General features: G+C 42.6%; 4 protein-coding genes, 3 long non-coding RNA genes and 2 other non-coding genes across 27 annotated transcripts; 4 read left to right on the top strand and 5 right to left on the bottom strand.

Moving 5' to 3' along the window:
* Positions 1-10570: 10570 nt before the first annotated feature.
* SPRYD7 (SPRY domain containing 7) lies at positions 10571-31233 on the bottom strand. Of its 2 annotated transcripts, none has more exons than XM_003430831.4 (5): positions 31091-31230; positions 25712-25828; positions 24362-24528; positions 20150-20252; positions 10571-11499 (listed from the first exon to the last, which is right to left on the bottom strand). In XM_003430831.4, the coding sequence occupies exons 1-5, from the start codon at positions 31197-31199 to the stop codon at positions 11402-11404; spliced, it is 594 nt and encodes a 197-aa protein (XP_003430879.1). In that variant the 5' UTR covers positions 31200-31230; the 3' UTR covers positions 10571-11401. The 2 variants fall into 2 exon arrangements, with proteins under 2 accessions (XP_003430879.1, XP_028903616.1); XM_029047783.2 differs by lacking the exon at positions 10571-11499 and adding an exon at positions 17266-17679 and having other exon boundaries at positions 31091-31233.
* A 142-nt stretch (positions 31234-31375) lies between these two features.
* On the top strand, positions 31376-53838 carry TRIM13 (tripartite motif containing 13). 14 transcript variants are annotated; one of them, XM_039914876.1, is made up of 5 exons: positions 31394-31460; positions 31890-31997; positions 32926-33106; positions 40127-40190; positions 52586-53838. In XM_039914876.1, the coding sequence occupies exons 4-5, from the start codon at positions 40167-40169 to the stop codon at positions 53816-53818; spliced, it is 1257 nt and encodes a 418-aa protein (XP_039770810.1). In that variant the 5' UTR covers positions 31394-31460; positions 31890-31997; positions 32926-33106; positions 40127-40166; the 3' UTR covers positions 53819-53838. The 14 variants fall into 14 exon arrangements, with proteins under 14 accessions (XP_039770811.1, XP_039770813.1, XP_039770810.1 ...); XM_039914875.1 differs by having other exon boundaries at positions 32904-33106; XM_029047772.2 differs by lacking the exons at positions 31394-31460; positions 32926-33106 and adding exons at positions 47454-47540; positions 47786-48132 and having other exon boundaries at positions 31979-31997.
* A 101-nt stretch (positions 53839-53939) lies between these two features.
* Positions 53940-61273, top strand: KCNRG (potassium channel regulator). Of its 2 annotated transcripts, XM_007668591.3 has the most exons (3): positions 53940-56361; positions 59546-59629; positions 59978-60070. In XM_007668591.3, exons 1-2 carry the CDS (start codon positions 55781-55783, stop codon positions 59607-59609), a joined length of 645 nt encoding a protein of 214 aa, XP_007666781.1. In that variant the 5' UTR covers positions 53940-55780; the 3' UTR covers positions 59610-59629; positions 59978-60070. The 2 variants fall into 2 exon arrangements, with proteins under 2 accessions (XP_007666781.1, XP_001513719.1); XM_001513669.4 differs by lacking the exon at positions 59546-59629 and having other exon boundaries at positions 59978-61273.
* A 14306-nt stretch (positions 61274-75579) lies between these two features.
* MIR16A (microRNA mir-16a) lies at positions 75580-75711 on the bottom strand. Its single transcript, NR_034844.1, has one exon. It is a non-coding gene; the product is annotated as a microRNA mir-16a (primary transcript).
* Positions 75712-75742: 31 nt separating this feature from the next.
* On the bottom strand, positions 75743-75840 carry MIR15A (microRNA mir-15a). Its single transcript, NR_034843.1, has one exon. It is a non-coding gene; the product is annotated as a microRNA mir-15a (primary transcript).
* A 6631-nt stretch (positions 75841-82471) lies between these two features.
* LOC114805808 lies at positions 82472-95670 on the bottom strand. The gene is made up of 4 exons (XR_003753831.2): positions 95513-95670; positions 88775-88879; positions 88121-88181; positions 82472-82612 (listed from the first exon to the last, which is right to left on the bottom strand). It is a non-coding gene; the product is annotated as an uncharacterized LOC114805808 (long non-coding RNA).
* A 281-nt stretch (positions 95671-95951) lies between these two features.
* Positions 95952-140639, top strand: LOC103170462. Of its 4 annotated transcripts, XR_003753833.2 has the most exons (5): positions 95952-96119; positions 104972-105085; positions 129548-129607; positions 133406-133515; positions 138719-140639. It is a non-coding gene; the product is annotated as an uncharacterized LOC103170462 (long non-coding RNA). The 4 variants fall into 4 exon arrangements; XR_005661178.1 differs by lacking the exon at positions 129548-129607; XR_486186.4 differs by lacking the exons at positions 129548-129607; positions 133406-133515 and adding an exon at positions 117577-117625.
* On the bottom strand, positions 138760-142839 carry LOC120637984 (ran-binding protein 9-like). Its single transcript, XM_029047785.2, has 2 exons — positions 142428-142839; positions 138760-138846 (listed from the first exon to the last, which is right to left on the bottom strand). Exons 1-2 carry the CDS (start codon positions 142651-142653, stop codon positions 138818-138820), a joined length of 255 nt encoding a protein of 84 aa, XP_028903618.1. The 5' UTR covers positions 142654-142839; the 3' UTR covers positions 138760-138817.
* Positions 142840-148113: 5274 nt separating this feature from the next.
* LOC120639049 lies at positions 148114-149047 on the top strand. Its single transcript, XR_005661196.1, has 2 exons — positions 148114-148372; positions 148502-149047. It is a non-coding gene; the product is annotated as an uncharacterized LOC120639049 (long non-coding RNA).
* Positions 149048-219147: the final 70100 nt, after the last annotated feature.

Genomic DNA, 219147 nt, shown 5'->3' with positions numbered 1-219147 from the left:
ACAGTACGAATAAAAATTTGCTGACTTGTAAACTTTTTTACTGACAGATCCAAACAGGCGAGACCGGGCGAGACCAGGCACTCCCTTGGAGATTGGGGAGGGTGGAGAGTGGGGGGCTGAGGGCTATTTGGGTGGGATCAAATGGCCGTACTCAGGATTCCCGGCCACTTCAACTGGGGAGGCAGCCCGACCCTAAGTGGCTTTGGCAGCGGCCCTTGACACCTCCTGCATTCCTCCTGCCTCTATCCCAATGTGGTGGCCACCACAATTTGCAGACATCGAAACACTGTCTGGGTTTTACGGTCACGATCATTTTCAGCTCGTTTTTAGAGATGATCCATGAATTGCAGATGATGAGCAACTCTGACTCTCCCTCCGTCAGATTCCTTTAGGAAGGAAAATCTCTGGCAGAGCCATTCATCCACACCCTCATCACTTGCTTTAGGACAACAGTATAAACAATGGCTTGTAAATCTGTAACCTTCCTGAAGTCACTTTTATGTTTCCGTCGATCCTAACTCAAGCCACTATAGTCGTATGTACACAGAGTATACTTTTGATTAGCATGTGCAATTTATCTGAGACAGACTGTCATGAATACCAGCCAAGCCAGAGGTTTCCAACCTTTGTGATGTTAAAGAAGGTTCAGGATGAGCAGGGCTGTCGAGGCCAGAAAGACTACGGCTCAGGTCCGTCACTGCATCAGCTTTTCGGGCCAAGATGTTTCTGATCTTTGTTGCCAGCGTCAGATGTTTTTTGGCTTCGGTGCCCTGCCCGAGCTATGGACCCAGCTGCGTGTCCAAAAATAATAATGATAATAGTGATATTTATTAAGCTCTTACTTTGGGCCAAGCACTGTACTAAGCACTTGGGGAAATCAGGTCGACAAAATCCCCTGTCCTACATGGGACTCATAGTCAAAGGGGGAGGGAGTACAGATATTGAATCCTCATTTGACAGAAGGAAAATGAGGCTCAGAGAAGTTAAGTGACTTGCCCAAGTTCACACCAGCAGACAAATGGCAGACCTGGGATTAGAACTCAGGTATCCAGACTCTAGGCACTCTCCACTAAGCCATACTGCTTTGTTAGTCCAAGCCAGAGAACTTCCAAATTTCACCACAACCAGACACTTTTCTGGAACATTCCCTGAACAGCTGACGTGGAGCACGCTCATGCCAAAACCCCACTAACTTTTGCCATGAAAGAAAGGTGATTGTGATTATCTTTCCCCTTCACTTTTCTGGTTTGCTTGAGTCAGAGTCTGGGCCAGATAATCGAGAGTTTGCTGGATGCAGATTAATAGAAACACATTACTACCCTGAACTGTCATTGGAGCCACCAACCTCTCTTTTACTCTAGCACAAAACATATTCCAACTCCTTCGGGTATAAAGGCCTCCCAGAGCCTTCTAGGTATTGTTCGTCTTCTGTTCAAAGATGGCTACTGGTGGAAGAAGCAGTAGGGTGAGGTGGCATAGAGCATCGGAAGAATCAGAAATAGCTTAGTATAACTGCTGAATGTCAGAATTGAATTCTTTGCTAAAATTCTTGTTTGCATCCTGATTTATTTTACCTTGAGCCTAATTTATTTTTGGCTAAGCCTCTGGATCTACCCCAATTTCCATGATTGGTCTAAATGAATGGATTCATAAGAATTCCTCACGGACTATTAGTCATTAAAGATCACACCATATATCACTGGAAAGATCATTATCCCCCTAGTTGCAATATTATAAGGACTCATATTTGATTTATTATTTCAGCCCAAGAAAATATTGATGTTCACAATGCAAATAACTGACAAAAAAGTTAGTAGATTTGATAAAATTTGATTGATATGGTTTAATTATAAAAAGGACCAGAAAACATTTCTTTTTTTTTAAGATCAAACTCAGTGAATTTGTCTATTCAGATGAATAACATTTCTCCTTCAATTGGTAAAGAAATCTAAAAATAAGAAATCTTTTTTTAGGGTCTTAGTAATGAAAAGTAAGGCATTACCTGTAACAGTGATGTGTTAAATATCAAGTCATCACAATCTTGATTTTATTATCTACATGTAGCCTGGGGAAAGTAAAATGGGTTGACATATACTTAATACTAAACATACAAGCCTGATAACTTCAGGTTGTTTTTTTTCCAACTGTGTCCTTCGTTCACTAGGTGTAACTTTTTTGTTTAGAGCCTACTCTAATAAGATCCTTTAGAACAGCACCCACCAAATGCCAATGGGCTGCAGAGAGGTGAGCACTGGAGCAGCGACTGCCTTCCAAGGGTAAGGAATGGAAATAACTCCCCAGTCTTGGCTTGTAATACAGAATGGCAAGGTACCCGCTTCACTCTCTCTTTGTACTTGGCTTTGGTCTCTTGTTGAGCCAAAGTTGCAGGTACCTGACTCTCCCTGGCTTCTTTTAAAGGCTGGAATACTAGGCTTTGTAAAGGCATTTAGGATAGGCGTGGTGATATAGGAGCTTACCTAGGTACAGACTTTTAGAGATATCTTTCTGCAGTGGTAATTGGGCCTTGCTTATAGATAAGCCCCTTCTGTCATGAACTGCCTTCGATGGGGAGCTTCTGTTTCCCACAGCAGCTATAACATTACCGGGTTACAACTGCCTAGCATCTAGTTATATCATTATATCTATTTCAAAGAAACAAGGAAGTTCTGGAATGTAGTCAGTCTCCTGGCATCGAAGCAGGGTTTACCTTAACAAAGCTGCGATGGGTGGGAAGTGCAACGAGCATGAACGACAGCAGGATACCTAAGTAACCGCTGTAGAGCCAACCAAAACTGGGAAACCAAAAGCAAGGAGGACAGAGATCATGTTTTAAGGATGTAGTAAACACAGCCTCAGACGATGCTGCATCCCAGCTGAACACTGGGAGTCAATGGCTGAGAGAGATCAGTATGGCTCACTGCTATCGAAAAAGGACAGCTCTTTTTGATCAGCATCTTCATAAGGATCCACAGACAGGAAGCAAAAGTGAAATCAGGTTCAGGCTACAAGCATCAACCATGACAATACAAGGGGCACACTTTGTGTGTGCACATGGCAGCCTGGACTGGGTCCTACACTGGCTTTTTCAGGCTCACTTGTAGGTGAATTTCACCACCAGTAAGCGTCTTCTTCGAGTATGATAGGCGACAGGGTAGAGATTTTAAAACAAACTGGTCAATGATAAATGCATTTTAGTGCTTCTATCCGGTTTTGTAATAAGATGAAATGAAAAAGGGTCCAGAGGTCAGAGGTCTATACCCCTACTACTAGATTTCTGTTTTGGGGTTGGTTTTTTTTGTTATTAAGTGACAGTTCATTCTGCTGTTTTTCACAAATGGCTTTACTAGAGCCCTTAAACAGGGATCTGGGGAAGAGGCTTTAATTAGCCAAGCCAGCCTTGTCCCTCACTGAACTGGTTTTGGAGGTCGGAGGCCCCCTAGAGGTAGATATCTTGAACTACAAACAAGATTTGGTTCTACAATTTTCAGAAAAAAATGGTTTTTTGAGGCTCGCCTTCTCCTTCAGATCCATCCAGATTGCAACCAAAGTGGAAAGAGGAAAACCCCTGAAGTGTACAGTTATGAACTAAATGTATATGTGAATCTGAACTAGGATTTGTAGCCCCCCAATCTGAGTTCACGGCACATGAGCTGAGCCAACAGAATGGTTTCAATAAGAAAGATTCAGTAATTTTTTTATAAAACCTCATTTTCTCTACCTTCTCTGAAAAATCAAGAATGAACAACTACAAGGCTCCTTATAGGTAAAGCAGCGAGAAGCAGCATGGCTGTGTGGCTGCGTGGTATAGAGAAGCAGCGTGGGTCAGTGGAAAGAGCACGAGCTTTGGAGTCAGAGGTCACGGGTTCGAATTCCAGCTCCGCCACTTGTCAGCTGTGTGACTGTGGACAAGTCACAACTTCTCTGTGCCTCAGTTACCTCATCTGTAAAATGGGGATTAAAACTGTGAGCCCCACGTGGGACAACCTGATCACACTCTATCTACCCCAGCGCTTAGAACAGTGCTCTGCACATAGTAAGCGCTTAACAAATACCAACATTAATTAATTAATTAAAGCTCCCTCTTCTAGGCTTCTCAGGTGATCTTTCAGTTCAAAGGTGACATTGCAGACAGTGAGACAGTAACCAGGAGCGTTTGAGTCTTCGTAAAAAATGTCTTGCGCGGCTGCCCACTGTGCCCATGAAAGTACAGAATTGAACCTTATCTGAACCCTTGCCCCTGGAGTGAGCATTTCTCAGACCCCAGTGGGCTGTGGGGAAAGGGGTTCCCTACTGTGAACAGGACATGTACTTGAGTTTTTGCAAAGCAGGGAACGTGTCTACCAACTCAGAACAGCACTTTGCACACAGTAAGCTCTCAATAAGTATGATTTATTGATAGCAGTGGTGGTTTGCACTGAGTCCCCTACAATCTCTCACTCTGACATCATCGTTTTTAGTGAATGGCTGCTGAGTTTGAAGCACTGTACTAAGCAACTGGAAGTGTACAACAGGAACAGGACACAAGATTCCTGCCCTCCAGGGACAGTAGCATGCTCCTGGAAGAATGGGTATAATCTGGGGTCCCAGAATAGAATATCTCAGAGACCTTAACAGCAGCAGAGATCATTGATTCCCCTTATTCATTTCATAAGCCATCATGAAGCTCCTCACTAGATTGAAAACTCTTCACTAGCCTCTAGAATCCCAATGGGCAGAGAGAGTTTCTACTAAAGGGAAGCAGCAGGGCTTAGTGGATAGAGCATGGGACTGGGAGTCAAAAGGTCATGGGTTCCAATCCCGGCTCCACCACTTGTCTGCTGTGTGACTTAACTTCTCTGGGCCTCAAATACCTCATCTGTAAAACGGGGATTGGGACTGAGCCTCACGTGGGACAGGGACGGTGTCCAACCTGATTTGCTTGTATCCACCCCAGCACTTAGTACCGTGCCTGGCACATAGTAAGCACATAACAAATACCATAATAATAATAAAAATACTAGTGGTATTGTATAGGAAACTAGTGGGGCCTAGTGGAAAGAACACGGGCCTGGGAGTCAGAGGACCTGGGTTCTAATCCCACTCATCTGCTGTGTGACCTGTGCTCTGTGACTTATGTTCTCTGAGCCTCAGTTTCCTCATCTGTGAAATGGGGCCAATACTTAGTCTCCCTCCTAGTTAGACTATAATCCTCATGTGGGACATGGATTGTGTCTGACCTGATTAACTTGTATCTACCCCAGTGTTTAGGAGTGCTTGACAGATAAATGTCTCCTGCCTGCTGCCTAGCTGATGGACATTAGGAACAGCCCAGAGCTTTGACTTCCCTCAGCCAGCAGGATGGAATGTTTCCTGATGCTCCGAAGAGTTCAGGGGCCATCCGGAAACAAACTGTTAAATAATATTGCAGGTCTTGGGAAGTACAGATGTTACAGTACTGTACTTAAGAAAAAAGATTTATAAAATCGTGTCTCTGCCAAGGTTCAACTGTGTTTTCTCCATCAGAGTGCACGGGAAGTGGGAATGAAATGTGAAATGTGGAAATAGTTTTCCAATTCCAAGCATTTATGCTCTCATCACATTCTTATTTCTGAATAAACTAACACAAGGAGGTGCTATAAAGACAGGGATTGAGGGAAGGCAGACCCAAAAGGCCAGTTAAGATAGTAATTGTGATATTTATAAAGTGTTTACTATGTGCCAAGCACTGTGATAAGAGTAGGGAGATCATTTATGCTAGGGACTTGCATTATGTTGTGGGTCATTTTCGTGAAGTTTTCTTTTCAATTGATTAGGTCTCTTTGTTTCACTTAATATAGGAGGATACTTTGACTTTTCTGTACTTACTCTAAGCCTTTGTGATTATGGTCTCTCAGCATTTTCAAATAGCTCCAAAGTAGCCATTCACATCTGGACCAAACCAGTATGCTACCATCACGTCCGTGAACAAATGCCAGTTTCACCTGGGCAGTGAAATGCAGCAGAGTGATTCTTTGAGAGATGTGAAACAGGAAACTGAAGTATCTTCTTTCTCACATGACCATTCACCAGAGGCTATTCACAGCTACACATCCCTGGCCATTCGATGAAAATATTTTGTTGTTCGATTACCAATCAATGGTATTTACTGAGTGCCTACTATGTGCAAATCACCGTACTAAGCACTTGGTTAAATATAGCAAAAGACGTTCCCTGCCAGTCTAATAGAGGGGCAAAAAACCCCCAAAAAATCACAAAAGGAGAAGAACAAGGATATAACATTATAACAGGTAGTAGGGAAGCATAATAGGATGGTATTGCTGAATAAATAATTGAATATACAAATAAATAGACTATGCCCCTAAGTGCTGAGGATTGAAATAAAGTACCAAAGTGTTAAGGTAGCTGAGGGGTTGATGAGATTGGGGCAGGAAGAATGAATCCAGGATGGCTTAAGAGTGTTTAGGAGAGCTCAGAAGATGAGGAGAGCTGTGGACTGACAGATATGGGATGAGAAGGGAGTTCCAGGCTGGGGAAACCGTGTGAGGGTTGGAGGCCCAAGAGTTGAGGGAAAGGGACTATTAAAAGATGATTTTGAGACCAGGAAATAGTGTAAGTTGGAAAACAGTGAGTAAAAAGAGCCAGAAGGTAAAAATAGGAAGAGATCCATCAATCATCAGTGGTATTTATTGAGCACTTACTGTGTGCAGAACACTCTACAAAGCACTTGGGAAAGTACAATAGATAGTTGGTGGACAGAATTCCCTACCCGCAAAGAACTTACAGCCTATGGGTAGGGAGAGCTGGTGGAGAAGCAGCCATTTGGCCGGGGGGGGGGGGGGGGGGGGGGGCGGCTAATTTCAAGAAAGTGAATAGCAGATTGCCACAAAAAAGGCTGCACTGTTACCGGAGCAACAGCACTGAACTGGTTATGAAGTATTACGGCTACAAGTGTTACTATTTGAAGTCTTGTGTTCTAGCCTTCTCAGTCTTGTCTTAGAATTCTCTTTTTCATTCCCCTGCTATATTCAGAGTCACAAACTCAACTCCAAGCCTTTGAGCTTGTCAGTTTTCCAGTTTAGAAACAAAGGGATACAGTAAATGAATTAGGAAAATACAGCTTAACCATATGCCAGGAATTTTTTCCCCTGTTTGTGTATTTTTTCTTTTTAATTATTTTTGAATGTTTTCATTGTTAACAGAGATTTAGAGGAAGAGCTTTGTTCTGACCATTTCATGGGATACGAAATTTACTTTTTGCCTATAGAAAATGTAACAAGGATTAGTAAAGATACTTGCTCATATATGACTAAGTCCAATCAGGTATTATAAACTACAAATGAATTCCCTTCCTACGGATTTTAAGCAACTGAAAAACCATATTTTTTTTCTTATTGTTACTCTTCTGTCTTTGGATTTCTCTAACTCCTCCTGGACCAAGTCACTCTACCTGACAAGTCACCAGACAAGTTCTCTTAAATAGACAGAGCCCCACAGCTCCCCAAGCTCCACCCTGGATCTCCAGGTGTGAGATGAGTCCAAATTTTTACAACTTGTGCCGTCTAATAAATCTTTATCATCTCAAATTGCCTGCTAGGACTAGGCCTCAGACCTTCTTCCTGGCCTGAGAATTCTGGCTGCATCCTTTACTTATTGCCTAGCAAACCCCACTCCAGCTAGCTAATTGGATCCTAGATGACTAGATTTGTAATTGGGGTTTACCTCTGCATCTCTTTCTGTTTACCCTTTGAAGAGATCTTTCATCACCTGACACGCATGCCTTTTTGACAGCCTACTTTTCAGACCGTTAAAAAACAATCAGCATATTTCTTTCCATCAACTGAAGGGACTTTTGACCACACTTGACAGTCTATCCACTGATTATGCCAACCAGTGATGCCAGTCTTACCTGTCAGACTAGTCTACACTCACCCCTTCCATCCCTTACAATGGAAGTAGGACAAAGTAACAAGCTGACTTGGGGAGGGAGTTAGCATATTAGCATGTGGATTAAGGGGGCTGGGAGAAAAATGGCTCAGGGCAATTTTAGGATGATCCACTCATAGCAGGGGGCCACCACAATTACCATATTCAGGGTCCCACTGATACCTTGTTCACTCTGCTGGCCATGCTATACCTGTTACGCGTTTACTAGGTGCCAAGATCTGGGTGTGGATGGATAATCAGATCAGACATCCCTGTTTCAAAAAAATATGATAATGATAAAATAATAATGTTGGTATTTGTTAAGCGCTTACTATAGGCCGAGCCCTGTTCTAAGCGCTGGGATAGACAGAGGGGAATCAGGTTGTCCCACGTGGGGCTCACAGTCTTAATCCCCATTTTACAGATGAGGTCACTGAGGCACTGAGAAGTTAAGTGACTTGCCCACAGTCACACAGCTGACAAGTGGCCGAGCCGGGATTCGAACCCATGACCTCTGACTCCAAAGCCCGTGCTCTTTCCACTGAGCCACGCTGCTTAATCGTATTTTAAAATAATGCATTCTGGATCACCCTCAATATAAACACAAGATCTTTTACTGCATAGGTAAAAGGGAGGATTCCTAATAACAGTATTTAAGGATACTTGAGACCTGGTAGCATTTACTTTTTAAAAGTTTTTACTGTAGATCATATATATATTCTAAAATAGGGAGTTTCCAATTTATAGTGCAGTGTTTTCAATCTAGAACTCTGTCCCTTCTTCTAACTATGCTTTTAAAGCTCTATGTTTGGACTGTTATTAAGAAATCACCATTCACAGTACACTGATAAAGAAACAGAGGCAAGTGATAATTATCTTGCAATAACTGCTTCCCTGATAACTATCACCAGACTCTCCTCAGCCTATATCACGTCAGATTAATCTTTAAATACACAATAATCCTGTTTATAAATCAAGTTGATTCTCAACCAACTGATTATTTTAACAGGAAGAAACTGCAGCCTCAATTATGGTGTCTATTCTGAATACATTGAAGGAGATGCTCACCTTCATCCATAACTTCAATAGTTCCACTTACTTAATGTGGCACAAGGAACTCAGTGTTTAGTAAGTTAAAACCACCCTGAAAATGTAATGAAAACAGAATGAGTTAATTTGAAGTACAGAAAGCCACACGAGTTTGAATAAAAAATGTGTTTTTACTTAAATTTGTTTTACACAATAAGGGTGAAATCAGGAAGAATGAGAGATTCAGTGACTCAGCAGTTCTCATATGCCTAATTCACTGACAAATTTAGTGTTAAAATGCAGGCCCACTAACATGCCTTATATACCTAACCTCCAGCCTACGTTTAGGATGTATTATCTTGCTTTTCGTATTGGCCTATCTTGACAACTATTTTAATTTTAAATACAAAATTCCTAAAAAGGGCACTGGCAACTCATCAGTTGAAAAATTATAATTGATGTCACCAGTGTGTTGCCTCGGATGTAACTGAAATATGTCACTTTGGATGCTAAGAGTTTCTGGCATGACTGGATGAAAATGGAGGTCCTCCTCAATGTATGACAGACACCACTGTGGCCTCCTTCAAAGACATATTTGAGTTGCATCTCCTCCAGGAAGCCTTCCCTGACTGGGCCCTCATTTCCCCTACTCTTTGTCCCTTCTGCACCACCTATGCACTCGGATCTGTACCCTTTGAGCTCTATAGACTGTAAGCTCATTGTGGGCAGGTAACATATCTACCAATTCTGTTATATTGTACTCTCCCAAGTGCTTAGTACAATGCTCTGTACACAGTGCTCAGTAAATACGATTGAGAAAATCCATTAAAAAATATTCCCAATTTAAAATATTCCCAGAATCAAAAAGATGTACAGACATTTTAAAGCGAATTTAGTCGATTCCCCAAGAACACTAAATGTTATGGTTAGAATATCATTGGGAGTATCAGGGAATGTTTTTCTGACAAATTCTTCTGAAAAGGAAGACATACTGGGCTGTAAGCTCTCTGATGGCAGGGATCACATCTTCTAACTCTGAAACTCAAACAAGCACTTAGGACAGTGTTCTGCATAAAGTGCTCAATAAACATAGCTGATTAACTGATTTAGTGCTGAAAGTGCACACAGGTGGTAGATCAAGCCATCAAGCAATGGTATTTATCGAGCTCCTATTGTGTGCAGAGCACTGTACATGGCACTTGGGAGAGTACAAAAGATACATTCCCTGCCCACAAGGGACATGCAGTCTAGAGGAGACAGACATTAATATAAATACATGTAATATAATGTAATAGATTAGGTATTACAAAAGGGTTTTTCCTGAAAGCAGCGCTCAAGAATGTAACCCACTCATTATGTGAGAACTGACTGTATATGCCCCGAAAACTATAAATACAAGACTTAGTCACAGTGAAAACTCACACATTCAGTCAGACTAACTGACTTTTTCAGTTCCAATCATATTTTATATGCCTTAAGAAAGGCCCCCCAAATAATTGGGAACAACAGAGATGCCTTTATAAAAGATGCCTACTTTGAATAGCATATAACACATTTGTTAGTGCTCATGAAATAACCTATTCAGAATATTGTAGGTAGTGCTTAAATTAAAATGATACTTTGAATCACGGAACCAAAATATCTTAAACATTATTAATTTTATTATCCAATTTAGAGAAAACAAGATAAATAAAATATTCCATAAAAATTGACTAGTTTACTTTCCACATGAAACACTTCATGATAACATTCCACTGTGTACATGCCAGTGTAAGCTACAAGACTGAGCAACCTGTACTTCCTTTTTGGAGTAATGCAGGATGGATATCTTCATAAATATTTCTTGCATTTACTTTTGCTTTTTTACTTGCAAAAATGATACTTTCATAATTTCTGAAATATACATTCTATTATTTCTTACACTTAAAGCAATCAAAAACAATGATACTTTCACAAATTAAACAAGCCAGGGCAAATTTTACATGAGAGAAAAAAAAACCCAGCTGCCAATTACGTTGTCTCATTCCACAATTCGTATGAAAAGCACACTGTAAAACAAGACAGGACTGCACACTTAGCACAGTACCACGGTGCTTAAAAAAAACCAAAACCCACAAAATGGCAATTCATAACTCTGTACCTTTACGGAAACAAATTATCTTCTAAGAACTAAAATTTTCTTTCAAAATGTACTGAGTATCCAAACAGCCATTTAACATCAATCAAACCCATTGGTTTCCACTTATACAAACAGGAATCAGTCCCATTGTCATGGTTGTCAAATTATCACATCACAAAACACAACCTAACATTTTTAATTACAGTCTCTGATGTGGTATTTTAACATTCACAACATTCACAAGCACTTAGTAAAAACAGAGAATGGGGTTCTGATAGGTGAGGTGAAACTTTATTAGGATGATAAAGGCTTTTAACAGTGCAGGGGTGCAAGAATCCAGTACTACAGTATTCAGAAGATCTGCTGCTCAAATAGTATTTTTTCAAAACCAGTTGGAGGAGTATGATAGAACTCACTGAACTGACAATCCAAAATTGCACTGTCATCAACTATAGGATAGAAGCAGATTGAAAAATAGTTAGAAGAGAACACATTATAACACATCAGAAACACAACAGTCTACAAAATTGAGAAAAAGAATATTTTTCAGGATATAACACACTCCAGCACAGTCTAACACACACATAAAACAGAGGCCACAAATCAGTTTTAATTTGTAGAAAAAAACTTCTGGCACACGTAACAACAAACCAAATCACAGATCTCCAGCATACTGGGTGTTTCTCAAATTCTAATCTACAATATTGTCTAAATGTATATTCACAAATATATTCACAAATATACATTTAGACACCTAGTCGCCTCTCAATTCTCTGTAAAAAAAAGGGGGAACAGGACTTTAATGTCTGTCTTTTCAGCTAGACTGTGAGCTTATTGAAGACAGGAGACCATATCTTCCATGTCTAACGAACTCTCCCAAATGCTTAGTATACTGCTCTTCATTCAGTAGATGCTCAATAAACATAATTGACTCACTGGGCCAGGGGAAGTAAGAGTACATTAAATCCTGTACAGTCCAAAACCTCGTTTTGGACAATAGCTTCATCCTTCTGGCAAAGCTCCTAATGAGCAGCCAAACCTCCTCCCTCTCATTAAGCCCCACTTTTGGTAGAAAGCCTTTCAAACGCTGAAACAGTGAAAAGATGGCCAAACAGGAAGGAAACAGGCCTCGATAATCAGCAAACTGGAAAACCAGTTGCTGAAATATTGCAAGTTGATCTTCCTGTCTGGTCCTTTGATTCTGTTCAGCTATTTGAATCTGGTGGGAATGTAAGACCCGGAACCACTTTCCAACCACATTCTCCTTCTCACGTTTCTTTAATTTCTCCCTGCGGCAGTATTAAAGCCAAAGGAAGAAATTCAGTTGTCAAAGCGGTCATGGGTAACACCAACCATTGGGAACCATCAAAAAAGGTTCCAGATTCTGACCACAGCAATCTGCCCTTGCTCAGACCACCCCATCTCCTGCTACCTCACCTGCCAGGTTTCAAGTTGCTACCACCACCTGCTTCAACTTTAGATTCCCCGGCCCTCAGGGGTAATGCAGAAGGAATGCCCCCAGAGTGGGTAGCTGCTCACTGCACCCAGATCTGACCTACTCCTAGTTGTCCCCTGGTACGCTCCTTCTGGCTTGCCCACTAATGAAGAAGTTTTGTCAACGTCCTCCTGTTTACAGCAATGTATTTCTCAAAATTATATTGGCAATTAGAAATGCCCAGCTATGCACACACACACAATACAATCTTGAGCTGGCTATTTTAATGAAACAATTTATAAATGGTATTTAAAACAAAAATGTTTAGTATTGCACTGAATTATTTACAATCTCAACTGAGTCCAACACATCACATCTGCCAAGTTGGAATGATCTTAGAGTGCAAAAAGTACTCTGCTAATCATCGATCTTCTAAGTGATTTTCCAACATACCCAAGTTTATCTGGGATAACACCGAGAAAATTAAGTTTTACATGACAGGAATAGTTTCAGTACTGATTGGTTTGGGATTTAATTTTACGGTCTAGTCAGTGGCAAAGCTGAATGGGACAAATCCGTTTTAGGAGTGGATTTTGATCACCTAAATTGGCACGAGACAAACTAATAGTTGACGCTCAACCCTGTTTGTGTTCTGTTCGGGTAAGGGAATCATTTTGGAGACCTTTGTACTGTATCCCAACCTCAGAGTGCTCTGGGAGAATCCTGCTGTCAGCCTGTCTGATCTCACTGCATTCTGAGCTTTGCCCTTTCAGCTCTGTGCTGGGGATCTTTGTGGCAAAGTTTGGGCAGGTTGGCAGTGTTTGTGTGTGGGAGGGTGGGGGGTAGGGGTAGGGGGTAGAGAATCAAGAAGCAAGGACCTGACCTTTTTGGAAACAGCTGTCAGGTGGACTTCCACATCAGTCAGGTAGTAGCCATAACCACATAATACTTTGATCCCCCAACAATCAAGTAATGGTATTTATTGAGCACTTACTGTAAGCAGAGCACTGTACTAAGTGCTTGGGAAAGTACAATGCCCACCTATAAACAGAAATTAACAGACTCTTCATCCAATTAGTAAAAGAGAAAGAAATTAGTTAAATTTCCTTTGAGATGGACTGAAAATCAGGTTGCTTCTGATTGGTTTTACTTCCTGAAGACTTGGCCAATATTATGTATTAAAATACAGTAGTTCTTCCTACCGGAACATGGTGGAAGATTGGGGGGGGGGGGTGTCACAAAGTGCCATGAAATGACCTTGAATTGGCCCATTTATGTGATGTGGCTCTGGCAGGAGATGCTTTCAAGCAGATGGTATTGTGTTTCGGTATCAGAAACACTGTTTCAAGTTCACTAGCACTGGAGAGCCAACTCATTGTAAGTGTTTAAAGTTCACTGTTACCTAATATTTCCTGGAAACAGTGAACTTTAAGCCATAACAAATTACTTCTGTGGAAAATACTATTAGGCTGATACTGTGTTTCTGACAGAAATGAAGTATAGTCTGCTTGAACAAACTACAGGGGCGGTTGCTAAACCCCTCCGGACACTGTTTCAATCGTCTTCCCTCAGTGCCTAGTTGCCATTGCAACCATGTTGATACAATGCACTTTTTTAACCTAGAGGCTTTCTTGACTGCATGTGGATTTCTCGGTAGCCTCATTTTAAATATCTCAATCAAAGTCAGCATAAGGTTTGGTTGAGTCCTGGACAGTGGAAGCCAGGGGGACCCTCAGACCTAAATTTGCTCCAAGCAAACTATCACCTCAGTAAATTGTAGGCTCCTTGTGGGCAGCCAGGCATCAACCAACTCTGTTGTATTCTTTCCCAAGTGCTTAGTACAGTGCTCTGCACACAGTAAGTGCTCAATAAATACCACTGATTGATAGATAGAGTAACAGGAGGTGATACACCAGTCATAATGGGGATGCCTGGGAGATCTTTTGATGCTCAGTTAGCCAATGACAATTATATATAATTCTAATTATTTTAACAATGTCATCAAACAAGTATATTTGATTTTTCAAGTTAAATATTTTGATTTTCAAGTAATTTTCCTGCTCCTGCAGAATATGTAGGCCTTTGAAAAAATTACTTTTATCTTCTCCAAAGTGTAGGGAAAATATTCAATACAAATGTAACTTAAATACATATTTTTGGGATTCAAGAACAAATATTTCTGGGTTCATTTTCAAATCAAGTTAAAAAAAAAAAGAACCCAAAAAACCATTTAAATTCATCCCAAGGGGAAAAGAGACTGCTGACAACCGTAGCTAAAGAGAAAAATGAAAACTGCCACTATCCCAACCACATTGTTATACATGTTTTCTATCAATATGAGATTATTTCACACATCCCAGAGAGTAAGTCACCTATGACTAGTATCACCACACTTATTGGGAGGAACGGCTTTAACAATTTCCTATAAATTAGTTTTCATTATAGTCCCTAACAACCAAAAGACATTACACTTATGTGAGAGTTATACATCCATTTTAGAAGTTTGAAAGAGGGGAGGATGTCATGTTCCAAGATAGGGAAAAGAGTATTTACAAATGGAGGGGAAAGGTCCAAGTGATGGGTGGGGGAAGAGTACAGAGTGAGGGATAGTTAGAAGTTTGTGGAAGGAGACAACACCATGAAGTAGAGGGTAACTGAAGAAGAGAGCAGCATGGTCTAGAGGATAGATAGATCACGGGCCTGGGAGTCAGAAGGACCTGGGGTTCTAATCTTGGCTCCATCACTTGTCTGTTGTGTGACCTTGGGCAAGTCATTTACCTTCTCTGAACCTCAGTTCCCTCATCTGTAAAATGGGAATTAAGACTGTGAGCCCCATGTAGGACATAGATTGTGTCCAACCTGATTAGCTTATGTCTATCCCAATGCTTAAAACAGGGCCTGGCACGTAATACACTAAGTGCTTATTAATACCATAAATGCCATAAAAAAGAGAGCAGTCAGCTAAGCAGGAACCAGCTGTTGAAGAGCCTTGGAGAGCCTCTGCATTATGCCAGAACCAATGGGAACCACAGGAGATTCTTGAGGAGGGGGAATGATGTGGAATTTTTAGAAAAAGGACAAGGTGCTGCTGTCATTATGATAACCCAAAAATGGAAGAAATTAGAGGCCGAGGGATGTAGCATGGAGCAGAGATGGACGTCCTATGCCTATTCACCGCCACTATGCCTCTCACCAGGAGGTCTGAAAACCCCTCAGCCCAAGAGTGCCAACATCTCTCCCACCAGCTCTTGCAGTAGGAAGAGGATGTCTGAGGATGTAGTGAGAAGCAGCATGGCTTAGTGGAAAGAGCATGGGCTTGGGAGTCAGAGGTCGTGGGTTCTAATCCTGGATCTGCCACTTGTCAGCTGGGTGACTTTGGGCAAGTCACTTAGCTTCTCTGTGCCTGTTACCTCATCTGTAAAATGGGGATTAAGACTGTAAGCCCCATGAGGGACAACCTGCTTATCTTGTATCTACCCCAGCACTTACAACAGTGCTTGGCACATAGTAAAGGCTAAACAAATACCATAATAATAATAACAATTATGATTATCATCATCATCATTATTATGACCCCCAACATGGGATTAGTTGGCCTGTATAATCAAAAGTGAACTGAACTGGAACAATTTATAAAAGGTAGGAATTAACAAATGCATCTGTATCCCTCACTTTTGTTTACTGACACACACTGGACTTTAAGTTCCTTAAAAGCAAGGTCTGCATTTTTCCATTTCCTTTTAAAACTGCCCCCAGCGCCCAAATGGGGCTCTGGACACAATGAAAACTTAATCAGTGTTATTAAAGGATAGATAAACCATTAAGTTTTAAAGGCTAAACCTCAATTTAAACCAATAAGGGGATATGACTAAAATCAAGAAGAGGTCAAATTGTTACACTCCCCCCCCCCGCCTCCCTTAACACACTGGCCGTTACATATCATGGTTAATGACGCTCATGATTTGGCTCATGCGACTTCCCAACAAAATACTACTCTGAAATGAAGACAACAAACAAGGGTCATTAAGAAGTGAAGAATGGAAAAACTTCAAAAAAACTGGAATTCAAGCCGACGACCATTAATCTCTTTTTCTACTAACGTGTGAATTTTTTTCTCCTTGTCATCGTTTGAAAATGTCAACCGAAGTCACAGGAATGAAAATGACTAAAATATTGACGTTGACAATATAAACCAAAACTAATTTGGAGAACTGGGAAAAAAAAACCCGAAAACAAAAACTACTAAGCTCCCCCGCCAACCCAAAACATAAAAAACCCTAGCTAACTGAACCAAATTAGGCTATGGGGCTGCTTGAGCAGCAGGGAAACTGGGGAGAAGTGGGGTTCCATTAAGGGTGGAGGCTGTTGCTTCAATGCACCTATGCCATGAGTCATGCCTGCAAGGTCCCCCCACCCTGAATGTACAGTCAAGACCTGAGAGTTTCAGTTCAGGCAGGACACTGAGTCACAACTCCAGTGAGTTTGGGGAATGTGCTCTACTGTATACTATGTGTGGTATGTTAAAGAAAGGAAAGAAATAGGCCTTGGGATGAAGTTTTCTCATTTTTGTGGCTTTTTATCACAGCTTGAGGCACTGAATGGCCTTAACAGTATGTTCCTTCTTGTATCATAGTAGTAATAAACAGTGTTTTTTTTTTAACAAGGTGGGAAATTAAAGACTACTTCAGAGTAAATATTATTCGTACACTAAACCACCCTGCTGAACTATCATAATCCATACCTAGTTGATTCATGTATTTTATGTAATGAACTGTAACAATTCAGAGTGAGAAACGTCCACTTTAATTATAGATAGCTCAGAAATAATAAAATGACGCCCAATACACGCACACACCCCCTTAGGATGGTCAGTTGTTAACAAGGTACTTTTAAATTACAGTTTGGATAAAATACTATAAAAATTTAAATCCATTAGAACTACTGAAACTTATGAGAGCAGATCAAATTTCTATAGTGTAAGTTTTGCTCTTGAAACCGAAGACTACAACAGAACTTCAGACATAATTAAATTGAAGTAAAACTACTCTAATAAGTAAAATATCCTTTTGAAGCATTTTCTACCTGTAAAACTGACTGTTTTTCACATTAAGAGGACATTTTCTCTTTAGTATTTGATGAATCCAAAGGTGTCATTTATATACGAATTCTAAAACACAGATTTGGATTTCTTGACCTAAAGGCAATAAAGTTATATTTAAGAATAGCTTTAACATGCATTTTGCATAACTTTAAATAAATGTAGAAAACAGCTGCTATGTTTTTTTCATGGAAATGACCGGTTTTTTTTTTAAATGTAGTCGAGATTTCATCATAATTTATGCTCAGTCAACTTGATGGTCAGGAGTCCTCTTTATAACTGGTGTGTAAAACTTGTTTGTAACCAGCTAAAACTGGTCCCACCTTCTGTATGGAACACAAAGTTAGGAAGGGCCGGAGACAGGATGGGGTGGGAAAGCTGCAACTTGGGATGGTGCAAGAAAGCCTTTCAAAGCAAGCAGCAGCTGCCTTTGCTCACTCACCAAAAGATGCTGTCTGAGAAAGATGAATGTGGCTTTTTGCATGCTCAGGAGACTCTAGAATGGAAATGTCCCCTCTTCCACAAGTAGGCAAGCTCTGCTGAATTATACCATTTATTTAAAATTAGTTCATAAACAAACAAATCTGGGGCCTTCCATTTTGGCAGGTGATCTTAAAAATAGGCTTCTAGTCTGCCAAGGAGCTGGATGAGCCATTAACTCACAACAGTTCTCAGGCTAACTCCAATCTGTTTTTTTACCAATGACCTATTTCTTGACAGCATGTGCTTCGCTGCCACACCCATCATGCCCATTCCAACTGTACAACGAAAGACGGGGAATTACATTTCAAGTTCTGACAATTAAATTTTGCTTAAATCTCAAAACTGAAGTCAAGTAGTTGGCAAATATCGGGTTTGGGATAGCTTGTGTGTTTGTGTCATGCTTGGTTTAGGAAATATGCAGTATAAATTCCCCTTCTAATTCAAGTTGATTAGAAAATGTGCACAATAGCTTTATAATAGTCCAACCGAGAATTGTGGTGAAATGTTTGCAAAAGTAGCTCTGGACCCTCACAGGGCCAACAAAACCTGGCCCTTGGACCTGCTTCTTAGTCTCCAGAGTTGGCATGCCCTAAGGAAACCACGGGGTGGAGATGACGAAAGAGAAGGAGAGAGTTTAAGATGCCCAGGAAAGTGATGGAGAAAACCAGCAGAGCTTATCGAGGTGTGGGGCAAAGAGAATGAGCAGAGGTTGGTGATGTGTAACAACTGTAGCACAAGTCTAATCTCTTTTGGTGGCAAAAGGAGAGGCAGATAGGGTTAAGAGACCAAAACACCGCCATAGTCTTTCAAAATACGTACATCAAATAAAAACAAAAATCTATCTCCTTACCACTTAAAAACCCTAGACTTGTGTCGCATTCTGACAATTCAGGAGGCAGATATAGCTGCCACGCAGCACTGTTGTTTTGAGAAATGGCCAGGGGAGGGAGTTGGGGGAAAGGACGGTTTTAGGCTAAAATAAATGATCTATGTCCTATGAATAAGGCTTACTGTGAGTCCCAGAGCATCTTTTGCTTCCATTAATGAAAGTGAACAGAGAGGAATTTCTGCAGATTTACCTGAAAGCTATTTACATGGTGGGGGGCAGAGGGAGAAGGAGAGAGAAACACACTACCTTATCCACGTTTGGTTCTCTAATTTCTACAGTGGTGAATTGAATTGAAGCACTATGGTTTAGAGGAAACTAAACTCTTCCTATCAGAGACAAATTATGTATCGATTCTTCTTGAGCAGTCCTCTATGGCCATGGTCAAAAGACTTGGATCAGTAGTGCTATGGGCACAAAGCATGTGCTTGGCAAACCAGCTGAGACAATCTACCAGAACCTGTTCCTAAACGTTTCAAAGGCACCACCTTCCAATTAGGCTTTAGAATTTGGGCCCGGGCACCTGTGTAAAGAAAACTTTCATTGCAAAAGTCACACCCCATTTTCTAGAAAATGAGATGACTGAGAATTTAACAGTTTTATTTGTTCCCATCCCAATTATCAAAAACTACAATACCTCTTATATGTAGACTCTTAAATAACAAAAATAGTAATAATTGTGATATTTATTAAGTGTTTACTACGTGTCAAGCACTGTACGAAGTACTTGGGTGAATACAAGCAAATCAGGTTGGACACAGTCCCTGTCCCACAAGGGGCTCACAGTCTCAATCCTCATTTTACAGATGAGGTAACTGAGGCACCGAGAAGTAAAGTGGCTTGCCCAAGGTCACACAGCAGACATGAGGAGGGGCCAGGATTAAAACCCATGATCTTCCTACTCCCAGACCAGTGCTCTATCCACCATACCATGCTGCTTAAATCAACTGTTAGAGGACTCTAGCTGGTTTGCCTCACCTTTAGAATACTCATAAACTCTACTTTAGAATATGCACTGACAGATTTTGATTGCCATACTGACCCAATAGAAAGAAAAAACTATCAAATCTCTCAGATGACAAACTATCTTGCTGAAAAGTGCAGATCAAGAGAAGCCTATTTATTTATAATGGATTAAATTGAGAGTACATAGGTTACAGAATCATCAGAAATTACAATAAGAAGTTTTCAACTTACCGTAAACGACAGGGTACACCGTCCCTCTTATCCCTGATGCAGGACAGTGCATATTATTCCCATTCAAATATACATTTAACTCTACATGGTCATATGTAATACCCTATGAAGAAAAATGAAACATTTCAACACAACTGCCAAAGCTGACATGCATTACAGAGCCAAAACATTTTCCTTTTAAGGTTCATCAAGCAGAAAACTCTGGAGGGCTGGGGGTCATTTCTCGACATTAAAAAAACTGACCTCTGAAAAAACACTCACTATACCTTTTGTTGATAGGGCAAAGTAACACAGAAAGCTGGAAAACAAAGTCACTTGGGGGAAGACTTGGTTATCACAAATATTTTTGGGAGAGGTATATTTTTGGAAGACTGGAAAGTAAGTGTGTATGTGTTCAAATTATCTGCTGTTGATTAGATGAAACAGTCAGTTAAAAATTCCAGATAATTTTAACAGGACCAAATAAAAGACAGCTGTTTAAATCCGTACAGCATCATAACTTGGAGGGCTTGTTCCCCACCCCCTCAAAAAAAAAAAAAGATTTAAATTACAGATAAGACCAGAAGTGGGTGGCTAGCTCATCCTGAAAACCATTACTCTTTAGGCATAAGATCTTACCTTCTCTGGATAAAAAATGTGATTGATAGAACCAGCTGCCTGAAATTATTTTCAGTTTCAGGGATTTTTACTGATGCAATCTAATTCCAGGTACACTGGCATTCATGCTCAAGCCCCTTTCTGTCTTTATTTCAAACATGTAAGTCGCTCTAAAATAGGACCTACGGTTTCACTGAATACTCACTAAACAAAGGTTTTTGGGGGTAACATTTTTCAGGAAAAAATACTGGTTCTGATTTAAATATGGTAAGGAAAAGTCCAACACTAAGCATCTAATGGATGTTACTGGTTCCTAGCAGTTTAATTAGAACACACATTAGGGGGGCACCTTTCTAGTTCCCCTTCTGAATCTGCCCTGGGAACCCTGGTTTAATGACAACAATAATGTTATTAATAACAAATGTGGTATTTTTTTTAAGTTGAATTTAACTTATAACAACATACAGAATACACCAAAGAAAAAAGGACAATGAGATGCAGAAGAGACACAGATCAGGTTTACTTGTTAGTCATAGAATTCATTAAGGACTCTGGAGTAGATGAAACAGAACAGATAAGGAAAGTCCCTGTTCCCCAAGGGTTCACACTCTAGTTGGGGGGTTGAAAAAGGCTTAGACCATGAGACCTATGTTGGGCAGGGACTGTGTTCAATCTGATTACCTTGCATCTACCCCAGCACTTAGTACAGTGGTAGGTACAAAGTAAGCTCTGAACAAGTACCATAATTAATGGATTACAAACAGCAAAGCCAAAAAGGCAATACTGAGACTATTTGCAGTTTTCTTAACCACAAAAATCTCTACTGTGATCCTATTCACAGTTGATGGCAACATATTTTGCTATGGGACATGCAAAATGTAGTGAGCCCCCACGGAGAGGGAGATGATGGACTCCTCTTCCATGCTTTCCTACCTTGGCTCAGTATTCTTGTGAGACAGATTCACTGCATTTACTTCCCAACTGTGTCCTATGGCTATGGTTCTGGCGGTCCTCATCCCCACAAAAATCCCTACGAGATCTGTATTTCTTTCCTGCTCGGTAGCCCTGCCTGAGCCAAACCTCAGAGAAACTAATGATGATTCTCACAGGTGTGAGAAAAGAAGCCCCTTTTTCCATCTGGCTTTATTTAACAGTTTGTCGATGAGACAGTAAAACTAATAAGAATAGTAGCATGATAAGCACTTTCTATGTGCCGAGCACTGGGTTAGATATAAAATTATTAAGTTGGACACAACCCTGGCCTGCATGAGGCTCCCAATCAAAGGAAGAGGAGAATAGTCACTGACTGAATCCTCATTTTATAAACGAGGAAATGGAGACATGAAAGTTAAGTGACTTGCCCAAGGACACACAGCTAATTAAGTGGTGGAGCCAGGTCAAGTATAAGTCTTTTTTTTGACTCATGACCGGACTGAAAGACAAAAGAAACAACCAACACATTTTCATTAGCCTAGAACTTCAGTCTATTTTCTCTATGATAAAGACAGGACTTTAATAAATATTAGACATATTTGGGTTACAAAGACGAAGGTAGGTAATAAGTACCACATGCTATACTTTGCTTATGCCTTGACCTTTCATTCAGTTTATTAAGTCTCTCAGTTTCTGATTTTAGGGTGGTGCCTAACTGATAATGAGGTTTAATTCCGTTCATCAGTCAGTTTAGCTTCAGAACATGAATTTCAGGAGGGCAAGGCATATTTAAAGATAAGGTTCAAAACTCAACAAAGCAAAATATTTATTTGGCTCTTCCTAGATTTTATTAGTAGCAGTAAATAATTTTATAATCATATTTGATAATCGCATTTGTTTAGCGCTTACTATATGCCAAGCACTGGAATAAATAGAAGATAATCAGGTCAGGCACAGACCTGATACCACATGGCACAGGTCTGCAGTCAGAGGGAGAACATGCATTTAATCCCAATTTTACAGATAAGGAAATTGAGGTACAGAGAAGTTAACACACTCGCCCAATGCCACACGGCAGGCAAATGGCAGAACTGCAATTAGAACCCAAGTCAGAGGTCCCAGGTCTGTGCTCTTTCCACTAGGCCATGCTAATTTCATGGTTTAAACAAACTGACAGCCTCTATTTACCTTTAATGTTCTCTCACCAAGAAACAGCTCATTGAAAAGGAAGTTCCATGCTAGGGACATCAGTTAAAGATGGAAATGGGCCAAATCACATCATGCACTGTGATATTTAAATAGGCTGAAAAAAAGTTGGTCTTCACAAAAGACTATATATCTCCTTTCAGTTTGGAATGAATTTTTAATCAAGCTTTACAAAATACATTTAGATTAATGAAGTCTTATAAATGCAAAGTCTTCGGTCCCAAGACTTTAAGTATCAGCCGAGGACATGAGGGAGGGAACAATAATGCCCTCTCGAAGCATCTGGATGCTTATCCTAAACTCCTATTTTACTCTGACAGCTGTCAATCATAAATGGGCTTCACCCAACTTCTGAGAGTCACTTGGTCCTTGCTGAAGAAGAAAGACCCTGCTATGACCCTTGCCTTATTCCTCCTACTTGCCTATCAGACAAGGAAAGAATAATTTATACAAAATTATTTGTGAGTACAAAAGCCAACTAAATGTACATATATGTATTTGTGTATGTGCGTATGTGTGCTTAGTACTCACAAGGAATACTACCACCAATGGGTGTGGTATGCTAGAAAGGCCCACATCACTGACCACAATGCACACCCATAAAGACTGCCTTGCCTTGTGCTTTCATGTTACTTGTAAGCCAATAGTGACCTTAAACTCTGCGTTGGTGGAGGAGCCCCTGATCTGCAAGTCAATCTGTTCTGCCAGATGATCTGCCACTTGTTCCAAATTTCTATAGTTATGTTGGGCTTTCAGACAAATTTTGCACTGCAAGAAGTATTGAGAAGTGGTTAGCTGGAAGAGAAACCGGCAACAAGCACAAAAATTTGACATTACATTTTTACCAAAGAAGCTTTTGGAAGACAGTCAGAGAAGTGTCCTTGGAGGCATGCAACAAGGAGGCTAGTGGTTAGCCTTAATAGTAAATGGGTCAGCCATACCCTTGCCCTCTACTCAAAAAAGATTATTCAGCTAAGATTCTTCTTAGCTCATTTCTTCTTACATAGTCCTGAAAAGCCAAATGAAGGAAGGTTTTGGAGGGGATGACAAGTCAAAATGGACCAGCTCCTTTGGACAAATGTGTAACTATGCCACATATTCAAAAAGACTACACCAGATTAAATACATTCTTGACCACTTGGACTTGGGGCACAACCTAATTCATTTACTAGACCTAAACTTCTTAAATTCTGCTTTTCAACTGTGCAAGCTCTTGATGTCACATAAATGGGGCATTCTTTTAAACAATAATAACAACTGGCATTTGCTTCATGTTTACTCTGTGCGAAGCACTGCACTAAGCGCTGGGATAATCATTCTAAGGAATGATAGTTCTCAGGCCGAAAATGCACCAGTCTGGCGGCCCCCACTTAAATATTCTAGCAATCAAACTTGCATTGCAGAAACAAAACAATCTATGTTGAAAGCAATTAAAGTAGAATACTCATTTTAAAACAAGTCCACGAGGACACTCACCACCACATCTCCCTCCTGGGGAAGGCTGTTTGCTGGCAGTCTGCTCTTCTCCTCATTGTTGTGGTAGAGGGCTCCATCATTCCTCATCACAAGACTATGTACATCTCGGCCAAGAGGAATCTGATTCAAGTTAACTTTCTGAGTTGCAACTCCAATACCCCAGATTCCTGAAAACGTCACAGTGAACAATATTATGTCTCGCTTTGGAATTACATCAATAATTTGAAGAAGATAAATCTGAGGGCTGAGAACACAAACAGAAGCACCAGACAATCATAAACTTAGTTTGAAAGAATATGTAAACAGTTTTACCAGAATTTGTGTTTTTACTACACACTCTGGAAGGACTCTGTGGGGGAGTGTGAGGGAATTGGGGATCATTTTTCTGACAACGCACATTTTTTCTGGAGAGAATGAGGTCCAATGTGGAAAACCTGGTTATACGCACTGGCACTCAAGGAGTAAATTCTACCACCACCATTTCTCCTTACACTGGGTTTTTCAAGAGTGATCTCCTGTGCTATAGGAGAACTGACTGCACTGAGAAACCCTGAGTCAAAGCAGAAGTGTAGTCCAATCCCTGGGAAGAATAAAGTGCTGACGTGGGCTCTTCTGAAAGCCCCATCAATAACATTTTCCCAAATCACTTGGAATGTGTTAACAGAAGACAAGAACCAAGGAAAACTCCATAGCACTACTCTGATAGCAGTCCACTCTTTTAAGACTGAAAGCAATGGAAATTGAGGTATAAATCCACTGAAAAACACATTAACAAGTCCTCCTTATGATTCCATGACTCCAAGATCAACACCATTCATTTGCTGTATGAGTGTTGGGCTTCCCTGCACAACACTGGTATAAAATGCTGTTTCAAGGTGGTCGAACCTAGGCTTAACAATCACCTGACTGAAACTGGTAATTCAGAACTTCTGAAAATGTTTAATTGGCCCTCAATCAAGGAGAACAGAGTGGGGTCTCAGTACTGTACCTGGTAAGCAACTACTCGAATAGGTAAATGTAATTAGGTATTTGCACAGTATTCGCAGAGGGTTGGTTAGAAAACCCCCACCAAGTGAGGTGGAACCAAGAATACCATCTGTGCCCGACAGTCAAAGTATCTTCAGTAGCTCTAGTCACCTGGGCTTTCCAGGGGGGTGACCGGCCTGCCACTGAAGAGGGAGATTTGCGGCTGCTAGCAATCAAAGAAACAACAGAGGCTGGGGGCAGAGTCGGAGCCTGCTGCCACTCTTAGTGGGCTTCAATTAATAGCAGGCAGGCAAAATTGTGTGTGTGTGATGGCAGGAATCTGAGAATGGCAAGGGACTACTGTGTTTACAGAGTTCTACTCACCTGTGGACTGGATTTTAAACTCAAAATAGCTTTTGTTCTGATGCAAGGGTGCATTGGCTAAGCAACCGCCTGTCCCGCATATTCTTCTTCCGTTTTTGACAATGACAACGTCGGTTCCTAAACAAAAATGCAACCTTCTATTGTCAAAGCTATTAAAAACTTTACACAACAAAACTGCCATTTCACCTTCATCTCTTTGGGATGTGGTATAATATTTGAAAGAAAACACCAATACTATGCTAACATCACCTCTCCATGTATTGATTTCATTCAGGTTTATGTTGTTTTTTACAGAAACAAGATTATCAAATTTGTGGCACTCATGGATCCCATGCTCAATTCAGTCCATCGTTAATAATTACTGGGCATTAGTTTTATGGTGAGAACTTTATTGAGTAGGTTATGTGTTGGGGAAAGAAGAAAGAAAATATATAGGGACCTTGCTTCCTAAAAGTTTATAATCTAATCAGAGAAAAAGAACAAATACACAAAGAAATGTAATGCACAAATGTCAAAAACATAGAGCTCTATGAAAAGAAATATAAACACCCTAATGACAGAGACAAGTAAATATATAGACATATATATTGTAGATGCAAACCAAATGTGCTGTGGGAATGGAGTACTAGAGTTAGAAGGGAAGGCTCTAGAGAGAAGCTTTTTCAAAGCAATTTAAGAAAACTACTGGAAACACTAAAAGTCATATAGTACACTGCATGTCACATTTTTGTACTATTTGTACACTGCACCTTTCACTACTTTTGATCTAATAAAATAAATGGAGCCAAAATATATCAAAGCATTATTATGTAAAAAAAGATTCCATTTACAAACAATAAGTATGCCGGGGTTGATATTGAACACTAAAATATGTTTATGTTTACAGATTTAAATCTCCTGACAAGCAATACAAGCTAATACTAGTTTAAATCCTAGTATTTAAAGACAGAAATTTAAAGATTGAGATCTACTGTTAATCATAGAATATGGCAATTCAGAATACTGTAGTGCAATAGTTCACTGCACAGAGGAAGGTGCAATGGAGAAGCAGCATGACTTAATAGAAAGAGCATGGGGCTGAGAGTCAGCGGATGGGTTCTAATCCTGGTTCTGCCTGCTGTGGGACCCTGAATAAATCACTTAACTTTTCTGTGCCTCACTTTCCACAACTGGGGATTAAGCACCCACTCTCCCTCCTACTTAGATTGTGAGTGCCATGTGGGACAGGGACTGTGTCCAATCTGATTAGCTTGTATCTACCCCATTGCTTACAACAGTGCCTGGCATATAAGTCCGAAACAAATGCCACAAAAATAAATAAATGAGAGCAGGGCACGGTAGGAAAACAGTGCCAATGACTAAACAGTGGCATTCCTCTCCCCAAGTCATTACTCATTAATTAATACCTCGATAAAGGTGAGTGGGGCAGCAAGATTACTGGAGAGCCAGCGGCACACATTTTGCTGTAATCAGAGTCTTGAAACCCTGACTTTCAACTCATGAAATTCTTTCTGCTGTCCCAAATATTTCCATCAGCATCAAAAGAATGTCATCACCATCAGAAAGTATAAAGGCTGAAGACGATCAGATATGAGCAAGATTTGCCTGATTGAAACAGATGATGAGCTTTATTATGGTAATAATAATAATAATAATGTTGGTATTTGTTAAGCGCTAACTATGTGCAGAGCACTGTTCTAAGCGCTGGGGTAGACACAGGGGAATCAGGTTGTCCCACGTGGGGCTCACAGTCTTCATCCCCATTTTACAGATGAGGGAACTGAGGCACAGAGAAGTTAAGTGACTTGCCCAATTTGTTAGGCACTTACTATGTGACAAACACGGTCCTATTTGACTAATACCACACCCTTTAGTTATCTCCTGAATAAACACCTCTCTGTTGGTTTCAAGGCAGTCCATAATTAAGTTCTGTTCTACCAGTTACACTCCCTTCCCTGTTGAGATCCACTTAGACTCTGAGCCCCATGCAGGACAGGGATTGTGTCCAACCTGATTAACTTTTATCTACCCCAGTGCTTAAAACAGTGCTTGGCACATAGTAAGTGCTTAACAAATACCATTTAAAAAACAATAAAAGGGCACCTCAAGACTGCAAACTTGGTGGTGCAGACGGGAATGGAATAGCAGCATGGCAGGGGAGAGGAGAGGGCAGGGACTCATATCTGATTTTATTGCAAGGTCCCTTGCAATATTGAGTAAGAGCTCAATACTGGTGATGCTGCTGAAGAGGAAGAACTGTACTCTCCCAAGCACTTAGTGCTCTGCACACAGTAAGTACTCAATAAACGCAAGTGAACGAATGAAACAATGGGAGAGGAGACCTGGGGGAGAATGTCCGAGCTGTGACTTCATTCTGCTTATTTTCTGGTAGCAATCGGAGCAGTCCTAAAGGCAATGAAATATGGGGGCTGAACTGAGAGGGGAGATATCAAAGGATTCAAGGATTTGATTTTTTTTAAACTGTTGGTGTTCCGCAAGAACTTGGCAACACCATCCATGCTGCTGCTACTACTATAAAAATCATAGCTGTTTCTATTGACTCCATTGTATTAGCCCCAGTGCTCAGTACAGTGCTCTGCACAGAATAAGTACTCAGTAAAAACTACTGATTGATTGATGGACTCATATTCACTTCAGTCCTCTGAAGCATTCCCAGGGCTATTTGTATCCTGGTTTGAAAACCCTGAAATACTAATTCTTCCAGGTGAAATTATCTTCATCCTATTCACCAAAATTCACCCCTCCCTTCTTTCAAAACTGCTAAAAATCCATCCTCTCCCATAAAGTATGCCCAGACTTCCCAACCTGACTTAGCATTTAATTTATTCCAGATATTCAGATCTGAGATTCATACAAGTGCTAAAAATTAAGTTTCTTTTGTTTGTGCTCTTACACGTTTTATGTTCTTAAGCTCTGTCACTGGTACTTTGTCTCCCTGCATATTTGTATTTGTACTGCTTCCCTCATTAAATTATACACTGGAGGGCAGGGATGGAATCCTATTCTTCCATTGTAATTCTCCTCTGGGGAAGAAATTCAAGTCATAATGTTGAATAATAGCCTGGAAGGGCAGGACTGATGCCACTGATTTTCCAGGAGTGGGAGATGGGCTGGGAGGGGTGGAAAAAAAGGGTCAGAAGAGAGGTTTTTTTGGGTGGAAGGGAGGAAATGGACAATGGAGTTGGGGACCCAAGGATGTGAAATTCAGTATTGACAGGGAAAAATAATATGGAGAGGTGCTAGAATGGACTTTCAGAAGGAATATGTTAGTTGAATAAGTAGGTGAGAAACATGAATATCCTTCTGGTTGCATCAATTTCATCTGCTTTAAGGTGGTAAAAACCAGAGGAAAAGACTGCATTTCAAAATAGAAGGGCAGGGATTGTCATTCTTTATTGTTGTACTGTACTTTCCCAAGCGCTTAGTACAGTGGTCTGTACACAGTAAACGTTTAATAAATAAATACAATTGAATGAATTCTCAAGGAGGCAAACAAGTTCTACCTTGGCCACTTTCAACTTGGGGTGGTGAAACAATCCTGGCTGTTTCCCTGTGAGTTTTCTACGCACCTTGGGGTGAAGGGAACAAAAATCGTGCAGCCCACAAATGTGTACGACTAAGATGAAGCTGCTTTAGGGAAGGAGCACGACTCTGGCTCAAGGGAATTTTTGAGTGGCTTTCGATTTTAGCAAAATAGGAAGGGCAACCAGAGCAGGTCACTCCCATTACAATTACTTTGATGAAGCCCCAAAGAATATCCCCCAGGTTAGGGAGAATTGCCCAGGAGCTCCAAGTAGTCGTGAGAGGGGAAATTCCCAAGGAAAAAACCATGGAATGCTTCAGGGGATGGAGTAATGAACATTGGCACTTGAGTATTTATTCTTTGCAGAGCAATGCACTAAGCATCAGGGCTAATTCAAACTATTTACATCAAGGAAACACCAGGAAGGGAAGTGGGAGAAAGAGGCACACCCTTTATCTGAAGGCAGATAAGAAGATGGCTAAGAGACCCAAGAAGTAGTATTGCCTAATGGAAAAAACACGGGTCTGGGAGTCAGGAGACCTGGCTTCCACTCATTCATTCAATAGTATTTATTGAGCGCTTACTATGTGCAGAGCACTGTACTAAACGCTTGGAATGTACAATTCGGCCACAGATAAGAGACAATCCCTGCCCAATGCCGGGCTCACAGGCCAATCGACTCCCGGATCTCTCGATTGCCTGTGCGTGACCTTTGACAAGTCACCATTTCGCTGGGCCTCAGTCTCCTCATCTGTAAACTGGGGGGGCTAAAGCCCCTTTCCCTTCGGCGTTAGAGCTCCACCGTGGGACTGTGATGCATCTCAAATGGGTGCCCTGACTCTAATCCAGCGCTTCGCAGAGTGTTCGGTGCACAGGAAAATACCAGAGTTGTTATTGTGAAAATAGGTGAGAGCGCAGTACCTGCTCTCTTTTCCCTGGGACTGAAGTGGGACTTAGTGAGAGGTGCAGAACGGGTGTGTAAGGGGCGGGGAAAGGAGGGGGAAGAGATAATAATGTTGGTAATAATGTTGGTATTTGTTAAGCGCTTACTATGTGCCGAGCACTGTTCTAAGCACTGGGGTAGACACAGGGAATCAGGTTGTCCCACTTGGGGCTCACGGTCTTAATCCCCATTTTACAGATGAGGTAACTGAGGCACCGAGAAGTTAAGTGACTTGCCCAAAGTCACACAGCTGACAAATGGCCTAGCCGGGATCTGAACCCATGACTTCTGACTCCAAAGCCCGCGCTCTTTCCACTGAGCCATGTTGCTTCTCTGCAACACAGGCCTGCCAGTCAGCAGGTCATGAGTTCTAATCCCGCCTCCACCACTTCCCTGATGGGTGACCTGAGGCAAGCCACTTCACTTCTATTTGCAGCAGCGTGGCTCAGTGGAAAGAGCCCGGGCTTGGGAGTCACAGGTCATGGGTTCTAATCCCGCCTCCGCCGCTTGCCAGCTGTGTGACTTTGGGCAAATCACCTAACTCCTCTGTGCCTCGGGTTCCCTCCTCTGTAAAACGGGGATGAAAACTGCGCGCCCCACGTGGGACAACCTGATCACCTTGTAATCCCCCCCAGCGCTTAGAACGGTGCTTCGCAATACTAAGCGCTTAACAAATACCACCATTTATTTTTCCTCCGCGCCTCGCCTCTAAAATGGGGATTGAGGCTGGGAGCCCCTGGCGGGGCGGGGGCCTCGTCCGGCCCGATTTCCCTGGGTCCACCCCCAGCGCTTAGCACAGTGCCCGGCCCAGAGTGAGAGCTTAGCCGCTGCCCTGACAAGCGCGAGGGAGCCCCGGCTCTTCGGGGCCCCTGCCGCCGGGGTGGAGGCTTACCCATATGCTGCGTGTCCAGCTGCACCGCCGGCATCTCCTTCAGGGGGATGTGTCCGGGGCCGCCGTCCCGGCACCAGCGCAGGCAGCAGAAGACGGAGCCCGCCATCATGGCGCCGCCGCCGCCCGCTCCCTCCCCCCGCCCTCACCACGGCCCGCCCGCACAGCGCCCCCTGCCCACCCGGAGGACCCAGCGCAGCCAATCCCGGGGCTGCGCCTGCGCACCTCGCGCCCTCCCCGCCCCCCCCAGGACGGGCGAGCATTGTTACGGAGCCATTGAGCGCCGGCCGCAGCTCACCTTTCGCTCAAGGTGTTGTGCTTTCTGCCGCCACCTGGCCCTTTCCCAATAACTTCGAGGAGCGCGCGTGTGTGTGTATGTGTGTGCGCGTGGGTTGGCGGGACGGGGGGGGGGTCGGACTTTCATTCATTCATTCACTTGTATTTATTGAGCGCTTACTATGTGCAGAGCACTGTACTAAGCGCTTGGGATGAACAAGTCGTACTCTTCAAGCGCTCAGTACAGTGCCCTGCGCACAGTAAGCGCTCAATAGATACCTCTTTGGGGGGCCGTAAAAGTTATGAAACGACTCGCAAGGGTGAGAGAGATGATTTAAACGCGGTCCGGGATGCCCCCACCCCTGCCTCCGGTCTGCTGGGAGAGATACTCCCAGCATTTCCCAGCTATTTATACGACACCCCCCACACCCCCACCCCGTCCGGACCAAGTCTGCTTGTGGCCTGGGGAAATCAGATTCATCGCTCCCTCATCTGATCTGATCTGATCTGATCCCTCATCGCTCAGGTTCATCGCTCACCAACTTCTCTTTTCTCCGTTTCATTCGCCTCCACCCCGACCGGCCTCGAAAACGTAGTGGGAGGAGGAACCGCACCCCGCCGGACCCCGACACAGGTCAGAATCGGTGGCTGCGGGGACGACGCCTTCGGCTCAGGACCCTCTCCCCCGTCCTCGTCCTTCCTACTTTGCCAAACTCTTCGGCCAAGTTTAACTTCCCCACTGATGATAATGATGGCGTTTGCTAAGCGCTTACAGTGCGCACAGGGGAGGGTACAAGGTCATCAGGTTGTCCCACGTGGGGCTCACAGTCTTAATGCCCATTTTACAGTGGAGGTGACCGAGGCACAGAGAAGTTAAGTGGCTTGCCCAAGGTCGCACAGCTGACAAGCAGCGGAGCCGGGATTTGAACCCATGACCTCTGACTCCCCAGCCCATGGTCGTTCCACTGAGCCATGCCGCTTCTCTAATAACAATGAAAAACGCCAAGGAAACAGAATTACCCTTGGGCTCTGAGACCCATGGGGGACAAGGATCAAGGAGTCGTATTTAGTGAGGTGTTGGTATGTGTGGAGCATTAAACTAAGCGCCTGGGATAGTGCATTACAGCTGAATTAGCACATTCCCTGACCATAGCAGCTTCATAATCAAGTGTTTGGCACATAGTGAGGGCTTAAATTCCACAATTACGATTGGAGGGACAAGAGGCAAATGTGATGGTATCCTCTTTAGGCCGTGAGCCTCGTATGGGAGGGACAGGGATTGTGACCTATCTCATTACCCTGGATCCACCCCAGAGGTTAGCACAGTGCTTGGCTCACAGTAAGCTACTGTGCACAAACCACTATTATTTTTGTTGGATGTCACACCATCCAAAATGGGATTAGTAGGGGGGAGCCTATCAAAACCCCAGCAGCAAATACGGTAACGAAGGCCCCGGGCGCCCTGGTTGTGGGGTGGCAAGCCAGAGGGAAGAGGGAAGCAGCTAATGCTGCAGACTCCCCACTTTTCTCACTGCCTCAGTCTATTCCCTGGGGGCTACCAGAGACTACAGGAACAGCGAGGATCTCCAAGCAGAAGGCTCCATGGTGGAAAACTTCAGGGACAGCTTGTGATGGTATCCATAGCTCCAGTGGGCTAGAGCAGAGCACTGCAGAGGCTGCGGAAGGACAGAATTTGAGACTAATGTTCTTTGCTTTCCTCTGCCCCTTGCAAAGGATGCTTAGGTGAATTTTTCTCTCTGTGTTTATGGCTTTTGTGGTGTATCTCTCTTTTTCTCTGTCGTTTTTACTCCATGCTGCCCATTATGGTGGAGGATTTGATCCACTCCAAATCTTATTTTGAGCTCGGAAAAATATGGTCGCCTTTCCAATAATCTTACGTATGGAAATCTGTGATATTGGTTCTACGTTCGCTAAAACATACACACATGCATAATTATTTTATAACACCATAGTTGTGTTCCTGAAGAATGTCATTTTATGGGAAAATCATGTTATGGAATCTGTGCATAATAGGTCTTGGGGGTAGATGGTTTTAAGATACCTCTGTGCCTGACATTTTGGAATATAAATTCCTATATTATTATGTATTGTGTGTTCTATACTAGGAATCTGGAAATTTCTGTGTTCATGTGTCCTGTCAACTCTGTTGTATTGTACTCTCCCAAGTGCTTAGTACATTGATTTCCACACAGTAAGATATCAATAGATACCACTGATGATGGTGATGCATTAAATACAGCATTGTAAAAACTGCAGAAACACAAAGCATGATCCAGTAAGACTTAGTGGGAGACTGGAAGCTTAGCAACAGTACTGTGTAACTTCATGGCCACAACTGTTTCTTCTGACATTGATAATTTGCCTGTGGGTTCTAATCCCAGGTCCACACTTATCTGCTCTGTGATCTTGGGCAAGTCACTTAACTTTTCTGTGCCTCAGTTACCTCATCTGTCAAATGGGGATTAAGACCGTGAGCCCCATGTGGGACAGGGGCTGGGTCTAACCTGACAACCTTGTATGTGCCCCCGTGCTTAGTACAGTGCCTGGCACATAGTAAGTGCTTCCCAAATGCCATTAAAAAAAACACACAAAACTTCCAATTGCATGAGGTAGCAGCAGCAGGAAAGCAAAAAACTAATTTTATAGACAATCTCACTGTTCCCTTGATTCCCTAGTAGTGTTCTCTACAGATCACACAATGAAACACATATTCTAGAAGACCTGAATGTTATTTACACCCCTAATTGTTTTGCACTAGCCTTTGCTAGAAAACTAAATGAAGAGATTTGACTTTGCAACTCATGGAGGAGTTTGTTTTTGGTTTTTTTTTTTTCAAAAAAGAATGCTTTGTCCAGAATTGGGACTTGCATTTTATTTTGTGTGCTTTGCATGCTATATTCAAGATGTTTCAACTCCAAGTATGTGAAATAAAATTAGTTATCACACACTGTCCAATTTAAATTCACTATTTAAGGGTTTTACTTACAAGAGATTTTAAAACAGTTCGTTTACTTATGCCTCAAGTTAGGAAAGGTTAGAAAGAATACCGGCCTAACAGCTCTTGTGATAGCGGAATAGGATCCTGGATTGCCCTGGCTGGAAAAAATGGCCAGACTTTATTTTACTTGGTCCCCACTATAACAACTACAGTTGACTATGGAGTGTAAACTCAACAAAATAGACTCGCTTATACAGTCAACACTTCTGGAATGATAATTGATCTCATAAGTCTTTTGTTCCTGGTATCTAATAATCTCTGACCTCTTCATTAATATTATCAAAGGAATTTGTTTATCTTTATACTTTTAAAAAAAGAAATCTTGACAGTCTGTCATAGATTTCTCCTAGCAAACAGACTAAAACTAAAAAAGAGTTTTGGTTATCTTGTTACAACATTGCTCCACTAAGTCGAATGCAATAACAGTGAATGACTACTTAAAAAATAGGCCTGTCTGCTTCAGTGACATATGCCAGAAATCCAAGAACTGATAGGACTGTAATGAACAGCATGTGTTTCACATTTTACCGTCATTCTCAGTATCCTCTCAATTGCTTTTCATTCCATCTTTGGCAGAAGACCAACTTCATGTTGATGAACATTTTACAACATTACACTGGGTCATGCAAAAATGGAATCTTTCTTGGAAATTCACTGATCAGTTATTATGCTAAATTTGTTCTTGAGAATAATCAGAACCACATTTTTTATTCTTTGAGCAAAGTCAAAATTGACTCCTTCAAACTGAAAGCTTGCTAAGGCCCAATGGCAAGCATGGTTTCAATCTTAAATAAGTTTTCTCTTTTACTAGTCTACTCTGTTATTGCCATTTAGCAACTCCTGGAAAAATGGCCACTTTTTGCTCAGAATTATTGAATTTAGAAGTTCACAGTCTACTTTCAATTTTTGAAAGTAAAAGGAAGGGGGAAAAAGAATATTGTTTTAATAACTGAGGAACTAGGCAGCATGAAAGAGGAGAATGGTGTAAGAAAAAGGATAGGACATAGAAAAAGCATTTGTGAAGATAAAGAATAAACAAGAACAATTGGAGTGAGGTAATGGATTTTAGAGCAAAGTGTACATATTGAAATAAAGGAGGGGGAAACTGATGATAGCAGAAATTAGGTAAATAAGTCTGAGTGGATAGCAACTGGTGATTTGCCAGATGCTCTGTACATACTGAACTGACCATTCTTAATTATTCATATTAATAAAAGGGTCCTGAGTCAGACTACACATCATAATAGAAGACGTTATTGCTGGTCAAGTAGCAAGCTCCCAGTTGCCTCTGTCAATTCTTCCCCTTCTTACTCATGGCCCTTCCTTTTCCCCTTAATTCCGCTGCCAAATGAAACAGCCTCAGCATGGCTTCCTCTCACTGATGCTTCTTCCTCCTCTGCAACTCCCACAGCACCAGCCAGTCTGGCAGTCCTAAATTCCACCTATCGTGACCCATCGTTGTTGTGAATGGACTGTGTGTGGTGCATGTTCTCTGCCTCCATACCAAGAACCTATCAAATTGTTGACAAGCTTTCTCTACTATTTCCAGGACTGCAGGAACAGCCCTCATCTTTAGTGGAAGAAAGTACTAATATATGGGATAAAAAGTTCCTTTAGAGCAAGTTTTTCCCCATTCTTTGCTTAACCAGCATACTCATTCAGATTTTTTTTTTTTAATCAGCCTAGTAGTCTATCAGCAACTGTGGCAATGGGATGCCGGGAGGAACAGAAAAACATTTATCCTCCTTGACAATAAACCTAATGTTTATGATTGTATCATCTGTTATCCCTACCTTTTTCCACTATACCTCTAACTTTTCTTCTCCCAACACACTATTAATGGGTGATTACTGTACTAAATGGTTAGGAAAGTACAATAAAATAGATTAGGTAACCACACAGACATTAAATTATAGAGTTCTTGGGGTCTCAGATGTTTTCATAATTTAAAAAGTTATTTGAAGGCTAGAGCTGATTTTAGCCTTACCTTGAGGGTGTCTCTGCTTGCCTGTAACTTTCTGTGACTTTGGGATACAGGAATTAAATTGCTCTCTCCGACCTCCTGCCCACTCCCTCCCACCCACTTCTGCTGTGTCCTTTGCTCTCCTTTGCTCTTGCTTGCAGTAAACAATTCAGAGTAAACGGAATGAGGTTCAGAATTCTAAGTTGTAACTGTATAAAACAGCAAGATAAAAAACTTCCTGCCTCAGTGTAAAAGCTACCTTCCTTTGTAAGGAGGAATTTAGGAAGAAGAACTCAGGTCTTGGGGCAGTGAGGCAGTGGGCATTTGGAATCAAGACTTATTGAGGGAATTTCCTTGTTTTCTAGAGGGCAGGTAAGGATCAACTATGCTTCATTAAAAGCATACTGGGTAAATCCACTGTAGGCAATGTTCTCCTGTGCTTTAATATGGGCCATAGGATGTTGAATGAAACTATTAAGGCTGTTGTCTCCTCTAAAATATAAAATGGATAGAAAAATATATAAAATCTTATTTTTATTGAGTGACGGTATCAGAGAATGGCCTTTCTATTCTATCACTGATTACACCTGTGTGGGTCATAAAATTACTGTAACATACACAGAGAATTTACATTATTATTTTTCCAGAAAATAAAATGCTTTTCCCCACCTTACATTTTGCATGTTTCATCCATTGAGCTCACCCCCACTATACAATTACAACACTGTAAAAATAAATAATAGTCCGTGTGTGATTTCTTGTTGCAACCATAAGTGGTTGGCTACTAAGAAAGAACAATGTGCGTGTGTTTCCTTCCTCTGAGGACAGCAGAGAGGAGTAAGGTGGCAGTCAGGCCGACTGGACTGTGCTATATGCTCTTGGGAAGACCATTTGGGAATGACTGGATCTTCTCCAGTTGGCCTGCATATCTCTTGTGTTGTATTTTGTTTAATGACCATCTAAAGGAGAAGAGACATGAATTTATTTCATGTCTCTTTCACTTATTACAGAAATTAATTCTCCTAATCTTTAGAAAAATGAAAGCCTCATAGGACAATGGACAAGGCTAGGGACTTTATCTCCATCTCTGTCTCTATGTCTGTTTCTCTATCCTTGTGCCTAAATTATACATTAGTTTCATTCATTTAATTGTATTTATTGTAAGTAAGTAAGTATTGTAAGTATAGTACAACAATAAATAGTGACATCCCCTGCCTACAGTGAGCTCACAGACTAGAGGTGGGGAGACAGATGACAATACAAATAAAATTACAGATATGTACATAAATGCTGTGAGACTGGGCAGGAGGGAACAAAGGGAGCAAGTCAGGGCGACATAGAAGGGAGTGGGAGATGAGGAGAAGTGGGGCTAAGTGTGGCAGGGCCTCTTGGAGATGTGCCTTCAATAAGGCTTTGAAGAGGGAGAGAGTAATTGTTTGGGTTTGAGGAGGGAGGGCATTAGTAGTAGAAGTACAACCAGTAGTAACAGTACATACAAGTAGTAGTAGGAATTATTGAGTGTCAGCAAGACATTTATTATGCTCTGGCAGGATATCAAGTGGGAAATCACCTCTAGGCTTTCCTGGAGGTATAAGGAGATTTAGGGTTACAGGTCAGGTGAGAGGTCAGGGCTAGGATGGATGAGCTCCCATGGCTGAAATCAACCAGCGTAGCCCCCGAACTTACAAATTTGGAGACCAAGAAATAAACATTTAATCATTTCTAAATTAAAGTCCCTGTCTATTGAGTATGAACAAAAACCATTTAAATGTTTCTTTTATCCAAGCTAATTTGAACGAGTGGTTAGTTGTAAAAAGGGTTAGTTTCTGGTTCCCTTCTCGTTACTCGTTATTTTAGATTTGTCTATTTGTTTAGTGGCTTGAGTTTTGTGTATCTGGTATCATTCAAATATGTTCATCTAAAAATTACTACTACTATCACAATGTTTATACATTTGTCTATTTAAAGATTTATATTCACAGACACTTTTCCTCCAGTTTACTTTACATTTCCTAATTGGCTGCATTATAGTCAGGTTGCTACAAAGAAACTGTCAGGAATAGAGCCATGAAATTAAACTTTCTTGGCACATAGTACCTCTCATAATATGGAAATGATCTTTGCATGTAGGGCTATATCTTCACTGTAGCATTCAAACCAGGGCCCACATCTTCAAGGGAAACAATGAAGACTGCCAGTTAAGTGTTTGTCTAAGTGATCTCTCTAAAAATATATTCTATCAGACTATTTAGATGAGTTGCAGTGTCCAGGATGTGAGGATATCAGATTTTTTTTTTTAGAATTTGAAGGGAGGATTCTAACTTAGATTGAGAAACAATAATTTGCAAATTGAATGTAAATAATGAATTTGTAGTGTTGCATTCCTATTACCAGCATGTCAGCTTTTAACTCAAAATTGGTGAATATGTTTATTTTGCATTTAATTTAACATCTGTTTAATGTAAAAATATACAGATTAAACTCCCAGATTCTCTTCTAATCCCCTGGAGAGGGGTTCCAGCCCCTATTTCTTTTGCTCTTGTGCTTTCTAGCTCCTGCTGTGACCAATTTGGAACATGTACTGTTTGTGTTTCCTCTGGGTAGGGGTAACTATGACTGCTGTTCTGATTGGAATCCTGCCAAGACAATTACTGTTTGGTGAAGCCATGGAGATGCTAGGGCAAGTTACCCTCCCTCATTTCAGCCAGTCAAGCAATTGCTTTCTCTGTGCAGAGCACTGTACTAAGGACTTGAGAGAGTACTGTAAACTGAGTTGGTAGATGTGTTCAAGACCCTTAAGGAGCTTTTAATCTAGTGGGGGAGACAGATGTTAAAGTAAATTATAGATAGGCTGTCTCTTTATACAGTTAAAACTTGATTTTCTGGTCTCTCGGTTCCCTCTTTCTGCCTTTCAAGCCGTGGGCTGAGAATAAAGATTTGGGGACCTGGGCAGTGTGGAGGAAGAAGCAAAGTTTTCAGCCAGTTCCTGGCCAAGAGGGAGTGAGGCCCCCTTTGGAAACCACTTCCAAACACAAATGGCCAGTAGATGCCACTATTGCATCAGAAGATAGAGCCCAACTTTCCTCTGCTGCTAACTTGGAAATCTCCATTAGCTTCCCGTCCCTATATCAGAGGCTAACATTGTAATTTCCAATGGGAAATGGTCACCTTGTGGGGCAGGCTCAGATTCAAGCAAACTCAGGACTGTAACACATCACAGTTGTGAACCCACCAGATCCTGTGCTACTCAACAGAGACTCATCCTTAATTTCCTGGATGGGGTTTATGTCTAAAATAAATCTCTAGCTCCTCTGTCTCCTTCTCTGACCCAGGTTTGCTGTTCTTTTGTGTCACAGTGTTCAGGTTTTCCAGGCAAGCTGTCAATATTGCACAGAGCCTCCTGCTGGTTGCCTGATTAAATATTTCCCACATGATGAGTTTCCATAGGAAAGGGGTAACCAGCATCTTAAAAAAATTAACAGCAAATGAAGTGGGGTAATGAGAATTCCAAGAATGAATTCAACCATTTGACCATTTTTTAGAATGATTTGAAATGTTTAGAACAAAGAAAATCCTGAGTATATGAGGTTAATTTATCAGAGTTACTTGAGTGTGGATGCCCCCCCATGGAAATACTGCTGTGGAATGGAATAATACAAATTTGGCCAATTGTAGTAAGACCCCTTGGCTAGGGATTCCTGCATTTATCACAGCTATTGCTAAAATAATTTAAGATGAAAGCCTGTCTTTACTTCCTAAGTATCAGTATTTTTTTTTTCAGAAATTTCAAGAAACCACATCTTTTGATGTAGATCTTCTGAATGACAGCTCATTTGACTTGCCTGGTATGGTAAGCTATACAACTCATTAGTATGGTTCAAATTCAAAGGTTTTGGTTATCTCTGTAAAAGGTAAACCCTGAATAGCAGGGTAACTTGATTCTTCCCTATTTTGTAGATTACAGTAAGATTAGGTATATGGTTTCCCATGGTGAACTGAATGACCCTGATGTCTCATGCAACCCCCCAGAACTAGAATTTCACCCCCTTTTAATTGTGGGAGGAGGAAACTCCAGAGAATCTTTATGAACATCGTTCCAAATAAAAACAAGAAAGATCATTTTTCAACTTATGGACTTGTTTAAATATGATTTCTTGATATTGACATTTAAATTGAATTAAAGTGTAATGCACATACCAACAGCTGGCTGTTCCTAGGGTTGAGGAGGACAGTCTTCAGTTGAGGATCCTACACTTCGGGTATCTTAACTCTTATTTCACCACATCCAGGAGGAGGAGTAAACACAAATCTTGCTCTAAAGCTCTCCCCACAGAACCAGCAGCAATGTAATCCCCCAAGGTCCATGTGCCATTTCTATGATGTGTGGCTTGATCCCAGCAGTCAGAAAAAAAAAATTTAGAAATGGTGTCATTTGATATCTCAGAATCTAAATGCTTGTAATTTCCATATTTACTCAGACGTGCGTCTCTATTACACAATCTCCCCATTTGATTTTTGAGGAGGAAATAAGAGGGTGTTTTTTTTGTCTCACGTAATTGTAAGCAGTGATCGCTTTGCACATCAAGGGAAGGAGGAGCATGAGCTAAGGGGAAAGAGCAGGAATGACTACACATTAGGGGTTGGGGGAGTTAATTCACTGAGTGACTACTGTATGCAGTTCTGGGAGAGTGCCGCAGAAGTAAGAGATGCAGTCTCTGCTTACCTTCCTTTTCCTTCCCTCCTCTTGCTCCTCCTTTTTTCTGCTTGTCTTTTATCTCCTCTTCTTGCTAGACTTAATTCTTAAATGACTTGTATTTAAGAATTAAATTCCCATCCCTGTTTTAATCATTCAAAATCACGCCAAAGCAGGACAACAGTGTGAGTACATACTATATATTGACATTACAGCGCTGGGTTCTAGTAATGTTTGCAGTGGTATCAATAAGGAAAAGTAGGCACTGAGTAAATATTATAAATGAGTCCCGGGTAGGTAAATACAGAATGGAAACTTTGATGGTTTTCGAAGAGATTTAATTCCCTCCCATTTAGCCATGTGTGGGGAGGCTTTGTGGCCTTATGCATGGTGAATCTACAAGTGTGTCTGGATGCCAGGTGGGCACATTGATTGGGTTACCCGTGCTGACCCAAGTGGGGTGAGCCCCCCGGCATCGCAAGTCTTGTAAGAATTTGAAATCTAGTCAGTCCTCCAATAACTTGAGGGTCCTTGAGGGTCCCTGTGATATTGGAAAACCTACATTGTAGCATTCACCCTTTGACCAACACCACATGCCTGAGCCCACCCATTTCTTCTGACACCAGTTTGGGGCCTGATGCTCTTGGGAACCTGCCACAAGGCTGTGTAATTACATTAATCAGTACATCAATCAGTGGTATTTATTGAACATTTACATGGTCAGAGCACTGTACTAAGTGCTTGGGAGAATACATTAGAACAGAATTGGTAGATATGTTCCCTGCCGATAACGAAGGTACAGTCTAGAGGATTAAAGCCCCTCGCAAGCACCTGAATCTATTCCCCAACCCCTGCTTAAATACACGAGCCTCAGGTATTTGTGAGAGCATATGGTTACTCTTGTTTTGAATTTTTGTCCATATAGGCCCAAGCACCCATTTCAGCATTATGTGAGTTCTAAGTGCTCGGTATATATTTATACATTTAATTTTGCCAGTGCCATGGGTCCATCACCAGAGCCATGAAGGGTTCAGGGGAGTGGGAAAGAGAAGGATGGTGGAGGATTTTACTAGGAACTCAGAAGAAGTGGGAGTTGTAAAAGAGTTTTAGGTATTAATGACCTAATTTTGGCACCAGTGACCAACTCTCCTGGGAAAATTTCATCACTGGTCTTATTTCTGCTTTGTATCTGCTCTAGGCAAAGGTAACAGTAATGTTAATACCAGCCAATTTGTTAATGCTACAGAGATTTGCTACTACAGTAAAACCTCATTAGTTTGGCCCCTATTCATTCAGAATTCATGATCATTTAGACAGAAAGTTTGATTAGCGATTAGAAAAAACTCTCACCTCCTCACCCTCCCTGAACAGTGCTGAGGGAAAGGGATGTTGGGAGAGAGGGAATTTAGTAGAGCTGAGGCTTCACTCCTCCTCCCTTTCAGGGTCCAGCCTTTTCTCTTCCCAACTTCAGTCTCTGGACCCTGACAGCGTTTCCATTTCCAACTACACCTCCCCAATTGCCAGTTAAGGAGCCAGAAGCCTGACTTCAGCTAATGGCCAAAACTTCATCCCCTGCCCCTTCCTAGGGGTGCTTATATCAGTAGGAATTGATCCAGAACCTTGCCTGTATTTTATCTTCTTGGGCTGCCTTCCTTGGGCTTCAGAAATTTAGGATTTGTTTGTTTTCTCACTTCCTACTGTCCATCAGTAGTGTGAAGAAAGGACAGCTGATAAGCCACCAACTATAAAACCTCCATCCTGCCTGTGGCTAAGAGGAAAAAAAAGTGGGACCTTCCTGCTTTGAGTGGGGAGAGAACCTGTGCCTTGAAACTGGTTGGAGGTGAAAGGAGGACAACAATGTAAAATTAAACTGGTGCCGGAAGAGAGTTCTCACATCCTCTTTTCCCTCTTTAGTCAGGATTGCTGCTGTTTTCATCCCCTGCTCCAGTTCTCTTGAAGCCCTAGCACTTAGAGATTGACCTATAGGAAAGAAGGGGGCACTTAGCTAGTTAAGAAGACCCAGAATATTATAGTCAGGGATAAGGTTCTTAATGGACTGTGTGACCAAGGTAAGAAAGCATTTATTTATCTAGTGTCCATTTATATCTCTAATACATGAGGTACTTGAAAGAAAGAAAACTTTGTTTAAAAAACATGAAATTTGGACTTCTCATGAATTTAGATCTTTCCCCAAACCTTCCCTTTAGTGTGAATTAGAGAAGTTTTCATGTAATAATTTTATCGTTCCAATTCCACCTAAGGGGCCTAACTAAAACACATCAGGTGGAAGTTGGGGAAACAGGATGTTTTCCCCTCCCAGAGAGATTATGTTTTAGAATACCCCGGACTGTCAGGGAAGTCTGCCTTAAAAGTCACATCTCCTCCAAGAGGCCTTCCTGACTAAACTTTCATTTCCTCTACTCCCTTCTGCATCACCTTCACACTTGGATTTGTACCTTTTATTCACCATACCCTCAGCCCCAAAGTACTTATGTATATATCCATCATTTATTTTAATGTCTGTCCCCCCTCTAAACTCTAAGATACATGTGGGCGGGAACTCTGTTACACTGTATTCTCCCAAGGGTTTAGTACGGTGCTTTGCACACAGTTATGCGCTCAATAAATATGATTAACTGTAATTACTGACAAATTAGTTTGCAATCTAAGACAAAAAGATAAGACTCAGAAACTTTTTTTTCTATACTATTTAAAAAATTTTCAGGTGACAGTGAAAAGCTTCTAAACTGGTTCCAAACGATTAATTGATAACTTGTAAAAGTTTGTTCTCTCTGAGAGATTTTTTCAAGGTCAAAGATAAACCAGCATTGAATGGTGAACACAGAAGAAGAAACATTGAGAATCAGCAGTGGTAGAAAACTCCTAGCCCCTAATCAGTGTTCTTGAATGTATCACTTCTTAATGACCTTCAGGCTATGGGACCTTGACTAAAGTTCTTAAACTCCACAGAATCATTTGGAAGTTTCCAACAGTTCCTGGAGTTAATCCCAGGGGTTAGTTCCTCTCAGTTATTTTATTGAGGTCCTGAAATAATTTTCAGAATACAGTACACCTTCTAAGAAATGTAATTAGTCATTGCTAAACTGCCCCTTTCCCTTTCCTTATCCTCCGTCCTCTCTACCATCTCTGTCCTCCTCTTCCTCTTCTCTTTTCCTTCCCATCACTGTCATTCTCCCTACTACTAATTAACAAGCGCTCCCCTGTCAGTTTTCTGCCATCCATGCTCAAAATGAAAAGTTGGCATCCAGGCTTTTCAAATCTAAATCTCAATCTACCAGTATCAATAGAGGATTAGATTACACAAGTAACAATCACTGTGCTTTTAACTAAATCTAAGTGTTTAGTACAGTGCTCTGTTCACAGTAAGCACTCAGTAAATGATTAATTGATTGAGTCTAATGAGCTGAACTAGTCCCAATCCTCCTTGATCTTTAGACCATTTTCAAAACAGTTGGCCACTCCCCTTTTAGAAATGTTCTCCCACCTTGATTTACTTGACACCTGGTTCTTGTCCTACTTCTCTGACCGCTTCTTCTCAGCCTCCTTTCTCACTCTGCTTGTGTTTCACACCCCTTAACTGTGGCTGCCTGGTGAGGTTCTGATCTGGGTCCCTTATTGTTTTCAGTTTATATTCAGTTCTGTCATGGCACATGTTTTCACTACACATTTTGGCTAGAATGTTATTGGAAAAATTAGGAAACATTCAGTCAATGACACAAACGTGTTTGGATAAAGTATGCTTCAGTGGGGCTTGAGTGTATACAAGTCTTTATGTGTGATTTTTCCTTAACATGGGACTTTGCAAGAGTTTAACCTTCATATTATAGAACTGGGTGTACTCTTTTGGAGCTCATTCACTCACATGGCATCAATTACCATCTCTATGTGGTCAACTTCTAAATCTACTTCATTAGGCCTGTTCTCTCACCCGATTTACAATTTTGTACTTCCTGTTGTCTCTGCCAGTACTTCAAACTCAATATGGCAAAATTCCTTATTTTTTCCTCCTAATTTTCTAGTTACAATCAAGAACAAACCACCTCCCCTATTCCTGAAGTTTGCAATGTTAGAATCGCCTTGGTTACCACTCTTTCTTACCTCCCACATTTAGTCTCCTCTAAATCTTGCCATTTTCCTCTGTCTGCCCCTTCTCTTCCCTGGCATGTTTAAGTCCACCACCCTTATTCAAACTTGTTGTCATCACCTTACCAGACTTCTTGCATCAGCCTCCTCATTGGTCTCCCTTTCTTTGACCTTTCTTGTATTCATTTTATCCTATATTTTGCTGTCCAAATTATCCTTCCAAAATCTCATTCAGAACACACAACTCTGATTCTTAAAACTTCTAATGCTACCCATTTCCTTCCATATCAGTGGACCCTCCTGACCACTGACTTCAGGTCTTCCCACCAGCTGAGCTCTTCTTGCAGATCAACTCTCTTTACTGCCTAGACCATGACCTCCTTGAGGCTGGCATACTTGTGTATTCTTTCCCAGGACTTGGTACAGTGCTCTGCACACAGCACTTAATACAAACTATTACTATTAGTACTACTACTAGTACTGCTGCTACTACGACACCCCAGCCCGTACTTTTCGCTCATTCTAAGCTAACCTTCCTACTCAGTGCAAAAAGTAAAATAAAAGAAATTCTTACCAAGACTTCCTTTCCTGCCCTCACCATTCTGGTGGCAGATGGGCTCTCAAGGCAGTGGTGGCAAGGAAGTGGCCAGGAATAAAGGGTAGACAGCTACTAAAGGAGATGCCAGGCATGCAGCCCAGCGCATTGAAGTGGAATAAAATGGAAGATGTGGAGCTGTGGCTGCTAATGAGTTCTTCGCAGCCCTCCTGAAAAATTATTTCTAGTAGGCATTGGCCAAATGATGTTTACTTTCCCAGTCCTGTTGTTACAAAACCATCCTTAACTCTCAAGTTCTTATCAGTGCCTGGACTTCACTGCAGTATGGCTCAGTGGAAGGTTTCATGGGTTTGGGAGTCAGAAGGACCTGAGTTCTAATTCTGGCTCTTCCACTTGTCTGCTATGTGACCCTGGGCAGGCCACTTAACTTCTCTGTGCCTTAGTTACCTCATCTGTAAAATGGGGATTAAGACTGTGAGCCCTACGTGGGATAACCTTTCATTCATTCAATAGTATTTATTGAGCGCTTACTATGTGCAGAGCACTGTACTAAGCGCTTGGAATGTACAAATCGTTAACAGAAACCTGATTATCTGATTACCTTGTATCTACCCCAGTGCTTAAAAGAGTGCTTGGCACTTGACTCAAATGTCGTTATTATTATTAACAGCAAGGCCTGGTTCCACCTTTTTGGTGTTTTCCGTGAATGTCGGCGTGTGCTTCGGTTCTGACCCAGGCTTCTGAGTCCTCCCCCGCGACAAGGGAGCTGCGTGGGCAGCCCGACCAGGTCTGAACCAATCTCCATCTTCCTTTCAAACCATCTCTTACATCTCTCTCCATCATCTCCTCCTCTTCCACCCTCCCCCATCGCCGCTGCGTCCACCGAGCAGCTCTACTTGTCCCGAAAGGCCCAGGCACGGGAAGCCGTAGGCCGAGCATGGATAGTTGATTAAAATGAGGTTTTAAAATAAAAAACCCCACCACTCGCCACTGTTCTCCCTGATCCAGCCAGTCGACCTCGGTACGTACCGAGTGCTTAGGGCGTGCAAAGCCCTGGGGCGCGGTTTGCGGGGCAGCCGGTGGTCTGGGGGCGTCCAGTTGGGATGGGGAGACTCCTCGGGCACCCCTTCCTTCCCCTCCCCTCCGAGGGGAGTCAGACGGCGTGGGAAGGGCGGAGCGCCCCGCTGCAGGGGATGGAGGGGAGGGGCTTGGGGGAGCCCGAGGAGGAGGAGGAGCAGACAAAGAGGAAGCCCTGCCGCGGAGGCCTGCGGGAGGGAAGGCGGGGCAGGGCCAGACTGTGCGAGACCATTTTGTGAGGTCGGGGCTGCTTGGGTCTGTCCTTGGGTCTGTCGCTGCGGCGGGAGGCCGGGCCGGCGCGGATCGCCGTCTACCCAGGCCCGGCCTGCTCAAGGTCTGCGGGAAGTACGAGGGGCCGGAGGGCGGGTGGCTCCCCTGCCCTGCCCACCCGGGGCCCCGCGAAAGGGGAATGACAGGCAGGTGGGAGGGAAGGGGTTGGAGGGCCAGAGAAACGGGGCAAATCCGGGCTTGCAATCCCTTTCCTTTCCAGTATCCTCAACTGGATCGTTCCCGCCTACACCACACCATCTGGCCGGCTCAATCTGAAAGGCAGACCTGTTCCTGCTCCTCCTGCTGCCGAGGGGGCGGAGGGGAAATCTGGTGAATGGAGTTTGTGCCCCCCTCCCCCCCCCCGGCCACACCTTCCTCTTTAACGGCCTATTCCTTCCTCCATCCTAGGTGCAGGCTTGCGCCCCGGCCCGCTCCCCGTCCTCCACCGTCACAGCTGGAAATGCAATTGTTGCCGGAAGCTGAAGAGCAGGGATGGTCAGTTGGCAGCACCGTTTAGCTTACCATTTTGACCTAGGGAGTTCGTCTCTTCCGAGGACTTTTAATCTGCTCAGTTGCCGAGCGAGGCTGTTGTGCTTGTGGTCAGGAGTTTAAGTTGGTGGCCTGGGCTGGCTTCAAGGTAGCATTAGGGCCGACGGCGTTTTCTGCGGAAATTTCTCACTGCTTTCTCTGGTCTCTTCCCCATCCCTTACCTTTCGTCGATCATTGAACTTGTGTTGCAGTAAACCAAGGGTCCAGTTCTACGCCTGAAAAATGATTGGATTGGATCCCAGCTTTGTGGATTAGTGAGGTAATAGACGTGTCATGGGGGAGCAGTGATTTATATAGGCCGTTATCTCTGGGTGCCAGCAAAGCCTGGGAAAGTGCAAGAGTGGATTTTTGGTAAATGAAAAGTTAAGTTAGCCAATCTGCAGGGAAAACCCCATCTCAGGAAAGGACCAGAGGAGAATCTGCAAAAAGCAACCTAAATTTGCAAGACCATCACAGATAGAAAGGCATGGCGCTTTCCCTGTGCCCAGCAGTTGCCCAGCGAGCCCGGAGGATAAGCAGCCACTCCCCAGGTGCAGAGGTGAGCTAAGGGGCGAGGCTACCTTTACAAATTCTTTGTATGCGAGAGGGGAGAAATTGAGTTTTGGTTATGCTCGAACACCTAATAAAATGTTTCATAGGATCTGCCATTTTGGTTGATCCGGTAGAAAGACATGTTTCCATATTTACCACCTCATTCTGGACTAATGCTAAAATTGAAAAGACTTAAGAATGTGAATATGTTGTTATATAGTGCAGTGTGCCTTTGTGTGTTTGTGTGTGAGTGAGAGAGAGAGAAACAGAGAGAGAAAGAAATGGGAATGCCCAGTGTGGAAAGAGCATGAAATGATGCCCAGCTGGGACCTTTGCAAGATTCTCTCAAGTCACAGTGGCCATAATGGCCAAGGGTGGTCTCTTCTTATCTGTCTTTGCCTCTTCAGATCTTCTTGTTGGATTCCCTGTGGCAAGGCAGGAAGGACTTTAGGGAGCCAAGCAAGAAGAGAATCAGTAGTGGTCAATTAGGAAAAGAAAATGGAGCTACTGCAACAGCATGCTTTTTATGTTAATTAAGTTCTTACTATTTGTCAGGCACTGTACTGTATCACGCACTAGGGGTAGATACGAGCTAATCAGGTTGGACACAGTTCCTATCCTGCATAGGGCTCAAAGACTTAATCCCCATTTTACATATGGGATAACTGAGGCACAGAGAAGTTAAGTGATTTACCCAAGGTCACTCAGCAAACATGTGGTAGAGCTGGGATTAGAGCCCAGGCCTTTCAAACCCCCAGATCCATGTTCTATACACTAGGCCACCCTGCTTCTCAATGTGGGAGAGGAACTGGAAAAAAACTTAGACACCTGCATACCTGGACACTTAGACAAACAGGCTGGGACCACGGAGGGGTTCATGCATTCAGACAGACTTCCCAGGTTTGGGAGGGGAATCTAAGGGGACACATACATACAAAATCACAAGGCAGGAAAGGAATCATGCAGACACCCACACCCCTAGGGTGGAGAGGGCATATGCAGACATACCCAGGGCCAGAGAGAAATCTAAGAAAAGGGATTGGAGTTTGGCAGGAGCCCATTTGCCACTTGAAGCTAGAGATGGGCATACCATGGAGTCTCATTCTATGTTAAGATCAGGGACAAGTGACAGAGCTATGGCTTGGAGTTCTTGCCCCCTTGTTGGGGTGAGCAGCCCAAAAAGCTAATGGAGTCACCCCCAACAGTCTTAACTCCATGGCCTTAGGGAAAGGCGGAGTAGTCTCCACTCCATTGAAATGGGGGTAGGTGGAGGTAAAGGGGAGAGAGAGTGTGTGTGTATGTGTGTGTTTTCCTGTGCCTTCCATGTTCTTCCTAACTTTGATTAAGCGTGGACAATTCTATTGCTAAAATGAAACCCTTCCCATTTTTAAGGGTCTTCTATGATACGCTTGCTTCTGCACTCATGCCCACTTTCGCTTTATTACAGGGTGCAGGCCCACTTAGTCTCCAATAAATATTCCCTTTTTATTGCTCATAGCACTCACTGAACTACACACTAATGCTGGCTGAACAAAATCCTGTCAGGGCCCTCTAGATAAACTGAACTGATCTTGAATAATTGGTATTAAGCTCCCATAGAGTTGTTTTCTAAAAAAAAAAATTGAAATCGGCACAAGGTCTCCTTGAGGATTTTTAAGCAGAAGTCAAGAGGATGAAAGCTGCTCTGATAGATCCCAACCTGAGATTAAAGCAGCAGCAATATCTTGAGTCAGAATATAATGGCTTTTGTGGAGGGAGGAGGTGGTGTCTCTGAAGAATGGAGGGAAAATTGTCCATTTCACCTTAACACTTTTGGGAGTGGGGAAGGGGAATAAGTAGAGACCATGGAACTCTGTTCCCAAAAACGTTTGTTGAAAACTCATTTCTCCTTGAGCTGAAACTGTTAGCTGAAGGAAACGAAAGTGGAAACTCAAGAGTAACACTGGAGAATGATAAAGAATGTGGGGCAAGCACTAATCTAAAAGATTAAGGCTTCCATTTGGGTCCCAGCCTTGATCATTTAGAATTTGTATATTATTTTGTGTGAAGAGTCCCCAGCTTATCTCAGAGCAGAAGGTACAACTTGGGGAGGAGCCGACCTCTTTTGTACAATACAGCTTTCCATTGACTTAACACGAAGCTTCATTTACCAGGTCTCCAGGATAATGTCCCTAATGTTTGCCATCAAGTGACACCAAGGAAGGAGAAGAGAAGACACAAAAGGAAGACAGGAAGGTCAAGAAACAGAAGAGACAGGAGGGGAGAGGAAAGAAAAGAATAGGTTGCAAAAATTATGCTTTTGTGAAATGATCCAAGGAGGGAAAGCGAAAAAGAAGACTCACTTCCTAATATTGTTCCAGGCATTCTAGCCCTCAAACAGGACAGCATAAGGGTCAGCCTTTTTGTGTACAGCTGAGCCTGAGCCCTTGCTCTTTGTCACACTCACATCCATAGGTGAATTTCACCATCAGTGGTGTCATTTTCGAGCTCAAAGAACAACTAGATTTATTGCTTGAAGTTTTGCTGTGACTAAATTCTTAGCCATTGATCTCTCACTTCCTAAACCTACCAGTTATTGAAATCATAGTGCACTGATTGGCTTCTGCTAGTTTGTTTTGGCAATTTTAGCTTTTTACATGCTAGCCTTGAATACTGAATGTAAGGTAAGGCTTAAAACTTCCAGGTGTGTCTGTGTGTTGCATGAATAGAGAAGCAGCGTGGCTCAGTGGAAACAGCATGGGCTTTGGAGTCAGAGGTCATGGATTTGAATCTCAGCTCAGCCCCTTGTCAGCTGTGTGACTTTGGGCAAGTCACTTAACTTCTCGGTGCCTCAGTTACCTCATCTGTAAAATGGGGATTAAGACTGTGAGCCCCACGTGGGACAACCTGATTCCCTTGTGTCTACCCCAGCGCTTAGAACAGTGCTCGGCACATAGTAAGCGCTTAACAAATACCAACATTGTTATTATTATTCTATATATTTTTATAAATGGCTGCTCAGATTGCAAGCTCCTTGTGGGCAGGGGACACTTCATTTGCTCCCTTTGTACTTTCCGAAGTGTTAAGTATCGTGCGTAAGCCTTAATAAATACCTTTACTATTATTACTACTGCCACTGGCTATCTCAAGAATATAATTCCATAAAAAATTGACAATTTAAACTATGTTCATGCTGAAAGTACAAACCACAATTTCTGGAGACAGTACTAGTGTTCTGTAAGTTAAACATTTTACTGTGGTTATAGTTGCTGTTCTGGTTTGTCCAAACCATAAAGTCAGTCTCTGGTGAAGTGCTAGTCACACTTGGCCTCAGTTTCCTATTTTGCCTTCAAGGTGTGATTGCTTGGAATTACATTATCATGCCTGGAAGAGGAAATTTTGAGCAATGAATTGGTCTCACTTTTAAGTCTTCAACAGTGTCTTCTGGAAATCAGTCTAGCAGAAAGAAGTAATCTCAAAACTTTTGTTCCCCTATGTTGTGATACTGACTCATACTTATCCAATTGGGGTGAAGTGTTTTGAGATCCTGTGTGAAAGAGGCTTGCTCAGTACAAGTGTAAAGAAAGCTGGCCCATACAAAGTGAATTTGCTAGATTCCAATTTCAAACAGGTCTGGGGGAAGAAAAGGGGTGCTTGGTTGTGGCTTTTTCTCTCTGTCCCCACACCCGTTTAGACCTTAAGGAGGGAAAAAAATGGGGCAGTGATGGAGGGTGAAATGGAAGAAGTGGACTGTGGTCAATAGCTAGTTTTGTCACTTTGTGACAATGTGTACAATGTGCCAAACACTATACTAAGTGCTGGGGTAGATAAAAGATAATCAGGTCAGACATGGGCATGGCAGTGCCATATATTAGCAGATGGTTCCTTTCTGATTTGAGTAGTTCTGTTCTCGCCATCGAGTGGCCAGCTCTCTCAGTCAGTGAACCCCTTGAGTATCACTTTCTGTTCTCCACTGACTAAGGTCTGAGCCCTGCTCCCAGGCTCCGTCAAGGTAACCAATGAGGTCCTCTTGGGTAAGGAAACCCTCCAGCAGGGGGTCTCTGGCCAGACGCTGATGAGCATTGCTCACAGAAACGGCCTGTTAGTTCTGATGAGTTTTTTGTTGGTGGGTATGAGGGCAAACTTTGCAGTATTCTCCAGATTATGACCTGACAAGGATTTCTGCTGGACTTTTCTATTGCCTCCCTGCATTGCTCTTCTCTTACCTCTGGGTGAGCCCCTCCTCCCCGCCCACCATCTCCCCTTCCTTCTGGTCAGTGCCACTGTGGGGGAAAGAAGTGGAAGTAAACCAGCTTTCGAAGTAAACATTATCCAGTAAAAAACTTTGAAAGCACCCTCCAAATAAGCGTAGTCAGTGGATTTTTATGTGAAGATCCTCATGGTCTTGCTGTTGATTCCCTAACGCTCTCGAGAAACCTCTAGAGGAATAACACTTGCCTTTTCCCCTCTGTCCCTGACAGGATGTGATGGAGCTGCTCGAGGAAGACCTCACTTGCCCTATCTGCTGCAGCTTGTTCGACGATCCCCGGGTCTTGCCCTGCTCACACAACTTCTGTAAAAAATGCCTGGAGGGCATCTTGGATGGCAACGTGCGCAACATGTTGTGGCGCTCGGCCCCTTTCAAGTGCCCCACTTGCCGGAAAGAAGTCTCGGCAACCGGAGTCAGTAGCCTGCAGGTCAACTACTCACTCAAGGGAATCGTGGAAAAGTACAACAAGATCAAAGTCTCTCCTAAAATGCCCGTGTGTAAGGGCCACGTGGGCCAGCCCCTCAACATTTTCTGCCTGACAGACATGCAGCTCATCTGCGGGGTCTGCGCCACCCGAGGGGAACACACTAAGCACGTCTTCTGCTCCATTGAAGACGCCTACGCTCAGGAGCGGAATGCCTTCGAGTCGCTGTTCCAGGGCTTTGAGACCTGGCGCCGGGGAGATGCCCTCTCCCGCTTGGACAGCCTGGAGACGGGCAAGAGGAAATCCCTACAGCTCTTGACAAAGGACTCAGACAAGGTGAAGGAGTTCTTCGAGAAGCTACTGTACACGCTGGAGCAGAAGAAGAATGAGATCCTGTCGGACTTCGAGACCATGAAGCTGGAAGTGATGCAAGCCTACGACCCAGAGATCAACAAATTGAACACCATCCTGCAGGAGCAGAGGATGGCGTTCAACATCGCCGAAGCCTTCAAAGATGTCTCCGAACCCATTGTCTTTCTGCAGCAGATGCAGGAGTTTAGGGAGAAGATCAAGGTGATTAAGGAGACTCCTTTGCCATCTTCTAACTTGCCTGCCAGCCCCATGTTGATAAATTTTGATACCAGCCACTGGGAAGGTATAAAACTGGTAGACGTGGACAAACTGTCCCTGCCCCAAGAAGCAAGTAACTTCATCAGCAAGATTCCCCGGAGCTTCCAGCAGATCTTTGTGGCGGTTTCTCTGCTTGGCCTTCTGCTCTTCTTCACTCCGTCCATGTCCTCTGACGGATCTTTATTTGACAGTCTTCTTGTTTGGAAGGGCTACATCTCCAGCATTGGCTCGTGCTATCTGACTGAATCGACTGAGATTGCCAACAAAGCAGTGGCTTATTGGGAGCAAATGTCAGAAGGGATTTTTCTTCTGACTGAAAGTTGTAAGAGTTACAGTTTTGTGGTGCTGAACAGTGTGGCAGAATTTGTGTGCAGATATAAGCTATTATAAAGTCCACTGTACGCCTCCCACCTTTGTGGCTGTCCTCTCTCATTGACTGACCAAACTGTCTTGTGGTCCGCGAATAATGGACTTTGGACCACTTGCTAAAGAAAGTGGAATGAATTCCAATGAATTTAATTGGAATAAATTCCGGGGGGGTGGGGGTGGGAGGGGACATTTCGAGAGTAGCGTCTCGGTCGGAATCCACATGCTACACATTTTGTTTAACTTGAACTTAATAGGGGACCTGGAGAATTTGACATTCTCAACTCCCATTTTCTTTTCCAAGTGGTATTTTTGAAATTCCAATGAGAAAAGGGTTTTCTCTAACACAAATGCAAGGGAAGGGGAGGTTTAAATCAGACCAATCTAACTTTAGTAAAAGATGAACTGTTTCATGTCAAGCAGTGAAAACTCCTCTTTGAATGCTGAATTTTGATCTAGGGTTGGGTGATAGTTCCCCAAAACAGGAAGGACATTTTGGAGATCAGAACAGACAGGATTTCCAGAATTTGTGTTGAGACTTATGTCTTTAGCTAAAACAATGGAGTGGCTGTCTAACAGGTTTACATTTGGGGCGGGGGGGGGAATCTATCTGCCTTTCTTTTCTCAAGTTGTGTAGAAATTAACAGTAATTGTCCTTTTGTATTCTCTTGTCTTTAGAACATGGTGTTTAGAAACACACCTGATTTTCTAACTTGCTCTTTCCCACAGTGCCCACAGTTAAGCGGCTACATTCTGTGGCTTGGTTCCCTTGGCCAAATCTGGGCTATTGCCTTAACTCTGGCCATGGAAATGCAGCCATCTGAGGTGAGAACAGGCCCAGCACAGGGCGGGAGGTGGAAAAGGAAAACTTCCTATTTTGAAAATAGATTCGAGGAGGAGGAGGGAACAGGGAAAGGAAGGTATTGGGGGATCAGTCAGGCCACTGAGTTACTGAACTTCCCCTCAGCCTTCTGTACTGTTCAACCAGGCAAATACTGGGCCGCAGTTTTGCTTCTTCCAGAATCCACCCTTGTTGGCTCTCCTCTAGCTCCCCCTGCTCCGCAAGCTGCTGTTCTGCACCCACTGGTGAGAGAGGGTCCCTTTTGGGTACCCTTTCCGACCTGCCCAATTCCCCCTTCTAGCAGGTCAGGAGGGGGCTTTCTCTAATTCACTAACTGTGAAATTGGGAGCAGACAAGAAAGCCAAAAGACTGCATTCCTTCAGCCCTGTTCTCATTAGCATGGAGGAGAGGCAGAGTGGGGATGGGGGTGAATGAAGGAGTTAGTGATACGGAGAGCACAAAAAGAGGGTCTGGAGAAACAGGGCACAGTAGCACTGCTGTGTCCTAACTAATGAGTGCCTTAGGTACTCCTGATCATTGGTTGGAAGGCATCTCTTTGAAGGTGTGAACTATTTTTATGAGTCACTGAGATGTGCTTCTGACTCTCCTTCTGTCCCTCGTCAGCTGATAACCTGGAGGCTGGGTGAGAAGCTAGGTTTCTATAGCTCCTTGTAAAGCTGTTTAATCTGTCTTGGAAGATAGCAGAATAACTTTTCTAGTTGTAGATAACCTTTTTTAAAATCTTGACCTGTTATTGAGACTGACATTTCTGCTAACAGCAAATTGTATTATGTTTGAAAGACAATCTTGGGTGAACACAGGTTATGGTGGAAGAGAGGAGCCTCAGCTGCCAGATAACTGGTTGAAAGACCATATTTAAAAACTTCTCAATGGCTTTTCAAAATACTTTACTCGTCTGTCCCTATCTAGTGCTGTTTTCAGTTTTTGTGCTTACAGTTCCCAAGCAACAGGTTCTGCAAACATAGCTCCTGGAAGCACTATTTACTCCTGTTGCCTGGGAGTTCAACCCTTTCTGGCTCTTTAACCTCTGCTCCTACATACACAACCGGACCAGGGTCTCTCTATAAGTTGGAGCTGGAAGCCCAGGAGTGCCAGTAGCTCCCGGTTCGCAGCTGAGGAGCAGAATGAGCAGTCAACAGCCGATCACTTTGAACGTAGGAGGGATGAAGTTCATGACCTGGCTGTCGACCCTAAAACAGTTCCCGGCATCCCGGCTGGCTCGCATGGTAGACGGCGGTGACCCAGAATTCAGGCTGGTGAATGGTCAGTTCTTCGTGGACAGGGATGGAGTTTTATTCAGTTACATCTTGGATTTTCTGAGAACCCACCTGCTTGCCCTGCCTGCAGATTTTTCAGATTATCTGAGGCTCCAAAGAGAGGTCGATTTTTACCGACTCGACCCCCTGGCTCGTCTCCTGAGCCAAAAGCACCTCCTGAAGCCGAGACCGGAGCTCTTGGAGGTGCGGTTCCTGTGCCAGGACACCAGAGCTTTTTTCCGGATCTTTGGTTCCAGCAGTCACACTGTAGAGGAACTCACAGGACGCATCACGGAGTTTTGGGAGCAGCCGTCTGCCCAGACCTGGAGCAGTGACTCGTCCCCTGCTCAGACAGCCTTGCTTCCTTTCCCTCCACAGAGGCCCTCCTACCACGACCTGATTTTCCGGTGTGGCACCGACAGCACTACGGGCGAGCAGGCTGAGGCCAGGTATTCCCTCCCCCAAGCTCCAGTGGATCTCTCCTCTGGCCCCATTTGCTGATGCTTTCCTCAATTTGATAGTCTCTTAAGCCTGAAATAATCACTCTTCTTCTTGGGAGCTTTCTGCCACTTAAAATGGTGCTTGGGGTGAGTCAGTGGCTGTTCCAACAAATGTGATTTCCATAGTTTAGTCCCAGTAAAAAACTGCCCCACTTGAGAGCTTCCTGTAGTCTACTGCCTAAAAATGGACTAGATTCTTCCACCCTTTCCACCCATCCTTTCTTTGATATGCTTCTTTCCTCCCTTGCCATTTATTTGCTCTCTTTTAGATTTAATGCGTTGACTTTATTGGTCTCTCATCACTTCTCTTTAGTTTCCGCTGGGGAACAGATGGGGTTTTGTGCTGAAATTGGATGTAAGATCCTCTTTCCTTCTTGGCACTTTGTTCCTTCCCAGAGGGTAAGGAGCAATTGAAGGAGAGAAGTTGCTCTACTGACTGTTCACTTCAGTCTTAGAAACATTATTTTTTTCCCTACCCTCTCTTTCTTTTACCAGGCCCTAAAGTCACCCTCATTATCATTTCTGTGACACTGTGGCTACCAAAGGGTGTTCTAGTCTTGCTCCTCCATACATGGGCAGACAAATAAAATAGTGCCTGTTTAACAATGTGGGCCCCTGAGAGTATTCTTTGTGAGTCCTGGACCCTCTCTTGTCTGACTTCCCAACTGGAAAATGGTTACGTTTCTCCCCAAAATTAGGAGATGTTGGCCTGAGCATTTTTAGTTGGCAGCAAAGGGGTTTGAACTTTTTATCAAACTAAGCAAAAATAGGGGGTTGATAGCATTGAGGGATATAGGAGATTCATTTTTCAAAGGGTAGAGATAATCTACTTTTTTGGTGCTCTCTGAAAAATAAAGATAAATATAAATTGAAAATTGCAGCAGAAAAATCCCAGGCACATAACAGAAGTCAGGTGAAAAGTCTGAATTAACTAAAGGCTCTTTTTTGTGCACTAGGAGGAGGAGGGAGAAAATCAGTGAAAAAATAAATGTAATAATAATGTTGGTATTTGTTAAGCGATTACTATGTGCAGAGCACTGTTCTAAGCACTGGGGTAGACACAAGGGAATCAGGTTGTCCCACGTGGGGCTCACAGTCTTAATCCCCATTTTACAGATGAGGTAACTGAGGCACAGAGAAGTTGTGACTTGCCCACAGTCACACAGCTGACAAGTGGCAGAGCTGGGATTCGAACCCAGGATCTCTGACTCCAAAGCCCATGCTCTTTCCACTGAGCCACGCTGCTTCTCATGTAAGATTAAGAAATTGAAATGGGTTCAGTTATAGTCGTATGGTTCCTATCTGTTCCATTTTTTTCCTGTTCAAAGATTGTTAATTTAAAAAATCTGTTGTGAAAATGCCACTCTCTGAGCCTCTTTCTCAGTTATTGGCACCAGAAGTTATTAAAAAATAAAAATCTCATGTTTCTGGCCAGTCAGTTTAATGGATGGATTTTCTAGAACACCAACTGGTGTCCAGGTTCTCCCTTTTTTTATTTTTTTTTTTCAGATCTTGTTCAGTTAAAGATGTTTTTATCTTGCCCGGTTCCCAGTCCTTTGCCTCGTGCCATTTATTCATTTCTGTGCTCATTTAAAGCAGAGGAAGAAGTCAGATAGACACCTCTTGTGATTACCTGAATAGTTCTCCACTAACCTGGGGGTTGTGTTCTTGGAGAACCTCACATTCAGTAAAACTCATACTGAAGTACTTGTGCTTTGACCACCTCCCATCCGTCTTTCTGACACTGCCCCATTGGGTCCTACCCATAGACACAGGGAAGTATTCCCTAATCCTTCGTTAGCATTTTATGCAAATCATGTAGTGAAAGTACACGTTATGGAAAAACTCGTTGCAGACTGTAGTCTCCAAGAATGTTCATCCTGTTGAGTTTAGGATTCGCAGAATGACTTTTAACTGTGGCTCAATGGGAAGATGAGAAAATCTTTTAAAATCCACGTATTGACAAATGTTTTGGCTTTCCACATACCAATCAGTGACTCTCTATTCCGTCCCTTCCTTGTGGTCCCCTGGGATCATTACCTCCAGCTCCTCAGGACTTGCCTCTTGCAGAAAATCAAGTTCCGTGGACTTAATGACTTCTTGCCCAAGTGTACTGCTGTGTAATTACTACCTATGTTATGTACCTTATGTATTGTATATGTGGAATTGATTTCCCCATTATAATGTCCTGATTAACAGTTATGTGGGTCCTAATGTTTTAATGTGAAATGTGTGTTTTAGGAGGGAGGGGCTTTTCCTACTGTTAAAATAAGTTGCTGTGTCTGGCATTTTACAATAAAAGAGACATTTATAGAAATGGACTCCCTAACTCAGCAGAGATTTGAACAGTTTCTTTGTTCCATCACCTTTAGACTACTGTAGTGAAAACTGCTGTCCCACATTGACTGTCCTGTTCAGTTCCTCCCTGAGAGCAGAGAGGAGGTTAGGATGCCTCTAAAACCTCTTCAACCTGTTTCAACTGCAAATAGTTCACATGGCCATGACGGACCAAGGAAGCCCAGTTGCCCCATGAAGGTCACCCCGGCCTGCCCTGGATGACGACAAAAAGATTCACTTAATGGGTTTCAGTGGGCAGAGGGACACTATCTGAAAGTGTGCCAACCCAAAGCGAGGCAGCGGGGTCATGTCATCTACACTAGTGTCAAATTTCCATTTTTGAGTGTGGGGAAGGGAAGGGGGCGGGTTTCAAGGAGCTGCCAAGCCAGAAACCTTTCCAGCCCTGAATGGAAACTCTCAGGTTTTGTCAGAACCAGCTATGAGCAAACAGCTCTCAAAGAGTGGTGGGAGTGGATCACTCCTATCCCTCTCATGGAGTTGGGGCAATTTGCCTAAATCATTTGGACTAGTTTTGTAGGCTATCTTGAATCAATTATCACAGTCCATTGCTTGGGTTAAGTTCTGGTGATCCTCAGAATTACAACATGATTGGTTCCTGAAAAATGGAGGCTTAAGTCAAAACCTAGGTTGGAACCAATTGTTTCATTGGAATAGTGTTAGAAAAGGGAGGTTGATTCTTAAAACAAGGGCAGATATCCCATTTGTAACAAAATCACCTAAAAACGTGTGCTCTATCAACTATAGATGAATAATATTAGTGTTTTTATATTATTAGAGGTTTCAAGATAGGACAGCAGACTTTTACTTCATTGGAAGTTAGACATGTCAATCCTCCCTGATGACACTGATTGACAATCAGGTAACTTTTCTATCTTACAATTTTAAAAACAGTTTCTCCATTTCCTTAAGGCTCTCGTGTACCCCCTCCAACACCAGTGTTCTGAAGCCAGGGTCATAAAGGAGCTGAAACTGGATGTAAATTTAGGTGCTTTCATTGTGGCTAGAGGCATCCTAAGTAAAGATTGTCAGTAAACAGTCACAACTTTTTATTCATAGGGAATTGAGTCTGAAAGTGCCAATAACATAACTACAATGTTATGAACCACTTGAGAGTAAAGGAATAAAATGAACTTTCTCACTATTAAAATGGGATTTTTTGCTGAGATACAGGGACTTTAAAAGCCACTAATGATGTCTTCTGCCTTAGGTATGTTTCTATAAACCCTGATGACCGGAAACTGATCAATGGGACCAACGTCCTAGGACTGTTGGTTGACACTTTATTGAAGGAAGGCTTTCACCTGATCAGTACCAGAACCGTGTCCTCGGAAGAAAACGTTGAGTGCTACAGCTTTGAGAGGATAAACAGGCCAGAAGCTGTGACGCTCAGTGAAGCCCAGAAGCCAGAAAATTATCCAGCAGCTACACCAGTGCAATCTCAGAAAAGGAAATGATTGAGGGCAAGGACAATTGCTTAAAAGCCTTAAAAATCACAACGGTTTGGTGTGGCATGTTGTGTGTGTGAGGGAGCAAGAAGTCCTGGGAGGAGGCATTAACCCTGGATGTTGGCGAACCCTCAGGACATGGCGAATTCCTAGTGGATTCCAACCAGCCCAGGCAAGGATCACCTCTGCTGGTGTGGCTGATAAGCACTGGCTATGTTTCTTATGATACTTTTCTTCCAAATAGTTTGCAGCTCTTTTAACATTCGACAATCAGATCTGACAGATCCCAAGGTGGGGGACTCATTGGCCCTATGACCTTACTCTGGCAATTTTCCAACTTCTCTGCTTCTCTTGTCCCCAGCCATGAAAAGAAACGCATCATCTAGTCCCGCTGGGGGCCCCTTGAGGTCAGGGATCATGTATATAGAACTAACTGCTTTGTTTTTTCCAACCTCTTACTGGGCTCTACATAATAGGCACTCAATAAATGCTATTGACTGCCTCGTGAGAGCAAGATTCTGTCCTGACAATCCTCTCACCAGATCCTGAGCAGAATTCAGTGAAATGGGAATATCTTGAAAATGGAAAAACTCTCTGTCACTTCCCCCATCTCCACCCCTCCAGAACATTGGAAAATGCTCATTTCATTCTTCCCACATGTTTTCCCAGTCCCAGTCCTGACCACCTCTCACTGTCACGGCCACTCTGTACCAGGGGTTTTTATTATCATTACTTCTATTAGTTTTCATTCTCTGCTCACCCCTTTTACCTTTTGGTGGCTCCCTTTTGGTGACTGGTGTATCATATCATCATCCTGAGAAGTAATTTGCTCAGACTACTAAACATTAGATTTTTATATTAAAGGGAGAAAGACCCAAAACTGAAAAGTGGCCAAACACACTTTAGTCAGGAAACATTCAACCTTTTGCTTTTCTATTGATGTATTTTTAGCCTGTCCACATATGCATTAAAGTATGACTTGCATTGTATGCTTCCAAATGCTTAGTATGGTGCTCTGCACATAGTAAATGCTCAATAAATACCACTGATTGATTGATTTTTAAAGTGTCCTTTGAAGCACGGATCTCTGTTAGTACACTCTACAGGCTCCCTGTGAATGGCATAGAAGGGAAGTGGTTAGTGAAAGACCACCACCAATGTAAGACCAATGAATTACTTTTTTGGCAAGTGAGACTGAGGCAGAAGTAGTAGGTAAGTGGAGGCAAATTAAGTCCCAGATCCTTGCCTGCTTTAGGAAAAATGTTTCAAATTTTTCGGAGGGACCTCAGCCTTCTTTCACAAACTCAGCTTTGCCTTTAAGCAGACCGGATTAGTTCATGTTTGCTTGTTGAATACCCTTCATTTGGACTTGAGCAAAGCTGTGGTGACATTTAATGCATCACACCTCCTCATCCATTTCCTTTCCATAAAACAAGGGGTTTAGAGAAACTGCTTATAGTTGTTCTCTTTCTCTCTTTCCCCCTCACCCCCAGCCTTGCTTTCCCCAGGGCTAAGCAGCCTGTGTTTCTTATAAGCCTGGAAGGTATCTGCCCTAGTAAAGATTTGTTGAAAGCCAAGCAAGGCTGTGGTATAGAATTCAGTTTTTGGATGCAATTACCACTTGTGAATTACAAATTGTTCCCAGGTCATGGTGAAACCAGTGCCGCTTTGGGCTCTCGTCCAAACTGATCTGACGTCAGAGGGCCGCAACGGGGGAAGAGTGAAATGATCACTGGAAAGCAGCCTGGGAACCATACATTACAGACTCTCTCATAACCTCCTACTCCTAATGGTTCTCATTTGTTTGGTGCAGTTGCATCCGCCAAACTTTTGCTCTGCTTTATAAACTTTATTTGTATTGATTTTCAATAATAAACAATGGAAATGGCCACATTAAAAAATGTACATCACAAGGGACCTCCCAGAAAAAATAAGAGTAGCACTGAGAACCCCTGCCACATATGGTCCCTGGTTCCCACCACACGCTATAAAGCTGTCCCAGTCAGAGCAAGCCTAGTAGTGCACAAGCCCCTAGGGAATAAAGGATTTAAACACAATGAGAGAGGGTGGAGAGATGCTGCTGAGGTATTTTCAAGCTTCTGAAACTTGAACCAGTCAACTTTTTTTCTCTGGCCTTGTCCAAAAAATAGGCCGAGAACTGGGAGGCCTGCTATTGGTCCCACAGAACCCTTCGGTATGGGTGGAGATGGAAGAATAGGTCTTGACTTTTAATGAGACTGCTATCTCCCTCCACATGCCTCTTCAGTTAGTGGGATCTAGAAAATGTCATTAGACCTGTGGATTGGAGTGAAAGCCTTTAGAAACTCGGTGGGTTAGTAGGTGAGTCAACAGGTATGGTACCAAAGAAAAAAGTAACTGTTGAACAGAAAAGGGCCTTTGGCACCTAAAACTTAAGTGTTGTTAGCCTAGGACTTCCAGAGGAAATCTAGGCAAAATCTGGCATTAAGAGATGGGTTTCATTATAAGTGCTTAGTACAGTGCTTTGCACACAGTAAGTGTGCAATAAATACGAATTGGACAGAACACCGTACTTGGGAGAATACAAGAGTAGCAAGACCCTTGTAAGTATTTTAATGCATGTCTCTCCTGTTGAGAGTGTACGCTTGTGGGCAGCGAATGTTTCACTTTGTTATTCCATACTTCCCAAGCATCTAATTAATGGACCTCACCGAATAGGTGCTCAGTAAATTATGCTACTACATGTTCCCTACCCTCAGGGAACCTTCCATTTATTTTGAGATCGTGAAAGGCAGAGGAAAAACAAAGGTAAAGCTGGAAGCCATACAAATACATCGGGATAAAACAGCTGAAAAAATAACTAGAGATAGAAATATATAAATAGAATGGAACCTTCTGGTTTCTTCTACAGCACCCCCTTCTCCTACCCCCTCCCCAGCATTATTTCCCCATCAAGGAATCTCAAAAGCCTAGGGGCTTTGTTTTATATCCACTACCTACTGAATCCTGGCCTGTACCTCCCTAGCTCTCTCTCTTAAATTGAAAATCCCTCATGACCTTGCTGCTGCAACTCTTGAAAACTCTGCCTTGTGGCTACTTCCAACATCCTGTCATTCCATAACTGTCAAAGATCAGTCTTCAGTTAACAAGATGGAAGGTGAGTATTTTCAAGCCACCGCTAGAGTTCTTAGCTGGGTCAGTTAGTCTACCAACAAGTGTTTATTGAGCATCCGCAGGGCAAGTTATACCAGGATCAGGAGACAGCACACCTGCTAAAAATACAGGCATTGCCACAGGGCCAGTCTTCAGATTTTTTGTTTTGTTTTAAATGGCACAAAATAAGCACCTAAATACCATAAAAATGGTATTTGTTAAACACTACGTGCTAGGCAGTGTAGTAAAAACTGAGGGAGATAGAGGATAATACGGTTGGACAGTATCCAACACAGGGCTCAAAGTCTTAATCCCCATTCTACAGATAAGATAATTGAGGCACAGAGAAGACAAGTGACTTGCCCAAGCTCACACAGCAGACAAGTGGGGGGTATCCAGAATTAAAACTCAGGTCCTCTGAGTCCCAGGCCCATGCTCTTTCCATTAAGCCACAAAGCTCCTCCTGTTCGCAAACCAAAAAAGATCACTCCTATCTTCATTTTGGAAGTAATAGAGTCTTCAGATTCTATTCCAAATGAACTCATTTACATTATTGGCTGGTAAAAATCCTCTTTAGGACCTAGAGAATGGTTGAGGAGGTTTACAGCACAGGCAGAACCCCACCCAAAAGATGACTACATCTTGACTGTATGTGATGGGAACTGGAAAAACCTTGCAAATGAGATTGAATTGAATCAACAGAAAATCAAAGTCAAAGCACTAGTGACTGTCCCCAGCCATACACTGTGGAACCTTACTGAAAAGAAACAAGGGTCCACTAGAGCTCAGAGTGTTTCAGCACTGCCAAGGTGAAGTTTTTGTTTGTTTACAACAAAGTCTGGCAAACACAGTGTTCAGATTATTTGAAAAAGCCATAATACTTCTCATACACTACATAAAATGGGCCAATATAGAACGTGGTCTGTGGTGCTGCTTGCAAAGATGTTTAACCTCGCTCGTTTAGAAACACTCTACTGTATACCTCACCCTCTTTTCTACTCTCCCGGAACCTCACTAGCCCTTTCATAGGCACTTATATGAATGAACAGCCTTTTATTTTGTCTCATTTCAAGGTCTTTTAACTTACCAAAGAACTGCACTTTCTTACCCAACCTCAACCGTTTTCTTCGTAACTCTGTCGTACTCTCCCAGGCGCTTACTAAGAACTCGAAGAGAAGTGCTCATTAAATACCATCGATTAATAGTGTTCCATTGATTTCTAAAAGGCTAATTTCCAAAGGCGACTGCCTCTGAACCAAGTGATTTAGTAAATAATTGTGGTATTTGTCAAATGCTTACTATGAGCCAAGCGTCAAGCACTGTACTAAAGCAAAATGTGAATCAGAGTCCCTGTCCCAGAATTTGGAACATCCCAGCTCAGGGGGAGGGAAAAGCCAGTGCTGGGAAGGGGCAGGAGTAAGAGTCAGGGGACTGAGTGTAAGTTGCAGGCTGATGGAAACAGAGAGAAAATAGAAGGATGGTGGCAAACTTTTTTCTTCTACCCATAATTAAAGTAATGAATTTAAATATTTCAAGTTTTATTTTTCAATTATTTCTTCAAATATACGTAGGGACTTAGAGAAAGTCAAGTTTAAGTGGCGTATTCTCTTAACTGGAAGTATCAAAACAAGACAACGTAACAGTTTTTTTTGGATATAGAAGGTTCTTATTTTCGATCGGCAAAAATGCTCAGTGAAGAGAAGAGTCCAAAGGTAAGGGCTCCCAGAGAAGGAAGTCCCATATGCATCAAAATCTGAAATCTGCAGTAGGGAGACAACAGTCCGGGAGTCCTTAGATGAGCTAAATAAAGCGGCTCGCTTAAGATAGAGGAGCTGGAAGGAGTTGTTGCCGGCCGCTTCCCTGGAGCTGCTGGGCCCCCTGCTGTTGGTGGGAAGCCACAGCAGAACCAAGGAAATCCAATCCAGACTGGCAGGGGCAAAAATCCAATCCTGGCTCACCAAGGCCTGCCCAGGGACGGATGAGCTCACTGGCCGCCACTCTAAGAGCTCGTCGAAGCTGAATCAATTCCCTGCAAACACAAGGGACTATAGAGAAGCAGTGGCTCAGTGGAAAGAGCCCGGACTTGGGAGTCAGGGGTCATGGGTTCGAATCCCGACCCTGCCACTTCTCAGCTGTGTGACTGTGGGCAAGTCACATCACTTCTCGGTGCCTCAGTTACCTCATCTGTAAAATGGGGATTAACTGTGAGCCTCACGTGGGAGAAACTGATGACCCTGTATCTCCCCAGCGCTTAGAACAGTGCTCTGCACATAGTAAGTGCTTAACAAAGACCAACATTAGGGCAGCGTCGGACTGAGACACCCTGGTTCCTCAAACCTCCCAAGGTCTGAGCCATGTGTTAAATAATAATAATAATAATCACGTTGGTATTTGTTAAGCGCTTATTACATGCAGAGCACTGTTCTAAGCGCTGGGGGAGATACAGGGTCATCAGGTTCTCCCACATGAGGCTCACAGTCTTCATCCCCATTTTACAGATGCGGTCACTGAAGCACAGAGAAGTGAAGTGACATTCACACAGCTGACAAGTGGCAGAGCCAGGATTTGAACCCATGACCTCTGACTCCCAGGCCCGGGTTCTCTTCACTGAGTCACGCTGCTTCTCTAAATGACATGGGGGCAGTACTGCCTTCTCATTCCTGAATTAACATTTTCACTCCAGGGAAATGTAATAATAATAATAATAATAATGGCATTTGTTAAGTGCTTCCTATGTACAAAGCACTGTTCTAAGCACTGGGGAGGATACAAGGTGATCAGGTTGTCCCACCTGGGGCTCACAGTCTTAATCCCCATTTTACAGATGAGGTAACTGAGGCACAGAGAAGTGAAGTGACTCACCCAAAGTCACACAGCTGACAAGTGGCGGAGATGGGATTTGAACCCATGACCTCCTGGACTCCCAAGCCCGGGCTCTTTCCACTGAGCCATGCTGCTTTTTAAAACTGATGAAGACTACGAATTATGATGTGGTTTCCTCTCCATAATATCTAACTTTTCAAATTAGAATAACAACTGCAGCACTTAAGCGCTAATTGGCAAGCACTGTGTTACTTGCTGAGGTAGAAAGAGTACAGTCAGAACAAACACAGTCCCAGTAACCCGTAGGGCTCACAGTCTAATTAAGGGAGAATTATTTAATCCTCATTTTCAGAAGAGGAAACTGAGGCACAGTGAAGTTAAATGACTCACCCGAAGTCACAAGGAAAGCAAGTGAAAGAGGGAGGATTAGAACCCAGGTATCTTGGCTCCCATACCTGTTCTCTTTCCATGAGGCCATGTTGCCTTATCTTTTGATACTATGAGTGGAGTCCAAGTTTAACCAAGTTTTAAACTCTTTCATAAGTAATCAATTAAAATGGCTAATTTCCTCCTTTCTAATGGATTTCTGATTCTTATGATCTGAAATTTATTTAAACAAAACATAGGATTGGAATCAAATCATACCACTCTTACACATCTTTGGACTTGACTAAAACCATGCAATCCCTTGAAGATTTGATAGGTAAAGAAACAGCTAAAGGAACTCCTCCAAAGAGGGAAAAGAGTAGATAACTCCCAGAAAAAAACAGATCTTTTCAAAAAGCCAAATAATGGGCAGTACAGTCTATTGTAGGTATTTTTCAGACTTCATGGCCCCATGCTTATATTTGCCCCAAATGCACATTAAAATCTGCACTATTTTAAATGGAAAGAACTACCATGGAGTTGTGATCCTAATATTTCTACTCATGAAGTGTGGAAATTTGGGGGCTTTAGGTGTGCTATAAATCTACCAAACAATTAATCAATGGCATTTGTTGGGTGCTTGTGAGAGTACGGAGCACTGCAGTACACAACAGATTTGAAAGATACTTTCCCTTCCCACAACAAGCTTTAAGTCTAGACGGTTGCTTAATAGTCTGCCTACTATCAGTTTCATAGGTATAACTGAGATGCTTATAAAGTTATTATCTTTTGATGTGGATATAACCCACATATTTGATAATGTGATTTAAAGAAAATTTTCTGGTGTTGAGTTAGAAGCACATCAGTTTGGTCTGTGATAAGTATTTTCCCACAGACAAGGCTATGCACTAAAGAACAAAGAACTCTTGAAATATTCCCCTTTCTCCAGTCAAGCAGAATGAAGATATTTTGCACCTGGGTTTTACTGCCTCAAACTGAAAAAATTATGAATGATGAGTAACCAAAGAGAGGATGCATGAAAGACAACATCTGTCTTTGAGGTTCATAAATACATATAAAACAGTGACTGATATTTTTAAAAAATCAACATGATTAATTTTCAAATGCCCTTCATTATGGCTATTCCAAATACACCACTATATAAAAACTGTAAGAAAGACCAAGTCAATTGACTCTTATGTAAATTATCTTTATTAATAGAAAGGTCAGGGAATATTCCTTGGCAAATTCAAACATCAACATTTCAAAGACTAATTGAAGTACAAAGATTTCACCATAAATTCACTTGGATTTTGATTAGACTATGGTTACTTATTTTAACTTTAAAAACACTGACAAAACTGCTTTCAGTTGTTGCAGGCTGAATATTTTGAGAATTGCCATCAATATCCAATATCTCTTGAGATGCTTCGCTCAGTCTTAACAGGGCCCTCCTTGGAGGAGCCTTTTCTGCAGTTAACAAATTTGGCAGGGTTTTTTTTTGCTTCACTCAAGTCTAGCATCATTATGAATGCTTGAGGTGGTGTTTGCCCCAAGACCAATCACAGGGTCCCTCAAATTTCAATGGGCTGGAAGTTCTTACCTCTCACTGCCATCTCATGTAGCTTTCCTATAAGCTTTGGTTGTCAGGTTTAAGACTGAAACCACTCAAGAGAATTTTAAAATCTACCTGAACAGGGGAACAAGTGGCATTAGCAAAATTCAACGTGCAGGGCTTTTAAATGAATTGATTTATTTAGAGAATATGCCCACATTCTCTTGTAAAGTACCACACCCTATTAATTAAGGTAAAACTTGACATTTCCACTAACAGTTTGCAGTTTTCTATGCGTTTGCTTTTCCATTGCTTCAGAAAGATTTTATGGGGTTATTAAATAAAAGTTATAATGATTTTATTTTGGTTTACTGTGACTTTTCCTCTCATCTGGTTTCAATTGTTTGATGTTTGTCTTTAGCTTGTTAAAAATATTTATGTAATGCCCATGTCAGTAGGTTAAGAAAACTTGGAGAAACTGCCACATTTTAGTATGGGTGGCAGATGGCTTTACAATTTCTTTATCTAAACATTTGGAACACTAGTTGTCTGATCTCTCTTGGGTTAACTTCTCACTATCTATTTTAACGAGGTGGTGAACATGGTATCAGTGGAGTTGTTTGGCATCAACTTGAAGGAATTTAAATGAAAAAAAAACACCAGGGATTTTTCTGACATGGCACAATAAAGGAAAATGTGAATTTTTTTTTTTGAATTTGAGGAGTCTGAAAGTGGTAATGAATTACACAACAAAACAAATTCACAGGGCTAGAAGCCCACACATTCTTCTAATCTAATATATAACTTTTGGTCCTATTGTGAGCAGGCCACTTAAGGCCAGGCAAACAACTTGTCAGAATATAAACCCGACCAAAAAAACACTTAAGCCACATTTGACCTGTTTTTTTTCTTCAGGTGATGGTTTGGAGGCCCTGAATTATATTATACATTATAAATCTCCATTTAGATGAGCTCTCATTTGGTGATGTATTTTTTCACATTCAAGAATCTGAGATGCCGAAAACCATTAATAAGAAATGTTTACAGGAGTATGGAAACAAAAACAGCAGCTTGATTCCTTAATCAATTGTATTTATAGGGTGCTTACTGTGTGTAGAGCACTGTACTAAGCACTTGGGAGAGTACAAGAGTTGGTAGACACATTGCCTGCTCACAGTGATCTTACGGTCTAGAAGGAGAGACAGACATTAATAAAAATAAACTATGGATTTGTACATCAATGCTGTAGGGCCGAGGGAGGGGTGAATAAAGAGTGCAAATCCAAGTACAAGGGTGACAGAAGGGAGTGGAAGAAACGGGAATGTAGGCCTTGGGGAAGGCCTCTTGGAGATGTGCCTTTGATAAGGCTTTGAAGGTGAGGAGAGTAACTGTTGGATATGAAGGGGGAGGGAGGTCTAGGCTAGAGGCAGGACATGGACAAGACGTCAGTGATAGACTAGATAGACAAGATTAAGGTACAGTGAGTAAATTGGCATTAGAGGACCAAAGTGTGTGGGCTGGGTTAATCCCTCCTGATAACATTTCCCACCTTTTGCTCTTCTTCTCATTTGGCAAAGCACATAATAGCTGGCTAAAATAACATGAAGAATTCCATGATTACTTTGGTCTTCCTACAATTTGGAGATTATGCATTTGGACCTGGACCCTTTGAGTGCTTGATATTCACCCCGCCCTCGGCCCCACAGAATTTACATTCATATCCATAATTTACTTTAATGTCTGTCTCCCCCCACTAGACTGTAAGCTCCTGGTGGGGAGGGAATGTCTAACCCTGTTTTGCTGCCCAAGCACTCAGTACAGTGCTCAGCTCACATTAAGCACTCAATAAAAACCACTGATTGATTATGCCTGAAGTATCTAAATAGTATTTACTATTTAATTTTGGAAGTTACTCTTGGATTAATTTGGGCAGTGATACTATTACATTCACTGAACACTTCAGTGAAATATTACTTGATGTAAAAATTAGGGGCAATAAAGAACGTTAATTATTTCTTTTGGAAACTTTATGTGTTACTTTAACCAGAGGTTCTTGTGGTTATAGACCCACACAACTACTGTTTCATCATACAAATTCTGACCTAAATGCTATGAGAGATTATGTGATACTAAGTTAGGAATGAAGGACTTGAACAAAACACTATTTTAGATTTTAACAGAACCTAAAAGTAGTAAAGCATATATGAAAATACATAAATCCACATACAAAGAACTATATGCTTCAGAGCAGACTGTTTCCTCTGTAAGAATTTTGAGATCACATTAATGAAAAACAAGAGTTTCACAAGCATACATTTTTCTAATATTAATAACTCATATTCCACAAACTGTATATTTACAAATATATTGGGATTGTAATTAAGCTGATTGGCTTTGACTTTAAAATTATTAATATTTTCATAAAAGGTACTTATGTCTTGTGAAATAGTTGAACAAATATTTATCTGCTTCAAAGGCACAAACATACTTATAATTATTTTCTCACACTCAATAATGGAAATGTAGGTTTGGATTGGCTTAGGGATGATTCCGGGGTCTTGATTTACTCACCTTTTCTCCGTAGCACAATCCTAATGTCCAATTTTCCTAACACCTGTGACCACACACCATCAACTAAGCACCAAAAATCTCAAAAGCTTGGTGCATGTGTGTGTGTGCATCTTCCTTAATTTACCTCTCACATTCAATCCATTCCCATGTCCTGCAAACTCTTTCTTAATATTTCAGAGCCACCTCCTCCTCTTGAAAGAAAAATCAAGCTAGAAGATCCAAATGTTAACAGCCTCCTTATTGGTTTCCCAGAATCTAGCTTCTCCCCTCTTCAATCTATTTTACATACAGCTGCACCTATTATCTTTCTAAAATGCCAATGAGTGCATATTACTCCAGAGCTGGAAGCTGAACTGGCAGAAACTAGTCTCCGGAGTAAGAAAAAGCTTTGGAATGAGGGTTTCAAGGCAGTACCCCACCTTCAGACCTCATCATCTCTTTGGCCACCAGCAACTGAGACTGACTCTTCCATTTTACTTTGCCCAAGAACCTGGGAGAGCATACGCAGCATCTTTTTCAATGTTTGGCCATAACCCCTGGAAATTCACTTGCCCCTGGGATATGGGGACCATTGGTTTTCAGGTTATGTAATTTTTTTTAACTTTCAGGATTGCGTTACTCACCTATCAAAACCATTCCATGCCTTTCCATGGCTTCTCACATAAAACCAAAGCTCTGAATCACTGTTAGAGCTCCCTCATACCACCGCTGATGTTCTCTGCTTCTCCTGATCAATCAATCGTATTTACTGAATGCTTACTGTGTGCAGAGCACTGTATTAAGCAGTTAGAAAAGTGCAACAGAGTTAGTAGATGTGATCGCTGACCACGAGAAGCTTGTCTACAGGGGGACAAAGGCATTAAAATGCATTACAGATAGGGGAAATGGAGTCTAAAGATATTTACATAAGTGCTATGGGACAGCCAAGTACAGAGTCGACACAGTGGGGAGGATGGATGGGGAAATGGGGCCTTAGTTAAGCAAGGTCTATAGGAGGTAATGTGATGTGATTTTAAGAGGGTTTTGAAGTGGTGGACTGTCACATATGAGTGGGGAGGGAGTCCAGGTCCAAGGAAGGATGTGGGCAAGGAGTTGGTGGAGGGGAGAAGGAGGTAGAGAGAGAATAGGTTGGTGTTAGGGGAGTGGAGTATGCTGGCTGGGCTGCAGTATGAAATCAGCCAGATAAGAGAAGGAGAAAGCTGATTTAGTGCCTTAATCCTACGTACACCCCTCCTATGTTTTCAATCTTTTCCTTTCATCTCTCCTTCCTCTGATCCACTGTACAAGCCCTCCCCTTCTCAGCTTTTGCCAACCTTGCTCCTCTCCTCCTTCAAAACTTCAAAGCCCTCTAAAGAGCCACCTCTTCCTTAAGACAATTTTTCATTAATCCCCCTCACCATCCTGGTCATGCCACCTCCTCAAAACTTACATATTTGTTTACCCTTGTCCGTTGTTTTTATCTATTCTCACATGTACTTAAGTCAAGCATAACAAACTTGCATTCCATGGGCTGTTTACGGCCCACTGTGAGAATGGCTGCAGCCCACATGGAACAGCTGCTTTAGACAGAGGCTAGTCTGTCACACTTTCCCTGTCGGTAGCCCAAATGCTTGCTCTTATCCTGGTTGAAGGGGCTTGGGTTCCTGGTGAGCAGTCCCTAGCAGTGGCAGCAGTGGCCTCCAGCCTATAGCAGTAGTGACCAACTGGGCTGCCGGCAGAAGCGATGACGGGGTGGCAGATTTGGCTGCATCTCTCTCCACCAGCTTCTGAGGGGAAAATCATCTGGTGAGTGTCTATGCGCAGACTTGTGAGTGCAGGGGTGTGTGTTCATTTATCTCGCTGCCTCTTGTCCCCTTTCTTGCCTTTTTCTTCTCACAATCATAGACTATTGTCCCTGCCCCCATGGAAACCCCACTCGTTATCATGGGATCGCCAAGAAATATGGCCATATGTACCAATTTCATTTCCTTTCATTCTGCAGGGAACACCCCCCGCCTTTACACTCTTAATGGATCCATAAAACGGAGGGCTAAGCAAACAAGTGCTAAATGAAAGCCCTTCTCCTCAACCCAGGCAGAGCTTTTCTTAACGCGTGCTAGTATTAGTATTTATTGATCACTCACTTGGTACAATACACTGCACTAAATGCTTAGGAAGAACAAAACAAAGAAGTGACCCATTCCCTTCCCTTAGACTCTAAAGGGGGACCAAAAAACATTCACAAATAGTCATGATACGTACCCTATGTGTATACAAAAGCAGGGCTAACAAATTCACAAATGCTAGGGTTTATAAGACTTGGAGAGCTGGGAATTAGCTGGGAAAGGTGGGATTTGGGAGGGTTAAGGAGGGCTTTGAATGTTGGGGAAAACTGGGGTTTGCTGGTATTGCTTACCCCCTCCCAGGCCCACAGGACTTATGTACATATCTGTAATTTTATTTATTTGTATTGATGGTGCCAGTCTCCCCTCCTCTGGACTGTAAGCTCATTGTGGGCAGGGAATGTTACTGTTTGTTGTTGTGGTGTACTTTCCCAAGTGCTTAGTACAGTGCTCTGTGCTCAGTAAATACAATTGAATGAATTGAGTCAATTCCAGAGCCACTGCTGCTTCCTGGCTTGTGCTCCTGGAGAGTGGTGGCTCCCTGACTCCAAATGATGATAATAATAATAATGTTGGTATTTGTTAAGCACTTACTATGTGCCAAGCACTGTTCTAAGCGCTGGGGTAGATACAGGGTAATCGGGTTGTCCCACATGAGGCTCACAGTTAATCCCCATTTTACAGATGAGGTAACTGAGGCACAGAGAATTTAAGTGACTTGCCCAGTCACACAGCTGACAAGTGGCAGATCCAGGATTCGAACTCATGACCTCTGACTCCCATGCCCGTGCTCTTTCCACTGAGCCATGCTGCTTCTCTAGTTCCTGTCCTACCCTGCTCCTGCCCTGACCACGGATACAATCCCCACTGACTTCCTCTGTCTCTTCCCAACCCAACCTCCACCAAAAGCACTGCAGTCACCTGCTCCACCTTGTAGCACTCTGGGGTGTGGGAGGCCAGAGAATTGTAGCCAAGTGAAAATGTATAAAGTAACTGCCATTAAAATGTAAGAGCTAAAAGCACTAAAAGAGGGGAGTCCCTGTATTTAATAATGCATCATCTGCACTACTGACCTATCCACAGGACTGAGTTTGAAATGCCTGGTTCAGATATTGTACGATCATCACTTAAAATGTGCTTGGCCTCCCCATCAGATTAAGCAGCCCACAAGTGGGAACTGTGATTTAAGATTTTTTCCAATATTTTCCTTAATTACCTAGTAGAGGGCTCTGCACTCAGTATAGATACTACTGTTGCTGATGCTAATAAAAAAAGCAATGGATGATTCATGCATTCCACCCCCCCACCCAGACCCCTACTGTGTCCCAAAATAATTTCCGTTCTCCTATCTGTTGTAGCTGATTCCTGTTGGGATGGGACTGCAGGCAAAAGGACCATGGAAGGGGCTAATCACCGACTCCACTCCCAGCTTTTTGGTCTGCCTACTGCAACCTCATTTCCAAAGACACAAATTGAAGCCTAAATCTTAAGGAAGAGAAATCAGCCATTGGCATGCTGCCTCCTGCCTGCCAAGTCAATGCCTACCACAGCCACTTTCTGGAAACAAAGACAACGGAGGTGGGGAAAGCAAGGAAAAAAAATTCCACAACTCTATACTCTTCTCACCACAACCCTAGCAGAGTACTCCATTTAGCTCACCCCTACCAATTCAATCCCTGCCATTCACACTTTTCTCTAGTGTCCTGTCCCCGCCCCCCCTCCCCCATTATGGGGAGGGAAACTGTCTGCTAATTCTGTTGTATAGAACTTTCCCAAGTGCTTAGTACAGTGCTCTGCATATTCTAAGGGCTCAATAAACACCATTGACTGATTGATTGAATGGGAAGTGTGTGGTCTGGGTTGTAGTAGGAAATCAGAGAGGTAAGGTAGGAGGGAGTAAGGTGATTGAGTGCTTTAATACTGATGTTAAGGAGTTTCTGGCGGACTAGAACATCTTTCTCTCCTAAATTGATCCTTCAGGACTTGAATACCCACACACTGCCTATTCCTCCCCATTCACCCACATACCAACTTGGTCACTAAATTAATCTCACTATCACTAGTCATCATACCATTTCTTAACCTCACCAACTCAAATCCCCCCCTCCGACCCTAACTACCCGATCTGACATCTCACCCACACCAGGACCTCAGCAGAACTGGTCTCTTCTCCCACAAAAACCATCAATCTTTAGGGAAATGGAGAGCATTAGAGTAGTTTTCAGTAGTCTTCCATCAGAAATGAAGGAAGAGAGAGAAAATGATGGAGGAAAAGATGACCTAACAAACCCGAAAGTCTTTCAACGAGTGTTCTATAAAACACAAAAAGAAACCCAACCAAGACAAAAATTTATTCATATTAAGACCTTCATAATTTCACCCAGTGTTACTTTGTACAAATATTCCTAAAATAAAATATTTTAAAATAAAGCTTCAAGTAAATTACCTATAAAATTTAGGCAATTATGGAGCCTGATTCTATCAGTGCCAAAATGTACTCCCAGAATAAGTTAGGCACTTTGGAAAAAACAACTAAGGGATTGTTGCATACACTATATTTAGTGCATCTAGCCAATCTTCTGGTGGTCTGACAGTGTAAAGGCTCCTCCCGAAGTGTCTAATTTAACAGTGAGTCTAAATTTAGATACCTGGATTACTGGGCCCAAAATTTTGTAAAAAACCAAGCTACATATTTGATAAGGGAACATAAAATATTTAATGACATGGACAAAACATGAAAAAGCACAAGTTAATGAAGTTGTGTGAATTGTGGAAGTACCACAATAGATAAACCAGCATGACATTTTAGCGTATTCACTTTTGATTGTCAGTTGTAGAGAGTAGTCAGCCTTACTTCAGCAGCACAGTCAATACTGGAGATACTTTTAGAGTCTTAACGCCAATATTTACGTGCTGCTAAGGTACTGCTGACAATGAGATCACAGTGGTTTTGATTTATCAGAAATACAGTGTCTTCAGAAGATCAGATCCTTGTATTTTTGAGGCAGCACAATATGGCCTGTATTTCAAAACTCACAAACCATTATGTGCTGCTACTTTACCCCAAGGTGTCTTCAAGCTAGCTCCTAAAGAACAGGAAATTAACACATTTGTTGTTAGAAAATAGAATTCACTGAGATTAGCAAATTATTTTCATATTTTAAAAGACTCTCTAAGTACTGATAAAATTGTTCCCTTTTCTTAACTAGTTGTGCCTTATAAACCCTTACTATTCTTCCCCTTTAATCTTTTTCCTGCATTCAGTGGAATTCAATCGAGTTAATTTGAAATGTATCAGAAGTGCATAAATATGAAGAATAATCCTAAATTAAATTTATTCTCCTTTCATCCTAAAAAAAAAAAAAAGATTTAAATATTTTAAAACTCTGAATAACAATACATTTTATAATATTTATTTAATGCATATTATTCAAAAGAAATAGTTGTGATCCTTCAACAAAACAGTAAAGATGATTGGGGGATGGGGAAGAAAGGAGAATCAATTAGAAATATTTATGAAATTAATTACAAAAACTCTGAAAAGCTAGCAAACTATGAATAGCCTTTAAACACTTTAGAGAGAGTGTACTTATCATGCACCTATAATATACAACTCTTATCAGTACAGAAATAACAAAATCCATTCTCTCACTGACTAAAGGCAATTCTATTCAGGTTTTTTTAGTTTACTATCCTGAGGAGGGAGCAAGAGAGGCGTATTAAATTGTTATGATGTTTCTATTCAACCACCCCCATCCCAAAGTGTGAACTTCTTGGGGGAAGGAACAGACTAGAATTAAATTTTTCTATACAGATTCCCCAGTGCCTAGTAGGATGACATGCGTGGAGGCAAAGAAGGTTAGTGATGATAATGATGAGGAAGAAGTCCACCATGACTTGACTCCTTTCTTTTCAATAGGAAGAAACAGGAAGTCTGATGTTTACAGTACTGAAGCATGACATTTTCTACAAGAATTTAAATTCTAGGATGTGGAAATAATAATTAAAAAAACCCCATGGATCTGAATTATAGACCTTTTAAATAGAACACTATAGTAATTTTCCTCTTGAAAGTTTACACAGAGACAATGTCTATTCTTTGCTCAATTCAAATTGAGTTTTTTATTAATAAAAATACTCTACTGGAAATTTCCAGTTCTGAAGGACCTTACATCTTAAACGACTTATATTCTTCCTATATAATGGAATTGCCATTCTTAGTTGAGCTAATGCATGCTTTTAGCACAATTTTATGTTGAAAATTAATTATATTTATTGAGCACTTACTGTGTGCACAGCACTGTACTAAGGACTTGGGAAAGTACAATATTACAAAGTTGGGAGACATATTCCCTGCCACAACAAGCTCTCAGTCTAGAGGGGGAGACAGACATTAATATAAACAAATTACAGATATGTACATAAGTGCTGCGGGGCTGAAGGAGGAGTGACTAAAGGATGCAAATCAGGGCGATGCAGATGGGAGTGGCAAGACAGGAAATGAGGGCTTAGTTAGGGAAGGCATCTTGGACAAGGTGTGCCTTCAGTGAGGCTTTGAAGGTGGAGAGATTAACTGTCTGCCGGATATGAAGAGGGAGGGTGTTCCCAGCCAGAGGCAGGGCATGGGCGAGAGGTTGGCGATGAGATGGATAAGATCAAGGTCCAGTGAATTGGTTGGCATTAGAGGAGCTAAGTGTGCGGGCTGGGTTGTAATAGGAGTGGGCAAGATAACTGAGTGCTTTAAAGCCAGTGATACTGAGTTTCTGTTTGATGTGGCGGTGGATGGGCAACCACTGTGGGTTCTTGAGGAGTGGGGAAAACATGGACTGAATGTTGTTGTGGAAAAATGATCCAGGCAGCAGAGTGAAGTATGGATGGGAGTGGAGAGAGAGAGGAGGCATGGAGATCAGCAAGGAGACTGGCACAGTAATCAAGGTGGGATAGGATGAATGCTTGGATTAATGTCAAAAGAGTTTGGATGGAGGGGAGAGAACAGATTTTCACAATGTTATGAAGGTTAAATCGACAGGATTTAGTGATAGATTGAATAAGTAGGTTCAATGAGAAAAATGAGTCAAGGATAATGCCAAGGTTACAGACTTGTGAGAAAGGATGGTGGTACTGTCTACAATGTCGGGAAATTCACAGGGAGCACAGGTGAAAACACCCTAATTGCCAATTTTGATCCCAAGAAGACAAACTGGCTACATGAAAAACTGCTACATAAAAAGCTATACCTGTAGACCAAAAACAAACACTTTAGTGAGTTAAGAGATACTGCAAGAGTATTATGGCATGCCAGCCAGTTTTCTGTCTGAAGGAAAATTTAAAAAACAACAACAAACAGGTGCATTTAAACAGAGAGCTGGAATTTAAGTGCCAACAAAACCATTACAAAATAACACTAAGCATCCTCATCACCATTATCAACTTCAAAATAATAAATTCTATTGAAACCTTATTTAGTACCCAAGATAACAACAATTCATTAAATAGAACCATAATATTTTCAAATAGAGATGGCCATAGTTAACACATTTGTTGTTAGAAAATAAAATGTTAGTAAATTATTTTTCCATTTTATAAGACTCAATAGGTATTGATAAATTAATCTTTTTCCCTTCTACATACCTGCCTTTACACACTTATGAGCTATTGCCCAGAAGAAAAGTGACTAAGTTAGTTTTGATGTACATGTTAATAAATGCATTAGTCTTTCCAAGTTTACATTAACTGTATTACATAATTTCTGCAGTTAGCTATCCCAATTTTTAAAGTTAAGTGAAGATAAAGGTACTTAAATGAATCCAAAGACAAAACTAAAATCCTTATTTAAGACAAATGTTTCAACCTCCTGCTTAGCCAAATCTTCTCCTAGAGCAGCTAAGAACAACAACAACAAAAATCAACTGATTTGAATTTCACTTCCTCTTCTTTCTCCTTGGTGAGTGGGCTAATGACGACGATAATGTTGACGATAATAATGTTTAAAAGGATGGTGTATGAACAAAAAGGAAAAGTGACGGACCAGGGTAATTCCCTAATATTCATTCCCTAGATAATAATTTATTCTCTGTAGGTAAACAATAATCATAATCATTCTCTGAATAATCATTATCTGTAGGTGAAAATTTGACTGCAAGGTAAGATAATTATGAAAAATATAAATCCTAGCTTCATCTTCAAATGAAGTATCCTTCTTAAAAGTTCTCAAATATTAAAAAGAGATGCTTATATCTACATTCCTGAAAATTTTGTACTTAGGTAGCATTAAGTTTCTAACTATATACCTCTGGTTCTTAAATGCGTTACATACTAAAAATGCTAATCTCTCAGAATAGCAGGAAAATGAATCATAGTTGTGCATATTTTTGATACGTAAAAGGAATTAAAATATTTTCCCACAGCCATCTCACCTCAGAGGACAAAATAAAGGAAACCAATCATTTTAACCACTTTTTTGGCTATATTATTCATAATCATAGAGTCAAACTCAAAGTAGTATTATACCTCTATTTTCTTTACTTCTTAGATTTAAATACAGTAAAAGAGACAAATTAAAAAGATCTCCCAACAGATTCCTATCACAACCTTTTTGTTGGAAAAAAGGAATACAAACATGAACTCTTTCAAAGGCTTTCAACAATTAAAAGCTTTACTCAAAATGGATGAGGAATTATTATTCAAAAAGTACACTGATACTTTTGAAAATAAAAACTTACATTTTCACATCAAGTGCAGAAATGCAAGTGTAATGCTAATTTCTCATTCCATTTCTCACCTTGCTCTTAAAGCACATTCTTACAGTACATAAATCAAGGTGGAAACATTTCAAATGCACCTTGAGCCAACAGTTACTTAGAGCCATAACAGAAGTGGAAAGGAAAAAAAAGAAAATTAATTCTTTAAAAAATTAACTAAAACTACACTCCAGCTGCCATTCTACCTCATCCTCTTGGCTCCCATTTACACTTGTAAGGTTTATTTTTTTTTAAATCAATCAACATTATTTGTCAAGCCTCTGTTGTGCACAGAACATATCCAACTGTGGGATTTAGGAGGAAGAAAAAGACACAGTCCCTGCCTTTAAGAAATCTACAACATAATGAAAGAGATGGGGTGAGTTTAGGAGGGGAAAATGGGAAAGATTTTGACTATAAGTTTAAAATTCAGCCCATAACAGTTCAGGTTGTGGAGTCAGGTACAATGGACAGAAATAACTTCTGCCCAATTGCTTTTTTACACCATAGTACAAACCACTACTGATTTGCTTCACTGTAGCATAAACAGGCTTTTATTGAATTTTCGGGAATGTAATCATCTAGGTTCACTTTTGAAATAATAAGCTATCTTTGGCAGTGCGTAAAGTCTTTTATCTATGGCAGTTATTTCTCATAATATCCCATATATTAAATTAAGAATTTCCAACTTCATTGTGCATGAGAAGGCAATAGAAACTGAAATTAAAGGCTTTAAACCAAGTGAGGATGTGGGTAAGGAATACAAAAAAGGGTCTTCTGAATCTCTTATTTAGGCTTTATTGACTAGACCATTCTGTACTTTAATTTGACTTACAAGTATCAAACCCTGGTAAGATTATCTAAACTGAATATTTTCAGATAGTTATTAGGCCATTTCTATTAGGAATGTTATTAGGACTAGATGGGAGGTGGCAGAACAGTGTTAACTGAGGTTAACTCTCCATAAAAAATGGTGGTTGTTCTTCTTAAGAAGGTCAAAAGTGGGGAGTCCCTACGGTCTTCTCTTTTTAGGAGGATGCAAGGAGGAGCAACACTATCAGAAGTCTTTGTCTTTCACTGAAAGACTTCTAACTGAAGGAAGGGGAAGGTGATTTCTGAAGACACCTGAGTCTGGATTAGTGGAACCTCACAGAGGATTTGCAAATGGAACAAAAAGATTAAAAGAGGAAATTACCAAGTTTGATCTGGCATAATTGGCTACCTGCTTGAGATATGGCTCACTCTTTGAAGTCACCAAAAGATATTATGATGAGGATTTTATCTGTTTGTTCTTTAATGAAGGGTAAAACTGAAAACCTGAACTTAATATATTTTAAAAACATTTTCTTAGCCAAAAATGAATTTGTTAATTTAAGAATTCATCCCAATTCCACGATGGTAGACCTACATCAATTTTGCCCATTTGTGTCATGAATTGTCAATAAAATTAAGTTTTAGAATGTGACCTTTAAAGTGTAATGTAAGGTATAATACGTGTATACTTTCAAATGTATAATACTTTTTAAAAAAAAAAAACCTGGGTGAGTTTCCCTCTTGCCTCCTTAGAAATTTCTCTGGGTAACTGCCACCCATGGTCATTTCTTGTTTATCTCTAAAATATCAACATTTTCCCCACTCCAATCTATGGTCCTCAACACAAATCCAAGATCAGGATATGATTAAATATTTTGTCTGACTCCTGGCCTATACTCCAAAGTAAGCTGCGATGCCTTAACACTGCTTTACATACTAACAGAGAGCTGTGACTGAAGGTTAATTTAGCCACTTACAAACACCAGAAAGGAGTCACAATACTGATGTTGTTGCATGTGACTCAAAAAAAACTAATATAAAAAAAATTGAACATTTAAACCATTTCATATAGTTTTAAAAAATTATTAAAATGATCCTTATCCCCAAATTTGTTAACCTGAAAAATCCAATCACATTTATTGAACATTTACTTGAGCACTGTACTAACCAAGTGTTCTCCTTCCAAAGTCTTTACTCATAGCAAATTTGAAAGAATCACCTAAGGTCATTACTAGGCCAGAAGACAAGCATCTAAAGACATCATCTTTTCTGGTGACATTATGATGCAACATCATTACAAACAGAAAAAGCAATCTGCTCCTTGTCTTCATTAATTTAGGATTTATACAAATTTAATTATCTTCCCAGATAGTTCCAAATTTTTTTTCTGGAAAGTCCTCTTTTGGAATCAAGGATTTGTTGCACATCATTGATCTTGACATCTATTTAAAGGGTGGCTCAAACACAGCACCGAATTCCTTCTAGGGAAGGTGATATTAATATTTAACCAAAGTCACTTTTGAATCTGGTGACAGCTCAAGAGAAAGTGAAGCTAAAAGACACTTGTGTCATCCCAAAAGAGGGTGTGGGCCTGCATGTGTTTGGCACATGGGGCAGGAAAAGTGAGATCCTTCCTTTAAACCTGCCAACAAGACCGAATCTCTGCTAAAATGTAATGGACGTGTTTTCAAAGGGCAGATGCAGGTAACTATGTCATCCTTGAGAACATAAGGCGAAATAACTACATTTTTTTTCTAATTTTTGTCTGGAAACTCCTTGTGAGAGAATGCGTCTACCAACTCTGTTGAATTGTACCTCTTCCAAGTATTTAGTACAGTGCTCTGCACATAGTAAACCACTAGATTAACTGACGAGCTTCCCTAAGCCGAAGGAGATATGAGAGGGAAGGTTAAGAAGTGCTAATAATTTTACAAAATATGATCTAACAGTATGAAAAGGACAAGAAGGAATCCCAATGTCAAGTTTTGGGATCATAGAGATTGTTTTGATAAACCCGCTCTTCAAAGGGTCCATTCAGGTTCAACTGTACTTATCAAATTTTATAAAGAATGAGTTGATTTTAATCTGAGGATTAAAAGAGACAGTGAAAAGGTAGATCACTAAAGTCAGAGTATGGTGGATGAAAGAAGAGACTTGGAAACAAACCCATATTTATAAATGAGAGCTGAGGATCTCATAGAATACTCACAAATCAAGAATGATCCTTCAATTGAAGTCAAGATTAACTATGGCAAAAAAAATATGGGCTTTCTTCATTTATCTTCATATTTGGACCTAAGAAAACCAGTACATAGTTAAGATGCAAAAAAAAAAAACCCCACAAAACACCACACACACAACACACACAAAAAAACACCCAGCTAAGTTTATATAGTAATACGGAACATTTAAAACTCTCATTTATATTACATCACTATGTTTGTAATGCATTATATTGCATTATTTATATTCTCCCATGCACTTTACCAGACAAATAATCTTCTTTGTGAACCTCATGCACCAAAATTTACTTCTTTAAGTACAGATTGCAGGCACTAAAAGGCTATTTTTATATCAGCCTAAGCAATAAGCATTAAAAGTTTTTAAAGACTTACAACCACATTTCTACTAAGATTAGCATCTATAAAACTTAACACACACTACTTCATGAAACTTAAGTACTAGAAGCCCTTTAAAAAGTGTTTTCTAAATTCCTACGTGACTCCTTGATTCAAAGGCTATAGAGAAAGAGAAGACCAGGAGGGATAAAAGAATGATGATTGGAACAGGGCGTGAAATTTTTTGTTTCACTGGTTGTGTCCTTTTTCTGTTTTCTCTCACTCTCCATTTGCAAAGAGGAAGGCTTAATGTTGATCATAAAGGTGAGAAAATACACTCTAGATCATCTTAAAAGTAGAAAAGACAACAAAAACAAACAGAAAACTTCATTAAGGTCCAGCAAGAAAAAGGCAAGATGGAAGGGTTTAGCCACACTGCTTGGCAGAAAGGCATACTGATACTGCTTTCCTGAAAAACCCATAAATTTATTTCAGTGACTGATTACCGTCTGCAAGGATAAAATGCCCAGACACTTTAAAGTCTAGAAATAGTTTGTGATGCGGTATCACCCCTAATATTAAATTATGGGCCTAATTTACACGGGCCCATCATGTTTGACCAGAGACCTATGAAATCAAGCGGAGAAGCAGAGGCAATTGATTTTTCCTCATTTTTATTTGGAAATAACCAATATTAGAGCATTATTATTTCATTTTTAATTTATTTAGGTCAAACAGTAAGAAGGGAAATGTAAACGATATATCTTTGTTAAATTGCAAACAACATATCTTATAATTTAGTTTTGCGTAGAACATCAATGGAAATATTAAAAAGTGCTCATTGCTTTATGGCTGAACAATCCGAACCTCAGTTTTGCAATCTGAAGGGGTTTCATTCTGTCTAGACACTAAGTTTATGCTTTTGGACTAAAACAGTCCTGTTTGGTAGTATTCTGTATGGGAAAATAAAGAATGAAGTATAGTAACAAAAAAAAGGGGCTGGGAGAGGAATAAAGCAGTGAAAAGTACAATTCATATTTCAAATTTAGAGTTTCTACAGCAATGGTCCTATTCTCAATGTCAAAACAGTACTAAATATAATTTTTTAAGGAATTCATATGTTTACATTTCAATAATTCCATTTTGAATTTTGAAATAAAAACTAAAAAAAAAAAATCCTAGTTTTTTTTTTAAATCCTCACCATAACTATTCACTGAACACTCACTGGGTACAATAGCATTGTAGGAGGAAGTTGAATATTTATAGGCATCTACATTTAACAAGTACACACACACAGACACAAATTAAAATATCCCCCTCCTTTTATTTTCTCTGAAATGATAATCCAACCTTATTTAACACTTGAGAACTCTTATTATTTTGTATTTGGAATTGGTCTTATTTTGATATTGGGACTTAAAGACACTTAGATCCAATTACTGATATTAAGAAATGTTTCTGTCATTAGGCCTCAAAAATGAGGTTGCCAGTTTGTCACTGGGGAATCTTACTATATTTTTCCTTTGGTGTGTACACTGCTTTTTTCCTGGTCTGGTAGGACTCTTCTAGAATGGTAAGTGGAAGACAAAGGACAGCCAGACCTGGATTTTCATGTACCGGAAGGAGTGGGTGAAGCCAGTTTGGACCACAAGACCTTCTCGATCAGGATGAGGTGGGCTATTATGGCAGTATGACTAAAAGTGAGGCTGGAATATTTATCAGCATCTATTAATGGAGCTTTTCTCTTAATTCCTTGTGACCAACATCAATGGGAATGCATATGCACACTAATGTGGGCTTGAGAGTTCCCCACCATTAATAATCTATGAAGGAACTGACACAAGGGTTAAGTGACTTACTTAAGGTCAGTTGGCAAATCGGAGACTTCTATCTCCCATTTGTTTTTCACCAAATAATCTTCCAAAGACACAGTTACATTTAAAAGACAAAAAATACTTTCCTTTTTAATAAGACATTATCTTAGCCACAGAGCTCACTCTTCAAGGAACAGAAAAAGTACTAAAAGTTTTATTTATGACTGTCTGATTTTCCTGCTTTGCCACTGATATGAAATGGCCTTCACCTAACTGCTCAGTGACTCAAACTCTCTAAATTTTGGGTTATAAAACAAAGTGACGTACTTTTGCAAAATCAATCCTAAAATGGTAGTGGCATTCAGGGTGAATAAAATGAGAAACTGTCTGTGGACCTAACTTTACCACAAAGTGAACGAGGACCTTTGTCCCACACAAGTAATATTGTCCACCACAGAAAATGAAAACTACAGGTCCCCCTGCACAACATACCTAATGGCCCTCACACCTAATCCACTTCAAATGAAAACATGCAAATAGATAACAAGGCTTGGGACCCTTATATATATATATTTTTAAAAACACAGCTGCTATAAAAAAAAAATTTGGCACTGCTTCCCCAGCTACTTTTAAGTATATAACTGAGAACTGCAATATGCACTTTAAAGTAACTCCTTCCTCTGATAATTTGACCAAGTTGATTAAGTTCAGGCACTAAACCTGCTTTCACATGACTATCTAAATTTCAAAGCATTTCTCATCACTCAGACCTAAGGAAATTCTTACTTCAGGGAAGTAAAATACCTCAAAAAGTCACAGAGACAAATGCTGACAAAAGAAGCTATTTAAGTGCAAAAAATGCTCACAAAATATTTCAGCATAGAAGAAGAAACATATGCAATAGTATTACATTTTAGGAATATGTTTATGTCATTAGGTTGTTCTTCACAGATTTGTACTGTGATTTTATTTTTACACTGAATACCGTTTTGGCAGAGATAAAGCAATTTTCCCTTCCATAATACTTCAGTATGGTTAACTGTAAATAAACTTAAGACAAAAAAGAATGATTACAAAGAGGACTGTAGTCTAAGAGTTAATTTGGCACACTTCTACCCCTATCACAGTCTCTATCTGAAATTTTTATATGCATTTGAAAATTGTGTTCCTTTCCATTTAAAAAATACAATAAATCACCCATGTATGACTTCAAAAATTAAAAACACATTTAAAAAAACAACTAATGATTATTCAACCTTTAGTTAATTTATCAATGTCTCGGAAAACCATATTATGAAACTGACTGTTCTCATCAAAATAACTGAAAACACAACTAGAGAAAAGCAAACCACAAGAATAATATATATTAATAAAATATCAGAATAGAACACTGTAGAACAGTGAATATGCTTGCAATAAAAAACTGTTTCCAAAACATCACAATTTCTTTGAGCACTGACTTGTGTTGTGTACAGTCTTCCCTAAAGTCTAAAAATTTATGGCTATCTTTCAAAAGAAACTTTGGATTAATAATTGATGAATTGCACAGAAAACTTTATACTAAAAAGTCTTCCTTTGGAATAAAGCTTAAAATTATTTCATAGTGAGAAACACAGATTTCATTGTTGGGCAAATAAAATATTTACTTGTGGATTTAATACCCTAAAACTAATCTTAGACATCCCTCATTACTGAAAAAGCACACCACTTTCATTACAGAAAACTACCCACTTTCATTACAGAAAACTACACCACCTCCATTAAAGTTAAGTTAAAATTCAATGGCTTTAAGAAAAACAAAATAAAATGAGAAAAAAATCCATAATTTGCCCTTAATTTCTATAGTATTGCCAAATAATGGATAATTGTATGTGTCATTTATACTACGTATTAAGGCACGGTGGATATCTTATATTTTTTCAGTTACTTCTAAAATACTTCTTCTAAAAGGTGTCCTTGTCAAAAGGATAAAAAGTTTCTTCAAAATGGAAATGTGGCTGGCAATTTTTGAATGTTATTTTTATTTTAAAAAATAAGCCTATTTAGATTACAAAAGTCCTTTTATGTAGCCAACATTACCTAATGGAGCAATGAATATTAGAAATGGGTTGAAAAAAATGTTAATACAGTATCAAAATATATATAGATGGTTACCAAATATTACTATACATAAAAAAACTGAATTGGAAAGTAAGTTTAGTTACATACCATCTATCTTTAAAAGCTTATGGAATAGTTAAATGACAGTCACCCACCGTGATGCACAAAAGGCCTCGTGCTACTTAGGTTAAGGTTTCTGAGTTAAAATCTCTCTGACAAATCCTCCAAAGCTATAAAAATAATTTTCCCCAAAGATAAATCTACTCTTACAACAGTTCTGCCAGGATATACAGAAAACAGGGTACACTTCTAAATAAAAATGTACACAGCAAGAGCCACTGTTGTAGTTAGGAGACAATTATAGGATATATTTTAATAATACAATGCCAACCTAAAAAATAGCAGCATTTTTTAAAAAGAATTAAATGCCACAAGTCTCTAGCAATGACTTTGTGGATTTATATATTTGGGTATAAGCTCAATATTATTTTCTGCTTTCTAGTTGTTATAATGACCGCAACTATTACTTTAAATTGAGAGAAAAATCACACATTCAAACTGAAAAAGTCCATAAGCATGCTTTAACTTTAAAATTTATTCTTTAAATATGCGGTTGTAGGGTTTATGTTCACACTAATTTGAAAAATGTAATTCACCCAACTTTCATAGATTTGTAATTCTGTTATATCTACCCACATATTTTGAGGATTTAATAATTTTCTATTATATTCTGATTCATATACTAGAGAATTTATAAAAAATTGTCATTTAAAAAAACCCACTGGCAATAATCAAAATTCCACAAATTTAGCTAAAGTTTAATTTATACTTAGTTACTAAAAAAAACTGAAACTATTATAAAATTTAAGTTTGGGGGGATTATATGAGACTAGATAAGTGAACATGGAATACAAAAAATGCATTAGCAAAACATGTACTTCTTTCCTACGCAGTTTATTATAGGCATAATTCTAGAATATCCCATTAGACCTCATCTCTCAAATCAACCATAAACTAAATATTGGATAACATTTTAACATACTGCCAAGAATAGCCAATTTCACTGTTGAACCTGCACTACTTCATAAACTCTGTCACTATTTTAAAGTAAAAACAATCAGTTGTTGAAAACTCTCTACCAATCTAATTGAAAATAAAAATTTGATGTCAGAAATAATTTTCAAATATCAATAAAATGTGTTGAATATTACATTTCAAAAGCAAAATAATTGGAAGTTACGGTTTCTAAGATTTTAGATATTACGTTTGGTCTTCATTTTGATTAAGCTTCTGATTTGAGCAATTAAAATTTTTCTCTCAGATTACTCACATGTAAAATGGAAGTTTCTGCTTAAGTGAAAGTGAGTTTTTCAGTTTCAACCAAATTTGCACTGTTGGTAAAAGACGAAACTTCAGTTGTAATTATTACTTAATGTTTATTCTTTTAGAATTATATTTGATTAGTCTTACTATTGAGAGTTCTTTACAGACCAATTTTGAAACTCCCTACTACTCCAACTGTCAAGAAGCCAACAGTTAGTACCCCCAGTTTTATAAGATGAAAGTCCACATTTTTTTTCTTTTCAATCTACCCAGCAATTCACTGTTCTTATGAAAGACTAAAACTGCTTAAAAAAAACACATTTTTCATCCATTCTCATATTTTGGGACTAATAACGTTTCAGTTGGAGATTTTCCCAATACAAAACATCGTATTTTGCATAACTCCAATGAACATGCCTGCTGCAAACTCAGGTTTTTATTATGTTTTGTCCTTTTCACATAGATGGACTTCAAAAAGAATTGGAAGCTGACTTCAAACTTCTTAATTTTTTTCTAAGAATGAAAGTACACAGACACCTAATTTGGCAAAAAAGAAGTCTTTGAATGTATAATTAGGCTTTTGGTAGAGTTAAAAGCCAAAATCCAATTACAATGTGTTTTTAATCCACATAACATACAAGTAATAAATTCATTAGCATACCTTAATTATTCTCTCATCCATTTTCCCCATAGGATGCATGACTTTTCAAATCACAGAAAGTGCGTGTTTCTCTAGAATCAGCTCTCTCTTTTGAAAGGTCAAAACCTGCCAATAAAAATGTCATTGTTATTGATAGCACGAAAGACACTCAACAAGATTTCCAGCACCCAGGTATACCACAGCTGATCCCTAAACATAGATGTAGGTCATCTAAGTGACCCTCCATCTTGCCTATGATTCTTGGAAATCCTACTCTAAAATACTATTCTTATTGGACTGATGTGATTAGAAAACAACCTGTGATATGCTTTCTTTTATTATCTAGAAGCCCCCACAACCAATCAGATTAACTACTGTTTCTGTTTTCATTTCCCCCTATATGGGGCATAACATTTTCAAAAATGGGAATGAAGTTGGGAGAAAAGAACCCAGCTCAAAAATGGTCATTATTTGTGTGATATGTGTACACACACACACCGACACATAACACACCTTCTCTCCCTCTTCATACTGTTCTATCTAGTGAGGGTACATGACTGAATTCATGGTTCGATTACAGTTAAAAGACCCTGTTATAAGGCATAGTGTGGGTTCCTGGAAGAACTTTTTGGCCACCCTCCCTCCAGAAGTAGCAATATCGACATTTTCAATAATGATGTGAAACATAACCACAATAAATTACTCTCATTGAAATATATGCGAAGCAGGATCCGGCAATATTTCATTCACAAATAGCCAACAGCTATAGAATGACTACTCCACTAAAACGAAAGCTCATTTAAAAAATAAAATAAAGGATCATTAATAGCTACAAGAAATAACCACATCTGAACCAATTACCTAGTGAAAAAGTGATGTGACCAAACCTTTCTTACCATTAAGCTGTTACATTTATAATGTATACAATTTAAATTACTTTTATGTAATCAATCAGCAATTAAAACATGAACATAATCTAGTAATATTTTTCAATATCTGATTTTACTGTACTTTAACTTGGCATTTTTCAACAAATGAAGGTGAACTTGGTTTTCCACTTTAAAGCAAGATGGAGTGGAGGAGGGATAGAAGCAAAGGAAGATATAATTTTTCTTAGCCTTTAAGCTTCTTCAAAATGTTTGGTGAACTTTTTAAAAATTTACCAAACCTCTCGGCTGCAACATTTTGAATGAAAGAAAAACCAAATCTCATTTCCACCCCAAAACTTTCCAGGGACAAGAAGACTGAATGCACATTCACAAAACTTTACTTTCCTAAAATTAAGTCTTTTCTAAAACACTCTCATAGGGAAATTTAGAGGTTGTATAAAACACAATTTATACTAAACTACTACCCACGCAAATATTAGATTTAAATGAGTGGAAGACAAAATAAGCTGTATGAGTAAGGAAGGTGTGGAATTAATTCATTCAGGTCAATATTAAGTTAGATGAAAGAAGGAATCCAGAACTGAAACCTGGACACCAAGTTCTTAAAAGATATTATCCTCTATCTTTTACAGGAGTTTTATAACCAACTATGACAGGTAACAATCTTTACCATTGGTATAAATATTATTCTAACTGGTTAATAGATAAATTTGTTGGAGCTAAAATTTTTAAAAAAAAACCAAAACTTCTTAAATGCCAATTAAAAATATCTCTAGCGTATACTCAGGCCAACCACAGTTCAAAATTTGAGCCTCACTATGTTTTGCCTTCTAAAAGTACTTTCTTTAGATATAAAGCATCAATAACAGTCAGCTGAAATGTTTTTCCCGGTATCAATTTATAATAGTGATGTGAGCATAATCACAATAAATTACTCTCAGTGAAGCATATGTAAAGCAGGTTCTGGTAATCGTTCATTTACAAATACCCAACTTTTCATAAGAACCGCACTAATGCTCAGTGAAAAGCTGAGAAAAAAATTCTTACATGTTAATTGGGCAATCACAGAAAACATTTATGGATAGACTATACCTATTTTACAAATATCCTATGGATGTGTAAGCACAAGCTCAGGATGATGAGATAAATGGGTAACTTCTGAAATGGACAGAGATTGGAAGTGTACTATTGATATCAATTAATCACTTCTCCAAAGTATAAACTAATTATGAAGAGCATTCACAGCAAGCTAAAATTAGATGGAAATATTACTCCCATATTCAAAGCTTTGACACACAATTAAAATATAACTTAGATCGGATAATTTCTCTAGGCTTGAAAGATTATTGGAAATTTTGTACACAATCAAAATCTGGAACCTAATCATTTCTCAAAATCCATACCCTATTTAATAAATGTCTTTCCAAAATGTCTATTCACCAAAAGTTAGCTAACATAATTGTCAGTACTTTTAAGAAAGGGTTAAAAAATACAGGTAAAAGCATTGTTAAATTAGTCTTTATTCATGAACCAATTTTAACAATACATAAAACCAGAAACCTAAATGAAATATTTTGAAAGCTAATTCGCTAAAAAAAATCCCACAATAAACAACAAAAAAAAACCCACCCCAATTCACCCTAATGATCTAATATGTTCTTTAAATAAGAGTCACCTTTTAGATATTGCTAAGTTTTCCAAATAAAATGAAGGGTAAACAAGGCCCTTTATGAAAAATACATTTGTTTAAATCTTCCCACAATATTTCTGATGCTCAATTTTCCAAAGCTATTATTTGAAAAAAAAAAAAAAAAGGAAAAAAAATCACCAGGCCAGTTTTTAAAAACAAACAAAGAAACCCCCCACAGGATCCAATGAATAATGGCAGCTGAAAATTATAACACTTCCAGCAAATAAGAAAAAGAATGACTTGTTAAAAAAAAAGTCAAGAAAAAGAAAAGGGATTCCCCAATATCTTTTTTTGGATTTGCTGTTTCTTCAGATTATTAAAATCAGTATTAATGAATGGTATGAAAAAATGCAGATTACTGCATTTAAAAACTCACATTGAAAATGACCGTGTTCTGACAAAATAAGATAATGCCATTTTGTTGTTTTTTTTAATGAAGCTGCATTTTCTACTTTTACTTTAAAAAGTGGTGTATCTTTTTCAGCTAATTAAAAAGAATGAAAATGCTCTGGGAACAATAATAAAATTAACAATGTATTTGAGTTAGTGATTATACGCAAGTACTCCATTAAGTGAAAAAAGTAAAATCATCATAGGTTTGCAGATATGAAATACTGACTTAACTTAAACGGTGTTTTTAATAGGTCAAGAACCAGAAAAAACACAATAAAAGGATGAATGTGCATATATGCACTTTTATATACACCTGTTGGAAAAATCCAAGACATACTCTCACTTTTCTAGAAGACATTGAAATTACAACCTAATATACAAATGATACCATTACAATACATTAGCACCCATCCAACTAGTCCTATTTAACATATTCTTTTGGTTACATCTGGAATCACCAATACATCAGTCTTTATTTAAAAAAATCCAAATTTAGAATCATCTTTTTAAAAGCATTGCTAACAAAGTAAAATCCTATTTTGTGGAAAATCCTGACCAGTATAATGAGAAACAAAGCATAAAATAATAGTCCCAAGGTGAAAAGGTCTTGAAATTAAAATCATGTTTTCTGATATTTTGGATAAAACTACATTTCAGAGGAAAATGGGCCTTCTTACTAGTCGTCACTTCATCTTGAACTTTATTTTTGAACAAAATGTTAATGACTGACTTTTCCAAAATGATCTTGAAACGATCCAAAGACCATCAAACATTTTAAAGAAAAAATAATGAGGAAAAACATTCAGTTTTGTAGATTTCCCATGATCAGAATACGACTTCTTTAACAGGAAATGAATTTATGACTAATCTGAATTTTCAAACCTTAGAATTCAGAGAGATTTTTCTAAGGAATGAATGTATTTTGATGTTAAACACTAACATTGAGAATCCAAGATAAAACCTAAAATTTCAGAGCAAAATATGGACGGACTCAAAATATAAAATTACTATATGTACACGATTTACATATAGCTAGTTCATCAGTATGTCTACTGTTCTTTTGAAACCACACCCACTTGATCATGTTGTAAAAAAAATGGGAAGGTTGACAAGTTCAGAAATAAATGGAGAAAAGAATACTCTGATGCTTGCTTGTTCTAATATTTACCTCATATTTAACTACAAAGCATGTTCTTGGAAAAAGCACATTTCTTAATACTGAATTTAGCACCATCAAAAGAGTGAAATACGTACGCACCTGTGCATCACTTACCTGTCACTGGGCCCTAACTGTACTGAATAATTTTCTTGAAAATGCAAGGTGAATTTTATTAAATGAATTGGGGTGGCTGAATAAAATCCTATCTATATAATTTGTTTAAAACTTGTAAAAACCAATAGACATAAAACAATTTTAGGCTCCTAGGATGAACAACCTGAAGACTCTTCGCGGTTAAATCTATGCATCGAAATGCACGAAAATTCCACATAAAAAACCCGGTTTTTCTATCAAGATGTCAATCCGACACTGGCCTTTCTTTTAATCTTACCATGAACACAGTTAAATAAAAGGAGACTGGGCAACACAGTGGAAGAGGAGAAAAAATAAAAGGCTGTAAAGCTGTTCGCTGGGATGCTAACCGGAGAAAAGCGGCGGGCACGAGCACTAAGTTTCAGGTTTCTGGAGCCCGAAATGACAATTCTGCTAACGTCCTTGGTTTTGTGCTTGACACTCAAGAAAAAAAAAAATCACCAACTTGGGGCACTCAAGCCAAGTCGTTCCTCTACCATCTGTGAACTGTAACGCCGTCCTGCCCTGGTCGCCCTCCGTTAACTAGCATTTTCGATGAACAGGATGCTAAGGAAAATTCGCAGGCTCTTCGCCTTCCACTGACTAGTGGGTGGATGGAGGGGAAGAGGGGGGTGGGGGGCAGTTCTATGAGCCAGTCCAGCCTTCAAAATCCCAAATCCCGCTCGCCTCCAGCCAATCAGGGGGGGCACGATCCGAGCTCTAACCTCAGCCCCGGGCTTGCTGATCACAGTTTTGGGCACGACCCTGAAGGGGGGGGGGGAACCCCAACCCATCCCACTATGCCTTCCTCAGCTCCTCCTTCGGAAAGACTCAGGCAGCAAGGTCCTTTTCTCCACAGAGAATTAGCTTAACCGATACACGAATTCCGCCAGGCCACCTAAGGCAGCCCCACCAAAGAAAAACCAAAGAAAAAACCCTCTGCGATTGTGTCCTTACTGGGTAGCGTTATCCCCCTCGCGAACAACATCGAAACTTGCAAAAAAAAAAAAAAAAACCCACAAAACCCAAAAAACCAAAAACCACCAAAAAGGTCTAGGGTAAGAGACGCAACCTCGCGCTGCGAGTCCCGCACCCCCAGCACATCAGCGAGGGGTTAATCCGGTGCCTTGGAACCGAAAAGGGTCCAAGGTCTAACATGATCGTCCTGCGGGGTTTTTACGAGGCACCGCACGGTAATTCCATGAAGTTGGAGCGAGCACTAAAAGTCATTCGACAGCAAGAACTGCTCGGCCAGCTGGGCACTAAAAAGTGTCAGGGAAACAACAGCCCGAGACAACCAAAACTAATGACAAATAACACCCCCTTCCTTGCCCCTTGGAGGCAGAGGTCCGTAGGAGGGAGGGCGGCGGCGGCTGACAAAGTCCCATCACTTGTCCGGGGAGAGACTTTAAAAAGAGAAAACAGACACACGCGCGTTTACAAACCGTTTTTTTCCCTTCTCTCTCTCTCTCTCTCTCTGCGACGTGCTTCTGCAACTGAAGAAGGAAACAGGCTCTCAAGAGAAGTCCGAGAGGGAAAAGGGTACGGCAACGGCTGAAGACTCATCCTTCTTCCCACCCAATAAAAAAGAGCGCCCAAAATAACATAAACCTCCCTGCTAAAATACGAGAGCAACTGATAGGCGTCCCGAGGGGGGGGGGGGGGGGAAGTCTGAGGAGTCCCACCTTGCGGATCGGCCGAGGTGGGGGTGAGATTGGGGAATGGCACCCCTCGCCGATGCCTCCGTCCCCCCCACCAGATTAGGGGTGAGTTGGGACGCCGCCAAACCTCTCCTTTCCTCAGAATCGGCCGGGGAAGACACGGGGGCACAGGCAGCCTCGCAGGGATGAACGTCCTAGGAGTTTGGAGATCCTTGCTTACTCGCCCACCTCGGCGTGGGGCAAGGAAGGGTGGCTCATGTGTGCGGGGAGGTGCCGGTCTTGCCCGCCCTGGCCGTCGCCTATCACACACCGGTTGCTCCGGGGCGGGGGGGAGGGAGGGATCGGGATCTCTGACTTCCCCGCTTGTTCCAAGTTGACTGGCCGGGATAAAGGGGCACGGGGGAGGTAAAAAAAAAAAAAAAAAAAATGGTCCTGCTCGGAGAGCGGGGAAGGGAGGGAAGACACGGTTCTCCCTCCTGTCAGGAGCCGCTGCCGCCGTGACCCCATCGCCCTCCCGCCCCGGCTCTCCGCGGGGAGTGAGAATGACAGATCCACTTGGCGGCGGCGGCGGCGGCTCCTACTGCTGCAGCCCAGGCTGCGTCCCGCTCAAACTAATCTCCCCCTCTCGCCCCCCTGCCCGGCTCTCCCGCCACATCCCGGCCACCGACGCCCACGCCCCGGCGATCCCCCGTTCCCCGTTTCGGGGGACGTTTCCCGGCCGGGGTGAGGGGTGGAGGGGAGAAGGCGGATCCTGCGCCCTTTCCCCCGAGCCCCCCCCCCTCCCCCCTCCGGCCCCGCCGCTGCCGCCTTCCCGGTCCCGCTCGCGGCTCTTACCGGCGGCGCGAGCCTCGGGGCGGCTCCGCGGGCCACCCCGGGGCCGGGAGAATTTTTTAGGATTTTTTGGCGATTTTTTGACGGGTGTCCGACGGGGGTATCCGCCAGTTCAGGGTGTCCCCTCTCTCCCGCTGGATTGATGCGATCGGGCATCACTCGAAAATGGCGCCGAAAGCGCAGGGGCTCCTCATTCAAATTCGTTAGAGCCAACCCCGCCGCCCCGGGGCATGCCGGGAACGCGGGCCGCCACCACCGCTGTCAATACCGCCCCCTTAACCCCCCTCCGCCCCCCCGTCTCGTCCACCCATGCTCATGCGCAATACCCCGCCTCAGCCCCCAACCCCCTGCGTCCCTGGCACATGCGCAATACGCTCTCCCCGCCGCCGTCTCCCTCCCCACCCTATGCACTTGCGCATGCGCACCCTTCCGCTCCATTTAGCGACAGAGATGGGACGTCGTTAGCAGCGGCGACGGCGACAGTGCCTAGGTAGCCGTTTACTGGACTGCTCAAGGTAAAGGAATGTGGGGTTAAATAAGTCATCGGGAGAGGAACAGAAACGACTCACCGGAAAACGTTAAGCAGCAACAATATGTAATCTTCAGATATGTATGTAGATGTGCTTGTGTATATATATATATGTCCATATATACATGCATATACCCTCAGCATGGGGATTTGCCCTCATATAGCGCGGGCTGCAGCAAAGGGAGGCATTTCGGTCGGAATCGGAGCCTTTGCCCAGGTTGGAAGAGGGCAAAGTGATGGACAAGTGGCCCTTTGGGCTGCCCATTTTGTGGGGCACGTGCTCAGGTAGTCAGAAGGGTTTTATTGAACGTCTTTCCTTTGACAGATGCCTTTCTGACCGGTTCTGGAGGGGGTGGGTATGCACCTCACAGCTTCCATTTTCCCTAACTTTTGCGGTGTGACTGCCTTCAGAAGTTATGACGACTTCTGTGGGGTGAAGACAGCCAGTTTTAATGTGAGAATCGCTACAGCGGGGTAACAGGTACGGTGGAGCTCTGCCTCAGTCGTCTTGACTTCCAATATTTTGGGGCCTCCCTTCCTTGGTTGCCCGGGGAAGTCGCACCATTTTCACCTTGATGGGATTCCATATTTCATGCTCCCGTTTTTCTGGGAATATGCGTCGTCAGCAGCATTTGTCGAGGGAAAAATTTAGAGACTGTTTCGGGTCCCCATTTTCTTTCCTATTAAAGCGATCCCTAAATTGTCTTACCAGTCTCACAGTTTCATTTCTGGTGTGGCAAAGCGATGCCGCCTATTAACTCGGGCAACAAACTGAAAACTGCTTACTAGCCCTGTCATTTTCGATGTTGTTGACTCCCAAATGAAGTGGCAGGTTTGAAATCATTGGATAATGATTTCAGTCGATAATGACACTGCAATACAAAAAGTGGATCTCCTTGCCTTTGGCCTAAAAAAACAACAATAGATGCCTCCACGTATATCTGTTCACATAATTTATCATGGGTTTTACTATCAGTTTAATATATTGCACGTATTATCTTTAATAGTTCCAAGGTGTTTGGAAAATGATGCTTCATTTTGTTAAGAGAAAGCAGAAAAAAGCATTTATTAGTTTCTTTTCTGAGAGGGCAACTAATGATGTAATAAAAATCTCCTAGTGCTAAAATTGAGGGAATGGCTAGTTAGCCTCTTGCTAAGTCATTTTCCAGCTTCTTGCCCAGGATGAGTATTGGTTTGTGCCAGGTAATAAAAAAATGCATATATATATATATATTCCTTGGGGAGGATGAGTTGGAAAATAATGTAAGGATAGCAATAATAGAATGGTTGTTGTTTCCACAATTCTATTTGGGCCTAGTAAGTTGGTGAATTGCATAAATTCACAGCTTAGTAAACACCTACCCAATCCCTTCCCAATTTTGTTTTCTAATGTTAAGAGGATCCTGACAAGTTTATAAATAGGTATGAAGTATAAAGTAACTATTAAGAATAAACTGTGTCCTATCCAGTTCCAAATCAGTAGTAATGAGATCAGTACCACGTACTTACCAAACTACAGCCTTTGAATAAAGGTGCCTGGTAAATTTAAATTTAAAAAGGGGGGTTGAGGAAGTTATTACTTCGGCTCTCCAAACTGTATTCAGATGAGACGGTTGAAAAAGACGGCCTGTTAAAACTAAAAATCCCATCTCAGGCCATTTCTCTCCACTAGGGGGTGCAAAATCCTGAGCCACGAATCACTTTAAAAAAAAATAAATGCCTAAATTTTCGAAAACCAGATTCAGAAATAAGAATCTTTTTAATGTATTTCCCTTTCGACTGCAAGTGCAATGGGGCTTTCTTGGTGCATAGAGAGAGTGAGAGGTGCTTTATTTAAAAAGAATGTACCCAAATAATTTATTAAATTGGGCAGATTATTGTTTTTCAAATCTTTTCTTTATCTGAAGAATGTATCCCTCACCTAATCCCTGTCCCTTTCGATAATCCTTTCTCGTTTCTATTCAGGAATGATACTTTGGACAAATATTTGAAGTTGTTGATCAACATGGGCAGTATAGAAAACTGAGATGATCAATCTTTTTACTTTTTTTCTAGGAAGTGAATTACCATTAAAATAACTGAACTCGAATTGGCCTTAGTGAGACAAATGATGAAATATTGTGACAATATGATCTTCTTGAGCATTTTATGATTAGAGATTTTCAATGAAACTAAAGTTCATTCAGGAAATTCAGGAATGTATGAGGGACTGGTAAATCAGGAGTTCAGCAGTAACGTTTTTCATTCCTGGGATGCTGTACTTAATTGTATCACCTCAGATTCCTTCAATCTGTCCATCAGCACTTCTTTACTTTGGACTGAACTTTAAAAACTCTTGCTTTCATCTCTGCTTCTATGGGACAAGTAGAGCACAACATTTGTAGGCTTTTGAAAAAAAGAATCTGGAGAGATAGTAGCATCTTTGTAGACTGTTGTTCTTTCTGACCATATTTATGTAACATGCAGGAGCATGTATCATGCTTTCTGAGCTTTATCATTTAATCTGGTAATTAGTTTTTCTGCAAATACAGAATTTACAAGGGATACATCCCTAGATCTAGGCAACGATTCACCTAACAGATGGGAATTGCTTTGCTCTGTGTTAAGAATTTGTAAAATAAAACTTTGGTAATTTATTAAAATGCCCATAATTTACCAGGTAATTGCTAATGAACTTTTTAAAACCTGTTTGAACAGTGAGTGTTTGGTGGTTTAGGTTTGGTCATATTCTTTTCCAAACCCTCTCCTCTTTCTGGCATCTCCACTGTCTTTCTTGTCCCACACTTCTCCCTCTTTTGATTATTCAAATGCAGCACATTACTAGGCCTCGGTGACTCGCTCAGCAATATTTCACATACCCTCTCCTCCTAAATGCTTCCTCTGATTCCACTTAATTTCCTATACCGAACTTCAGAAGATGTGCCTATGAGGCTGATTAGGGGTCAGCTACAGTCAAATTATGACATCACTAATTATTTTCTTTATTATTGGCAAAGTTGCTCAGTAACACCAAAGGCACAGATCCTTTAGTTACTTATCCAAGAAAATGATGGAGCAAGATTTTTTTAGATGGTAAGCTCCTCTAGAGTGTAAGCTCCTTGAAGGCAATTCTGCTGTACCGTCATCTTTCAAGCACTAGGTAGAGAGACTGCCCACAGTAAGCACTTACATACCATTGATTGGTTGATTCACATAGTCTTAACTCCCTAGTCTACCTGCTATTATTATCAATTACATTTCATTGATTTTCCATAGTATCTGTTTCTCCCTGGCAAAAAGAACAAAGTTCAGTCTCTGCTCTGAATATATTAGTATTCTACTCTGGGTTCAAGATAGAAAAATAGGTATTCATTTCCTTTTTTGTGCATGTCATAGATAAGACATGATTTACACAGCTTTTCTCACCCAAGAATAAAGTCTTTCCAGAAGTAAGTTTGAGGTTGATTACAAATGGGGTAAGGAGAAAAGGAGGTGGGTTGGTGGATGTATTTTATTATTACATCCTTCTCCTGTGTTCAGCTGAGAAAAATGCTTGGGGAAATGTCATGGGCTGGGAGATTGAGTCCTGCAATAATTTTTCATGAGTTTTAAAGAATATACTCTGATATCATCAATGGTACTGTGTACTAATTAAGTGTTTATACTCAAACTACATCCTTTGTGGCTTTGGAACTTTAGACATCAAAATGTAGTAAACTTTGCTCTTCCCATGCCAGCTTCTCTAAGCTGTTTTTCTCTTCCTTCCTCCTGTCTCTCCCAACCACCAGACATTCCTAGGTGGAGGTTTCAACCTGCCACCTGAAAAATTATTTAATCAATGCTATTTATTGAGCACTTATAGAAAAGCTTCTGATGGGATTCAGTGGTGCTCTCCAACAGGTAGTTGTATTACTATCAATCAATCATATTTATTGAGCTCTTACTCTGTACACTGCACTGTACTAAACACTTGGGAGAATACAACAGAGTTGGTAGACATGTTCACTGCCCACACTGAGCTCACAGTCTAGAGGGGGAGACAGACAGTAATATAAATTAGTTACAGATATTCATTCAGTTCTATTTATTGTTTACTGTGTGCAGGGCACTGTGCTAAGTACTTGGGAGAGTATGATATAACAATAAACAGACACATTCCCTGCCCATAATGAGCTTACTGTGGGGCTGAGCCTAATAGTATTTATTAATACTTACTGGTTAAGATCACTGAACTAACTGCTGGGAGTGAATACACAGGTGGGAATTAAACATGGTCTCTGTCCCTTGGAGGGTCTCAGAAACTAAGTCAAGGAGGACGAAAGGAGAGGCTGCTCAGCTTCCTCCTCCTGCTCTTCTCTCCAGAAGCAGCAGTACTGGCCTTTCCAAGATTGTGTCTTGGTTTTTGGGTGTTGGAATCCTTGAAGCAGCTGCTCTGGGTCCTGCTGCCATGGCATGAATGGCTGAGGGAAAGTGAGCAGCAGTGACAGCTAGGTCATTGTTCTATAGAGGTGTTCATGTATGAGTGTTCATATAACATATAAATACCACAAATACAAATTACCACAGTTATTAGATGTGTGTCAGCCCCTGGAGGCCTGGTACCTTGTAGGCCCCACCTTCACACTGTGTAATACCTCCCCTCATCCCCCACCCTTCACCCTTCCCCCAAAGTGGCCCTTCTGATGGAACCCCCAGCCTTTCACTCCTAATATAGCTCTGTTGTCACCCAGTATTCCAAAATCTATCCAGTGGAGGGATCCAATAAAATAGAATCTGTGAGCTTTAGCAGCAGGCGACCTGGGGTGGGAGGAGTGATCACTCCATTGCTTAGAGCCTGTGTTTCAAATTTCTGAGATTGATTTTAAGTGGGGAGACAGTGTGGCCTAGTTGATAGAGCACAGGCCTGGGAGTCAGAAGACCTGGGCTCTAATCCCAGCTTCATCACTGATCTGCTATGTGGCCTTAGGCAAGTCACCTAATTTCTCTGTTCCTAAATTCCCTCATGTAAAGCAAATATAGAGACTATGAGTCCCATGTGGGACATGTACTGTGTCCAACCTGATTAACTTGTATGTACCCCAGTGCTTAATATAATGCCTGACACAGAATAAGGGCTTAATAAATACAATTTTTAAAGTGATTACTAGAGTCAGTGAATTTACTCATTCCTGATTTTCAGCAACATTTCACTAAATGACTCAGTTCAAATGAGACTTTAGAAATATCAAGTTCAGTTGTGTTCTGCTCTCCTCTGTCCTCCCCAAATTTTTTTCCACCTCCCATTGAGACTTAAAAACTTCTAAGAAAAAAATACCAACACATAGAAAAATACTGACATCAAGACAAGTATCTGATTTTTTTTAATCCTTCCACTGAATATTAAAACAAGGGCCTCATTTTAATATCTTTGCATAGTATTCACAAGAATTGCTACATATTTTTCAGGCCCTAACAGACTAAGGAGAAAAATGTTATTGCCCAACATCCTAGGGTAGACAAAAGAAAAAAAATACAGACCAGATGAGCAAAATGGAGTTTACTGCCTGCTGGGAAAACTGCTACCAGCACTTAATAATAATGGGTGCATTGACTGACTGGTGCATTTGACCTAAGGCTGAAAGAAAACTGGTTTCCTGTCTCCCTTTCCTAATAAACAGCACCAAGCAGCAGCAGGAATGGATGATTTGTCCATCCTCCTGCTGTTTTGCTAAATGCTTCCTCTGATTCCACTTATTTCCTATACCGAACTTCAGAAGATGTGCCTATGAGGCTGATTAGGGGTCAGCTACAGTCAAATTATGACAACTCTTTTGAGATCTGGGTTGGTTTTAGAGTTAGTCAACCATGCGTATGGTGTTTTTTTTTCTTCTTCTATGCTATTGAGGAGGGGAAAAGCAGTAAGGAGATCTACAGAGAGACAGCGAGAGAGAAAAAGAAACATGGAAAAACATGGTAGGGGGTTGGAGGGAAAGGGAAAAAAATGTGTTATGTCCTAATCCAGGCTTGGTGAATTTATATGAAAAAAAACAAAACCCAAAAGATCCATATCTGAAAATATTAACCTTCTGGATGTGGTTACTCAAGGAGGTACTGAATGCATGCAGTGTTAAAAAGAGTGATCCATCTCAGATCTGACACATTTGCCTTTAATGTATATAACTTGCTTCAGTTTCTCATAAAGTATAAAAAATTCTCCAACATGAGGACTTTTAAAATCCCATTTCAGAGCACCCCCCCACCCTGCACACACGTATGGCTTTGGTACTTGAATAGGATGCCTATGGACACATATGAGACTTAAAAGGCCAATGTGAGACCCAGAGTTTAAACCCCACGCAAAGACTGTCCTTTGTTGTGCTGTGTGTTTGCTGTTTCCAGAACCTGGCAAGGTTTTTGTTTTTGCCTCCTTATTTCACCATCCTCTCAAAAGGAACTGCTCTTTTCTTGATTATGGTGCACCATGCAGAGATGCTGTATTATCTGAGTCTGCAATATCTCAGCCTTTAAATGCTTTCTCTGTCCCACTTGCTTTTGCTAGCTCAATTTCAGCAGTTTGGGAAAAGCAACCCCTAACGTGTGATATCAGAGGGGTTGGATCTATGGACATGGATTTATAAAACAATAATAATTATGGTATTTGTTAAGCACTTACTACATGCTAAGCACTGTTGTAAGCGCTGAGCACAGTTGCCCATTCTCTATTCTGTTATGTAAGCTGACAGAAGACTGCTAATTGGACATTCCCAGAATTGCCTCCGCATAGTTGTAAATAAGCTCAGAATCCACTTGGGAAATTGTTTCTGCTCCCAGCAGGGTCAATAAATGTTCTCATTATCAAGGAGTGCTGGTTTTTTTTCTAATATTGATGGGTATGATTTTTTTTAAATCCAGAAGCAGCCAAAAAATAACCACAAATTTACTTTATGTGTAAGCTTCAGGAAATATATCAGACTTTGTTATCTTAAATGGAGCCGAACGCACCCAGGCCAAAGCCCAAATGACATCAGCTCACCCTCCCACTTTCCAAAGCCAGTCTGGTTCCAGACCAGCCCAAGACATGGGGTTTTGGCCCAGAGTGGGGAACTGAAATGCCCCAGTTCAGCTGGCATTGTGGCCCAACCCTAGGTCAGTACCAGCAGTGAGGGCTTTTCCAAGATGTTCAGGTCCACTCTAAGGGGGATGCTTTTTTGCTGCTGTCAATGAATCTAACTCATTAATACCATCTTGACTGGGTCATTTTAGTAGTAGTAATAGTAACAGCAGCATTTAGTAGTAGTAGTAATAGTAATTGTTAAACCTTTACTATGTGCTAAGCACTGGGGTCTAAGCAAGATAATTAGGTTCCACATGGGGCTCACGGTCTAAATAGGAAGGTGACCAAGTATTGAATCTCCTGTTTTGCAGATGAGGGAACTGAGGCACAGAGAAGTTCATTTAATCATATTTATTAAGCACTTACTATGTGCAGGGCACTGTGCTAGGCACTTGGGAGAGATTACTCCACAGCTACATGCTAGAGCTGAGATTATAACCCAGGTCCTCTTATTCCCAGGCCCATGCTCTTTTCACTAGGTCATGCTGCTTAGTGAGCACCCACTGTATACAGTGAACTGCAGTAAGCTCTTGAGCAGTTCAGGATAATGAAATGACAGATTCCCTGTCCACAAAGAACTTTCACTCTATCAGGGAACACAGGCATAAAACTATCACAACAAGAAGCAGCCTGACCTAGTAGATAGAGTATGGGCCTTGGAGTCAGAAGGACCTGGGTTCTAATCCTGGCTCCGCCACTTGTCTGGTGTGTGACCTTGGGCAAGTCACATACATTTCTCTGTGCCTCCGTATCCTCATTTGTAAAATGGGGACTAAGACTAGGAGCCATCTGTGGGACAGGGACCTTTTCCAACCCAATTACCTTGTATCTACCCTAGTGCTTGGTACAGTGCTTGGCACATAGTAAGTACTTAACAAATAGCACTCTTATTGTTATTTTGTGGAGGAGAGAGCCAGTCATGTGTGTGTAAGTGAAGGGGATGAAGTGGGCCTAAGAGTGTGTAAGTGGTAGGTGGGGCTGTGATTATAGCTGTTTGGGGGCAGCATTCCCTCTTCACCCAACTTCTAGCTCATAAGGTCCAGATTCAGGGTAGAGCATGGAAGAGGCTGGCTTAGCACCAGCCCAGTTCAGTTCTCCTCATTCCCCTTGCCAGTTTGAGGCCTCTTGACTCCCCTGTCCCAGTTGGTGGGGAGTGTTGATGTGACTGCAACAGGCCCAGAACCCACAGCCCTGAATTCAGCAGCACCAATGTTTACAGTATTAGGCATTCACCGGGGCCTGGGGGCTTTTGGGGTTGAGGAGTGGCTGTTCCACATGTGCAATTACTAATGAACGGTCATTGACAAGGGACCTCCAGGTATTTCTATAGAAGATATGGTGCCTGGAGGTTAAATCATGCAAGGGGGTTCAGGGCACATCTTCTTTTTTTAAATTTTCTTAAACCACTGGTGTGCTTTTTGTGAAAGGGAAAAATCTATTTGCTGATTTAATATGGGATTTTTGCTCTTGTATTACTGCAACTTTCCAACCCATTAAACTATATAATACACTGTTCAAGAAGTAACTACAACACTGCTGCTTTTCATTAAATCTCACATAGTAAACCAGAGAAAATGGTAAAGCCATTAGTGAGTAAAGTTTCACAGTGATTGGAGTTTTAAAATGTCAAAAAGTGTTTTCAAATGCTACTACAGGAACAAATCCTCTGCTCTTAATTTTTATGTTGCTAAATACATAAAAAAAACTTCAAGTTTTCAGGGGGGAAAAAAATTAAATTTAAAACCTGCTAATGGGGCCCCATAAATTTTATGTTTAAAAACCTTGGAACTTGTTTATTATACTGAATGGTCAATGACAGTTTGGCAAATTATTAATTTTAAATCTCTTTTCTGGATGACAGATTCTTCCAGTGCCAGCCCATTGCGGTGGCCAACTGTTTGACATGTTAGCGCCCAATCTACTAGTGAAATCACCTGCATCAGTGGAGCAATGCGGAATAAAATCTCTCTGTGAGGTAAAATTTCTCTGTGAGGATACAGTCAGTTCCTTCCACAAATGCCCTCGTTCCTAAAACCTTCGGCTATGTCTTCAAGTGTTGTTGTGTGGTGGTGGGTTTAAAAACAACAACAAACAAAAAAAACTTCATCATTATTATTAGATTATTTGTACTTCTTGGGGAAAAATAAGAATACCAAACCTTTATTGAAAGGTTCAGTGCCATCTCTCAGGTGGAAGAATTTGGGAGTTAATCTTTTCAATTCTGCAGATATGAAATAAAACATGCTCCTCTTTGCCAAAGTTTTAACTACCTAGGGAGCAGGAAGAGGGAGAGGAGAGAAACAAGAGGAGAAGGAAAGATTACTAATGGGTATTGTCATTATTATTATTATAAAGTGCTTACATATGCCAGGTACAATTTTAAACACTGAGGTAGATACAAAGTGGTGGATGCAGTCCCTGTCCCACATGGGGCTCACAGGCTTAATCCCCATTATACAGATGAGGGAACTGAGGCACAGAGAAGTGAAGTGACTTGCCGAGGTCACACAGCAGACAAGTGGTGGCGCCAGAATTAGAATGAAGGTCCTTCTAACTCCCAGGTCCATGCTCTATCCACTAGGCCACACTGCGGCAGAACAGACAGGGAGGGGATGACTGGGGTTTAAGACAATGAGAAAGGTGGACCAGAGAGCCCAAAGGAGCCACCATTGAGAAATTTTACTCTCCTCACAAAGCGTTGATGGATTTCAGATAAATTATATAGAATTCTTTTCTCTTGCACACTTTAAACTTTTTTCACTTTTTAAATAATAAGATTTTAATAAAATCTTATAAAACAGAAAATCCTGCTCAAGAAACATGAAAAGTTGAGGTGGGGAGGCAGTGGTTGAGTTGGGCAGTGGGGGTTATTAAATTAAGAATCAGCTTGAGAACATTCCTTGGAATTGCAGGCTTTGAATCTAAATCAGGTGGACTGAACCTCTCCTTGTATCAGAAGCAGATAAATTGAATACAAGCAATCGCCCTGCAGTATTAGACCCTTGCTGCCTGTGTGAGCACTTAGGACACAACTATATTAACCATGCCAAAGGGAACTTATACGCATGTTTTTAGAACTGCACTCATTTTTTTCAGGAACTCTAATATACTGCCAATGGGCATGGTTGGGAATTTTAAGCATGTTTCCAATTGCTAGCAATTTGCTCACTTGGAGCAGGTTCAAGTGCAAAGATTTCTACCTCTCATTTAAATATGCTCAAATTGTTCATGTAGACATGCCCTGCAGATCTAAGGGCATTTTTCCATAAGGATTCAATTTACCTTTGTATTCTAGGCCACAAATTATGGGACTCAACTAAAATCTAGGAGCAACCAAGAATAGCTCAGCTACTCTAAGAAGTGGTGTGGTCTAGTGACTAAAGTGAATAGATAACTAAACTGAGAATCAAGGTTTTGAGTTTAAATTTTAATTCTTCCATTAGAATGTCTAGAAATGGCAGTGTTTCCTTTAGGAAGGTAAGACAGACCTCATTTCTAAAATAGTTTTTTTAAGTCAAGCCATTTCTCCTGTCCTAAGATTAGTTAATGATGTAATCAGAGGCATAGATGCCCACTTCACAGGGATCTGAGGCTGCAGAAATTCCCCCCTTACTTTTTGAGCTAGACTCCCAGGCTTACTTATCCTAGATCTCTGAAAAGACCTGAGAGTGTCCGGTCATGGCTGAATTGACCCAAGATGGTGGCTTTCTAGTTCTAGGTCTCTGAAGCAGTCCTCATCGCCCCTGAATACCTGCCCTCGTATCGCCCCCTCTCTCAAAATGAAAAGCTATCCTCTAAAATCAGAGTTGCAAAGAAATCAAGCAGTGGCCCTTGTAACTTTCGCTTATTCACAATAGTTGGGTTTTTTTTCAGAATTACAAAAAGTAAAAAGACTTTTGCAACTGTGCATAGAGGTTTGAAAAAGGGGCCACCAGCCTGTGTCCCATTTAGATTTCAGAGTAGTAGAGATATGCCGTACAGGACTGGCAGCAAGCTGTAATTTTTTCCTCCGTCTCCTGTTTGGGGAATGACTGTAAAGAATGAGGTACAAGGCCGCGCAAAGAGCTAAGTGGGACTTGCCTTAGGTGTTCAGGTATGTTGTTTACGGTATTTACTGTGAGCACAGTTAAGTCCTTATTGAGTGCTGAGCATTGTGTGCCTTAGTCATGTGGCTGAACTATTGAGGTTTTCAAATTTCAATGTAGAAGAAAATCTGAAATTGAACATGCTTTAATTATTGTATTAATTTATACTAAATTTTTGCTGCTTCTTGTTTGAAAAGTAGCTAAAACCAAAAGCTAAATGCTTGTGATTTTGGTTATGTAGTTTGCATTTTCACGGTTCTGTATTTTCTTTAGGTCATTGTCCCATTGAGGGGTTTGAAATGGGGTGATGCGAAGAAGATCTTCTTAGGTGGGATCACTTTAGATTACAGTGGCCAGACCCATTTTGGGGTCTTATTGTATTTGTTGAAACAGAATTAATCTGGTATCTTTAAAAAAGATTTGGCCCCCTTTCAGGGTTTTGGGTTAGGTATGAGGAAAAAAATTCTGATAGTAAAAATAGTTAAACTTTAGAATGGTGTACAAGGACGATTTGGAATTTACTTCTTTGGAAGTTTTTAAAACATTCTAACTTGGGTTATTGAAATGTGGACTTTACTGGACTTTACTCTGTGATTTATCTAGATCTTTAGCATCCTGATTCTGTAATTCTTTTTAATCCATAACCAGTATGTGTGTCTATAGAGTTTTCCTTCTCTCCTTCAGACCTTTGTAGCAGATATTTTTGTACAAATAAGATAATTTCTTTTTGGTATTATTTAGATATTTCCCTCATTGCCAATTCTTTGGAGCCAGTAAATATTTCTGTTTAGATACTCTAGTAAAATTTTCTGTATCTTCATCTTCACGAGATCCATATCTTACCTCGTTTTAATCCTTTCTTCACTGGATTTTCCCATTTTTAAATTTCACACCACCATCTTAAATTTTTCATCCCCGTTAAACTCTTATTTATTTTTCATAAAAATAGGTCTTTTTGAAGATTGGCTTTTATTTCACTTGAGTTTTCTGAACATTTTTTCTTTTCCACGGTACCCCTACTTCCTCAAATTTAATTTACCTAGTTTAAAATACATCCTATTTTAAATACACTATATGATAGACACAGCGGATAAATAAAGCAACCATGAGGTATCGACTTGATCTTCATTCTTAAATTATGAAATCTCATTAATAGTCCGTTTATGTTTATAGTCTGTGTATTACTAATCATAGGTAGTCAAGATGGTGGTTTTAGAGTTTCTTTTCTTCATTACTACAAGATTTCACTCACAGTGCAAGGAATATGAAGAAAACAGCCCAACAGTATGTAATTAAATGTAGCGGTAGACTTTTTTTTTCCTTCTACCTTCAGCTCTCTTCCTTACAAACATGGTCCTCCTTTTTCTGGGCAAGCAATCTTAATAGGAGCTGAGACGTTTAAATAACTTTAAGCTAAATGTTTGTATTCAGGAAACAAATGTAAAACTACTGGAAAGGCACTAACAAAGGGAATATATGGACCTGGGCATCTTGAAATATTTAAATATTGTATTGTTTTTGATATTTATATTGATAGAAAATAGAAAGCAATATTGTCCCCATTTAAAGCTGAGCAAGTTAAAGCAAAGGCACTTTATGTGAAAGCACACAATCCAGGCAGAGCTAGAACTAGCACTTGAACTTTCTAAGCTCGGGAAATGTTTAAAAATTCTTATGATGAAAAATACCAGACCAGGCTAGGTGGAAGCACCAGTCTACCAATGTAGCATAGGAATTTTGCCTTAGGTGAATCCTAAGGACTTCTATTAGACCTGATTGGTAGAATGGAGGGGTCTCTGGCACCTTGGAGTAGCCCAGGGATTTCAGGCTTGGGTGGGCAAAGGGAAGCAGATTTTTGATAACCAGCTCAAACTGGCTCAGAGATGATTAGTGGAAAATTTGGGCATGAACATTTGAGAGTGTGGGTTTTGGGGAGGTAAGTGGGGTCAAGGTTGAAACACTTCTCAATTTCCATCTGCCACTTTCCCATCTGGCTCTGAGTGGCTTGACCACTACTCTGACTGACCAGACTCTTCTGGTATTCGGATGGGCTGTTTTAGTTCTACCCATTCTGGGTGTGTGTATTTCTCCCCCCAGCCAAATTCCCAGTTTGGTTATCTAGGAAAATAGATGAAAAACTGCCTGGCCTTGGTTCTCCTTGACAATCTAGTGCCAGTTCTCTTGTGTTTTTGTCCTTCTGAACTTTCATTGTTAATCAAGTCTTCAGTCAAGGCTTGTGGCTTGTTCTGGGTTTTAAAACCATCTGCCTCTTAATAATACATGTAGTGGTATAAAATAGCATTCCCTCTTGGCAGTGACTCTGCACATTTGTTTGAGGCAAAATACCTTTTTTCTAGGCAGACATGAAAGAAGTATTTTATCTTAGAGGTGAATAATTTATTATCCTGAAGAGATTGTGGTTTACTTGCCTTATTCCACTGAAAATTTGGGCTTCAAGTTTTTCATTCAAATCCTTTCATTTTTGCAGTTAACTGTTCAGTTTATGAAACACTACTTCATAATGTTAATGTTGTTTGACCTGAAGAACTAGACACTTATAAACAAATGCAACAGCAAAATCCAAAGTTGCGATGCAAAGCAGTCATTGAAACTTAATTTGATTTTCAAAATGGAATACCAGTTAGCATATATGTTTAACCCCAAATTTAAAAAGACTCCAAAACCTCCAATAAGAAGTTCTATAAGAAACAGTACAGTTACTCTATAGAGTAACCTATTTTTAAAGAAAATTAATGTAAAATAGTAACTCTATTTACTGAAATAGTTTTAGAACAGGCACTGCTGTGGTTCATTACCCCAGGCAGCAGCAAACTTGGGGTTGGAAAAGAGGAGAGCAAGGAAGGAAAGTGAGTTGTGGACCAGGGCTTTTCTCAGTGGATTTCTAAATATAAACTTAATTCTCAGGGATTTTTTTTTCCCCATGGAGTAGTGACTCCGTAAGGAAAATCCTTGAGAATTAAGTTTAAATTTAGATGCAACCAAGGCCCTTCCTGCTCTTTCCTCCCCCTTCTCTCCCCAGTTCATTGCTGCCCAAGGACAGCGAAGTATAGGGTACTACTGCTCCCCAGGGGTCAATTTGTCAGGGGCACTAACCGCAGCGTGCATACCTCTGTTGTTGCAGCCAGGGCAGCCGTGACTGTTTTTAAGAAACCAACCACTGGATAGAGTCCTGGACGGAGTCTTGGTAGCACTTGGGAATCATCTACTTTGGGACTCAGAGCGGCAGCATTCTAGTAACCACTGACTCAGTGAGAATTAATGGAATAGACGGTTCAAAGATAACATTATAACTGATTGTTTTTGACACAAGTTCCTGTACTAACATCAGGTTCATCATTAGCAGAATACTTTATGCCGTTGCCTCGCATAGGTTTTTGGTTTTTTTTACTGTTTAAATATTGCAAAGTTGCATCATAAGCACTAAGTACTAAACAGCACAGTAAGGCTGAGGCAGAGGCTGGGAATCATAACAGCATCACACCCTGACCGACACCCGCGCATATGCACACAACCATCTCTTCCTATTGTGAAATGTATTTGCACCAACTTGTAGAGAATGTTTGTGCCAAAACATAATGTGCAGGGTGTAACAAGAATGTTCCCTAATGCTTCCACCATGTTATAGGCAAACCGAGTAACGAAAGCACAGGTTATAGTGGAAATGACTGTACCTGATTTCCACTAGCTAAATGAGTGAATTAGAGCTGCCAGTACAACAGTCGGCCCCGTATATCTGGGAAAGCCACAAAGTCTAGTCAGTGTAAAACAGTGAGGGAGCTGATGGTGAAAGCTACTATGTAAATACAAAATTAAATTAATAACGATTAGAGTAAGATACAGATGCCTGGCACCGAAGTTTTGCTTTCCATAGAAGCTGATGCTGCAATTTAAGATTTCCTGGTTTTAAACCTAGCAACAATCTAGAGGCGCCATGAATTCAGTCACTGTTTACTGAACCATAGTTGCCCCATATTGGAGGATGCATCTGTACTAGGCTTTTTCAACTGGATGTTTATATCATTGGCAAACAATCCAAAACTGATGTAACATTCTGCAATACTCTTAATAAACAAACTGCACAAATACTATCTGTGCCTGATTCCTTTTTTTTTTTTTTTTTGCCAAGGCATATATGACCAAATTTAGAGGCACCCCTTTTTTATCCTTATGTTTCTCTTCCCGTTAGACCTCAAGCCAGTTTTACTTTACCTAATCATTATCTCTAGGCCTCAGTGTTTTTCCCCCACCTCTACCCTCCCAAGGTAATTGCTAGTTCCTGGTTCGTTTGGTTTAGTGTATCATCTCCAGTTTGAATTCCTAGCTCAAATAGCATCTTCTAGTCCCAAGGACTCTCATTTTAACTTTTGTAGATCTATGTGGATTCTAGGATTGCACTCTGAGAACCCTGAAATAATAAACTATAGCAATAGCAAGCACCATGCTGATTTCCTCATTTGGATGCTTTTTATAGTAGGGATTGTAATTTGGTTAAAATATAAATTTACATTTCTGAAAATTAAATTTCTTTGGTGGTGTGTACATTTCAATCAGTTGTCCTTTAACTTATGTGAAGCTCCTTGAGAGTATTAGACCACATCTAGCAAAATCTCTGTGAACCCCTGGCACAAAGAATTGTTTTACGGCACTTAGAAGATGGTGATGACTATTACAATTGGGAGTATTTTTACCCTGGTTTTATTTTGATGTCTTGTCAAGTTGACAGTAAATACCAATGACACAATCCTGAAAGCAGCACCAAAAGGAAAGAGTTGCATTGCAAAGCAGTGAATTTACATCTCCAGGGGGAGGCAGGACAAATAAACATTCACAAACACACACAAAAAGGTTGTAAAACACAAATGACAGAAACATATAAACATATATTGAAGAGATATACACAAGGGCTAAGACAAGCATCAGCATGTTTTTTTCCTGGCCAATCCCAGGATTTCCCTAGGGGAATTAGGGGCCCTGGGACAACTAACCCAGTGCAGAGTCCTGTCCTGGAGGCAGAAGTAGGGGATAAAGTTTTGGGGCCCTGCTCTCCAGGAAAGGAAGAGGTCTTTAGAGTGAGGGCCTCTCTCTTTTGTACTTTGCCTCACTCTTCTCCCACTCCCCCCTAGCTCGCATACTTCATTCCTCTCAGGCCAACTGTGCCTCCTGCTTGTCTCTACCACTACTGACCTCTTACTCACACCCTTCCTAAACATTCAGCAGAGAACTGCTTTCCACATCTCCAATGCCCTTCTAAAATGACACCTCCTCCAGGAGGCTTCTCCAGATTAACCTCTCATCTTCCCACCCTAGCTGCCACTTCAACACTTCTCCATCCCCAAACACTTGGATACGCGCATCCTCCCCACTATGGAGCAGTTCTGTACATATCTTTCCACTCGGTTGTTTCTTCTTACCTGCAATTTATTTTAGCCTTGCTTCTGCTAGAGTGTGAGCTCTTTGAGGGCAGGGACCCTGTCTACAGTCTCTTTGTCTTCTTTTCCTCCCCCTCTTCATCCAGGGCACCTTTGGATTCCTCACCATAAACTACCCTTTCTTTCCTGAAGCGCAGGGTGCCAAGGAGCTGCTGCCAACGCAGGACAGAGTCGCCAGTGGAGGAACAGTTGGCCAGTTGACTCTTCAGTGCCCCTATGTTCCTTTGCTATTCCTCATGTAGGAGCAAGGAGCACTGTAGTCCCACTTCCCTCAGTTGCCCCAAATGGCAACAGCTCTCCATAGTCCTGGTCACTGGAGAGGCAGGCCCAGGACAGTTGGCCCAACCAAAAGGACAGTTCAGGCCATGCCATTTGGAAGGGTCAAAATTGGAATAGGGAGCTTTGTAGGAAAAGAGTAAGATATTTTCCAGCCCAGAGTATTGAAGCTGGGTGAAACTTCTGCCTCACTCCTGCCTGCAGGTCTTTGTCATCCAAATGTCCCTAATGTCCTGACTGGAGATACTGATCAGCAGAAAAGAATGGCCCGGGGTCCAAAACAACAGTGAGTACTTGGAATCACTGGTGCTAGGACTCAACCTAAACTTGCTAAACTGGGACAGATCAATTGGGTATCCAGCCTGACAATCTGTCATCTATCTCTTCCCACTCGAGTCATCACTTCACTCTGCTGCCCAGGTCATGTTTCCCCACTCCTGAAGAACCTCCAGGGGTTGCCCATCCACCTCTGCATCAAACAGAAACTTCTTACCATTGCTTTTAAAGCACCCAATCACCTTGCCCTCTCCTACTTCACCTTGCTACTCTCCTACTACAGCCTAGTCCACATACTTCACTCTTCTCTAATGCCAACCTTCTCACTGTATCTCAATCTCATCTATCTCACTGCCGTCCTCTTGCCAACGTCCTGCCTCTGGACGGGAACACCCTCCCTCTTCATTTCTGACAGTTACTCTCCCCACCTTCGAAAGCCTTATGGAAGGCATATCTCCTCCAGTTGGCCTTCCCTGACTAAGCCATCACTTCCTTTTCTCTCCCTTCTGCATCGCCCTGACATGCTCCCTTTATTCACCCCCTGTGAGCCCCACAACACTTACGTTCGTCTCTATTTATAGTTTATATTAATGTCTGTCCCCCGTCTGGGCTGTAAGCTTGCTGTGGGTAAAGAATGTATCTGTCATATCATGTGGTATACTCTCCAAGCCCTTAGTATAATGCTGTGCATACAAATGCGATTGATTGCCTAATCTTAAACAGAGCACCAAAATAGCTCCCCAGTACAATCAATGGTATTTATTGAGTGTTTCTTGTGTGCAAAGTGCTGTACTAAGCATTCAGGAAAGTTCAGTATGACAGTGAAGCACATTCCCTATCCACAAGAAGCTTGCAATCTAGAGGGGGAGACAGACATTAATATAAATAAATTAAGGATATGTACTTAAGTGCTGTGGGGCTGAGGGTGGGGTGAATACCAAGTACTTATAGGGTACAGATCCAATGTAAGGATTGCCCTCCTTGACATCCACCCTCATGGTTTGAAATGTTTCACCTAACCTATCTTGAGTCAGTTTTCCACGGTCCTAATGAAACTCTTCCTTTGTCTTCATGCATTCCTAACTTCCTGCTCTAATAACCCATCATGGACTTCTTGTCCTGGAACAGAGGTGGCTGTTCTTGATCCAGGCCAGAGGTTAAGGAGCTATTGAAATGTTTGGAGTCCCTGGAGCCATTCCTATGTTCCTCCCTCTGGCACTAGAAATAGTTTGTTTTTTTTTCAGTGGACTTAGCAAAAGATAAAGTTCACTCTCGGTAAGTTTTAACCCAGATCCAAATTTAGTACAACTAAAATGTTCCTAGGCATTCTCACTCCTTTTCTTTCAAAAAGAGACCAACTTCAGTGCAGTGACACTTTTCAAGTACAGGTTAATTATTTTTTATTATTTCCTTGTCTTAAAAATTGATTTTAGGAAAAAAAACCCAACCACTAAATAGCAGTAATGGCATTTATTAAGCACTCAGTGAGGGCAATACACTGTACTCAGCACTTGATAAAGCATAATAAAAGTACAAAAACCCTACGTACAAGGAGTGTAAACTCTAATGAATGTCTCTTCCAGGTGTTTATTGGGCTTCCTCTTGAAGTTGGTCAAACAACAATTTAGAGTACCAAGTAACACATTCTACATCATGTTAAGTTAAAGGAAGAAGTAGAGGGCTAAGATCCCTTCTTTCTTCAAATAACATTTACATTCTTCCCAGTTTTGAAAACCCTTCTTTTCTGGTTTCTTCTTCCTCTTCTACTTCTTTGGTGTGCCTCAGAGGGCTACATGCAGGGCCCAGCCAGTTCAAAAAGCAGCTCACCTTCTAAGGTACTAAGGAAGTCAGTCAGCAAGACCAAATCAGTGTCCTTTATGCACTTAGCTGCCTTTCTATTTGAAGTTCTAGTTTTTAAAACCATTTATGACTTGAGTTTCTAAAGGTTTGCCAAATAAGCACTCGCCTTTCCTCCCTGTCACCCGTCCACCACCCTCACCCCAGAACACCTGATAAGCAAACACGCCCCTAGGAGAGTATATTTTTGCTCCTGCACCACATGTGTGGTTTTAGACATACTGAAAGCTGCGTGGTTGTGCAGTAGAACTAGAGGATCAGCACCCAGATGCAGGTCATCTGTTTTCCTCAGCCCCATCAGCAGGAACAAGTTTGCAATTACATTTTGGAACCATAGTGAAAGGCATTAAGTGTAAAGACAATTTTGAGTTTCACAATATCCCTTTAGTTTTGATCTAAAAATGCTAGCTCAGCCTATACATGTCCCTGATTTGTGATCTTTGATTTTTAGCTTTGGTAATCAATAATGAATGGCCTAAAGCTATGCCTTCAATCAATCAATCGTATAAATCGAGCACTTACTATGTACAGAGCTCTTTACTAAGTATTTGGGGGAGTACAACAGAATTAACAAACACATTCCTTGTCCATAATGGGCTTACAGTCTAGAGGGAGCTTAAAAGCATTTTTACCTCGGTGAAAATGCTCTTATCTAAGGAATCAGCATTTTGAAGAGGGTAGACACCAACCTAAAGTAAACGTGGAGTTTCAAGCTGAGATTGTTTTCTTTCTCTATACCCCTGGTAGACCATCAGAGTGGTTCAGTATGAGTGGTTCAGTTATCCAAGAAGGGAAATGTTCCATGGAATACCTAAGAAATTTTCAATTCAGTTGATTTAAGCAAAATGAAAGGTAGAAACTAGGATGTTTAAAAAAGGTAATTTAAGGAAAAAATGAGAGATATGTGTGTTACTATGTGTTTAAATGCATCAAGTAATAGTGGGGCAGAAAGTCCCCAATAGTAAAATTCCCAAACAAGACTGATCCTGTCACCATGGTGTTTCTTAGAAAACATAATAAAGAATTCAGCAACCAAAGTTGACATTGTTGCACTGTCTGCATCATGTAAAGTTGCAGGAATGTGCAAGACTACTTGATGTACTTGGTTGTGAGCAGATATTTCATGCTTGAAATATGTCACCTTGAAGATGACAGTTGACCCTCTCATGTTTAGACTCTTGGCTTCTAGAGACATGTGATGCCTCTACTGTAATTGCATTAAATATCCAAGGATGGTCAAGCCTCATTCTGAACAGTAGCCCGATATACCGTGGCTTTTGTGGCTAGCCTCCAGTGGCTACTGGGATGGGCCTTTGGCTTCAACTCTGAGCAGAGCGGAGCGGTCACCCTTGGCTCTCCCAGCCCAGAATGATTTGGTTTTCCTCTTCCCACTTGGAAGCCATGATGGGTGCATGGAAAATTCCCATGCTTCTCTCCTCATGTTGGGAGGTGGTGGCAAAGCAGGAGAAAGGTGTTTAAATGGTTCCGAGGGGAGTAACTTTCAAATGAATACAGAATCTGAATCTGATTCTTGTGATATGGCATCCTAGGTTACTTTTTAAAAAAATAGGACTAAAGAATAAGATCATTTTAATTTAGGTTCTATTTTTCCCTTTATATCTCTGAGGAGATCAAGAAAGGCAAAGCAATAAATTGTTCCCTGCAACTACAAGTAAAAAAGAGCCTTTTCTACTTTTATCTCCCTGTACCAACTTCTGGAAGCAGGCCTGGGCCTGACTGACACAGAGCATCACTCCAGGACTGTGCACTACAGCCAGGAGATGATCCCAGAAACAAGGCTCCAGCCAGGCAGCACAGTGTTCCCTCCAAGCTGTTTAGGCATCTGCCCACAGGTGCCCAGGGAGCTCTGGCACAGATGAAGCCCTGGGTTTACTCAACTGCCAGGAAAGTCAGTGGGAGTTGGGGATAAGTATCAGTACTGCAGAATTTGGTCCAGTCGGCTTTGTAAAGAAGAAATGTATAGCCAATTCTTAATTCTGGATAAGGGGCAGGAAGGTCTTGGCATGGAGGGTGGAGATGAAAAGCCAATAAGAGCTCCTGCCCCACCTGCTTGGGATCCATTTAAAGTTATAAATGATGCCTGAGTACGGCAGAGTTCTGGAGAGACAATTGCTACTCCCACCACCACTCAATATTGATGACCTCAAACTACAGATAATCCAAAAAATGCACTTTAGGCACCAGTTCAAAACATATTGTATCTAGCTGCTTGTTAAGCTCTCTTCATTTGTAAACAATGAAAAAATTTGGAAACAAACTTTGGTGTAAATTTCAAATGCAATATGGTAAAAAGGAAAATTCTCTAATGCTTATTAGAGATATAACTGTTTTCAGGGCATAGAAACAGCATAATCACCACAACCTGTTTTTAATTAAATGGCTGTTCCTTATGGCCAAAGTCTATTTTACTTGAACCGTGGATAGATTTCCTCTTTTCCTGTGTTTTGTAAGCTTGTTTCTGACACACACTCTCTCTCTCTTTCTCTCCCTCTTTCTTTCAGACTGAGGATTGTTGTTTTGCCCTACTTAATCCAAGAAAATGTTCAAGTAGTGAGTATTGTGGCATAACTAATGTGAATCCCAAGAATCTAGGCCTAAAATAGGCAGACTTGTTATGCTCTTCCTTACCTCTTTTCGCTCCTGTAAGCCCACTGTACCTTGCAGAAAAAAAAATAGAGATGTTAGGTAATACAACCTCAAAGGTGAATTTATGCCAAGGAAAGCAATCATCACACTGTTCCTCCAAGAAAGACTGGGGTCACTAATGGGGACAGGATACTGGACCTGATGGTTGCTCTGGTCCAGTATTGGCATTATTTTCATTGTAGGTAGTGAAGAATGGTATCTATTGAGCATTTACTGTTTGCAGAGCACAGAGTTGGAATATGAGATCCATGCCCTGAAGGAGCTTACAATCTAATGGGGTGGCAGATATTAAAAAAAAGTAAATTACTGATAGGGGAAGCAGCAGAGTACAAAGATATGCATAGAAGTGCTATGGAGGAGGGGATGGGGTGAGGTGAGTGTCAAAGTGCTTACAGGATACAGACCCAAGTGCTTAAGCAATGCAGAAGGGAGGAAGGATAGGATGGGGAGATGAGAGGTTAGTCAGGGAGGAGATCAGAGAGCTTTTAGGAGTCTAAAGGTTTTCTGGGAGATTAAAGGCTCTTTTCTAGAGAAAAAAAAGCTTGCCTAGACTTTTTCTATCTTACTCTCCCCTGCATTCTATCCTGCCACCAAGTGAGAAGTAAAACAGGCTTCTTCGGAATGTGAGACCAATTACTTCTCATTATGGCCATCCCACTTCTCAATGTGGCATCTCACTTCTCATTGTGGCCATTTCATTTCTCATTATTGTCATCTCTCTTGGACTAGTGCAGGCAGGTCAGACCTTCAGTGGTAGATGTTTGCAAAGAATTATAGAAAATACCTAAGGATTAAGGAAAATACCTTGGGATTAAGAGTGTGAGCCCCATGTGGGATAGGGGCTGTGTCTAACCCAATTAGTTTGTATCTATCCCAATGCTTAGAACAGTGCCCGGCACATAGTAAGCACTTAACAAATACCACAGTTATTAATATTGTATCCACCATCTCATTCACTTAATCAATGGCATTTATTGAGCACTTACTATATGCAGAGCACTGTACTAAGTGTTTGGGGGAGCACAGTACACCAGGATGAACAGGCACATTCCCTGTCCACAATGAGCTTACATTTATTTTGACAACATCCTTTTGAGTATTAGGGGTTGAGAAATTGGGCCTAAAACCTGACTCCTGGCCTTTGCTTCTTTCTTTCTCTGGTCCATTCTGCCTCACTTTTGGCTCTACAAAAACGATCAAAAGTGAACAGTTAACCAGGAGAGTGCTCGCTTAGAGTGGAAAGCTGAAAACCTAAACTAGCGTAAGAAAAGGTATTTAAATCTGAAGCAGCCCTTGCAGCATAGGGAATTCAAGGAATTGACAGGTGTTATTGCAGAGGTAGTGGCTATGATTTTTGAAAACTCATGGAGGCAAAAGAAGCCCCTGAGGCTTGGAAAAAGGTGAAAAAGGAAAATCATAATTATTGCAGACCAGCCAACTTAACGTTAATATCAGGGAAAGTGTTATAAATTAGCCTGGGTTAAAAAGAAGCTTAAAAGGGTGACAACACAATGGCCATCAAGTCTGTAGAGGGATGTTTTACAGATAATTATGACTAACTTCTTAATCAAACCCATTTCCCAAGGATTAAGCACATGGGAGAGTCTACTAGAGGTAGAAGGTATGGTCCCTTCCCCACAAGAGGCTCACAAGGGTCTCTGCCCACAGTGAGCTTAGATTTTTCACCATTGCTGTTGAGGATGCAGCAAGAGGAGAAAGATGAGAAGTGTGGCAAGAGACCCAAGTTAAAAATAAATTTGTCTGAAAAGGTTACTGAGGGAGCATGTGGAATTTCCTAACTAGATAAAACTAGGCACCGACCTGTCTGGATGGTTTATGAATAGTCCTGCCTGAAATCAGGAGGGATGGGTTAAATTCCCTTTCAGTCTTGCATTTTGTGGTCAGCATTCATCTTTCTGAATTCTCCCTCTAGTCCAGTCGGAAATCAGGAGGGATGGATTAAATTCCCTTTCAGTCTTGCATTTTGCGGTCAGCATTCATCTTTCTGAATTCTCCCTGTAGACTTTAAGTTCCTTGTGAGTAGGGAACGAGTCTACCACCTCTGTTATATGGTACTCTCCCCAGTGCTTAGTTCAGTGCTCTGCATACAGTTAAGTGCTCAATAAATGCGATTGATTCTACATCACCTAGGTACTTATGTATTCCCATCCATCCATAGCACTTTCAGAGCATCTTGGCTTACTCTACTATTTTAGGACTTGCTCACTTCCATAACAATTTTTTCCTTTTTCTTCTATCTTTAAGTTATTTTGTGTCTGTCTCCCTTGCTAGACTGTATGCTAGACTGAGGACAGGGATTGTACCTTTTCTATTGTACTCTGCCAAGTGCTTAAACAAATCAGTGGTATTTGTTGAGCACTTGCTTTGTGCAGAGCACTATACTAAGCACTTGTGATATATTGGACTCTGCACACAGGTGCTCAAATACTGTTGGTTGCTTGATTTATTTAAGTGTCAAACCTATATAGGCCTAAACAGATGGCATCCTAATATTGCCAAAAGGACATTATCTTCAGTGATTTAGTCAACATTTGACTTCTCCAGACTCCACCCTTCCTGGCTTAGGGGATAATAAAGTAAGAAGGCAAGGAGGCTAGAGTGGGTCCAAAGTGGCCAAAAGTAGGATTGCTTTAGTAGGAGAATGAGCAGGAGCAGGAAGAGCATAGTTGTAGCCCATCATTTTTTATTTTACAAACTATTACTGCAACAACCCTATTTATATTCACCCTACCCCAACCCCACAGCACTTATGCACATATCTTTAAATTACATAATATAAATTATTTGTATTAATGTATGTCTCTCCTTCTGGACTGTAAACTCATTCTGGGCAGGGAATCTATCTGCTAATTCTGTTATATTATACTCTCCCAAGTGCTTAGTACAGTGCTCAGCCCATAGGATGTGCTCAATAAATAACACTTGATTGTATGTTTTGCTTCAGTAAACATGGCAAACTTGGGACTGTGAAATTGCTTTTATGTAAGCAACAATTAAGGGACTAATCTTGCTTACTAAGTTGTTTTTGTGTTCTGCATGTATGAATGCTACAGAATAGTTGCCCCGGCCTAGACAGTTGCTAATAATAAGGTCAAACTCCACTTAGGTAGTGTTTAGAAGACACAGTTCAGTTTTTGGTTCCCAACAAGGAGGGAGTTAGGTCCCTGGTAGTTTTCCTAGACAAAACCGCAGTTAGTAAAACCAAAGGCTTATGGGGCAAAGGAGATTAGGAACTCCACAGTTTGTGTCCCCTTAAAAAAAAAAAAAGGCATTCACAGCCTGTTAGTTATAATGCTGTTCAGGTTAACAAGAAAACCCCAGTTATACAACTGTTTAAAATTCACGGTTTAGGGTGCTGTGTACCCTCACTCAGAGCCCACTGTGGCGCCCATTGTTCCTGATTCGGTAGTTCATTAGCATTACACAGGGAGCTAATTGTAACAGTGCACTGATTGTAACCGTGAACTTTAAACAGTTACAATTAAGTTCCCTCCTTAATGCTAATGAACTACTGATACAGTACAGTCCAGAAGCACAATGCCCAACGCTGGGGGAACGGAGCGAGTGACAATGCCCGCATCTTGAAATGAAATGGTAGGTAGCATTTTGCATGGCCACAGAAAGTCCTGGTTACTCAAAACTGAATACTCCGGTATCCGATATACCATGCAAGTAGAGAAATCTGGAAAAACATTATTCATCCAGAGGGTCATTGATAGTGGGGCCTAGGCCCGCATCGTCAGTGATGTTCTTGCCCAGTGATCCCATAGGTCAGAGGCTGCTGGGCAGGGAAGTTCCCCATGAGAGGCCCCTGAAATTAAGCCCTAGCCAGGAGGGGAATTACAGTACTATCAACTATTCCAATCCTTATAACCCTGATCAGAGGCAGACTCAGGAGTATACCCTTCCTGGGGCTCTCCACCAACCCTGTCTTGCAAATCTCCTAAAATCCAGTTCATCACCATCAGAGTATATACAGGGCAGTAGACTAAGCATTTGAGAGCAGTCCAAAGAGTAAAGACACAGTCCCTGCCCTAGAGGAGCTTAAAGTCTATTGGGGGAGTTAACCAGCTATACACAGGTTATATGAACAAGAGTCCTCAAATATATGCTGAACAAACAAATATATACATAAGTACTGAAGTGACTGAAATGGTGGTATATAGGACCAGGAAAGAGGTCAGCTACCTTGGGAAGGTGGCTTTATAAGAGGGATTTAAAGGTGAGTTAGGACATGGTTTGGTGGATTTTAGTGGGGAAGGAGAATTCCAAACAGAGGAAAAGACAAGTGATATGTTGGAAATAGGTAAATCACAAGTGAGTTACTTACCATGGGAGGAGCAAAGAAAATGGGCTGGGATGTTATGGGGAAAGAGAACAGATAGGTAAGAGGAAGACAGAGCTGGTGGAGAGCCTAAAGGCAAATGGTAAGGAGTTTTTTTTAATGCTATTTTAATGTGACAAACATTTTTCATCAACAAATTTCAGTTTCCATGTTTCCAAAAATTGAATCAGTCCACTGTCAAAACCAGTCATTCAAGAGAGTTACGGTTGGAGCTTGGGCCAGTGATGAGCACAGAGTAACTGGAGACAATAAGATCTTCCTTCTTATGGCTTCTTATGAGAATCAGCATGGCATAGTGGACAGAGCATGGGCGTGGGTCAAAAGGTTCTAATCCCAGCTCTGCCACTTGTCTGCTCTGTGGCCTTGGGCAAGCCACTTGACTTCTGTGCCTCAGTTACCTGAAGATTGTGAGCCCTGTGCAGGACAGGGACTATGTCCAACCCGATTTGCTTATGTCCACCCCAGTGCTTAGTACAGTGCCTAGCACATAATAAGCGCTTAACAAATACCATAATTATTAATTATTATTATGGCATTTTAGGCAATGGGGAAGCCAAGCTAGTTTCATCTTCCACTACTGTGCTTATCCTACTATCTCTTGCCACTGGCCCTTACAAGTACTGCACTGCTCTCAAGGAAATCAACCTCCTACCACACCACAATCTGAGCCCCAACCATGCTGGGGGCAGGGCTGCTTCTTTAGAAGAGTGGCCGGGAGTGCTCAGTGCTTAGTACAGTGCTTTACACACAGTAAGTGCTCAGTAAATATGATTGAATCAATAGGGAGTAGCAGAAGGTGTGATGATAATAGCAGTAGCCCACCAAGAGTGCGATTGGGTCTCCCCACTGTCCCAGAAGGATATATTAAAATGAGGTTGGCCTTTTAGCTTACACAGATTCAAGACTTATGGTTAATGCTTGAAATTTGATTTTGAACTTCGAAAGAAACCTTTAAATAAGAAAACAGGAAGAAAAAGAAGTTTCAGTGCTCATGAATTTTAAAAAAAAATAGAGCCCATGGTTTTGTTAATCTCATATAGTTCACACTTTATGCTCTATGAAGGAAAAGCTTTAAAGGAAATTGTTGAATTTCCTTTAATGTTTTATAAACGTTCACCCATTCTTGAGCCCCTGGGAGCCTGTTTAAATCAAACTTCAGATGATGAACCGGAAAAGGGTTGGGGGGGAGCTAGCCTTGCAGTCAAGCTCATTCAGCAAAACACTTCCCACCCACTAAGAATGAGCCTGTAGGACTTCGTCAGTTTGCAATGAAAGGAAATTCAAAAAATGTTTGACCATCACAGAAATTGTTATGCGCCCATCCCTTTAAGATACATAACTTTGTCTCGGCACTGTTAATAGGAGATTTTGTAAAAAGTCATAGAAAACACTAATCATTGGAACCTGGTATACTCTTAAACAGAGTGGGAACTGGGTTCTAGTCTCAGCTATCCAAGAGGCTCTGGACACTTTTTTTTTTTAATTCTCTTTAGGACATTTTCTTCTACAACAAAAGAGATCAGAAAAGAAAAGGGTGTAACCCTAATTTAAGGGCCTGCTTGGACAAAATCAGACTGTTGCGAAGCCATTAGTGGAACTACCATTAACATGAGCAAAGAAATTTAAAGAGTATGTCATACCAGTATTTACAGTTCCACGATAAGCTCATGAATGATTCAGAGATACTGGGCCAAACTCTCCCAGGACCTAAAATGTTCCAGAGGGAATACAACTTCCTGTGCTTGATTTCCCACCAGGGAGTAGTCTAAGCGGCTGGAAAGATCTGGCACAATGTATTTAGAACAGACTTGCAAGCAACATATCACCTTGGACAATTTAATGAAGTGACAGCTACTCTTTATCCTAGCTCTCTTCCACCCTGATTTACTAGCAGTTGGAGAAAATCTGGTCAAGTACTATGACTGATTTATTACCTTTACTCTCTAGACCAACTGCTGTCATTCAGAATATGTTTGAAATAAGGCATGTCCACAGTGAAATTATACTAGTATTTGAAAAGTTGCTCTTTCTATTTCCCAGACATTTATTTAACACACTTCCTGTTTACATCAAAAGTGGCAACCATGCAGTGTTCCTCTTCAAAACTCAGGATTTTCGAGAATTATTAGGGATTAGAGTGGCAGAAAAAAAGTTTTATCCTAAGGAAATGTACACATAAAGAAATGAAAAAAACCCTCTTAATTTCCTTATTTTATGGTATTTAAGTACTTACTCTATCCCAGGCACTGTACTAAGGGACTAGGGTAGATACAAGCTAATCAGGTTGGATACAGTTCATGTCCCACTTGTGGCTCACAGTCTTAATCCCCATTTTACAGATGAGGTAACTGAAGTCCAGAGAAGTTAAGTGACTTGCCCAAAGTCATACAGAAGACATATGGTGAAGCCAAGACTAGAACCCAGGCCCAAGTTCTTTCCAGTATGCCAAAACTGCTTGCCCCAACCCCCCTCCAACATACACTCAGTTACAGTGTAACAATACTGAAGTTTGTGTTGCTGGAAGAACAGAAAATATTCTTGAAATGATGGAGAATTTGGCTCCATTAATCAAGTAATGACATCTACTGAGTACCTGAAACGTGCAGGTCATTGTACTAAGCACTTGGGTGAACACAATCCCGGCCCTCAAGAAGCTAACAGTTTAGCAGGAACATTGATAAAAAAGTAAATTACAGCTAGGATCAATTTAGTATATGAGAAGCTTACAAAAGTGCTATTAATTCATTCACTCATTCATCCAATCATATTTATTGAGCGCTTACTCTGTGCAGAGCACTGTACTAAGCGCTTGGGAGAGTACAACACACCAATAAACAGCACAGTCCTTGCCCACAATGAGCTTTGGAGGGCTATGAGTATTAAAGTGTTGTGGCATGGAACTGCTGAAGCGGTAGTTGGGGTTGTGAACAGACGATTAGTGAATCATGGAAGGCCTTCTTGGGGAGAGGCAAATTTAGAAGAACTTTGAAGGTGGGGAGAGCTGTGGTCTGTAGGACTTGAAGGGGAAGGAGGTTCCAGGCATCAGCAAGAGATCACTGGCTGGTTAGACAAGAAGGGGTGCAGTGAATAGATTGGTTTGAGAGATAGGAAGCATTTGAGTTGGGATATTGTAAGCAAAGAGAGCAGATAAGCTAATCGATGGTCAGGAATTTCAGCTTGATGTGGAAAGAAATGAATAACCACTGGCAATTTCTGAGGAGTGGGGAGATGTCCTGAATGATGTTCTCAATAGTATTCCTATTCCTTGTGACTATAGTGTACCCAATGATAAAGTCATAAAAAGAAAATGAAGGAAAACTGGAAGACCTGTTGGTGCCATCAATAAAAAAACTGACTCTTTTCTTTCATGGACACATTTCTGTCATAAAGTAACCTAGGCCTAAAAATTGAGAGGAAAATTGGAGCTAAGAAGGATAAAGATTTGAGAAGGTGTCTCATGTGAAGGACTAGAACTGCTACAAAACAAAGTTGAAGATTGAAGGGATAATTTTGGGAGAGAAATTTTAAAAAAAGTTTTGGTTTTATTTTATTGCATAGTAAGTGGAAAGAGGGAGAGAATCCTTTTTATATTGAAAACCACCACAAATTTGACCACAAGCAGTAAAACTAACTGTAAAGGCTGACCTGGTTTAACCCTTAGACTGGACACACTATATTATGGAACGAATGCTTTTTCTATTCATCGCCACAGATGAGCTGCTAGAGGATGTATAACAGTGTCTGGCCATTTTGGGCATCACCACCACCAGCATGGCAGAGTGATCCTTCTAGGACAAACCTGAAAGGATATTTGTCAGTGTTTAGTATAGATATTTGGCTTGATTGTTAAAAACTGCTATCAGTGAATGGCACGCTACTCTGTACTCCCTATATGTTTGACACTTAAGATCTTAATTCTTAAAATGTTACCCTTGTCTTATAATGATTAGATTTAATAAGAAAAAGATCATTTGTATTTGCAGGTCATAGTTTAAGAGCAGAGCAACTTTGTCAGTCATGATTTCTATGTCTGTGTCAACCCATCCCTTGACCTGCTACTGTCTCTAAAAATCAGGAGGTTCCCAGAATTAGCCGTTATTTTCCTGGTTTCTAATGAATTTACATGAGATGTGTGCACAAAGGGCATATATATTCCTTTGGGTTGCTGTTGCACTGGGTGTGAGCCAACATGCTAGCTGCATGCACTGACACCACCAAGCCTGTAAGGGTGTTTCCCAGGAATACTCTTCCCAGGATCCCAGAACTGCTCCCATCAGTACTGCCAAGTCTGCTCTCAAGGACCCAGCCTGGGGGTGGTGGGTGGAGGAGAGACAGACCCTGCGATTAGCCACCTGGGAAATTCCAAACTGTCACATGGTGCAGCCCATAGCCAGAAACTGAGCTTGCGGGGTGGAAGAAGAGTGGGAGGAGGGCTTCGGGCCAGTGACCCCAAGCGGCCATCAAGAAGTGGATGGGAAAAATAGGCCGGGTGAGCAGCTGGGCCTCACCAGCAGACAGCGAGTGTAGTCTTGGAACCCAACAATCTCCAAGCTGCCACTGCCCCCAGCTAGACCCAGGATCAAAAAGAAAAGAAATGGAAGGGCAGGATAGGTCATCCAGAAGAGCTGGACACCAGCCCCTTGCTGATGGTAAAAACCTGGGTTCTTGTCCATCCCCACACCTGCTCTTCTCCCTCCCTGCTTTTACTTCCACTTCAGTTCCCCTCTGAGTCTCTCCGGTTTTAGCAGGACACTAACAGAAGAACAGGCATAGACTCAGCACATAAACACCCAAGGATAACCACACAAACATGGACACAGTCACTGACAAAGACACAGACACAGAACAAACACCAAGAGATAGAGAACTATCCAGAGAAAGGTAAAATAGCAAAACGGGTACAGGAACATGCAGGGTAACATAAAAGCTCACACAAACATTGACAAATACACTAAGACATAAACACAGAGGTACGTACACTCATACCCCAGACAGCCCCCCCCACACCCACACACGCGCCCTCCCCACCCCCATCTCCCCCTACATCCCAATACTGATAGATTGAGTGACAGAGAGAGATAATGAGCATTAAGCTCCAAAGAACAACCACAAACTCCCCAGGGGAAGTAGGAGGTCTCAGGGATAAGTTGAAGGGAAAAGACAAGGAGAGGGAAGAAACCAGAAGACTTAGAAATAACTGGAAAGTGAAAGAGGAAAATGAGAAGGAATAGAAAAGGCAGGAAGAGAGCACAAGGGAAAAAAATACAGTGTTCCCATGAATACTCAGTTTTAGCTGGAAGCACATAAAAACTAAGAATTACAAATGTGAGTTGAAGGAGTTGTACAGTGAGTTTGATAATCAAGTGGGTTGATGGGGAAAATTTTCAGGTGCAAGTGATATTTGGGCTGCAATTTAAAGTGAGGAAAGGCCAATATACAGCAAAGAGAAGACAGATTGCTTTTTATATTGTGCTGGCTTGAGCAAAAGCTCACAGGGTGGAGCACAGGAGGGAGCTTGGCCAAAGGTGGGATGAATGAGAATTACTCAATAGCAGAATTTTCCAGCAAGAATGTATTCAGGTCCTCCCTATTCTGAAAGTCTTGAAACACATTGTAAAGCGGGTCTGCAGAACACATGCCCATTCAACTTCCAGGTGGGCGAACATCAAAACGAGCCCAGGCCTGATGTCCATCCATTATGATCACATCACATGTTACACAGAGTTGTGAATCAGGCTTTACATCTTATTTGCCAGTTTAAATAACTTGTAGAGATCAGCACAATTACATAGCTTTTGGATACTGATAACCCAGGGATTGCTAAACTTGTATTGTTTCAAAGGGAGGCCATGGAGAAAGGAGGCAGGATAAATATTGGCTCCGGAACAGTAGCTTGCCCTCTTCTCCCACCAGCTCCTGGCTTCCATGTCTCCTTGCCTCTAGTTTTTGGTTTCTAGTGAATTTATTAAAACACTGAAGGATAATGTATTCAATATTTCTGTGGCTCAAAACCAGCTAAGCATCTCTTGACTTCCAGAAAAAGAAATACCGTGACACCACCATCTGCCTTGAACTTCTATGTGGAGGAGTTTACTGGATTAGGAAACAGTAAAACGTATTGTGCTAGTATTGACATTTAGAATAATGCTGGGGTGTGTGTGTGTGTGTAGTTGTAACACAATAGATACATACTATATACTTTTATACAGCCCAAGTAGACATGAAAACAAAACAAAACCCCCCTTCTATTTGCAATGTTGTTTATTAACAGCTAATTTTTAATTAATTGTTAATTTGCACTGTTGAGAAGCAGCATGGCCTAGCAGATAGAGCACAGGTCTGGGAGTCAGAAGGTCATGGGTTCTAGTCCTGGCTTCGTCACTTGTCTGCTGTGTGACCTTGGGCAAGTCACTTCACTTCTCTGGGCCTCAGTTACCTTATCTGAAAAATGGGGATTAAGACTGTGAGCTGCCACATGGGACAACCTGATTACCTTTGTATCTACCTCAGCACTTAGAACAGTGCTTGGCACATAGTAAGATTTTAACAAATACCATTATTATTATTGTTATTATTATTAATTATTTGAAGAAACACTGGAGATATGTTTTATTCAGATTACTCTTGACTGAATAGACATTTGGATGTAGCATCAGATTACAAAAAAAGAAAGTGTCTGCAAATCTTGTGCATGAATTTAGCATTCATTCAAGAGGCCTAGTTTCATTCAAGAGACCAGTGTTTGGGAGGAACCAAATCTTGAGGGGCATTAGCTCCACAGGAGTAGTCCTGAGTCTGGCTAAATGACTTTGCGAGTGATCAGATGGAACTCAGATGGCATCACTAAATTTCTTTACCCCTGTAATCTGAGCCAGGATCTCCTGAGATAAAAAGGGAGTTCACTCACCACCTAGACCTCACAGTTGCACTATGGGTTTCCAGTTTCAAAAGAAAAAAATTAGCTCCCAGGAGCTCTGTAGTAAATTTATGAACATTACCATTAAGAGTTATCTTGACTTTGGACAATTTATCCTATTTTTCTTTATGCACTAATCCTATTATCTAAAGTGAATAAATAATTGGATACTGACTGTAGTTGACTAAGAAAACTTGAGGAATAATGGGACTAATAATAATTTTGGTTATTGTTAAATGTTTACTCTGTGCCAGGTGCTGTACTTGGAGCTGGGGTAGATACAAGAAAATCAGGTCAGGCACACAGCCCCTGTCCCACACAAGGCTCACCGTCTAAGTGGGAGGTAACAGCTATTGAATCCCCATTTTACAAATGAGAAAATTGAGGCATTGAGGAGCTAAGTGATTTAAGGTCACACAGCAGGCAAATAGTGAATTGGAATTAGAACCCAGGTCCTCTGACTCCTAGGCCCATGCTCTTTTAACTAGACCATACTGCTAATGATTTTCTGTTCTTTCATATTAATGTCTGTCTCCCCCTCTAGACTGTTCAGTAAAGCATTCTGAGATATGCCGTCGAACCAAAAAAAGATCAAGTTTGGAAGGTATACTTTCTCTCCAGGTAGTAGTTATTTTGGAGGTTTTGTAGCTGAGTTCAATGAACATCCAGGGGCCTGCCCTGGTCGGTCAGTGACTCAGGTTCGCTGTCCTCGGTTCCATGCCAGGCTCGGCTGTGAACATTGGACTGGATCAGAAAGTGTTCTGACTGTTCAGAAAATATGTGGGGGTTGTGGGGAGGGTCTCTAGACTCATCTCTCCAGCCCATAGACTCTATTCTCAGAACAGGCTCCTGGCTTGCTGGAGCTGGGGGAGGGGAGGCAGGCAATGTTCCTGCAGGAAAGGAGGGAGAGAGGGCCAAATCATCAGGATCTGTTTAAATCACACTTTGGGGACAGGATTTAGTACTGATCTCTGTGTGCCCGTCATTTGTCTTCCAAATGACCCTATTAGTCACCCCTTCTCTGTTCCTTCTGTCTTTGAGCGGCATCCTGTGGGCACTCCCTTTTTTGGATTCACACTCATTTATAGAAGCCAGGGCCTCAGGAGGCAGGTGGAAGCTCTGAGGAGCCTCCAGAAGTGACCCCTTCAAACAGGCCCACACACAGGAAACACCTTGTTCTTGCCTTTCTTCTTGGGTGGGGCTCCATCCTTTTCATCCTTAACCACTCCCACTTTTGAAAGCCTGGTTTATGCCCCTTTTCCAGGATGCTCCGACTTGAAAATGGAGCACCTGCTTATATCTGTGGAACAAGGGCAGCTCTCTATGTCTGCCTCATCTCCAGGCCTAGAATGGTTGTGAGACCCTGCACATGCTCAGAGCACGTCTTAACTTCTCAAAGATAACAGGCTTAAACACTGTGCAAAAAAATGCTAAAATTCAAAACACCCTGGTGTGATTCTCCCCTGAGTTGAGAGGCATTAGGAAAATTTTTAAGAGTAATGCTGGCTGAGGTTACAATCATTAGTTTTAGTCTAATGAAGAAATCGCTAGATCAGTAGCCAATATAAACCACACTTCACATTTTCCCTTACCAAGGATGTCGTTGGTGTTTGTTCATTTTATATTCCTGAAAGTCTCCCCCTAGATGAAGGTGGAAAATTCATTTTAACCAATATTATAATGTTGTCAGGTGACCTCATGAAATCATGGATATGACCCACTGTGCCAGTCCAAGGAAAAATGGGCTCTGACATGAGCCAGTGGCATTAAAATAGCTTGTTGACTACATTCTTCTTCAAAATTTCAAAATTTCTTATATGCAGGTTAAAAGATGGGGGTTTTATTTTTAAATATTAGAACATCAACAATCTCTAGACTGTAAGCTTGTTATGAGAAGCAAACATGTCTGCTCATTCTGTTGAATTGTACTCTCCCAAGCACTTAGCACAGTGCTCTGCACATAGTAAGTGCTCCATAAATACCATTGATTGATTGATCTCTAGGCTTAGAAAAAAATTAATTGCTTTAAACCAATTAGTTGTTCAGTAAAGTATTCTGAGGTGATGTCTAAACAAATTGTGGACAAGGCAGTTACTACCTAGGTCCTAAAAGCAAGACAGTCCTCCCTTCACCCTTGAAGACCTTCCCTGTGACCTAATGATTCCCCTAGCTTCTCATTTTCTAATTCAGCGGGTTCCCTCCATGGTGATTTGGGCTTCCAGAGTGAGCTATCTACTTACATAATCCTCAAAAAACGGAGCATATTCTCCATAGTGGCAGCTTCTGTCCCACTCATGGATTGGGCCTGACATTTTGCAAGGGTTTTCACCTACTTGCAACTTTCTAGCGAAAAATTGGCCTTGGCAACTGTAAAATCTTCCCTAGGTCATGGCTTTCTTTCCTGAGATTCCCTCTTGTGGCCATGATTCAGTATGGCTGTAAATTTCTTGGTAGTCCAAGAAATTTATAGTCATACTAGTGGCAATAAATAAAATCCATACATGGTGGATTTTATTTAAATCAGGATTTATATTACAGGTCAAGAAGCCTCAGCTCAACCAGTGTTTTCTATTTTTAAGCACATCTTGCTTGGATGCATTGCTGTTCAGGATATTCTTTCATTCTGGCATCCAGACCTTGATATATATATATATATATATATTGGTAATACGACATGGTCAGTGTAGATGTAAATTTCTTGGAATCCTAGAACTTAAAGAAGTTGAGTGTGTCACTCATTTAAATATATATATATATATACATTTATTTATATGTTCCTCTGTCCAATATCTATCAGACAGGCCAACTCAAAACAAAACAAAACACAATAAACCCTGCTCTTGCCTCTGCAATGGCATGAGGGTCAGGATGTGGCCACGAAGTAGTGAAGAGAAGGAGGCAGACTGGAGCATGTAACAGAACTTCCAGCCCCTTCCCAGATCTGACAATTAGTCATGGAGGTTGAGAGAGAACAGCGAGGGAGTTTGCCTGCTGCTCTGAGGCCACTGGATGCAGGAGACCCTTTTTAGATTACTGGGACGAAGTGACCTCCGGAGGCTTCTCCCAGCCTTTTGTCCCTCAACATATTTCCATAGTTATGGAAATTGAATAAATATGCCTCATTCTTTAGAACAGCAGCTGTATTCAAATTTGGTACAGGATAATGATCTTATCCAGCAGGCTAAGATCATTTTGCAGATCCAGGATTGGCAGCAAGCAGAAGCAAGTTAGTTTGTGTAATATTTGCTTCTTTTCTTTGACCTCCAAGTTCTCCTACTGCCTTAGCTCAGGAAGGAAAATTTAGGGGAAGTGTGGATCCCTTGTAGTGCCTCCACCTCATCATTAGCCGCAGCAGCAGTAGTAGTATAATAATGGGATTTGTTAAACAGTTTGTGTCAAGTGCTGTACTAAGCACTGAGGTAGATACAAGATAATCAGATCAGACACGGTCCCTATCTCACACAGGGCTCACAATCTGATTGGATGGACAACAAGTATTGTAATTTAGCCTTTCTTTTCCACTCTGTCTACAACCAGCACTTCTACAGTTGAACCCTTTGCAAATGACAGTATTTCATATGCCAGTAGAGAAAGCACTTAACACTAGGGAAGCAGCGTGGCTCAGTGGAAAGAGTCTGAGCTTCGGAGTTAGAGGTCATGAGTTCGACTCCCGGCTCTGCCACTTGTCAGCTGTATGACTGTGGGCAAGTCATTTAACTTCTCTGTGCCTCAGTTACCTCATCTGTAAAATGGGGATTAACTGTGAGCCTCACGTGGGACAACCTGATTACCCTGTATCTACCCCAGCACTTAGAACAGTGCTCTGCACATAGTAAGCGCTTAACAAATACCAACATTATTTCAAATCAGAACCGGGCTAGGGAAGGGCAGAAAGCAGGCTAAACTACTTCTCTCTTCTATGTGCTCTTCCACTGATCTGACCCGAAACAGACATCTCCTGGGGAAATGTGATTCTGCTGACCCTGCCTTCCTGAAATGAGTGGTGTGGACTGTGGCCTTTTTATCTTAATTTTAGGTTTTTAAGTTTCTCAAGGGAAAAGCAGCATTCATTCATTCAATCATATTTATTGAGCGCTTTCTTTATGCCGAGCACTGTACTAAGCGCTTGGAATGTACAATTCGGCAACAGAGACAATCCCTGCCCAACAAGGGGCTCACAGTCTATCAGTCATTTTTATTGAACACTTACTATGTGCTTTGCACAAGAAAAATGATTGATATATATTTGTTAAACACTTACTGTGTGCCAGGCACTGTACTAAGTGTGTGGGAGAGTACAGTACAACAGAATTAGTAGACCTGTTGTCTGCCCATAATGAGTTTATAGTTTAGAGATTATTATAATTATTATTATTCAACCTCATACCCTCACTATCCACAGGTACCATTTGCAGAACAGTCTTCTTCCAGAACAGCCATCTCCCAGCAAGGAATAAGTCACTTGTAGCCTTGGGCTGGACAGATAAAGAGATTAAATAATCACAGCACCAGGTGAGGCTTGCAGCCTGCTGAGGGATGGCTCACGGAGATGGGTGCTGGAAGCAACTTGTTTTGGTGGCTGTCAGAATGGCGTTGCAGTCAGACAGTGGCTGGGAAAAGTCCTTCCAAATCTGCCCAGGGGTAGAAGTGATTGCCAAGTGATGTTACTCTGCCCCCTGAAACAACCATTGAATGCATTTGCCCTGCTTTGATGTTCCCTGCCATTCTCCTGCTCACACCTGTCTTGGAGTATGAGGACAAAGGTCAATTATTTTTTTTTTAATTGCTGCTTAGGCAGGTACCTGCCTCAGAAGCCAGTGGCTACTAGGCAAACCCCTCAGGGCCAGGTTTCAGAGACCTTGCTAATGTCCTCCCTCTGGTTTGGAACTCCCTACCCTTCACAGCTGACAGACTATCACTCTCCCCATCTTCAGAGCTATCCTAAAACCCATATCTCCTCCAAGACACCTTCCCTGACTTACTTCGGTTACCCAACATATTCACCCTTCCTTCTGTATTACCTGCGGACTTGGGTTAGTACCCCTAGAGCACTGATATTCATCCCAACCCCAGCCCTACAACATTTATTTACATATCCCTCTACTCTGCTCCTTCTCCTCTCTGAAATGTATATTAAGGTGTGTCTTTCCTCCCTCCCCCACCAGATTGTAAGCTCATAGCTACCAACTCATGTGATGTACTTTCCCAAATGCTTAGTATTTATTCATTTATTCAATCGTATTTTTTGAGCACTTACTGTGTGCAGAACACTGTACTGAGCGCTTGGAATGTACATTACAGTGCTCTTCCCCCAATAAACCTCAATAAATACCATCAGTGTTTCTCTGTAATTACTAATGCCCTTCAGCAGGCTTGCATAGAGATTTTTAGGAAGCTATTGGCCTATCCTTCATCACTTTCACCACCCTCCATACCCCTCCTTGTCGTAAGAACATAAAGGAACAGAAGACTACCCTCTTTGTTATCCATTCAACATCATATGAAACTTCTCTCTCTTAACTTTTCCTTCTTGTAACCTATTCAAGACATCTCACAATGACCATATTCAAAACCCTCTTGAAACTATTTTGTTTTGCCTGCACAACTCTCTGTGGTAATGCATCCCTTTTTAGCCACACACTGTGGAAAAAAAGTCTCTTTTGTTTGACTTGAACCTATAACTTGCAAGCTTCTACCACCTTCTGCCTCTCTATTTAGGTGGGCTTCATATTAGCCGATGACATTACTGATTTGGTTGAAGGTTTCTTCACCCTGTAAATATAACCCTTTGGCCTAGATTTGTCTGCTACCTTCAGTAATTGTTATTTTCTATTAAGTTCCTGATCTTCCTCAAGCCTCTGCTGCCCAGAGCGAACTCCTCTCCTGATCTATGCATGCCAGATTTTTCTGTTTGTTTCAGTTCTCTTCCTCTTCAGCCTGCTGGCAGAGCACATTGTTTGAGATTCTGCATGACTCTGTCCTTAAACTGTTTGGGCTGTCCTCTGTGCTTGCATGTATCCCCTTCCATGCAGGAGTCCCTCTCTTTCATTTTCCTCACAGTCCCACCCAATAAATCATCAATTAATAGCATTTATTGAGTCCTTACTCTGTACAGAGCACTCAGTAAATCCTTGTTATAACAAACATTGCCTAAACATCACTGCCCTTTCTAACCCGTGCTGAGACACCTTAACTCTTCTGATTATTCTAAATCAGGCACGTAGGACAGTGGCTGTGTCCTCACCCACAAATTATTAGGGTAATTTAGACCCCCAAAATACATGTTGGCCTGAATTATTCATTCATTTCATGTGAACATGTTTATTTTTCTTCATTAAATGCCAATAATATGCTATTTATCTCATGCTGGTCACTCAATGAATTACTACCAAACTGGCAGGCCTCCAGGTATATCCATTTCTCTATTTCAGTCAGTTCTAAAACCCTGGGGGTTACGTTCTGGAAGAGGAAAACTTGCATTATAGTACTCTGGCCTTGACTTATGTCATGTCATGCAGTTTCTTCTGAAATCACACTGAATTCTAACAGGTAACGCGTTGTCAGAAGAATGTTCCCTGAGTTGACATTTGCTTTTTATCCAAAATGCTTAGTGAAAACAAGCATTAGAGGAGAAATGACTGTAAAGGCATGTCACATTTGCAGCCTACAGAGGATTGTAGCCTGCTGTTAGTGTGACCTGGATGGGACAGACAACTGACAGCAAGAGTAAAGCAGGAAGAGAGAGAGAATCGATCTATCCGTGGCATTTATTGAGCATTTATTCTGTGCAGAGCACTGCGCTTGGGAGAAGCAGTGTGGCCTAATGGAAAGAACATGAGCTGGGAGTCAGAGGACCCAAATTAATAATGTTGGTATTTGTTAAGCGCTTACTATGTACAGAGCACTGTTCTAAGCGCTGGGGGAGATACAGGGTAATCAGGTCGTCCCACGTGAGGCTCACAGTTAATCCCCATTTTACAGATGAGGTAACTGAGGCACAGAGAAGTTAAGTGACTTGCCCACAGTCACACAGCTGACAAGTGGCAGAGCCAGGAGTCGAACCCATGACCTCTGACTCTGAAGCCCAGGCTCTTTCCACTGAGCCACGCTGCTTCAAATTCTAATCCTGGCTCTGCTACTTGTCTGCTGTCACCTCGAGTAAGTCACTTAACTCCCCTGTGTCTCAGTTTCTTCATCTGTAAAATAGGAATTCAGTCTCTAGACTGTGAGCCCCAAGTGGGACAGGGATTATTTTATATCTGTCCCAGTGCTTGGTACCGTGCTTGGCACACAGTGCTTAACAAATACTGAAACAAATACTGAAATTATTATTCTCCTGAGCATTTGGTACAAGTGTTCTTTATGCAGTAAGTGCTCAATACCATTGATTGAATGGTTATAGCAAGTGTCCCTTGTGAAAAGTAACATTTCTGCACAAAAGCAGGACTAGAATTATATGTGGACCACTTTCCTTGGGTTGAGGTTTTTTTCAAGGCAAGTTGACATGGGACAATTTCTCTGCAAATGGAATATTAGATTCAGAAAGATAAAGGCCATTAATATTACAGTAATCTGGAAACAGATTTGCTTTTTCATTTTTAAGTAAACAGTTGGAGTGTAGACTTTTTATTAATTGAATAATATTGTTTACATAGCTGGAAGTTAGTATCTAGGAATACATTTCTTAAAGTTCCCTAGTAGTCACTAGTAGTGGTAGTAGTAAAGGTATTTATTGAGCACCCAGCTCTTCTTTCTATGGTATTTGTTAATCCCATACTATGTGTCAAGCACTCTTCTAAGCCCTGGGGTAGATACAAGTTAATTAGGCCACATTGAGTCCCTGCACCACGAGGGGCTCAGTCTGTCTAAGTAGGAGGGGGAAAAGGTATCGAATCCCTATTTTGCTGTTGAGGAAACTGAGGCACAGAGAAGTTGTGACTTGCCTAAGGTCACATACCAGGCAATTAGTGGCCCCGGAGTTAGAATCCAGATTCTCTGGCTCCCAAGTCTGTGCTTTATCCACTAGACTTCCCAAAGTGCCATGTGTTCACTAAAGTGCTTCATTTTATATTAAACCCCATTTCACCTATTAATGTGAAACAAGTTCTTTTATGAATTTCTTATGTATCTTTCTATGAGGAACTTCACTGGAATTGTAAAGTCTATTTGTATTGGAGAACTCTCTGCTTGCATGTTGTTCAAATATATCTGCAAATGCAAGCAATGTACTTTTTCCTAGGGGAACAGTTAATACTTTGTCTTTTCAACCCTTCTTTAATATGATTTTGGTCATGGAGTGATAGTCAACATAGGGTTGAACTGCCTTTTTGTACTACGTTTAAAATGTTCATTAACATAGAATTCATAGAACATAGAATTAACATAGAATTCAACTCTTAAGACTTTATTCATACTTTTCCAAAGCATCATCACATTCGTTTTCTCTGCCACAACAGCAGAGTAGGGTGAAGACTGGAAAATTTCAAAATAGACTGGATTCTAAGAAAATAAATTGACCTTGAATGAGCTTAGACAAGGGCAATGCCCTTAATCCTTTGGTGTAACAGCTCTTGAAGCCCCTCTACCGGCCACAAAAATTAAATTAGCTTGTTTGGAGAAAACTGTATTTCTAGGTTAAACAGGAGGAGTCAAAATGGCATTTTTATCGCATTAAATACTAGAACTGCACAAAGTAAAAATCAAAGCAAAATATTGCTGATCTATTTCATTACCTCAAACATTCTGTTTAAATTACAACATTGAATAAATGAAGTAAACACAAGGAAAAGAGTGCGGCACCTCAAATTTTGAGGGGTGTTCATTTCTTAGGTAATCCATCCAAATCTTCAATAGTGAGATGATAGCCATTCTATTTTCCTCAAAGTATGTGGCCTCAATTTAGCATTTTTCATTTTAAAACTTCACTAAGAACTGGGGTGACACTACTGCTTTGAAGAGATTCAGAGTTATGGGCTTAGAGAGGATCTGCTATGTCCACTTGGATTTTCTGAACACTTTCTAAACACTTGCAGAGTGTACATTTGATTTCTTCAAATAACTTGCTTCTTAAAATAAGATTACGTATTCAACTGGATATGTTAACAAAATCTTTGATACAACATCAAAATTATGTAGTGCACTTGAACATTTTAGGTTGAAAGTCTCAGAAAAAAATCAAAACAATAGCTAAAGGGTGTGCACACTGTATAAAATCACATCCTTAAAAATAGCTTTAAACACTCTTTCATATTAACTGAATCTGCATGAACTAAACAAAGGTTCTTTTACCCCCCCCCCCCAAAAAAATTCCCAGAGCTGTGTGTTTCATGGAGCAAACACTTGCGGTTTTGTTTTCAAAGCAACAAATGGGTACTTTACATTGGTAGTTTTTGTCACAGTTTGAGTCAGCTGAAAGCTGGCTTGTTTGGGCCACATAGACAAGGATTTTGTGGCCGAAGATATGTATGTTCGTGCACACCTCCTGATTGGCTTAGGAGCTCATCCAGTCGGAATCCTGCTGCCAGCCTGCACGTTTTTCTGGGTATTGCCCTGGAGGCCTCAAGGAGTGCAGCAAGGAGTGAGGGAAAAGGGATGGGGATGGAATCCCAAACACTCTCTCTGGATCAGGCCGACTGCTGGTATCCCAATTTCCAAGGAGGGCTTGGAGGTGAGTGAATGGAACTTGACTACAAAGCCATTTCCTTTATCTCCACAGGCATTTTCTTGGTGTAAGAGGCTTTCTTCATACTGTGCAGGTCTGGATATTTCCAGGGAGAACACCCATTCCAAAGATGCATCTGCCCCGTGCATACTCTCATAGAGGAAACTGCCAAAATTTGACAGCTAAGGAAAATGAGAAAAAAGATGCCATTGAGTCAGTCCAGACCGCTGACTAAACAAAAAGCTACAACTCACACTTCAAAGTCCTTCAAAGCAAAGACACCAGAATTAGTAACTTTTTTTCTTCCTCTCCTGTGACCTTGGATTTACTTATGTGAGTTGTTGTTGCACTAATGCAAGATCAGCTGAAGATCAGTCTCCAAAAATACCTTGTGTGTATAGTAAATGCCATCACATTAAGTGACTTTCCTGGGTGTTCAGAGAAGGGGAAAAAAACACTTCTATGGAACATCCACGCATACATAACAAGCCCCAGACCCTGGGGCCACCTGCCTGTCCACCAGAGGCTTTGAAATAACAAACTCACCCAAGTGGGATATGAGTGGCCTGGCCTGGTCAGCAGTCGTAGCCAAGAGGGCAAAGGTCTGGGAGGAAGAAGCGGGACTGGGAATAATGAGGCATAACCAGCGTGAAGCAGCAAGCCTAAGAAGCTTTTGGTACGTCCCATCGCCAAATTTTTAGGACGCAGACTGCCATGACAGACCTATGAGGTGTTACAGTGAAGTTGACCAGATAAGTCCAGGAATGGTGGGCTTAACTGGTAGGAAGTTGCAGATCTCATTAGAGGAAATAGATCAGTGACAGAAAGAATCCTGTTTAAAAGGGGTAGGAGAGGGAGACAGAACAATTCTCTGCCTGTGTATGGATATGCAATGATCAATATTGCAAATGTTGGTTTTTAAAAAAACACACAAACCATTGATGGCAGCAGCACTGATGGTATTTTTCAAGTGCTGTATTGCTTTTGGTTCAGTGACAAGAGCCACCATCCTGGCAAGCAGGGGACTGGGTTCTGTTGCTGTGCCATAAATGGTGAAGCGTTTAGCCTGAAGAACCACTTAGGGCTTTTCACCAGGAAGACAGGCCCAGCAAAAATCCTGAAAGAGAGATATGGCAAACATGGGGTAGTAGAGAGCTCCACAGCTACAAAAGCCAGTGCCCAATGGATCTCGGCACTAAGTTGAGGGCAATTCAGCTGTAAATGGGTCTTCCACATGCATTTATAATAATAATGATGATGAGGATGTTATTTATTAAATGCCATCCATTCATCCATGTGTTCCCTGCAAAGTGCTAAACGCTGAGGGAGTTACAAGGCAATCAGATCTGACACAGGCCCTTTCCCATTTGGGGTTCACTGCCTTAAATGGGGAGAAGGGGTATTTTATCCTCATTTCACAGATACAGAAAATAGGCCCAAAGAAGTTGTGACTTGCCCAGGGTCACACGGCTGGCTAAATGGTAGAGCTGCAGCTTGAACCCGAGTCCCCTAACTCCCAGACATACTCTCTTCCCTAGGTCACACTGCCTCCCTATTGTACACACCACAGTGTCCCGCAGGTCTGCGCAACTATTCAGTGCATTTTTGTGAGACGGGAACCTAACTACCAGGAAAGAGAGTGTGAATGGTGTTAAGCAAATCACTACCCCTGTAATCAGTTCCTTTTCCTAGGTTCAATCATTGTTCCTGACAGGTAAGTCCTATCGTCAACTAGAATAAAAGAAGTCCTGCCAGCAAAAGAGCAATAGCACCGACAGCTACCAGTGGTAGTGAGAAAGGTTATATGTTCAAGACCAGCGGCGCTTCCCTTGTGGAGTTCTAATCGGCAGGCACAATACAGCATTAGCATTTAAATACCTATTATGAGTGGAACGAATTCTGTGGCTTGATATTCACTGATTTGAGATAATTGATCATTTTTATCCAAATCAATAAATGTAAAGAGTTTACAACAGATCCGCAATTGGTATTTTTTTGGTCTTATTTTCCCACGCAGGAATCCTATTTCACTGTCCCATATATCTGAAAAAGCCTCTTCCCATTTACTAAGCCACCTTTCCTTCCCTGCCCCTCACACTTGTTCTTTCCAAACAGTGTATTGATTGCGGAATCTCTCACCCACCCCAGCCGGCCTTAATAATTACCAAAAAAACTGAGAAACCTGAGGTTAGTAAAATTACCACCGGAATATATTTGTGATATGTATACACACGTATCCATTTTACTTTAATGTAAGGAAAGGCAAATAAGGGGTTCTATTCAGCATGAAGCACATAGCGGGGGCCCCATAAATACCAACTCCATTCTGCACTTCGGTGTTATCGAGTGCAACAACTCTTTCGGTTATGCGCTTTATACGGGTTACAGGTTTTTGGGGTTTTTTTTCAGAAGTTTTAAAGAATTCTCCGTATCGGTCGTTTGGCATTTTGACTGTCTACCCGACCACCACATGGTATCATTTAAAAAAAAAAAATTCTACAAATTCAGTAATTAGCCTCTGACCCCAGATCTGGATTTCATTGTCTGCCGGCCCCTCGCAAACTCTGTGAAACCGGGCAATAAACAACCCGTACTTGTTGGCAGTACTGTTAGAATCCCCTCAAAAAGCTGCTTTTATTTTCCTCCTAGCCTCGCACTGAGTTCAGATGTGGCACTTTCAGGGTTTATTTAGGTTGGAAGGAAAGGGAGGGGGGGTGTCCCTTGAAAACCCCCCTCTCAAGCCCTCCGAGATCCTGCAAATAAAAATGAATTGTTGCCTTCGACGACGCCTTCCTCAGCACCCCCGCAAGGCAGGCGGCCAACGCAGCCCTCGCCGCAAGAAGTTAAAGCCCCAACGGCGTTATTTCACAGAAAGGAAGGACCTGTCGCAGCGCTCAGGTTAGGGTGAAGTTCTCGTTTCCCTCCCCGCTCAGTACGCAGCCCACTATAAAGAGCCACCGCTGCGTTGAGTCACCAGAAAGGAAAAAGGCCCACTTTCCTCAAATAGAGGGAGGGAAAACGACGCGAGGAAGGTGGCGGGGGCGCCTCGAAGCGGAGCCCCGAACCAGGCTCCTCACCGGACGGGGAAGGGGGGAGGCCGGGGGCGCGCGCGCGCGCGGAAGAAAGAACCGCCTCTCGTCGTCAGGGGCAGTGACGTCATCCTTTTCGGCCAGCCTGTGGCGGGGGCGTCTGCCCGTCACGTGCTCTCCCCCTCCCTCGAGCGCGCGCTCGCGCCCTCCCTCCTCCACCTCCTCTGTCCACCTCCCTCGGCTCCCGCCCAACCCCGCCCCGGCCGGGCTCCGCTGTCAACATCGCGGCTCCGGTCCGCCCCCTCCCTCCTCCCTCTCCCTCCTCCGCCGCCTCCTCCTGAGGAGCCACCGTCGCCGCTCCGGCGGCTGGTCCCTGCAGGCAGGCAGAGGGTCCCCCGCCCCCTGCGGTCGGGGGCGTGTGGCGGCGGTGTCGCCGCTCCCCCGGCCATGGAAGCGGCTCCGTTTCCCGTCTCCCGCGGCGCCGCCCCAACCGCTTCGGTCCCGGCGAAACCGGGCTCCCACGCCGCTCCGCCCGCCCCTGCTGGGGATGCCTTCCCGGCCCCGGCCCGGGCTGCGGACCCGCGGAGCCGGCCGGCTGCCGGAGCAGACGTCTTCCCCGCTCTGATCGCCCCCCCACCCCCACCCCCGCCGTGGATGGCGGTGGGTCTTTTATGTCCCCCCCCACCTTCCCCTCCAGAAAGGAGAAAATAGCGGAGTGGGCGGCACGGACTGACCTGTCAGCGGAGGAGGAGAAAAGCCCCGTGTCAGGCGCGAGTCCGGGAGCCCCTCGGAGCCGGACTCGGGCGAGCGGCTCCGTACAAAGCCGGGAGGCGGCGGAGGAGGCGGCGGCGGCGGCGGCATCATCATCATCCAGGTGTCCCCCTGCCGCGGGGCCGTCGCCAGCAACGCCGCCGCGCCGCCCTTCTCCCGACCTGCTCTTCCCTCTCCATCACCGGGCATGAGGGAACCCCCCGGCCCGATTTTTTTTTTTGTGCAGTTTCAGCAAAGCTCCGAGGAAGTTGGTCCTTTTGTTCCACTATTTATAGATTGCGTCAACATTGCGAAAAGGAGAAGGCGGAGCAGTGGCTCCTCCTCCCTCTCCCCTCCTCCTTCTCCCCGCTCTTGGGAGAGAAAAGCCCCAGCACACGACCTAAGTACACAACACGCCACCCCCCACCTCCCCCCTTTCTCTCCCTCCTCCTCCTCCTCCTCCCACTCGGCCTGCAACCCCGGGAGCGACACGGCCAAACCCCATCACGTGCCTGCCAAGGAAAACCAGCCTGCCAGAATACTCCCGGGCCGCCTGCCATACACTGCAGCGGCAGCAAAGAGAAACCACTCTTCCCACCTCCCATCCTCACTGTCTATCAACCCTCACCCCACACAACTCCTTCACCCAAACTTCCCCCTCTCCCGCGCCTTGTGCCAGAACTCCTCGCCAGGTCTGGCTTTCCCGATGGGGCGACTGGGGGTGGATGCGTATCTCTGTCCCTGCCTGGGACACGATCGACGTTGCTGTGTGTATGCCCGTATGCCATCTGCGCAAAAGCTGTATGTCACGCCTAGGTGCTTTGACGCCCGTTTTCTTTGGGCTCCCGTTCTCTCGTTGGTTACGTGGCTGAATTTCTTCTAATGCCTCTGCTTCTGCTTAGACAACAGCTTCTTCTAAGCAGTTGGCGAAAGGGTAAAAGGCGAAACGAACCTGCGGCGCTCGGAATAAGGATGACACCCTCCTGCTCGTTCACAGGAGGTGATGATCACACATAAAGCATCAGCACGGGCATAAAAAGACGCCTGAAAAGACCTTCTCATCTCCGCAGGTGCAACGACAGTTTACCACTTCCTCCTTCTTGATTCTGCAAAAAGATCTGAATGCCTGTTAAGGGAAGATATTTGAAAGGAAAATGGAGGCGAAAAGAGGTGGCTCACGAAGGGTTAATGAAAATAGACTTATAAATAAAATCTTCGGACTTTCCATATAAGCTTGATCATAAAGTTATTTAGCCTCCGCCATCCCTGAAATGAAACTCAGCACTTTTCTGGCCTATGGCCAGTGTCTCTGAATTCAGTGTAAACAAGGAATACTGCAAACGCAAGGCAGGGCCTTACAATGAAACTAAGTAAAATTAGCTTGTTAAAATTATTATCAACATGTCCAGCTTCCAGCCCTTTTATTTATTTTCGCCGCATTTAACTTTGCCAGAGTCGGACTGAAATCATTCCACATAGGGGATGATGGTGTTAGCAAAAAACTGAGGATGAATTGAACCAAGGGAGGAGAGCAGCAAAAATATAGAATCTCTCCTTTCAGGGACAGTACTAAACCGGTGTGGTTAACAAGTTGGTGGGTTTGTTTTTAGCTGAGATCCTGAGATGAATTCTTATCAACGTCCCTTCTTCAAGGAGCAGAGGGCCAGGGGCATTGGACAGGATGTTCCTGGCGTGGAGAGAGGACAGTGCTTTGTCCGAGAGAGTGTGGCTGTAACGCGATCCAGGGCGAGGCCAGGAACAGGACTTGTCTGAACCTGCAAAGCGCTCAAGTTCTATTCTCGGGTCAGCGAGAAACTGCTGCTGCGATTTGCTACCCCCTGCATTTGTGAAACTCATCCAGGATTGGAAACTTTTTTTAAAAAAAGCACGATCACATAACTTTTTTTTGAGAGGGATATGCACGGGGAAAAAAAAAGCGGAATTCCGGAGCGGGGATGTCGTGTCAGCACTGGTAACTAAGATCTCAAAGTTTGGGTCTGAAACAACCCGAAGCGAGTCCCACTCACTGCTAACCTCTCAGCCTAATCGGACACTGAGTAGGAGGCAAAGGTCTCCTCCCTCCTTCCCCTCCCCGTGACAGAGAGTCTCAGAAGAGAGGGCTCGTTCCCTCGCATTTTCATCGCTTTTAGGCATTACTTTGGCCCAAAGTAAAGGATTACCGAAGCATTACCAAACTCGACCCCGGGGTCCTTCCAAGTGGTGACGGGCCCAAAATTGCACGACCCTTTCCCCCAGTCTTCTGCGGAGGAGGTCGCGCTTTGCATTGAAGTTTTTCCTACTACTGGGCTGAGGCTAAACCCAAGTATTTTTTTTTTTACAACCCTAAAAGAAACGGCCGACCTTGTGGCACTCCCTCCGGGTCTGCCTGTGTCAGCAATCCGCCCCGGGCAGGACCTCCTCCTTACTCCCTCTGCCCGCTCCCGCGCCTGGCGGCTCCCCCGACCCCCTCAACTCGCTCTGCTTCCTGCCGATCCTGCCCCCCTCACCCCTAGACCCCTCACCCCCAGCTGTGCTCTGCGGAGCGCGAGCAAAACGAAAGCAGCGGGACCGGGCCGCGCTCCGAGCCCGCGCCTCCCAGCCCCCCGCGGCTCTCCCTGCGCGCCGCAGACCGGGGCCCGGGGCCGGGCCCGGCGGGTTGGGTGCCGGGGAGCCGAGGGCAGCGGGGAGCCGTGCGGGGCAGGAGGGCGGACCGGGGAGGTGCGCGGTGCCCGCTCGCTCCTCCTCCTTCTCCTCCGGGGAAAAGAAATCCGGCTAAAACACGGTGCCCCGCGACGAGAATCCGGAACGGATGCCCCGGGGAAGTTTGGCCTCGATCCTCCGTAACAGTAGGGGAGGGAGGCCGCGGGGAGGGGGGCGGCCCGCAGCCGGTCGCAGACAGTCGGACTCGGCCGTGGGGGGGGCTACACGCCCGGCCGGCGGGGATGCTCCGCGCAGCGAGGTCGGCAGCGCGGCCGCCGCTTTTCGGCTTCCCCGCGGTGCCGCCGCGCAGCCGGGGCTGGGCTCCAGCGGGAAGTCGCGACCGTTGGGTCCTGTTGCGACATGGACAGTGGAGGACCCTCACCCCGCCCCACCCCCTGTCCCGGGAACAGCCGCCGCCTCGCCTGTTTACGGGGACCCTGGGGGCACTTGGATGAAAGCCGCTTTGGCCCGACCGGGGACGCCCCAGGGCTCTCCGGACGCGGACTCCGGCCGGGGCGCGCCACGTTCGCATTAACGCTGGGCCCAGGTCCCGGGGGCCCGGCCCTCAGCGCGCCAGCGTCTCTCCTGGGTGGCGTTGTCTTCGGTGCTCACGCTGCACCGGGCAGCCCTCGATGGGATGGATGGCTGCTAGTCCCAGATTTACCGATAAATAAATTACCGCCACAGACGCTTAAGGCACTTAGCAGATCTGCTTGGGGACTGCAGCCTTGTTCACTATTCCGGAACAGTTTAAGACTCCGACAGAAATCGGTTGGGTTTTTATGACTGCACCTTAAGGAATTGAGCTCACGAGCCATTGCACTCTAACGACTCGACCGCCGAGATGACAGCTACAGGTTTCATCCCAAGTGGTGGAAATACATTAATGGGAAAAGCGGGGGATGTATCAACACTCTACGCCACCTCCAAGAAACAAGGGAAAATCCTCTTTTTTTAAAGATTGCACTTTATTTTCAGAAAAGCCCTTCTCTGAGTATTGATTAGATATGGCAGTTTTCAGGGAGCCTCGCGCATCTTCCCCACCTCCCTTGAAATATGTGGCCAAACTGTCAAGAAATCGCGTGACTCTAACTTATCTCTTATTTATATACCATCTATGCAATAAAGTCTCACGGATTGAACTACGATTTTCTCGCGTCGCATTATCAAAACCCTTAGCTAAAATGAAGCTGGACGGAGGTTTGAGAAAGAAGCGATTCATCGTGCAAGAACAGGAAGATATTTTCTTCGCGGTTACGCTTACTTATAACCACATGAGTACCTAAGGATGAGTGTAAAAGACAGAAAATAATCTCATGTCTCATTTATTAACATTATGATGATAAAAGAAATCGCCAAAGTCTTCTTTGCCAACTCCGGCTTTTGTAAAGAAGTTTTGAGCGCTCTTTTCTTCCTCCTGTCTCTCCTCTCTCGACCTCTTTTTCTCTCTTCCTTTCCCTTCCCTCTTCTGCCCCTCCCCGCTACTCTCCCTCCTTTTTTCTTGTCTATTAATAGCGTTCTCGGCACTAGTGGTTTTACCCAATTGCCACATTTCAGGCATAGCCTTTTAGGATGTCTATGATGCACAGGTCCTGCACTGCCGTCACTGATCTGCTGGATACCCCTACCCTCATCTTTTTTTCAATTTTAGATCCCTTTTTATTTCTTCAGGCAAATGCAGACACACGTAGTAACATTTAATCGCAGGAATAGAAGCAATTTCATCGGTTATGATTTAGGATTTGTCTTCGTTTCTTTACTTTCCCTGAAACCCAGAATCAGTTAAACAAAAAACAAAACCCTGCCTTGGGCTTCATTCTACTCGCTGCTCTTTGACATCACTAAGTTTCAAACAATGCAGCTAAGCCTAGCCCCTGAGTGGTTACGGCTCTCCGACGCGTTTCCGAAACTGCAACCGGCACCCGCTCATCTCCCAAAGTCATCGAAAGTCTCCGGCTTGCACCCGCCACCGGAACCCGAACCGAAAACCTCGATTTGGGTGCCCGATTAGAGACAAACGTCTCTCTAGAGCTGAAGGGCTGGGGCTTGCACAGACGACGAGTCTCCCCCGGCCCTGGGTGTTGCGTGGACCTCGGTGTTCTCGGAGAGGGGCACCGGAGCCGCTGCCTGCCCCGCAGACGGCCCCTGGGAAGAGCCGGCCGAGCTGTCCCCACCCGCGCCGGGCCTGCTGCCCAACCCGGTCCCGCCCGGAGGCTCCTGCGCTCCCCGCGCCCCGGGGGCAGGCTTGCTTGGGGATGCAGATCTGAGGTTCAGAGGGAGGAGGAGGAGGAGTTGGAGGAGGTGGTGGTGGTGCAAGGAGCGCTGGGGCCGAGGGTGTTTTCGTTCGGCCACAGCCAAGAAGACTCGCCACCGGCCGCTCTGGAAGCTAACAGCTTCTTGCAACGTTTCCTTCTTTCAGCCGGGTGCGCTTCCCGGGAGTCCTGGGGAGCGGGGGTGTTTCCCCCCACCCCCCACCCCTGGAGCGATTTCATCATCGCCTTGCAGCTCCAGAAGGCGGGGTCCTGGCCGTCTTGCGAAACGAAGTTCCCCCCAGCCCCCGCCTCCTCGCTCCCCGCGGTCACGTCCAAAGCGCAACGGCCGACGAGGGAACTTTGAAAACCACAAGCCGGGGGTGGGGAGGGGGGAGACGCCGATTCGTTTCCGCGGGCTTTGGCCGAACGGGCTCCGTTAGCGAGGTTGGGGTGACTGCCGGGGCAGGAAGGGAGGGGACGGGTCGTGGGGGCGGAGATGCCGCGTTTCGGTCGATGGGCCTTGCGGGGAGAAGCTGGGGGCTGGGGGATTTGGCGCGAGGAGAAGGGGAGGGGGCTCTGCAAGCAGTTTCTCTGGGCGTTTTGGGTTGGGCACTCAGAGCCGAGGCGGGCGCTGCGCTCCGGGCTCACGGAGACCCACCCTCCCACCCATCCCGCCTCCGCTCCCTCCTCCTCCGTCCCTCCCCGTCCGCAGCGGCAGGGGCCGGCACAGGGAAGGCTGAGGAGCAAGAGTTTGGTGCCTCTTCCATTAGTAGTAGTAGTAGTAGTAGTAGTAGTAATACAGCCGGAGCTCCTAGAGCTGCTCAGGACAGCGAGCCTCACTTACAAAGGACGATTCTTTCACTTACTTTGCCTGGGAATTAAACAAAACCAAAAGCCCCCACAACGCTAAAACATATTTTGGAGACACTCCCTCCTTTCCCGGACAATACTCTGTGACTTAGACGAGCGGTAGTAAGGTAAGTGGATCAGGGTCCCGGATCCCCCCGGATCAGAGCAGCGACTGACCACTGGCAAGCCTTTCTTTTTCCTCGAACCCCTTGCCCAGCTCTCCTTGCCACTTACCCACCTGCCTTCCTCACTTGCAGGGAAGTATAGTTGGACAATTGGGCGTGACTGAATTTGGACCATAGCGCTCCCGGCAAAGGATGGACCCTTAAGATCCTGGCGGAGACCTGCGCTCCTCGCCGCTTGGCTCTAGACTGCAATGCCCGAGACTATCCTTGGGTAAAGGAAAACCTATCTCGGGGTGGACAGGCGATACACTTCAAAAATGTCATCTGGACCTCACCCCTTCCCATAATTTGGAACTTGTACACGTGCTGCCGGCAAGCGGGTCTGAGGAGCAACCCCGCGGACCACAGCTGGCCCCGCACCCGCCGTCCTGCGCTGCTAACCAAGTCTCCGCCTGGGAAGTTCCAGGCAGCAGGAAATGGTACCCTCCCCTCCCGTTTTCGTTCTCGCTCTCAAAACGCTCGCCTCAGTAAGCAGGGAGTCTCATTTGAGGGGCAATCTGCTTGGAAATGGGTGGGGAAATACACCCACTTACTAGGGTGACTCCCGAGAATAATTTTCGAGGATTTCTTTACTGAGAGACTATAAGGTTATAATTAAAAAGCGAAACGAAATTTTAATGTTTTATCTTCTCGGGAATCGTTGAGTAGCTTCACGTCTCACCTTTCAAACTCCACTTCTGACTGTCTTAGCCAATCCCTCCATAAAGTTTACTTCCCCACTCCAATTTTTTTTTGTTTACGCTAGTCATTTCCATCATGCCACCGTGATATTTAGCCGCTGGGAGAGTTTCGATATTTATAAACTACAGTCAGCAACCTGCACTTCAGTGTCATCATTCTTTTTGAAAATAACTTTTATTTTTGGGACCCTTGGCCCATAACAAAAAAATTATTTTTCATCCAACATATGAGGGAAGTCACTGACTGATTTCTTGAATAGATATGAAAAAATCTTAATCATATTTTCAGGTCTACAAACTTCTTGACATTTTCTCTCAATATTTCTACTCGAATCTAAACCTCTTATGCACCACTTATACTACGCGGAACCTACGTCGAGCCTTTCTGACAGGGCACGATTTGCTAACAAAAATTAAGGCGCTCACCAGAGATCTGAATGTTATTAGTGAGTTTGTCTTGTCACGAGGACTACGCCTGCAGTAACTTCGAAGGAGTAATCATGTTATAAACTTTGAAACGAAATTCCTGGTAAAGTGAAGTTACTGAAGTAGTAAAACACGGTGAAAATCGAGGGTACTAAATACGCTAAGGGAGGGTATTTATTGTGGGTGAGGACGAGGTAAAGAAGGAAGTTGGTATCAAAATGAGTAAAATTATCACTACACACTGTTATGTGATTTAGAGTCGACAATTATTTGATTTTGGTAGAAAACGTTCTACCTTCCCTTCTAATATTTAGCTTCCCAAGATCATTAATCTATCTTTGGACCAAAGGACACTTACAATCACTTTAACCGAAATTATTCTGAAACAAACGGAAAATGAACCTATTTATTACAATGACACAATCACAAAGTCATTTCGTTTAACATCTGTAAGACTAAAAACGAAATCTGTGGGTTCACGACTCCCAACTTTAATTTCTGATAACCCAGACCTGCCTCAGAAGAAAATTTCCCCACATCGCCGTTTCTTTTTTTCTAAAGCCTTAGCTGTGCCGACGCTGCTATTGGATTTGGGCGGATCGGGTTCTGCTCGGTTTGGAGAAAAGGGGGAAGTGAATAGAGGGCGATGGCGCCCTATCTGTGTGGGAAATAAACCCCTCTTTCTGTATGCCCCCTCCAGTTCACACCTGGGGGGAACCAAGTCAGATTTTGTTTTCTGAACGGCCACGATGGTCAGATTATTTTTTCCGAGGCCCATTTCTAAGGTGTAAGGAGGAACTCAGCAGGTTTCACTAGTGACCGTTAGTGGGACTCTAACAAAGTTAGGAAATTGCCAGAGCTCCCCAAGTCCTTCTTCCCCTGCCCCTTCCCAAACAACCCAACCAACAACCGAAAGATCAGCACTCGCCTTTTCACGATACGCGATGACGTGTGGGAGAAGCACCGTGGCGCAGTGGAGAGAGCAGAGGCTTGGGAGTCAGAAGACGTGGGTTCTAATGCCGACTCCGCCACTCGTCTGCTGTGTGACCTTGGGCAAGCCGCTTAACTTCTCTGTGCCTCAGTGACCTCATCTGTAAAATGGGGATTAAGAGGACTGTGAGCCCCACGTGGGACTACCTGATTACCTTGTATCTACCCCAGCGCTTAGAACAGTGCTTGGCACATAGTAAGCGCGTAACAAATACAATAGTAGTAATCGTTACTGTCAGGCCACGCTGGCCGCGGCGTCGGAGACTTGGCTTGGGGGCCCAGGTCGGTCTCCGCGGCCCCGATGCCGCAGTCCGGAGGGTCTGCTCGGAGGAGGTACCGGCGAGTCGGGTACCCGGGACGTTCGACATTTCCTTATCGTTTTCAAAAGGGATCGGCTGCAAGTGGGGAAGCCCGAGACAGAACCCCCTCTCCGGAGCGCCATCCCACTTGGGAAAAGCCTCTTTTAAGACCCGCCTCAAAGTTCGGCCTCAACCCAACACCCTGCATCACTCAAAGTTCTGGGGCAGGATATGTTTTTGGTTTTTTTTTTTAGCCCCTATTCATTTGGGAGGAAGAAGAAAGTTCCCCAGTTCCTTTGCCCGTCGTGCGTAAAACACTTCTCCTTTGCACCGTTGTGGTGCAACGTGACCTTTTTTTCTCTCCCGGCGCACCCAATCCGGAGGTTTAAGAGCGATATCCCTGTCCCCGTGGCCTGAATCAGAGCACCCCCGGGGGAGGGGGCGGGCAACTCTCCGCCAGCGCGGGGTCAGGGGGTGCGGGCGGGGGCCTTGAGGCCCTTGCCACCCGCCCCAACTCGGTGCCACCGCTGGAGTTGGCAGCCACAAGTTTCTGCCCCGACGGGACCGGACCGGCTGCGGGGAGGGAGGAGGGAACCGTCGGTCCCTCGGAGACGCGCATTTAGTTACGTGCGGGGACCGGGGAGGGAGCGAGCGAGGGGCACCGGGCCGGAGCCGCCGAGAGCGCTGGAGGAACCGAGGGCCTCTACGTGAGGGCGAGACCATGGAGGAGCGAGAAAGCCTGCCGGGGCCAGGTAGGGGGAACCGACCCCCCGCCTCGCCCGGCGCCAAACAGACCTCCACGGTTCCGGATTCATTCATTCAGTCGTATTTACTGAGCCCTTACTGGGTGCCGAGCACTGTCCTGAGCGCTTGAGAAAGTCCACTACAGCCAGGATGAAGGCGGAGGTGAACTCAGTGGGACGTGACCGAGCACGGAGGCCGAGGGCACCCCCAAGGGGCACCCGGACCCCCCTTGTATCCTTCCCAGCCTGGCAGGAGGTGAGGGGCCCGGCCAAAATGGGCCTGGTAAGGGCCAAGCCTACCTGGCGTGGCGTGGGCGACGTCCGGCCTACCGTCCGTCCGTCCGCCCCCTTTGCCTCGCTGGCCTGACATCCCCCACAAGGCACCTTCCCCGAGCCGTCGGGGTCGGGGACGGGGTCGGGGTCGGGGTCGGGGACGGGGTCGGGGTCGGGGCCTGGGCGCGGTTGCGCAGAAAAGCCCGCCTCGAGGCCCGGAGGCCGCCGCCGCCCGAGGCCCGTTGGAGCTGTGGGACCTGGACGCCTTTTTCCTCCGGGAGGGGGAAATTCAACCCAGCGGCTTTTCGGTTTTCCAGCAGTGCCCCCCCCCGCCCGGGGAGCCGAGGCCACCGCCAGAGTCAGCCTACCGCAGGTAGAGGAACCCTGCCTTCAGAACTACTATTAATAATGTTGGTATTTGTTATGTGCTTCCTCTGTGCAGAGCACTGTTCTAAGCGCAGGGGGAGATACAGGGGAAGCAGGTTGTCCCACGTGCGGCTCACAGTCTTAATCCCCATTTTACGGTTGAGGTAACTGAGGCCCAGTGAAGTGACTTGCCCACGGTCACACAGCTGACAAGTGGCAGAGTCGGGATTCGAACCCATGACCTCTGACTCCCAAGCCCGGGCTCTTTCCACTGAGCTATGCTGCTTCTCTATTACCACCACCACCACCACCACCACCACTTCTAGTACCACTACTGCCCCTACCACTTCTATCACTATTACTACTACCACTACCATCCAACACCTACACTATTACTACTATTAGTACTAATCACCAGCACCTACACTTCTATTATTGCTACCACTAGCACCACCAGTCCTTACACTACTATTACTAGCACCTACACTACTATTACTAGCACCACCAGCACCTACACTACTATTACTAGTACCACCAAGCACCTACACCACTATTACAACTACTATTACTATTCATTCATTCATTCAATAGCATTTATTGAGCGCTTACTATGTGCAGAGCACTGTACTAAGAGCTTGGAATGAACAAGTCGGCAACAGAAAGAGTCCCTGCCATTTGACGGGCTTACAGTCTAATCGGGAAAGACAGGCAGACAAGAACAATGGCAATAAATAGAGTCAAGTTACTACTACCACCACCACCTGCACCACTATTACTGCTTCCTTTATTACTACTAGTACCACCAGCACCTACACAATTATTACTATTATCACCACTATTTTCACTATCACCAGCAATTATCCTACAATTACTGTTACTGCTCTTACTACTGCTACTAAATGTGGTACTTGTTAACTGCTTACTATGTGCCAAGCACTGTACTAAGCAGTGAGGTAGATAGCCGTGCAGTTAGGTTAAACCCAGTCCTTCTCCACTCACAGTTTAAGGGAAAAATAAATGCAAAGAAAAAAAAGCAGATATAGGCCCACACTTCTTTTTAGTAGACACGAGCTCTAGAAAAAGCTTAAAAAAACCCACAGCAAAAAGGAACTGGCATACATGTTTTGAAGAGATGGATTTTCTTCTTCTTCTTCTAATGATTCGGCCGGCAACCAGGCCAATACAGCTAGAGGGCACAGTCGTCTCTCCCCAGTCCGGTTCTCCTAGCTCTGGGGGAGAGACCCACTCTGCCTTAGTCTTGGAGGCTGTTTCTTAACTCCTCAGACAGGGTAGGACCGGTTGTTACAGGGACGAGAGGTGGGGCGAACTTGGGGGAAACTCTTGCAGAAAGATCTGGGGCCCCTCTTTGGCCTTATTTCTAGATTGGCTCTTTCCACCCCCTTCCCCCTCCCTGTCCAGTTCAATCCTGCTGTCAGTCACATGTTGGTGGAGTTTAGTCTAGGTTTCTTTCTGGCAGGAAAGAGATCGAGCGGGTCCCTCTGGATTGACCTTATTTCGTATTCTCAGTTCTCTGTCAAGACCCTTCAGTGGACGGGAAGGCCCAGGAACTCGGGGGTGGGGTTTGGTAGCCTGCTATTAGCTGTCGTCGGCCGAACTAAAGGGAACTGTTCTTGGCAATTCTCTTTGCCCCAAAACCAGTTTCTTGCTAGTAAAACTTTTCCTCACTTTTTTATTAAGTAATTACACAGTGCATTTTACATAACATCTTTCTTTGAGCAGCTGAATACCCTGTGCAGAAACAACATGATCTCATTTGTCCTCATAGCATCTTTGAGAGGAACAGGGATGGTTCAGGAGTATTTTTGCAGTTTCACTGGTTGAAAAACTGAGGCACAGAAAGGTGAAGTGTCTTCACCAAAAGCAACAGAGTTAGTAGTAGAGCTAGAAATGAAATTCCACATTTCAGTCTAGGGTTCAGACCATTAGGTCGCACTATGACAAGCAAAGCAACAGGGCTCTGTAACCAGATACTCGAGTATTTTGTCAACTTGCGTTCCATCTTGGGGGCTTCTTCATGCTAGCAAGTGTAGCAGAAAGCTGCTATTTTACTCCTTTTAGGCCTGCTTCCACCCCTCCCAAGTTCACTCCCTCACCTATGGGGAACAGGTCAGGTTTGAGAAGGCTTAACATGAGACTGGAAGAAACTAAACATGAAAGTATATTAAGATTTCTTCTTGCCCACAGTCAGGCATAGATGCAGACTTTTTTTCACACTGCAGTAGTCACAGGGCTGATTAATTAGCTACAGAATAATTTCTGGTTTCTCAAAATGGAGGCTTCTCAACTTTGTTCCTTCCCCAAGAAAATGCATCGGAGCTCAGACTCTTTTGGGCTTGAGTGCAGCTATAGTTACAATTTTAATGTTAAAAAAAATATATTTTATTGATTTGAAAAGATTTGACAAGATCCAACCCCTTATATTGTTCTCTTGGTCCTTTGGAAAACAACTTTTTCAGGTTGTCCCTCTGTCATAAAGTCCAGCACCACCACTACCATCCCTGTCCATGAGCTGCAGTATATCTTTGGCATGTGGGACTCTTTTAAAATTATTTATGTGGCAGCTGAAACCAGTCAGCTCACCACATTTGTGATCTGAGTCACATCAGAATAAGGTCTAAAAGGGTGAAAGCTAGTTCATGACTGAAATATAGCAATGGTTTTATAATTCAAGAAGGACCAAAGCTGTGGGTATTAGTATTTGTGGCCCAAACTATATATCTCTCAGTCTCCCCACCCAACTTTCCACCTCTCTTTTGCTAAATCTCTCCTTGGGGTTGAAATTGTCTTTGCTTTGACTTGGTATAAAACTAGGGAGGTTTTTTGTTTTGTTTTGTTTTGTTTTTTTAATTTGGAAATTTTGAACAAAAGAGTTCCATCTGTTTTAGAGTTACTCAAGGGTGGAAAAAAATACACTTTACCCACTTTTGGGAAAGCATTCTGCTTTCCTTTTCTTTCTGTCTTTTTTTTTTTTTGCTCACATAACTGAAGAATTGGCTGTATCTGTAAACTTTAAACTTGGCAGGATCACAGTCCTTATACAGAGAGGAAAAGCAAGCCAAATTGGAAGAAAATTGGTTAAGAATTTTTAAAGTTACAGACGTTTGAAATTACAGGGCTGAGCATGCATGCTAGGACATTTTCTACTTGATTTTTCAGACCACATCAGTCAGGGCTGCCAGAGTTAAAGACTCCACAGTGAATGCTGTGTTAAAAAAAAAAAAAAAACTTCCAGTGAAAGGCACTGGGATTAAAGCTCTAGTTAGAGGAATATTAGTTAAGCCTGTTGCATCTGTGGATTTCATGATTAATTTAACCTGGATTACTTATTAATTGATATAGGAAATACATTCTTTGACTCAAGCCACTTGGCATATGTTAATTGAAAAGGAAATAAATTTAACATCCTAGGTAAGGATCTATTTTCCTGCATTCCTTAAGCTTCTGGCCTGTTGTAGGTATGTTTTAGGATCAAACTTATGTAGTCTTTTGCAACTCCCAGATGTACCTAGTATAGTACAGTAGTCAGTCCTGCTGCAACACTGGTTTTCATTACACGATTTGAACAAAGCATAATGGAAATATTAGGTAAGGTTTTTTCCCATACCATGAATATGTGAAGCTATAACACGATCCACAAGTTGGCCCAAGTAGATTTGGAGTAGCAAGAGAAATGGCTATGCACATGTTCATGTGTCGGTTAAGACGTGATGCTGTTATGCCTCCCAGTCTCTGCCTTTGCCCTATTGTATGTATGGAGAAGCAGTGTGGCCTAGTGGAAGGAGCACAGGTCTGGAAGTCAGAAGACTCAGGTTCTAATCCTGGCTCTGCTACTTGTCTGTTTTGTGATCTTAGGCTGTTTCGGTGCCTCAGTTTCCTTATTTGCAAAGTGGATATTCACTCCCTCCCCTTACTGTGAACCCCAAGAGTGGCAGAGAATGTGTCTAATATGTTTTTATTGAATCTTCTGTGATACTTGGCACATAGTAAGTACTTAATGAATACCACAGTTATTATTTCAGTACTTGGTGTCTCTTCTTTTTGCACCTTTATGGTATTTATTAAGAATATTCACGTACTAGTGGATATAATGATACAGAAGTAACTCAAAAATGTCACTCACACTGGAATCATCAAATCATCTTCAGCCAAATCATCAATACCCATTGAATCAATAGTTATGATGTGATTTTTCCATAACCCATGGTTCTTCAAAAAATTAGCTACCATGTTAGAGCAGTAATAACTCCTTTATGGAAAGTGGTGATGGACTGGAGAAACTTTTCTTCATTGGATGAAGGAGTGTTAAATGACTTGCCTAGGGTTACCCAACAGGCAAGAGATAAAACTGGGATTAGAACCCACATCCTCTGACTTCTAGGCCAGTGCTTTTTCCACTAGGCCACTCTGCTTCTACAGAGTGCTTTTCTACAGCAAAGAAACATCAAAACTATGAGCTCACTGTGGGCAGAGAACATGTCTATCAACTTTGTGGACTGTACTCCCCCAAGTGCTTAGTACAGTGCTCTGCAAACACTCAGGAAGTACTTTTGATTGATCAAGATTTCAACTGAGGGTGTCAAACATTTGGACAGAGACCTGGATCAAGCCTGTTTAAAGTTTTTCCTCCAGCCTACAAGTAGGGAAGAAGTGTGAGGAAGTAGGAGGCTGAGGAAGAAGGAGAATGCACACCCAACAAGGCTGTGTGTTTTATCTCAGAATTCCCAGATGATTTTTTTGTGTGTACTATGTATGCATGACTCCTACTTTGCTCCCCTTCACTTGCTTCTCTCCTTAGTTCCCCTGCCTCTTCTCCTGTCTGGAACCCCTTCTCCACCCCCTGTTCTTCCTCCTCCTCCTCTCCCCAGTTCTCTTCCCTGCCCTTCTTCTGATTACTTCCTGCTCCTCTCTTTACCTCCTCTCCCCAATTTATTCCACTTTCTCCATTCCCCAACTTCTCTCCTTAAGTTTTTTTCACCTTCATCCTTTCCCAACTCATCTCCTCAATTCATTTGACTTGTTTCCCTCCCAACTCATCTCAGTTCCTTCCTTGCCACCCTCCCCTTAATTCCTTTCACCTGTACACCTCTTCTCATTTCTTGAGCTTCTTCCAGGTACTTTTTCCTGCTCCTCTCTCTGTTTCTCTTTTCTAGTCCTTTCCCTGTGACCTTCAGTTAATTTGCTTATCTATGTTACTTTACCTCACCCAGATCTCCCTTGAAGCTCTGAAACTTCCTGCCTGGAGCAAGACAAAGATGAGTTCGCATGCTTTACAGAGTCTGGACAAACCCCTTTTCCCTCTCTCCCTACATGCACACCTCAAGGTGGCAGCCGTATCTGGATTCATCAGCAAATGAAGCAAGTAAGTGTTTGGAAAAAATATAGCTAAGTGTAAGGATGGGGGTGTTTCCTTGACATGTGGGACAGACTGGGCCTGTTAAGGCTCAGAGACAGGGGGCACATATCGCCTGGCAGAGGAACAGAAGAGGTGGGGATGGAGGAATTCGTATAAGGGAGAGTCTCTTTTGTAAGTATGCCAGACCAGCTTGTACTCAGTGTTAGGGTTGCTGATAGAGTGATGGAGCCTCTAACGTTTCGGTTTGGGCTTTAGATCTCATGCACCTCTAGCTCCCCTCTCCTTCCTCACACTTCTGCTGCTCTCAACCTTTTTCTAAAGTCCTGGGAGGAGAAGAAGTATGCTGTGTGCTCAAGATACCAGACCCCAAAGTAGAAAACCCTTCAGTTGAGAGAGGAGAAGGGAAAGAGAGGAGGCCCTGGGCAGAGAGTGTAGCTACTGAGAGAGACTGCTTAAGAAGAGGTGAGAGACAGTACACTGTTTGAGGCTATTGCAGCGTGGCTCCGTGGAAAGAGCACGGGCTTCGGAGTCAGGGCTCATGAGTTCGAATCCCAGCTCTGCCACTTGTCAGCTGTGTGACTGTGGGCAAGTCACTTCACTTCTCTGTGCCTCAGTTCCCTCATCTGTAAAATGGGGATTAAGACTGTGAGCCCCACGTGGGACAACCTGATTCCCCTGTGTCTACCCCAGCGCTTAGAACAGTGCTCTGCACATAGTAAGCGCTTAACAAATACCAACATTATTATTATTATTACTATTGCTGCTGAGGGCCGCAAAAGGAAGAACTTGGAAAGAACTTTGGAGTTTCTAGAGCTACTGTCTATCTAGAAACTCCTGGCTAAATTTAAGATTAACTGGAAGCAAAACCCCTTTATGGGCTCACAAACTGTCCTGGTGTTCACATATTGAACACTCTGGTGTCTCCTTTTACATTCATTTTCCAACTGGAGCCACTGAGTTGGTTCTGCCATATAATATCCTTTTCTTTTATGTGTTCCCTGAAATAAAGCTGTTCCATTTTCCCCATATACCCTGCCTCACTGTATTTCCCCCTGTTCATATTGTACACCAGCTGAGAGAGTTGGTTTGAATTAAGGATTTATGATTTGCTAGAGGGAGCCCAGACTTCCCTCACCCAAGGGATTTTCTTCAGGCTGGAAGTACCGCATGTCATTTGAACCCTGAAAATGAACCCAGAACTCTGCTCCCGGTAAAAAAGTTCCACATGGTGGGGTGAAGGAAGGACGGGACCCTTATGTGTAGGGAGGCGGCTGGTCAGTTCATAGCCCCTAGGTGAGGCTCTGGTGGAGCAAAAGTTGGCCTTGAGCATGAGGGCTGGATGATGGAGTTGAGGAAGAAGCAGCTGCTTTGTGGTTAGCTGGAGGAAAGAGGCTATATGTGGGGCACTGAAGTATAGGGGGAAAGGTTGCTTTAAGACTATGAGCCTCACGTGGGACAACCTGATTACCCTGTATCTACCCCAGCGCTTAGAACAGTGCTCTGCACATAGTAAGCGCTTAACAAATACCAATATTATTATTATTAGTATTATTCAGGCAGTGTCTTGTGACTCCTGGAATGCTGGGAAGCAACAGCAATAGGAAGGCCAGCTTGGAGAGCAGCAATCCAAGATAGGGTGAGTTATCTGAAGTAGGCAGGGACAGGGAGGAGCTACGGCCGTGATAACAGGCTCTAGCTACTGACTGAAGGCAGGTCTTCACTTGAACACATTGTGCAAAGAGAATTGGCATTGGTCTCTTGCAGTCTCAGCTGTACGGAAGAATAACGTCATCAGTGTTGTCATCTGTGGTGCCGGATTGGGCCTGAGAAAGATCTGGGGGCAACGGAGGGACTGACCCAGTTCTGGGTTATCTAGTGTGAATTAACATTGAGTGTCCATTGGTTGTAATTCACCATTATGAGAGCTTGGGGCAGCATGGTACACATTACATGCCCATAAGAAGTGTACCTTATTGTCTTCCGGAGTCATCCAGGATTTCAAATTCCGGGTCTGAGTTATTTTGGAGGGCCAGTTCCAATTCAGACTCTTACACCGCTTTGCCCTCACACCCGTCACATGAGGGAGTGGCATAGTTTGCTAAGGCATTTCACCTCTTTGTGACAGTTGCACTTAATATAATGCGCACAGTGGGTGCGCAATCAGTGAAGTTGGTTAACTGCTTTGGGGCTGGAGGAAGGCGGGGTGGGGGACATCTTTTTTTTTTTTCAAATGTCATTTGTCCAGCACTATTCAAAGTGCTGGGATAGATACAAGTTAATCAGGTGAGGCACAATCCCTATCATAGATGGGGTGCGAGGGGGGGGGGTGGCGCTCAACGTCTTAATCCCCATTTTACAGATGAGGTAACCGAGGCCCAGTGAAGTGACGTGCCTAAAGTCACACAGTAGGCAAGTGGAGGAGCCAGGATTAGAACCTAGCTCCTTCTGACTTCCAAGCCCATCTCTGTCTGCTAAGCCACACTGCTCCATATCTTATATCACCTCTTTTCTTTTTGGGATTTTAAAGCCCTAGATTGAAGGAACAACATTTTACTCAAGCGACTTTGTTCGGTGGCAAAGATTCTGATTGACATCAGCCTCTTTTAAATGTGTAGTGGACATTCTAAAACTGACTAGTGCTGCTGTTTTAAAGATTCTATTTTTTTTTTCCTTGAAACTCTACCCTGGCCAGTTTTTGGAAAAGAGGCAATTTCAGAAAAAACCAGAACAAATACCATTTTGGAAAGCTTCAAATTTATTTTAATACTTTAGCAGGAAACTATACTTCAAAAATTTAATGGTTGTAGTGCTAATAATAATAATAATGTTGGTATTTGTTAAGCACTTACTATGTGCAGAGCACTGTTCTAAGCGCTGGGGTAGACACAGGGGAATCGGGTTGTCCCACATGGGGCTCACAGTCTTCATCCCCATTTTACAGATGAGGGAACTGAGGCACAGAGAAGTTAAGTGACTTGCCCACAGTCACACAGCTGACAAGTGGCAGAGCTGGGATTCGAACTCACGAGCCCTGACTCCAAAGCCCGTGCTCTTTCCACTGCGCCACGCTGCTTCTCTAGGAAATCACTTAAAAACAAAGAGTGTTTGCAGTTGTCCTCCAAGATGTTACTATGTAAACATTCATTTAAACTGTCCTTATGAGCTTCATATGGTCCCCATTTTTAGCTTGATTTTCCAAGATGGCAATGGGCATTTTAAACAAATGGACTGGGTGCAGGTGTGAAACTGTACATATGTTGCTGAGCTTTACAGCTCTCCATGTTTGTTTTTTGTTATCTATGTGCAGTTTGTTTAATCTCTTCTCAAGGTGCAATTTAGGTGGTGGTGTGGTTCTAATACTGTTGTAGGAATCAGTGTTTCTCTGAAGGTTGAATGTTTCAGAACATGCTAGACTGTGATTCCCATGTGGGACACATGTGTCTTACCTGATTAACTTTTTTTTATCTGCTCCAGTGCCTAAAATCGTGTTTGAAACATAGCAGGCACTTAATACATACCATAATAATTATAATAATGATGCACACAATGCAATGAACCTTTAGATGTTTGTGTTGCTATTTAATAACTTAAACTTTAAGTATGATCATTTAAAAAATGAAACAATGCTAGCAAAAGGCACCAAGACAAATAAAGCACCCAATTTTTTTCAATTCCTGAATAGAAGTATAAATTGCTCAATTTGTTCCATTAAACATTTTCATCAGGGCACACTCCTTTTTAACCCTATGACAGTACCCCTAACCTTCATTGATATTTTTATGGCACTTATCCCACGAATGCCAGCATTTTCTAGGGGAATATATCAGAATTTTTTCAGTTAATGATGGTAATATTTGTGGTTCTTCAGTGTTTATTGTGTGCTAAATACTAGGGTAAATACAATACAATCAAATTAGACACCGTCTTTATCCTACAGGGGCACTCAGCTTAAGAGAAAGGAAGAACAAGTATTTAAACCCCATTTTATAGATGAGGAAACTGAACTCTAGAGAAGTTAAAGGATTTACCCAAGGTTCCACAGAAGGTAAGTGATTGGAAGCTCCTAGAGGGCAGGGATTTTATTATACCCTCCTAAATGCTTAGTACGGTGTTCTGAGCAGAGTAAGCACTCCATAAATATCACTGATTGAAATGGAAGAGCTGGGATTAAAACCCAGGTCTCCTGGCCTTGCAAGTATCAACATCATTAATGGTATTTATTGAGCATTTACTGTGTGCAGAGCACCGTTCTAAGCACTTAGGAGAGTACAATATAACAAAATTGGTAGATATGTTCCCTGCCCACATCCCGCATAGTCTGAAACAAAGTAGACATTATTAACCTGTCAATCCACACACAAATAAGACTACATATGATTATATTTATACGTTGAATATGCTTACAGACATGAATTGGCCACAAAGTTGAAAAACTGTATTCCGTTTTAACATATCAATTTTAGCAAAATTTATCTTGTCACCATTTATTTCTGGTAGCCTAAATGTGTTGCTTTGAGTAATGAGCACCTGTAAAATGTCACACTTCAGGTATTTTTTTTTTTTTTCAATGTGGGTGTAAACTCAGATGGCATCTCGTCAGACTCTGCCAGTACGAGCTGCAAGCCTTTTACCTCATTCAGGCCACAAAACAGGAAAGTCCCGACTCCCATTCAGCATGAGACATTTCCTTTCTTTTATGTCCTCTCATGTCTCAGACAGACATAAAAGGAAGACTATATTTAATTTCATATTGTATTATAAATTAAGAACATAAGCAGTGCCATTACTGGGTCAGAACAAAGGTCTGTCCAGCCCAAGTATCCTGTCTCCAGCAGAGATTTAGAGGAACAGTGTGCTGGTAGCCCTCCTTGACATCCAGTCTAATGGTCAGAGATGAACCCCCTAACATCTGTAGAGTTTTTCTCTACCTCCTGAGACTTCTATTAACTCATAATGGGCCTCTCACGCATGAATTTTTCCAATTGCTTTTTAACTCTTGATATTTCCAGTCTGGGTAATGGTGTAAATCCCTTGCATTTGCCAATGGCCTGCTGAAAGTGTTCTTTTTACTTATTTTGGACAATTACTGGTCTTTAATGAATGCTTATTTTGTGGAGAGCACTGTACTGAGATCTTGGGAAAGTATAATAGGCTAAATAGACATGATCAAAGACACCACCTTCAAGTTTCAATGAGTGCCCCTCATCCTGGAATGGAATTTGATGAACAACAATTCTGTGTTTACCCTGCCCACATCTTTCATAAATTTCGAGGCATAAACCATGCTTTATTTTAGCCTTTGTCTTTCCAGGCTGGAGAGCTCTAATCTTTTCAGCACGTTCTCATATTAAGTTCCTTCATCTCCCAGATCATCATAGTTATCCTTTTCTGTATTGTCTACAGCCACATGTCCTTTGAAAATAGAGACCAGAAGTTCATCTTATTCCACATGAGGATGAATAGTGGTTTTAAAATCCATTTTGAGGACTGATGTACGCAGATAGAGAACCAGGACTGCAGTTTTTGGAAGGGAGAATGGTCTCCGAAGAATATCTATCTGGTTGGGGCAGAGGATACTGCCAACTTTTCTCATGTGTATATATTCTATCCTTTGGTGAAAGACAGGGTCAGAGTTGAACCTGTAGTTGATCATCTATTTATGGCTTTATCATTGGTATTCTCAAGTATTATGTTACTGATGACTTACTGGATGTGTACTCCTGAGTCAGCTAGTATTACATATCCATTTAGTATTAGTCATTATTAGGTAAAGTGATGACTGAAATTGTATTTAAGTGTGCCTTTGAGGGTTGATTTTCCAAGTGCTGGGTAAGATTGACATCTACACATTTTGCCGATGAATGATCATGTTTAGACAAGTGCATCCCCCATGAAATTAGTACTTTGCTTGACTCTAAGCATGATTGGATTGAGTCCAGCGTGACCATCAGCTTCAGATTCCCCACAGTGTCTTCAAATGAAGCATAAGTAATGCCATTCTTGGCCAGACCACTAGGATACTTAGAGAACAGTGATGCTTATTCTCCATGGCATTCAACCACATAGTTGGAGATGTACCTTCTCAGACCCCTAACTTTCGCCTCTAAGAGCCCACTGTGGCTTCATCTCCCTGTGGACTTCTCATGCATGAATTTAGCAAAATCCTTCTGGAACTTATTGGTATTTTCTGTCCATGCAACTCCCTGTGGCAGCAAATTCCATGTTTACCATTCTGGGGGGCAGACCTTCAATCTTCCTCCTGAGTCTTCTATTGTTTCCTCATCTGACCCTGGCCCTACCATCCCAACCATTGACTCTGTCCCAGAATATTGCATCTCAGGTTCCTCCTAATCAGCTGCATAGAAAGGAGTTGAAAAACGGGTCCAATAAGGAAAGGGGAAAGGAACTGGGGCTTTCCAACTTGATTAACTTGTATCTACCCTCAGTGCTTAGAACAGCCCTTGGAACATAGTAAGCTCTTGACACACATTATTAGTATAAGAAGAATAAAAAAGTGAATTCCATGAGATGACATAAAAGCAGATTTCAAGTCCATGAAGGGTTATTATATGGAGGATGGTGACTTGCTGTATTCCAACTCTTTTGGGAACAGAATCAGAGGAAATGAGCCTAAACTGGAACAGGAAGGATTTAGGTTAGTTATAAAGACAAATTTCCTGACAGTGAATTCTTTAATGACTTACCGAGATGAATTGTAGAGCACGATTTAGCAATTAGAAATGGTTACTATGCGAGGTGTCCGTGGGAAAACTGGCCCAAGATGGGTCGGATTCTCAGAGTGAGTTTTAGCCATGGTGTCATTGCCTGTCCTGGGGTCTTGCTGCCATGGCAGCAGTGCCTGCTCCAGGTTCACCAAAATTCTCCCCTCCCCCGCCCCCCCGGTAGGGGCAACCTGGAAAGAGTGGTAGGGGATGTGGAGCAGGCAGGTGCTCTGAACTGAAAGGTGGTGTTACATCTCAAGAAGTCCTGCTGCCAACACCCTGAAAGTGGACATTGGCACCTCCTAATCTGGACGTATCCTGGCATACTAGTCGAAAAGCCTTGATACAAGAGAAAGGTGTTGTCGATTCCCATGGTAGTCCCCTCTGGAGACTTTTAAATAGAGGATAGAGGCTCACCTGTATGGGATGGGCTAGGCAGAGACCTGCCTGAGGGAGATCCCTTTTAGTTCTCTGATTCTGTGAAAAGGTGATCAGCCCAGTCTTAACTCAAGACAGTGCAGGTCACAGGCCAATCCTTGAGTCCCCTTGGAAACATTCTGTGTGTCTCACCTGGGTGCTAGGCTTCCATCTTTTTCAGTGAGGCTTTTGGGTTGAAGGGATTTGTAGGGTGCACAGACCCTGTTAGGGAAATTCAGACATCTGGAAAGATTTGGACCATTTTCCCCATTCAGTATATGGGGTCAGCATTGGCCCAATTTAGTTTTTGTAGTTCATTCTCCAGTGGATAATTCCAGTTTTGGTTGGAATGTGCTTGGGTCCAGCCCAATTACAAGGATCCACTGAACGGTAGTGGAGGCCCAGTGTTGGCTAGTTGATCACCATCTTTGAAGCCACCTCCACTGGTCCTGCCTCAGAGCCCCCACAGGAACCTTGCCTTTAGTATGGATATCAATCAGTAATATTTATTGAATGGTTTTTATAGACCACTGTACTAAGCACTTGGGAGAGTATGATTGCGTTAGTAGATGTGATTGATCACTGATCTCAGGGAGCTTACAATCTAAGCTACCAATTTAGGGTGGTAGTCACTAAAATCAATTACAAATAGGGTGAAGCAACCATGGCATTTAAAATGTGTGTATAAGTGTTTCCAAGGGTGGGAAGGCCAACATAAAGGGGAATGAATACCCAAGAGATTAGGTGAACCAGCAAGGCTGGAAAGGTATTAGGGGAGGAAAAAAGGGGGGAACATGATAACAGGGGAACAAAAGAGATGAGATGATGAAGTTTGCTGCCAAGTTCCTGGCTTTCATTATACAGGATGCATCGGAGCCCAGGATAACAGAATCAGTGCAACACTAAAATTGCATTAAAAAAAACCCAACTTCCTTGATTTAAGAAGTGAGAATTTAAATTTCTAGAGAATTCTTGGACGAGTCACATAATTATTGAAATAGGGTGACTGAAAATGAAGGTTTATTCAATAGAAATCACCGTTAAACTCTCCATGAGAACAAAACCTTTCTCTTCACAGTTAAAATTAGGGTCATGCAGTTTTCACCAGTGCTTCTCCTCAGCCACTGTTTACACCCTTTTAAACTCTGCTTCTGAAAGCCTTCAAAGATGTTATTAAATAAAACAAATGCTGTTTTTCTGTATCCTCAGACTAATGAAAATTCTATATTCTTTCCTTCAGTCATTTCCTTTACTACTCACTTCTTGAAGATCTTTTAAAAAATGATTGGAATAGGAGAAAGTTCTGACAGGCAAAGGGAAATTCCTGTTGGGTCTTTTGGATTCCTGTCTCTGGACTCAATCAGTTGATCAATTTTCTGGTAGCTATTGAATGCATACTATGTGCAGAGCACTGTGGTAAGCACCCCTAATACCACCTGAAATATCTTTTTTTCCCTCTTCTCCACAGAATGAGAAATAAGCCTTGCCCTATCAAACCCCCAATTCGGTCTACTCCCTGAGGCTTTTTAGAAACCCATGGTTTATACTACAGACCTTGGTAAAAGGGCCTTCATGTTCTGGGCCCTGGCAGGACATTTTAAGTAACCAAACCAGACTCAGACCAATAGAGTATAAGTATAGTCCCCATCTTATAAAGAGGATTTAAGATGGAGAATTTGCCAAGTGAAGAAATACAGTACAAGCAAGGAAACCAGAGGGGCCTCAGTCTTGCAGGGCCTGTGTATAGGTAACTTCCACTTGAGTCAATGGCAGCTTTGTGTGGGCAACAATAGCAACTTTAGGCATAGAATCGCTCAAATTTCTGTATGCTTCATACCCCTCTCCCCTGCCCCCACAATCAGAAAAGATCACATGCTCCAGAATTTCTTTTAAGTTCTTAAACTGGGGACAGGCTACCCCAAAATTCCTAATTTCTTTTCTTTTTAAAGGCAGAAAACAGCAGATTGATCCATTTTATGGGTTCAACTCCAAGGTCTACACACACAAACGTCTGTGTGGTCAAGAGAGTGTGCGTGTTCAGAACTCTAAGTTGGCCTAATAAAAGGTATCAGACTACAGTATGTGCTTTGTTTGCCCTTCTTGGCTGGACCCGGTGGACTTGAAGTTTTCAATTTTTATCGTAAAAAAAAAACTGTGAAAGCTAAGTGTTTACTTACTGCTAGGACTTGATTCCATCTTAAGGACCTTGAATAAAGCTTGTATACAGATTTGAGAGCTGCCAGTTGTGAAGGGTGCACACAGTGCAAGATAGGAAAATGTGAAGTTACCCACTGTCTGGGATTTTCTTTTAATATGGAGAGTTGTTTTTTTTTTAAACCCAAACAAACTACAAAATTCTTCATAGAATCATTCCATGTGTTTAATAGGAGAAATCTATATGAATGTTCCTGCCAAATAAGAGACGATGTGGTTGTAAGTTTTTGTTCTCTTTGCTTATTCTGTGATGGTCTTTAGCATATACACATTACCATGTCAATGGAAGGAATTTAGAACCTCAGCCCCCTCACTTCTTGCCCAGCCAAAGCATCTTCTTTTCTGAGTTTAATATACATCCTGTCGACTATACTCATTTCTTCAGAAAAAGGAAATATGTGTGGAGTAAGATGGTGCTATTGACACCGTTTCAAGATCTGGACTGAGTCATTAGTGATGCACGTTAGGCAGAGTTGAGCATTTATCCTTATGAAACAAAGGTATTTGAGTGCTTACTTTGTGCAGACCACTGTACTAAGCACTTGGGAGAGTACAGTACATTAGAGTTGATAGACACATGCCTTGCCCACAAAGAGATCACAGTCCAGAGGTAAATTCTCATCACTTTTTCAGATTGCAGGCTGGATTGTGGGGAGGTGCAAGGATGAGGATGGGACTTGAGACTTTTATTTTTTTTAAAGACCTATTTCAATCTAAAAGAAAAGTCAAAGAACCAGCTTTTCAGCACAAATGAAATCCAAGTTATAGATTAGCCATGAGTTCAACAAGTTTGTTTTCTCTTGTTTTTAGATTTTTCAGGTTTCAGAGGCACTGCTGAGTCGTCATCTCTGGGCCTGTAGGATATGTGCTTGGATTTTAATGTGGTAGCAGTTTGGATGGACCCGAAAGGATGGGTTTTAGTAATGTGGATGTTGGAATGACAGAATTTAGTGCTTGAATACGTGGGTTGAATTAGATGCCAAGGTTATGGGCTTATGAGACAGGAAGGATCATAAAGAGGAAATGATTTAACAGGAAGAAGCCCCCTATTCTGCCTTCTACATGGCTACCCAGCCTTACCAAAGGAAAGACGGCCATAATGCTGTTTAATTTTGAGTTTCTTCCTGGCTCAGATTTATTAATCTTTGACAGGAAAAGTGAACAGGCTACTTATCAGAGACCAGAGAAGATAATTTGCTAATAAAGCATAAGAACCATTCTCTTACCAAAGGGTTCTATGCCAGTAGAGCCCAGTGCTGAGGGAGTTTCTTGAACCTTAAGAAGCATTAGGGATTTTGGAAAATAGGACAGATACTGTTTTTCTACCAATCAGTAGTATTATTGAGCCCTACTCTTAGCAGGGCCATATACTAAGCACTTGAGAGAGTACAATAGAGCTAAAAGACACGGTCACTAACTTCAAGGAGCTTACAGTTTAGTGGATGAGTAGTGTAGTTGCGGACTCGCTTGGAAACCGGGGATTCTTTGCCGTCTTTTAAATGAGTTAGTTTTCAGAGCAGACATCTACAAGGTTAATCACAGGTAAAGCATGTAGCCAACACATTGTAAGTTTTCTTACACTCTTAAGAAAGCACGGGGATGGTGTTTTGTGGCATAGAAAATTTCAAAGTTGACATGCACAAAGTTTAGGAACTCAGAGAAATTAAGCTGGACTAGCATGCCTAGGTACGGAGTCATAGAAGCTGAGCCCCCTATTGACTTCAGCTGGGGTTGAAACACATGAAAATGGCTCCAGGATCAGGAGGACAGCTCTTTAAGGAAATATTTTTGACTCCTGCAATCAATTCATTTCTGTTGAAGGGGGGAACATGTTTTTCATTTGCAGGGGCAGGAGTGGGAGTTTTTAAAAGCAAACAAAAAGGCTTTCAAATTTTCCAAAAAACAAAGCCCCAGAAATGATTAGTGAAAAGCAGAACAGTCACTTGGCTAGTACACTTGGTGGCTAGGATACATGGGCCGGCAGGGTGGGTTAAACAGTGAAAATCACTGAGATGTTTGCAAATATATCAATCAGTCAATCAGTGGTATTTATTGAGTGCTTACTCTGTTCAGAGCACGGTACTAACTGCTTGGGAGAGCACGGTAAACAGAGCTGGTAGGCATGTTCCCTGCCCACAAGGAGCTTACAGTCTAAAAGAAGAACTTTAACGATCCATTGATCAATTGTATTTATGAGTGCTTACTTTGTACAGAGCACTGTACTAAGCACTTGGGAGAGTGCATTACAACAGAATTGGTAGACACATTCCCTGCCAATAATGAGCTTGCAGTCTACAGTCTTCTCCATCTGTGAAATGGAGAAGATACCCACTCTTTGTATGTGTTTGACTGTGGGCCCCCTTATGGGTCAGGGAGTTGTTTCTAATCTAATTCTTATAAATCCCCCAGGACTGGGTACATTAAGTCTAGTGAGATTTTTTTTTCCACTCTTGCTGTGACTCATTTTTAACATCACTAAAATGGGAATACATGCTACCTATTGGTGGGATGCCTCAGTGAGTGCTCAAAACACATATATAATGTCACCCCAGCCATACAGCATTTCTGTATACATCCTTATACTCTATTATTTCTCCTGTGACTATAATTTCTGCCTTCCGCTGTAGACTCTAAAACTTCTTGTGGGCAGAGATCTATCTACCAACTCTGTTGTATTTAACTTTTCCCAGTGCTTAGAACAGTGATTTGCACATAGTAAGTCCCCCATAAATACCACTGATTGGCTAATCAGTAGCTGTTCTAAACCCCTTCAAGAATAGCAGTTGCATAGAAATGAACAGACTTACGAGCGTGACTTACCCAAATTTATTTTTTAGCACTTAGAAAAACAGGAAATTTGAGAATGGCTTTCCCCTCCATTTTCATTCTGTGTTTGTTGAATATGAATTTGAGATAGTGGACTATTACATTAACTATGCAGGGTAGTAGGTATGTCTTAAAATCGTAAAACTTGGGCCATGATTTTTATGTTGGGGGCTGTGATTCCTTGGGGGGCCTGAAGTGGAGGAGCAAAGAAGATCATGGGAACATTCTAGGAGGGAAACTTAAAATAGGTAGGTGAAAATGAAAATCACCATGATGTTTGGGAAATGTGTCATTCAGTGTTATTTATTGAGCGCTTACTCAACCACCCCAGCTCTCTCCCCTTCCCCCCATTTCCACCTTATCTGTTTTCCTTCTCACCTTTCCCTCTCATCTCCTTGTCCATATTATCACCCCCAAATCTTTGTCTACCTGCCCCTGTTATAAGTCTCCCTTTTCCAGGGTGCATGAAAGAAAAGACCTGATGATTGTTCTTGAATCCTCCACATAGAAATGGCTCTATACTTACTAATTGCTAATATTTACCGAATACGGACCATGTGCAATATATTGTACTAGGTGCTTGAGAATATTCAAAGTAGTTACAAATTGATGACATTATCTGTCCACAAAATACAATCTGGGAGTGTTTAGGGCAGAGACACAGAGGAAAAACAAGAGAGAAAATCCTTATATTGCAACGTAGCCTAGTTGACAGAGCATGGGCCCAGGAGTCAGAAGACTGGATTCTAATCTAGGCACTGTCACTTGTCTGCTCTCTGACATTGAGCCAGTCACTTAACTTCTCTATGTCTATATCCTCACCTGTAAAATGGGGATTCAATATCTATTCTTCCCCTACCTAAATCTGTGAGCCCCATGTGGAGCAGGACTGTATCCAAATTGATTACCTTTTATCTACCCCAGTGCTTAATTCTTCAGTGCCTGACGAATACCACAATTGCTAATGAACATCAAAGATAGGAAGCAGCATCTTGATGCCTTGCTATTTTTAGTTTTACTCCCTCCACTTTCCCATCCCCAGTCCGGTAAAATCAGGAAAGACCTTAATGTTCTAAATTTTCCGAAGGCCACACTCTCAGTTATGTCCACACTCTGTTCCCGGAATGGCGAGGAAAGGAGGATGGAAGGAATGTTGGGATATTAAGCATGGAGGGCATGGTGGCTCTCAGAGATTTTGCTATTCTTTCACTTGAAGAGTTTAGGCCACAGAGCTTTTATTAGGGAAGTGGTAACGGATACCCAAATTTGTAGTAGTAATAGCATTCATTAAGCACTTACTGTGTGTGGAGAAAGAATACAAAAGTGGAAAATTGGACATGATCCCTGTCCTTGATGGGGAACTCACAATCTAAATTAGGCACAAGCTCTATTGTTTTATGTAAATATATGGCTATGGTGACTCCCTATGTTATCTTGCTAGTTCTGTTCCATTTTCATATGATCATACTTAAGCAAGGGTTCCTGGAATCATACAGAATAAGTGCAGTCTACAGAGTACATGTTTTCTCTTAAGGACCACTGAATTGTATTAGCAACTTTCTGCCACACTGTTGTAATCCTGTAAGTAATTTTTGAGTTGCGTTATTGAAAGTGAATGATAATATACCACAAGAAAAAATTACTCATACAGTTAAAGCTATTTTATTAATTTTATAATCACACCAGTCTGCCGAGATGGGGCTCCTACTAGGTCACAAGTTGTGAAATACATTAAAAAAAACACCCAAAAACCACACAGGCACATATTTCTACCTCCTTGTGTTTAGGCATACTAAAATCTGATAAACCATTAGCTACTTACTTTCAGCTGTATTGGATTGCTAACCTGATTACTTAAACTGCTGCAAGGGACTAGGTTAACATTTCTGTATTAGTCCTTCTTCACCCACTTAATAATAATTATGCTTCATATGTGGTTTTTCTGATGGTTCTCCTCTCGCTCTCTGGCTGATCCTTTTTATGCTTTCACTGTCTTTTCTTTTGCTTCTCAGCCGTTAACTGTGGGTGTCCCTCAAGCCTCTGTTCTGGGTCCCCTTTTCTTCTCCTTTTGTACTCACTTTCTGAGGGCATTCATACACTCATCCTTTACCTCAGTCTCATCTCTCTCGCTGCTGACCTCTCTTCAGCATCCTGCCTCTGTCCTGGTACTCTCTTGCCCTTTGTACTCAACAAACGATCACTTCCCCACACCTTCAGTGCCTTATTAAAATCACATCTCCTCCCAGAGGCCTCCCTAGACTAAGCCCTCTTTCCCCTGACTACTTCTCCCTTTTATATCTCCCTTACACTTGGATTTGTACCCTTTAAGCACTTGATAGTTATCCCATCCTCAGGCCCACAGGATTTATGTATATATCAGTAATTTATTGTAATGTCTCTCTCTCCCTCTAGACTGTCAGCTTCTTGTGGGCAACGAACATGTCTAACAAATGTATCGTAGTGTACTCTTCCAAGCATTCAGCACTTAGTACAGGGCACAGTAAGTGCTGTGGCAAAAGTAAATGTAATCATTATTACTGTTGTTCCTAAAACCATCTTATCACAGAATCCATCTCCGTGAAACGGAGGCATTACAGAGTTCAGATGAAGAATTCAGTGATGGGCTGGTTCTCAGTTATCTCTGAAATGAGGATGCAAATAATAATAGTGGTATTTGTTAAGTGCTTACTGTGTGCCAATTTGTGCTCTTTAAATGGATGCACCGAGTGTTTGAGCTTCTGGTTTTCTACAGAATAGTCCACATTCCTAACAGAAGTACTGGAAAGGTATTTCTGTGGACTCTTCTTCCCTGGAGCTCTTGAAATATATGACTGATACTCGTATGTGGGGAATGGCTTGGAAGAGACTAAATGAATTCTTAGTGTCTCGTACATTTCTTTCTAGAACCTAGTTAATTCTAACAAGAATGGTATCTTTACTTTTTTATGGCATTTGTTAAGCACTTACTATGTGTTTAAACATTGGTCTAAGTGCTGGGATAGATACAAATGAATCAGGTTGGACACAGGCCCTGTCTTCCATGGGGATCACAGTCTAGGAAGGAGAATTCTCATTTTACAGTTGAGGGAACTGAGGCACTGTGAAGTTAAATGACTTTCCCAAGGCCACCCAGCAGGCAGCCTATGTTCTTGCCAGTAGGCCATACAGCTTCTATGAAAACACTTCTTGAAAAGTATAGATGCATGTTTCATATTCACTTTATAACGATTCCAAGACTATAATATTCTTTTTTTTTTGCCCATTTAAAATGTAAAAAAGTCCTCTCAGTATTTAAAAAAAAACCACTGCTCAAAAGGAATGGAGAGCAGGAAAGCCAAATTAGCTCATTTTTAAAAGTATGACCACTAGAAATATGTAAATCATAAAATGCATAAAATCAACACATTTATATAAATCATGATGACTACTAACTTTGTCTTTGTTATAGATGAGGGAGGTGAGAAAAAGGTGTTACTGGTATATGTCCAATGAAGTTTAAGTAAAAATCAAATATCCTATAGGTAAATAAAAATTTTAGATGGCTGTGCTTCGAAGTTCAAACATCTAGAAAAATTCTTAGTGGATTTGAAGTGATAATTTTGAGGCATTGGAAAATTAGTATTTATTTGCTAAACTAAAGCAGACCTGAAATTTTGATTGTAGTAAATTAAATTAGAAAATTATATTGCAGACACACTTATATTTGTTAAATGTTCAGTCTCTATCTCTTTGTGGCCACTGGGATTTTATCTTTCTCAGTCTGGGGAACTCTCCTTTTGCAGTGATGCAAATGGTCCCAGCCTAGACTGAGGGATTGGCTGGAGTTAGTCCTGTAAAATCCCTGTAACTCCTTCATTCTTCTCCCACCAGCAGGTGTCATTATGGAAATATGAAAATAGTGAAAAATTCACATTTGGAAAAAATGTCTGGGATAATGAGAAACCCCCCAAAATTGCAAAGAGCTAAAAGCAACAGGATAACACTAAATTTGGCAATGTTATTTAATATTCAGAACAACTAACCTGCTATCAGCATGCACTTAAAAAAAATCATAGCATTCTCTAGATCAGTGCTAGTACAGGAACCCTTTTTTTAAGGGCATAATCAACATCACCATACAACTCATATACCTTCATGGCCTTTAATCATCCTGCCAGCGTTTTCAGCTTGACTAAAGTCATTCTCATGGGCTTGAAAAATCAAGGCCTAAGGAAGGTGGAACCCAGAAAATCAGTAAAAATTTAAGCACCATCCTTAGGTTTCTTTGACAAGTGGCTAAGTTGCGGAGTATGATGGAGTGTGAATTAGTGTGAAGGAGCACAATGTTGGCCGCATGAAATATGGAAGAACTAGGCTTGGGAGAGTTAGTTTGAAAGAGCCATTACATATCTCTTTTACTCGTCTACCATTTTGGATAGTCAAGAAACTTGGAGAACCAAACCTGGGCAAAATGAATGGAATTTAATAATGGTATTGAATACTGGGTCATGCTACTTCCATATTTTTGTCACTGGTTGAGACTGCTCAGTGGCTATGATTGTGGTGGTTTTGTCACACTTTACTAAACCTTGGCTCAGGCTACCATCATTTTCTCAGCACTCCTAACCTGTAATCCTAGACCTCATCTCCCAGGTTGAGTCTCAGGATCCTACATCAGAGTTTGTGCGCAGTGGGGCTGGTGGGACTGGGACCTTGAAACAAGTCCGAGGCTCAGTTTTTGAGGGAGAAGTTACTGCTGTACTCACCTGGTGTTTTCATGGATTCGGGACTGCTTGGTGGTGTGCTGAGAACCCAAGTGTGCTGAGGCAAGGAGATTGAGCCCTGCCCAAACCCCACTGGGCCTGACCCCACTCATTCCAATGGGTCTGGGGCCCCCAGGGCTCATGGGCTGATCTGGGTCTATTTAGAGCTCCATCCCATCTATACAATGCTGTCACTTATCCGCCTTATGCTCTACAGTGGCCTTGACTGTTTAAGCCGTGCGGAAGACTTTAGTCAAGCCGAACACATAGGCAGGGTGAATAAGATTTATTAATATTCTCAAGAATTCTCTATAGTAATAAGTGTAGTATTTAAGTGCTTACTATGTGCCAAGCATTGTACTGCGTGCTGGAGTAGATGCAAGATAATCAGGTCAGGCACAGTCTCTGTCCCACATGGGGCTTACGGTCTACGTAGGAAGGGGGAACAGGTATTGAATCCCCATTTTACACATGAGGAAACTGAGGCAAAGAAAAGTTAAGGGATTTGCCCAGGATCACACAGCAGGCAAGTGGCAGAGCTGGAATTATAACCCAGGTTCTCCGATTCTCAGGCCCACCCTCTTTCCAGTAGACCACACTGCTTCTCTGTAGTGCTATTGAAGCCAAACTGCTCATCAACACCGAGTTTAACTTGTACCCTTTTTAGCTGCTAATTGCAATGCCTAGATTATGGTATCCAGTCCTAAATTCTGAATAGTGGTGATTAGAGGCATAGAGACATAACATTTGGATTTTGGTTATTGGGCTTCAGTTTAATCAGGAGAGATTTGGGTTGCACATTAGGAAGAACATCTTGGCTGTCGTAGGGCTGTCAAGGACTCTCCACCTTGATTTTTAAAGAGGCAAGGGACAACCATCTGTCCTGAAGAAGTGGCCATTCACTTTCCTGGTGGCTGGGGGCAGACCAGTTGCAAATATTCACTTGAGAACTTTCAAGGTGGAAGGGGTGGCAGGTTCCAGTGAACCACATCTGAACCAATGCACCCTAAAGGGGGAAGCAGTGGCCTCTCAGCCATTCTGAATGGAATTGTGTTCGGATCCCTGAATTGAGAGTGGTGGAGGCCAGCCAATCTGGAGAAGACTTGGGGGGCCCCGGAGAGAGTTCTCTTTCTTTGTGAAGGCCAGGACCTCTGGAGCAGGCTCGCTCCAAGAGAAGGCCCTGCATCTCAGGAAGCATCACAATTTCAGAGGTTTCTGGGAAGCTCACACTGGCCCCACAAATCCTGTGGGGGAAGTTGTAAATATACCTCTGTTCTAGGTTCAGCAGCAGGCCTTCTGGTTGAACAGTGTGGCCTAGCAAATAGAACATAGGCTTGGGAGTCAGAAGGACCTGAGTTCTCATTCCGGCTCCACCACTTGTTTACTGTGCTACCTTGGGCTAGCAACTTCACTTCAGAGAAGCAGCGTGGCTCAGTGGAAAGAGCACGGGCTTTGGAGTCAGAGTTCATGGGTTCAAATCCCGGCTCGGCCTCTTGTCAGCTGTGTGACTTTGGGCAAGTCACTTAACTTCTCTGTGCCTCAGTTACCTCATCTGTAAAATGGGAATTAAGACTGTGAGCCCCACGTGGGACAACCTGATTCCCCTGTGTCTACCCCAGCGCTTAGAACAGTGCTCGGCACATAGTAAGCGCTTAACAAATACCAACATTAATTCTCTGTGCCTCGTTACCTCATCTCTAAAATGAAGATTAAGACTGTGAGCCCCGCTAGGACATAGACTGTGCCTAACTTGATTAGCTTGTATCTACCCCAGGGCATAGTACAGTGCCTGGCACCTAGTAAGGGCTTAACAAATACCACTTAAAAAATCCCTGTGTCCACAAACTCCCTTTCTAATTGCCTAAATCTGCATTGTCACAGATGAGTACTTTTTTGCTACATCAGGAAAAAGATGAATTTCATGGCTTTGGAACAGCACTTTCTTGTTTTGCTTAACCACAGGCAGAATACGATCTTTTTGTGAAATGGAAACTAGATTGCAGGCATCTTTCTTCCAGCGGAAGATGAAATGGATCCTCAATAAACTTTGCCACATACAACTCTTGACCTACATTAACTTGTACTGAAATCCTATAGACTCAGTCCTCGATCTCTGAACTCTGTAATCTCCCGCAATACTGTAAATTACCCACATTTGGCTCAGTCCCTTCAGCTCCAGCGAGTAATCCAAGAACGCTCAGATTTTGGCCCTTAATATGGTTCTCTGGGGATGGGTGTGGAAAACGAAGAAAACTGATTTACCCCGATCGTTGCCCAGACCTTGATCCGTGTTCCGAACTGTGAGCCAGGTGATATCTGGCGCATTGCTTTCCACACTTTCAGTGGCCAATGGGCCTAAGCTTAGAGAAGCAGGGTGGCCTAGTGGATAGAACACAGGCCTGGGAATCAGAAGGACCTGGGTTCTAATCCCAGCTCTGCCACTTGTCTGCTGTATGACCTTGGGCAAGTCACTTCATTTCTCTGTGCCTAGATTACCTCATCTGTAAAATGGGGATTAAGACTGAGCCATTGTTATTACTGTCAGCTCTTCTCTTTCATGGACTCCAGGGCCTGTGAGCCTCTAGCTATTCCCTGTCTATATGTTATGGTGGATATGTAGAACACCCTTCCCTCAGGCTTGTCCAGAAAGGTGGCCAACTCTCTCATCTCAATTTACAGGGTGGAAAGTTGCCTGTAGCCCTAGCAGAAAACTGCAAACTCTGGGAAGCTGACAATGGATTTTGCTATTGCAGCAACCATTCTTTGAAGTGTAGGATTTTTCTGTTTCATCTGCACAGGTGACCATTGTTTGGCAGTCTTCTAACTTCTGCTGTCACCAGAAGTGGGTGAGTTGGGGGGTGGAGGGCGGGGGGAACGGAGAGGGATGGTTTGACGGATGGATGGATGAATGTTAGAAGGAGAACAGTAGGGCTTTGAAGTACTGAGTGACAAGGTGTGTAAGGCAAATTCACTGATTGTTAAAAGCATTTAAACTGCAGTGTGTTGTCTAAATATGTGTAGTGTTATAGATTCAAATAACTGCTTGGATCTGTGTGAAAACTGTGATTTTGTTTACAGTGACAAATCCCTGGTGTTTTGCGGGGTGGTGGAGGTGGAGGGAGAGTCTCTTTCACAGTTTCATTGTATTTGTCTTCATTATATAGCTTATGATACCATAACCCACTTCTTTCCCTTCTTGGTGTTCACACCCTATATTCTGGCCAAGCCAGTGTGGGATAAACTTAATGGCTGGTTGAAAGTATTCACAGAATCCACATGTTTCTCAATGGCCTTAAGGAAATCGCCTCATTAGCTAGCTAATGAGAGGAATATTTGCTATTCATAGTTTTAGGTCATAATTTAGCATTGAGAGGACTAGAAAGCACTGGATTGTGGTCAGGCAGAAAGGTTTTGTTTCTGTTTGGTTTTTTTGTTTTTTCTTCAACAATTGTGTGGGTGGGTGGGTGTTCTGATTGACCCAGGAGCCCTCCTGATTGAGAGGGGTGGCCTGGGGGTTCTGGCTTAACCTCTCCGAGAGTTTTTCTTGGAAAAGCAACAACAAAAGGATCTCTGTGCAGATATCCTAAACATTCAGACTTCCAACTCTGGGCTCAGAGAAGTACCCTGCAAGGGGAAGAGTTACTTCTCTGGCTGATGAGCAGAGCCAATGAAGGCTTTGGAGCCCATAGAATTGTGGGGAAGGAAATTTAAAGGAATTTATTTTAAAGGAAATTGTCAAAGGAGGGAGAGGCGGGGGAAAGGAAAGAGATGGGTAGGGAATGAGGAGGAAAGGGGAAGCAGCGTGGCCTAGTGGGAAGAGCATGGGCATGGGGGACAGGCAAACTGGGTTCTAATTCCTACTCTGCCACTTTCCTGTTTTGGAACTTTGATCAAATCACTTAACTTCTTTGGGCCTCCGTTTCTTCATGTAAAATGGAGATCAAATACCTGTTCTCCCTCCTTCTAGATTGTGAGCCCCTCTAACGACAAAGTCCATGTCTAATTCTCAGCTGTGTACTCCTTACCAGCACTTAGTCCAGTGACCACAGTAAGTGCTTAATAAATTATATTGATATTATTTGGATTGATCCTCATGTGGGACAGGGCCTGTCTGATCTTGAATCGACCCCTATACTTAGCACAGTTGTTGGAACATAGTAAGCACTTGAATGTCACATTTATTATTAATAAATTTGTAGAAGTGGAGTAGGAGAGGAGAGGCTAGGTTAACATGGAGTGGGAGAGGAGGAAGGTGGTGGGAGAAAGAGAATAGAAAGAGGAGAAAGGTAGAGGAGGGAAAGAGAAGAGCAGTGAAAGGGGAGGAGAAGAAGGGGAGAGGCCATCTTCTCCAGCTGCATTGTGCACTTTACCTGATCAAAATACTGTCTGGGTACTTGTTGAAACTTCCTGTCACTGAGCCTATCTCTTCCAGGATAGGAGTCCCTGACTCCTTACATGTTTGGGGTATGTTGAAAATGCACCAGATTGAACCCCTGCCTATGCAGTAGCATGGTCAGTATACTAGTGCAGGACACCATAATCCTTGAAGAGCATTGTTTTAAATGCCCTTAACTCTCTGAGGGCACCTTACCGAATGAAATGCCCTGGATGTGCCCCATCCATTGTTTTCTCAATGGCTATCGTGTTTGTTGGGGCATAGTGGTTCTCGTTACAGGTGAGACTTACAGAATAGGGCTTGGCCCCCTGAATGAGAGGCAGCTTAGCAAACGCACACATAATGATCCCCCACCAGCTGATATTGTCCCCTGTCTGAATCTAGAATCTGCCAGTGATGTCTGTGGAGAATGGGAACTGATTGACCATCATGTCTTGAGGAGCTTCCGGGAGCTGGATCAGTGGTCATTGGGTCCCTAGTGGTGAAATAAAACTAGAAGGTTTAAGGGCACTCGACAAAGTGAGGGGTCATACCCAGACTTCATCGTAGGGGACAGTGATGTCCTGGCTGAAAGTTGGTTTGATTTTTGCAGGAAGGTGGGAAGATGGGTGTAGTACCACTGCAGTCCTGACCGCTGTATGCCGTTTTAAAAAGATACCTTCAGGCAGAGGTTTCTACTTCTGGAGATTCTGGACTGCTGCCATTCTACCTCCCAGGATCCTGGTAAGTCCAGAGGCCTTGCCACTTGCTCTCTAAACTTGGAAATCGTGTTTAATGGGAATGCACTACCTCATGTCTTTCCCCTTGAGCTAATTATGGATCATAGTACTGCACCACTTTAGGAGTTCTTCAACAATATAATTTAAAAGCTCTTTCTCATGATGAGGGTGTCTAGTTGCCCGGTTCTACATCAGCCTGATTTTTCCTTTGTTCTGTCCCCTGTCCAGTACCGATTCAGCACCGGTTGGCTATATGTTTGGTATTCGTTAATATTTTTGGGCCCCAGCTTCCCGGTTATTATGGCTACTAACTTCAGATTCTGGAACCCAGAAGTTGTAGCTGCAGTGAATTTTCTAAAAAGAGTTTGTAATGGGTCTAGAGCAACTGGGGGTTTGGGGTGCCCTGGAAAGATACTCTAATTCAGGTGGATTCTGCAGAGATGGTGTCCTTATTCATACTGTGCAGTTCGCCAGCATAGTGCATATGATGTCATACGGGCCTTGAAGGTTTGGTTCTTTTGGAGTACCATCACCCCACTCACAGTCCATCTTGAGGGTCCTGGATCCTATTTAGGCTAGTAGGGATGGCCTGAAACCCTTGACTGCCAGGCTTGTGTTTTAGCCTCCTTGGCCCAGGAATACCGGTACAATGTGTTTAGCATGGTTAAAATGTGCTTGCTGCCCTTATTATGGATTGAAGTTTGGGGCTGAGAGTCAAGATTGCCTTTCCATTAGGCACCTGCTCCCAAGGCCATTGGCTTGTCTGGAAATGGCTTGCTGTGGAGCCTAGAGGCATCTTCTCTTAACTATTGTCATCTGTTTTCTGTTGGGGCTCCAGTCCATCTTCAAGAAGGCACACTCCACCATATAGCTTCTGATTGTTCCTTCCAGGAAAGGTCGTTCATAGCTGCATTTGTATTCTGTTTCTGAAGCCCAGATGTAGGGTTCTGCTCATTTTAGGTCAGACTCACATGTTTCTCTCTACAAGGTTTTTTAAGTATTGTACAGTAACTCCTATTTCTTTCAAATCTCTCACCTCGATTCATTTCTCTTATCTTGGACTTTCAAGCTGCGATTGGACAGTGCCTCTGAGAGTCAGTCCATGCTATCATTATCAACCTATATAGCCTCCATCTCTGATCTCACCCAATCAAATCCTGTGTAAAAAATGGTAGAGGCTGGTGTTGAAGACCTCTGCCTTAAACAGCCACACTCACAGTAAGTTCATAAATGAACTAACTCAGCCACCAGACATGGACGTATCTGTTACTTTTCACTTTTTCCTGGACCCCACACTATGACCAAGGACACCCATCTTACATTTTCTTTGGGATTGCTGCTAGCTTTCCTTCCCTTTTGAAGTAAGGCACTAGGGCAGTTAGCCTAGCCCCCCCTCTCTGACAGTGGCACACTGTGGGGTGTCTTTCATGTTTGGCATTATGTGAGTGGTTCCTGGCAGGCAGTCAGAGAAGTAAGCTGACCAGGCCATGCCAAGTGCAGCTGAACCTGGGGTGGGTTGGAAGGCACTCCACTGTTGTACTGAGTCTTTAACTGGAGAGTGCCTGACTCCCCCACTTGATTGCAAGCTTCTTGATGGCAAGGATCGTGCCTATTAACTCTATTGAATTCTTTCAAGCACTTAGTGCACAGAACAGTGCCCAAAGCGTTCAATAAATACTTTTGATTGGTTGATAGATATTGAATCCCCAGGTTTCCTAAGTATGCCAAACCACTTGACAGAACTCTGGGGGCAGGATGGGCAGCAGGGGTTTGGATGGTCTGTGGGTTTGATTCATTCAGCCCCTTCCGATTGGTTGCTTGGGTTGGGTGGAGGGTGGCCATGGAATCGATTCTTTGGGAAATCTCTTTCAAGTTTGTTGGGGTCTTAAATGGGTGGGGCAAAGTTTGATGGGTAGGAAAAGCCTACTTAGAGGTACATATGCCCTCGTGGTTTGAGCCACACATTACATTATTTGGTAAGATGCTTGATAGGTTTGCTCCCTTGCAGATTTAAAAATTTCACCTGGGCCCTTAATGACATTTCCACCCACTCAGTAGGTGCGACAGTGAAGCTTCCATTTTGTTTCAGTTTGGAAGGCTCAGGAGTTGTCCTGCCCCACTAAGTTGAATTTTGGGCTCTCTCAGATAACGAAACCTGTTAAGAGTTCCAGACCTGGAGATTCCTGGGGTTTATAACCTTTTAGCTTCTTAGTATTTTTTACTGTAATGAAGTCTTCATTATCCTAGGACTCAGCTTGGGGGGAAAGGCCTCTGATAGAAGAGATAGCATGCAAAGGCTTTCCAATGGAGTCAGATCAGGCCACGGGACAGGAGAGATTTCCCCTTGGCTCCCATTTTTCACCCAGTTAGATGCTCCCTGTCAGTAATGGCAAAGGGACTAATAAGGAGCCCGATTCTACAGGTCAGTTCTGTGCCATTTCACTAGCAAACACATTCTCAGATGTCAGGCAGGTCCACTGGCCAGTGGGCAGGCTTGAAGGCACTTACACCTGGAAATTTAGTTAAAAATAAGATCTAGCAACTATTCCCAGAAAACTCAGCTGTTTTGGATCTGAATTCTGTACTCTAGGAGCTTCAGGGTTAAGCTTTAAAGGTAAAATTGTCTCTAAAATAAAGATTCTCTCTAAAATGAGTAGGGTGGAGAGCTCATTCGAAGGTGAAGGAAATGGAAAAATTGAGAAATGAAACATCTTTTTTGGATGTATTTTTTTTTAGATTATATTTCTAGTGGGCTCCCAATAACTTCGGTAACAAACAAGCTTGCTCTGGAAAAATATTAAGTTGTCAAAACATTTATATGGGCCAAACCCTAATATTAAATCCTTGCAGTCAGCACTGCTTAACTTCAGCTATATCACTTTGTTGAGTTATTCAAGATAAAATTTGGAATTACTCCCCCTTCCCTTTTTCCTCCTCCCCCCACAGCATTCAATTCTTCTCTCTAAAAGAGAAAACATTAGAATACTGGGAAAATATGCTCTACAGTCAAACCCTCCAAGAAAATGTATTATAGAATTAGTTATCACAAGCTGGAGAAAGACCTTTTTTGTTAACTCCCAATAAAAAAAAATTCTACTTGACTGCTACTGTGCTGCTCTCATTGTTTTTATTCTGGGACCAATGCATATTGTCAGTATTAGAGATATGTAACCAGCCCTGTAAAATAAATCTAATTTGGCTAATTTTATTTTGAGAAGAAATAAATGAAAGGTAGTTCAGAGTTTGCACTGTGTTATCATAGTACGTGGGTAAAGCATACATAGATTTCTAGCTGATTTCCTTAAAAAGGCTTAATTGAAAAGTTTCTGTTGAAAAGTAATTGTAAATATTATTTTAAAAACAAAGTGCTTATTGATACCCACTTGAAGTTTAATATTATCTCAGTGTGGGATACATGTAAAAGGTCAAAACTCGTAGGAGTGTTTTCTATATGACTCACTTTTGATCACAGATAAACCTATCAGGGAAACCATATTAGTTAACCTTTTCAGGACTGTACCCTTGTTTAAACAGGCAACAACTGTTTCTTTCACAAATACACAACTTCAAAGAGAGAAACTGGGTTCTGTGACAATAAAAGGAGTTTTGAAAAGTAGAAATCTCCTTCCCCTTTGTTTGAAAAATGTTATAGCTATCACACTCCGCAATATGGGACTATCTGAACTGCAGTGTAAACTTTTAATAAAAAAGGATTGAAAGCTGTACTTAGGAAGGGAATAGCATTGAATATTCATTCATTCATTCAATAGTATTTATTGAGCGCTTACTATGTGCAGAGCACTGTACTAAGTGCTTGGGATGAACAAGTCGGCAACAGATAGAGACAGTCCCTGCCGTTTGACGGGCTTACGGTCTAATCGGGGGAGACGGACAGACAAGAACAATGGCAATAAATAGAGTCAAGGGGAAGAACATCTCGAAAAACAATGGCAACTAAATAGAATCAAGGCGATGTACAATTCATTAACAAAATAAATAGGGTAACGAAAATATATACAGTTGAGCGGACAAGTACAGTGCTGTGGGGATGGGAAGGGAGAGGTGGAGGAGCAGAGGGAAAAGGGGAAAAAGAGGGTTAAGCTGCGGAGAGGTAAAGGGGGGATGGCAGAGGGAGTAGAGGGAGAAGAGGAGCTCAGTCTGGGAACGCCTCTTGGAGGAGGTGAGTTTTAAGTAGGGTTTTGAAGAGGGAAAGAGAATCAGTTTGGCGGAGGTGAGGAGGGAGGGCGTTCCAGGACCGCGGGAGGACGTGACCCAGGGGTCGACGGCGGGATAGGCGAGACCGAGGGACGGTGAGGAGGTGGGCGGCAGAGGAGCGGAGCGTGCGGGGTGGGTGGTAGAAAGAGAGAAGGGAGGAGAGGTAGGAGGGGCAAGGTGATGGAGAGCCTTGAAGCCTAGAGTGAGGAGTTTTTGTTTGGAGCGGAGGTTGATAGGCAACCACTGGAGTTGTTTAAGAAGGGGAGTGACATGCCCAGATCGTTTCTGCAGGAAGATGAGCCGGGCAGCGGAGTGAAGAATAGACTGGAGCGGGGCAACAGAGGAGGAAGGGAGGTCAGAGAGAAGGCTGACACAGTAGTCTAGCCGGGATATAACGAGAGCCCGTAATAGTAAGGTAGCCATTTGGGTGGAGAGGAAAGGGTGGATCTTGGCGATATTGTAGAGGTGAAACCGGCAGGTCTTGGTAACGGATAGGATGTGTGGGGTGAACGAGAGAGACGAGTCAAGGATGACACCGAGATTGCGGGCCTGAGAGACGGGAAGGATGGTCGTGCCATCCACGGTGATAGAGAAGTCTGGGAGAGGACCGGGTTTGGGAGGGAAGATGAGGAGCTCAGTCTTGCTCATGTTGAGTTTTAGGTGGCGGGCCGACATCCAGGTGGAGACGTCCTGGAGGCAGGAGGAGATGCGAGCCCGAAGGGAGGGGGAGAGGACAGGGGCGGAGATGTAGATCTGCGTGTCATCTGCGTAGAGATGGTAGTCAAAGCCGTGAGAGCGAATGAGTTCACCGAGGGAGTGAGTGTAAATGGAGAACAGAAGAGGGCCAAGAACTGACCCTTGAGGAACTCCAACAGTTAAAGGATGGGGGGGGGGGAGGCTCCAGCGAAGGAGACCGAGAATGATTGGCCAGAGAGGTAAGAGGAGAACCAGGAGAGGACAGAGTCCGAGAAGCCAAGGTGAGATAAGGTATGGAGGAGGAGGGGATGGTCGACAGTGTCAAAGGCAGCAGAGAGGTCAAGGAGGATCAGAATGGAGTAGGAGCCATTGGATTTGGCAAGAAGGAGGTCATGGGTGACCTTAGAGAGAGCAGTCTCGGTAGAGTGGAGGGGACGGAAGCCAGATTGGAGGGGGTCTAGGAGAGAATGGGAGTTAAGGAATTCTAGGCATCGATTGTAGACGACTCGTTCTAGGATTTTGGAAAGGAAGGGTAGTAGGGAGATAGGACGATAACTGGAGGGGGAAGTGGGGTCAAGAGCGGGTTTTTTTAGGATGGGGGAGACGTGGGCGTGTTTGAAGGCAGAGGGGAAGGAGCCCTTAGAGATTGAGTGGTTAAAAATAGAAGTTAAGGAAGGTAGGAGGGCAGGGGCGATGGTTTTAATAAACTGAGAGGGAATGGGGTCCGAGGCGCAGGTGGAGGGGGTGGCACTTGCGAGGAGGGAGGAGATCTCCTCTGAGGATACTGCAGGGAAGGATGGGAAAGTAGGGGAGGGGGTCGGTGGGGGGGAGGGGAGAGGCGGAGGGGTGACTTTGGGGAGCTCAGACCTGATCGTGTTGATTTTCGTGAGGAAATAGGTGGCCAGATCATTGGGGGTGAGAGATGGGGGAGGGGGAGGAACAGGGGGCCTAAGGAGAGAGTACTGCCTCTAGAAATATTCCATGGGTTGCTGTCAATCATATTTACAGTTTAGGATGACAAACCTAAAATCTATCTTCCTTGACAGCAGCTTTGCAATGATGATTCATCTAACAAAACAAGGAACCTGTATTTTATCTCAGGAAACCAACATGAATTCAGTTCTATGATACACCATTTTCAATTCCTGTCTATCACCTAGTTCTTTCTTTTCTGGGGCACCTCTCTGACCTTGCAACTTTTTGGGTCTCTAGCCAGTTGGTCATTAGTCCATTGGCCAGCTCAATGGCCCCTGGGTTTACTCCATCATCTTTGGAAGACAGTTGTTCGGGGGGTTGGCCAATCTTCCTCGGCCAGAACCAGTGACAGTTGAGGAACAGGGAGGCTGTTCATTGAGGCTGACGTCCTTCCTCTGGTGATACAGTTACCGAGCGATTTTTGGCCCAGCCATAGCTAGAACTGAACTGGCCTCTAGGGTAGAAAGCAATGTGCCATTGATCTAGGTGTTGCCTGGCTAGGTTGGCCTTACCATTAGACAGTATATTAAAAAGTGTTAATGGAGTTGACATCCTTCAAGATCCTGCTGGCTTAAAGTGGGAGTGAGAGTTTATGAGCCTTAAAGCTAGGGGCTCCCAGCTGTCACTGCCAAAGCCCCTTTCTAGCGTCTGACTAAATTTTGGACTCTTGTGAGGTGCAAAAAATGGATAAGATCTCTCTTTAGGAGCTCTGACTGTAGTGTTGGTAGGATTTTTCCTGTTGTTTTTGGAGTGGTGGGGCCTGCGCTTTGGGAGCTTGGGCTGCCTGTTTTCACACAATCCCCTTGTACCACTGTAATCCTGTTTATAGTAAACAGGCTCCTGGTCTTTCATCTCTCCCCAAATTCTCCTTTTTCCCTCTTCTCCCCACCCCACCTCCCTGTCCCAGGGCATTTAGCTAGCTCATCTTTTTTCTTTTCAGAATCATATCTCCATTTTAACTCCTTGCCCTATCAGTCTCTCAGCCCATCAGCTCTAAGATATCCTATAAATCTCACCTCCTCTACCCAACTTTCCTTGATTACTTCCCAACATCCCAATTTGTACCCGTCCATCACCAATCTCTGGCACTTATACACTCATACCCATTTTCATCACCCTTATGTTTATTCAACTGTACATTCAAAAATTTATTTTTACCCTATCTATAATTATATTTTGTCTGTTGTCCCATTAGACCGTGAACTCTAAGTTGCCAGGAAATGTCAGTAAGTCACTTGTATTTACTGAGCACTTACTGTGTGCAGAGCACAGGACTAAGTGCTTGGGAGAGTACAATACAACAATATAACATACACATTCTCTGCCCACAGTGAGCTTATGGTCTAGAGGGAGGGACACACATTGTGTGACTTCTTTGCTTCGTATTTCCCAGGTGAAGCCAACAGGAGCTCAATAAATATGACCACTTCTACTACTAATGAGAGTAATGATATTTGGTAAGCATTTATTGTTTGCCAAGCTCTGTACTAAAAACTGGGATAGATACAAGAGAAGCAGATCAGACAGAGTCCCTGTTCCACAGGGGGCTCAGTGTAAATGGGAGGGAGAACTGGTATTGCATCCTAATACAGATGAAGAAACTGGAGCACGGAGAGGCTCAATGTGACTTGCCCACCGTCACCCAGCAGGCAAGTGGGGAAGCCAGGGGTAGAACCTAGGCCCCCTGACTCCCAGGCCCGTGCTCTTTCCACTAGCTCACCGCTAAGACCACTTTGACTCACAGGGAACACCAGACTCCACCTTGGGAAATACTGGTGCAAGCACAGAGGACCTTAGAAAGATGTTTTTCTGGCAGTTCATGATGGGCAACCCAAAAAGGTTGTATTCAGGGGGACTGGCCCAAGAATGCTACGAGCAATCAGTAAGAAGAGTTTCCTAAGCAGAAAGAGTTAATAAGGTCGTTTAACTTTTTATGTGTTGAACAGGAAGGCAATGCTGAACCAGCCAGGCTCTGGGCTCAGTTTACAATCTTATGCTCCTTGAGCCCTAGGGTCCCCCGTCCAGAAGTTGAGACACAAGCCTGGCCTGTTCACTGAAGAGTGAAAATGAAAATGGTGAGTACAGATTTATATTTAGAATCACAACCTGCTAGAGCTAGGAGGTCCATTAGGTATAGCCACATCCCTGAGTAGTCTTTTTGCAGCAGTGCATGGACATATCAGGATTTTCACTTAATGAATCCAGCAATCCAAGCCAGATTCAGAATTTATGTTTAGAAATATTGAAGACATTAAATCCTTCAGTCTGAAGAATCCCATTGCTCCACCAGGCTTTTCAGACCCCGGAATGATAACAGCCACTTAGGAATTGTTTGTTTCTTCAGTTCTGTTTGAAATTAAATTGCACTTTGTGTGACAGGCGAGTGCAGTTATTTGGGCTACCACTGTGGGAATCCTCCCCATGCAGGCAATGAGGACACCCTCTTTTTCCATGAGTAAAGGATGACTACATCGGGAATTCGGATAGGTCATCCCCAGGCAGTGAAACAAAAAGGCAACTTTGTGATCCCCACATGGAATAATATGTTTCAACAAGGCCAAATAATATGCTCTGCACTTTTTTTTTCCAGTTAACTAAATATAGAGTCTATTGTCAGGCTTCCTGGCAGCAGGATCTCGAAGTGGTTGAAGGAGTAGAATTCTCTAGGTGCATTCAGCGGTCTGGGTGGTGGATGTCTGCTTTGAGTAGTTGTGATGCAATCTGTCCATGGTGGAATCACTTGTAGGTTTCCAGTGAGGTATAAAGGGCTCTGCATTTTTTGTAGGTATCCCTAAGACATGTTTTATTGAAATAATGATATCCCTCTGAGGGCCCGTTCATATTTATACAGCAGTGATCTTTTGACAGCAGTGATCTCATCAGTACATTGGCTACAGTAACATCCACTATGAGAAGAATGGCAGGTATTGTCACCTCCCCATGCTCCCCCTTTCCCCTCACTGTCATTTTACCAGTGGAAGAATCTGCCTAAAGTCACACCAGAAATCAGTGGTACATCTGGGAATTAAGAGCATCCTGAGTCATTAATCATGAACAAGTGGTGATACAAATATTCTCTGACAATGAATTAAATCGCAGGGTGTTTTGGTCATCTGTATGGTATGATTTATTATTTTGGTAGGTGAATCTATCTACTTCAGTGAGACTTGTAGAATGCAGCTCAACTGAAGGGCCAGTGACTAGAGCAATACAGCCTTTACCCATATTTGGTAGCCCAGCAAAGACTTCCTCTACTGTTCCCTCCAAAAATATGTGAGTTATTTAAATTTCTGAGAGAAGGAAATACTTTGAGGTCTTTAGACTCTCATCAGTTAAAGGCAATTTAGTACTGTGGTCTGACCCCAGGTCTGGGAGGCAGAATTAATGAATTCTAGCCATGCCTCTATTGTTGAATTGTTGTGTGGTCTTGTGCAAGCCTCTTGCTCTCTGGGGTTTGTTTTTTTTTTAATTTATGAAATGGAAAGGGACTTTGGTACACCAGTTTAACATATGAGTAAACATTTTTGGATAGCAATGAGTATGAGATTCCCCCAATGAAAGTAGAAATAGGCTCACATGCATGAACTTTTGTCATTGGATTTGTGGTGGACACACTTTCTTCTAATCCTCAGTTTCTCGACACACAACATTTGGAAAAATCAGCCTTTGGGAATATGAGATTGTATGGTTGGAATTGGCCAAAGAGGGAACAGTTTGGAAAGTTTGGGGAAATTAGTTTAGTTAGTTTGGAGTTGTGGGGAAAAAACGGAGAAGTCAAATTGGAAAAGCCTCCTAAATTTAAGGCAGTAGATTTTTATTACTACTACTTACCAAAAATCAGCCATGAAAAGTCTATAGATCAGCAGATTCACAGGCAATGAATAAAAAAAAGAACATAAAGGAACAAAATTTCCTTCTGCTCTTATTCTAGGAGTAGCTTACATTCTCTACTGCCAGTCTTCCTTATTAGCAATTATGGGCTTGATCCCTTTGGCAATTACTGTGGTTATCTTGCTGCAAAGGGAGACTGTCGTGAGATATAATCACCAAGCATGGGCCTGCCGTTCTTGTGGCTTGGGTGGTTTTCCCCAAACGCCAAATAAACTCACTGGCCCACCACAGCTGATTTTTCACTACGGATTATTATCTACACTATCACTAAAGCTCCTTTCAATTCACTCCTTGTCCTCCCCCAGCATTTTTGTCCACTGAGAACAAGAATGCAAAGTTCTGAGTTAATCAAGGAATTGGAGGAATTTGCGGAGTCGTCTGGTTCATCTCCCTGACTTGGGACAGGACCACACCTAACCCAGACGAGTCAGTTGAGTCCTCTAGAGAATGAGATTTCACAACTTTCTTTTCTTGTCCATCTCACTGCTTCACAGCCCCAGTAGATTTGATTCTCTTCTTTGGTCTCTCCTATATTCCTCATGTTGCAATTTGTCCTGTTCTCCATTCCCAAAACAAAGCTATACCCTGCCCTCGAGGCCCAAAAGGGTTAATGTAGCTTCCACAGCTTTTTGCAAATGTCCAGGAAATAGCTTCTGCACAGAGATGATCTGGCTCAACATGTCTTTCCTTTCCTCTGGCTCCTTCCCATCTCTCAAAGATAGTACATCAGGCACCTGCCCCCCACCCCCCCAGCAGCAGTCCTGCTCAGTGACATGGCAAAGTGACAGTGGCGTGTTTGTCAGAATGTGCCTGTCTTGGGAGTGGTCCAGTTCCTAAAGAATGATAGGGTAGACATGATGGCACCCTGCCTCCTCATGGCCTAGAGTGTGGCAGACTAAGGACAGAAGCAGGAAGGTGGGGTGGACACCAAGCTACCAGTGCAGCTAAGGAGAGAACCAGAATTGCCTCCAGAGAACTTGGGGGGCTAGAGAAAAGCAGGGCAGAGGGTGATGGTTTCCAGAAGACCCTAACACCTGAAAGTCATCATGTCCAATCCGTTGTCTTTAAGCAAGAAGTGTGGGTATTAAGTTACTACACAAGCCACATGTTAGAATTTTGATTGAATGAGGAAGCACTAGGCCTCACTACTTGAGAGTGTGAACCCACGAACAGTGATGTTGTATTGTGCTCTCCCAAGTGCTTAGTACAGTGCTCTGCACACAATAAGCACTCAAATATGATTGAATGATGGGGAAAAGCAGATGAGAACTCGGGCACCGTGAGTGAAAGGAGATTCCCAATCTAATGGTGTTTCACTGAGCTGGCACACACCCTTCACCTGCATCTTGGCCGGGGCTGACGTGTCGGGGGAAGAGAAAGGAGGATTCATTGTGGGTAGGGAATGTGTCAGCTAACTCTGTTCTATTCTTTCAAGCACTTAGTACAGTATTCTGCATACAGGAAGCACTCAGTAATACTCTTGATTAAATGAGGAGACTGACTGTCAGGACTGATTTTTCTACCAGGCCTCACCGGGTCACAGACACAGAACATTTTTGACCTAGGAGTGTCCGTGGCTCCTGCTGCCACCGCTGCTACATTCATCCTCACCCCAGCCGCTCCTGTTGGCTCTGTGCCACATTGTAGTAAGAGGAACTTGAGTTAGACCTAAGGACATGGCTACACACCAGAAAGGGGCCAAGGCAGGCTGTGGAGCCTTCCTGTCTGGAGGGCAGATTTTCCTCTGCAAAGTGGGGCCCAGATGAGCAGCCAACTTGAGCTCTCTCTGACCCTCAGGTTCTATATTCTCTGCCTTTGTATAGACACAAAAGAGCAGAGGAATGACTGAATGATCAAACACCTCAGAGACTCACCTCAGACCTGCCCCAAGCCCAAGAGTTAAGGGGACCTTATATAAGGGGAGCAACATGCCTAGAGAAAGAGCACGACGGGCCTGGGAGTTACAGGACCTGGGTTCTAATTCCTGCTCTGCCAATCACCTGCCATGTGACCTTTCACAAGTCACTTATCTTTTTCCATTCCTGTTTCTTCATCTGTAAAATGGGGATTCAATACCTGTTCATCCTTCTCTTTAGACTGTGAGCCCCATGTGGGACTGGGGCTGTGCCTGTTTGACCTGATTATTTTATATCTACCTCAGTGTTTTGTACAGTGCTTGCACATAGTAAGCACTTAAATACCATAATGATTATTATGAACCCTATTTTTAATGGGCCTGGATGAGTCAGGTAATTGTCTCAACATTCTGCCTTTCTTTGGGGAGATCTGGCTTAAGAGAGTTTTCCTTTTCTCAGTGTGCCACATTGGATTGAAACAACAAATCCATAGTCAAATTCAGAGCCCATTGGAACACAGACCAGTAGAAGCATTACATTTCTTGGCATATGTAATCACTGAAATAAACACAGGATGTATTTCTATGTGCAAATATGCAGATGTAGTCTTGCAGGAGGATATTGCCGGGAAGCTGTGCATGGTGTGGGCCTAAGCCAGCAGGGCACACCAACAGAGTGCCCTGCCAATGGCGCTGTGTTCGCTTTCTTTCACTTCCTTTGCACAACCAGTATTTTCCTCCTCCAAATAACTGAGCAACAATAGGCAGCTGTAGTTGAAGTTTAAATGCATTTCTGGCTGAAATTTTTGAATGAAATGCTGTTTGGCCCATTTGAGTGCTGAAAAGAGAGAGACCTGTTGCATTGGCTGAGAGTTGTCGGAAAGACCTGTCAGGTGAAAAACTCCTTGAGGGCAGGGATTATGTCTTCTACTGCTATTCCACTGTCCTGAGGGCTTAGTATAGAGTTCTACATTCAGTATGACTGATTAAACAACTGATAGTTCAAAGGTTCCACACATGGGGTGAAATGGGGAGACTCACTTTTGACTCCAAGGCTGACTTCCAGGATCTGGAAGTAGAAGCTTTAAGTGAAAGGTCCTTGTTAGCTGAGAGCACACTGTCTCTAAATGTTTGTCTGTCTTTTTAGATACTGAAGGTGATATGGGAAAACAGGTCAGTGTGCCCACTGGGGGAAAGCTGTTCTCTAAGCTCACCATCACCGAAACTGTTAAATTCCATACATTCAGCTGAAAGGCCCAACAAATTTTTTTTTTAACGAAGACCAACTACCATACCATGGGAAGAGTGAGGGCCTTTGAGTCAGGGGACCTGGGTTCTAATCAAGGCTCTGCCACCTGAATGTTGTGTGACTGTGGGCAAGTCTGATTCCTCATATTTAAAATGGGGATTCAACACCTTTCCCCTTAGAGACTGTGAGCCCCATGTGGCACAGGGACTATTGTCCAACTTAATTATCTTTTGTGTACCCCAGTACTCATTAATTTTGGTGTTTGGCAGAGAGAAAGCACCTAATATATCCTATAATAGCTATTATTTTTACTTGTAATCGAATGTTTACTTTCATTCAGCAGTATTACAAGAAAATTTGTGGAGGGATTAATGGTGGAGTTTATAAATGCAATAGACATTAACATAGGAAGCGCTTAATGGAAATCACATCAACATATCACTGAAGTATAGAAACCAATGAAGTCAAATGGAGACTGGTCTAAAAAAAAAAGGCAAAGATCCAACTAGAGATTGACTGGCTGGTATTTTTTAACACACATAGTCCCAGAAAATAGTTGGTCTCTACAGTCATTATTCAAAAAGTTGGCCCCGGTGCCCTATCAAATTTCCCAAATGTGAACATTACACATGTTCTTGTGTCTATGCTCTCCACTTTAACAAGGTTTGGGGAACATATACATGTCTCATAAAGCTAAATTAAAGAAAGCGCCTGAGTCTCCTTGCCGCTCTGAAAGGGGCCCCTTTAAACTCAGCCCTGGTCTACTTGTCCGATGCATAATGAGCTCCTCTTTGGTCTCATATTCTGGAGAGTGTGCTCAGTGTAGGACAATAATTCAGTCCAGTGGCAGGGACAGCTGTTGAGCTTACAGACAGACACACACCCACAGTGTCTGCAATGCACACAGCTGCTGCCTGGCTGCATTACAAAGGTGCCTCTGCAGAAGCAAATTGGCTGTCTGAAACACAGGCTCTGAGCAGCGCTCCGACTGTATTTTACAAGTTCGTTTTCTAACGCACTGCAAGCACAGACACGCTTTGATGGCATCTAGAGCATTTTGTTGAATGATATGGTAGTGCACTACTGAGCAGACAGCACATTTCCAGATTTAGATTAGAAGAGGAAAACAGCAAGTGGTAGGTTCAACCACAGGTCAGTGCATACGTTAGACTGGACTACATTTATCCCATGATGACCAACTCAGTGAGGGTTTTCAACAAAGATGGCCTAGGTGTTTGTTTTTATGATTCTTAGCCACATGTACACCGGGAAAATGTTTTTATCACATTATAAACCTCGCTTTACATGTCAAAAAAATTGGGGGGTTGAGGTTATCATGAAACTCCTTGTAGAATCACCTGTTTTTTTCCCTCCCCACCTTATTTTCTTCAGAGTTAACTATGTGGGTAACAAAGGGGTTAAAGAGCATTGGTAGCGTTTATGACTAAATTTTGTGTAGGATTGTCTTATTGGTCAAGCATCCAATGTACTTAAAGAGTACGGTAACAAAAGGGGGAGGCCAACAAATTCAGAACTTTTCTGTTCATTCTGGGAGTGTCTAGAGAATATATCTAAGGCCCAGAGCACACTGGGACTTTTCAAGAGCAGCTAGAGGTTATCATGCCCCTTGATGCCCAGAAGCAGTATGGCCTAGAAGGAAGAAAATGGGCCAGGAATTCAGAGGACCTGGGTTCCAATCCCAGCTCCACCACTTACCTGCTGTTTGACCTTGGGCAGGGCACTTAACTTCTCTGTGTCTCCACTTTGTCATTTGCAAACTGGGGATTCAGTACCTGTGATCCTTCCTGCTTAGAATGTGGGTCCTGCTTATCTTGTATCTACCCCAGCACTTAGTAAAGTGCTTGGCACATAGTAAGTGCTTAACAAATGTCAGAGTTATTGTTATCACTACAATTATCATTACTGTTATTCACTCAGCACTTGCTAGAATTTGGTAGCGGCATTGAAGCTTTCCCTTTGAACTTAAGGGATAAAAGTGTTCAGCTCTTTGGGTCCCTGCAGTCTTTTGGGTTGGTCACCCAGCCTTGTTCATCCCAGATCTCTGATGGGGCCAGAGAGTTTCCGATCAGGGCCAGAGAGTTTCCGAGCAGAGCCGGAGAGTAACCAAATGGAGTGTAAAAGATTCTAAATTGTTAGGTCTTCAAAGGAGCCTGCCATCCCCAAATGCCATCTTCCTTGCCCCTCCTCACCATAAAGCCGGGTTTTCTTTGTGTGCCCCCTCCCCAAAAGAGAAAATTGGCACGCCCCTTCCCCCCACCGAAACTGGATGTATTTGAGAGCAGATCATTTTTTGGGGAGTCAGTCAGTTAATGACAGTGGAAAAGACCAATCCACCTTCGGGGAAAGACAGCTATGAAATCTAATTTTAAACCATGCAGGCAGCTTGGGCCAGTCTCTTGCCTGGATCCACACCCCTTCATTTTGCCACAGATATGCATGCTAATTTCCCTCCGAGGTGATCAAGTTTAGCCTCACCTATTGCGAGAGATCATTAATAGAAAATAAAACTGCTTACTGTCTGGTGGTCATGAGTCAAAGACTCAGAATGCAGGAGCTGCCTGGGGCGGCATTCAAAGTGTTTGTGAAGCAGAGTGGAGGCCCCGACTGCTGACTAAGAGCCAACCCACTGAGGAGTTAGTAATAACATGCCCATCGTCACAGTTCGTGGTGCCTGCGAACCCCCCAGGCTTTTTATCTGACAATGTTTTTTAACATTAGTGAGCAGAGAGCCATGGGGCTTGGTCTCTGCCATATTTGACTCCTTGGGAGGGAGGGTGGCTGTAGAATTCTGAACCTGGTGATCCCAACAGAGCACGTTGATGCAAGATTGATTTTCCCGCTTGCCAAGGGTCAGCTTGGGCTACTGTCACTGAGGAAAACATGTGATGTTAGGCTGGGTGTTGATTTGTCCCAAAGCATAAGGTTGTAATTTAGGTTTTATTTTAAATACCCTCTAGAGTTTGGATAATCCCAAAATTGAGCTGGGCAATAGAGGATGGTATCCGGCCAACCTGCAGAGCAAAGCCTAGTGGCTTCGAACTAGGGAACTTGAAATGCTTCACCCTGATTCCTGAAGAGCCTCTTTGATGTGCCTTGATCAGAGAGAGTTAAAAGGAAAACACAAATTCAGGTGCTTATGTCTGGGTAGATAAAGCCTTATAGGAGGATCTATATCCTGTCATCTATAGTACTGTAATAGTGGTTTTTCTCTTCAGACCATACAGGCAACTGAAACAGCCTTGCAGAATAAAGCATTGTAAAGCCCAAATGCATTGCTTTTACTGTGACCAAGTTTCTGTCAGTGACATCATCTGGATTGAACTGAGGGAGGGTTTGCAAAGATGGATGAACTCTGAAAGGTGGCCAAAATGGACTCCCTTTGCCCCTATCCCCCTGGAGGCAGCAACTAGAGAGAATCTGACTGTAGGGGTTCCAGAAGGCCAGCATTCCTGCTCCTCTCGTTCTTAACACCTTGGGTGCAGGAATTAATTGACTGTTGATTCATTCTGGGTGGTTTTCTCTGGCTTCAGAGAACCTCGGAGAGCTCTTGAGGAACTTTCCTAACTTCTTATGGTCCACACAGGTGACTTTTTGGTCAGGATTCCAAAATCGGAAGCACCTGGGTTTGTACTAGAAGATTGGGTCCCTTTGGAAAGCCCGGAATGTATAGATCATACCAGATTATTTGGGGAGAGAATTTGCCGACTGGCAAAATAGTCTCCAACCAAACACATATGCAGAAACTCCCACTGAGCACTGGGATTGGCCCTGATGGGCACTCCCACCTTTAATTGCCTGTCCATGGCACTGGTTCCAGGAGGAGTTGGGCCTGAGGCCAAATTCCGGCCCCCAGAAATGGGGTGGGTGGTGTGTGGGCCACTCATCTCCCATACCTCCTTCTGTTGTTACTTCTGGGATAGAAATCTCCTTCCCCTCGTCTCCTGCAGAAATGGCAAACTCCAGTGCCACTCCACCCCACCAACCCCCAAAACCTTCCTAAGTTTACATAGTGACGATTTAAGCTCTTTGATCTCCCCTCTCTTTTCCCACATTCCCAGTTTTTCCTTCAAGCGAGGAAAAAGAATCAATGTGACCTAGTGGGAAGAGCATGGGCCTGGGAAACAGGACCTGGGTTTGAATCTTGGTTTCATCACTTGCCTGTTTTTTGACTTTGGGCAAGTCACTTAACTCTTGGTTCTTCATCTATAAAATGGGGATTACCCCTCCCCCCCCCGCCCCTTAAACCTCATGTGGGACAGGGCCTGAATCTGACGTGAGTATCTTGTTTTTATCCCATTGTTTAGCACAGTGGTTGGCACATGGTAAGTACTTAACATATGCAATTATTATTACAAGTGTTGACACACCTTTGGTGGTAAAGCGGTGCCTCTCCTTCCCACTGCTGTAAGAGGCCCAAGTCCCCGGAACTCTCACTTCTCCCCCCATCCTCCAGCAACCATCTCCTTCTCAGATGTTGTTTTCTCTAACGTCTTCAACTCTCTTTGCGTATGCTGCCGAGTGTGTGTATGTCTAAGAGTGTGCTTGGGTGTGTGTTTGAAGGTAAGTGAAGGGAGTGGATCAGGATGATGTGAGCCAGAGTTTCGAGGGCAAGGCTGGGCTATGCCACTGGTATAAGATCATTTTTGTACATATAGTTGTCTTTCCTCCTCCCTCTAGACTGTAAACTCATGGTGGGTAGGGAATGGGTCTACTAACTCTGCAGTATTGTACTCACCCTAACACCTATTACAGTGCTCTGCACACAGTAAGCACTCAAATGTGATTCATTGATTGATATCCTATCCTTAAACATGATACTACTGATGGGGGAACTCACCAATGAGTGCATGTGACTGAAAAGATCAATGTGGGACTCACAGTCCCTGCTGAGTTGGGTGGCTGTCTCTTGTGGTGTACTGTTTGTTGTGGTGTAGGATCAACAAAACGTTGGGTATGCAGAGCTGGAGAGAAGGCCTTGACCACACCTACTGTCTTATTATGTGTTCTTTCTCCTAGAGAGAACAGAGAATATCCAATTAGTGAATCATTTCACTGCATCAGGTTTTTTCTTGGAGGCTTCAGCAGACAGGTTTGGAGTTGAATGAAGTGAGACGAGAATTGTGTGTGTGCTCAGCCGTTATGCATCACTTTCCAGGGCTAAACTATGGGACTATTACTGAAGCTGGTGGGGGCTCAATGGGGAAAAAGCCAATATTGGCCTTGACCGAGGGATTTCACTACTCCATAGCTCACTTTCTCTGATTCCAAAATAAGGAAGGTGGGAGAATGGGGATGGTACTTACCGAACACCTGCTGGATTAACGACTTGGGAAATAGAACAGAGAGGCCAAATAATGAAAATACACACAGGGACATGGGGCTGTGTCAGGTTATCTTGTCTCTCTCCAAACTCTTGAAACATAGTAAGCAAATTATTATTATTACCACAGGTGACAAATGTAAGCTATTAGTTTCTCTTCTAACACACTCACTCTTCTCCATATTCTACAGTCAACTCTCATGTATGGGTGGGCAATTTTACTCTATTGTCTTCCCTGAGAACCAGTATTGTCACACATTTAAATCAGAAAGCTGCACCCTCTGGGCTCATACTATTGGTGCAGTTTTAAAAGACTGTGCTAAACCAAATGTCTTGCTCCTTCAAATTTTCAGATTGCTGGCCTGGGGGAGATGGGTACATGTTCCCTTTATGGAACAGAAATACGCTTGGAACAAGGCACATTCTACAGATGAAAATGTTACGTTTGTGTGCCCCAGGAGAATTCATTCATTGGTTTATTGATCAAGTGTCTTTCAGGGAGTGTCACAAACTCATGAGGCTTTTGAGGGCTATATTTTGCTTTTCAGTGTCTGATTTAACTGACAGATGTGAAAACATGCACAGCCAGATAACTCCCTACTGACAAAACATGCAGAAATTGAAGAGTGCAAGTTATTCCAGCACTGGATGGAAATAAACTTTTGCTCAAACATTTCCCTTGTTTTCCTGTTGACCTACTGTGGCTCAGTGCTGGTGAAGTTGAGATCACCCACTTTAGGTCAGTCTTCATCTCCTAATCAAGTGATCCCAAATCCAAATGCAGAAAACATGCATATCTGGAGTCCTGGAGAATCTGGGAATAATGAAATCATATTGGGCTCAGTTCTCCTAATGGAAAAGGAGAGAGAGCCAAGGGCACTATAGCTGCATTCGATTGGAATTCCTTGGTTCAACAACCTTGAGGGTTCATCTGGTATTGTCTGATGCCTTCTCCAGGTTACAGCTACCCCATGTTACAAACCCCTGGGGTATGCAACTGCTATTGTTTGGTGCCTTATTCTGGGTTACAGGTATGAATATTTCTTTTTCTCTGTAATTGTGGCATTAAGCTCTTACCAGGTGCAAAACACTGGTAGATACAGTTAGATCAGACACAGTCCCTGTCCCATGTGGGGCTCACAATGTGAGAAGAATAGGAAACACTTAATCCACATTTTACAGATGAGGAAAAGACATGCTGCCAAGTGAGCCTGTTGTGGCCAGAGATTGTCTCTGTTTATTGTTGCATTGTACTTTCCAAGCGCTTAGTACAATGCTCTACACACAGCAATTGCTCAGTAAATACAATTGAGCGAAGTTAAGTGACTGACCCAAGGTCACATAGCAAGCAGTTGGCAGTGCTGGGATCAGAACCAAAGTCTCTTGATCCCCAGGCTTGTGGTCTTTACACTGGACCTTGCTCCTTTTCATAATCATCTGACAACTCTCCATTTTTTGACTATCATCATCAGTGTTATTTACTGAGCACTTACTGTGGAGCACTGTACTAAGACCTTGGTACGATGCAGTAGAGTTCATAGACACGTTCCCTGCCTTCAGTGAACTTACAGTCTAGAGATAGTGTGATGTGTTGCTTTGAATTGCTTTTATAAAAACTAAACAATTGTTTAAGGATGTTTATCATTATAGTATGTAGCACATAATGGAATGTCATAGTCCACTCCCAGTGTTCTGGAACATATCCTAAATTATAAAAGTACATTTGTGGGAAAACACCTCGTGATGCAACTATATTTTTCAAGGAACATAATCCCGTTGTCTGACGGAGACCAGTTCACGTCTCCTTTATTCCCCTGCATTACAGGTTTACCTTCTGCTGCAGCATTGAGTAGGTCAGCAGCCGCTGTAGCCCACCTCCCAGGGAAATGGCACCTGGAAGAAGAGGGAAACTTCTTCTAGGACTGCTGTCAAGGACTCTGGCCAGGTGGATAGCCAGATGCAACCGGACACCAAGTCCCAAAGGGTTCCCTTCTGGGGCCAGCCTGCCCTCTCCCTTTCAGGACACTTGCTGCCTAGGCCAAGGACTCATTCTCATTTCCCAGGCCCCCCTGGACCAGTGATTAGTCCCAGGTTGCCACTTGTGAGAGAACACATTGCCTAATGGGCCCCAGCCTCCTCCGAGAGAGCGGTAAGGGGAAGCCAGAAGAGTGGCAGTTTGGCTGAGAATGTAGGCCGGGACTGCGGGGAGACCTATTCGCCCAGTCAAGGGTCAAATGAATCACTCAGTAGTACTTATTGAGTTCTCACTGTGTGCAAAGCACCAAACTCAGCTACTGGGAAAGTCCAGTACAACAGACTTGGTAGACACCATCTCTGTTCACCAAGAGTTTATAGTGTACAGAGGAGCCTACCCTGGCTAATCCCTCATCTCCTCAACCCATTATCCCTCCATACTGCATCTCTTATGTACTTAGTACTAACCCTAAGTACTTTGGTTGCATGTGGATGTGTGTTAGCTATCCAAATACTTGCTTTCTCTACATGTAATTTATTTTAGTGGCTTTCCCACTAGATTGTAAACTCTTTGAGGTAAGGGATCTCGCCTACTTCACTCTACTTTCCCAAATGCTGAATAAAGTGTTGTGCATATAGCAAGTGCTCAGTAAGTGCCACTGATTGATAATGTTTTGCAAAAAAAAAAAAGTCTTGGTATCAGATCTTCCCAACAGCTGGTTAAGGTGGAAGATGTCATTATGCAGCATCTAGTAGAGAGGTTTCACATCAGAGGTGTTCAGTAGATTCAGTTTTTGGTGAAGGTGATGGTTAAAAGGAATGGGCATTCTGTCCATGTTTTTCTAACGTCTTGTTAGTTTTACCCAATGAAGATATGACCAGAAAGTCTGTGGTAGATCTGGGAGGAGATAGAGAAGCAGCATGCCTCTCACAAAAACCCTGGGCCTGGGAGTCTGAAGACCTAGGTTCTAGTTCCAACTCCATGCTTGCCTGCTTTGTGACCATGGACAAGTCACTTCCTTTCTTTGTGCCTCAGTTTCCTCATCTGTAAAATGGGGATTTAATATCTCTTCTCCCTCAATTAGATTGTGAATCCCAGGTGGTACAGGGACTGTGTGCAACTTGATGATCGTGTTTCAATCTCAGAGCTCAATATAGTGCTTTGCACTCAGTAGCTACTTTACAAATATTATTATTACTATTAATAAATAACCCTGTCTACAAAATACAAACCCAGCAGTTCAACTACAGGCTTTCACTTGCAGTGGGCACCACAATTTGCAGTTCGAAACAGATCAAAAATTCAAATGATAGGTTCGTAAGACTGGCGCCAGGGAACTTCCGAAGACCCAAATATACTGCAGAGTCATAGGTGAGTAAATGAAGAATTACGTGAATCATTTTATCTCTGGAGGAGGGAAGGAGAATAGGGGGTTGTTGACTCATTTTGTTCCTTTCAGTTCTTGGAGGAAAAGACAAAGACAGACCAACATTGAACATCCTGCACCTCTGTCCTTATCAACCAGACCGCTAACATCCAGAATGTGTTTTTTGCAGGACAGTCAGTAAGCGGTAGGCTCAGGGTTCATTGAAGGCCACTGCAGTGTTCCAAAACAAGGGGCTTTCATCCTCCATGCCTTGAGCAGGTGTCCTTGCGTCTGCACATGCAGCTGTGATTTCAAGCTGTCATTAGAGTTAATATGGAAACTTTAAACGGAGAGGCCCAGGCCATTTGGGGAGGGGGAAGAAGGAAGAGAAAAGAGGCCATGGAAAGCCTCGCATAGCAGATACACCCCAAAGTGCCATTTTTCTTGGGCAAGGTCCCTTGGATCATCAGGACAGGCTTCCCAATAATTAATCTTTAGGGCTCCACCATCCCTAAAGGCTTTTCTATGAGTCGGATTATGTGGATTAATGTAGCATATAAGGACAGGGGCCATGCAAAATAAAATTGAAAGTAAAACTAACGGGCAGTCATATAGGAGAAAACAGTAAATGATTAAGATTCATTTAAGTAACTGGTAGCATTTAGGTAATGGAGAATTCATGGCTGTTTATAGAACAGTTGAGAAGTGGAATATGTTTAATATATCATGCGTATTATATTACGCATAATAATACCAAGAAATAATGCTTTGAAATTGTTACACCTAGTTGCTGCAACACAACATCTTTCAAAGCCAGGAACTAAAACATCTATTTAGCATACAAACAAGCCTTGACAAGTTCTTGGAGTGTTTTATCCTCATTTCCTGTGAGCTAACCAAGTTTCTGGGAACCGATGGTAATTGGCGTTTTATAAAAGGTTTGTTTCTTTATGGTGTGGTGAGGATGTCCCTGAGAGTTAAATAAAAGTTCTGTGAGATGATAAAGTACTCTGAAACTAGGTTAATTTTACTTTTTCTGCAATATTCCACAATAGAGAAGCAGTGTGGCCTAATGGATAAAACATAGGACTGGGAGTCAGGAGGCCTGGGTTCTAAACCCCAGCTCTGAACTTGCATGCTATATGACATGGGGCAAGTCCCTTAACTTCTCTGTTTCTCAGTTTTCCTCATCTGTAAAATGGGGTCTCAATGCATGTTTCCCCTCCTTGTTAGACTATGAGCCCGATATGGGACAGGAACTGTGTTCCATCTCATTACCCTGTGGCTGCCTCAGCTTTTAGCACAGTGCTTGGCACATAGCTTGAACACCACAATGATGATTATTAGGATGCTTAAAATATTGGGCAGTCATTACTTTAAAAATCAAGAAACAAGCCATTAATTGATTTTCACCGTGAATTTGAAAATTAGTATTTTTAACTTCATTTTACAGATGCCTTAACTCAAAAAAAGGTTGAAACAAAGTACTGTAACCCAAAATGTTGGGAGAAAAAAAGCACTATGTTAACAGTGATATTTATATATTGCACGCACATGCTGCACATGGGCTTTTTTTTTTTAACTAAACAGGAAAATCTTACTCATCTCAGTAGAAAAACAGGGTAGAGATTTTTACAACAGCCCCCTTTGGGGGACTTCTTGATATTTTGTGAGTATGTAGTTTGTCAAGAGGCGATTTATCTAAAACTGGAAAAGGATATGGTTTGGCTGACTAAACTGTGGAGTGATATGCAATGATAAAAGTGCTTAGGGGAATTTTTGGGGCGCCCAAGCCAAATTTACAGTACTGTGTAGGTGTAAAGAGCAGACCTCTTTTTTTGCACCTTTTTTGTAGTTTTGAAACTTGCTGACATTTTGTACCACATGCTAGAAAGTTAAAACCGTAACTTCAGTAGTTGCACTGTGTGTGTGTGTGTGTGTGTGTGTGTGTGTGTGTGTTGTGGAGTATTAACTTGTTTACAGGCAAGAGATACTTCTTTCTGGATGCTGTCTGTCTGTTTTGACTTGAGTGTATCTTTTAGTCTAGAATTATGCTTAACTAAAATACCCACTCCTACTAGAGATTTTACATTCGTGACAATATTCATTCATTCAGTGGTATTTATTGAGTGCTTACTGTGTGCAGAGACCACTATACTAAGCCCTGGGAAAGTGTAATACAACAATAGAGACAGTCTGTGCTCACAACGGGCTCAAAGACTAAAGGAGAGGAGACAGACAACAGTACAAGTAAACAGGCATCAAAATAAATAAATAGAATTATAGATATATGCACATATGAATAAGTGCTGTGGGGTGGGAAGAGGGGGAAGAGCAAAGGGAGTGAGTCGTGGTGACATGGAAGGGAGGAGGAGCTGAGGAAAAGCAAGGCTTAGTCTGGGAAGGTCTCTTTGAGGAGGTGTGCCTTCAGGGGGGCTTCGAAGTGGGGAAGAATGCTTGTTTGGTGGATTTGAGGAGAGAGGGCATTCCAGGCCAGAGGTAGGATGTGGGCCAGGGGTCGGTGGTGAGACAGGTGAGATTGAGGCAAAGTGAGAAGGTTAGCACCAGAGGAGTGGAAAGTGCGGACTGGAATGTAGAAGGAGAGAAGGGAGGTGAGGTAGGAGGGGAAAGGCTATGGAGAACTTTAAAGTCAGTAGTGAAGAGTTTTTGTTTGATATGGCGATGGTTAGGCAACCACTGGAGATTTTTGAGGAAGGGGGTGACACACCCTGAACATTTCTGTAGAAAGATATTCTGGGCAGTGGAGTGAAGTATGGATTATCAATTTGTACGTTTTGGTGACAGTGTTTCTCTGGTTATAAATTCCTTGAGGGTGGGAAATGTCTTTTTTTTTTTTTTTACATGACTTCCTTGGACCTAGGGCTGTCCTATGCATCCCCTTAGACTCTCAATAAGTAAATACATTGGTGTGCTGACTGATCAGGATGAAAGGATTTGGGGAACCAGCAATGAGTGAGAACCCCAAACCCTCCAACTAGGTGGTTTGGTGTCTAACTAGGATTCCTGAAAAATATTTGGGGCAGGAGTACAGTCATTTCTCTCGAAACATGTGACTTCAGTAAGTGTTTTGTGTAAATGCCATTGGGGAATTAGGGAACATTCTTTCTGTTACCCTCATCTCTCTGGATATAACCTGGTGCCATGTCAAAGGAATTGGTTGTGTACAGACATGTGTCAGTGGTCAAGGCATACACATTCACCTCCCAAGTTTTCCTTAGTTTGGGAGTTTTTTGATAGTAGGATACCCAGAGTAGTGGTGCACTAACATCATAAGCTCTTAACAAATACCATTATTATAATTATAGGAAAATTCTTCTTATGGCCCCCATATGAATGGGTCAGCTGTAATTCTTGGAGTCAAATGGACATCTGTGTAGGGAGTTTGGCAGTAAGAGCAGTGTCTTTGGCAGCCCATGCCACCAGATCTGCCTCAGTGATAGGCTCAGCAGACAGGATGACAGCCCAGTTGGTAGATAGTATTGGGGGCATTTCTGTCCATCAACTCCATCCCCCAACCCAGGTGGCTTTGGGGTGAGGGAAGCAGAGTGCCAGCACTCATGAGTGGCAGGGGTCAATTGAGCTAGGAGTCAGGAGACTTGGGCTCTAATCCCCGCTCTGCCTCTTTTCTGCTATGTGACCTGGGGCAAATCACTTCTCCGCACCTCAGTATTCTCTCTAAAATGGAGATTAAATACTTGTTTTCCATCCCTATTAAACTGTGAACCCTTTGTGGGTCAGGGATTGTATCTGATCTGATTTTTGCTGTGTATTGTATCTACCCTAGCTTTGTGCCTAGTAAGTGCTAGAACAAAATTACATTTTTTTTCCTCTTATTATTACTATTGATAAGAAAATCATTTAACAGTGTGGAAATGGGCCATCATTAATGCACCCAGGGATTCTCTGGGGAAACAAATTTTCTCCCTTCTTTCTGAGAAACTAGGTTGCAACACAACCATTTGCGGGTGGGGGAAGGAGCTCAGACCTTGATCCTTTGTTAGAATCGAAGGCAAGAGCTTTCTCATGAGTTACTGAGCAGTAATAGCATGTGCAGATTTATGAAGATTTAGAATAACACTTGAACCGCCACCTCTACCTTGTCCTCTGATTATTTAGGGGCGTTAGGAATTTTCAGATTGTTCTTCAACTGGAAGAATAAAATATGAACATTAGGACATGGATTTGGGCTGTAAGCCGGCTGGTAGTGTTTGGTAAGCAGATGCTAGAGGTTCTCTGGAGCATTGGTTAGGATTTAGACCTGCAATTTTTGACCTGAGAATACTTCCCTCCCTGTGATTTTCCGTGTTTTTGTTCCTCTTCATGCTACCAACTTTTGGGTGGGAAAAGTTGACTTTACAGTGTAAAGACACTTAAAATAATTGCAGCTGGACCAAAAATTAGTGTCTGTCCTGTCTCCTCCCCTAGATTGTAAACTCACTGAGGACAGGAATCATTTCATATAACTCTCCTGCATTTCCCACATGCTTACAGCCTAGCTCTGCCAACAGAAGATGCTCAATAAGATTGACTGATTGATTCGTTGGGCAGAGAGGGTAGCAGCACAAGTTTCCACTCAAGCTTTCTCAGAAACCCTGATGTCATTATGTCACCCTGAAGGAGAAGCAGCGTGTCTTAGTGGAAAGTGCACAGGCTTCAACGTCAGAGGACGTGGGTTCTAATCCTGGCTCCACCCCTTGTCTGCTATGTGACCATAAACAAGCCACTTAACTTCTCTGTGCCTCAGTTACCTCATCTGTAAAATGAAGATTAAGACTTTGAGCCCCATGTGGGACAACCTGATTATATCTACCCCAGAGCTTAGAATAGTGCTTGGCACATAATAAGCACTTAAATACCATCGTAATCAACATTCCAAGTTCTGTGTCTTCCTTGCTGCTGGGCTGGGTGGCCTCAGGGCCGCCTCCAGAGTTCAGGAGACAGGCACTGAGGCTGGAGACAGACCAGGGCCTCTAGATCTCCTAGGTTGTTTGTGCATAATAAGTGCTTAGTACAGTGCTCTGCACACAGTAAACAATAAATGCCATGGTTGATTGAGACGTGGACCAGTCAGGAGTCTCACCCCTCAGGCCTGATGCCTAGTCTCCACAAGCCCAACATGCCATTATCAAGCTTTTTGAAAAGTTACAAATACTACATTGTCTATCCTAGTAGCAGGTGGAATTTTCTTTCCCTTTGTTTCCCTTTTATAGGCCTGACCAAAGTTTATCTCTAAGGTCTCAGTTATGAGAATCATTGGCACCCGTAGGCCCTTCCTGAGAGAGAGAGAATTATTGGAGGTTAACAGGGTAAGAGCAGATTGAGCAAGCACAAAAGAAAGGTTCCTGTTCCTAGCTAGGCATACATATCCATCTGTAATTCCTTTTAATGCCTGACTGTCTCTCACCTATGGGAAAGGTTCTTCTAAACCTATTAATAATGTTGGTATTTGTTAAGCGCTTACTATGTGCAGAGCACTGTTCTAAGCGCTGGGGTAGACACAGGGGAATCAGGTTGTCCCACGTGGGGCTCACAGTCTTAATCCCCATTTTACAGATGAGGTAACTGAGGCACAGAGAAGTGAAGTGACTTGCCCACAGTCACACAGCTGACAAGTGGCCGAGCCAGGATTCGAACCCGTGACCTCTGACTCCAAAGCCCATGCTCTTTCCACTGAGCCATGCTGCTTCTCCGGTATTCTTTGGTATTGTACTCCCTAAGCACTTGGTAAAGTGCTCTATACAGAGGAATTGCTCAATAAATACCACTGATTTTGGAGACCTAGTTTCTCTTCAAAATTCCAGTAATGAGAACTTTTCAAGGGGTCTCCCAGAGTCCTCTCCTATCAATGCCTTCTCTCAATCAGCAGTGATCTGCTTTGTGAAGGTGTTGTACTTAAAGGAGGTGCCAGATGATGGCTCCGGGAGAATGGGTTAGTTATTTTCCACACAATGAGACATGAGATAATGCTGTGTTTTAAAGTGCTCACCTGCACAAGGAGTTGAGCTAGGTGCCCTACAGAAATTGCACTGTAATAAGATACCATTCCTGCACAGACAAGACAAAGTAAGAATTAAGCATTTATCCAAAACCAAGGAAGGAACTGAAGGCAGAGTTTAAAACAAGAGGGCAGTAGCCATCAAAGGGATTTTGCTATTGCCATGCTATTAACTGCATATAGGGGTCCAGGAAGGGGAGCCAGTGGAGGAACCTATTATAATAATTATTTCATAACTACTGGAACCAGGAACCTCATTAAGGAATCTACACTACCTGATGATGACACTTGAGGCATGGTCATCAGTCTACAAACAGGAAGTGACCTAAGAAAATTTAATAAAGCTTCAAGACGATCAGCTTTCAAGGTGTTTGATTCATCACTGTATGATTACAGGATGCAGACACAGGAAATATGCTTGAGGGAGAGAAGAGACTTGGAAAAAAAAAGAGATTGAACTTGCAAGATTCTGATTTGTTCTTTAGGAAGTCAGGTGGTCTGTTGGGAGCATTAGCAGATTTTCCTTTGGGTGCTTTTGTGCGTTCTCTAAAAGGTACTGCAATCCAGTTCCATCAGCCATTCATCTCAGACCCCACCCAACCGATTACCAGTCCCAAATTCAAGTATGATGCCAGCCCCAGCCAATGCAGAAACAAATCACAATTGGACTCTGTCTTTTGAATTTGAATGTTCTATTCACTTAGTGTTTCTTCCGAACATTCCCAAGACGCTTGACATCTTGGGCTTAATGGTGCATCCGATATGGTGAAAACTTCTAGTGAACTTAATCTTCACAAACCTGTTTTTTTCTTTTGAAAGACTGATCATGTGCTCACCTTGGGTTCCCATTTTTTATGATTGCTGGAAGTGAATTTGAATCCAGTTATGACCTTTACTGTTCGATTAGCCAGCTATGATCCAGGATGTGATGTAGTGAAGGTTTCCACATCATTATGCCACTGATCCATATCTGTTTGCCTGTTCCTTTTATCTTACAACGGGATCATTATGAAGTGAGAGCATCATATGCCTTAGTGGAAGGAGCGCAGAGCTGGGAGTCAGACCTCAGTTCTAATTGTGGCTCTGTCACTGTCCTGGTGTGTGACTTTAGGCCAGCCATTTAACCTCTCTGTACCTCTGTTTTCTCATCTGTAAAATGGGGATTCAGTACCTATTCTCCCTCCTCATCAGACTCTGAGCCCCATGGGGAATAGCTGCTGTGTGGCACTGCATCTACCCTGGCACTTAGAATGGCACTTGGTGCATAATAAGTATGAAAGAAATATCACACTCATTATTCAGTTCAAAGATGACCCTGTGAAAAGTGAGCCTGCATCCATGAAGGTGAACATCTTTGAGAGAGGATCTCTTGTACACTTGCACATTTTCACAGAAATAAATTTGAGAACCTTTCTGGTCTCTTGCCATTAAGGAGAGGATTACTAACTGGAGATCTGGAGGCAAAGTGGCACCCTGGCATAAAGCCTCCTTCAGAGCGACATCAGGGGCCACGCTTTGTCCAAACCTTTAGGTTCCCCTCTTTCACCAGCCCCATAAATGAGGGTAGGAAGAAACCAGTCTGGATGAGATCCAGGAATTGGTTTTGGCCCTTAAATATGGCTTTATAAAGCATGCTTCAGAGGAGCATCATTCCAAGAGCCAGAAGTTCTTTTGTAAGTTTTAAAAAGGCTGTGGGCACCGACTAAGGAGGCAGCAAGTACCAGAGCTTAAAATCGGAGAGCAGCTCTGATCCTGGTGGACCCTGGCAGAGCACTCTGCCTTCTTCAGCCGGGCCATGACTACCCAGACGAGGGTGGCGGTCTCAGCAACATAATCAGCATTTCAAATTATGGGACTATGAAGCCCGCTGCCTCCCTGTCCTGACACGACAGCTGTCGGCAAAATTTTGCAAAGAAATTTTTGATTCTCACCAGGATTCACCTTTTAAATCTTAAATCCTTCCCCTGCACTTCCCACCCCCAACCCTATGGACTCAGGCTGCTGTTAATCTCTCGGATATATTCATCATAAAGTCAGGAAGACCATGGTGGTTACATGCATTTCTCAGGCCACAGAGTAGAATGCAATGAGGTGGCTGTCATTCCTGCCTCGATCTGAATACATCTCCATTTGTCTTATCTCAGAATTAGTTTGCCATGCTTCTAGGATTAGTTTGTTTTAGAAGTGTTTTTCTGTTTTCTTTTTTGTTTTCTGGACATATTCAGCACTGCCTTCATTTCCTCAAAGGCTAGCTCAAATTCATGTTTCCACTGGGAGAGGAACACTAATTTGGCTGTTCATTTCTGCAGCTCATACAAGAATCTCATGTTGCGGAAACGAGGGGCCGTTTACATGCCTTCTTCCACACACTTTCGGAGCTGCAGTAATACAAAGGAAGTGAGGAATGACTGGTGACCTAGTTAAGCAGCTGAGCCCAGCACAATTTGTGCTCCTGAATATGTGCTCCTATACAACTAATGACAGCATTTTCCAGTGGGGAGGATTTAGGAAGCCTGGCTTCCAGGTTTGGGCCTCTTTTGACTCATAAAGTCACTGGCCACCACTCAACCAGAGGTCTTTGTTGAGTGTTTTCTTTGTGTGGGGCACTGTACTAAGAGTTTGAGGGAGTACAGTAGTATTGCCCTCAAGGAGCTTGTTCACCTGCGACATGTTTGTTATTGGCTCCTAAATACTGTATCTATGAATGTTTGATATTTAATATCTCCTCAATAATAATGGTATTTGTAAATTGCTTACTGTATGCTAAGCACTGGGGTAGATACAGGATAATAAGTTTGGACTCAGTCCCTGTCCCACAAGGGACTCGCCATTTAAATAGGAGGAAGTAGGATTTAATCCCCATTTTTTATTAGGAAACTGAGGCACAGAGAAGTTAAGTGACTTGTTCACGGTCATAGGCAAATGGCAGAGGTAGGATTTGAACCCAAGTCCTCTGATTCTCAGGCCCATTCTCTTTCCACTAGGCCAAGCTACTTCTCCAGTGTTGATCCCAAGCCCATACGGTTCTGTCGTCGCCTTGTAGCGAGTTTTGCATCCAAGTCTGGGAAAAAGATCAGGCAAGGTACCTACCAGATAAAAACTGGTTAATACAAAACTGATCAATAGCTGGATCTGAGGCATAGGCTCTTGTAGAATACTTGTAGTTTTTGAAAAAAAAAAGTGATGCCCCCAAAAGCTGAAATATTGCCATTAGGTCCAAGTCCCAAGCTTTCAACTGAAGGTGGAACTGCATTGCTTGACTAGAGTATTTTCCACCAGCAAGAGTTCTAAATACTTAGAAGTAAAATACTGAGGAAAAAAATGACACCCTAGATCTCATTCCAAAGCCAAAATATTATACCAAATGCTTACTGCCTTTAAGACATCTTGTTGGGTATATTACAGTAATCTCTCTTTAGGATTGTTTTCAGTGTTTTCTCTTCTCCACAGTCAGAGAAAGAGGATGGTTTGGCAGATGTAGGCCTGTTATATGGAGTCCTCAGTTCCATAGTTATTGAGGCAGGAAATAAGAATGAACTTGAAAGGTCCCCCTATGCTGAAAGCAGTCCCAGCCACATGCATGTCAAAATACTAGCCTCAGTTCTAGCGTTCAAGTCCACTTCCAAGGTTTAGTCCTGAAGGTGAGGGGCCTGTCCTGGCCCTTCCAGGTTTGCCTAGATAAGCAGGCACATCCCCGATGTCAGAGGTTAAGCAGACCACGGGTCTGGCTCACACTTAGCGGGGAGGCGGCCTAGGAATTCCACACGCTGTTGTCCGGTCTGAAGTGTTTCACTGGCTCGAACAATCTCCTAAAATCCCCGTTAGATATGACAGTCCAAGAACAGCTTCTTCTCTTCTTCCCTACATATTAGCTTGTAACTTGAGAGGGTGGTTTATTTCTTGTGTGCAGTAAATTTCAAGATGTAAAGCTACAAAATCTATCGCCATAGGAGCCATTCAATGCTCTTAATCCTCACAAGTGAGTTAATCACCATGAAACTGAATTGGCAATAGTGACTTTCCTTTCGAGGTTTGCCAATGTCTCACTTTGGGGTTTTTGCCACATTGCCCTCTTCTCTGGGTTTTAGTTGCTAAACCTGTGAAATGAGAAGAAGAGCATGGGACTGGGTCTGCCGGGCCTAATTCCAGTCCCAACTCTGCCTCTCCCAATCCCAGTTCTGCCTCTTGCCTAATGTGTGGCCCTGGACAAATCACTGAACGGCTCTGTGCCACAATTTCCTCATCTGTGAAATGGGGGTGAGATATCTGTTCTCCATCCTTCTTAGATTATGAACCCCGTGTGAGATAGGGGCTAATTATCTTGTATCTACCCCAGCACTTAACACAGTGCTTGGCAAATAGTAAGAGCTAAACAGATACCACAGTTAATCCTATTGTTATGAGTTATTGTGAGCAAACCATCTTTGCAAAGGTCTTTGAGGTCCAGGGCAGAACAGAAGCAGTGAGACCAGGAATGATGGCAGTAGGAGGGTTACCAGTATCTAGTATCCCCCTCTCCTCCCTGATACAAATTAAACTCTGCTCTAGGGGTTGATGAGCTACTTTTGTTAGAAGAGGTCAGCCCTTTCTGTTTCAACACTATTTTTACTTCTTCTTGGCAGCCGCCTCTCTGATCCTGGGCCACTTTGTGACTTGTGGGAGGGCCAGTTCTCCTTCCTCTCTAGAGACACTGGTGAGACATTGGGCAGGAAGCAAAGATCCTAGGTGATCCTTGGCTGAAACTCCTCACAATTTAAATGCACTGACTTTGACAGTTATCATTTAAGATTATTTGAATTTGTAATGTATGAGATTCTGGTCTAGATGTCTTAGCTCCAAATCTTGGGACTAAAGAGCATACAGAAATGCTGGTTGCGTTTCACACTGTTACTGAGCAGAGGTCTCTTAAAACACTCAATCAATTCTCCCTCTCCTACCTCACCTCACTGATCTCCCGCTAAACCCAGCCCACATACTTCACTCTTTTGAGGCCAATGTACTCACTGTTCATTGATCTTGTCTAGGTCACTGGTCCTCCCTCTGGCCTGGAACTCTTTCCCCCTTCATACCTGACAGAGCACCTCTCCCCACCTTCAAAGCTTATTAAAATCACTCCTCTCCAAGAGATCTTCGCGACTCAACCATCATTTCTCCCGTTGACCCTCCCATCTGCATCTTCTATGCATTTGGATCTGTACCCCTTAAGCACTTGATATTCTACCCCACCCTCAGGCTTACATCACTTCAGCACTTGCATACATATGCACTTATGTATATGTGCTCCACCATTTCATGTAGCTGTAATTTATTTTAATCTCCATCTCCCTTTCTAGACTGTAAGCTCCTTGTGGGAAGGGATCGTGTCTACCAACTCTGTCATATTCTATTTTCCCAAGCTCTGCACACAGTAAGGACTCAGTACATACCATTACACGATAGACTGTTCCCTGAGATAGCATCATTTTGGCCCCATCATTCTTGCATCACTTGAAGTGGGTCTGTGGTCAGGTTATCACACGCTCAGTGACTTTGGAAGAGCCACTGTTCCTCTGAGGAAGGCACCTTAGTCTTCTGGCCAGACGGACACACTAGGCTCCGTCCTGACTACCTGCACATATGCTTTAGCAATAGGATCGGTTTAGCTCAGGGAGGTAATGATTAACCAGGATTTTATTACCATATTTTGTTATGGAAGGGGTTGCTTACAGATGGTCAATTTTCCAAACATAATTTCTGCTTTCTTCATTTGCATTTTCCCACACTCTCATTGGTGGCTGGCTGCCCGCCCAGTACCTTTCTTTATAGCAATCTGCAGCCCTGGAGGCTTTGGAACACAACCCCTGTGGAATTCCTGGGGACTTGGTGTGGTTCAGAGGGATTTGGGAATAACTGGAAAAAATGAAAATCTTCATCAAGCCTATGACAGCGGGGATTGCCAACCCTTTTAGTTGTGCCTGAAGACCTATATGTTGGATGCCAACAAATTAGTAGTTTCACCAACTTTGAGGTGAAGCTGCATCCACACAGTTTGCGGTACACGCTTGGTGGACACTTTTGAAAGACAGCCCGCCCTAACTCCCTACTTTTATGAGGTACCTCAAAAATTTGGCTGAAGTAAAAACTTTTTTCACAGTCTACCTGTGGCCTTTGTGGTCTCGTTTTCACCCAGAGTTCCCTCCCCTCATCCCCTAAAAACACTCTTCCCCCCTCACTCCTGAAGAAAGAGTAAATACTGGGATAACTGAGCCGGATCAGGGAAGAGGAGAAACAAACTGCTGCTTCTGCCGGCTCTCAAGGGCTTGTACATCTCTGTGGATGTACTTGTAAACTCCTAGTGTGTGCTCCCAAGCCTTTGGTACTGTGCTCTGCATATAGTAAGTGCTCAAAAAATACCTTGATGTATTTATTGAGATTTTAAAAGACCCTTGCCACAGTAGGGTCAGCAGAGTTCATCTCTTCTGGAGGAAGGCTCAGGCTCAGGCTCCTACAGGGTGGGCATCTCCTCACCACTCCTTATCCAGGGGCTCTCCAGGGAAATACTTCCTTTTCTATGGTCTCCACTGGGTCCACTCTTCTCTACTTTGTAGTTCTGATATTTGGTCTGTGTCTGGGATGAGGGCCATGAGGGAGCGGATGGGGCCGCTGGGGAGTGCCCTGCTCCTTAGCTTTGGAGGAGGAGAAACTTCCCTGAGTGATTAAAGTTTCCTCAGGGAATCTAGGGTCTAAACTGGAGTCTGGAATGGGAGAAAGGGCTGGATCCCTGAGTGGAAAATAGTCTTCACGGACCCTATTGTGTCTACAGATCGGAGGCCAGAGGAGCTTTGGGAACTGAATCAGCAAACATGCAGGCAGCTTTCATGCAATTGAGAACTCCAGATGTAGCCAAATCCGTCTCATGGCCAGAGCTCCTAAATCAGCCCTTGTTCAGTCTAGAGAGGCTTTTTAGATCACTGCTGAAAGTCAGTGCTTCCCACCAGTGGTTTTTCAATCAGACGATCGCTTGTCTGACACCCCCCAGATCTGTCCAGAAGCATGAGTGAGCATTCAAGGGTGCCGGGCCTATCTCTAAAACAGAAGTGTTCTGTCAAAATCGTCAGTTCCCAGGTGTGCACAGTGACAGGCACTAGTGAGGGGTAAGCTCAATCAATCAGTGGTATTTATTGGGGGCTTAAGGTGCGCAGAGCCCTGTGCTAAGCCCCTGGCAGAGTACTATAGTACAATGTAACAGAGTTGGTAGACCTGTTCTCTGCTCATTCATTCAATAATATTTATTGAGCACTTACTATGTGCAGAGCACTGTAGAGTGCTCATGGGGGGGGCTTACAGTCAAGAGGGGAGACATCCATTAAAATAACTTACCATTAAGTACCTAATGCTGTGGTGCCGAGGATGGGTTGAATATCAAGTGCTTAAAGGGTACAAGATCCAAACACACAGGTGACACAAAGGGAGGAGGGGAGATGAGAGCTGAAGTCGGGGAGCCTTCTTGGAAGAAATGTGATTTTAATAAGGCTTTGAAGGAGGGGAGAGTGATGGTCTGTTGAAGGGGAAGAGAGTTCCAGATCAGAAGCAGGATATGGGCAAGGGGTCGTGATAGTTGAGATAGATGAGATCGAGGTATAGTGAGTAGGTTGGTGTTAGAGGAGCCAAGTGGGCAGTCTGGGTTGTAGTAGGAAATCAGCGAGGTAAAGTGGGAGAGGCCCAGTTGATTGAGTGCTTTAAAGCTGATGGTAAGGAGTTTCTGGTTTCTCTGGAGGTGGTTGGGCACCCACTGGGTTCTTGTGCAGTGAGGAGATTTGGACCAAACATTTTTGGTAGAAAAGTAGTCCAGGTAGCAGAGTGAAGTGGGGAGAAACAGGAGGCAGGAACATCAGCCAGGAGGCTCATGTAGTCAAGGTGGGATGTGATAGTGCTTGGATCAGCGTAGTAGCAGTTCGGGTGGAAAGGAGAAGGCAGATTTTAGTGATGTTGTGAAGATTTGGTGACAGATTGAACATGTAGGTTGAATGAGAGGTGATTCTCTGAGAATCTAAACAGACACTTCATGCTGTTATCAACGTCTGATAAGCTGATTTTCATGGGAAATGTCCATACATGTGTGGACTGAAATATTGAATATTAAAACATGGGGAAACATTAGGGCCCAACTTGGATATGAGGTCGAGGATATGAGTGATAGATCCATTTTGGTGTAAAAAAAAGTCATTCCACAACATTGTGAACTTCCTACCTAAGGAAATAAGCTACTGCTGGCACTTGGAAAAAAACAAAAAGAAGTGTTTCTCAGTTTATGGCATTATTTCTGATCTTATAAATTGTGATTTTTATTTTAGCACAGATGTTTTGGGGGAATATTTGCAAGCACAAAGATTTGTAAGAAATGCAATTCTAATGAAGTTCATTTAGATTTTCCTTGAATTTCAAAGAATTGTCCTCCATATCATGGCCTGGTGGAAAGAACATGGGACTGGGAGTCAGAAGACCCATGTTCTAATCTCAGCACTGCCAATTGCCTGCTATGTGACCTTAGTCAAGTCACTTAGCTTCTCGGTTCCTCAGTTTCCTCATCAGTAAAATGGGGATAAAATACCTGCCCTTCCTCTTATGACTTTTAGGACAGAATTTGGCAATCTTGATCTAACACAGTGTTTGGCACATAGTAAGGTATTAATAAATCACATTATTATTATTTTTATTATTAAGGTTACTAGTAATTATCAATGGGGACTCTATGGGGTCCTCTCTGTATTTGCTCCAGGCAATAATTCTAAGATTGCCAAGTATTGAATCTCCAAGAAAAAAAATTTGATCTGTTATTTTGTAATTATAATGTAGCACCTTTCATTGTAGGATTTGCAGCAGTAAGAAATTTTAAGGTCCTGAAAAATACCTAGTGCCACCTAGACAAGGCCGAGCCTAGAACCTAATTCCTCTAGGACCTTTTAAATGTACCCTTTAAAGGATAGAATGTGATACCACCAGTTCTGCTATCACACCTATTTTCACTGAACAGTTTGCATATAATACTGTGGAAAAACTAGAGAATTTCCTTCTGTTCTTGGTATAACATGATCCTCAAGTTGGCGCTTCCACGTCTCTGCCTCAGCCTTATAGACCTGCGCCCCCACTCCCCATCTTCCTCTGCACTTGTCTTCTCCTTTCTGGGCCTAATTTAGCCTGGTAAAACATATTGTGAAAATCTTCACCTGCTCCCTCACATGTATAGTTGTTTTCCTTCCTCCCCAGCCTCCCACCTTCTCCCTCTGCCCTATGACTGATGGAATTTTAGATTCATGTGTATCACTTAAAAAAAAAAACAGAATTAGGAAAATACTTTTTTTTTTTAATCAGAGGAGTAGAATCATGGAGGAATCTGTTCCAGCCAGGGGGAGATGGTTGCTTGCTTGATCTTTTCTTAGAGACCTCCAGGCCCACAGACTCCACGTTCTCTGTTAATGGCCTGTTCCAGTGGTTTATAACCTTGACAACCAAGAAACGTTTTCTCACATCCAACAACTCATTTCTGCTTTAATTTAAACCCATTTCCCCTTGGGCAAGGAGAACAACTGGTCAGGGCCCGCCTTATAAAAACTCTTCGGAGACTTGAAGACCATTATTAAGTCATCCCTTAGTCCTCTCTTTTCCAGGATAAACAATCTCCATTACTTTAACCTTTCCTCACAGGACCTATTAGCCAGTCCTTTAATCATTCTTTGTCGCTTTTCTCTGGACCCATTCCAATTTCTCCACCTCCTTTTTACAGTGTACCAGACTGACCCAGCACTCTAATAAGACCCTGACCAGATAAGGTCTAGTGCTGTAAACTTTGGCTTGTCCAATGAACAGTCAAATCACTCTTGGCAGCTGGAGGGTTGTGTGCAGGTCTCTAGAGGTTCATGTGGGAATTTGGATTGTACTTCTGATTAACCCTGACCTCTTCTTCACATATAAGTGTTCTTTGCCTAAAGTATTTCCAGGGAAGTCAAGTCTATTGGAATCTTAATCCCAGGAAACCCCTTCATAGGATCATCCCGATCCCCCCTGCCGCTCCCATGTTGAGTTCTGAATCGCTACTCTGTTTCTGGACTGCCTGAGACAAGGGGTAGGGGAGAGGAGGAAAAATCAGTTGTTAACTAGAGGATCTGGGACAGTGGCGTGTCCTTTCTGATTGACTTGTATCTACCACAGCACTTAGAACAGTTCTTGACACATAGTAAGCAGTTAACAAATGTATATTCATTCATTCAGTCATATTTATTGAGCATTTACTGGGTTCAGAGCACAGCTTTAAGTGCTTGGGAGAGTACAATATAACAATAAACAGAGACATTCCCTGCCCACCATGAGCTTACAGTCTAGAGGGGGAGAGAGACATTACTATAAATAAATTACAGGTATGTACATAAGTGCTGTGGGGCTTGGATGGGGGATGAGTAAACACTACTATTACTGGTAATGATAATAATGACGATGATGATGTGTGAGGGCTGACCAAATCATGTTTCCGTGGGCTGGTTAGGTTGGCTGAAATGTTTTAGTTTTAGAATCCCCAGGAGATTTTCTCAAAGAATCCTTCACCTTGGAGCCCCGTTGTTCTCCAGGTTCCCAAGAGCCTGGCATCAGGACTGCTGGCCTCTGCCTGCTCTACTTTCCCTCTTTTAGAATTGGGTCTTCACTCAAATAGTTTGAACCTGAGAAGGGGATGGAGGCCCTAATAGAAAAGACCAAAATAAAACCATGAGTCCAAAGAATTAAATTAACAAGTGCAAGTTGTCCTAAGATTTGATAATCTCACTGATGGAAAGGTCCATACTTCAAATAGACCTTATTTAAAGCTTGGGACAGACCCCCCTACTGTGGGAAAGCAGATGAACCCCCAGCAAACAAATGCAAAAATGGTCCAAAATTAAGATCCCAAAAGGCTTAGGTTGTGAGCCCATAGTGGGCCAGGGACTGAATCTATTCTGATTAACTTGAATCTACCCCAGTGCTTAGCACAGAGCTTGACATATAGTAAGCACTTAATTGATACGCTTATTTATCAATAATCAATTCCATGAGAAGCAGCATGGCCTAGTGGAAAGTCCACAAGCCTGGAAGTCAGAGGATCTGTATTCCAATCCCGCCTCCACCACTTGTCTGCTGAATGACCTTAGGCAAGTCACTTCACTTCTCTGAGCCTCGGTTCCCTCATCTGTAAAATGGGGATTAAACCTGTGAGCCCCATATGGGACAGGGACTGTGTCCAAACTGGTTATCTTGTATCTACCCCTGCGAGTAGTACAGTGCCATAGTTAAGTGCTTAACAAATGATATTTTTTTTATTATTGTCATTTTTACTATTACTGTTAAGGCATCTGTGCTATAGTCCATCCGTGATTGTGACTGTGGCAACTGCTGTAACCGATGGACCCAGAGCTGCAAAGAGTCCCAAATTCTGCTTCTCTAGTCTCTCTTGTACATGTCATCATCCTTTCTTTTATGTTGCTTTATGATTTTATCTTTTCACCTTTCCTTATCTGTCACCCATCCTATGTCCCCTCCCTTATTTTTAGAATGTGTCCCCCTTGAGGTCCAGCGACTGTTTCTAATTTTCACTTGTGCATTTATTTCCCAGTGCTTAATATAATGCTGTGCACATAGTAAGTACTCAAAAAATACCATTGATTGATACTGACAAACAGTAACCTTCAGGTCAATGCCTGAAGCGTGACAAAGACCCTCTCCTAGCCTGAAGCCCTAGTGACTAAGAACAACTGGCTTGTGGCTGAAAAAGGGAAAGGGAAGGGGAAGAGATGCAGAGGCGAGAAATAGGTCTGTGTGAAATCACTAGCCTTGGTATGTGCCTTGGTTTGTGTGTGTGTGTGTGTGTGTGTGTGTGTGTGTGTGTGTTTCTGCCTCTTCTAGCCTAGAATGTGATCAAGTTGCTTTTAAAACCTCTAATGGGTCAAA

Source organism: Ornithorhynchus anatinus, chromosome 20 (assembly GCF_004115215.2).
Source record: "Ornithorhynchus anatinus isolate Pmale09 chromosome 20, mOrnAna1.pri.v4, whole genome shotgun sequence".
Lineage (NCBI taxonomy): Eukaryota > Metazoa > Chordata > Mammalia > Monotremata > Ornithorhynchidae > Ornithorhynchus > Ornithorhynchus anatinus.
The sequence above is the reverse complement of the archived record's forward strand: the minus strand, read 5'-3'. Positions and strand labels throughout refer to the sequence as shown.

Coding starts and splice junctions, on each gene's coding strand:
- SPRYD7 (XM_003430831.4), bottom strand. CDS start 31,199: ATGATGGCGGGCTCCGTCTTCTGCTGCCTGCGCTGGTGCCGGGACGGC. Junction 24,529..25,711: donor GTTTAAAATCCAGTCCACAG/GTGAGTAGAACT, acceptor TGACGTTTTCAG/GAATCTGGGGTATTGGAGTT. Junction 11,500..20,149: donor GGTGTACCCTGTCGTTTACG/GTAAGTTGAAAA, acceptor TCTATCCTATAG/TTGATGACAGTGCAATTTTG.
- TRIM13 (XM_029047772.2), top strand. CDS start 48,061: ATGGCGCTTTCCCTGTGCCCAGCAGTTGCCCAGCGAGCCCGGAGGATA. Junction 48,133..52,585: donor GCCACTCCCCAGGTGCAGAG/GTGAGCTAAGGG, acceptor TGTCCCTGACAG/GATGTGATGGAGCTGCTCGA.
- LOC120637984 (XM_029047785.2), bottom strand. CDS start 142,653: ATGCCCGGTGATGGAGAGGGAAGAGCAGGTCGGGAGAAGGGCGGCGCG. Junction 138,847..142,427: donor TTCTCCTCCTCCGCTGACAG/GTCAGTCCGTGC, acceptor CATTTTCCTTAG/CTGTCAAATTTTGGCAGTTT.
- KCNRG (XM_001513669.4), top strand. CDS start 55,781: ATGAGCAGTCAACAGCCGATCACTTTGAACGTAGGAGGGATGAAGTTC. Junction 56,362..59,977: donor GGCGAGCAGGCTGAGGCCAG/GTATTCCCTCCC, acceptor CTTCTGCCTTAG/GTATGTTTCTATAAACCCTG.